This window comes from Vidua chalybeata, chromosome 20 (assembly GCF_026979565.1).
Source record: "Vidua chalybeata isolate OUT-0048 chromosome 20, bVidCha1 merged haplotype, whole genome shotgun sequence".
NCBI lineage: Eukaryota > Metazoa > Chordata > Aves > Passeriformes > Viduidae > Vidua > Vidua chalybeata.
In genome coordinates, this window is record NC_071549.1 from 4,446,704 (window position 1) to 4,717,903 (window position 271,200).

Consider the following 271,200-nt stretch of genomic DNA (forward strand, 5'->3'; position numbering starts at 1 on the left):
ATATTGTTTTGTGCCAGATGTTTTGCTGGTAGAAATCCATAGCTCCACAGGCATCAATTTCTTCAGGATCTGGAATGTTTGACACAATTTTTTTTTCTCCTTTCTGGATGGTCTGTAAAGGAAGCTGCTTGATTTTGCAATATTGAATATTCACGCTGAGAAGTTATAAGCAAAAACAAAATAATGAGAGACAGGGTCTCTAATAAGCTTCCTGTCACATGAGGCTGTGGTTCTGGTGAAGCAGATGTGGTTGCTGACTTGTTTCCAAAATGTTTGTTGAGTGGTGATTAGATTCTGTCATAGTGATGTTATATCCCTGTGATCTCATTCAATACAAGTAGTTCTGCAAACAGTGAATATTTTTTTCCTATGGATTTATATCTTGGACTGTGTTTAGGCATGGATTCTCTGATGTCTAATGGGGATTTAATTCATTTTAGCCTGTTTCTTCAATGAGAAATGAATAATCTCTCTTAACTTGGCTGTCTATTTTCACAGAACTTGCAGGAATTAAATACTGTAAGTTCTAAAAATCTGAGTGGGAATTTTGAACCAGTTCCAACACTACTTGGGGCCAATTCGTATAAACAAACATAAACATGAGTCTCATTTTCTTACAAAAACAAAAGATAAGACTCAATCTTTATTACTTTGTATTTCCACATTACCTGCTTGATTCTCTTCTGGTTTATTTGTGATCAACCATATGCTTTATTTATAAAGCTGTATGAAATATGGGATTTTTTTCCACATTGAATGCATATTAAGTCATCATTAATTTATGCTTGTTATAGGCCACACAAGAGGTCACATTCTCTTTTTACTGTCCTTGCTGGAGCATGGGAAAGAGGTAAAATGCCTTTTAACTTACATGTTTGCACAGGCAAGTGCAGAGAAAACTAATTCTAAAGGAAAAATTATCTATTCTATCACCAGTTCTGGTGAAGGAAATGTAGAATTAAAATTATCTTTTGGATTGCTGAGTCCGGTCTTCTGCTCCTGTAGTGAGGCAAGTTTCCAATCTTTTTCATAAACAGCTTGGTGCTATTCAAAAATATGCTCTTTCCTCCTTGTTGTCTCTCCTATTCTCCAAGTTTCCCACTTTATTTGGTGTTCCAGAATTTCCTTCTTTTGATGGGAAAGAAACCTTTTCATTTCCATGGTCAATTTAGGCATGTTTCTCTTGTTCTGTGAAATTCCTAAAAAATTAATTACTGCAGGTAGCCATGTCTGTATAGGGAATAAGGGAGGAAAACTCTTATAAGAGGACAGAAAATCTTCACTTGAGTAAATCCTTAAGACTTAAGTCTGTTGGAAACTAGGCTTTAACAGCACTTAGCATAAAGTGTTTGTGTATCTGATACTACCAGGTTTTTCTGGGACTGGCAAATGAATTATTTAGTAATGGAAACTGCATGTGCATGTGTTTGGCTTCTGTAGGTTCACGTGATAGAAAACTGTAAGAGTGTCTGTAGGGATCACAACTGCACAACTTTGTGTCTTATACCCCATGTCTTAACAGGGCTCAGAAATTCCCATTTAGCTGGGTAGAAGAGAGAGAACAGAGTGGCAAGTCTCAGCTTTTATTGCTAATGCTTTAATGTAAAATAACATTTATGGCCTGTAGATTTGGTTCTGTGCAGGTCTGTGTGACTTAAAATTTATTACACCACTTCATATTTGTGCATCTCTCTCCAATTCCTGGATATGAAAGACATTAAAGGTCCAAAAGGTTACCTTTATGTTAATAGCTCCAGATATACCCAATATTTAACTTCCCTGGATGAAGGAATTGCAACAAGGGCTGGCTTGTCCTGTTAGCATGTGACAGTGTCAGCCCTGTGTGCTGCAAAGCTTCACGGAGCCTTGGAGAATAAAAAAGAAAAAAGCCAAGTGTACGCTCAATGGAAAACAGATGGAGTTTTCATTAGATATTACTTTTAATGATCTGCTTTAAAAGTAAAGATACACCATTCTGAGCAGAAGGGCCTCATAATAGCTGTGTTTGGGTCCCAGGCTCATTAACTTAGCTACAGATAAGCAAGACTGCAAGATCTTTGTATCATTAGAGGTTCCAGTCAAACTTGCCTACCATTATTAGAATTCCAAACACAGCAGAACTATTTTGGAGCCTTAACAATAATTTATCCTGAAGATGTATCTTTATTTAATGATTCAGAGTTGTTATTATGGGCCTGGCAATCAGTTGCTCAGTTTCTGGAGTATTACCATTTAACCTAGGTCAGGATAAAAATCCTGGAATATTCATTGCAGGGCAGACCTGAGGGCCTATTCTTTACAGTTCCCTTGGGTGTGACTGTCCCAAATGGTGTCACTGGCTGTGAGAGGTGACCCCAGCAGTCTACAAAACCTGAAGATCCCTCCTAAAAAGAGGGACCCTGCAATCTGTGCCTGTGGGTACTAAATCAGCTTTTGACATGTAAAGAACAATGCAATCCCAGGGTTTTAGGAATAGATGCTTGCTGCCAAACCACAAGAAATGCTTTTGTCTGGAACTCATGGAGCAGTAACATAGCAGTGGAGGGTGTACCCTTGTCTGTTATTCCCTCTGAGCAATTTCTCAGAGACTTGTTACCAGGATTCAGATAGATTTCATGGAACTAGGAGAGAAATAGGCTTTAATTTCTTTACAAAAGGAGGGAGAGACAATAGAACTCAGCAAAACATGGCATTTTTTTTATTTCTGTCTGAAAGTTATGCAAGCAAAACCCAGTGCCCATCTTCAGGCAGTACTCTCTAAAGAGAGACTCATGTGAGAAAATTTGTGTTATCTTTCTTCTGGTGTGAGTTGATAAAACTGCTTCATTTCCTCTGCATATGTATAAATACAACCTATGTCTTCAGCTGATCTCCAGCTGGGGAGCACAAATCAGAATGCAAGTTTCTCAAAGTTCAAGGAAGTTTGAAGCTGGAGCTGATGTTCTGATTCAGTGCTACCTCTGCAGAAGAATACCTGCATGAATAATAAAAAAAAAAAGCAGCCTCTTGTTTTCACAAGAGATAGACTAGAAGGATCAAGTCCAGTGACAATCTATCACAAACTGCTGATTAAACACTGTTATGGAACCAGCTTATTTTCCCACTCTGTTAGAAACCTTCTTTAACTTCCAGACTAGAGTTATTGGTTTGTTCACATTTAGTATTGTGCCAAAGCTGCCTTTTAGTTTAGATTATTACACACAAACAGAATGCATTAGATTTCCTCTGCTTTTTGTCTCTTTCAGAAAAATAAAAAACAAAAAACAAAACTTGTGTTCAAGGTCAAATTATTTCCACATGCAATTTAAGGGCAGGGGGAGAATAAGCAAAAGGAAGACATGGTGAGAGTTTTATAGTTAGGTTTGTGTACCTTAGTTACAATGGCCCAACCCTTTTTCAACAACAGTTCTGCTCTTCTGATTGCTCCTGTTACCTTATGTCCAAGTAATTGCAGTGGATTTCTTTCTGTGTGATTTTTTTGCAGACATCAAGGATTTCCCCTTGCTATGTTGCTAGAGTGGAAAAAACAACACTTATACAATTGTTTCTTTCTTCTTTAGCCATTCAGTGGCCTTTTCCTGATTCAGTGTATCTTTATGAGCATGGATGGCCAAACCTGAACAAGCCAGTTCCATCACAGTGGTGATTCCAGCACCAGTGAGAGGCTCCCACTTTAGTTTAGGAAGAATTTTCCCAGGATGAATTCTCAGCAAATTCTAAGCAGGTGACTTGCCAAGGTGTCTAGTTATGCAAACCTCAGTCACCCAAGGGGAAACTTGTCCTAAGTAAATAACCTGTATGGATCAATGCAAAAATGCACACTGAAGTGACAAAAGGTTTGCTATGTACACGGGAGTTAACCCCTGCACTGCTTGGGATAGCAGCACGTGGTGTCTGGTACTCCTGGGTGCCATGGTGTCCATGTGTGCACACAGAGCACCGACTGAAGCTGGGGGAATTACTCCTTCAGTGTTTCCAGATTCTTGGGGAAGACAACTTCTCAACAAGGTAAATTGGTATTTGGCAGATCCTTGCTGCACCAAGTATTCCGCCAGTGGAGAATTCTGGAGAAGTGATTAAGAGGAAATGCAAGTGACCTCCAGAGCAAGGTACTCCTGTTGAAAAGCTGAGTTGTTTAAGATGTAATTTTAAGAGGTCCTGGACACCTTCTAGAAGTTGTTTCTTAAAGCATCTGTGTGTCAGCACCCTAGATATTTTAAACTGAGCATGCAAAACCCCAGCATGGATGGGCACTCTTCATGAGGGGGCCTACATGACTCCCTTTAGTCACTTGGCAACACAATAATAGAAATAGGAACATGGGATTTCTTATGTCTATTGTGTCCATTAGAACAATACTGCTGAGAGCAACTGAGACCAAAGGCCTGCCCTTCAAAATATATGACTTGAAAAGAAAGCTGCATTTTTTTGGTAAGGTCCAAATGTATTTCATTCAGCTTTGCTGCTACTCCCAAAGTTTAGTTGTAAACAAGTCACACATCTGGGTAGCACTGCCTGTAAATGTCTTCATCCTCGCCAGGAACTACTGGCTTCACAATGTTCTGTGTGTGCAGAAAGCAGCTTGTAAGAGGTAAGCTGAGCAAACTCTTACAACTGAAGAGCTTAAATGTTTTCAGTGACCGGTCTGCAAAGTAGCCACAGTCTTTAACTTTATGGATATAACCCTGAAGTCTTGAAATTCTGCATTTTAGCCCTGCAGAGTTCCTCTGATTCTGACTGCTCCCTATCAAATTCCCATGCTGACTCTTTGTCCAGACAGGTCAGCTGTCCAGAGCGATGATGTACTAACTGCTTTGGTGGGAGGTGAGTGTGAACTTGAGTAGAACTCAGGTACAGCTATAAAGGGTTTTGTAGCTATACAGCAATAAAACTTTGAAAACCATTTCTGTACATCATAAACAAAATTAAGTAAGCTGTCAGAATTATCATTAATCAGTGCCAAAATAATGTTGCACCTGAATAAGTTCTGCTGAAGTGACAGGTTGTTTTCTCACTGCACAGTTGGCATATCCTGGAAACTTTGGATTCTGCACTCTGGGGACTGAATTCATTTGGATTAATTAATATTTAAAATGTTCTATGCTCCTGATTCCACCCTCAGTTCCCAAAACCATGACAGAAAAACCACTGGAAAAAATACCCACTGAATTGCAGTATAGACAGGGATCCACAGAAGGGGTTAGGGAACTTGGAGACTCCCAATTTGTGCACAGCTGATACAAAACCAGAGTTTGGAGTTCATGGCTGCTGACAGGATGAGAAGGGGACATGACCTGTCCACTCTAAGAGACTGAGGACACCTGGAGAAGGCTACATTTTGGAGGAGTTGACAGACTTCACTGCCTTTCTCTTCTTGGAACGGCCATTCCAAAAAGCCTTTGCAAGCTTCCCAGCACGGTGGTGAGGTCCTCAGCATGGAAGAATAAAATAAGAGTGCTCTTCCTGCGAAGCTGCTGTTCTCCTCTGCTCCTAGACTGTTCCTACTCCCAAGCACACAGCTTGCCAGCTGATTTGTGGCTGATTGCCACATGCTCCCAGTTTCTTTTACACTTGCCTGGCACTTCCTTGGCCTCCCAAGCAGAAACAGGACAGAGTCCAGAACCACCACCCCTCATGAACCACCTGGCTTCAGGCACAGAGACTCAACTGCCCCTACAGTGTGAGTAACACCAGGATGTGGCATCTCCTGGGGCTCCGCAGGCACTGAGAGCTCAGAAAGGCAGAGACAGAGACCCCACGGGTGCTCCTTGGCATTCCCACACCTCTCTCCTAGCTGGGTGTCCCTGATGGCCTTTGTAAATCATTAATGAAAGATACTTCTGAATAAATACTTTCTCTGTTATCATCTCCAGTATTAAAGATTAATTTTGCAGGAGTCTATGCCTTTACTTCAGAAGTAAACACTTCTGAAGTTCTTCAGAAGTGACAGAAATTCATTGCTTGGCCAGATTTTATGAATGATGTTCCATATTTATTGTGTATTATGACCTTTTTGGATGATATGAAGTCGAGTCTAGGCATCTGTCTTTGGTTCTAACATTATTTTTCTTCTCTGATGAACAGTGAGTTGCAGTCTATACATACCTGTAATTTACAACATTTTTTTGAGTTTAAAGTAAGATCATGATTAACATTTTATATGAAGCAAGGTGGTGAACAGGAGAGTTCATTGACTTTTAAACCCTGGAATCACCCAAACAGTTTTACATTCCAAGTAAAATATTTGGTAGGTTTCACACCAGTCTTTTACCAGTGAATATCACAATGTTGCTGTTGGGAAAAACTGAATTTATTAAGGCAGTATATTTTAAAAATTGGCTCCAGCACCACACAGCTGGAAACAAGGAAAAAGTAATCTAAGGCAGCATGTAAAAAACTGTTCTCTAGTTAGACTGTGTATTTTTAATAACTGCCTCCAACAGACCACCCTATGACACTGAGTGCCAGCACGGAAAGCCTGATTGTTCAAGAGTCATGTAAATAAGACGTAGATGTTGAAATGCCAACCTCCCACTATTCACCTCCAACCCATTCTTTTCATCTTTTCCTGCTTATTTCACTTGTTTATTTCCTGGTATCCTTTCTCTCACGGATGTTTTCCTTCAGTACCCCCCTCTTTGCCTCCCAGAACCTACTGTAGCTTTTAGCTTTAATGGCAGAACAGGAACTGTTCAGAGATCTTCTAATTTTTCACCTCACATGCCACTTGCACAAAGGCAGGCTACTCACTGCTTAGAGAAGAACTGTGAAAATAGGAAAAAATAGTAGATTTATTAGGCTGGATCACAAAAAACCCAAGAATCTCTTACTTCTGTTGTCTTGCACTAAAATACATGAAGTACTTCCTGGCTTATAACATACTTTCTCTAAAGGATGTTTACTAAAAGATAGTGTCAATGTGGTGTCATTTCTTTGGCTACTTGGGTGCAAGTTTTTGTAAATGTCTTGTGTTGTCAGCTGAAATATATTACAATTTAATCACTATTTTCCTTACTAAAAATGAAACAAGTTGCTAAGAATTCCACAAACCCATAATTAACTTCCCCTTTGAGAACAAAGAGGATGCATTTTTAAAATGTTTTTATTGCCTTCGTAGTACATGATACAAAAAAATGTCTTCTGCAGCAAAACACACAAAGAACAGGAAAAGAGAGCAAACTAAACAAATCAGAAAGTAAATTATCTATGAAACCATTTATTTCAATTCAACAGGGAACATAACATTTTGAAACAGCTTTTCCTCCCCTGGAGAATGCAGAACTTATTTGAGCTCCTGATATAAGTCAGAATATTGCATTAAACCAAGATTTCAATTCCTTCCTCCCAGAGAGACCTAAACAGTGTCCTCACGACATGTTCATTTTGTTGGAATAGAAGAAAAACTTAGTCTTGAGAAAGACTGCAACCTGCTCTGTCCTGCCAAGGCAATGGCTGTGCAATGTGCTCTCCTCAAGGGAAAGACAAGGACAACTTGGAACATAAAAACATGGATTCTACACCATGACTTCTCAGATCTCTATTCCAATCAGTTTGTACTCCAAAGCAAGCCTTCTCCAGCTAGCATGAGCACCTTGCCCAGATGCTTCAGCACAACTCCAGTGTCTTATGTTCTGTCAGGCTTTCTTCTCCAAGCAGCCCTGCACAGAGGAATTCTGCAGACATGACCCATACCTTTGTATTTTGGGCCACACCAACATGGTAACACCTTCCTGTGCCTCTGATGCCAAAGTGCAGCTACAAAGCTGCACCCAGATTCCTGGATGTGCAGCCATCTCCTTGGCAGCACAGCTCACTGGATGTCAGCCCTTCTTCACAGACTGAAGTATTTGTAGCCTGGCAAATTCTCCTTGGGGTGGGTCTGTTCACAGGCTAGTATAGCTTGCAAAGGGAAAATCATATTTTTTCTTCCTTGTTCAGTATATTTTTTAATATTAAGAGATAATTGACATTTCTTCCCTCTCTCTGCTCTCATTTATTATGGAGATAATGCTTCTGAAGTACTTGATAAATTCCATCCGAACATCTTCAGGATCTTCCTCTAAGTTGGAATGTATCAATTTTAGCTTGTTCAGTGGATAAGCTTTGAAAATAAATAAGAATAATTAGGTATATTCCTCTTGTAAAGGAAATAGTCACAATCATGAGACAGCACAGCTGGAATTCAATGGTACACAACGTTTGACACCCCAGATAACACAGAGCCAGGCAAGGAGAAATGCAGCAGAGTTTGTCAGTGTTGCAAACAAATACAGCTTATTGCCAGGTTCAATTCTTCCAAGTTTATTATTATTGAAGTGTAAAGTCTGGATTTGGTCTCATATTCAGTTAAGCAGAATTAAGCAAATTGAGCACTGAACTGCAATTTTATTATTTAAGTGATATGATACTCTTTGATTACTTCAAAATTATGGAATGATATTGTTGTATTAAATATGTATTAATATATTAATGCTTATAACAAACATGTGCTTGTTTAAACACTGGAACAGGTTGCCCAGAAGGGAGTGTGTGTTTTCACAGCCATAAATAGCCACAAATAATTTTGCAGTATCTAAGGTACCTATTGCTAATTTTAAGGTGCAGCTCATTAGCCTTTTATTTCAAAGAGCTCCTGTTCTTTTGGCTGGCAAAATACAGACTTAAATGCCCTAAAAAGTGTCTGTTACAAAAAAAAAAAAAAAATTCCAATGTAAGAACCAAACTACAACTCATGAGGAAATATGGCAGGAGTTCTAATTTCTGCTTCAGCTGCATACACACTTGGCGAAGCCACTGAAACATTCCCTTCCCCTTCCCCATTCCCAGAAACAGGAATATTGCTCACCTTTGAAATCCATTATTTCTGTTTTTTCAAAGCACTTTAGTGTTCTTTAATCAACAGATTTAGATGAAAAATGCAAGCCATGAGGTATTAACAATTTTAAAGACACAAAGATCAATGAAAAACTCTGAGCTACTAATGGAGTTTTCCATCTCCTTACCCAAGGACAGGTTTTCTGTGTCCCCTGCACTGCCTGGCTTGTGATGTGCCACCAGGAGACACTGACTGTCAAGCAGTGGCTGCTGCTGCACAAAGCATGAGTACCACATCTCGATTTCTTTCAGGTGGCTGGGCAGCTCAGGGTTGAAGATTATTATTACACCATGAGAGTCCTTCATCAGAGCTGGCCAGCATGTTTCAAACCTTGAAAAACACAGAAAAATGAAACACTGAGAGCTGTAGAGCAGAAACATGCACTCAAATTTCCTCAAGTTTTTTCCCCTTCTCAAGAACACATTAAGTACTTTTTTAACTATAACATCAGTAACCATGCCATTTATAGATCATATTCCAAGTATTTTGACTTACCTATTGTGATAGTTGATCCCATGATTTTCTAATTTGATGATTTTCTGACAATGTAGAATTTGGTCAAATGCTCATACAAACTTAATTAAACATTGCCCTAAAAATGGATCATTCACAATTCCATCTTTTAGAAATTAAGGCCTCAATCATATGCATCCGTTGTTTGAAGTTCCCTCACATAATTTAATGGAGATGAAGGCAATTACAGAGTGGGCCTCTGTCTCCTGTACCTGTAACTTCATTCCAGGAGTTGTGGACTTTACTGTTTGAGTCAGTCCTTATCCAAAACAGAGTTCAGGGGTGATCATGGCAGACCTTACCTAGTGTTGGATGCTTTACAACAGAAACTATAAAAATATATTGGGATAACGAGTCAGGAAGAGTCCTCATGTCAAACACATTGCCTTAAGAGTATCTTGTAAACACATCTATCAGGAGTTCAGTAACCTGGAGGAAGTAACAATGCTGGCTTACTTTTGATCACCACTGCAATCCCACAGCTCGAATCTACAGCCAGCTCCCTTGTTCCCACTGAGGTTTGGCCTCTCATACTCCAGGATCCTGCGGAGATGACGGATACGCAATGGGACGTGATGGCACCCAGCGGCACAGCAGAGCGCGGGGCTCTCGGGCTCTCGCTCACCTGACCCCCTGCGTGGGGCTGTAGCTGCAGATCCCTTCCGTGCTCTCGGACACGAAGTTCGCCAGCACCGACTTTCCAGACTGGCACAACGCGGGGTGAAAGACACACGTAGGAATTGAATGCGCCAAAGCCACAACGTCGGTGCTCACCCAAGTCCCCCGCGCCATCCCTCCCCCTCAGCCCCGGTGCGTGCAGGCCTGGTCCCGCTTCCTCCTGCCTGCCCTCCCTCCCTGTCTCCACCGCAGCGGCCCCGCGGGGCTCGGCGGTGCCGTTCGGGCGCTCCCGGGGCTCCCGGCCCGCGCTCACCTCACGGGGCCCCACCAGCAGCACCTTGGCCCTCAGCATGGCGGGGGGCACGGCGCCCCCCCGCGGCCGCTGCCCGGCAACGCGCGGGGCGGCGGCAGCGCGCGGCCATTGGCTCTGCCGCCGTCACGTGACGGGAGGGGCGGGGCGCGGCGTGAGGCGGCGGCTGCGGCGCTCGGGCCCGCGGGCTGGCCGCGCTCTATCCGTGTCCCCGCTCTGTTACCGCTCTTTCCGCTCTCTCTTTACTGCTCTGTCCCCTTCATGTCGCCTCGCCGTCCTCGCAGCGTCCCCGCTCCGTCCTCCGTCCGTTGTGTCCTCATTCCTTCCCCGCAGCGTCCCGGCGGCGTCCCCTTCGTGTCCCCGGACTGCGCCCGCAGCACCCCTGCTGTTGCCTCCCTGCTCTGTCCCCGCAGTATCCTTGCTTGACAGAACGAGAGGACGCAGTCTCTTAAGCTGCGCCAAGGGAAATTTAGGTTGGATGTTAGGAAAAAGTGTTTTACCGAAAGAGTGACAAAGTGCTGGAATCATCTGCCCAGGCAGGTGGTGGAGTCACCATCCCTGGACTGGATGTGGCACTCGGTGCCAGGGTTTAGTTGAGGTTTTGGGGCTGGCTTGGACTCGATGATCTTAAAGGTCTCTTCCAACCCAGGGATTCTGTATGTGAATTCTGTGTGCTTTGTCCCCACTGTCCCCTTGCTGTTCCTCTGCTCTGCCCGGCCTGCTCTCGGTCCGCTGGAACAAATGTGGTGTCACAGCAAAAGAGCAAAGGGATCCTTCACAATGTGTGTGCTGCTGTGGCTCAGGGCACCTTTGGTAAGGGGAAATCCTCCTGTCACTTCCCAGCTGCTCCTTTCAGCAGGAGACAGAGTTTCCAGCCACTGAGCTGTGTCCCTGAGCACTGACCAGAGCAGGAACAGCTGATTACTTTTGAGGGTAGAAGTGGGAGAAAGTGGAAAGTCCCTCTCAGACTGTTTTTCTGCCCATACATACCCATCTTTGAACCATGAGAAGATAAAGCCCATGACTCCTGTGCGACCTTTCAGGGTCCAAAAGTCAATGAAAGATGGAATAGAGATCACCAAGCCCACTGCTGCACCCCATTGCTGGCCACATCCATGCAATGCTGCTCCTGCATTGGCCCCAGTGCCCTGGTAGGCAGCTTGGAGGGATGAAACAGACAGAGGTCAGTGCCCTCTTCCAGAACCTTCTGTCGATGTGGTCTTCAGACCATTCTCCACTGCTCTGGTGTCCCTCACTAGCTCCAGCAGTGCTCTCCTTCCTTGTTTCTTTGCAATTTTAACTGCAGATTCTCCTTGGAAGGATGACGAAGCCAAGCTCTTGAAGATTCTTATTAAGGCTTGTTAGGAGAGGCAAGAGACTTTTTGAAATAGCAGCTTCTAAGAAAATAAAACATCTGGCAGACAGATGTGCTGCTTCAGAGCTGTTTAGTGCCCAGGTACAATAGCACTTCTAGACAAGCTTTCAAACAGGGCCTCTAGGCGCTACCACAATGTAAATGTTTATTACCAGTACTGCTAATAAATGTGAACCAGAAATGCTCTGCTCTCACTGAGGGGGTACAGTCTTCTCTATCACAGTGGAGACTCCTTTGTTGTTTCACTCCTTGTGTAGGGATAGTTTACAGTGCTTCAATGTGGCAGTGGCATCCCGAAGTTCACACAGTATTTTAAATATCACAAAGCCCTTTCTTTTCAGGTTCGTGGGACTAAGACAATGAAAAAGCAGTAGTTGCAACTACCCATGAATTTGATTCTGCTGTAACAGACTGGATGTGTGCTCTGTGTTTGTGTTCTGCATGATTCAGGACCAAATTCACAATGAGCTGGGACAACTCACAGTTAATTCTTTCCATAGCTTTGTTGTTTTCCACATTTCAGACCCACGACTTCCAAAGGAAAGACAGAAAGGGTGGCCCAGAGAGAAGAACCAGCACAGCCTCAGCTGGCATATGGTATTAGCTGACACTAGCACATGAAGAAAAATGTGTTATAAAGGGTCCTATTGTGGACACCAGCACAGAAGAAGGGGGGGAAAAAGCATAAGAGGTAACTGAAACTGGGTAAAACTGGCTGTTTGTGCAGCTGCCCAGAAAGCAATTAGGATTAATTTTTAGATGGAGTGTCAGATAGGGTTTTTGTGTGTTTATATTAGCCACTGAAGAGTAAGGAGAGCACAGCTGACTAAGGGTGTAATTTTTGGATTTATCCATGTGATTTAGGGTTTGAAGTCACTTTAGAAAGTGGGAATTAAGCTTTCGAGCCACTTAGAATGACTGTTTTCAAAGGCATCTAAGTCAAGTACATTTGATGTTATCAGCATCTGCCTTAGGCATATGGGTAAAGCTATGTTAGTGCCTGGTGTATTGTTTGCTGAGAGCACATGTGTGTGAATCATTTTCCTTCACTGATTTAAAACTCTTTGTCGGACTGCAGCAGGGAGGAAACCCCAGCAGTAAGTGAACTCCTTCCAGACAATGCTGGTAATGGTCTTTATGTCTTGCATTAGATGGCAGGTTTTCTACCATAGTGTTTTGGTAGCAAGCAAAAATTATCATCTTCAGGTGATTTTCCTTGTAAAATCCCCCTTCTTCCCTCAAAAGCCAAAAGCCACTGCAAGGTATCAATAGTATTTTTTGATATTAAGAATAAAGTTGTTCTTTGCTCTAGAAATGCCAGTGAGAACTTGAGTGAGAGATACAGTGATTGCTGTATGAGGGCAAGTGATGCTTTTTGCCTGAATTTCAGATCAGAGGATATTGCCTCCAAGGTAGAGACCCACTGGTTTTACTGGAAGCAGCAGTAAAATATATTGCCAGTCAGCTTTCAGATAATACTTGAGCATTTGCAAACCATTCAGCCTTTCAGTATTTTAAGTTTGCATTGTATTTCGTTTAATGTGGCACATAAAAATTTTCCTATGAAAACAACTCAAAAAAAATTTTCATAAGCTTTTGTGGCTCAGTATTGGTGCTTTGTTTAATGTACTGTAGCAATGTTTCCAAACTTTGGGAAACACGCCCTGGAGCACTCAAGTTGTGTGTGAAAATGCTGCCTGGGTTAGAAGTACAACCACATGGCACAGCTCACCATGAAGGGCAGGCTCTGCCTGGTTGCTGTGTGTTGCATGACATTTATTGTGTATATGCAGAAACAGCTCTTCACTGGGTGCAGACAGGGACCTGCATTACATCGACCATTTATTTATACTGGTTCACCTGGAGGAAAGGCATGGGATATAGGAATTGAGAGGAAGGAACACCTACTTTTGAGCATTGTAGGCTGTTATTAAAAATTAAGGAGAAAATCAATATTGTAATCTCAAATCTTGTTGGTTAAGCAGCTCAGGGCAGGGATGTGTCTCTGGGGCTCAAAGCGTAGCTGATTAAGTAAATGATGGTTTGGATGAAGTGTGGCTGCTCTCTGGAAAAATCTTTGGGTGGAGCTATGGCAAGAGACCAAAGGGAAACAGGACATTAAGGTGCATTGACAGAGGTGCAGTGCAGCCCTGCTCTTTGTCATGAGTCTGTGGGGTAACATTCAGTTCAGTCTCTCTCAGGAAACCTATTCTGGAATCAACAGGAACAGCTCATGCAAAACCTTATTGCTTTGTTCATGCCAACAGATTGTCAAGGACTTCAACTCTTACTGATCTGTGGCCTCAAAGGCCTTCCCAGGGGAGATGAGGATCTTTATTTCCATTATATAGCTGGAGAAACACAGCAGAGATATAAAAACAAACCCAAGGAACATGTCTGCCTCTATGGCCACCCTAAGAAAAGACACCAAAGTGTTCTGATTTTTGAGTTGCAGTATGTGAATCCAGAAGTTGGAGTTAGTTTCTGTGGTTTAAATCTTCAGGTGCAGCTGCAGATGATACCTCTGATAGATGTTTTCCTTATTCTAAAGTCCGTGGAGCAACAGTAACACCTAGTGGCTGAATGTGCCAGTCTCTTCCTCTTTTCTTTCCCTCCTTTCAAGAAAGAGTTGGAGGGCACACGGTGTGATTGACAGCTTTGACTTGCAAGGCCAACACTTAGGATCTCCAGGGATTTGCTATTTTCCTTTCAATCTCCCACCACGTTCTGTTTTCTATTAAAAGTGGTAGATGAAATATGAAACTCTTCCTCCCACCTCCCAACCCCCTTCACTTTTCTGGCTTATGGAGGAGGTTGTTCCAGTCCATCTTGATCTGTAGGTGGGTGGGCTGTGAGTGACCAAGCCTACTGCTTCCAGCTTGGAGCACTCAGATTTCTGTAAGGAATCCAAGCTTTCTTTTTCTTTTTCTTTTTTTTTTTCTTTTTTTCTTTTTTTTTTTCTTTTTTTTTTTTTTTTTGGCCTGAAAAGGATCAAGCAGATCATCTGGTGGAGGTTGGTGACCTCAGTCCATTTGATAATGTGGTGTTAACTCGCTTGCATTAAGGCAGACCAAACCAATCAGTTCCAAGAAGTTACCATTTCCTAAAATGTGGTGTGTGGGATTGTTTGCCACAATCTACTGGGACTGCTAATTCATTAGAGAGGGACCCCTAGAAAAACAGCATTAGGGAGGAAAGAACCCACAGATGTTTATTGTGTTAGCAGGAGAGCCCTTCAGAGGGTCTTCACTGCCCCTCACAGGGGAAGGTTTCAATTTTTCCATGGAAAAAAAAAACATTAAGCAAAAGTATTTCTGCTTAAGCCCAGATCATTTGCATTTGCAAATAGAACCTCAACTCTTTGTGGGAAGTACAGTACTGAGACACTCTGGGTTTGTCATATTCATGCTGTTTAATTTTAGGCTTCTGGTTTAGGTATTCTGAATTGCCGTTGGAAGCATCTGTTTAGGAGAGTCTTCACTGCCTGCTGACAGAGCCTGAACTCTAATTTACACTGTGGATATATGCTCTTTTACATATGACATTAATCTGTATCACCACTCAAAGAATAGTATTTGCCTCCCTTCACATCCCCAGTTCTTCATCCAGCTTCCTCCCAATTACCTGTTTAGATGGAACAGATTAAATTGAAAACTAGCCTGATGCCTCTGGGATAAAAAAATAAAATAATCAGCTCTATGAACCCATTTACTGGAAAACTGCACAAAAGCCTGGTGCTAACAGAAGGAAGGCAATGAGGACCAGTGGGAACATGGGCAAGTGAGACTAGGATGGGACCTTTTGGCTGCAGTGGAGATGTACATGGAATTAAAGCATGCATATATACATACCATTAATCAGACCTCCTAAATCTGGTGTTCCCAATACCTGTTTGTGAGGGAAGGCAAAGAGAAACACACCCTGATGGTAAGAAATGAGGAATATTGTGCTGGGATGTGTTGAGCAACCTTCACTCTTAGAAGAAGGAGTGCGGCAGCCTTGTTAGGCTGGGTGAAAAATCTTCCTCAACGTTTGGTAAAAATGCTGTCAGAGGTGGCAGACCTGAAAGTACTGAAAGAAGACAATCACAGGCTAGTTGTTCTTTGTGATTCACAAGGACTCTTGGATCCTTTTCTATTAGACCCTTATGCTTTTTGTTTTGAATACAGGATTTCAAAGTCAGCTTTGTTTCTCAGTGGCAGCTGTGGTGTTTGCCACCCGTGTTGGTCTGGGAAGAGACAGCATACATTAACATTGTCTGTTCTGGTTATTCACTCAAGCCAGACCTCAATGACTTTATAGAAAGAAAGGACAGCAGTGTGTAGTGTCTTTAGAGGGACTGCCATGTACCCTATAGGAGGGGAGAGCCTACAGACAGGAAGATTTTGTTTTCTCTCAGTTTCATTCTCTGGTTTGACTCACGTGTTACTTTGCAGTTTATGGCCAGACGCGGGAGTTCCTTAACCCCATGATCCTTCCAGACATGATGTTTCTGCTGACATCCTGGGTCAAATCAGCTGTCTTTTCACATGTCTCACATTCATTTTCCTTTAAGGCTCAATTACCTGTTGGCAATATGCCACTAGTGACAACAGATTTATACCAATAATTAGTATGTTTTGAGAAGCTTGGAATAAAATCCTTGCTCCTTTGCTTAGGTACCTGGATGCAGTTACGAATTCTTAACTCTGCATCCTAAACTTTAAAAGATTTATTCTTGATAATTTTGTCTCAATTCCCTTTAAAACCTAGTAAAAGTAGTTTCCAATGCTTGGCTCACTTGCAAACTCCTCATTTGAAATTCCCTCCTTAATATCTCTGGGCTACAAAAACCCCTGTGTGAGACTGGCCCTCTGAAAAGGGGCTGCCACTGCAGGAATTTGTCAGGGGAATTTCTTTTTTTGGGCAACAATCAGTTTAAACCTGACTGAACCTCCTTCCACTGCAGCAGGTGGGGCTTGAAGCACTGTGTTGTTTTCTGCATTTTAAACACCATGAGGAATGTCTTGGAAACATAAAAAGTAAAGTAGACTGGATGCTATGAAAGAGCTCATATTTAATACAGATTGTTGACCATTTAGTATTAAGTGGTTCATTATTTTATTGTTCTTCAATAATTTGAGAGCTTAAATCTTTTACTTTTGGCTTGGCTAGTGATGCTGTCTTGAGCTGGGTTATAAAAATACTGTGCTTCACCTAAGCACAGGTTTTTATAGTTTTCATCTTAATTAGCAAGCTGCAGATTTAGATGGATTAATACAATCACTCTTTCTTTTGCCATAGAAGTTCAGAAGTATAATCTGTCACTTGTGAGAACATAAAGAATTGGACTGGAACCATTCCAAACTCTTTACTGTAAGTGTTCAAAGATTTAATGGAGTCCTCAGTCATAAAATCTTAAATTTGAACTAGACCTTTATATTCTCCATTCTTAAATTCACTATTTTTATGTCCAGGGGATTTCCTGTTATCCAAGTATGTACGGAGGCCCTTTATTTCCCTCTGTGTGTGTTTTTTAATTAAAATCAAATGTGTATGTCAGTGGTTGATTGCACTTAACCTCCTTAGGTTCATATTTCTTATTTAATTACATTACATTTTAAGGTTTAAGGCTATATATTTACTGCAGTTAATAGCACACCATATTTTAATGAAGCTGTTATCTTCTGCAAATATATACAGAACAATGGAGATTGATTGTATAGGAGCTTTTGAAGAAATTGTATCTCAAAGCCATTTAAAATGAATAAACACAGTGGAGAGTTTTTGTTAATGTAGTTTTTCACCTAACACAGCTTCAAAATTAAGGAAATGAATGGTTGGGTTATCAGGGACTGCACCTCTGTGGGTCACAGGCACAGCTGGAGTGTACTAATCCCAACAAACCAGAAATTCTCCAGAACTGCAGCACCAAAGTCCACTCAGCTCCCAGGTACACTGGCCAGGATCCCCCTCTACCCTGCCTACAGCTCAGCTCTGTAAATCTACTGTCAGTCCATTCAGGGAAGGCTCAGTACATGAACAATTATTATCTGATTTTACTGAAACATCTGAAAACAAGGACAAGTATTACCTAGAGATCATGTCCAGAAAATCTGGGACAAATCTCCTGTGCTCCACTAGAATGCAGCCAGCTGCACACCTGTTTTCAATGCAGAACAGGGCATCACCCTCCACTGGGGCACTGCACTGGGTTTCTCACAACAATCTGAGAGTTAAATACCCTGAATTGAGCCAAAAAAACGCTGGGAGACACTTCTTTCCAGGCACACAGCAAGGCTGATAGTCTTGTCCTACCATTCCATCACATACCAAAAATCTCCTTGGTCTGGTCAAAGGCTTTTATTTCTTTTTTTGGGCAACAATCAGTTTAAACATTTCATAGTATCTTGCAGACTTTATAATTTCCTTTCTGCCAAAAACCAATTTATATATCTTTTTCGATTACATCTCATCTTGCTTCTTTTATTTTTATTTCTCTTCTTTCATTGTTGTTACTATTTATACCATGTCATTTTTATTCCATTCCTGTTATCCTTAACAATAGCCATGATACATAACAGAGCACTGAACCCTGTGTTACAAAGGCAGGCACTGAGAGATTTCCTGATGGCTCTGGTAGGTCAGGGAGTTCAACCAGATTCTTTCTGGGTGTAGACTGACAGCCCATGTATTCTTCCTGCCTGAGACCCTCCTGGCATGAGGGGCTGTGAGCCAGTGTAATCCCAGAGGATTATTTGGGGATTGGTTTTGCATTTGTAGAGAGATTGCTCTCCCTTAGGCAGAAGAGAAAACAGAGAGATGGAGAGCATTTCTTGTGGTAAAAGAGATTTGTGTTCTGTGTGTGGAGCTGGATATAAGTAAAATATAATTTAGTAGCTCCAGCTTGAGTCATTTAAAAATGGAAGCGAGGCCCTGGAAGAGGGATGAATTTTGGAAACCAAGCCCATTAGGTGTGGAATCCATTGCTGACAATGGAGTAAGTATACTGTGAACACCTAAGCTAGCATTAGTGTACATGTGCTTAGCCAAGAAATACTTGGCACCTGTTGCTTTGCAGTGACTTTATCCTTTAATGCCTGCAATCTTTCGTATTTAGCACCTTAGCTGCTTTTTTATTGCTTCCATGGAGGAATCTGTCAGGTTCAAGAGAGGGGATTGGGTAGAGAGCCAGCTAAAGAGCAGGACAGTGCCACTGAACAGTGCTGGCTTGGATGATGCTCCCCTTGGAACAAGGAGACCAAAATGTTCATAAAGGTAAATTGATAAATCTGGAAAAAATAGTCTCTTTAAATAATCCCTAGAGCTCCCAGCCTAACACACAGCTGTAGGAAAAAAAAAAAAAAAAAAAAGGGACTCCAACAACTGAACAGGATGTTAGGCTGCATTACAGTAAGAACAGAATATATATCAAAAAGGTGTTATTGTTATTACCTAAACCACTGGTGAGTTCTTGTTGAGAGTGCTCTTTTCAGTACTGCTCACTCTACCTAAGGAGGATATGATTAAGGGATAAAGCAAGGAAAATGACAGTAATACTGTGCCTTTCAGCTTTGAGTTATAAAGCAAGACTGAAGAGCTTTGGTATTATCTTGTTTAGAAAGAGATCTTGCAGTGATTTAAAATGATTTTAAAATAATGAAGGAGATTAATCACATTGAAACAGACAAAGTCTATGAAAACAAGAAGAGTTAAATTGAAAAATAGGATCTTGGGAAAAAAATGAAGAGAGAGAACGGAGAGGTTCATGTGAATGCTCCAGTAAATATGTGATGTCAGTTATCAGAGGAGTCCTGTGAATCTGGATGTGTAGGGTAAGGTAAAGCTAGAACTGTAAGGAAAATAGGAGAGTGACAGTGGCATTGTGACTGTTGGCCAGTAACATAACACACAGGCAGTGGAAGCCACGCTGGAACAGGCTCTGGGAAACACCTGCAGCAAGGAGCAAAAGGAAGGTCCTGCAGCCACAGGGTGGTAGATCCAACATGGGCAAGGATGCTGCAGGGAGGCACTGACTGACAAACAGTTTGCAGTGTGAAGATAGAGGCTGACAGGTAAGCAGCTTGTGGAACAAGGCAGGAGAGATAAGAGGGAGAAAGCACATGGCTGCTGTTAATCCACCTGAACTGCAGACACCTAAGGTGAAAATGCTGGAGGCAATTTCAGCTCGTTAGATGGGCAGCATCTTGCTGTGGACGTGGTGGTGCAACAGGACCAAGTGCAGCAAGTTTCAGCTTGCAGCCCACACATTTTTGAAGCACCAAAGCCAACTTCTAGGGGCCCTGTGAAAGCCATCTAAGAAAAGCAGACTATTGTGGTTAGTCCTTGTTGTAATGGCCCACGGAGAAAGCTCCTAGGAGATTAAAAAAAAAAAATCAATAAAAGCTGTAAAAATATGGCTAGAACGTTCAGATTTGCTGGGTGGATGAAGGGGAACACCAGTCTCACCACTTGCATCCCCACTGGTTGGTTCCACAGGGCAGGTGGCAGTGCCTCATGTGCAGGAGCTGGGATGAGGGTGCTTACTTCCATAACTCCTTAGGTTTGTGTTTTGTGTGCATTTACTTGTGTGTTTTGTGAGGAAGGGAGTGAGCCCTCTCTCTCTTCTGTGACTTGCACAATACAGAAGGAGAACTCAGACTCCCACTCATACTGGGCTCCTCAAGTCAAGCAACCTTTGTCCATGGGGAAATTAGGAGAAGTAGGAGGATTTGAGACACAGAGTACAAAACTGAGACATTCTTTGGTCATGAAAGTCCTTCCTTCTCTGTGATTCAGAGAGTCCATGACTCAGGACAGGTTTTCAAATTAGCTAAGCCCACTGAATCTGGGTATCCTATAGTCAGTGACTCCAATAAAAATTGCAGCCTAGTTGCTGGTAGCTGCTCCCACTGCAATGCTACAAAGTACTTTGTTTTGTTGTAGAAGTTCAAGATTCTCCGTGTCTGGAGGATTTTTAATAATATCAGTGTTTATGTCCTGTACAGCATCAAGCAAGCAGGCAGCCCTCAGTGACTGAATGATGTTTAATGAATAGTTAATGAACAGGATCATCGTTTGGGGATACAGACATGGAGACAGACCTCCCAATGTTTTCTTTAGTGACCTCAGTGATGGAAGAGAGAACATACTTATTAAATCTGTAGATGAGGCAAAGCTGGAACTGAATGCAAGAGTACTGGAAGGCAGGATTAAAATTTCAAGTGGTCTTGACAAATTGGTGATATAATCTGAATAAAATTAGATGAAACTCATTAAGAACAACTGCAGGGCACTTTGCTTTGGCAGGAATAATTTTAACTAGCAAGTACAGGATGAGGGAATGGCAGGCTAGCAGTCCTGTGGAAAAGATAGAGAATCCCAAACTGAATGGGGATTAACAATGATGTCCAGATGTCAAAAAGGCAAACCTCAGCAGGGCAGTGATATTCCACAGAAATATAAGTCATGGATATCATAAAATAGATGCAGACCAGTTGGAAAATCCAGAGGAGAATACCAAAAAGAGGCAGAACTATCTAACATGACCTGAAGAAACTGCCTTTGTTTTGCTTCTAAAAGACAAGGAATGCTATTAAAACACTTATTAAAGCATGTTGAGGAATTAAATGTCTCTTCAATGAGAGGAGGAATAGTTTTCTACATCCATAATGAAGAGTGTACGCCATTAAGAGCTTAAATTACAGTAAATCAGAATGAGGTTGGATGCTAAGAAAAACTACCAGAACTGAGCACAAACATTGAAATTTATTTTCAGACAGCCATGGAGACTTTCTATCTTGAGGTCTTTCAGAACAAGGCAGAAAAATTTGTGCCAACAATAATCTGTGTATAACAGATCTTTCCTTCTTACTGGGAAAAGGAAAAAGGATTAGGTAACTCTTGCAGTCCTTCCTGGCTACTTCTGGATGTGTTTCTACTCTGGCAGGTCTGAGTGCAATAGCCTTGATGCTATTTCTGCCTTGTCTTTATCACACCTGTGTGCACCCCTGCTCTGCTGCATTCTTGATGATTCTGATGGATCAAGGGTGTGTCCATAAACTCCCTGTGCCTGTGCAGATCAATGCCTGACATCAAAGGTGACATAAATCTTTTTTCCCAGGACACAATAATGCTCAGAGTATGGATAATTCCACCGGACATAGGCTTTGTCTTGCTGATCAGTTGAGTCATCACATTTTCCATCTACTGAATTATGCTTCAATCTGAGTTATTTTATCCCTTGTATTACTTTATAATACCCACACAAGTGCTTCACTCAGGCAAAGTTCTCATCTAAGGTCAATGAATTTTGCCATTCATGACTTCTGACTCATTTGTCATGCTTCACACAATAACACTGTCTATCATGTTTGCTGTATGCTAAACTGCTTGTGTAAGTGGGACTTTTTTCAATTCTATTCCATTTTGAGTTGTGATTAATTTATTCCTGGTCAAATATAAGAAATGTCCACACAGTAGCTATCTACTGGCTTAGAAGAAAAACCTCCACAGTCCCATAAAATTTTCAGTCTGGCTTAGGTTTGGTTTGACTCCCCAGTAACAGGAATGTTACAATAACCTTAGTAATCTTATAATTTAATTTATAATAGAGGTCTTGAACTCTTACTGTTACTAACCTCTTATCCATCTCTTTCAATTTTCCAAGGTTTCTTGAATGCTTTGTATATCACAATGATCTAGGCGTTTTGGGAAGCTAGAAGGGGTTTATCTAAATTATTTTTGGGTTTAGATGATCTTATCAATGATTTCATTCTAGCTTCAAAAGGACACTTCATAATTCTAAAGCTCCTCAAGGTTTTATCAACCAGAACAAATCAGCTTTTCCTTTGGTCTCTTCTTAGTATCCACATGAAAAGTGCACTTGAAAAATCCTAGGGATTGGCATTTCAAAATTTGTTTGCCATGATTCTAACAATATTGTGACTTTTCTTTTTCAGCTAATTACTGATTTTTGGAATAAAAGTGGTGCTGGAGAGTTGAGATAGAATTTCTGTTGTGGAGCTGCAGTCTGCTTACAGATACAACAATGCTTTTCTACCTTTCTGTGCCACAGATCCCTCTTTTGCTGTATCATTCCAGTTTTTCCCTTTCAACTGAAAAAAAATCAGACTAAACATTGATTATTCCTTTTATTGTCTCTATTTTCTACCACTTCATTTATTGGTTGGCTTGGATGCAGGGTGTGTATGGTTAAAGAAATTACAGATATTTTCTCAGAAGATTTTCTGATGGCTTAAGGCTCAGGTTTGCCCGGTGGACTGGGAAGCTGAAACACAGTCCATGTGCCCACATGATTTATATCCAATGGATTATCCTTCTAACATGACAGTCTAAGGCTGGCATTTGCATAGAAGGTGAGCAGAGTGCAGAAGGAAAATCCTCCAAGGATTTCTTCTTTATAACACCAGAGTTCACAGGGTTGGTAAATAAAAACCTGCCCCTTGCCTCTTTACTTATTTCCCCCAGTGCTGCTCTGCATTGTGGCTTTCCAGTGTGCATCTGCCCCTTCTATCTTGAACTGAATTGGTGAAATGCATCCAAATTATTTATTTAGTCCTGCTTGCCTGGGCAAATCTTTAATTAACAGGCATAAAAAGTGTAGCTTTCTATTTTAAATATATTACGTTTGGTTTATAAGAACAGGACTGTTCAGATTTCAAGGGTTTTCTTCTCAAAGCCAGTCCCTCTGATAAATTGAAGGGATTATGTTTTTGTTGGCTGTCTTTGTTACCTCCATCACTGTGTTTCCAATTTATCAACATAGTTTTGAGAAATTGTTAGAATATGTTGCACTCGTAAGCACCGTGGGGAGAAAAAATATTCATTTATTACTGCTATTGTGTTTGATTATATTACGCATATCCAAAGGACTAAAATGAAATGTCATCTTTAATTCTCCCCTTACAGTAGACAATATCACCCTTTCTTCTCTCTTTCCAGAAACAGTTTGGAAGTCAATTCTTCATTTTCATTTTAAATCAGCCATACAGAATAGAAGCAAGTATGCGTTAGGGACACAGCAGAAGTAATGGGAGTCTGGAGATCTGAGCTCTGTTTCTGGCTCTGCCTTTAGCTCTTTGCAGTCTTGAGCAAAGTCATTTGACCTCTGGTCTCCACTCTCTCAGTTCATGAAATAGGAAGACCATTTGCTTCCTACAGATGTCTCCAATAATTTGCCAGAATCATGTCTTGTCTAATCACCTGTGTTTAATATCGCCTAGGGTCTTGCAAAATCAGTGAAGGCTGAAGCAGCAAATTTTCCATGCAGCCAAAAATAAAATGCTTTTGGAGAGTTAAGACTTGAAGACTATGAAGAGCTTCTGAAGGACCTAACCCAGGCCAGGAGAATGGGTCAGAAGCCACTGGTGTTGTTAAATATTGATAAATGATCTGTCTGAGCCTGTCAGGAGAGAGAGGTGTGATTGGGACAAAAGGCTGAACCCTGCCCTCAACTCTCAGTCTGGTGCTGCAAGGAACTGCTGGGGTGGAGGTCCAGCTGCCCCCACTTTGTGCACACAGAGTTGAGGATGAGCACCCAGGTTGAGGGGAAGGGGGGTCTTAGAGAACTGCTCAGTGTTTTGCTGTTCCTGACTCCTTTCCTAGGTGAAGGCTGAATTTGCAGCGGTCTGTAGTCCAGCTTAGAGGGAAGAGTACAGTAAGTCTGTTCTTTCTTTGCCCTGTCAGGCTGAGCAGAGGTTTCCTGAGGACTGACTCTGAGCAGCATGTCTGAAAGGCTGAGCATCCTAGGGTGAATTTCTGGGAGCTGTGTGCCTTCTTGGGGGTGAGAGAAGGGAAGGGAAAAGGTTCCCTTGCCGGAGGTAAGGGAAATATAATGGGAAGAGTGCTCAGGCTGCAGGCCTGGGGATAGAGGGCCCTGTTATAGCCCAGCTTCAGGCACTGAGGGCTTTTTGTAAATATAAAGTGTCTGTTTCTGAGTGGGCTTGGCATCCAGTGTTGCTGGAACAGAACTTTTAGGTCCCTTTGGGCTCAGAGAGTGCTGGTGCACTGCCTGCCCCAGCTCTGGGTCTGGGGCAGCCCGGGGAGGCTGTGCTGAGCTGCAGTGCAAACTGCATCTCTGCCTCCTTGTGTGATTTGCTTCAGTGATTAATGGCAGCGGCTGTTTAAAAACCTGGTGCCTCATTTGCAGTCTAAACTTGTCTGGTTACAGGCTCCAGCCAGGGGCTATTTATCTCCGTGTGCAGGCTCTGGAGGTGGGCACCATGGGGGAAGGGGTAGCTGCTCACCTGTGGCTGGGGGCAAACGCCAGATACAAGATACTGGATTTTCCCAGTGTCCTGTAGGGAACATTTTTTCAGCTGCAGCATCTTGCAGGGATTGTATTGCCCTTGAGGGAAGAGGCAAAAGCAGAGACCCACGGGGAGGCCCTGGGCCCCTAGAATATCCCAGCAAGAGACCCGCTTTCAGTGGTACATCAGGGCTGTCTTTGGCTGGCTGCACAAACAGGGAAGGTGCAGAGAGAGCTTACAGGATCTGAGGGTAAAAAATTTAGAAAGACAGTTGTGTCATCTTAAAAATTAAATCTCTTCTTGAGGTGTTTGATGCAGAGAAGTTGCTTGCCTAGTCAGTGAGCTGCAACAGCCCAGGTTCCTCTGGAGCTGGGAAGGGGACACTGAGCCAGCAAAAGGGGTTGTGACACTGTTGCCAAATGGGGGATGTAGAAGGGTTTTAAACATAGATTCAGCTGCTGTACTGAGAGAGAGCCTTGCTGCTGCCTTCCTTCTTGGGGTGTTACCGTTGTGAAACGCCCACATCCTTCTACAACTGCAAAAATGTTCCTCCTGCCTGGGGTTCACTGTGCAATTCTTCAAGCTCAGGGCCATCCTGGGTGATAAACTAAGGAGATCTGCAGGAAGTGGTGGCAAAGGGAGTGCTTTTGTGTGAATCATAGGCTCATGAAGGTTGGAAATGATCTCTAAGATCATTGAGTCCAACAGTCAACCTCACACTGTCATATTCAGCACAAACTCATGTCCCCATCTGAGTGATGCTAGAATGAGCAGGATTCACATGGTGAAAGCAGAAAGATCACTTTCTCACTGCTTACCATGTGAATGAAGTGTCTTAAAATTATCTATTTCCTATTTTGTCTGTGTAAGTTCTGCAGCAGAAGTTATCTGTGAACGTGGAAGCAGGCACCAGCTTTGGGGTATTTGGGCTGCACTGCTGAGCACTGAGTTCCCTTCGACCTGGCCCTCGGTTAACTGGGGAGACACATGGACTTCTGCTGTGTGTCGGTGATGCCCGGTTTGGGTGGGACTGGGTCTCCCCGGGCGCTCCCTGCCCGCGGGGTGCTGCCGGCTGTGCCCGGGGCAAGGCGCAGCGCCGCGGGTTCCGTGTCCTGCGGGAGCGCGGCTCGTCTGGCCCGGGGCCGCCGCCTGCCCCGACGGAACTCCTCCGCAGCGGGGTCTGCCGCGAGGCCTGGCAAGGGTTAACGCCGAAGCCCCACGCCCCCTTTGACGGAGTCGGGCCAACCTCGCCAAATTTGAAAAGGCATCCGGGGCTGAGTGTGCGCCCTGGGAGCATCGAGCCGCGCTGGCCCCGGACCCCCTGCGCGGGCAGCAGCGCAGCCACCGAGGCTCGGCTTGCCGAGGGTCGGGGCTTCCCTTTGGCAGCCGGGGCAGCCACCCCCTGTGCCCGGCACCCCTGCCCCGTGCTCCCCGCTCCCGGGGCTCCTCCGTGCCGCGGGATCCCGCCGTGACCCCGGCCGGGGGAGCACGGTGTGGCCCTGCGCCTGCCGTGCAGTGTAAGAGGGAAAAGGGGAGGCGGTAGGAAAACCCCGTTCTTGCAAAAATGCAGCTCGCTCTTTTCTTGTCCTGGTGCTGCTGCCTGCATGGATGCGCGCTGGGCACTGGCTTCCTCTATCAATTCCCAGCATCAACCCTGCAGCACAACTACCCAGAGCAGAGCTCCGGCTCGCCGGGCAGCGGCTTCGCCAGTCGCCGGTGAGTAAGACCGGGTCCGCCTCCGGGCGAGGAGGCTGCGCCTCGCCGGTGGCTCCGGGGGGCAAAAGGACACGGCAAAGCCGCGGGCAGCGGTCCCTCGGAGGGGCGTGCTGGGCTGCTGCCCCTCGGCGAGCCGGGCTGGGCTGCCCGCATCCTCTGTGGGGTGCGGGACGCTCCCTACCTGCCCGCAGCAGTGTCCGCCTCCTGGGGCAGGGAGCGGCTGGGGGATCGAGGAGCTGAGCTTGGGTAAATGACGCCCGCAAAGTCTCCCCCTGCCGCGCCCAGCCCGTCGGGGAGGGGAAGGGGCTTTGCCGGGCTGCGCGTCTCTGCGCAGTGCGCAGCCGGAGCAGGAAAGCCTCCTGAGCCGGGACACTGGGGATGCCGGCAGAGGGAACTGTTATAGCCCTCGGCTGCGAGGAGAAACTTGTTCAGCTCAACAAAGGAAAGCCCTTAATTACAGATCTTTCTTCAAGAGCTGCAACTTCCAAGTAGCTGTTTAAAACCAAACCTCCCACTCTTCTCTCCCCTCTCCCCAACCCAATTTCTTATAAACTTAATATAAATCAGGTTTGATTTACTGTATCTTACTGCTTCAGTAGAGCAAACAATTTAGGCTTCTCCCCCTCCCCTCTGTTTTCTCTGGGTATTTCTCTAGAGGTGAAACAGCTGTTGAGATGAATGAGCTGCACTGTATAAAGCAAGAGAGTGGCTTAACCTGATTCCAGTTGTTCTTGAATTTCACTTTTTTCTTTTTCTTTTTTTTTTTTTTTTTTTCTGTCATTCCCTTAAGTGGGGACTTGAGATTTAATATTCAGAGCTCGTCCATCCTGTCTCTACCTCTTTTCCTCCTCCCTTGCTAATACCTACTCTGCGTGAGTTGTGCTGCTGTGGAGGAGGGCTTCTGTTAGCACGGCTTACTTGGGCTGGGGACTGGGAAAGGCACGGACTCCGTGGATTTCCCTATCGGAGGTGCAGGGGCGGGCACCAGCCCTGTGCCTTGCACGGGGTTCGCATATGGTGCGGATTTCCCCCCGGGGGGAGGTGGCTTTGTCCGCTGCGCTGTCAGACGGGCCTGGGGCTGCAGGGGGTGTGATGTTAAACTACAGCAACTGTCAAAGGGTTTGAAACGGCAGAAAATTGTAGGAGAGTAATGGGATAAACCTATCCCAGCTGGATCTCTTCCAAGGTACCCCTTCCCAAAGCATGAGCTGCAATGAGAACCACATGTCATTTGTCTTACATATCTATTAGCCTGCAGATCTTTGTTCAGAGCTACCACGCTTACATGAGTGTGGACTCTGCTCACCAAAGACCTTCCCCAGTTCACACTCTTGCACAGCTTTCCCATGCCTCAATGGTTTGGATAGCTGATGCTTTGTCAGACTCTCCAAGTCTATAAAGTGTTGTGTAAAACCACATAAACCTGATTTAAACAATGATGTTGGGGAAAGCTGGTAGATTTTTTAGATTTATTTTTTATGTCCGGTGGAACTTTGCCCTGGGAGAATCTCCCATTCTAGTTTAACACAGAGGGGGAAGTAAAAAACTGAAGGGAGGAAAAAAATCACTAGTGGATGCTGTGAAAGAAAAATTCAAGTGCTCAGTCAAATATCACACGTTGAAGCAATTTTTGTATGTTTTAATTTCCCCTTGAGTGGTGAAGTTTTGTTGTTGGCAAATGTCTAACAGCTTCACTTTCTGGGAAAATCTGTGTGGGAAACCTTTCCCCAGCCACAGTGTTGGACTTTTGAGGGAAGTCTCCTGCTGGGTGCAGCTTCAGGTTGGGATGGCCGGACTTTTCTGGATTTAATATAGTCCATGATGGGAGTGAGGCTTTTTGCTCTGAGTTTGACATTGATCTATGTGGGTGCAAAGGCTTTTTTCAAGGACTGAATCAGACTGGTATAGATGGGTTTTTATGTTGTTCAGTGTCCCTTTTGCCATTGCAACAGGGGACCTTGGTAGCGCCTGAATTATGTGAAGCAACAGCAGCTCCATCACAATGAAACTTTCTGGCCTCTGCCCTGGAGAGGCTGTGGAGGAGACAAGATGGTGGGAAGGTGATTGCTATTAATGGCACTATATGGCCATTCTCACTTTCTCTTCTTCAACCTTCCCAGTGTGTGCTTTGTCCAGTGACTTCTGGCACTTTTCTGAGTCAAAAATAAGCAGGGACAGAGTCTTGAAAGTTCCTGCTGCAGCTCCAGGTGTTGGTACATTGCAGCACATACTGATGGGATGCTGTAGAGTTGACAGGTTTCCTTGATACAGGACACACCATGTTTCTGCAGTTGTCTTTTCCTGTCTTTGATCAACAAGTGTTTGGGAATCTGCTATCAATTTTCTAAAAATTAACTTGTCATAAGAATTGTATTTCTCCAGGGAGAGAAGCTTCTGGAGTCCTTTGTGTTGATACAGCCCTTGGTATTTAGGTTGCAGGCTGGCTCAGAGATGGGCTCCTGAGGCTCTGAGGACTGCTGACCATGTTTCCTGCCAGAAAAATAAGGCACTGAGCACTGTAAAAAAGCTAGGGGTGGTCATGAAGGGAAATTTGGAGGAAAAAATACAGTTATTCACATTCTTCAAAGTGAAACCATGGAATACTTGTTCTGGAGGAATGATGTGTTCTTTGATTCCTTTATTTATTTATTTAATAAATATTCTAGCTTCTGGTTGGCTTCAGTTGACAGGTCCTGGTTATTAGACCGAAGACACTTGCAGTCTATCTTTGCATGTGCTTGAATTGAACTTCTGATGTGCAAGTGCTACTGAAATCCAGGCAGCAGTGTCTGTTGGCATTGTGTAGACTGCAACAGCCTCACAATTTAGCTTGAAATTCCCATTCAGTGCATGCATTTTGAACTTGCTGCTGTGTTAAGGCGATGAATGGGAAGTAGGCCTTACTGGAAGCATAAGAATGGAGGGGCTGCCTGCCAAGGAGAAATCTTCCTCCAAGCTCTGAGAAGCTTTGCTAACTGAGTTAAGGGAAGCTTGTTCCCATGCTGGAAGTAGCTCAGTTGTCAAGGAATGCCTGCCTCTGTGTTAGTGTCTTTGGGGTTGGTGTTCTCCCAACTCCTCATTCTATTTTCCTGTACTTTATAATTAGTCATGCATTGAGTCCTTGTGAACTTAATTGTGGGAGTCAGAAACTTCTGGGAATAGTTGCAGGGCTTAGACTGGAAACCTCTTTGGATGAGAAGTGGAGCTGGCTGATAGAAAATCCCAAAACATGAACCCAAAAGCAATGTTGGATGGTAATATTTTCCACTGGGATCATTACAGTACCATCACAAAAGCCCTCTGGGGTGGATGCAAGTCTAGCTGTGGCAGTCAGGTCTTCAAAACATTCTTCAGCCGAAAAACTGGAAGAAGAATGTTAATGAACATTAGAACCATGATGTTACAAATAACAGGACTGTACAAATAGGTATTCTTATCCACATTCTACTGGTAATTGCACATTTGGTCACAGTAATTCCCAGTGATTCCTACAGCAGTGAAGTTTCTTGAGGATGGATATGGAGAGGAAAGTAATATCTGATAGCTGTAAGTGCAATATTTGGTTGCCAGAGGCTTTGACATGGAAGGCCAGGTGGCCTTTGGCCATTTCATGTTGTGACTCAGAGCACAGCCCAGGAGAGTGAGACCTGGGTTCCAGTTGCTCCTCTACCAATGATTTACTCCTTATCAGGGGGCAAATCACTTTGCCATGGATTCCATGGAATAGTTAAACAAGCTCTTTGAGCTGCTTTGATTTGGGAATGATACTTAAACAGACCTCAGCTTTCCAGTACTGCAGCTTGTCTTGCTTCCCTGAGAAACCCAAAGTGTTGGTGCTTGAAATATGTTGTCAATTATTCCTTGAGGCTACCAGTTTCCTAACAGGTCACTTGGATGTCAGGCTCTCAAGATCAAGATGTCTGTGTGGACCTCTTGTAGGTAGATGTGTTCTGTCCAAAATAACTGCCTGTGTTGTGCCTGGCCCTACAGCTACATCTGTGCTGGGCTGGAAATGACCCTCCCCAGCACAACTGCCCTGAAATGTAGCAACCTCCAGCCTCTTAGGTGAGGTTTTAGTTCTTTTAAGTAACTGTGAGTCTCTTTATGTGATAGAAGCCTGTTCTTAATATTAAAAGGTCATCTATGAATAAGTATCCCTATTTATGTAGTCTGTCAGAATGCTTTCAGAATGTGTATCTGGAGTTTTCCTGATGGATTTTTATTAATTCTCTCTTCACTAGAGACAGATGACTTGAACCTTATTTCAGCCTCAAATTCTGAACCTCTCGTGACTCTTAAGTGGGTGTGGAATATAAAACTATACATATTGGCCAAATGTGGTTCTCTCTCCTTTTAGTGACAGGATCTTGCTCTCTGAGTCATTCTCTCCATCACCTAATTGTCTGCTCATTGCCTGAGGTCCCTGGTTTGCTATGGACTGTGAGGATGTCAAGCAAACAAACTGGGATTTGTGTCACGCTGAGTCCTCTGCTCCAATTCCACTTTGAAGTGCCCGACCCAGGTAACCAAGAGGTCAGAAGGTCTTGAGCTCATCATCAGACCCTGGAACTGTCTGGTGTTTGTTCCCTGGACTCTGCAGCCATATGATCTTCATCTGACTTGTGAGGTTCAGGGCTGTACCTCTGCAATGCAATTAGCAGTGGAGCCAATGGTAGGCTAAGAGTCTGGTGACACTGGAATGGCTTTGAAATACCAGATGTGATTGTAGCTACTGCAGTAAATTGTATTCTGTAGGAAATCTACTGTCCTGCCTTTCCAGCTGCTTGTGTGAATAATTTCCCCTTAGGTAGGTTTCATTTACCAGCTCAAGGGGAAAAAACAAAGGGAGCAGAAAGGCAAAACAATGGGTGCCAGTGAACTTGTGGTCCCCTTGGATAAATTAACAAATGTTTATTTCAATAATCCTTAATTTTCAGTTTTCTCAAAGTTGAGCTTGTTAGGGTGCTAAAGTGCTGGTGGAAATAGGTCAGGTTAGAAATGTTACAGCTTTGCTTGGGGAGTGGTTCTGTGACACTGGGATCATAGAATATTTACTCACATCTTAGTTTTGTTGGGCTGTGTCTTGATAAAGGGGGGAAAATGAAGAATGGCTTTGAGATAACGATTAAGAATTAAAAGCATAGAGTGCTTTAGGTCATCTGGGTCAGAGTAATGGACCCTTTTCTGCATCAGACCTCCAGCATGTCTGGAAATTTTACTGATTTATAAAGCATAGATGCCTTTCCTGTAGGATAATACAAAAATTAATCCAATGGCATTTCTGAAATATACACAAAGCTCTCGACTCACTTTTAATTAGGCAGATCTAGACAGTGCTTAAATTTACTTCCACTGAGGCATAATGTTTATTTTTAATCTTTGAGCATACAGACAGCCTGTGCCAACTTAGATATCACAGGGATTCTGTTGAGGATAATAACTGGAAATTGGAAAAAAGGCAAATGCTACTGATTTGGTTACTGTCCTGTATTTTTCATCTTTTTATATAGTTGAATAATACTAAGTCTCTTGCTTAGTGTAAATATGCACAGTGTACCACTCATCTGAATTAGAGTGCTTAATACTGCAGAAACCAACAAGAGTAGGAAGTGTGATATTGTTCCTTGTTGGTTTTGTTCCTTGCCTCCTTTTTTTTTTTTTTGAGAAATGGTTGGTTGTTGGTGTGTAATTTATTACATGATTTAGGTGCTTTGGCTGCTTTTGACAAGTAATGTTTTCCTCCTCTTGGAATTGAACTAGAGTGAAGTGAAGAGTATGCTTGGGTGAAAGTATTGCCTGTAATGTTTAGGCCTCGCTGTTTGAAAATCGCTGAATCTTTTGGGGAGGACCAACAAATAGGAAGCTATTTCAGATTTCAGACTCCTTTTCCGCTTCTAAAGCTGGACAATCATATTTCTGGCAAAGAAAGAAGCCTCTTCTACCTGTCTAGAAATGGCTTTCACCCAGAGACCCACACAGTGGATGCCTCTGAGACAAAAGCTGAAGACAGCTTCACAATGTTTCATGTTTGGAACAGAGATACAGATCTCTTCATTCTCTTCTTCCATATCAATGTAGTTTATTTGGGAAAGAGAATCTGCCACTCAAAATCATAATAGCTGATTTTGAAACTGAGAAGAGACAGTATCTGTGAGATTCTCTTATTTAGGACTCTTCCCTTTACCTCTGTTTTTTTGTGTCTCCTGTCCATCCTCCCAGAGCTGAGTAAGGCTGTTCTTATCCAGCCACCTGCCTTTGTGCTGAGCAAACAGACCATCTGTCAAAACATTCAAGCTAAAGTGAGGTACCACTGCATAGAAGGGACCAATTCATGTCCAATATTGACATCAGGTTATGTAGTCAGATGTCTTTTTAATAAATTCCACTTTTTCTGCCCCTAGGAACTGGGTGGAAGTGATATTCTTTGCAGCATTTGTGCTGCATACAGCCATGTGTTTGCTCAGAGCATCTCAGAAATGCCAGTGCAGTGAAATCATGAGGCAGGGGAGTATTCCATGGATAAGGTTGTGTAACCAAGTCAGACTGAGTCTGTAGAGTTAAGAGCAGGTCCAGTTCTGTTTCTTCTGGATGTCCCCCTGCCTCTTCTGTGTGTGTATGTGCACTATGAAGAGGAGGTGTGTTTGTTGGACAAGACTCTTGATTCCTGATTTCCACTTTTTAATGGAATAAAACCACCAAGTATGTGGAAAGAGTGTGCCTTATGTAGTATAGGACAAGGTGTTTCATGAAAGATGCTTGTTTCATGCAGGGACAGTTTTGGGGGTGGACTGAGAGGAAGGAGGCACAGCAAATTCGGTTGCAGGACCTGAGTACTAAGGTTCTTGGTCTTCTGTGAGAAGAATGGGAACAGGATGCCCCTTACCCTGTGCATGTTGGATGTTAGAGCTGTTTAGGACTAACAAAAGGCAGCTGCATAGGTGCTAAATGAGCTAAATACTCCTTTTGCCCTGTTGGGATGACCTCGTGAGATGGAGCTGCTCAGTTGAGGCACTACACAAAAACTTCCCTTCTTGTTTTGTGCCTGGGGTCAATCAAATCTGCTTTTCCCCTACAGAACATTGCTTAGTTGTTCAGGAGCGTGGTGCTGGGAGCTCTCAGCTTGGTTGGAGCTGCTGCTCCTGGGGAAGGGCAGGGGCAGAGGGGCTGCTGGATGGATGACATAATGTCTCCACGCTGGGCTCCCGTTGGCCCGCGGTGGCGGTGCTTGCTGGGGTGTGGTAGCCCTGAACGGAAGGGCAGACGTTTCTTTTTTGCTGTGTGCTGCTTAGCCCTTATTAAACTCAGATGTTTCTAACCCCTTCCTCCGGGCTCTCATTATTGCTGTAAACACAGCAGAGCACAGGGAGCTTTTGCAAATCCTCGTTTGAGGCAGCAATGGGTGACAGCTCTCCCCACATGAATTTAACACTTCAACCCGAGGGAGATTCTGCCTGTGTTTTCCCTAAAGAAAAAGACTTTTTCATCTGATGCCACTTCTCCTGTGCCTGCCTCGGGTTGCTTGGCTTCCTGGCTTTCTTCTTGCCTGATTCTGTCTTGTGCTTCCCCAGAACCTGTCTGGTTTCTGCAACCCTGCCCAATGTTGGTTCTCTGGTTGCTTTTTTCATCACTGTGTCTTGTTAAATGTTGAGTTGTTTGCATTTTTAGTGGCAGTGAAAGCAATACCAGCTAAAATAAGGTTTCTGTTGCTGTGCTAGGATGAGTCAAAAAGGCTCTCCTAGAAGAAACACCTAGGTCTGCCTGTCAACAGGTCTGGATCTCAGCTGTACCTATTCCAGATTTACTGTGTGCCTCTGACAGAAAATTATGTTTCAGCTCTCTGTGGAGGGAGAAAGAGAGGAGAGACTGCCATGGTAACAGGATCTTAGATGCTTCCTACCTATGAACCACAGCTTCACCCAGCATGAGCTACTGCACCCCTGTGGGGGACCTTAGGAATCCTTGGTATCTCTGAATATAACCCACTGACTTTGAGGTAAATCCAGGCTATTTATAACCTCCTTGTATGCAGTTCTCCAAGGACTATATCCATTGCAAATCTACTTACGAGTCTCAAATATCTGTCCATTTAATATAATTCTACTTTGAGCTGAGAAATTCTTGGCCCATTTGCGGTATCAGAGCTGCTTTGTGCATAGCATTGGCTTAGTAAAAGCTGTGTTCCTGCAAGATCTCTGATGGTCTCTGTCAGATCATCTGTGTGACTTCTTGTGACATTTGTGTCTTGCTCTAGTCTTGTGTCGTCCCTTGTTGTAAACTGAGCTCTTGACAGAGAGCTAGACAGAACCAGGCTATGGCAGATGTTAGGAAGGTCATTGCCATTCTGATGCTGTGTTTAGTCACTGGCTGCTAAGTTTCCTTTTGGAAATTTAGGCTATCCTAAAACACTTGAAGATGAGCTACCTTGTTGCAAGATTCTCAGAATCTGGTCCCTCGAGTCTATGGCTTGAATTAAATTGCCCTTCAAAAGTTTTCTGGCATGTGGGGAGGTAGAGAGAGCTTTTCTCAATCGTCATTCTACATCTCCAAGAAAACACTGATTTAATTAGTGATCACTGCAGATTTGAGGTGAACTTTTAATGCGGCTTTTAATAAACTTAGAGCTAAAATGGCAGTGCCCCTGAGAACTGAGCTGTCAGCTTGTGTCTGTCACTGGCACCAGCAGTACAGGACAGAGAAAATCTGATATGCTTAAGCTTCAGTATTTCAACATGGCAAACCCTGCTAACCTAAACACTGAGGGGGGAACTGCATTCTTTGCTATGCCTAATCTCTGTATTTTGTTAAACATGCATTCCTGCCAGAACTTTATTGGACAGAACAATAGTGACCAGCTGGGCAAGTGACCCTGGCTTTTCTGGTCGGCAGAGGAATTCAGCATCTGAGAAGTTCAGATTCTCATGTGCAGCTTAAAGTGATCTGGATTTAGTTGCTTTTAATTATTAGCTAGCTGATTCATAAGGCTTTGTTTTCCACCCTCTTTCCCAAGACAAAGTCTGTTTCCTTAAATGCTCAATATATATTCTATAGAGCAGCATAGTCTGGGAACTGAGACTTGCAAGTTCTCTCTCTCTTTTCTTTCCCCTAAATAAAATGGGAATAGTAATACTTCCCTTCATGTAAAGGAAGGCTCTGGGGAGTATTTCACAAGGGTGTGGTTATATCTTAGAGGGAAAGCTACAAAATCCAAAGTACTGTATATGAATTTATGCCGAAGTTTATAATAAATCTATGAATGATAATACTTGGCTCTTGTATAAACTTCCACTCTTACAGAATAGAGGTCATTGTGCTCCCTGTTTACTGCACCTCTCTGAGTCTGAATGACTGAAATTGGTCTTTGGGAGTAAATCTTTGCCTGAGCTCTGCAGAGAAGGATTAGTTTGAGGGGAATGCTGAGGGGTGGGAGAGGGAGGTGCTGAGCAGGGCAGGCTGGACTGACCAGTAGCAGAGGGCTGGGTGATGGCACAGGCTGAGGGGCTTTCCTGTCCCCAGGGTGGATTTTGGGAGCCTGCCTGTGGGACATACCTTTACAAGCAGCACTGCTTTGTGCTCAGGGCACAAATGCCTGTGGCCACGGGTGTGACCCAAGAGCACCAGCCAGGAGCAAAGGCAGCTCTGGGCTGTGATGCTGCAAACTTCCCCTGTTCCCATCTGAAGTACAGCAGAGAGCAAAAAGGCAAATTGGCTTTGTAGGATGTTACAGTGCTTGGCTTAATGCTGCTGTAAATCAGAATAACCTGCAGCAAAAGCTACAGCCTCCCTGCAGTGTATTTCAGGATACAGCACCGAGCCAAAGGGTTTAAACTATCACACAGTAAAATGCTGTCTCTGGGGCAGCTGTTACTGGAAGTCACTAATGTATATCACAAATGATACAAAAATTTTGGATTACAGAGTGGTAGGAATTCTTAGGCTGTCGGCCTGTGGATAAGCTTTGAATGAGAGTGCATTGCAAGCAGAAATAATAGGATCTCATATTGCCAAGCACTAGAAAAATACTTGAGGCCCGATACTGTAATTAAAAGTCTGCTAAAACCTTTGCAAGACCTCTGCAACCGAACCCATTGGAAATTTATTTCAAGAACCGCAGCAACATACTCATTTTCTTGGGTAATATCCTTTGAAACAATCAGGCTCTCTAATTATGTCTGTCAGGCCTTGCCAAGTGGTTCTTGGCGTCTGAACTAGAAGGTTTTCAAAGTAGCTTCTGCAATTGACTGTGGAATTTTGCTGAAGGTAAACTTTCAGCTCCCAGGTACCTTTGGAGAAGTTGTTGCATAACTTTTAGGAAGGTTAGGGTGAAGCTGTGTATCTGTACAATGGCTGGGAAGAAAGAGGAAAAAAGTGGGAATGTGGAAATTATAGGAATCATCACAGTTTGTCTCTTGAATAGAATGCAGTTAGAAACTGGGTTGATTTGTGTTGGGCATTTCAGCTGGTGTCCTGGCTGAGCCTGGGAGTCATCTTGTGCTGCCTGTGTCTGGGTGATGGATTGGATCTCAGCATCCCTGTGGAAGCAAGGTTGGCTTTGCAGGGCACACTTCATATGTGGGGGTGGTTTGGGTTTTTTTTTTTTTTTGTTGTTGTTTTGTTGGATTTTTTTTAACCAAAAAAAACCCACCACCACAAAGACCAACACCAAAGCCCACACAAGCATTTGACTGGAATCACACACTTCACATGGGCTTGTGGCTCAAGTGTTGCCAGTAACAGCTGGATAGGTGAGCAGGCTGTTCCCATGGACATACCTCCAGCAAGGGGAACCAGTTCAAGAGCAGTTCTGTCACTCTGTGCTCTGAGGTTCTACCAACCTTTTTGATTTGTGAATGAGAGTGGTTTCTAGTGAAACTCAAAGCACTTTTTTTCTGCTGTGATGTGAGTCTGTCCCAGACATTTAATGTGATGTTCAGCACTGCAGTGTTCATATATCCTTCTATACCTCCTTAAAAATGGCTCAAGCAAATGCTGTGGCAATGGCAGCTGCTGGCTTTGCTTCCAGGGTGGCTCAATCTGGCACTATCCTTTGCTGAGACTATGCATGGAAAAATTTCTCCAAACTGCAGTGAAAGGTGTACAGGAAAACTCTCATGTATGTTTGTATGAGGGAGGAAAAACCACAAACAAGTTTGAGCTGCTGTGTGTGAAGGATGTTTGTGTACATACTTAGTGCAATAATAAACAGAGATTGTTGCTGTGTGTCACTCACAGGTTTGCTGGTTTGCCCTCAGCCAGTAAAACAACATTAAGATGTTCCCAAATGATGTAAAAGGTACCAGAAATGTAGAATAAATGTCACCCATTGATAAAATTCAGGTCATAACTTCTTGTTTTAATCAAACTTTTATCATGCATGCTATTTGTGTCACTCTTCATTCTCTGATGGAAGAAATGTATGTAAATAGGTGAAGAGGAAAAAAAGTTAATCTCTCTTTAATGGTTTTGCCTTGAATTTGCCCCAAGCTTTTGTCAGCACTGTGTGTTTAATGTATTTAGTGTCAGCCACTCCTCTGCACACATAGACTGAGGCCTCCTCACCAGTAACTCCAGGCATTCCCATTCCCAGCAGAAGGATGAGGGATGCCTGTGAAACATTTGCTTTAGGAGTTTGGTTCACTTGTGGGCATCAGTTTGCATTTTCACCGATTTGTGGTTAAAATGTTTTATGTTGTGGAGTTTTGCACTTTGCCATGGTGGAGCAATTAGGTTGCCCTGTCCTTTTGCATTGGCAGGCAACTTTTACCTTAAACCATCACCAAAGAAACCCTGCAAACCCCCATCTAGTGGAGTTTGCTGTACAATTCTGCACAGAAGTGGGCAGGAATTTTTCTGACCAAATGCCTGTATCTCTCCTTCAGACCTCCTGCTGTCCCCTCTCTTGCTCAGTGCTGCTTTCTCCCCATCCGGTTTCCCACGTGTCTCCTTGGGAATGTTTCAAGGCAGTGTTATCATTCCTAAGGAATCTACTGTGCATGCACAGGCTGTGGAGGGTTTTTTTGTCAGCTGTTATTACTTGGCCAAATCAAACCCATTTTCCACCTGGATACTGAAATGCAGATCTCCTCCCTTCCAAACAGAGTCTTCCAAAGCACTGAGGCTCTAAAGCAGTTTCGTAGATTGCTCAAGAATTTTTAATAATAGAGAAAGGTGTTAGTGTTTCTGTTCACAACAGAAAGGCTTTCTTTTTTTTAAGCTCTTTTTATTTCTAATGAACAAACTGGGTTGCAGCAAGGTTTAAAAGGAGAATAATTGTTCTTGGCTAGAAATGAGGTATGGTGACTGCTTCCAGATCCAGTGAAAGCTTAGGAAGCTGTGTTAAAAGCAGAACAAACCTTTTACACTGAAAATAGGTAAAGCACTTAGTTTCTTGCTGTCTCTTTACATTCTGTCTGTAGACAGATATCAAAGTGCAGAGGGTTCTGTATGATTAAAACACACCATCTGCTGAAGAATGAGTTTAGAACTTGGTGAGGCAGCACTGGGTGCTCACTAGCAGGGGTTTGGGACTTCTGTGTGCAAAGAGCTGAGCTACAGCAAACATGTGGGGTTATTTTTTATGGCATTGGACGGGTGCAGTCAGGAGAGGGTAAGAGTGGGAGTCTGGAGGGAAGTGAAAAGGAGGCTGCTGGTACAGCAGATTGTTGTGCCTGGAACTGCCTCATCCAAGCCATGCTATAGTTGCAGGGAGGTTTCAATGAGGCCTCTCTTTAGTGCAGAGGAGGCTCTTTGGAAGAGCTGTTCATTGGCAACCAGGAGGTGTTTTAGAGCAATTCACTTCAGTTACATGGGCACTGGGAAGGACTGGCTTGAGAGAGAGGCAAGGAAGAGAAAGATGTGATAAACTAACACCCGTGGATGTGAACATGTGTTTGTAAAGGCTATTGCTAGTTTGCTATGCTAATGGTGGTTTAAAGAGTTTTAGTCTATGCAAGTTGGAATTTATTAAGCTTAAAGCTATTGATACATCCTCCTGCCTTAGCTCAGCTTCTGATCTTGCTCTCAATATGCCCTTGGATCAAAACTAGCTGTTGGAAAGGGCAAACTCAGCTCTCTGATGACAGGACAGACCTCAGTTCTGATGTTCCTACTTCCCTACACATGAAACTCCCATGGGTGTGACTGGAACAATAGGATTATTTTCCAAATTATTTTTTATTGTAGTAACGCCCAGGACAGCCTTGTGCCAGACATGGCAGACATGGAATAAAAAGTTTTCAATTTAAATAGCAAATTAACACACAGGCTTTGGGGCTTGTTTTTCAGGCTGATTAACACTTTGAATACCCAGGCAGAAAGGTTTTCCAAGGCTTTGTTTTCACTGAACTGGGTCTTATATGGCTCATCTTAGGAATATTTGAGCTGGGCTGGGGGTAACAGCCTGATTTATCTATTACACACAGCACAGACTGGTGTTCAGATGACCTGGCACATTGGTAGAGCAGCTACTGGAGAAAAGTGCTTTGCTCTTGAGGTGCTGATGTGTTTGTGGGGTACAGCTGTCCCCAAAAGAATCTTCCTGGAGCACCAGCAGGAGTCTTGTCCCAGGCCTGGTGAAAATGCTGGCTCACAGGTACCTGAGCTTCAGCTGCCTCACTGAACACAAGTGGCTAATCTGAGACATCTAAAAGGAAGAAGAGGAATTGTTGCTCTCGAAGCAAAATAAGGAGATGGATTTGTCTAGACTTGCCTATTGTTTCTAATCACCTCCTCCAGCACAAAAAACATTAGAAAACTGTAGGGTTTTTTTTGCACCTGAGGAAAGACTGTTTCCTTGGTGGTTTCAGTGGGGTTGTTGTCACGTCTGGCTCTTTGGCAGCCACCTGAACCAGGAGTGCTGTGCAGTACAGCTGAGCCTGCACACCTGCTGCAGCTTCACTCTGGAAGAGATGCCTTTGGCTCTTGAAATCCTGTTCCCAACAGGGATGGGCAACCACATGGTAGGTCACTACTTAGAGATGTCTGCTGTATGGTCCCTTGTACGCCAGAGCCCACAAATTCCTTTACAAGCTGCTGACCAAATTGAAGACCTAGACTGAAAAAATTGTAATGTGCCACAGGAAAAGAGAAATGAGCAGATGGAAGAGGTGCTGCTAGAAGAGTTGTGGGTTCAGTTTACCTCACACAGCTGTTTGTGCAGGTATTTCCAGTTGTATCCTAAGACCTGTGAATCTGAAGCTAAAACTTTAGTCTGGTTTCTGATACCTTTTGGGGCTGACTGCTCTGAAACTGACTGAGTTGAAAACATAAGGAAAACACATCTGTATTACCTTAAAGAGAAATCAATGTGCTGTCTGTGGGATCTCTTTCAATACATATTTTTTTTCTTTCTAGCTATCAAAAGGATGGACCTGTCTCCAGTGGCAGCAGGTGTGAACAGTCCCAACTGTTCAGCTCCAGGAAAACCCCAAAACATGCATGTTACATGAGCAGATTAACATCATGCAATAGTAGGAAGCTTGATCGTCCCATCTTAATTTTTTTTTTATACACTCGACACTGTCCTTTTGACATTGCCTTTTGTTCTTGGTGTAGTTTGTGGTTTTTGGTGCCAGTATAATGTTAATGAAAAACACTGCTTCATTTAGGCCAAGTGCCTGTGTTCCTGTCATGCATGTGGCATTCATTGCTGCTGGTAAGTGCTGGGAGTTTGGCACCAGAGGGCTGAATGGGAGGCACAAAGATGCTCTGTTGTCTGTACAGAGCTCTATAAGCAAAAAACCAAAACAAATTTGGGAGCAGGCCCTGTCCATTCCCTGCAGATTGGCTGGTGATGCAGATACAGGCTCTGTAGGGCAAAGGGTGGGATTTAAGGAGATGCTGAAACCAGCAGGAGCCTGATTTGTCCCTTTTGGAGGACTGAATTATGCAAAGTGTTTTGTTACGAGGGGAATTAAAGACAACCATGAGCACTGCCTTTGTGGATGGTGGAGGAGCAGCTGTAGCCACAACAGGAGCAGTAGTAAAGCACAGGATGCTCTGAGAGGGTCAGTGACTCCTTACACTGCTTTTCTTAATGCTTTATTCTCTGCGAAGGTTTTGAGGACAAGCAGGTGTGTGTCAGTGCCCCATTCTTCTACTTAAAATTTGCACTCTACTTCCTGCTAAATCAAATTTAGAGTTTAAATCTGAATGATTTTTTCTAAACTCAGATGTACTGACTTTTATCAAAGTTAGTCTGGTGCTATTAATGAGGATGAGGGTCACTGTCCCACTGTCCTCAGCTTAACCAGTTCTAGATCAGACCCTCAGAGGACACAGACAAGTACCAAATGTAGACTTTGACCACAGGGATCTGTTTCAGACAAATAGTCAATGTGCCAAATCCCAGCTCTCTACTTTCAATCAAGGTCTTAAGGATTTTTTTTTTCCTGTAATCCCACCCCTCTTTTCAAGGTCAGGCTTTTTAGGAATGAACAAACCAGTTCTATGGATGTATTCACAGTATGGAGGTGTTAGACCTATCTACAACCACGTTATCCAGCTGTGCAAAAATGTTTAGACACTGGTTCTTCTTTTGAAAGGCTCTGAATCAAGCAGCTTTTAATGTTGCAAAAATGACATACTTGGTTGTAATTGTGCATGATTTCCACGCTGCATGGATATCAAATGCCAAATTCCATCAAGTCAGTCTAATTTAACAAAGACAGATTCCTTGGATATTTTTGTACATTTCCTCTTTCCTCCCTCTGTGAACACTGGAAACTACTGTCTTCTCATTGATTGTGATAAGCTCATGGGAGGGAGCAGCAAAACATTGCAGTGTGTAAAAGAATGTCTGTAAAAGCAAAGAACTTCAAAGGGGTGAAGTCCCCTTTTCTTTCTGAGCGCTCAGTCATGGACTAACTTCTTTCATTTCACTGCTGAAGGTAATTATGGTTCAGGTCAACCATATTTATGGTTTGATTCAGTTGGAAGGTGTCACTGGCAAACTAAGAGGAGATGGGTACTAGGTATTAATCAGACTTTATGCTGGAGGAATATTCCTTGTGCCCTCTGCCCTCACACACACACAAACAGGTACTTAGGCTCAGAGGGACATGTTTTGAATGCGATCACTTTGTTTCTGATGCCTGCCTGATCAACACTTAAATCTTCATCTCCCTCTGTTCTATCCTTCATTAATATCAGTGCTGATGCTCTGCAAGTGGATCAAGGGTGTGTAACAGGTGAGTGTCTTATCTTCAGAGCCACTCCTGCAGTAGCTGCAGCAGCTGGCAGGTGCCCAGCGAAGGAGTTTGAAAGTTAGAAGAGAAGAGGAATCTTCTCATGGCTAAAGGAGCTGAATGTGGCTCTGGGGAGCTGGATCCCCTCCCTGTCTCTGAAGAAGAGTTGCTTCTAGGTGTTTAATAATTCCAATAGGGAGAGGTTTTCCCTTTGCCCCTGTAACTTCAGTGGCTGCAGGAGGATAAGGTAAAATCTTGTGCAGTTTCCTATGGATTGAAGAAAGCTCAGCCCTCAAGGTAGTGCTTTTTGGAGGGTCATCCCTGCATAAAACAAAGCAAGGAAAGCACAGTTAAATGTGCTTGGCTGCAGAACTTGCTGAGCACTGAAGCTGTTGTGCAGACTGAACTGTGTTTTCCTCCTCAGGTAAAGATTCCTCTAGGACTAAACTCCCTCCAGCAGGCTCTGATAATACACTTTGTGTGGGAAAACCCAAGGCTGTGAATATTTGAAGTGCACTAAGCACAGAACATATTTCCCCCTGGGAAAGGGTTATGCTGTTGGGAGGTTCCTAGATAAATTGTCCCATCTTACTCTGCTAGCCAGAACTTATTTTTATGGCCACTTTGTTCAGACTCTTATTGTGGGGGTGGAGTGGTGGTGTGTGCAGAGAGATTGGAGTTCCTTCCAATCTTTGTCTGACCAACAGAGCGGAGTGGGAGACCTGGAACTTGTCTTATTCTTGTTCGTGCCTCTGGCTCTCTGCAGCTTCAAATGGCTGCTGCTGTCTGGCTTCAGAAACACCAGCACCCTTCCAGTTTTATTCCTTTCCCAAAATGAATGGGCTGTTACAGAGATTTTTCTCCCTTTTTTGCAGGAGTCAGGGTAACCTCTATTAGTGACTATGAAGTGCTCAGTGGGAGTAAGGCATGCGTAAAACATCAATATTGACAACAAGATTACTGTGGCTTGTTGTGGCTTCTGATTGCAGGCCTCTTAAAACTTTGTAATGGAGGAGCAGAATCTGCTTTGAACTGAACCCTGCCATGATAAGCTTGTGTACAGCCAGCCCCTCACCCCTGCCAGGTGGCCTTAGCAAAGGTCCATCTCTCTACAGGCAAACCTGAATCAATCCATCAGTGCTGAACATTCCAATATTGTGGAGACTGCTGGTTACAATTGAATTCTGTAGCTGGACAACGAGCTGGATGACAGCCTTGATCCTAAAACCTAGTTACCTGGGGAGAGCATGAATACTGCCAAGAGCAGGAGAAACTTAAGCCCAACTTGGCTTTTATTTGAGCTTTCCAGTAACATGTGATGGGATAGTTTCCTCTTTAGCCAGGTCACAGCAGTAAAGAGTAACCTGGTCACAGCCAACTGAATTAGCTGGTAAACTTGATCCTGATGAGAGTCAAAGCACATTCAGGGAGGTGTGTATTTGTGAATAAGAAAGAAATAATGTTGTTTCATAGAAGTGGATGGTTCAGGAAGAGATGCCCTAGAGAGCCTGGTAGCCTTTGAATCTGGATTTCTTGGTGTGTAGAGGGCATCTTCTGCTCCTGGCCTCAAGGGAATATATAAATAACTAACCCCTCCTAATGCTGGGCTCCAGCACACAGTGTATGGATTGCTGTTCTGGCAGAGCAAATGGGATGCTGTACTATTGACACAGAGAAAAGGGCACAGTTTGCTTTCATTGAGTCAGAACAGCAACTTTTTCCCAGTGAAAGTCAGTGACCTTCTGATTTTATTGAAATTCCTCAGTAGGATTGCAGGGAAATTGATAGCTCCAGTGAAAAATGTTATGAGGAAACTTGGGGAAATCTACCTAGCTATCAAAACACTCCTACTGTTTTCTGTGCCCTAAATGTTGATCTCTGCTAAGTATAACACACAGTGTGTTATCCTTATGGAAACAAAAAGATAATTCAGTGCAGTTGTTTACACAGGACAAAGCTTTAGGGCAAATCACAAGCATCAGAAATGCCAACCTTCCTGAGAGACTTCTGTGATATTTATTGAGAGTGGGGAGGGTCAGTTTGTGCCCAAACACATGGAACAGGTGCTGATGAAACTATCCTGCATATTAAGTGTTCTCCCACTCCCAGAAAGAATTCTCTTCCTTCTGGCTTGTCCAGTTAACTCTCTACCAAACCCATACCAGATCTCCATTTTACTCAGCTCTACAAATGTCTTTGTGCACAGCCCAGCTGGGAGGATTGCTTCTGCTGGAAGCAGTTCTGAGCTGGTGGGAGCGTGGTGTGCTCGGCGACCATGGATTTCAGGAGCTGGAGCTGTGTCCTTCAGTCCAGTGACAGCATCAGCCCACAGCTCCTGTGGGGGAGGTGGTGCCTGCTGTAGGTCTGTCCCTAGCAGGGCAGGCAGCCCTGGGTTTGTGTGGTGCTGAACTGTCACCCCTGTGAAAGAGGTGATTAGGCAGGAATGCAGGCACTCTCATTCCTGAGCTGCACAATCCCGATTCACCGGCCCTTGCTGGGTTTGATCAGTTCAGCCCAGTGGTTCTGACACTGCTCACTTTGTGACCCCTTCTCCAGTGAAATGGAGCCAGCTAACTGCCAGGTGGCTTTTCTCTTGTGAACCACCTGGAATGTCCTCCAGGGACTCCCAGGACACAGAGAAGCTTGGAAAAAGTGAGCAATTCGGACTAGGAAAGAAGCAAACACTGCTTTTGGGGATGGCTCTGTGTGTTGTGGTGTGACTGTTCCTAAGCATTCATGGGGGATGGATGGATGGATGGATGGATGGATGGATGGATGGATGGATGGATGAAGAGGTCCATTATGCACCCTATGGGCCTAGGGGACACTGTACAAATCCCAGTGGTGAGAAGGGAGGGAAGATGAAGTTTCCTGTCAGTGTCTTCCCATCCATGAAATGATTACTCTAACTATGCTATCCAGGAATTAAGCTTTGATATGTGAGTGTGTGGCTCTTCTGGAACCTACAGTATTTTAGCTGGGTTGTATTTTACCTTACACTTCTCCACCCTCTGCAGTCCCTTTTCTCTCTTACTGTTGGATGCCAGGCTGTAAAAACATCCACAATCTCCAAGGGTGAACTGTGAGTCCAAATAAGCTTCTGCTGAGGGGTGCAGGTCTGGTGTCTGCCTATGGAAGCAAACTGCACCTCCAGCTTTCTGAGTAAGCCTGGATGCCCTGTGAGATCCTCTCAGGCTGTTTCCCATGTGCTCTGGAAGGTGAGGATTTCTTGTGTCCTCCAGTGTCCAGGTGCCTGAAGCCATCACTGCTTTTGCTGAGTCAGCAAAGAGCAGGCACCTCTCACATCTGCTGAGGGAGGGGTCTGTTCAAGCTCCAATCAGGAGTTTGCAGACTATCTCCAAATGGAATCAAACTATTGATTTTGTTGTTCCATTTAGCCTGAAGGGTCCACAGTAACATCCTGAACCTACACAGTGAATGTGATTTGGTATCTGCTGGCATCAACACCCCTATTCCCTCTGGAAAAACACGTTGTCAGCTGTGATCAAGACGTGAGATTTGGGTCTGTAGCCCCAGAAGGAAACTGTCTAAATCAGCAGCTTGCAGGCCATGATCTGCAGATCCTCTGTTGTCTGTGAAAGTCTTCCAAGAATTAAATAGGGTGTGAGAGGAGGGGGTGTTTCTTTGGAAACAGCTGGAGGAAATGGACCAAGTGAAACTCCTCTCTCTGAGCAAGGACCAGTATGCTGCAGAACATCACCCTAAATATGCTGGTGATGAGCATGCATGAGATCCTAAAGGAGCTGCTGTTTGGATCATTTTGTTTGCTTGGTTGGAGTATTCTTTTTGAATAAGCAGCAATATATTCTCTGCCATCCTGGATGCATGCCAGTAAAAGTCCTAAACCTTCCTTCCTAGCATCTGTGTATAATATAAAGGGTCATTTATAATCTCTGTAAGCCATGATGGGGCCTTTCGTCACGTTGTCTGAAGCCTGCTTGCATTCTGGAGGCTGTTCTTGCTGACTTTTGGCTTGCAAAGAGAAGTCTTGAGATGGTTTTGTCTGTCTGTCTTTCTGTTGTAATCACTGTGCTATTTTATCTGCAGTGAGTTCCAAGCTGGATGTCCTAATGCATCCTGTGTTCCTGTTTTTGTCTCACCTGCCTGTGTGCCACAGTAAAAACCCCTAAAAGTTGTATTTGTAGGAAAATTATGCTATTTATGGGAAGCCAAGAGTGTGATGTACCTTTCACTCCTGGCTGTGAGTACCTTTGTAACCAAACCCTCTCTTCTGTTGGTAAGGAGAGAAGTTGGAGAAATCTGTGTCACATTTGATTAGGTGAGTATCTTTGCGGTCTACCCCCTTATTTTTATGCCCACACCGGTGCTTCTGCTTTAGAGATGAGGTGATAAGTGTGGTACTTTATCACTGTCACTGCTCTCTCTGTGCTCCTGCTCAGGAAGGTGAAAAGTTATCCCTGGATTTGAGTGAAGGATCTGTTACCCTGCCATGAGCTGCCAGTCGAGTTCAGCCTGGCAAACCCAGGTGATGGCTTCAGGCAAGGAAGGCAATGCATGGAGAGCCTCGGGGAGCCTCTCACTTCCTGTAGTGATTGATGAGGAACCACTGAGGCAGCTCAGAGTGAAAAGGAGACTCGGAGTCTATCACTCTACAGCTCCTGAAAGGTGGCTGTGCTCAGGTGGGGTTGGGCTCTTTCTCCAGGAACTGACAGAACCAGAGGACACAGTCTCAAGCTGCACCAAGGGAAATAGAGGTTGGATATTGGGAAAAAGTTTTTCACAGAAAGAGTGATAAAGTTCTGGAATGGCTGCCCGGGGAGGTGGTGGAGTCACCATCCCTGGGTGTGTTTAACAAAGCCTGGATGTGGCACTGGGTGCCAGGGTTTAGTTGAGGTGTTGGGGCTGGGTTGGACTCGATGATCTTGAAGGTCTCTTCCAACCCAGTCATTCTCTGAATTCTGTGAATGCAGGCCTGTGATTTTCCCAACCCATCTCATTCTCACTCTTTCTCCTGGCTGCTTTTCCTTCTGTGCTCAAGTGGCTGTTCCCATGGCATGAGGAGATATTACCCCTGTTTGGACAAACCCTATGACTAAGGCTTGGAGAGACCAAATGGCAGATTGCACCAAGTGTACAAGTGAAATGTAAAAGAAAACTTTGAATTATCACATTTTCAGCCTTTAGCTCCTGTTGTTTCTCCTGGTCCTGCTCCCTAAACTTTGTATGGAAATTCTGTTGAGCCTGTTAAAGGTCTTCATGTGATCTGAACCTTCATTAACTTTATCTTTCCCCCCTTGTTTTGATGCTGCAGATGTCAGTAGAGACATCTGAGTACCCCGGTGCCTGATCTTTATTTACACACCACAGATCCCTGACAAATCTGAGATAAATGGTTCTGAAAGACCTCCCTGCCCACCCGGGGTCACCTCAGGTGTGCCCACAGTCCACACTCCCTGCTGAGGAATCACAGGGGGGTTTATGGTGAGCAGAGCAGTGTCTCAGGGAAGGCTGCAGGGCTGAGCCTTGTCCCTGCTGCTGGGCTCGTGGCACTGGGCACAGAGCCACCCCTCCCTGGGTGTCCCAGCCTTCCCGGCCAGCTGTAGCCCAAGGGTCAGTGAGCAGCCCGCTGGCCCCATGTGGTCCTGGCATGTGTGCCTCCTATTCATGGAATTGGAGCTATGCAGAGAGCAGGGATTCCTGTGGAGATGGGAGGGGAATGCAAAATGGGAAAAAAGCAGCAAATGCTGTAAATGGTGTGTTCTGGGGAAATCAAACTGACATAGAGGAGGTGGTTTAGGGAAGGAGAAGGGGATGTGCAGGTGCATTTCCATTTTGATTTTTGGTGTGTAAGGCTGGGGAGTCACTGTGGTGCTTGAAGGGATCAGCTCTATTGAGGGCTCTTGCTTTAAGATAGATGAGGAGCCAGGACTCTGGCTCTGGTTCAGCAAGGAATGCTTACACAAGCACTGGGTGTGTTTTGGAACACAAGCTGGTGTCTCCATGTCCCACAGTGACCCCAGTTCTGATCCCCAGTCAGTAGGAAAGTGACTCTCAAACCTGTTAACTACACTGATGTACAAAAGCATTACAAAGCATTCCACACCAAAACATTCACAAAAACGTGAACCAGTATTTGGCAAAGATGAGCAATGCTTGCAAGGGGAAAATTTTTTGTACCCCCTCAAGCATATCACTGAAACCTAAAACTTTTTTTTTTTTCAGAGAAGGTCCCTGAAGGGTCTTTAGGTCTGAATTCCCTGTGCTGACTCTGCAGTTCCTTTTGTGTCATACACCTTCCAGTGAGTGTCTCTCTCTTGAGACAGTGTGAGACACTCGTCCCTCCCTCCCCTGCATTTTCTCTTGCCCATTTTTAGGCAGTAACCTCAGCAGAACAACAACAGGACTTGTTCAGACCCAGCTTGTTCAAGCCCTGCTGACAGAGAACTCCACCACACCAAAAAGCAGAATTTTCCTACTCTGCTGTTGTTCAGAATGGTAGGAGGCTGGGGAATGATACCATAACAAGCAGGGTGGAATTAAGACCAGTACAATGGGAGCTGAATATCAGGAGATTTGGAACATGTCTTTTTTTCCCCCAAGTCCTATTGTTTCTGATAAGTCACAGAACTAAATTATGCACTGTAAAATTCTGGCCTCTGACAACCAAGCAAGAGGCATTACTGGATCTGTGGTTCAGGTTGGCAGGGACTGGGAATCTTTCTGCAGCTATTGGAAGGAGAGGGTGGGGTGAGAAGTGAAGACTGCAAGTTAGCCTGGCTATGGCTGGCATAGAAACCACCCCACCCCAGATCCTTGGTCTGGTTTTCCTGCAGTCTGCTGTGTGTTGGCTCCCAGGTTGTCTCTCTGGGGCTCACTAACGTGTGTCCTCTCTCTGCAGGCACTGGTGTCACTACACAGTCACAAGGACAGTCTCCTGCCAGGTGCAGAACGGGTCAGAAACGGTGATCCAGAGAGTTTATCAGAGCTGCCGCTGGCCAGGACCTTGTGCCAACTTAGTGAGGTAAAAATCTTCGTGTCTCATGCTGCCCAATCCTCCTGCCCTTCCCCTTTGCTTGGTTGGCTGGTGAGTGCTGCAGAGAGGGCTGAGGTCAGAGGGTCAGGTGGGATGTCCTGCCTTGGGGTGCTGTGACTGAAGAACACCACTGGTGATAACTGCAGGGAAATCACAGGTGAAGGTAAGTGCAGCACTGTTTCCAGTTTTAGGAGCTCTCCAAACACAGACAGGGTCTAATTTAGAAAGGAGACATGGTTTATTCTATGCAAGGTGGAGGTTCCCACAATTCAAGCACACTGAGGTGTAAAATATTACATCTTTTATACAGGAATGTTTACAGGAACCCCCTGGCTAATATACATTCTCCACCTACCTAATGCCTATTTATTTGGGTGATATAATATTACACAAGATGCTTGAAACATAAAGTTCTTTTCTTTCATTAAGCAACTTCTATTGTAGGAGTTACATTTAAAATGTATTACAATTAATGATGTTTACAACATCAGTTACATTTACAAAAGGGGAGAAAATTCAGCCTGGGGACAGATATTTCAATTCAAAGACATCAGTGTTAGGACAAGTTATGTGAAACAGTTTAGCTCCAGCTGTCGTGCCAGTTTGTGCTTCTCCACAGAGGAGGCTGCTGCTGGTCAGGCATGAAAGCAGATAAATGTTCAGTGTGAGTGGACAGGTGAGCAGGGATGCTGGGTCGGTGGTTCTGTGGGACTTGTTGGTATCAAGTCTCCATACTCAGGACTGTAGTGGTAATATTGATCACATACACTGGAAAGCTGTGATCAAATCCCTTACAGGCAATAGGGGACAAAGGTAATGTGCCCTGTATCTTTCAGGGTGGAATTTCTTTAGACTTCCTGGATTTCAGTACCCTTTAAAAACACCTCAAAACAGAATGTCCTCTCCTCAGACAAGAAACAAAGCTTAAAAACAGCTAAGTGTCAAAAACTTGCCCTGAGCCTGCTTTGCCTTTTGATCATTTATAGTCTTGGAACCTACATGTAAGAAGGAAAAAAAAAAGTGTGAAATAGCTGTCCCCAGCTACCACCTTTCAGTAAAATGTCTGCATTGTTGTGCTTTGCCTTCTCTGAAAGGCATTCTCAGAGCAGAATAGTGTTACCCACCCATCTGGGAATTGGGGCAAAAAAGCCATTGTGCTCTAAATTTGCACCTAGCTTCTAAAACAATTTCCCAAGTAGACAACCCATAACTTAGCTCACAGAGCTCAGTCATTTTATTTTTATTGTTACCAATTCACCCACAGGGCACTGGTTGAGGTCCTCCTGTAGTTGACAACCTGGCCAGAAGGTGATGGCAGGCTGAGCCCCACATCCCTGTTCTTGTGACACTTCATCTAGAACTCACATCTTGCATGGGGCTGTTCCCATTGTTGGTTCTCCAGTTTCCACTTGGCCAGTGGTCAGTCTCAGTTTTTTCACTTGCAATATATCTGCTTTGGTGTCTCTTTTGTCTTTATGCAAGGCTGTGGTTGAAACACTTCATATTTTGCACTGTCATGGCCAAACTTCTGTTGAAGCTTTTTAATTTCCCAGGCTTTTTAGGCACATAATTGTCATTAGAAACTTGTGAGCTTTCACCTTGTCTCCTAAACTTGCCAAAAATCTTATTCTTCATTTTTAACACAGCTGGAATTTCATAACCAAACATTTGATCATGTTATTAGTAAAAATTCTTTTTGTGGGCCCCTGCAGTTGATTGATGCCATTGATTCTTACATTAACCCAGAGACTTTAGGAGTGGTGTGTGCTGTTGTGACATTGTTCATGGAACATTTTCAGTTTCAAATGTAGTTTGGTTTGTTTGCCTGATGAGTCCAATTGTTTGGAGACAATGCAGAACAGCAGAAGACATCTCAATTTTTCTTTCTATGTGAAAATATCATGGAAAGAAGCTGGGGTTATTAAATATTCAAGATCTCAGCTGGTGAAAGCTCAGCTAACAGGAGCTGCATTTTTGGAAGATGATCACCATGGAGAAACCTTCCTGAAGAGATGGGAGGACACCAATGCTCTGTTCCCTTTGGGCTGGGAGGAAATGCAGGACAAGAGGATGGAATCCTTCCAGGGAAATGCCTGTATGCCTCTAGGCACATATTGTATGACATTCTTGCATAAAGTAGAGAAAGACCCTGCACCTCTTTCCCAAGGACCTCTCCGAAAGCTGCTGACAAAATTTTGGAACTCATCCACTTATCATCAGAGGTAAAACAGGTCCTTGATAATTTCCCCTACTGCCATCGTCTGAAAGGCAGAGCCCCAAGAAACAGCAACAACAAAGGTGGGATCTGAGATCCTGAGAGTTGAATGGGCTGTTGGATAAGTTATCCCCAGCCAAGACATCTTTTATAAGTGGTTGTTTGTTTTCAGCAATGCACCTGACTTTGACAAGAGAATAAAAAACTGCTGCTGAAAATGATGACTCTTGTGACATGTGACTGCTGTGGACAATGTTTGTGTTTGGTACCCCGAGCCAGGCTGTGTGGTTGAGGTGTTGTTTTCTGAGCACACAGCAGCCTAGTACTGTTTTGTTCCCAGCCCATAGGGATGCTTGAAATGGCTTTCTTTGTTCTTGAAGTCAAGCTGAAGTACTAAAACTACTTTTTTTTTTTTTTTTTTTTTTTTAATACTTTTCCCTCCTCTCTCGCCAAAATGAGTATTGTCTTTTTAGGAAACCAATCTCTCTCCTAATTCAGGTAAACCTCCTGTTTTGAGATAAAAACTCCTCGTGTATAAAGGATAAAAATAAGAAAAACAGTTCCCAAAGTCACAAGGCAGTGTAGTGCCTTTCCTGTTAAGAAACTGGCTTCAAAGGGGCTTGTGAGAGTTTATTAGCCACCAAGCTGTACAACTTCCTTTGACAGGTCTCTGAAAATCCTGCAGAAGATGAACAGAGCACAAAACTCAGCCTGGCTGCCCTACTTGTTTCTGTTTCCTCCTTACCTTGTCTGTACCAGTCTCTCTTTTTGGGATTTCTGGAAGTCTAGCTTCGGGCAAGGTCAGGCTCATTCTATGTCTGGTAGTAGCTAAAAATGTTTTTGCTCTCTATATCCCTGCAGTTGTTCAGGTAATATAAAGATATCTGCTTTTCTTTTGCTACAAAAGTAAATTTAAAGTGTCTTTTGGTCTTCCCCTATTCTTCTCCAGGGAGATTTGTGGTGCCTGAGCTTGAATTGAAGGGCACAGAGTGTTCTGTGTAAGCAATGCAACGTGTCACCAAGCCATTGGCACCATTTTGGCTTTATAGTGTTTCTCCCAGCTGTGATTTGAAACAAACTGTTTTCATCTCCTTGTTTACAGGAGTCAGCCATATCTGGGAGAGCTTTCATTCTGCCAGCACGCCTTATCAGGCTGCTCACTAGCAAAAGGGATGTCAGCCAAGGAAAAAGGCATCTCTCAGACTCGTGGTGACAGCTGAGAGGGGCTCTCTGCTACAGAGACTCCGCTTACGAGCAGACATCGCTGGGGCCAGACAGGATTTAATCCCTTTCCTGTCTCCCATTCATTCGTGTTGGGTTTCTTTCCCTTACTGCACAAACTGCAGCTCAGGGTCAAGCCTTTGCCAGAGGAGGATCTGTGAGATCCCAGCCTTGCAGCCCTGGCTGTGGGATGTCCTTGCTGTCCATTCACTTGCTCCTGGGAAGCTGCAGCAGAGCTGCTTTAGCAGGAGTGTCATCATCTTGGCTGGGCTGGGATCAGCTGCTCTGTTCTTGCCCTCTGCCCCAGGCTCTTTATTTAGCTTGGGTGCTGAGTTGCTCTGGAGCAGTCGTGGCTGGAGGATTTCCCTCAAATCTGTTCTTGTGCTCTCTCCATTTGTGCAGTGAAGGCTTCAGCTCCTGTGTGCCACAGGCTGTGCTCTTGCCGTGTCACGCTCGGGGTGCACGGGCAGCTCTGCAGCAGCCTGGCTGAAGCTCCTGGGCTGTTCCAATCTCATGTGCCATTGGTCTGTCTGAAGAAAGGGACAAAGTCCCTACCTTGGGGTTTCAATGGGAACCTAATCTCTGGTTCTCTGCTGCCTGGATGGTTGTCCCCAGCCTGGTAAAGCCAGGCATCCAAATTGTAACCCTTCTCCTCAGCAATCCTTTTGCTGCAGCAGCTGCAGGGTGATGCCCAGTCCTGCCCTGCTTGGGACACTGCACTCCTCAAGGCTCACTCAGAAGGGTGATTTTGAAGGCCAGGCAAGGATTTGAGACCTACATTCAGTTGTTGGAGCTTCTGTGACCTCCTGTGCCTTCAGACCAGCAATGCTACCTCACCTGTAAGATGAAAACAGTGCTGCTTTGGTCTTACTGTGTTTTATGACACAATAGGGCAGCTTCTTGCTATACTCTAACTGGCCAAAATCAGCCTACTTTTGATTAGAATATTTGTTTATGATTGTTGTGACGAGTAGTGTCTTGGGAGGCAAATGGATGGGATGAATGGCCCTGGCTGATCATGAGCTGTTATAGCCTTCACAAGACAAACACTTTCTGCTTCAAACTGCTGTTGCCTTGAAAATCCCCATCTCATCTCTGGAAAATCCCCATCTCATCTCTGGAAATGTTCTTCATTTGTGGTGGGATATTCCAGCTCCTCTCCTACTTGTCCCAGCCTTGAAAATGAATATTCCCAGCAAGGCTGTGTGAGTTTTTATTATGCTTTGCTGTACTCTATGGTCACAGAGCTGTCTCACTTTAGCTTTTGAGTCTCCTGTCTCTGCAGCATTTTCTACCTTCAGAGACTTTGAAGATTTTCAAGGAAACTCACAGCTGGCTTGTACAGGGATGGGTTTACCTGATCTCTTACTTTGTTTAGGGTCACTGAAACTCCAAACATTACATTATTCATCTGTTGGCTTTATACTTCACTCAGAGATGGGAGAGATGGCAGGAAGAGTGTTCTTACAACACAGCAAATCTGGGCTGTGATGCCCTTTGCAGCTGCCTGTCACTGCTTGTTTTTTTATTTCAGTATTGTAGCTGGTTTGGCTTATCACAAATACTCTGTGCATTTCATGTAAGCAGGCTACACATCTTGCATGGATCATTCTTGTTTGGTGTTTTTGAATGCTCGGTTTTCTTTTATTTTTTTTTTTCTTCTTTTCATTTAAATTGAACATATTACTGCTCCCGGAGGGATTTTACAAGCTAGTTTGTAGAATAACAAAGAAGGAATTCTGCAGGCTCATCCAATTTGGTCTTCTGTGCTTTTGAAAACTCTGTTGCTACAGGGTCAGTAGGAGAAGTTGGGGATCTGTCACCCAGGAGATTGGCCTGTAGATGATGTTTCCCCTCAGTTTCAGAACTAGTAATGCCACAGGGAAATCCTTCTCTCTTTCTTGCTTTCCAGTCAATTGAATAATAAATCCCAGAGCTTATTCCAGTGCATTAGGATTGCTATTTGAAGTCCTGCTACACATAAACTCTTTTATGTGTTTAATTCCCTTACGACTCCACATCTTGTAGAGAAATGTACTTGGAAAAAGGCATCTGCTCTCTGAAGCACACATGGGATATAAATGCAGGATGAACAGTGCTCCTACAACAGGACAGACAGAGGCTCTGGATGTGTAGGATCAGAGCTGTAGCACAAAGGGGCATTCTCAGCTTTGAACAATGGCTGTGTGGTGCTGGCTGGGCACAGGTGGAGGGTCACCTGCTCCAGGGGTTGTGCTCAGGCTGCTGATTGAGGCCTTTTGATCTTGCTCAGACATTCTCTGAGCACTCCTCCTCCCTGCTGCAGCGCTGCTCTGCAACAGCACTGACATCTGATTGTTAATAAAGGCAGGAGCTGATGATTAGTCTGTGGTGGCATAGAAACATCTGTCTCTGTGTCCTTGGCCTTTTTTCTTGGGCCTGAGAGACTGTCAAGAATTGCTGTGGACAGCAGGGCATGGCAGGTAGATAAGTTTATTTCCTGGGTTTAGTCTTTTGCTAAGTTGTTTGACACAGATGTGTTCAGAGCTAAACAAAGTATTCTTCCTCCCCATTGGCAAAGGCAGAAGACACAATGAGCTCCAACAGTCCTGCAGCTGCAGGTTGGTGGTTTTTTTTTTTAATCTGGTGTCTGCAGGAGCATATTTGGAGCTCCTCTGGTTACATTGTTCCCTGGGGAACTACTGTGTTTGTGGCAGGGAAGCTGGAAGAGCTGGGGCTGCAGGGAAAAAGAGCACAGCTCTGATTCACAGTGATGGTCTCTGCCATGCCTGTGAGTGCAAATGTGATGGCAAAGGTGTTTCTTGTCCCTGCATCAACTGTGGCACTGGTTTGAGGTGAAATTGTCTTGTCTGTGTCACACAGAGGAGTTGTCTGGTGTAATCAGTGTCTGGTAGGCTTTGAGAAGATGGTTATGTGGTCTGTGTGGGCGTGGTGGTGTTGGTAACCAAATCTATATTTGATAGCTTCTCTGAGCTCTTAAACTCCCTTCTTTCCAAGTGCTTTGAGATATGGTTACTTAACTTGATGGATTTGAAATCTGATTTCAGAACACTCTGATATTCTGTGGGAGTCCAGGGTTTTGGCATGACTGTAAATCAGGGCATTGGTACCAAGAGTCAGAGGAACTACCACAAGCTTTGTCCTGAATGCCTTTTGATGCACTTGTTGGAATGAAGATGAGGGTCCCTGGAAGACAACATGGCAGTTATATGGATGGGGTTGGACCCACTGGGTTGTTACCTGACTTCAGTGCCGTGAGAGAATGAGGCAAACCAGAGCTTGGATTCCTTGGTTTCTGGGTTCTTTGCCAGTCAAAAAGGCAAGTTCATTCATCTTGTGATCCTGAAACCCATCAGTAAGTGAAGGTGAAACTTTCAAACTGGGGCTTGAATAAAAATCAATAGAAGCCTCTGAGGGTCACTGAGGTCTCCTTGGGCAAAAACTGCAATGGCTGAATGAATCAGAGTAACAAAACCTTCTCATGTGATGTGGAAACGAGTTTCACGCCTTCCTTCTCTGTGGTCTTTGTGCACAAACAGCTTTGTTTGTGAGTGTCAAAGGGCAGGGGAAATCCAGAAAGGGTGAAGGTATTTCCTGTGTGTGACAGGCTCTCCTGCTTGGGTCATGGCAGAGATCATCCTGTCTCTTTTGACCTGATTTTTGAGGCTTTGATCCAGGAATGTGACACTCTTCCCCTTTCTTGTGTCAAGTCTGCCTGTTGTGTTCAGTGACACTTCCTTGAAAACAAGGGGGACACATCCTTGTGTGCTGAGGAGTGAGACTTGTTGGCTGCCATCCCTTGGTGTGTCCTGACCTCTCCAGTACTCCCAAATCAGTTCATCAGTCAGCTCATGCTCCTTCCCCAAATTACCACTTCCTTGGCAGTCACTTAGAGCCACAACCAGGAGATGCTATTTCCCAAATTATAATTGCATGTGGACAAGCTCGTGTAGCTCATCCTACAGGGATCAGGCAGCTCCAAGGACAGCCATGTGTTGGCTCTGGTCTAGGAGCAGCAGTGGCTGCTGCTTGAGCTTTCTGGGCTCTTCCCTGGGAGCTGCCCCACTCCCTGGGATATTGTTGTGAAGCCTCAGCAAAGTCCCTGGAAATGACTCCTGACTCTTGCAGTGGAGTGGCAGACCCTGGTGGTTTGCTCCTCCATGAAGTGTTTGGAATTTTCCTGCTGAAGGGAGCTGTGTGCTGAGCACATCTTTGGCTCCCTGAGGAACAGAGCAGTGCAAGGTTGTGGCTCCTCCAAACTTCTTCCCCTCTGCTTTGGCAGATTCCTGTGCCAGTGTTTGTGGCTTGAGTGACATCCAATGGAAAAGCTTCCCTATTCTGCTACCAATCCTTTTTTCTGCCTCTTGTGTTTTCCATATATTTTTATTCAGGGGCTTCTGATCTTTAACAGGTATCCTCCTTCCCTCTCCTTTTCCATATATTTTTTAAATTTTCTTCAGTTGCAACACTACAAGTGTCAGGTGGTGGTGATGCTTTGCTAAAGGTGCTTTCTGTCGCTCCCCTCCTGGAATAGCAGTCATAGATCTGCATGATGTGATGCCATAGGTCACAGCAGACCTTGGTGCCATGTCATAAAATTGAGGAAAAATTATGCTATGAAGGACAGAGCAACTTCAGAACAAATTGGACTTGCAAGCTGGGCCCACTTCAGATGCCTGAGTGCACGATGCTGAACAGAGCTGCACACGTCAGGACACTTCCAGGGAATTCAGGGTGGGTGGTAGACTGTGACAGCTGAGCCCCAAGCTTGTCATGCCCTGAGAAGTCCTCCTTCATTTGAGGATTAAACTAGAGCTACTTCCCTGACACAGAACTGCTGCCAAAATTCCAGTCTGGCTCAAGCCACTCTCCACACTTCATAATGAAGTTTGAAAGAGTTTTAACATCTTGGTGTTGGCAGAAACATGGTTTTAAAATCACGGTGTGGTTGGAGACACGCTGGCTCTGGACACTGGTAACAAGGCTGGAGACTTTCATCTGAAGGTCAAATCCAGCTGTGGTGTTAGTGACAAAGTCATGAACTTCTGACTGATGCTTTGGGGCTTACGTGTGGAAATGTGTCTGGAATCCAGCGCCAGGACTGGGAGTTGGGAGACATGGGTTCAATTCCTGGGCTTTGCCAGAGCTATTCTGAGAGACCCTCAGCAAGACACTTACAGTCTTTGTGCCTTCGGTCCTTTGTGAAAAAGCACAGAAGGTCTACCTACATCATTGTGCTCCAAGTCCTCAAACTCACACGACTGTGGACACCTGAACACCACGGGATGCAGAAGAGCAAAGAAATAGGTGGGATGAGCTGGCTCTGTGCAGCCCATACCAGACAAATGCCTGGATCACAGCTGTGGGTATTAGCAGTGGCTGGTGTGCTTTTTGGCAGCTCCAAGGGTGAGGACATCCTGTTCTCAGGAGACAGTGCTGCTCTCCTGTCTCTGGGTGAGGCTGCTCTCAGGGCAGGCAGCCCCGTGCTCAGGAGGAAGCTTGTGCAGCCCACCCTCTCCAATGTCTATAGGAAAACTTAGTTTCTGTGTTTGGCAGCTGTCACAAATCATCAGCAAACAGCTTCCTGAGAAATTAGCTTCCCAAAGACTCTGCTAACCACGACTGAGCTGCTCCCTTCTTTTCAAGACACACGTGGGCAGCCTCTCCTGGCAAGCCTTTGTTACTGCTCTTTTGAGTAGCTACCAGCCACTGCAGCACTGTCCTGGGTGTACACCTACCTCCCCGTGAGCAGTTTTGGATGAGATTCATGCACCCTCCAGCTCCGTTTCCCCCTGTGCCCAGCTGTGCCCGGAGCTGTCTCTGTCTCCTCTGGCTCTCAGCAGGAGGAGCGTCTTCCCCAGGGACAGGGTGCTCAGGGCTTGTGTCTGCCTGGTTTGGAAAGACAAGCATAAACTGCAGCCTGCAACACTGTAATCCCAAAGCTTCAGACACTCCTTGTGTGTGCCAAATTCTTTTGGCTGTTAAATAAGGGTAGGAATTTCGAGGGGAGCTTGTAGAGTACAACTTCTGTGTTTGCTTTTAGCTTCATGAATAGCAGCAGTGACTTGTTTGGCTGTATACTGGGAAAACCCTGAGTTGCCAGCTTTGACGAGCTGCTGTTTTAAAGGAGAAGTTGTCACTTATTCAGCTGTCTGTTTTGTGTTGACTTCAGAATCACTGGTGCCTTGCACAGCCCTGCTGGGTCTGCAGGTTACCCTCCAGTTCCCAGAGGGGCATGGCAGTGCTCATGCTGTAACTGGGACCCTGGGGATGCTGTGCTGCTCACAGAGCTCCCAAACCTGTCCTGTAGAACCTTGGCTGTGGTCCAGAAGAGTGTGACCCTATTTCAGATGGGGGGAGAATTGAGGCACGGGTCAGGTAGCTGGGAAAAGGCTCCATGAAGGTCCCTGATGTAGTTGTCATGTTGGTGTGTTGGTACATCCCAGGTCTGAGTGGTGGGGAAAGGGAAGACACCTGGGAGATGGGAAACTATTACTGCTGAGTGAGGGAAGGCTATTGCCAGCCTCTGTTCAATGTCACAGAAGCTCACATGAAGGAAGAGTGTGGGAAACAAGTCATCATCTCTGCTACTTGCAGGGCTTTGCAGTGGTGAGATCTCCACAAAGCTACTGGTGGTACCTGCAGGAGGAGAGGTGTGGGAAAGAGCCAGTAGAGCATGAGGACTTAAGGAGGAAAATAAAAGCTGTTAAATCACATCCACACTCTAATAAATCCTTGCTGATATTTCGTGTCATTCCTTTTTCTGTAGCTGGGGTTGGCTGGGTGCTCTGGGATATATCCAGGTGGGAAGATGTGCTATGAATTAGCAGCAGCAGTAGTTGGAGTAGGTCACTGTATTCTGCTGACTTCTTGTTTGTGTTAGTTACAGGACTCTCATCAGGCCCACGTACAAAATGTCCTACAGAACTGTGACCACGCTGGAGTGGAGGTGCTGTCCTGGCTTCACAGGGAGCAACTGTGAGGAGGGTGAGTTATCCAGCAATGCCTCTGTCCTTATGGAACAGCAAGGATGGACTGGCTGCCTTGAGCTGGAGTTTGTTCCTTAATATGCCCTACAACTCTTAAACACAGGAACAAGTCACCTGTTCCCTTCCCCACTGTTATCTGAACGTCACACACGAGCTCTGAAAGGTGGTCTTGGAAAACAGATCATTCTGAATGCCTGCAAACAGGCCTGAACAGGGAGGAGGAAAGAAATAAAGAAAAGGGAATCAGGGATGACCTGTTTAGAGATGTGCTCATGCTTGGCATCCCTGTTGTATTCAGAAAATGTGCTTTCTCCTTTTCATGTGTTATCTTCTCCCTGTCCCTGTTGTCACCATCAGTTGCTGTATCCAATAAAAGCTGGTCCCTGGAAGCTGCTTCTGAACATTTTATGCCTGTAAGGTCTGGACATAAATAATGTGTGTTCCCAGAGAGCTTTGAATCAATACCTTTGGTTCCCCTTTCTACCTGCTCCTTGACTTACTGGTGTAACATTCATGTTGCACAGTGTGTGTTACACAGTTCTCTCATTCACAGGAAAACACTGGGTTCTTCCAGAGCAGAAGGAAAAAGTATTTTCCTTTTTTATCACAATAGGGCATGTTTTACATTTTCCTTCCTAACATTTTCTACTTTAACTGTCACTTCTGGGGGTTTGAAAAAGTTCTGCTTCTCCAATGAGTATCAGGTTTAGGCATTAAGGCATCTGCTGAACCTGACTTGAGAATTCACAGCTTATGAATGGGAGAAACTGAGCCTGGAGTTTTCTGTTCATTTGCATCAGGTCAACACAGCCTGTCTCTGGCTGCTGAGGGGTCATTGGGGGTGTCCAACATCTCTGAGTCTGCTGTTTGTGCTGGTTTTCTTTGTGCTGTGATATCTTAATACCAATCACACAATTCAGGCAAATCTCTGACTAGGAAGTTGTCTCATTACAGTCCCAAAGAGTGATGGCTGCAGACAGCAGCTGGCTCCAGGCTGCTGAGGAAACAATAGCTTCCCAGAAGCTCCAGAAGGCTCTTACAAAGTGGCAAAACTACCCAAAGTTGCAGTCTGCAGGAGAGAGCTTTACATTTGAACATAATGCTAAAAGAAGTGAGCCTGAGAGAGAAGCTGCTTTGTGCAGCTTGAATTTTCAGCTGTCCCTGCAAGGAAAGGGGAGCTGAGGATGGTGGCAGAGCTGAGGATGTGCCTGGTGACCTGAGGAGCCCCTGTGTGCAGCCTGTTCGTGCCTGTGGGTTTGGACAGGTGTGAGTTATTGCAGCTTAGTGGTGCTGCTGGTGCAAAGGAGAGATTCCAGCTCCCCCCTGCAGTGCCAGATCTGTCTCAGCAGAGTTCCGTGGAAATAAAGAGCCAACGTGAGCTTGTTTGAGAAAGCCGCAGCGATCTTGCAGGAGCAGGTCTGTGCAACGAGGTGACAATTTTATACAGTTACTTTTCAAGGTGGAACTGTTCTTTTGGGCCTGGATATGGTCTGTGGAGTGTGAGAAGAAAGCCAGTAGTAAGCCCTTACTTTCATGTGTGAGATTCTTTTTACCTTTTTTTTTTTCCCTCTCCTTAAAACATCTGGTGCTACTGACAGTCCCATATCCTGAATGAAAGAGGAAAATAAAAAAGACCCCTTTCTAGTGCAGCAGGGTTGGGCCACTTCGTTTTTAGTGTAAATACTGGTGCTAGTGGTCTGCATGGCCCTTCAAGCTGTCAATTTTAAAATGGAAATATTTACTTACTCCTTATGTTAATTCTTAATGTTAGTGTCACTTGGAAATCAAAGGAAAAAAGTCTAAAAATAGGCTGGTTTAGGGTTTTTGGCAACCAATATGAGGCCTTTTGTGCTCTTTCCTTTCTGTACTCTCCCCTACTGCAAGTTTGGTTCCTTTGAGAGGGTGGGATGCTTGTCTGTGTGAGTTCTTCCTGGAAACAGCAGACAAAAGGAAACAAAACTAAACTGAAGCAAAACAAAACCAGTGAAGTGATGAAGCCACAGTGAATTAGCAGGGCAGTACCTCAAAATGTTTTCATCTTTCTTTGGTAGTTAGATTCCTCCTCAATATTTCATTTCACTTGTATGTGCAGCTGGTGCTTTAGAAGTTGATGTGAGGTAGGTATGACTGGGGGCAGCCTGGACCTGCATTATTTTGAACTTGCTTTCTTGCTGTGTTGCAAATCCTCCCATTCTCTGGCAGCCACTGGCAGCTGCAGTGGCTCCGAGCTTCCGTGCAACATCTCCCGATTCCAGACACTGAAGGGAAACTCTTCCTTTCCCAATGGGTCTTGGAACAGTCAGGGTTTGTTTCCCTCAGTGGGATGGATTAAGCCAGCAGAGCATGGATTGATGAAGCACACAGAAGAGTTCTGGGACTTGTGTGTGCATGGGCATGGCTGATGGTGCTCTTTGCATCCTGATATAAATCTGCCTATAAGATCTATTGATTCCTTCTTTAACCCCCAGTGGGCAGAGTTAATATTTGCTCCTTTTTTGTGCTGTTCTGGAGCAGTGTCTTTGGGGGAACCACTGTAGCATATCTGGAGGATAGATTATTTTTACTAGCTGTCCTTACATCAAGCCTTCCTTGCCCTTTTACAATTTATTTCTTTTAGCATTTTATGAGGGAAGACAGGACAGGGAGAGGGTGAACCAAGAAAAGAAGTCAAGAAATTTGAAGCCATTCAGAGGCTGCAGCTATTTCTGATCCCATAACTTGTTGTGATCTCCCAAATGGCAGGTCAGCTTTTCTTTTGCAAAAGCAGCAGCTCAATGTGGGTATCTAGCCCCAAAGTATGACAAATTCCTGATGAGACTGGTTTGCTGTCACACACCTTCAGTGGGAAAACTCCCCTCTGCTAGAGCAAGCTGTTACATGCAATTAAATCCATCCTCAGCTGGTAAGTTTAGCTTGAGACAGTCACCACTTCAGTGTCACCAGCTGACAGGCACCCACATTAACACTGAAAGCTGCACAATTTTGGATTTAAATTATCCTGGGAATCTAACTCCTGCATTGAAGCTGATAAAGAGCAGCACTGTCTGGAGGAAGCCCAGCTCTAGAGGTGGATGGAGATTTTGCTCTCAGTGGGCCATTAATTTACTGAGATAAATTTCCTTTTTCAAGCTGACACTGCCTGGGGCTTTCTCCCCTTCCTTTCCTTGCTTTCTACTCAGTCCAAGGTACGTCAGTATTTGAAAGATCTCCAGTTCCTTCACTGGTTTTGTAGAACTGTGACCTGCTCATTGAGTTGATAATCAAAAATCACCAGTTGTACCAGGCCTTCCCAAAAGGTTTATTGCAACTTCCTTGGATGGAGAAAAAGACTTGATGCAAAGCGATCTGGTGAATATAACTGTCACTAGATACTAACTTTTATTTTCCAGTTTCAGGGGGTTTTTGTTTTGTTTAAAGTGGAGCCCAAGCCCAGGACAGGAAATGAATGCACTGAGCCACCCAGTCTGCTGACTGCTGATATAAAGAACATATGGATGAGGGCAGTGCAGGGGTGAAGTGGTTTAGCCGTTGCAATCATGCATCAAGCTGATTGATTTGAATCCAAGATGATGCTGACATTTCAACTCAGCCTTTTTTTCCTATATGGCTGAAAGTTCAAAGGCAAGTGCAACCTCTTGGGAGAGGAGAAGTGTCCCCAGCAAGTTCAGGGGCTCAGCACTGCCCTGGAGCTCTCCAGCCAGGCGAGGTCTTATTTTACTTTACAAATATAGCATAGCTTTCTTCCTTGTTTGTTTGTACTGCTTGAGTTTGGGACATTAGCCAGTATCCTATTTACCCCAGAAGCAGATTGATGGTAGACAGCTTAGTTGTTTGGGCAAGAAACAGCTCCCAGAGTAACCTCAGCACCTCTAAAGTGATGCTGTTGTGATTCCAAGCTTACTTTTTCTTTTTCTTTCCCAAAAATGCAAGTAAGATAGGAAATTTGAACAGCCTTGTTCAAGTAATGGCTTAATTGGAGAACTTCCTTTTTAATTTTTTTTTTATGTCTCCCCGTCCTCATTTCAGTTCTTGGAATATTCTGATCTACTTCTAATAACTATTGTTTGCATTTTTCTTGTCATCCTGATATTTTTTAAACCTCTTAAGATTCCCATGTGTTTGCAGTTTTCAAAGCAGCATAAGAAAATGAAGACTTTCATCTTGGCATGATAGAGTGCAAAAACCCTTTGCATTTTTACTGCTCGTTTACAAAATTTCTTGGTCCCAGGAGGAAAGATGCAGAACAACACTGCCAGGAAAATCTTAAATGAGCAAATGCAATTATGAGACAAAATTTGATGAGACTGTGAGAAAGGACATCAAAAGAAGAGACCTGAAAGTTTGAAAGCCCATTGAAATGCTCTGAAGGGAAGGGAATTCAAAGTGGTGTTAATGAGACCTCACTTCTCCAAGCTTCTTCCCCATGAACCATTAAAAGACAGAACTGTCCATGATGTGAAAATGCAACTCTGAGATTATGAAGTAACATTTCCTGTAGTATCACAGCAATTACCTCAGGAGTTGAGCTTGGGTGTTCTCCTTTTCTCAAGTCCCTCAGTTCCTTCCTCAGCGGAGCCTTCTGCTGCCATTGACCTTTTAAATCTTCCCTTAGAAACTGAGAAAGTGTAAGAGAAAGCAGTGGGAGTCAGAGGCATTGCAGTGCCTGTTCCTGTTCCTGCTGAATCCTGGTTCAGTGATGTTTGCCCACTGCAGCTGAGTCCAGCTCCTGTCATAAAACAAAAGCTTCCATGTGAACAGTGAAATTCCCCCCAAGGTGGTTTTTTCAGTGCCCTCTGACTGGCTGGGCAGTTCTGTGCTGCAGACATGGCACACTGAGGTTCCTTCCCTTCGAGTTTGGATCTAACAGGGGTGTAGTTCTCTACCAGAGACTGGTTCAGTAATTCCTTTAGGGAAATGTGGCTTAGCTCTCACTTGAGACCTTTGAAACCAAGGACAACATTTGATTCCACAGCAAATTTTTCTGAAAATATCTTTTCATGCCAAAGTTTGTTTCTTAGATACAGTAAGTGAATGTTATAGACTATTAAGCGGAATGTGAATTAATTATAGTTTTTTAAGTAGGAGGTAAAATGTGGTAACTATCTCTGTAAATCTACCTTCAAAAGTATTTTATGAAAAAATATCGAAACATGTGAATCACTGTGATGGAATTGCTGACACGTGGAAGTGGCTTCCTGAGCACAGATGTTTGTGATGTTGGTCCCAGTTGTTGGACAGTACCTACCCCAGTATTTTCTTCCATAGGATACACCTCCTGCTGCTCCAGTGTCCCAGCTCCTGCTTGTCCTTCTGGTGGCCTCTGCAATACAAGAGCCACCAGAAGTTGCCCAAACCACCCTACAATGTGTCACCCACTTGCTACCTGCTCCCATCACCATGCTGACCACTCAGCAACCTCTGGCTTCAGGTATAACATGTGTCACCCCTGATCAAATTGATGAATTTTCTGAGGAGTTCCTGGAGCGTGTGGTCACTCTTGGAATATCCACAGCCTGCTGAGAGCACTTTCTGGCATCAGCACTCTGTGACTACTTGAACAATTTCTAAATGTTCATCTTCCTTTTCAATACGTAGATTAAAAAAAAAAAAAACACCCTGTTAGATTTCCAAATATTTTGACACTGCATTCCAGCATCTGAGTAGTTTCATTTTTTTGGACATTTCTAATCTGAACAGGGAGAATTTTATTGAGCACCTAATGTCAAAATATCTGAAGTGCTAAATATCTGCAGATGTTATCTTAACATAAGTGGGAAAGCTGTATTCTGTACCATTACACAGTCCCAAATTTTTTATCTCTCATCAAATTACTGTGGTATGTAGAGAATCTTTTGCATTTTCATAAGCTATTGGCTTTCCCAAACACATGGGATGCTTTTTGCTGTGTATGTCTTAATTCACAAGTGAAGGACCCACCTGTTCATAGTGAATGACTTTCCTATGAATTTGCTTTATTTCTAATCAGGAGTGAGCATAATCGTCCCCTGGGAAGGGCTGGACAGGGCTTGGAGCAACCTGGGCTGGTGGAGGGTGTCCCTGCCCATGGCAGGGGTGGAACGAGATGAACTTTAAGGTCCCTTCCTACCCAAACCATTCTGTGCTTGTTTTAGATTTGTATAGGCTCAGAGACATCTCTGGTGGTAGATTAGTTAGATATTGGAAGTTTTGAGCCCAAGGGAGCTCCTGAATTACTTTAGAATAGGAATTGAGAGGTGTGGGTTCTGAAGAGCCCGTCCAACCTCTTGACATTTTCTTTCATAATCCTTACTGCCTCCTTCAACCCTGAGCTTTTAACAAGCTACTTTCTCATGTAGCTGTTCCTTCAGAGCTCTTGTTTTCCTCCAAATAATCACTTGTTTCCCATTCATCCTCACAATGATGAAATTTTATTTGCTTGAGGCTGTTAGAAGGGAGTTGGCTTTTTTTCCCCTCTGTGAGTCTCACATTGTTAGAGCCTTTGGGAGTTGCTGACATTGTAGTGTCCTCTGGAAAAAGGGACATGTGACATGTTATGCTGTGAATCCTGCAAATGTAGTCAGGAAAAACATTCTCCCAAAAAACTCCACCCTGTCTCTTTTCCACAGCCATTCCCTCAGAGGTGGTGGGGAAAGGGTGGAGCTGTGTTTATAGCAGAAGTTAGTACTTTTTGGAGTGTACACTCCCATTTGCATAGGGAAGAGCTAAATGAGAGGAATAGTTTCTAATTGGTGACCACTGATCAGTTTGATGCTTTTCAAGTGAATTAGAGATAATAATGGAAGAAGAATTAAACCCACCTGCTGATGCTATTTCCAAGTTTCCTTGCTGCTGCACTGACTTGTTTTTTTTTTAATCAGGAATAGGAAATGAGGTTTAGGCCTTTGATAGGAAATTCCACAGTTGGAAGGGATAGCAATGAGGAGTCTCTTTCTTTCACTCACTTTGCAAGGCTATTACCCACTTAACCAGCTGGTTTGTGTTTAATTTTTGAGCACTTACGAAATTACAGCTCCCTCCCCATCACTTTTCAAGGGCTTAGTTATGAAATGTGTGGATTTAATGTTGCTGTCAAACAATGCTGAATGGGATGGCTCCTTGAGGAAGAACTTGGTGAATTTCTTGTAGGAGAATACTTGAGTGGCCTGATTTGCAGAGTGCCATTTCTTTTTGGTGCAGTAATTTATTTACTTTTAGTTATCTTTGATATCTGACTCTAGAAGCAGGGGAGACTTGAGCAGATGTGAATGTTGGGGAGGATAAGGGAAAAACGAAGGACAAAATTCCAGGTTTTCAGGACTTTCACCTAGGTGTGACTCTGTGTTCAGAATTCTGCTGCCATCTCTTATTTCTGTCTTGTCAAATACTGGGGGAGAGACAAGAACATACTTTACACTACACAAGTTCTAAGAGACCTGTGCAGAACTGATCAAATAATGAGTTGTCACTTTGTGTGAGTGATGGAGAAATATCTTGTACTCCTGAGATTTAAAGACATGAGAATAAAGGAAGGTCCTGAAGACGGGAGACTTCATCACCAGCTTTCCACAGAGAGCAGATGGACAGGGCAAGGTACTCTTGCAAAAAAGTACCTTTTTAAAATAAGTTTAAGCCAAGCTGCTGACAGTGCAAGCTTTTTGCATGTGTGAGTGGCAAGATGTGTCTGAGGGGGTGTGAGACGAAGGGGAGAGTTTGAAGGAGGCCACAGAGTACATGGGGTGGTGCAACTGGTAGTAAGCTGAACAGGAGCCAAGATTTGGGGGTGAAGCAGATGGACACCTTCCTATTTAGATCTTAGGGACTTGTGTAGTGTAAAGTATGTTCTTGTCTCTCCCCCTTTTCTCATGTAGGTTTTTCATTAAACTAGTTAATGCGATTGGTACAGTAACACTTGTGCTTTCTGTATTAACTAATTCCAGTTGTGGACTGCTCAAAAACATCAACACAAGGAGGGTTTATGCAAGGGCAGGATGTGAGCAAGGTAAGCCTCATCCACACAAACTTTCTTCAGGAAGAAGAGATTTACTAGGTACCTAAATCCCCATTACAACAACCCTGGGACACTTTGCCGTGTGGAAATGGGATTGCAAGGAATTGGGATCCAGGTAGAATTGGGATTGCAAGCCCAGGAGTAGGAACAAAGGTGGATTTTTCAGAGAAGTTTGAGGTTAGTTTCATGTTTTGTAGACTTCAAGGTGAAATCAAGAGGTAAGCATTGAATTCTCATGTTGCTGAATCCTACACTTTATTCTTACTCCACTCCTTGTTATCAAATGGGGAACCAAAAGTGTTCCTCCAAATAATAATTTCTGGTGGTGTTTAATTTCAATTTAACATGGAGTGCTAGGCAAAAGCATGTTCCATGCACTTCAATGTTGTCTTCTCTACGTAAGCCCCTTTGAAGGACAAAGGCAGCAAAGTTAGTACAGCTCCATTTGGGAAGCTACAGAAATATGGAACTGCAAAACACACAGCTCACTAAAAAAAAAAACCTCTGTGCTGTCATTAGTGAGGGTTCAGACTGTGCCTCTTTGGGCAGAGGTGGCAAATGGAATTGTCCCAGGGACTGTGCACAGCTCAGCATGGCTTGTTATTCCATTTCCAAGTTAGTGTAAGGAATTGAGAGCCCTCCCTAATTAGATCTGTGTGTGTTGGAGGCTGGGCAGTACTGGGAATATGTGGTAGCCTAGGATTAAAATGCTGTTAAATCTTGATTGAATTGTAGAGTTGGGCAAGAAGCGAGATTCGATCAAGGACAGCCACAGAGGCAGGGGTAATGAAATGCACAGATTTTAATAAGAGATTCTGAAGGTAGTGGGATCCTAGGGGTGGGAATGGAGTTTGTGGAAGATGTCAGAATCAAGTGTTGCTCTAAAGTCAGGAAAAGAAATGCCATGTTGGAGTTTGATGCTACAGATACTCTGACCAGGTGTAACATTTACTCCTAAATAATCCATGGCACTGCCTGACACACAAGTAAAACTTTCATGGACTGTGGTACCTGCATGTGTTTGTGTTAGGTTCTCAGAGAGGTCAAGTTTCAGCATTGATTGGAACTTCAGCCTTTTAACTGCTAAACTCCTGTGAAAGCCAGTCCTAATTGTGCTGCACATCTGAGGCCCAGGACCTTAAATTCTGTAAAGGGATGTGTTGCATCTGTGAAGGAAAATGTTTGGCTCAGAAAGGAATGTGCCTTTCATGGTAGATGCTGTGTGAATATGTTGTACAGTTAAATAATTATACTGATTAACTTTGGAGAAGTCAGTAGGTGTGTGTTATACACAGCTGAAAACAGCATCAGCACAAACAAGGTGTTCTAAATATACCATGACTGCTGGTCATTTAGGCTAACTCATGGTTTTCAGAAACTGGACAAGAATTAGGTATAGACTCATTCTAATGATGACATGCACATGATTACAGAAAGTCTAGGAACTGATTAAATATTTTCTATGAGTGTATCACTGCAAAATAGCCTGATCTGTCACTGCAATCTTGTCAAGAAATCTTGTTGGATGGTTCTTTAACAACTTTACCATTCCTAAGTAAATGAAGGCTGGGAAAAACTTACTGGAGAAATGAGCTTTGCTTTTATGTGCCATCAGATTCCAAACAACATTTAATAAAAGTCTTCACCAAAATGCATAAGTGAGTGAAACATCACCATGTAACCAAGTTGTACTAGGTCCATCAACCACCAAAGCAAGAAAGACACCAGAGGAATGGCTCTGTGCAAATCCCCTATCATGAAGTTCATTAAGGACTGATGAACTTTATTCTGGACTCCTAACATATGCTTCTTGTTCGGGCTCCTGATTTGTGTCTCCTTGGATAGTGCATCCAAATCCACAAGTAACATGCAAGTTTGCATTTCATTTTGAGCCCAGCAGGCATACAGCAGTGAGGTTACAAGACCTTTCCAAGTGAGCCTGGAGGGACTTGTTGGCTAGAGTTTGGATCTCTGGCAAGCAGCTCCCTCCAGCTCTGTTCTGTAATAAACTCAGGGTTCAGTCCCCGGCCTCGCACAGATACCGAGCTCTGTTGCGTGTCTCTGGGTAATCAGTCACTGGGAAGGCACAGATGTTTCAAGATGCACAGCAATGGGTGCAGCATAAAAGAGAGGCAACAGCAGGGTCATGCTACAGATGCAACCACATCTCACATGTGTTCATTCTTGACGGGAAAATTCTTGCAGCATTTGTGGTTTTCTGGTTGCTAATCCCATCAAACGAGGACTCAAAGGCTAATAATACTTGGGCCTTTTATTGCTGCTCCTTTAGCCATGCAGTGCCAGGTATGGCTGATGCCTCCCCTGCACGCAGATCCAAGAGAAGGGCATTAAGGTAACAGAGAGGTAACTGAAATTATTTTGGGCAGCAATTCTAATAAAGTTAGAAGCATTAAAGAAATCTGGGGTTAGAAGATGTCGTAGCCTTTACCTGGTTGTGGAGATAAGAAATGAAAAAAATGCATTTTCTTCTTTTCCTGTAAATTAAATACACTCAAGCCTAAAAGAGAAGAAGGCAGAACAAGTCAGGATTCAGTTTGATGTTTCATTTGTGTGCACATAATGACTTTTGTAGCGGTAATGCTAAAACAGTTTTGGCATGTATCCACTGTGGGAAGTGCAGGGCCTGTGTTCATTGCTAGGTGGTCCTTCATTCTAAAAACCTTGAGGGACACCCATGGCAGATGGGCTTTAATTAGACTATGTCCTGCTTGCCAGTGACTGTCAAATGTGTCTCCCCAGATCAAGCACTAGAGCTTTCTGTTGAAGGTGTCAGGTCTTGCTCTGGAAAGAGAGTTTCCTGCAGCATGAGCTGTAGAAAGTGCTGTGGTACCCCTGAGACACCGACAGAAACTGTGGAGTATCTTGGTTAATTAGTTCTTCAGCGGCCAGTTTGGATGGAGATACAAACCTGTTGCTGTTGTCAGCCAGTGTTTTAGCCTCAGTGGCAGAGGCCTGTGCTAAGTAACAAAGGTTCTGGTTTTCTCTTTACTGGTGTGGAGACTTGTTAAACCCATGTGGCTCAGAGTACTTGTGGGATGGCTCTGCTGTGTTGCTGCAGGGCTCTGCACTGTAAAAAGTTACAGCCCATTCAAGGAGGGGAGCAAGCTACTCCCAAACTTGGCTTGTTTGATCTTTTCTAGCTTAGCCTCAAGTGATTAAGCAAATAGTGTCTTTTCAAACATTCTCCAGTTGTGTGATCTGCTAAACACATCTCACAGTGTGATCTGCCAGAGATGCCTTGAACACTGTCCTTGTGCTGTGCACTCTCTGCTCCTTGTGGGAACATAAATAAGCAGTTATTTCTGTTGCATCTGGTCTGTCTGGGTGGGATGCAGAGAATGGGTATTGGTTTATTTTAACCCAAACTTGAAGATTCTTGCTTTTGTCTTAATATTAGCGCTCACAGCAAGGCACAGCTCTTTATTAGCTACCCAGGAAAACAGTCCATGCTCCTTGCAATGAACTCCTTCACCCACAGTGTGATGTGTCTGTACAAAGGGGTCATTCTTGCTTTGCGTTCTGCCCTCATTTTAGGGAACTAGAACCAGCAGTGGTAGTTGGGATACCAACCATAAAACTGTAACCTCCTTACAGAGCAGTGTAACCAGATCCCTCACACCCTTCATGGGGAAAGTGAATGAGCATTTACATGGTTCCATTAATGCCTAGTGGGCACTTTTTTTTTCTGAGTCCTTTGACACTCAGCACTGGTCTCCTATACCTGAACAAATGTGAACGTTGTACACACTAGAATATAAATCTTCACCCTGGAATCTGTGTTCTACTACAGGTTCAGCTGTTAAGCTTTGGTCTTTGCTGAAAGATGCAGAAGAGACAGCAAAAATAAATTCCATGCCTCAAACACATTTGAAGTGGTCAGGAGTAAGAGAGGATGGTTTTCCTGAAGTAGAGCAAAAGCTGGTTGTTGATCAGCCCTTTCTCCTTAAAATTGGGATGATCCCAGAGTAAATGGGTATCCTTTTTCCTATCCACATAATTTTGTACCTTATTTATATCTCAAATCAGCAGAAACTCTGATCTTCACCTGGCTTTTTATGGCAGCTTGTAGAACAGTAAATGTAAATATGCTGTGACAGCAAACCCTAAATCAACCCTTGGTCACTGCAAGCTGGAACAATTTGAAAACCTTTGTAACCTTTTGACCAAACCTGGGCTGATGTTCAACATCTTTAACAAGGACTGAAGCCAGAACAGCTCTGATGACTTCAGACTTTCATTATGAGCCAGCTGTAGGCCCTAATGTACACCCAGGCTGGGACAGAGGATGTAGTGGGTCAGCTGCACCATTTGGGCAGGAATGTGCTTCCTCCCAGGGGATCCATTGAGAAATGGTGTCCTCAGGGCTGCTTTTGCTTTGGCACTGAACAGCAGTGGGCACTTTTCCTTTTCACCACTGCTCCTGGGCACCAGCCATGTCAGGGCAGTCCTTGCCAGCATCTGTCATGGTTTTCCTTTGCTCCCCAGCTCTCCCCATGGCCCTGAACAGTGTCACACAGAGCAGCTCCCTGGGAATCATCCTGTAGCTCTGCACAAACCCTGCACTACAACAGTGAGCCAGATTTGCTGGTCCAGGTGTGCAGCTGATTTGAAACGTGTGTTAAATCCCTTGTTTTGGCACAAATCCCTGTGCAGCTTGATGTCCCATCCATGTGGATTGGAGCAGGCAGGGTTGAGCTAGGTCTGGGTATGCATTAACCAGCTGAATAGAAGCTAACTTCAGTTTGGGTGCAATAATCAGCCTCTGCTGGTGCAGTAGTATGGGCTCTCTCCCATTTGCTGTTAGCTGAAATGGTTCCCCGTTTCTGAGAGGGTGTTGGAAGAGCTAAGAAGCAATCATCAAGATTTTTCTGATTACTACAGATGACAGAGGACAGTTGGACCACTGATGTTTATATAAGAAAACTCTGTGGCACCTGTATAGAAAGGGAAGGTGATTTTATTTCAAAACACATCAATATGTTGATTCTACCACCCACATTCTTATAATTGTGAGCACTTGTGTGGTCTGGATTGGATAACCTGTGGGACATGGACAAAAACGGACAGTGGTTGTCATATCCTCTGTCTTCTGAGTCTTTCCAGGCTGTTGCAGAAAGCTGGATTTTGGAGAGCCTTTCTTGCCTTCTAGATGTCAGCAATAGTTATGATGTTACCTTTTGACTTAGCAGTTTGCTTACTTCACTGTCAGTAACTAGAACTTAGGGCTTCTTCCTGTTGTCTTTGACCTTATTTTGGCTGCTGTTTGTCTGCCCACTGAGATAACAGGAAGGAGCAGTGTGTGTAACCTTCATGTGTATTTGCTTCTCAGCAATGTTAATGCTCCTGTCAAAAAAGCCAGTTAGCACTTGGACTAGGTGATTGTTGTAGGTCCCTTCCAACAGGGACTGTTTTTGAAAACAATTTCCCTGTGTGTGACATACCTGTGCCTTTTGAGATGCATGCTGTGGGCCGAGATCCATCCAATGCACCTGCAGATCCAGGTTTCTCATTGGGATCTTGGAGTTGCTTTGGATTCACAGAATCACAGAATCACCAGGTTGGAAGAGACCTTAAAGATCATTGAGTCCAACCCATGCCCCTACACCACAGCTAACCCATGGCACATCCAGTGTTTTTTTTACCACACTCAGGGATGGTGACTCCACCACCTCCCCGGGCAGGCCATTCCAGAACTTTATCACTCTTTCCATGAAAAACTTTTTTTTATATCCAACCTATATTTCCCCTGGCATAGCTTGAGACTGTGTCCTCTGGTTCTGTCAGTGCTGTCTGATGAAAGAGACCAACCCCACCTGACTACAACCACCTTTCAGGGAGTTGTAGAGAGAACAGCATGGGTGCATCTCTGGGTTTGCTGCCATAGACAGTTTTGATGTGCCCTGAAGCATCTTCCTGAGTGCTCTGCTCCCAGCTCCTCCTCCCAGCTTGCCCGTGCAAACAGACCAACCCCAAACCCCCCAAACATCACTTAGTGTTCAAATTGCACAGCCTTCTCCCTCATTCCAATGTCTAAATTCCACTTCATTGATGCAATAGATGCTTCAGGCCATGTTCTCCAGGGCAGTGATTCCAGCTCCTCATGTGATTAAAGTCACTTGGCCAGCAGCCCTTATCACAGCAGGGTTCATTCCTCCAGTAAGAGAGGCTGGTGCACGTTAACCACACTGGGGTTCCAGATTTCATAGCCTTGGGATTTCTGCCTCAGTAGTGAGAATACGCTGGGATTTGTCGTGATCCCACCTGAGCCCGCAGAACATTTGGATAATGGGCAAATAGCAGGATCTGGGTGCCTGTAGCCATCAATCTCCACAGGCACAGTAGATGTTTTTATTGCCCTCGCTTATCTGGCTATCCCTCACTCTTTTAATATGAACCATACCAAATAAAGCTGACTGAGGATGGAAGATTATCTGTGGTATTCGTCACTTGTAGGAAGGGGAGTTGGTTCAGTGTTGGCTTTTAGCATTTGCTAGGCCTTGTCTCCTTGACAGAAAACAACAGACTAAAGCCATTACCAAGAACAGCTGCTTAGAAGGGGCTTGGAATATTTTTTCCGCCTTTGCTGACCTGGACCACAGCAATTATAAGTTCTGGTTATTGTAAACTTACCACAGAACACAAGGCATACCTTAAAATGATGTCATGTCTAGACACACAATTCAGGTATAAATTATGGAGAGAAAGTAGCTTGTTCAGTGGTTAAACTGTAAAAATTTAACAAGATATTTCTGTGTCTCTAGCCTTCACTCTTGCATACGTATTTCTTTACCTCTTACCAGGAGAATTCTGCGACTGCCTCTTAATTTTTTTGTGTTGGGAGATGGAATTTCCTCCCTGTTCTCCATTTCATTTCCTATTTCTGCCTCGCTGGGTCTCAAGGGAAGCTGTGTAGCCATCTACTCAGAGTCCAGAGCTGGAGAAGAAGACTCTTGGGTCCAGTCATGACTCAGGCAAGGTCACACAAGGGGTGATGTACGGCAACCTTTCCAAAATTTGGCTTGCTATTTTGGGTAGCTTTGTTTTATGGGTTAGTAGGGGAAAGAGAACTCAGCTGTAGTGCCCAGGTGCCTGATTTTCCAAAAACTCAGAATCTGGAGTCTCAGCAATGTCCCAGTGAGGCTGCATGGGCCTTACATTTCAGGGGAAGTTGGACCCCACTTACAGCAGCCTCATCCCTGCGGTTGTGTGAGCTGGATTTCTGTCTGGAGTCACTGCTGCAGCCCTCAGGGGAATGGTGGGCACAGCTGATGGGCAGTCTCACACCTGGGGACTCGAGTCCTGCAGGCTCAGAGGAGGGGTGGCTGTCGCAGGTGCTGGGGAGCAGCACGTGCACATCAGTGAGCAGCACGTGCAAATCAGTGTCCTGCCCACCACCAGGGACTTGGGCAGAACTCCACTGCTGCATGGGAATGGTTCCCCTACTGACAGGGCCTAGCTACTCTGACTTGTGTCAAAATCAGCTCCCCACGCTTGGCCTTGGCTGAATTTCCCCATGAGATGGGAATGGTTGGCTTAGCACCTGGTGTAATCTAAACCTCCAGGTAGCTGCAATGAAAGGCAGGCTTTGGAGGTGGAGGAGGCCTGTTGGGTTAGCAAGCCAGTGCAGGGCTATTCTCCATAGTGTATTCTGTTGTGCTTTTCCTGGCCTAATTACACAATCCTCAAGTGAATGAATTTGGCAAGAACATTCTTCCGTTTTTACTGGTGTTTGGTCTCATGTTCTCTTAGTAAGCTTTTTCTCAGTCATCTCCATTAGAACAAACTGCCATCTAGAATTTCTCTGTGTAGAAGCCTATTGTGGATTTTGCTGCCAGGTCCAAATATGATAACTCTTACCTGAGAAGCACCTTGCTGTCCCCAGACACCTGGTTTGCCATTTGCGTGTCCTCTTGAGAGCAAGGATCTAACTTTTGTCATACCTGGGCATCTCATGGTCTTTTTTGACCCATAATCACATCAGTTTGTTTCCTGGAAGCTCTCTATGCTGCAGGTCTCTGGAGACAACTATTAATGCTCAGCAAGCAGAGATGGCAACTGATTCTAGAGAAGTTGTTCTGCTCTTGTTGCCATGGGGACAGTTTTGGAATACACTGAAGAACAGTTTCACTCTATTTTCAGCTTATGCAGCAATGTTCTCAATTCCAAAGGGGCACATGTTTCTGCAGTTTCATGAACTTGAAGCATCCACACTGGCAACTCGTGTGGAAGACTTTTCTTTGGTATCCATGAACTTAGGGAGAGAAGCCCTAGGCCTTGGTTCACTCTCAACAACTGTTTTTTTTGGTAGAACAGCAATCAGGTCAACTGTCCCTGTGCCATATAGATGTCAGATCTGCTCTGGAACTGTGGCTTTCTTGTCCTGACCAAATGTTTGTACAAAGGTCCTTTTGTACAAAGCTCCACAGGTCCTTTTTGCTGCCCTGCTTTTCAGGATCACAACAAGATCTGTTTTCATTTGGATGTATTTGTATCCATTGTTTCTCCTGGCCTCTTTGTCCCCTGTCAGCCAGGAATGACCTTTTTTCTGTGTTGTTTCGCTGTGTTTGCCCCCTGCTTTGCTGCTGTCTGTAGGGCAGTGTGTGGAAGGTGAACATTGTGCATCCTGCCAGGTGCCCAGTGCCCTCTGAGGGGTTAATGCTCTGTGCAGGAGGCACAAACCTTGAGGTATTTATGAAGGCACAAATTGCTATAACATCTTCAGAGATCCACAAATAAAGTGATTGTTGAAGCAAGGCCACGGAGTAGATGCTGCCACTGGAATACTTTGTTGTTTTAAGAGCACTGAAGAAATTAAAACTCCCACTGCACCCTTCCAATGTCTTGCACAAGCTGAGGTGGCCTTAGGGCCCCTTTTCAGCTTTTGATTGAGTGATTGTTTTTGTACATGGATGTCTTTTTTTTTTTCTTTAATGGCTATTAAACATAGGAGGAGAGTGTTATTACAGCTCTAAGTGCTGTCAGCCAAAGTTTGTCCTCACTTCTGCTTCTAGCATATCCACTTGCAGTTGTCCCAGTTTTCCCTATTCATGGCTTTTAAGAGGTTCTTTTTCTTTCATGAGACTCTTGATCAGCTCAAGTACAAACAGATGGAAAGCAGCAGAGATCCAGCTCCATAGCAGCACCCAGGCCAGGGTCTTAACTCAGCTGAAGTGTTTGGTGCTCAGGGACAGGGCTACAGCCAGGAATTGCATAACCTGGGGCAGGATGCTGTAGGTTCCTCCATGTGTTGTCCTTCACTATTCTTCCATCTTTACCTCTCCCTCACCTCCCCTTTTGTCCTGTCTTTCCAAGGCTCTTGTTTGCCCAGGTGGAGCTGTCTTCCTTTCCCAGAATACTGGGGTGTTCCTCTCCTGGCCGAGTCCAAGGACAGGAAGCTACAGGCTCAGCTGGCACCTGTCCCCTCCCTGGGCACAGGGGGACAGGGAGTGATGGCTGATGATCCGTGGGAGCTGAAAGTTATGGAGAAACAATTGGTGTTTCATGGAAGAGTTGACTTGGCACCCTCTTCTGTTTTATGGTGTTTAGGAAGTGCTCTCCAATGGAAGAACAGCTTCTCTGGATAAAGGATTCTGGTCCTACTGCTGAGTGTGCATTGTGAATGCCAACTTCTGCTGTCCCTTTACTTCAAATAGCCACAAAACAGAAGCAGTAGTTAGCACAGAAATTGTCACTAATGGACCATCTTGCCTCGGGGTGTGTGTGTCTGGTTTTGAGCCCCTGGTCACTGCATGACCTCGGTTGTAAGGAGTCTTGGCCATGTCCTGACTTTGTGCCAACAAAAAGAATTCTCCAGTGGACCACTGTGTGTGTTTCTCCTGTGGAATGATCACCATGTAACTTTGCCAGGGTCAATGTGAGCCATCTTTCAAACAAATGTCATATGCAAGTTTGCAAATCCTATTGTCCCAGGAAAAATTAACTTTCTCCAAAGTGTTGAAGTGTTGCAGGAAGCGAAACTTCAGACTGCACTGGAATATTGAACTATGTGGAAGTTGGAGAATTTTCCCACTTCTGCTCCATGTGGAGTAACTTAGCTTTTTCAGCACCTTAAGGGCATTGACATACATCCAGAGAAGGGAAAGGAGCAGAAATGCAAGAAATGAAAATGTAAACCAGAGCTGCTTAGGCAGAGACCACGGCCTGTGTATGAGACTCCCTTTTGCTTCAGATTTTATAGGATTTTTATGGGAAAGGGAAGAGATATGATCTCTGGGAAGAACACACCTATTCTGTAGCTTTCTACTCAGAGATGGCCTTTAGCAAGTGTGTGTGGATAGATAAGCTCTTAATATGAAGCAGAGCTTCTTAAAGTTCTTAACAACATCTCTCTAAGTATCACCACTAGGAACTCTGCAGGGAGAGATTTTGTTTAATTTTATTAGAAATTTTTAACTTTAATAGGAATTTTAACTTGTAGGAAGTTAAAGTTTGGTTAACAGTGGAACTAGCTTTTCATACACTGTAGTTGGGTCAATGCTGTTGGGAACTGAACGTGCCTGTTAGAAATGAAGCAGTGGATGGAGTGTAGTGTGAAACCTGCTGTGATGCTGATTCGGAATAGATGTGGTGTTGTTTAACACAAAATAACAATTTCCCTTTATATAAGTTCTAAATAAACATAAAAAATGTGTGTGCATCTGTGGCTGTACTGAAAAGAAGCATCTTTGCTCACAGATTTCCATGTTTTCCTCTGGCTGACAACCCACATGGCCATTTTGTGCCATGTAATTGCAGGACTCTCAGTCTATCCATTTTCCAAGTAGTGCTCTTGGCCACACCAGCAAGCCAGGCTGTGAACATTGTGAGGACAGACTCCATCACATTTTTCTATAATCTCAGCTAGTTCCTGAAGTGGAGCTTTGAGTGACTGGTGACAGATCTGCTCTACGTTTGGAAGCAAATGCAAATTATTTCAGAGAAAATCTTTTTCACAGAGCAAGCCTCTGCTGGCTGGGGAGGAAGGATCAGATATATTCACCTAGGCTTTCTCATCTAGCCAGCTTCACATTCCTTTCCCTCTTCCTCCCAGGCTTCTGTTTCTTTTGTTTCCCCCCAAGACCCATTGTTCTTCTTCTCTTCCAGTGGTTAAGGCACAGCTGGAGTCAGGAACAGCCAGAGAGCAGTTTTGGGGTGCTGGGCTGAGGTGGGCTCCCAATTCCCAGCCCCAGCTTCTCTCCTGTGCCCAGTCCTTGGTGGCTCACACCAGCTCCCACCAGTGCCATCATCCACAACTTCTGCTGGCTCCACAGGGTCAGGTATTCCAAACTCCTCTGCCAGTGCTCTACAAGGACAAGGTCCCTTCTTCTGCGCTGTTAACGGGGAATACTCACATCAGTGAAGCTTCAGATGTGGAAAAAGGAACAGGAGGCAATTGTTTCTTCATCTCCCTGGTATAAGACACCCCAAACCTGGGATGTTGTGGGCAGAAATTTGTTCTGAGAGCAGCAATGCCTGGGGAAGCCTCTCTCCAATTGGTTCAAAGCTGAATTTCACTCCTGTGCCAAGAGGGTTGGTAAAGCATGTCCCCACCTTGCCGTGGGTTTTCAGAATGGCAAAGGCTGCTCTCCTGTGCTTGGCTCCTCAGGCTGAGGAAGGTGAGTGAACTGTCACAGCTCTCAAGCTAGGACTGCACAGGGTGTGCAGGCCCTGCCTCTAACTCCTCTGCAGCTGCTCCTCCTGGAAAGGAACCAGAGGGTGAATCCAGCAGGAGCTTCTCTCCTGCTCCTCAGCTACCTGAGGAAGGTATCTCCTGTGCCTGCTTTCTGCAGCTGCCTTCCCTGGAGGGCTTCCCTGATGGAAATGCAGGAGGGCTTTTGGCTTGTGAGAAGGAAAATGATACTTTGGAAATTACCAGGCTCCAGGATTTAACTCTTTAGCCTCTGGAGTTCCCAAGCATGGACTGCTTCAACATGCTGAGCTAGCCTCTGCTTCCCGAGTGTCCTGCAACTGAACTGAGCATTCTGGGATGTGCAGGACAGCCCATTTTCTTCCCTGCATCCATAGGATCCCCACTGTGCAGGCAAGAAATCATCAGGGAACAACCCAGCAAGAAAAGGAGGTGAGAGCAAGTGCCTGAACTCTGCAAAGCAAAACTCTGGGAGTGGCTCACCTTCCTCCCACCTTTCCTAAAGCTCAGCAGCACTCATGGAGCTGGAATAGGGGCTGCATTTATCAAATTCCTGTCTGCAACAGCAATGCAGTTGTTTTAGATTAGTGTACAAATAGACATTAGTGTAATACATCTGTTGTTAATCCACATCTTGGTAGAAAAGAGATGCCAACACATCATTTATTAGCCACATCGATCCTATAATGTCCTTTCTTTTGTCTTTTGAGTATGTAATGGGTTCCAGGATGTCTTTTATTTCATTGTATACCACATTTCCTCTTGTCTAACATAGCAGGACATAATGTGTTCCAGGATATAATTTATGCCATTTTGGAACTGGACACCACACAATGTATCCTGAACTTTTCTGAAAACCTTCAGTGTGTTGTGCTCTGCTCGCAGGTCTTTGCACAATTGATGGGTAGAAAGAACTGGAAAACTAGTAGGAAGGAAAGCAATTTTTTCTTAGTCTAAGGAGAGCTGAAGGACCATGAGGAACTCTGGATGCTGGCATGGCAGGGTATAACTCTTACACCCTTGATTTATTTAGAAAGTTGGAAAGGCAAATGGTAGTCCAGCTTAAGAGCCTATCCATGACTGCTTGTGTAAGACCCTGATAGTTTCAGTGGGATTCCACCTTGAAAAGGAACCAGTGAAGGGGCAGCTGTTTATCTCCTTTCTTTTGTGAAAATTGAGAGCTGCTGCTTATCTGACTATATCAAAACTCTGTGCCAACCATAGGTGAAGAAATGAAAACCACCTCATTGTCTTTTTCCCTGTTTGGTGGTGTTAATGGGGTTTGAGAAGCAGATGACATTTACAAGTGATGAGGGAAGCAGGGACACAAGAACTGCTGAAAACTGGGGAGTTTGGTGGTAATTTTCTTGTGGAATGATCATCTGGGGAGGAATTGGCAGTGGCCACTTGCCTGATAGCTTCTGCAGGAGTCTGTTCCTTTTGCTTGTCTTTGTCATGAATTAAAATCCCACCCAGAACGATGGAATCCCAGTCCTGCATCCCCTCCCCACTGCAATATCCCAGTGTCAGCTTTGGCCTGTGCCAGATGTTCACTTTGTGGTGGAGTTGGACACTTGAGCAAGAGACAGGTCCAAAGGGACAGCACAGGATTTCAAATCAGCTTCTGCACAGAGGCAGGATCACCATGAGCAGAACCTTTGAGTTTTAGGTCAGACCAACAGTTGTTGTCAACTTGTGGAAAGGTTTTTAAAGATAAAATATTTTGGCATGATAAAATACATTCCTTTTTTTGTTGGGTTTTTTATTTGTTTTTGTTTTGTTTGTTAGTTTGTTTTGTTATTTTCTTTCTTTCATCAAAAGATCTCACAGGAGACAATTTCTCTTGCACTGTCCCAGTTTCCCTGCTGTGGACCCCATTCTGTCTGTGTGTGTCTGGCTTCTGATGCCTCAGTCCTGAGGCTGGAGGACTGGAAGGGAATAATAGCCCTGAGTTCTTGCTCCATCAGACCTTTTTCTTTATTTTGTGCTGCTTTTAAGAACAGGGATAGTACAGGGAGTCTGGGAAGGGTTGCTGGGGTAACAGAGATGTAAGACCGGAGGGAATAATGTTAATTAAATAAATTGCTGACTCTGAGCAGTCTGATAACTCAGACGGGTGAGTTCTCAGGCTTGACATCATGTTTTTCTCCTTTCCTCCCTCCTGCCCTGCCTCTCTGCCTCTCACTTGCAGGCACTGTCATTCACAGGCCTGCAGTTCAGCTAAATCCAATATGGTGTCATGCCATTAGCACACAGGTCTCCTGTGCCAGGATCTTATTTCCAGGTCTCCAGAGAACCAAATGTTCAAACTTTCTAAAAGGCAAACTGTTGTAGAAATAGGAAACTCTTCTTCTTCTCCACACATCTCAGCACCATTCCTGTGCAAGGGGAGATAGAATATGAAATAACAAACAGAACAGACACCAGTCAAGTGATTAATTCTCCTGCCAAGGCATAAGAATACTGGAGGATGGGAAGGACTGAAGAAGGTGGAGTTATTTGTGTTGTGAATAACAGCTGTAGGTCTGTATCGTGCCATAAACACAGAATAGAGTTTCAAACTGAAAGCTCTTCCTGTCTGCACTATCTGCTTTAGTGAAAAGATCACAAAATTAAGGCAGTTGTGAAATTGTGTGCTTGCATATGAATGGTCTCCAGATCTCAGTGTCACAGTACATGAACACAACTGAAATTTCTGTGTGGTTCAGAACTTTTTACTGCTATTGAGATCTCTTCTGGTTGCATCAGAGCAGATAAACCTCCCAGAGCACAGCCCAGCTAGAAAATTGTGGTGCTTGAGAAGAACCTTAAGGAAGAATAAGTTTTTTTGCTAACTGTTGGATGTATGGTCCTTTATGCTTTCCTTGATGTCAGCCCTTTTCAAGGGCTTGTTCTTCCTGGCACTTCCTACTGGCATTTACCTTGTTGGTACCTATGGCAGGTAGTTGCTGTTGAGGCCTAGATGGCATTTTGTCCTACCACCATGAATTAAAGAGCTCCTTAGGAGGAATGGTGTGTGCCTGTACACAGAGAGGAATTAACAGCACACTTAGGTGCTGTGCAGGTTGGGACACTGAAGTGACTTTCCCGTGGTTAACAAACAGTGCTCTGTAGAAGATGTTGTTGCTTCTCAGCTCTGTGCCTCAATCTAGTTTGCATTTTCTCTCCCTGGAACAGAAATGACAAATATTAGAGTGATAGAAGCTGCCTGGATCATGTAAAATTCTGCCCCTGTCCTTTTTCTCCTAGACCAAGCCTGCTTTGTGTAGCACTGCTCAGAGTCTGGTGAAACCCCCCTGGCCTGCACCTGCCTGGCCCCCAGCATGGCTTGACCTCTGAGAAAATTGGCTTTCCTGGGGTCCAGGTAAAACTGGTTTGTGGTTCTCAGCCAGTCCTTGGTCCATCAGCTGCTCTAAAATCCGCTTTAGAGCCAAACTCTGGTTTAGTGGCTTATAATGCCAAGGGAGCCACTCCTAGGCTGTGTGTGCTCCTGTCTGGGCCCTGCAGCCAGAAGGTTGCAATTATTTCCTTGCTCTTTCAGCCTTCATTATGCTGCTCCACATGCCTTCATATGGTAAAGGACACTGCAGTTCTAACAAGCTTGGCTGGAATAATCATTCCTTCTTGGCAAATACTTCCCCTGACTTGAAGCTGTGCAGCGAGACCAAGAGAATCATCTTTATCTTCTGCAGTGAGGTGGTGATGCTGCTCTCTCAGCCCTGTCCCTGCTGAGGCAGGTGTCCATTCCTGTGGGAAAGGGAAGGGAATACTTCAGTTTGGGCTGTTGAGCCAGTGCCTGCAGCTCACCAAGTGCTAGGAATGTGCTGTTGCCATGGTGATGCAGGCTGGTCAGTGCCATGTGCTGGTGCCACGACTTCCCAGACCACTGGGGGAGTGGGTAAAGAATCCTGTGCCCAATTAAGCACAGCAAGCACCAGCCTACAGAGCTGTACAGGCAAATGCAGTGAGGGAGTGGGATGGCTCTGTGGGAACTGTAGACAAAGCAACACTGAAGACACTTAAAATACCTTGGAGGTGGTTTGTTTTCCACATGCACTGTCTCAGGTGAAGCTGGTGCACTTTCAGGTACTCAGGTACTTGCACAACACATGGTCCAGCAGGTTAAATTTGATTCCTTCCTGCCCTGAAGGCGCTGGAACTGCTCTGAGTTTCCCCCAGCAGAGCTGAGGTTGGGGTTAAAGCAGATGGGAAACTTGGCAAGCCGTGCAGGCAGGATGGCTTTGCAGGGGCCAGTCACAAGTGCACATCTGTGTGCTTCTGCCATTCTGTGAATTAGTGAGAGAGGGGCTTAAGGGGGTTAGAAAAAAAAGGAGAAATCATGGTGTGATGCAGTGTTTTGGCACGACCGAGTTATTTTCCTTAATAGTTTGGAGATGATTTAATATTGGAGATAATTAAATTGAAGGTGTCATTTCAAAAGATAACAATGTCTGTATGAGCTCTGTTAGGTTTGGCATAAGCTGTAGCTTGGTTTGTGGAGATTGAGGGATTTTCTTGAGTGGAACATGGGGGAGGAAAGTGGAACATGGTAGAGGAAAGGCAAGGCTAGTTTGATGGCATTTATTTCCACCCTTTCTTGCTGAGAATAAATAATCTGACATAATGCAGAGCAAGAAAGCAGCCCCTGTGACTTCAAGGGGGTGAGAGCAAAATACTCCCCTGGACTTCAGAGTAGCTTCTGACAAAGAAACATTTTAGATCAAGTCACATCTTCATGTGCCTGCTCCCATGATCTGCTCAGGGAGAGAAACTGGCCTGGGAAGCAGCGCTGGGGTCAGGAAGCACTGTGAGCTCTGCAGGGACCATTCGGAGGGGTGTGGGGTCCCAGGGTCCTTCTGGACTCCCAAAATGTCACACTCTTCTCCACTGTCACTTGTTTCAACTGGAAGGTCCCTGTATGTGTAGCTGACATGATTTGTGGCTTGCTCTGTGCCTTTCCTGCAGGACAGGCAGGTAATAATGACAACCACCTCTCCTTCCACCCCAACAGGGGAAGTCCTGCCCTGTGCTGGGCACAACTCAGTTTGTAATCCCTGTGGGGACATGCTAATCCTTATACTTGGGGTACAGGTCTCCTCCAGAGCTGTGTGTAATGTGGGGGACTTACCCAGCCAAAATTTAACATTTAGCCTTCTGGTATGTGACCTACAGGTGACTGGAACACGTGTTCCAGAACTGAGGTGCCGGCCTGCTCCTATAGACCCTCTTGCATGGTTGGATGGAGGCAGCCTGCAGTCTTCCCAGCCAGAATCCCTGTGAGTTGGCAGGGAGCCCTCAGTCCCACGTGTCAGTGCTCTGCTCCCTCCCTGCCGTGCCCCAGGCCCTGCCTGTGACATGGGGAGCTGGGCTGGTGGGGAACAGGTCCCTGCTCAGGACACCTGCCTTGGTGACCTCTTCCCTGACTGTCCTTGAAGATGCTCCCTCAGCCCAGCCCTACTGAGCAGTGGGTTTGTGCAGCAAGAGATTGGTAGCAGTTTTCCTTCTCTTTGAACACTGCATTTTTAGTGATATTTCGCCTGCCTAAATGCTGCATTTATTTCTCTGGGTCTCAGAGCTCTGCTGCCACCAGTTTAACACCAGCTGTGTGACCCTCAGAGAAGAAAGGCTCTATGTAATAAAGTGTGTGTGTCTGTATTTTTTTCACTTTAGCTCTGATGTGAAAAGCCTTGTCTGGGCATTTAAGTGGAGTAGCTTGTGATATACACCAATTTATGTAGAAGTTGGCAGGGTTTTTTTTCCTTGCCAGCAGGAGAAGGAAGGGGACCTGGGACCTCCTTCTGGTGAATTACTTAGAAAAACAGCCAACATTTAAAATTACAGGTTTGGAATTGAACTATAAATTCCAGTGAAGTAAAAGATCCATGAATAATATGTCATTAGTCTGAAATATAATTTGTTTGTATGTTTTAAGCAGTAGAAAGGAAACAGGATATAATTCCTATTAGCAACGTATATATTTTCCCCAAGCAAGAACCAGCTGCCTGATGGAAAGTTTATGTTTGCTCTATAAATGTTTTTAACTGTTTGGTTGTACTGGGTTCTTTTTCCAGTGGTACACAGAGCTTTAATCTCTCCTGGTTCAGCTGGTCTGATGTGCTGCTCTCAGTCTGGGATTGTGTGCCCTCTGTTCAGTGTGACTGTGTCATGGGCTGCCCCAGATTTAACACAAGATCCAGAAATCAAGAGTGAGTTTATCTGTCTGCTCTGATGGGCATCTTGAGAATTACAAGCCAGACTCACAGAAGATCTTCTCACATCTTTGCTTAGATCTGACCAACTCTTCTGTGATCTGGAAAAGTCTGGTGAAACAGGAGGAGGTGTTTTTACAAGGGACTTTTTGCATTTCTCACATAGTGTTGGACCAGTGTAATCATAGAGCACTTTTGGTGGTTTTATTGGGGACCACGTGATTTTGTTTATGCCCTTAGATGTCTGAGTGAACAGACATCAAAGCTGTTAGATTTGCTTTTGTTTGAGACAGAAATTGAGACAGATTCTTCCACAAAAATGTTTAAGGCACTTGTGGTGCCCTTCAGTGTTTGCCCTTTCAGTGAGCAGGGGTGGATGCCAGCTGAAGAATCTGGAGTTTATCTCATTTTCCTTTATCAATCTGTGTCTGCTCACTGGGATGATGGTGACATTGTGGCTGTACCTGCTTATCTCACAGCAGACAGCTGTGGAAGGCAAAAGCTTACAGAAAACTATTTTTTTAAAGAATGATTCCAGTTTAACATTCTTGGGTCCTATCTTGTGTTTTAAATAACTCTGGGTTTAGGTCGGGAGGCTGGAGTATGGGACTTGGTTTGGGAAGTTATGCTGGCTCCAAAGTGGTGCATCCCAGGGGTGAATTTGGGCTCACAAAAAGTTTTTGTGGGTTCTGAAAAGGTTCTGAGCTTCCTGCAAATCTTAATGACCTTGATAAGGGCTTGCTGTGAATTCACCTTTAGAGAGATTGAGAAATAAAAAGAGGACAAATTATTCAAACATGCTCTGTGATGACACCTGGCACTGCAGGAGGCTGAGGAGCAGTGTCTGCCCAGCAACACTTGGGGACAGTAAATGTGTAACTCTGGAGGTCCTGGGCCTTTCTCACTGCTTGGAATTGGAAACAACTCAGCCAAAGGCAGTGGAAGAGCATTTTTGATAAAGATGGCATAAACAGAAACATGGTGGAGACCTGTAGCACCCCTGTGAATCCCGGGCCGAGCCAGAAAGAGTTAAAGAGCTCCTGTCCAGGGAGTAATGGCAGGAGCTGCCATTTGGTGCTGACAGACAGGGAGTCACTCGCTGCCTGCAGCTTCTATCAATTTCCACTCTGTTGTCAGCAGGTTGTAAATAAAACCTCTGCTGGGCTGCTCTTTGTGCTGGCTCTGGGGCTGCAGCCGCCTCCGGGCCAGCTCTGATGGATTCGAGGCCTGATGGACGCCCGGGGCCTGGCGGGGCCTGCGGCCATGGCTCGGGGCAGGGGACACGTCCCAGCGCCCCATGTCCTGCTGGCATGGCCCCAGAGCCTGCCAGGGCCAGCAGGAGCCCCAGGGCACTGTGTGTTCTCTGGGGATCACCCCAAGGAAATAAACTGCTCTCTGATGTGAGCTGGCCTTGATTTTTTGGCAGCTTCGAGAGAGAGAAATAGGATTAAAACTAAATGGAGGAATTCCTCTTTTCAAAAAGAAAAATGGAAGAGGAGGGAAAGGGTCCAGCTTGAAATCGAGCTTAATGTTGCTGCTCACTCTTGGAGTTGCTCAGAAGGCATCCAAAAGTGAAGTTTTGTGTTTCTGGGAGCACCCTGGCCCAGCACGGCGAGCTATGGAACAGGGGCCCTGAGTTGTGCTTTGTGGCTCCACCACCAACTCCTGCGTGTGATGGGGACCAAAGTACTCAGGCCAACTTTTCAGAGGCAGTCAATAATTTTTGGGCTGTCTGGTTTGGGAGTTTCCAAATCCAAGCAGCTTCCACTGGCTTCTGTTGGTGGTTCAGAGTAGGCAGAGCCTTAAACAAACAAACAACCCCTGCTGCTGCTGCTCAGACATCCCAGCTTAAGACATCTGAAGTCTCCAGTTCCCAAGTCCTCTTTCCACACCAGAAAATGTTGACTTTCGTCTTTGTCTGTTTCTTCATCCATAAAATAACAATTTTACAACCAATTGCTTATACCTGATAGCTGATGTAAGGATAAAAAATAAGTTAGCTTCCTCAAAGGAAACAGTTGTGAAGCAAACTTTACAAATGTGGTGCCAAGGCTTTCATGATGGCCCTGTCTCTATGGGAGGCTCAGATGCTGTGTAAGTCTCTGTTTTGAACTAATTCAGAGCATTTCTTTTCAGGCTCCTGCGAGTCTTGTCCTCTCTGAACATGAGTGTTCCCATTCTCCAGTTTATTTTCCACATCCGTGTGGTCATCTGGAACAGTCCAGTTCCCAGGGTAGGCTGTATGGGGAGCATTGGATTTGAGCAGGATGGTGTTCATCCCCAGAAAATGCTGATTCGAGATCACTCCAAAGCAGCAGCCCCAGGAGGATACTGGCAAAGCTGCAGCTTTGAGCATTTGAATGGTGGCTGTGGGCCCCAGGTCTCTGAAATGAGGCTGAAATCTTTTAGATTCTATTAAATGGGCATTTTTATTTGCATTTGCTGCTGTGCTAAAGGCAGGGGCTGTTCATGTCTCCTCCTGCCTGAGGGCAGAGTGTTTGGTGCTGTAATTTTAGCTGTTCAGCAACTGCTCTGTTACACCCCTGCTCGAGAAGGGGACTCAGCACTAAACCTTCCAGGTCTGTCTGCAGTTGATCTGCTTCAGTCCTACTGACATTTTTGATGGGAATTTTACGACTTCTTCCTTGCAAGTTTGGTACACATTTTGTTTGCTTTGGAGCCAGTGTATTGGCTCCTTGTGCCTTTCCTTTGGAAGCTCCAGTGATCAATGCCTTTGGTTGTGGGAACTCTTGCATAGAAGAGTCCTGTCATCATTTATGGGGGTACAGGAAAAACAGATGAAGAAGTGTAATATATGCCAAATATTATCCTCAGAACTGTTTTTATCTGATATCTACAGCTGTACTTGTTTAATGTTAATAATTATTTTGCTTAGCTGGACCTTTCTGTAGAGAAGCTTTTGTTAAAAAAAGTGAAGTTCTCTGAAATCAGGCATCTTTGTTCAGCAACTAGAATTATCTTTGTTGGTATCTTTGTGTATGATTCACTTTTACTGCATTGGGATTGGTTTTTAATACTCTGTGTTTTCTAAAGTCCCATTCTGGTGGAAGCCATCAGCAGGAAAGGAGCTGTTGTGGTTTCAGATGTTGGATGCTCTCCACTGGTTGGCTGGATAAGATACAACACCTTATTTTTAATCTGGCACTGCTCTGCCAACCAGATTGGCTCCTTGGGTAGGTTCTTGAAAAAAATAGGAATTCTTGGGCAGCATGAGCCAGCAGGACAGATTCTCCATTTGTATTGTTGTCACATGTGATGTTTGTGTGTTATGCTCAGTCACCATCTGCTCCTGAGCCTGTTAAGTCATCTGAGCAATTAGTCCAAGGCTCATTCATCAGCCATGGACTATTTATACTTATTTTTGGATCTCCTTCATCACAGTGCCTGGACCTAATGAAGGGAGTGTGGTACAGATGCCAAGGCAGGTAAATGAAATAAGTAAACCTAAAAGTTCTCAGATCCCCCAAGTAACTTTTGTAACCAAACAAGCTGATTTTGGAGACGGAGCACTTGGCCTTTTAAGGGAAATTTGTTGTTCAGTCTGGAAATCCAGACTAACAATTAATCTTTAACTCCTGCATCACTGTTACCACCCAAGGCAAGGCATCCATTCCTTTTGCAAAAGAATTGTAATCCAAGCCCTGACCATTCAGGATAGTGATGATAAAACAGGAGCTATTAAAGCACTCACTGTATGAAGCCAACAGTTACAAAAACATTTTTAATAGGTGTAAAAGTGCCTAAAAATATTACCTGCCTACACAAATAAGTTTAAATCAGAGTAAGGAGTAGAGTCTCTTAAACACATCAGCCTAAGATTCAAAAAACATTTTTTTTTTAAGTGAAAAGCTTAAATAATTTCCCCAGAAAGCCAGTTTGTAACTTAATCCTTCCCAGGGAATGATCCAATGTCCAGTCTAATCGTTTTATGTGACTATTTAATCTACTGTTTAACAAACAAAAATACTTGCAGTACCATAGCAACTACTGCACAGATTGGTGCCCTTGGGACAGAGATCAGCTTCCTGATCCAAAGCAAACCTGCCTGCTCTATATTCTAAGAGACACTTTGGGGCAACCTTGTGGAATCATAAGGAAGACTTTCAAATGCAGGCTAAAATGGACCCACTTTTGGATATGGATATTTCATTCACTGGCCCAGAGATGCATAAATATGCTTCTTGCTTTGGGATAAATATGCAGCCATATTCTGCAAGGCTTCAATGCCATGAAGGTTTCCAGCCTTTTTCCTGGATGTAGGTGTATTATAGCTAGAAATCTCTTTATTATTTGCGCATAAATCCTGTGTGAGTTTCAGAGGAATGCCCAGCTAATGGTTTTATATTTAAGGTAATAAAGAACCTCTCCTACTCGGTGGCTGGAAAGCTTTAGGAAACTTTGCAGAAGCACTGGTTTTGGTAAAAGGCTCTCTTGTGGGTCTACACCCCAGTACTCCTGATTCCCTTCCTCTCTTCTGGATGTTTATTCCACAGCTTCACTGCTGCAACTGAGGGTTTTCTGTCCCAGCCTTTCATATGCTTTGCTCTGGTGCCGTTGGATTTGCAGCATATTGAGGAAATTACTCTGGACCACAGCACAGCTCAACAATTAAAATTAATTGTGATCAATCAGCTACATTTGTGTCCCCTGATGAACATGCCCTGGACCTATGGCTGTCCTCCTGTTATTCTGTGAATTTTCATTTCTGCTCTCCCCTCTCCTGTATTAACAGCACCACCAAAAGCTGTTAGTATGTTTGCCAAAGAGAAATAATTTATCATATATATGTGTGTAAAGTTTGAGAACTTTTCTGGTTCAAAAGCATAAATAAAATGTTGAGCTACCACGATCCTAAAGCAAATTACTGTACTTCATCTAAAAAGAATCTTCCCACATTGCAGGATCTCTGGGCACTCTGTGTAAAATGATACCCTACTAAGAAATAGAACTTATTAATGAAAGTTTTGACAGAGAAGATTTCACTTTGAAAATAATGTTCCCCAAAGCTTTTATAATAATTGAGTTTGAAACAAAGCTGTGCAGACAAAATAATTTCCAGGCTGAGTGATCAGATATAACTTTCTTCTAGAGTTTTTTTTTTATCTCCTTTTCCCTTAAAATCCCTCCTCATAATTGGACTTGCCATAGATTGAATACTGGAAACCCCCAATACCCCAAATACAGTATAACAAAGACAAAAAAAGGAAGGAAAAAGCAGAAGGACACTTCCTCTGAGCTTTCTTGGACTTCTCCTTTTCAAATTATCCTTGGTCTTGAAACAATTTAGAATCAAAATTGTACTTTCCATTGCAACCCAAATAAACTTGCCTTTCTCAGTGAGCTCTGTCTTCCCCTTCTGTCCAGTCTGTGTCTTTGTTCTGCACATAACTCATAATACCTAAATATATTTCATAATACCTGAATCACATCAATGCCCTGCCTTGCCACTTTAATTACAGTAATTTATTCTTAAAATCTTTAATTGCATATTTGAGGACTGTGCTTGTTTGTTGAACTGAGAGCTCTATCTGGGTTATTTACTCTGAGCTGTGATGTTTTCCTGTTTATCTCTTGGGACATGATGGGAAAGGTTGCTTTGAGTGATATCCTGTGGGATTTTATGGGACATCAGGGCCCATCCATCTCCTGCTTGCAGGGAAGCTTGCAAGGCACCATGGAAGCTCATGGGGTCAAGCAAAGGAAATCTTAAAGCAGTGGAGATCTGGGTTAGATCCCCTGGCCTTGGATTAGGGATTGTGTCTGTGACAGGAGAGGGTTGTACCAGGTGTGTAGCAGTTCAGCTAACTCAGGTTAAAATCACTGGGAGAGTTCACAAATTGATTTTCTCTCATGCATTAATTGGAAATAACCATTCTTGCTCGCACTGATTGAGGGGATGAGACTGTGCATGTCACTTAGAGATTCTAGAGGAAACACACTTGGAGATCTAATGCTTGATACAGGTAACTTGGCCAGGTAAGTTTGTTGTTTGGGCAAATAGCTTATGGTCATTCTAGCAGGGAGAAGGAGCTGCTTGTCCCCTCCCAAATTTAGATGATGTCCACATGCAGATATTTAACTCAAAATTGCTTTGATAGTCTGGTACTTTTACTGCAAATCCCATGAAGAAATGCTTATTTTGGGTTGCATTAGGAGCAGGGATGGGTATGTGCTGTGCTCACTGCAGGTTGATGAGTGTCAGGACATCAGTTTAGCATGCTGCTGCCATTCTGTGCCCTCTGCATATTGTGACACAAAGGACAATCTGTTGGCTAAAAAAAATTGAGGGTGCTAGGAAATGGTTCACCTGACTTAGGTTAATCATTGAATCCCAGACTGGTTTGGGTTGGAGGGGACCTTAAAGCTCATCTTGTTCCACCCCTTGCCATGGCCAGGGACATCTTCCACTAGCCCAGGTTGCCTCAGGTACCTCTAAATACCCTCTTTTCTCATTTCCCATCCAGACCCTCAGTCAATTCTTGGCCAGAATTGTGATGGGGGCATGCACAGAGTCTGCATCCCCACAATCTGCACACCTGCTTTAAATTTTGGTGAGTACCAGGGTTTTTAGAGGTAATCCCAGCACTGACATAGCTGGATGCTGCCCTGCTGGAAAGGTGCCCATGGGATTTGGCAGTGACATCTGGAAAAAAGCTGTGATGTGCCCTTGCAGCACCATGAAGAAAAAGCTCTGCAGGGTGGTGTTGCAGTGATGCAGTTTTGTGCTTTCCAGGTCAATCAATTGTGGATACACTGAAGGCCATCTTGTTTTTAAAATGGTTTGCTGGCATAGACCCTTGATATTGGGATTTATCCTATACCTTGATATGGAGTAGCATTATATTAATTGCTCTTGGTGTGGTGCAGGACAGATCCAGCCCTTCAGGCTTTGGGTGGAAAGAGTGAGAGCCTCTGGGAAGTGCAGGGGTGTTTTTCGGTTGTCTGGCTGCTTGATTAAATTGCTGGGAGTTCAGCTGCCTGAGCAGCTGAGTTTTAGTGCATGATTTGTGTTTTGAGGGTCCTCAGGAGGCCTAGATCCTTGAACAAGCATGCTTTTTGCTTTTTTCTTTTTTTATCTTAATTTTGAATAAATAAAACTAAATTACAGTGACAATTTCTGGAATTTTATCACTCTCAAAGCTTCTCCAAATACTGGGCCTGCTCAGATCCCAGGCAGCCAGGTGAGGAACATCTGTCTATCACATAACATCTGTCTATAAGTAAGATAAATTAAGAGGTTTTCTTATTGGTCTGCCAAAGTTATTGGTCTTAGAGTTGGGAATGGAAACTGAGACCTTTGCTGTGCTCCTCAGACCACCCTTCCAACCACATGCTTATGTTTCAGTGCTCAGGCTCCTCTCAAACACGTGCAGTTAGTGATCTGTGCTGCTCATGCTATCAGGCATCTCCATTAAATTTATTATCCTGCAAAAGATCTAAGCTTTTGCATAGTTATACCCTGGCTGTGTTCCTTTGTGAATTATTTACGGTAGTATTTTTGGTCTTCAGTCATCCAGTTTTGGCTAAAACTCTTCTTCCTCCAGTTTCCTGCCATTTATCCTTCACGCTTGAAGCCAAACTTTTAGATTGTATGATTACTGCATTTCAGGTGCTTTTGTTCACCTCTCCCTTAGAAGGAATAGCTTTATCCAGCAGACATTACTGCAGCTCTAGGTAGCAGATGAACATCTTTTCCTTCTTAAAAAGGATGGTGTCAGAAGCTTTGTATTGAAAACAAGGAATTAGAAGTCTCTGCTTTTAATAAGCCAAGGTTCTTTTGTAACATAGGGAGGGGTCTCGGTTTTTAACAATTGTGGTTTTGCCATCGATTTTGTTTGCTGCCATTTGTGTTTCTCAGCTGGACAATGAAAAATATTCTTATTTTAGTCAGTTCTTACAGTAAGCACTGCTTTTCACTTCCATCAGGAGAAGTTATGTGTGGGAAGGCTGCAAGGGATCAGATATTTTCTTTATTTCTGTTGTTTTCTTTTCACTTTTCACGCTCCAGGACAGTCATGAGATATTTGCTTTGTCAAGCAAATATTGCTGATTTTTTAAAATCCAGCAGAACATGTCACCAGGAGTTACAGCTTTGGAATTTCAGAACAACAGTAAAAGCTCACCTGTGGAAAACTTATGATTGAAGACAGACTTCTCTATCTTCTCTTTAATTATAACAGTGACTGCAAAGGTGCTGGAGACATAAAAGATTAGTGCATTGCCTGTAGTGGCTTTACAGCCAATGTAACTGCAGAAAATATCCTGGTTTCTTACAGAAGGTGAAGAGGGATAAAATTAACTCTTCTGATAGCTGAGAGATGCTCTGTGAGTGTGAAAGCTGGTCCTTGCTATTGGACATTTTCTCATTATTTTTGACTCTAAATGCAGATGTTATGTAGGCAGGATAAGAGTAAGTGGGTGATAATGTTTCAATAAGAAAAAAGGAATTACTCTGAAGGGTCTGTGGCAGAAAGGCAGCAGCAGAAGATACCTGTGTGTATGTGTGTGTCTGTGTCTCCTTTCACTCTTGCCCAATCCCATACAAATTAAACCTATTTAATCTTCCTTGCTCCATTTTACAAGCTGTGCACAGGTTCACATATTAACTCTACTTTGTCTTAGCTATAACAGCAATACAGATGATGGGTGGACTGTTGTGCATGTCCTTGTTCATTTAACAGAGATGGAAACATTCTTCCTGCAGGCAGGTTCTCATTTCTCTTTCTGCTTTCTCCATTGCTGTCTGGTTGACAAGAAGATCTTTGTTCTGTAGGAGTTTATCTGCTCCTGCTGTTTGTTCTGCACCTGGAGTCAAGATATTGATTTGTAGCATTGTGGAATCCCACTGATTTGTAGCATTGTGGAATCCCACCCATAGCAACCCCCTGGGACAGCTTGTGCAGTGTGGGGATGCTCCAGGTGGAAAGGAAACACAAGGGGAGGATCTTTGAAAACTGGAGAATCCTCTCCTGCAAATACCCTGCAAAACAGAAATGTCAGGACAGCCCCATGGCATCAGTCCTGTGGGTTTGAGTCCTGAGATTTTCTTCAGCAGTGCCTATAATAATAGCAAAGGGTCTGTTTTGGGGAAACTGTTGACAACCTCTAAATGCCCAGTGTGCTTTAGAGTTTCTCTTTGAAGCATGGCTTTGCCTTGAATTATCTTTTTGGGCATAGATCTTCTCCCCCTCCCCACCTGCTTATCTCCTTATCTTTTTCATGCTAAACTGTAGGGCTTGGTTAAAATAACAGTGGAGTTTTTAGGGCAGCCAGAACAGCAACAACAAAAAAAAATCTCTTCACTGAAGTGGCTACAGGTCCTTGATTGCTTCCATCCCATTTTGTCTTGGGGCTGTTATTTTTGTTTTCTTGCGTTAGATGCTTTTATGGATATTAGCATCCCCTTTCATCTTGGAAACTTGAATATTTTGGTACCAAATAGTGCTAAATTTGCCTTCATTTGAGAAGAAATTTTGCTCGGCCAACAACCAAGGAAATCTGGCTCAGTTGCCTTTTGTAATATTTGCTGATTAACTTCCAGTTTGCTTTATCTTCCTCAGTTTCATTGCTGTAGGTGTCAGCAGCAAACTTGTTCATGGTTGAGTTTATACCAATGATACACTCAAAAAAGGAAGAGGCTTTTTCAGCCTTGACCTGCAATAATCCAGCTAACCAAATGTGTGGAGGGAAGTTCAACCCTTAAAACGAGACACTCGAAACTTTCAAGGTCAGAAGAATAAAAGCTATTGTGTGTTTTTTGTTGCTTTAGCAGAAACAGCTCTGTGGACCTCTAGTGGTCTGAGGATCAGACTTTTAGCCACAGCTTTTATCTGGAATTAACACATTTCAGAAGCTCTTCTCAGTTTGTAAACCTGATCTCTCTATGTCTTTACTGAAGAAATGCTGGATTCTTTGGCACTTTAATGTCAAAAGCTGAGCAACATTTGAAAATCTATCTATAAAACCCTTGCCCAGCAAAAGGGTGAAAATTGTCCACCCAGTCAAAAGAAAATGCAGACATAAAGGAAGAATCTAGGGTCAGATTTCACCCCAAATTTAGGGTCTGTGTTCTCAAGAAAACATCATGCAACATTTCTCTCAGACTTGGACTTCATAGAACATTTTTTTCTCTGAAAAATGTTCTACCAAGAGAAATGTTTTTCCTCCACCAAGATGTGTGTGTGTAATATAGAACGTGGTATCCTTTACATCCCCAGCACTCCCACGTCTTCCCAGCACACCAAGAACCAGTTCAGTGAGACAGGATGGGAGCTGTCACCCAGAACACACGAGGGAAGAGAGTTCTGAAACCATACAGTGTGAAAAACGTGGAAAGAGGAAAGTTTTTCAAATTCCTCATTTTAATAATGTGAGTGGATCCAAATCATTGCTTGAAGTGTTGATTTCAGTTGTCAAACTGATGTTCTTTCTGCTAGGAGGCAGTTTCTGAGCCCAGCTGTGGTGTGCAGGATGCAGAGGCTGCACATCCCACCTGGCCCCCTGCTCCCTGCTCTAATACAGACCTGATGCTGTGGAGACACCAGGGAAAAGGGGAACCAATCCCAGTTTATGGTGCACTGTCCCAAACAGTTCATAAAACAGTGCTATTTTCTTTAAATTGCAAGTTAGTCCACACAAAAGAGCATTGTATGACCACTTAGTTGTATGTATTCCTCCCTGCATTTTGTTGTCTGCTTCTCTAAAACCAGATTTTATTGGAGCAGTGACTACAGAATACTCAGAGCATCAGAAGCTGGGTACCTGAAAGGACAATTCTGGGTTTTTATATATGATTAGGCTGTGACAATCCCCACAACAAACTGGAAGGGAGAAAATTCAGGTCATCCAGTGCTTATCCAGCTGCAGCAGATACAGAAAATGTAGTAGAAAGAGACTGGCTGCCCCATCCCTAATGTGCAGTGATGGCAGAGGAGAGGACTCTGAAACTCGCCTGAGACCATCATTTCATTTGGGAATGTGTTCATAACAGTTACTGTAATTTTTCAAGGACCTGATCACAAATTTTCTAGCAGTTCTCTAAAATGAAGCTGCTGTTGGAAATAAAGGTGCAAGTTGTTCAGTGTCAAGTCCTGCTTCAGAGGATTTGGAAACAGCATTTGTATCCAGGTTGCCAGTGTAGCTTTTCACAGGTACCAGTGACTTCACAGGAAATCTTATTTAAATGGAAATGGGCTAGCAAGGCTAAAGGCACAGCATCAGGATTTCTTGCACCTTTATTAACATTTTAAAAGTGTTTGTGGGTGTTTTTTTTCCCTTCTAATTTCAGATTTTCTGGTGGAATGGATAGGTTACTTTTTTTAATCACTTGGAGTTGATGGGAGGTGTTTGAAACAAAGACAATGGACCAGGCTCCCTGGTGTCCATAGCATGGCTGTGTGTGCAGCTCTTACCTTGCAGAGCTTTTTGGGCTCAGCTCTTGGGATGAGGGCAGTGAAGCAAAGTGATGCTGCCTGAGGAGCAATTCAAGCAATCTGTGTGCACAGACCCCAAATTTCAGATTTCTCTGATGTTTATTGTCATTTGTCTTGCTGTTGAATTTTGCATTGCCATTAGAAGAGTTCACCCTCACCTTCAGAGGCACTGGCTTGGTTCTTTTCATCCTGAGGTGGCTGAGTTCCCTGTGTAGCCGTGGCCACTGCTTTTGGAGATGGAGTTTGGATCTCAGCCCATTTCTGCTGACTAATACAGTGTTTGTGATGTGAGGAGGCCACAATTAGTAGGTGAGAGATGGATGTTGGCACGCAGAAGATGAGAGAAGACAGTGGAAGGACAGGATGCCACTCAGCAATGTCTGAAATGGAAGACAATGATCTGGTGTGCAAGTTGGGGTCCCTTCCAGCAGGAAAGTGGGCCTTTGTCTTGTGGGACATTGTTAGGGCACAAAGCCATCCTACATGCTCGGAGTGGGGAGCTTAAAAAATGAGCTCATTCCTACTGAAACACTAGCACTCTGAGCATGTTACTACTATGGATTAATGCAATTTATTTCTGTCACTGACTGATTCATAGGGTGTTCTCCTGCAATTTGCAAAAGCACCTCGTGAATCATTTAAGTAGGAATTATAAAATTAAGTGCTTCTTTCCCCTTCTGACGCTAGTCCTTGGAGCCAGGCTATCTGGGGGAGGTGTGAGGGAAGGGTGTGTGACTGTGCACAAAGAGTCATGTCAGCAGTTTCTCCTCTGCTTCTCTCACATCAGAGCTTGCAGGACATTAAGATGTCGAGGAACCCTCTTGCTCTGCTTCACATGCTCATGTTGGAGAGAGGGTTGGCTCTCACTCCACAGCTTTGCCCGGGTTTGGTGGATCAAGTGCTACATCCATTTCGTGTGACCACCTCTGTTTTGTGTTTAAGACCCACTTACACTGCTCTCCTGGCAGATTTTGGGCTGCCTGCAGCCAAATTTCCCAGACAGGCACCAGCTTTGTACTGTGGGTTTGGGTGTCTGGCTTTAGCAGATAACCCTGAACACAGCCACCTCCTTTGGCAGACCATGGACACAGGCTGTGGCCAGCTCAGCCTGCCCAGAGCACCCACCCTACGGATGGACAGGTGTCATCTGCTCCTCCTGTGAGCCTCCCAACCTCCCTGTGATTGCCACCACACTGTGGTGCTAAGATCAGCTAACTGCTCCTCCAGGGGCTGTTCTCCTTCCTTCACCTCTGGAGTCAGTATTTCAGGAATTATTGGCTTACCCCTTCTTCTGGAGTAAGGAGGAGTAAGAATTACTGGCTTATTCCTCCATCCTGCCTCCTCTTGTGGGCCAGTGGTTGATTCTGTCTGTGCCCCAAAGTACTTCAGTCACTTGATATTTTTCCCTTTGTTACCACCCTGACACTTTGGAGTGGGTTGTGGGGCTGGGTTTGGTGATGTGCTGAGTATCTCCCACTGCTGCTGGGATCATCTCAACCCTAAAGGGCACTTCTACAGTCTGGGCATTTAAAGAGCAATGACTTGGATATTTAATTGAATAAACTGAGACCTAAAAAGGATGGCACCTTCTAGCAGGTGGACCAGTGAACACTGCAAACTGTGGGAGAGGCAGAGCACTTCTGCAATATGATGTCAAAAATAGTGTCTGAGATAATTTGATTCATTAGCCAGAAACACAGAATCTGTTTTACCTGTACTGTACCTTTTCCAAAGTGGCTTAGCAAGGGAAAACATCAGGTGTTGTTTCGTTAGAGTATTCCTCAATTTGCAAGGTTTTCTCCTTTTTTTTTTTCTTTAAATGACTATGCTGTAGCTTTAAACCCCCAAAATATTGTAAACATATTGCAAGCATATGCTTTCCATGCAGAAAACCACAAAACAATAAACCTAATGTTGAAAACCACATTAAAACAAGGGAAAATCACTTCACTAATGTTTTGTTTCATACTATTTTTTAACAGTTGGAATGGAGTTGAGTCCATTCTCTTGGCTGCTAATCAAAGAGTCAGCATGCTTCACACAGGAAAAATGTAAACTTTAGAGGGCCAAGGATTTTACTTTCAATGCCCCTTTCAGACAGTGGTTTTTATGGGTTAACAAATGTTAGCCAATACTTCTCTGACAGAGACAATCAGTACTTGGGTATCTGAGAGTAGCTGACTTCCCTCTGGGGGACCTGGAATCACTTAGTTCTTGTTAGCCCAGTGATTAGAGTTGTTGAGTTTTCAGTGTGTCACCATTTTTGTAACCTGTTAAGGAAATAAACAATATTTACAAAGGGAAATAAATTATTGTGGATTCCTCAGTTAATTGCATTCATGTCTTCCTAAATCAAGATGCTTTATTTGGATTTGCTGGAGGGCTGCAATTCTTGTCAAAAGCTGATTGATTTGGACTTTTCTGATCCTTCATCTGGATCTGATTCCCTCTTGCAAAGTCGACTAACAACAGAAACATCTGATAAAAGGGCTTTTCACTTGGAGCCCTTTACAACTGTAATTGCAAATTATCAGCCTGAATTAAGATAGGGGAAAATTATTAGTAAAAAGGTACTTGGCTTGATAAGTTCCATACATCGTAATTTTAGCTAAGAGTCTTCTGGCTGCTTTCACATCACATCCCCTGATTATTCAGAAGCATGCCTGTTGGTCTCAAACTCAATTAGATGATCTCCTTTGTCCATGAGATCACCTCTGGTTTTAGCATTTATAAAACTTTTTGGAGGTTTAGAAGACTTGGCGAGGCCAGGGTGCAATGCAATCCCCAGGGGCCAAGCACTGCTCTGCCTTCCCTGGCTGGATCATCTGCACTGGGGAGAACTCAGGGACTGGGAAAGGTCACAGGGGAGATTTGCACTCCTTGGTGCACAAGGAAATCACAAATGGAGCAAACCAGTGCTCCTTTGGCATTTCTCAGTGCCTGAGGGAGAATCGCTTGGGAACCCAGAAATGAGGGAACGTGAAGTGAGGGTCACAGCGTTGAGTGCAGTCACTAATCACCACTTCCCTCTTGCCTGGGAGTAGAGTAACAAAACCAAAGCAAGTCAGGGACACTCCTGCCACTGAAACTGCTACTGAAGGGTGCTCTGGTGCCATGGATGAGTGCAGTGTGGGAGTAGAGGCTGGTTTAGCTCTTCAGTGTCTTCCTTAAAGAGTTTTCATGGGGTTGAGGCACCTGTTTCTCCCTGCACTGCTGGATTTCTGTATCAAACATCCTTCCTTGAAGGTGTCAAGTGATTTGCTCTGTGTGGGGTGTGATCCAGAGACTGTGAAAACCTTGAACTGAGCAGTCAGTAGATGTCAGTAGAAACTGAGCCATTTCTCACCCTGTGGGGCTGGGTTCTCCCCTCAGTTCAGCAGAGCTGGAAGTGTCTTGGTTGTCTTTCAGTTCTTGGTGATTCTTCTCCTGGTCAATGCTCTCTGTGCACACTCCCAAGCAAACCATGTAAGCACAGATTCTTCATTTCCTTGGGTTTATTTCCCAGGCACCAAACTTCTGCCTGGCCCTGCACCTGATCTCTGCCTCAGTTGTTGACTGGCTTCCCTTGTAGAAATGTTAAGGTTGGAAAAGACCTCTGAGATCATGGACTCCAAGCAAACACCCTCCAGAGGCTCTGCTGCTGCAGCACAAGTGTTCAATGCCCAGAGCTGTAGCTTTTGTTCTTGGCCATAGCCTCCCTTCCCTCAGAACTCTCATTTGCTCCTGTGATAAGCCTGGCTGTAGATATCTCCAGTAAGGTGGACATGTGTAATCAGTATAAACATGCACTATTCCTCTGCATCCATTTAGTTCTGCCTTCATATTGACTCCTAAACCTGCCTGGCTTTCAGTTTTAATTTCTCTAGCTGTTCCTTAAGTAGTTCCCACTTTTTTTTTGGTGATTAATTGCCAAGACATGTTATAAGAGTCCTCATTGATGTACTCCAGGGCATTTTCAATCTAGTGCTCAAAGGGAGAAAAATCTGTACATTCCTTTCTCGAGTCCTTACAGTCTCCTCAAGAGTTCCTCAGATCTGCTGATAAGATCAGAATGCTCCTAAACATCTGATGGATGCAATTATGGCCAGCATGATTCTGAATTGTGAAGATTAGGAACACCACGGTGCTTGATAGTGTTGGCTGCTCAGCAAATCACACCGGGGAGTTCCTCCTCTCCTGACACATGTTCACCCCTGCCTTGCTGTGCCTTAGTGTCATCTCAACCAGTGTCTGAGTCATTGGAATTTTGGAGTGATTGGACTCATGGCTTCTGCCTCAGGGTTTGGGTTTTTTCCTTTTTTTAAAGATGTGTAGCAACATCCCTAATCCATAGCCCAAATTTAGTATCCTGAATCTCTGCCCAAAAAATCGTCAGATGAAAAGTTTTTAAGCTGTTTCCTTTCCTCTCTGGGATCTGTTTTCCCATCTGTCTCTCCAGCGAGAGCCATTTGCTCTCCCTCCTCCTCCAGAAAGTCTCTGCAATGCTGAGGTGGGATTGAGGAGGGAATGCTGTGTTGTTGGCACCTCTTTAGAGGATGGAACCAGGCACCTGGCATGCTGGTGCTTCCCATCTGCCGTCTCAGGCTGCAAACATTGATTTTCCATTAAAAATTCCACAAGACATTTAGTTGCTTTGACTGAAAGTGCTGTCAAGGAGTGAATGAAGTGTAACCAGGGCAGAAGAATGCTCTTGTCTCTGCAGGGAACTGGGAGCAGGTGCTTGGGTGGGAGGACAGGCTGCTCTGTGCTGCTGAGCACAGTCCAGGGAAGCTGCTGAACCACAAACCACTGCAGTCTGGGAGGGTTTCCAGGTCAAGCACTGCTTTGTGCTTGTCCTGTACACTTCCACACACAGCAGCTATTGGCTGCTGTGGAAGCTGGGATCCCAGGGAACCTGGGACATGGGTCTGACTGAATTCCTACAGTGGTATTTTATGTGTTAAGTTCTTTGTGTGGAAGAGACAAGAGATTGTCTTATTTACTGTGACTGGCATCTTGTGTAGCAGATGACAACCTGAGCTGTTGCCTCTTCCCTGCCATCCCCTCAGTCCATCTAAGCAGCCTCAGCACAGCTCCTGAGCTTTATCTGAACCCCTCCTTCTTCCTTCACGAGGTAAACCAGACCAAACTAAGGGGGTTGCTGGCCCCCAGTGCCTTTCTGAGTACAGATTTCAAAAACTTTAAAGGAATGACTTCTTTGTGTGTGATACTTTGACAGTGTTTACCTCCTCTATCTCATTTTAACTCTTTCTCTTCCCTAGGAGCTGTTATAGGTTCTCTCCTCTTCTTTAGCCCATTATAACAAGACTGTCATATTCTCATGCAGAAGGAAATTTGTGTGACCTTAGGTAACCCAAAGTCTAAATTTTGGGCCTTACCAAGTATTACTTATATATTTTTGAGCAAAACAGTGCTGGCTTAGGTGTTGTATGACAAAAGAGAGCGACCATGTGCTGGAGTAGCCAGTGAGTAGCAGCTGCTTGATGGAAATGTCACATCTCTTGAGTGTCCTCATTGTGATTTGAGGCAGACCCGGATCAAGTACTCTCAATCTCAAGGATATTCAAAGCTTAATCCAGGAGATGCAGTTCAGGTGGGAGTAGGGTGGATTTTTTCCAGAGTAGGGTGGATTTTTTCTATGCCATAATTTTCCCCTCCTATCACACTGGATTGGATCATTGGTCTTTTTTTTTTTTTAGTACCTTTCTTTTCAAACTGTCCTTGCCCTGTGTCTAAACGTACATCCCATAAGCCCACATGCCTGAAACAAATACAGCCCATGTGGAAGCTGGTCAGGAGGGCTGTGCTGCCAGTTCCCTCTGCTTGTCCAAGGACAAGGAAATCCCCTGTGCAAGTCTGGCCCTTCTATGGCTCCTTTCTCTTATTCCACTTTGACTCAGCAGGTTTCACAGGAAGCTTAGATTTTCATCTGGCATGGAAGGAAAAGCAGTTACCTTCCCATCACAGCTCTTTGTAGAAAGGCTCTAAATTACCATCACAGCTGTGTGTAATGTCTGCAGAAGAACAGGATCCATCCTGCCCCGTGCCAGCTCCCTCATTCCCGCGCAGATGGATCGGAAGCCAGCTGGGAAGTGACAGCCTGGTGCACCCCGCCACAGCCTCTGGGAGCAGCTGGAAGTGCAACACACCATGGAACTGCCTTGCATGGAAGAACAGCCATCATTTATTCCCTCCTGGATCATCTGCCTGGGTCGCTCTTGGATGTGCAGTTCCTCTTTCATCTGAGACTTGGCAGGCGGTGCTTTCCTGCTTCATTGAGCTCTTTTTCAGAGAGAGACAAAGATTTTACTTTTTTTTCTTTAAGGGGGTGTGGAAGAGAAGTCATTTGCAATCCATAATTTGGTCCCAAATTGAGAGCAGCAGAACTTTCCAGGAAAGGATGAGTCCCCCTTTGGCATGAAATTCAGTGGTTTTCATTGTTTCTGGTTCATTGCCTGACTTTTCAGAGATTGCTGAGCATACGCAGCTCTGCCCAAATTCACTGGGATACAGAGACTGAGGACTCCTGGAAGTCACACCTTCCTCGTTCAACTTAAGCTCATCTTACTGGATCACTGGAGGAATTAAACTTTAATAAGTGGCAGATTTATGTCATCCTTTAAATGACTTGCACCTCACACTGCATTTTCTTTTGATTAATATCAGGCAATGATTTAATCAACACTTTTAGTTACAAGCACATTTCATTCCTGGCTGGAAGTTATAAATCAGCAAACTCTTTGAAAGGACGTAAATAGAAACCTACAGAATTAATTTGTCAGCCAAAAGGTTCTAGTTTGTCACAACTGTTACTTTAACCATGAGAATGTGTTTTTACAATTAGAAAGAAGTGTTCACTTCAAATGGTATCTTACATTAAATAGAAAAAATATGCTGTCAGATTGGAACTCAAGCTGAGGTTATGGTGGCAGCAACTGAATAAACCAATGCGGAGAAACTGAAATACCTGTAAATCCATCCATTGAGTTACCCAAAATATATTGTGTGTGTAATTGAATATAATCCAAATACAAGGTAAACCAAATAAAAGCAAAACAAAACCATAATCAAGGTGGTAAGGAATAACATTAAAATAAATTGCCAAATTGTTTTAATTATATGCTTTGCATGTTTTGACCAAATACATGAAACAACAAAAATTAAATGCTTCAAAGGAAATTGATTAAATTTAATTAGACTTTGACAGAAAGAAAGAGTTTGAGTTAGATAGAAACAGCAGATAATAATAAAAGGTTGGGAGAAAAATGGCTAAATCCACATACTAGTGTAGCTCTCTTTAAAGAAATATAAAGAGAGAAAAAATCTCTTTAGCAGATCCAGCCTGAGGTGGGAGGGACCAGAATCCAGGGAAGTCTCCCCAAGGCTCTGGGATGGGAATGGAGAGGTGCTGATCCACAGGGACTGAACCACAGGGATCAAAAGAAAACTGCAAGAAGTAAAGGAAGCCATTGCCTTGTCAATGACCTGACTGATAACTGGAAATCCTGAAAAAACAGCTGATGAACCGTGCAGATAAAGGAATTACACGTTTAAGGACCTGGTTCAATGGATGTATGAATCCCAGTGCAAAGCAAGCTGACGGAATATTTACAAGATCCCAGATCAAACTGCAGACTATAATTCATGTTCCCAGTGTGGTAAAAATGTGACCATTTCTGTGGAATGAGATAAAACCTTCGGGGAAGGTTGGTACCCCCCCGCAGTGGTGGTCCTCCTCAGCAGAAGGGAAAATTGCTGTATAATTGTGGCGTTGGATGCTTCAACCTCTGAATGGTTTCCAATCACTAACCTAGAGGTGCTTTCAATAACTCTGTGTATCTGCCTGCTCTGCAGACATCTCAGGGTGCTTGGGCTGGGTTGGTTGGTTTGCAGCAGTGGGTGCAAGTGCTTGTGCATTCCTGGGATGTGCTGGGAATGCTGCTGGGACAGCAGCGTAGGCGGCGGGTACTTGTGGCCGCGTGCTCTCCAATCTTTCAGCATTAGCATGCATGTTTCAAACGTTTTTTTTGGACCTAAGTGAGCAAAATTAAATGTAGCATTCAATTTGAGATGAGCTGCTGATTTATATAAAACACACACAAGATTGCCTGAAGTGGTTGTGGAGCCTCCAGTGTTGGAAATCTTTAAGAACCACTTAGGCAAACATGTCAGGAATGATAAGAGCTGAGCTGATCCTGCTTTGGGATGAGAGGCTGGGCAGATGGCCTCCCGAGGTCCTGGCCCCACGGCTGGAGGTCAGAGAGGCATTTCAGAACAAAATAAAACACAAAAATCAGACCTCTGCAGATCAGCTCTGGCCAAGAAACACGCCCATTGTTAGCAAGTACAAAAGGAGAATTTGAGCCACTTGCACTTCATGAGCCTTTAAAAAAAAAACCCTCCTGAAATAGCATCCAGTTGTTTAAGTGACTCAGATTTTTTTGCTTTGACAGCGTGCTTGGTAAGCTACATTGTTTTGAATGATTTGCTGCTCAGTTCTGTGACATTTATTGCTTTTTGGATGAAAAGGAGAAAACTCCCCTAGGTCTGTTTAGAATTTGTTCATCTGTAATTTCCACGTATGTTTCCTTATTTAGCGGTTGGAGTTGGAAGTGTGTGTTGGCATTCCCTCCCTTCAAATTTATTGAGTTACACTCAGAAGAGCCTCTATTCCTCTCTGTTGGGCAATGTGTACAGAACAGCTTATTCAGCAGTTGCTAAATAGGTGATAGGTATGTGTGGTTTCTTTCCCTTTACTCCCCTGCCTTGTTCCCAGCCTTGCCTACAGTCGCATTTTGGGTTGGGAGTGGGGAGCTTGCTCTGAGAGCTGCCCCAGCAGGACCTGCCTGGTGCCCAGGTGCAGCCCACTCGTGGTGTCCCAGCCACACGTGTCCCAAACTGTCCCAAACGTGTCCCAAACGCTGTGGCAGTGGCTGGTGGGGCCATGGGACTGGCAGTGGGGTGTGCTGGGAGGGAGCTGCTGGCCAGCCCCAGCTCCAGCTGCAGGGAACAGGGCCAGCAGGGGCTGGAGAAGAAGTTGATGTCATTGGGTTGACCTAGGACCCACCCACACACGTGCCCAGCCCCACGGTGGACATGAGGGAGATGACTGTCATCTCCCACCTCCTCCCTTCTGCTCTCACAGGGGCTGTGGCTGCTGACCTGCTGCTTCCAGCCGTGGGAAGGGGCTGGGATGGAGCCTGTAGCTTCAGGAAGGTCACTGTCTTGTGGTGGGGTGATCCCAAACCTGTTACTCTTTTTCCTCAGTGTTTTTTTTTTTGTCTAGACAATCCCTCTTCTCTCTAACATGTGTCTCATATGTGTCCCATGGCACCTGGATTGCAGGTAGGACAAGCAGCACATCTGCTCTGGATGCTGGGGGTGTTGGGAGTGACCTCCTTCACTGCAGGGCTTTGCTGCAGTATTTTCAGTCCATCCTGAGTTATAGCTCTGGCTATGGATGCCCTGCATCGCTGTCGTGCTGCAAAAGGAAGGCTATGTATGTCTTCTCAGACATGGAGGTTGAATATTCTTTTTAATAAAAAATATTTTTTTCTTTATCCTTAAAGACCCTTGAAGAGTTCAGAAGTCAGATCAACACTAACACAGAAGGGAAGCAGGTTAGATCTTAGTTCAGCTGCCAGTGTTCATGAAGAGCCTGTCCTATTGATAAGGAGCGAGAGCAGCGGGAGCTGTACAAATCCCTCTAACAAGACTTGCTCTTGCAGAGAGAGAAAAGTAGGCAAATATTTCACCACTAAGGTAAAGTCACTTCAGATTAAGAGTGTGGGTGGATGTGCCCACCTTCCAGCTGGCTCCTGACTGAGGAAACGTCAGGCGACAGAAGCAATAAGCTCCAGATAGAGCCCGTGGGCTCCAGAAACCTCTACCAGAATCGTGAGCAGAGGTAGACAAGTGCCAACATTCAAGTAATTCTTTCCAAAATGCTGCCAGAAATGATTTAATAATGTTCCACTCCTAGCACTTCTTCCCCCTTGCCTTTCATTTCTGGAGGAAGTCCTAGTGGCATTTTCTGGACTAGACGTATCCTGACTGAGATCAGGCTTGAATTTCATCTCTTCCCCTGTGTTGTTCCAGTTGTGAATCCTCATTCCCCACCCTCTGCAGGCTCATGAAAATTTCCGTTCTGGCCACAGTGGTGTGAGCAACCTGGGGGTTGGTTACTCATTTAAGCTCTTTTAATTTCCTCTGACCACTGTCTGGCAGAGCTGAAGGCTGCAGCACAGACTGTGGCCCTTTTTCCATGCAATTTGCAGTGTTTTTTCTCCTAGGTGAGGCCACTGAATGGGTCAGCCAGGAGAATCTGGTATTGCTGGAGATTTTAAGCTGCCTTTTGTGCCTGTGGGCTTGTAGTGTTTGTAGGTCATCACTTCTGACTCTGCAGAGGTTACCTGAACAAATCCACTGTATGGTTCAACCTTTTGGGTTAAGCTGGTAGATGGTGACTCAGAAGAGCCAGTGGTTGGTCTCAGGCTGTGCCTTGTGCCTCCTAAAAGATTCTCTGCAACATTTGCTGGTCTGTGATGATGAAGTTGGGAGAGATCACTCGTCTCACATGGTTGTGGAAAATCTCTGCTCTGTTTAGACACAGAGTTCCCAATTGTGTGTCTGACTTTATTCAGCCATTTTCACGTGGCAAGGTTGGAGCCAACTGTTGAGTGAGTGGCAGACACTCACTAATAATTTAACAGAAAAATAAGCAAGTGAAAATACACAGTTAGTTGATGTATGGGAGTTCATCTTCTCTGTCGTGGTTTAAGGACACTAATTCAGTTATCCTTGAGATCCTGCACAGATCATGGTAGGCTACCTGCAAACTTTGAAAGAGAAGTTGGTTCCAGTGTGTGTGTTTGGGGACAATCCCATTGTTTACACATAGGTTTAGGTTCCTCCCTTTCCTTTTAGTGTAGCTAATAAAATGAGAGAAACAGTGGTTTTAGTTTACAGGAATTCACACCCTAAAAACCTACTGCAAACAAGAAAGAAAGGTTTTGAATTCCCAATGTGAAGTGCAGAGGATGTTGTAGGAAATCCAGGAATGATCCTTGTTTGTGGGTTAACAGCGGGAATCTGTGTTTTCAGGGGAGTGTTGCCATTGTGGAAGGATCAAGGAGCTCAGATATGAGCAGTCTCTTGTGCTGAACCCTAGAAAAGATGGATGTTTGTGCTGAGTGAGCACTGCCATTGCCACTGCTGGTGGCAGTGATTGCCACCTTTGGGTCCCCTTGCTGCCCCTCTGGGCTCCTCAGCCTGGAGAGTGAGCTCAAACCCCAGCAGCTCAAACCCTGTGTGCCCTGCTGCCCTGCTGGAAGCTGTGGGGTTCCTGCCCCAGCCTTTCATCCTCCGCAGGGGCACTCCTGGCCCCTCTCCCCAGGATTCCTGAGAGCCCAGCCTTGTCTAGCAAGGCTCCCCTTCTAATCAGAGCTGGAGGAAAGGAGTCCTCAGGGGTCTGCTCAGAACAGGAGCTGATAAAGATCCAGAAGGTGATTTCACTCCTCTGTCCATTGATCATAGGCAACCCAGGGAGACCAGACCAAACACAGACATGTCGGCTGTGTCCCAGGGTTATGTGATACAAATGCTCTTGCTTAAGAGGTGGGGTGTTTTAAACTCCTCTTGATTATGTGGTCAGTGTGTTTAATTCCTTTCTCTGCTACATTATGAAGTGGGATAAAATCTCAGTCTTTCTTGCTTTCAAGAGTATTTCCTGCGTCTCCCTTCCTCCCAAATGCCCATTTCTTCTTGCCTAATGGCTGGAATCTGCTGGAATAGGACTGGGGCAGTGTGTGAAACCACTAATACACAGCAGCCTTTAGGAGGATCAGGGATCCGTGGTCCAGAATGCAAATACATGCTTTAAAAGTGTTCCACAGAGCAGGAAGGGAGAGAGGATTAAAGTTTCACTTCCTTTTCATTTTTATGGGCTGCAGTTATTTGTCAGTTGGAAACATGATAAATTAGACAAACATTATCCTTTCCCTCCTCCAGGTTGCATGTTCTGCTTTGCATTTCACAGTGCAATGAATAACTGAGCTTCATTATCACCAGGCTGTCAGCACTGAAAAGCTATTGCAGAGCTCTTTGCCTTTAATTGAATCGAATTTGCTGTGCACCTCATTCATGGCTTGGTGCATTTGTCATTCAGAGTGTGAATGGCAACAAAAGATGACTTTGGATGGAGCATTGCTGCTGTCTGGTGTTCACAGGTCACTTTTCAAAGCTCCACCAGCGTCAGGTATTTGCATTGTGCAGTCACGATAATGGTATCATGAAATAAGTACAGCAGGGACCATTTCATCATTTCAATTATGTGATTGAAAGATGTGGGGAGCTGCAAAGCCACTGAGGTTAAGAATGCCATGATATATAAATAGCCTTGGATAAGTGTAAGCATCAAATTGGATGCAGATGGGTTTGTGGACTTTGCAAGTGGCTTAAGAATGTCTGCACCGCACACCCAACCATGCATCCATCATGGTAGAAGTGCAGTCTTTGTCAGCAGGTCTGAATTATGCTAAAAATACTAATTTGTACCTAATCTTTTGTGTGAAGTGCTTTACTGCAAAGGATGGCATTGTTCTTCCTGTTCTGCATTTACAAAAATGGTGGCACAGAAAGCCTTGGTGGTAGAGCAGGTCAGATGGGAGCTGAGGAGAAAACCTGCTTTTGGGGCAGCCCTGTTCCTGTGCCTGAGCAGGAAGGAAGGTGTTCAGGAGAAATGTGGTGTGGAATTTTCCTTATGGAGCTTCTTCCTACAGCAGCCAGCACTAGAAAGTGAGCTTTGAATGGAGGCAGTGAAATCTGCTCAAGGACTTTCCTCCTCTTGGGAATTGGTGAAGGGTCCTTTCCCACTGCCTCCCTCTCTGAAGTGGCACTGGGTTCTCTGGGATTTGGGTCTGCCAGTGAGAGATTTGGGTCTGAAGGCACGGCAGAGCTTGGGCCTCTGCCTGGCACACACAGCATTGCCAGCCCAAAACCAGGGAAATGTTCTGTCAGCCACACCAGGGGGAAACGGGCTGGAGTGAGACAACTTCTCCTCACGAGTCTGGGTCACTGACTGGTGCCATGCAGAGGTTTCATTTCTCACCTCAAGATTAAATCTGAGATTTCATCTTTATTTTTGCAGTAACTTAGTCTTCCCAATGCTTTTGGCAAAATGGTCAGCTTTGATGTTGGTCTCAGCCAGACGCTCTCATGACATGAAATGCTGCCCATCCCAAACTTCCCCCACAGCTCCATTTAGCAAAGGAATTTTTGAGAAGGATCTTAGAGTTGGCACTTTCAAGTGCTGAGTGTAACCCTGAATTTATAAACTTTTAAGTCACCACCAGTCACAAGTTCTTTTTGTGTGTGACCTCCTGTTCCCAGCCTGGAGAAACAAAATGGGGCAGGATGGAGTCAGAATTTGAAAGCTCTATAGAAGAGCCATGGCCACCTCCAGCTTAGATTTGGGAGAGGGTCAGAGCTGTGGAGGGGTGGGTTTGGGTTAGACTTTACTAAGAGATGACACTTTGAGGCTAAAGCCTGCAAACATGTTTTCTTTCTTCAGTCTTGTTTTCAAAGATGTTGTGGCAACACAGCAAGAGCAAGGTCTTTTCACAAGGCTTCAACCATCTGACCAGCATTAAAATTGCTCTTGTTGGGGTTTTAATTTGGCTTGTGAAGAAAGGGGTGTGCTCCAGCAGCTGGTGTTGTGAATATAGAAGCAGCTGAATTTTAGAGTTGCAACTCTGAAGTAATAGTTTTGATGGTTCTCTAAAATGTGCTATTTTTAAATGTCAGTGCAGAGAAATGATCTGTGCAAAAGGAACTTGGTGATCTATAGGCAGTACAGGCTGCGTAGCCAGGACATGCTATGTGAAAGGAGAGGGGTAAAACATAAAATTGAAAAAGGGAATGATAGGAAACCAATACAGGAGCACTTGGTGAGCAGTTCTTTAATAATTTAGGGAAGGTTATACCTGGTCTAACTCAGCATTAAAATAGAAATCATGGGGTAAGACTTGAGCTGTAACATTCCCCTGTGGTTAGTAGCAAAGTTTATTCCAACAAGCTAATGGGGTTTTTTAGAGATATCTTTGGTCTCCTAAAGTCAAACTTGTGGCTAGTTCAAAGTTTTATGGCTGTCTAAGGTACCAATTTTCATTTTCTGTATGTTTCCATACTGTGCAGTTTTTATGGCTGCACTAGAATTACTGATGTTTGTGCATACTTACCAAGTTATTTAAATATCCTGGTGACTCTTAGCCCAAAACACACACTCAGCCTCTCCAGGGAAGTGCCTGCTACTCCACACAGTTGACTCATGTGGTATACATTGCTGAACAGATTTGAAGCAAAAGCTGAGAACAGAGGCCCTATGCTGAGTGACTAAGATAAATTACAAAAATCGTGTTATTTTCAGCCTACATGCAGGAAACTCTGAAGTCAATGAACCTTAGGAAAGATCAACAAATGCAAGATGCTCTTTGTATTTTTTTAATTGTTCTCAGTGTTTTGTTTATTTATTTCTTATAGTTTTGGATTTTTTGCTTGTGTCCTCACCCTGTCCTCGCCTCAGGCCACTGCTGACCTACTTTGGTGAGAGGCAGTGGGAGAAGATAAAATCTTGGGACACTTCTTTTCCTTCATCTTTGTCTCATTGTTGGGATGCAGGAGAGTTCCCTCTAAACCCAGGGAAGAGCCACCTGTGATGGAGGAGGAAGAGTGAAACTGCCTGCCCAGCCATGGACACCACAGGAGGAGGCCCAGGAAGAAGCTTTTCCACTTGGAAACGGGCTGCAGGTGTGGGATGTGGGTGCCCCACAGAGCCAGCTCTCAACTGGAGAACTGGGATGGGGCTGTGGATGTAGGGATGGGCTGTGGATGCAGGGATGGGCTGTGGATGCAGGGATGGAGCTGTGGATGCAGGGATGGAGCTGTGGATGCAGGGATGGGCTGTGGATGCAGGGATGGAGCTGTGGATGCAGGGATGGAGCTGTGGATGCAGGGATGGAGCTGTGGATCCAAGGATGGAGCTGTGGATGCAGGGACGGGCTGTGGATGCAGGGATGGAGCTGTGGATGCAGGGATGGAGCTGTGGATCCAGGGATGGAGCTGTGGATGCAGGGATGGAGCTGTGGATGCAGGGATGGGCTGTGGATGCAGGGATGGAGCTGTGGATGCAGGGATGGGCTGTGGATCCAGGGATGGAGCTATGGATGCAGGGATGGGCTGTGGATGCAGGGATGGAGCTGTGGATGCAGGGATGGAGCTGTGGATCCAAGGATGGAGCTGTGGATGCAGGGATGGAGCTGTGGATGCAGGGATGGGCTGTGGATCCAAGGATGGAGCTGTGGATGCAGGGATGGAGCTGTGGATGCAGGGATGGAGCTGTGAATCCAAGGATGGGCTGTGGATGCAGGGATGGAGCTGTGGATGCAGGGATGGAGCTGTGAATCCAAGGATGGGCTGTGGATGCAGGGATGGAGCTGTGGATCCAAGGATGGAGTTGTGGATGCAGGGATGGAGCTGTGGATGCAGGGATGGAGCTGTGGATGCAGGGATGGAGCTGTGGATGCAGGGATGGGCTGTGGATGCAGGGATGGAGCTGTGAATGCAGGGATGGAGCTGTGGATCCTCCTGCAAAGAGAGGCCTCCTGAGATGGTTGCTGGGCTCCAGGTCTGGAGTATTAATGGGTATTTGAGTGTTCCTGTCAAATAGATGATAACAGTGAATGTGGCATGGGAATCCTTGTTCAGCTAACTGTCATGTTAAAACCCCCCTAAACTCCAAATTAGTCTGTCTTGCAATGCTAATTCAAAACCAGGATAAATTTGCATGCTGGCATTCCTGAAAAAAAAAAAAAAAGTGTCTCCTGTACAGATTTCTGAATCTGGAATTTTCAAAAAAAAAAAAAATACAGCTATTAATATCTGAAAGAAATGAGCTGATGTCTAACTAATGATCTTTCAATGCTGCTGGGAACATGGTTTATATTTTTAATTTTATATGATGTCAGCAACCACTTCTGGGGGCTGGCACGTACTGTGGGCGAGTCCAGAACATTTCAGAGACAAGCCAGCATTTTCAAAGCAGCTGTAAGAGTTTTGACTCCTGGGCACTAAGGAAAAAAATGTTCTTTATGAGCTAAGCCCATCCACTGTGCTTGTTTCCCAGGCTGCCTCGTTTATTCAATAATTTGAGACAGTGTAGGATTAAATTTCATCTTCCAAGCCCTGTCTGCTGAGGCTGCTCACCAGCTCTGTCATTTATCAAGGACACTACATGTGATCCTTGATTTGATTGCTGCTCCTCTGGAAACCACTAACAGAGGCTGAGAGCATAAAGAAGCAGAGAGGGGAAAAAGAAAGGAAGGAAAAAAAAAAAATCTGTGTTTCTTGGAGGCAAGGAGTCTCTGGATAATCTGCTGAGCCCTGCAGTCTCCAGAAGCCAACTCCTAAACCAGAGTCCTGTCAAAAATGAGTCCTTCCCTAATGTAATACTGAAGGAAGAATAAATTTACAGCTTGCTCAGGGAGGACAAGAAGCCTTTCTGAGATGTCTGTGCTGGACCCACCCTATCTGGTTCTGATTTTTTTGTTTTGAATGCATCTCCAAACAATCACTGAAGATAAACAACACGAGCAGGGAAGCCTAGCCAAGTGGCTGAAATTACTGAACCTTTGAAGACTAAACACATACAGGATCAATCTTCCCTGTAGCCTTTCCTACTGAAACTGGATCATTTCTTGCTGCTACAGGAAAAATTGTCCAGAAATCCCATGAGACCTCCCAGAAAGACTGCTAATCCCTTACCTGCAGCAAACTCTAATGTGTTTTCCCTCAAACAAACCTTCAAGCCTTCTTTGCTGGGCTGCTTTTCTTTTTCTTACCAGTTTAGGAAAGAGTATGGATTAGCCTAATAACTCATGGGGTCATCCAGAAGTTGTTAAAGCTACTGATGTCTTTGAAAGCCTTGTTCTCTGTAGCAGCCAGAGCTTGTGCTTGGCTTGAAGGTGGCTCCACTGTTGCTACCCGTAACTTTAGTAATTGAACAAGGAACCTTCCTGTAGCAACCTTCATCTGCATTTGCCCAGATCATTTTCAAATTCATAACCAGACTGCTTTCAGGCAGGTCCCAGAGCAGTTTGCCAGTGTGTGTGTGCTGATTTGGGCAGTGCTGCTGTACAATGTAGTTTCAGTGAGCTGAGCGTTTGTCCCCAGCGCTGGCTTTGTGCACAGGAATTGCTGCCAGGCTCTGCAGTGTCTCCTGAGGTACCGTGCACTGAAGCTCATCAATCAATCAATGTGTCACTAATGACTGGAACCCAGCTGAGCTGGATGCTGCTGCTGCCTGCTGAGAGCAGAGCTGGAGCAGGGAAAGCAGACCTGGGAGGTGGGAGCAGCGAACGTGAGCAACCTGTGGCAGATCCTTCTGCATCATTTCCCCTCGTGGCCTGTGCTAAGTGGAGGGTGCCACCAGTGTCCAAAATAATTGTGATTGCAGCTGCAGTCAGCAAAGTCCTTGGCTGTGTCTCATTGGGAAGGCTGAGATGCCACTGTTTCCTTTCCTCTGGCAATCTGGGAAGCAAGGCTCCACAACAGTATTGTGGTGCAGCCCAGAAACTACCAGAGGTTTGTAAGTGGTGTCTTCCTTTAAGTGCCACAAGTGTTCAAACTCATATTAAAAGCCATATTTATATATTAGGTGAACCACACGTCTTGGTTCATCCCAAGTCTGGAGTTGGTGATGTACCCCTGCTGTATAAAGAGTTCTTGCAGCAAATGTGTATTTATTTGTGGGCACTATTGGCCATCCACAAACTGTTTTATTCAGCTAAGCTGCAGTTTCCTTACACAGCATTATTTAGCATTACAGTGCCTCAGCCTGACTGTGCAGCAGCTAAAAGATTCCAGCAGCTGTGTCTGACCTACAGTGCTCAGCCAGGGCTTGGTGTGACCCTTCTCCCTGCAGCTGTTCTCCCTTTGCTCAGGAGAAGCTGTCCTTGTTCACTGAGTGCAGCCTCTGCCTCTGCAGGCACTGTTCTTCCTTCAGGAACTCATGTCTGCAGTATTTCCACATTTCCTTCCTTCCTGAGCAGGTTCATCCCTCAGTCTTAAAGCAAGGTTTTTTTTGGTTTTTTTTTTTTTTTTTTTTTTTTTTTTTTTTTTTTTTGTTTTTGTTTTTGTTTTTTTTTTTTTTTTTTTTTGGGGGTTTTTTTGTTTTTTTTGGTTTTTTTGTTTTTTTTTTTTTCGTTTCTGGATGCTAAACCCTGGGTGTCTCCCCCTTAACTGAATCCCTGCAGGATGTGCATATAAATTCTGGGATTGGGTCATTTTGTGCATAGGCAGAGAGAGGTCTGTTCCAGCATCATCTGCTGTCTAGAAAGCACTGTCTAAACACATCAAAGGGAGCACTGTGATGTTAAGGTTTGGCCACAGTCCCAATCCCTTATGGTCTTCAAGCCCATCCTCCTGGAGCAGCTGCTTGTGGAGCTTCCACCAGGTGCCTACAATGAGGATTTGACATGGTGCCACTTGGCATTCAGCCCCAGCATTATGGGCTAGAAAAAGCATGAGAGGCTTAGTCCTGCTAGAGCAGACACTTTCCAGGTACTCTTGCCTTAATCCCTCTGTCTGTCTTCTTTATCCCAAAGAGCAGGAAAATCATGATAGAATTAAAATGGGATTTGCTTGCTGCAAAATCCTGAGCAGCTGTCTTCTCAAAAGCTGCATATTTTAGCAACTCTTCTGTGATGGTCCAAGAGGTTGGTGGCGAGATGCAACTGCTGCTTTTTGATGGGATAAGGACCCATCATATCCCTCTCTCTTTGTGCTGTCAACTTCCAGGCTCTGATTTCCATGAGAGAGAATCCTAGGTGGGTTAAACAAGAACCACGTTAAAGATTTCTGTTCTTTAAAAAAGAAAAGTTTTTTTCTTTAAAGTTTGAGATAAAGAACAGAAATTCCTTATCAAGTACCCTGATCTTTGAAGCTAGGGAAAGCAGATGGAGAATGAAGAAACAGAGATCATATTGGTCACATTGGATCAGATCAAATATCCATCTATCCCCTGGTCTTGTCTCTGACAGTGGCCAGGAGCTGATGGCTGTGGAAAAGTGTGAGTAAAAAGGCAAGTGTGTAATAATACTTCTGACTACTCTGCAGGCCTGAATCCAGCAAGCTATGGCTTAGGCATGTCCTTAGCTGTCAGCTGATTTTATTCCTCTTTTTACCCTTCAGTGGGTTTTTCTGTAGCTTCCTCCAATCCTTTTGTGAACTTGTGAAAAATTTGCTCAAGGGCAGTGTCCTTGGGATGATGTTACAGTGCAAGGTTCCTGGCAAGCAGGTACCCAGCTTCACTGCCTGCAGTGTGGAAGAGCAGTTTTCTGCCACAAACTCGGTGATCTTGGCCAAGGCATTTTGTTTCCCTGTATGTAAAATGGGGATTATGTATTTCTCTTTCACAGGGAATTGGGAGGATAATATTTAGAGGTTGTTCAGATACAAGGGCTGAGAAATTTATAGAAACATACATACAAAATTATGCAATTTGGTATTCATCTGATTCCTTTCTGACATCCAACAGCCCAAGCCATAAAACCAGGCTTTCTTTTAATTCTTTTTAATTTGGTTTCTCTCTCTCTTAAAGAAAAAAGCACAGGCATATCTCTGCTTTCCTTATTATGCCTAATATTTGTGCTGGACATGCTCATAATGTGGGTTTTCCAGTGTTAAACTCCAAGATACAGGATGCAATTGTACCTTGAATGGGATATCATTAAAAAGCACTGCAGAGTTAAAGCGTGCACAGGTTCAGCAGGAATTTGCAGTCCTTGTCACACTGAAACAGAAGACACCCCCATAGCAGAGTTTAAGGAGAGTCTGGTGTTTTCCTGATTAAAGATTCTGAATGTCTCATCACCATGGCTGGCTCAGGCTGAAATGCTTATCTCCAGAAAGGAGGGAAGAAAGAGGAGAGGAATAAATTCTCCTTGGTGTCAGGTCTGTCCTGGTAGGTGGAATGTTCTTCAGGGTGGGTGACACCTGTGAAATGGTTGAATTGAGTGTATTTTGTGCTATGAAACATGAAACTGTTGCCTTGTCTGCTCTGTTCATGGAGAACAGAAACCCTGAAAAGGCTGATTTATCCATGTCTTCTGTTCTCTAAAAATGAGAAATCATTCCTGCACCTTTTCATTTGTAACTTCATGGAACTCCACATGTGTGGCAGAAATTAGATCATCTAATTGATTTATAGTCAATCAGTGACTGTAAAGCCCTTGCGTTCCTCATGAGCAATTTATAGATGTCTGAAAGTTCACCCCCTGAGCTGCAGTGGAGGCTTTAGCCTGGCTGCAATGTGGGTTTAAAGCTGTTAAAAATCCCTGGACTTGCGATCCTCTGGTGTTTGAGATTGTTTTAGAAGGTGTTGGCTGTGTGGTGGGAAAGGGGGTGATGAGAGAACAGAAGTGAGTGCCTGCAGCCTGAGAGCTCTGACACTGCAGAGACGGAGCAGCTCTGCCAGGGCTGGGAGCTGCAGCCATGGAGGCATCACTGCAAGGGACAGGAAGGCTTCATTGCAGCTCTGTGTTCATCTAGCCAAAACTACTGCACCAGCAGGAGGGGGAGGTTCACCCTGGCTCTTGCTCCTGTTTGAGATGAGGATTTGGGAATATGGAAATAAAGGTGATACGGATTTTTCTTTATTGCTGTTAGTGCATATCATTATGTTATTGGAAGCTATTGCTTCAGTTTTGATCATTTAAACAATTAACAATTCATGTACAACCAGGAGTAGTCTCTGCCTCTTCCCAGATCTGCCATTGGAAAATATTAGAAGAAGCAATTACACCCCTAACCCCCAAACGACCTCAAAATCATCTCTTTCTGGAAAAAGAAACAGGGAAAAGGAATATATATGCACTGGTGTAGCAGCAAGCATCAGTTTTGGCTCCAGCCACACAGATGGGTTTGGTTGCTTGGTGTTCATCCCCCGTTGCCAGTTATATCTTGTGAATTTCCAGTTATCATCATCCACACACAAAACCCCACAACCCTTAGTTATTAATTCCCCCTTCCCACTGACCTGGCTCTCCATAAATCTTAGGCCTGGAATCTTTCTTCCTTTCTTCTCCTCCTGCTCCCACCTCTTTCTCTCTTTTTTCTCTTTTAAATTAAACACATTCCAGAGAGAGGCTGGGAGCTGTTAGGAAGCTCTGCATTGATGGGGTTTCCTTTGGGATGTGCAGGCTGGTGAGATTCCTGCAGCAAGGAGTAAGGGTGACATCAGCTTGTGGCATCCAGCACTCCCTGTTCTGCTCCAGAACCACTTTTGCATTCTGAGTTCACCCAGAGAAAGGCACTAAAAAAAAAGAATAAACCCATACCAAAATCAAGATATGTACAAACTACTGTTGTGACTCTTTCCTCAAGGGGCCTGGTATTTCATCACAGAAGGGAATTAGATAAGTCTGACATGATTTGTTCTGGACAGATGTATGTTGACTGTAAAGTGATTTGATTGTTATCTTCCAAGTGCTTATAAATAGTCTGTTTATTTACTGCTTCATTTTTTTCTGAGCATTTATGTAAAAATGGCTGGTTCTGTTCTCCTTTTTAAACAATCAGCATCATCCTGCCCTCCTGCCCACAGGATCACAGGATGGCCTCCAGAAATTCTTGAACATGTTCACCAGTCACTCACCAGAACACTCTCTAAGTGCTCTCAAGATACTGTGGCTTACATAATCAGAAACTTCAGAATTGCCTTGATAAGTCAATAATTCAATAATTAGCAAGATTTTTTCCTTTGGATGCTCTGTTTGTGAGAGGCACATTGTAAAACTTTTCATTTTTAAACTTTGTGCACTACTTTGCTCATGCCCAGAAACTCAACTTCCCAACTGGATGAGCCTGAATGTGGATTCCCCTCACACCCAGAGAAGAAAGTATAAAAGAAGTTGGGAAACTGGAAAAAGGAACTTAAGGACTGATTGAAGTCAACCCAAGTATGGCAAGAGAAAGCCCTGGGGTTTTATGTAGTGCAGGCCCAACAAAGAAATAAGGCAGGGAAGCAGCGGATATCCCACCTATTAATTTTGCACTTTGTGTTTGGGTTTACCAGATTCTTTTAGCTGTAGTGCTTTAATACAATAAGTGGTGTAAAATGTTTTAACTTTCTCAAAGAAGCCCAAATACTTTTAGCAGATGACTTGATCTCTCGTGCCAGTGAGCGTGTGCTTCAGTCTCTGAGCAATTTCCCTTTGACAGAGTGCCCAGTCCTGCAGCAGAACAGCTGAAGGCACAAAGTAATTTGACCGAAATTTTAAGACATCTTGAGGGATCTAAGGTTTGCCCATCAAGAAGAACTACTTTTCACCTTTCCCTCACTTCTGCCTCTTAAAAATCCATAAGGAAGAAGAAAAAAAAATCCCCAACCCTTAATTTATATTTAGAAGCTGACTGTTTTCCTTGAATCCCTTTCTGGCTCAGCCAAACTCAGAGCCTAGGCTGACAGCTGTGAGTTTGTACCATCAATTTCCATGTACATGTTCCTCAGATAATTACCTGAGGGAGCAGGTTTCAAACCACAGCGTGTGGCCCACGGCCAAGGTGATAGAGATCTGGCATTGCGTGGGAAGAAGGGTCAGTGCAAATCAAACATGAGCCCCATTCCCACATGAAAAGGAAATAAAACCTCCACGTGCAGGCATGTGGAGAAGCTTCTCCTTAGTCCCTCAGCTTAAATATAACCAAGCAGGAACAATAATGCTGGCAAGGAAATACAGCTGTGTTTATTGGCCATTCGGTGCCCAGCAGGTCTCAAACTCTTCAATGCTGGTTTTTCATTAATGCTGCACTGGAAACCCTGGCTGCCTGCTTGTTTTAGGAGCTGAAAATCTTCTGTATGCTGGAGGCAGGAATAAAAAGTTTGCAGCAAAGAACATAAAAGGGAAAAGTTGACATGGTTGTGAGCAACTTGGGTGGAAAGCTGAAAGGTCCCCACACAGACAGTGCAGAAACAGGTTCCTCCAGAGTGGAGGAACTGTCTTGGAGGTCGGTCACTGGGGGATGTGAGCCACCCACCCTTTGCCTCTGAGCATGAAGAGAGGCCAGGGTGACTGCAATTCACATGTCCTCTGAACAGAGAGAGACACAGCTTTCTCAGGATTTCTCCCGAGAGAAGCTGTAAGAGAAGCAAAGAAAAGAGAAAAAAAACCAATTCTTATCTCACTTGCTTGCTCCTGTGTTTGTGCACATGGGGAATGTGTTATGGAGATTGTTTACCCAAGGTGGCTCCTTAATTGGATTCTGGTGATGGTGTTTTGGATTGATTGACCAATTAGGTCACAGCTGTGTCAGGACTCTTGGCAGAGTCACGGTTTTCTAGTTAGTTACTTAGTGATAGTTCTTGTTAGTTAGTAATATAGTGTAATATAGTTTTAGTATAATATAGTATAATAAAGTAATTAATTAGCCTTCTAAGATCATGGAGTTCTACACATCATTTTTCCCTGTCGGGCACAGCATTTTGCTACAGATGACCACCTTGGGCTTCAATGTCTCACTTTCAGGGGCCTAACTTAGGGCAGGTAAATCCCACACTTGCAATGTAGGCAGGGACTCTTGCAGATAGTGGTGCTTCAGGGGAAACAGTCTGAGGGAATACAGTGGCAGGAAATGCCATCCTGTCCTGCCATGCTGGTGAAGCTCAGACTGTCAGGGGTGGCTCCGAAGGCCCCACGTTCTGTTTGTCCAGGACATCGACCCCAGTGTCTGGTTCCTTCTCTACAAACAAGAGCAACCCAGTTTCCACAACCAAATTGTTGCAGCAGCTTGTTCAACAAGCAGCCCCCATGGGCTCAGCTGTAATCATCCCCAGTGCCACTCTGTCAGAAATTGCTGGATTTTGATGTGTGTGGAATGGCTCTGTGCTAACAGGGGACCTGCAGGTGTGGTCATCAAGGTGTCCTTGTGTCCCATGGGCTGCAGGACAAACGAGTCAGCAGCACAGTCACCCGAGCCAGCTGCTGGGTTTACTCCCCACGCAGTGTCACTTGTCCCACCTATTGTAAATGCAGGTGAACTGGGTGGGAAGAAATGCTGATGTCTGACTTCAGTTCAGAAGGCTGAATGATTTCTTTATTATAACTATACTATAATACATTAATATACTATTTAAAGGAGATACTAACACTACATACCTACTTTTTAACTACCATATCTAACTCACAACTCGTGACCCTCTTGCTCTAGTCCAGCCACAGGTGGATTGGATTGGCCACCAGGCTGAAACAATCCTCACCAGAATTTAATCAAGCAATCACCCCAGGTAAACATTTCTCTAAACACATTTCACATGGGAAAAACAAGGAGCAGAAATAGAAATTGTTTCTCTTTCTTCTCTCTGTGTTCCTCTATGAAAAAAATCCTGAGAGAGCGAATAATGTGCCTGCCACACCACCCTGGAAAGCCACAGACACCAGCCTTGGTGAGGAGTCCTGTGAGTCAGCTGTGGATGCTCTTGGGAAGTCAGGAATTCTTCCCATACAGAAATTCCAGGCAGTGTAATCCAAATTGCTATATTTAGGCATTTGAGCCACAACTCACTGAGTGCCCCCAGTGTAAGAGAGTAAAAGGAGTGTGAGGAAGTAGCAAAGAATTTGTCCCACATAAAGACTAAATATCCATTATCAGCAATCTCTTTGGCCTGCTTCCTCTGTTGTTTCTTTCCCTCTGGAGATTTGGCAATTGGATTGATTTGCTGCCTGACTCACTGTCTTAGATTGAGATACTGAGAATTGCTGACAGTATTAATAAAATTAGCATTAGGGAGGATGTTTGAACATTTGCCTTTGACGTTTTTAGGGAAGAAAGCTGACATTTAGTCTAAGTTAAAAAGTTATTTAATTGCCATTATTTTTTTCCCTGACCAAAGTCTTTGTAGTTTTCATGTGAAAACTTAGTCCAGAACTAAGAATTTCAGATTGCAAGTTATGGTCTTTCTTTTTGCTGAGAACCCCTTGATTAGTTAAGAAAACACTAGATATTTAACAGCATTCTTGGGAGAAATATTTTCATAAAACCATAAAATACACGTACAAGTATCTCCAGCAGTATTGTTTTATGATAGTGAGGATTATTTTCTTCTGTCTTAGGTGACATAAAGGTCAAACTGAAATAATAGTCTTAATGTCAAAATCTAAGGACAGGCAAATAATTTTCAAGAATGGTTTGCATCATTACTTTTAAATGCAGTTGCCTGGTCTTTAGGATTTGTGGTTAACTTTTGCTCCCTGTGGGAAATGACTGAATTGAGGAGACATTTGTTTCATGTCATGACTGCTCTTTATCTACACACCCTGCACTGTTTTCACATGGTACAATTAATCCCCAGGGAACAGCAGCAGGCTGAGCTTGGGTTTGCTCTGGTCAGCAAGAGGATCACTTCCCAACAGTCATTAAAGGCAATTTTCAGTAGTCCTTAAAGGTTTTAATTCGGGTGTTCATTATTTTGTGCTCTTTGCCTGACAAGTGGAGCTGCCTGATGTCACTGAGAATGTTGAATGTTCCCTTTCCATAACCATTGGGGCAAAATATTGGAGCTGCTGCCACTGATCAGTGTCCATGCAAGGTGTGGAATACTGTGAAAGATCTTCCATGTATTAACACTCATTTATAGGTTGTATCCTTTTAAATAGGATCCTTTTTATCCTTTTAAATAGGGCACTGCTGGTCACCTCCCTGCCCTGTTTTGTGCTGGCCTCATCCCTTGGCTGGTGGGAATGCCATTTTTTGGGGCTGGACTGGCATTACTTTGTGCCTGTGTCATTTTGAGGCCCTACATGCTGGCTGTGGGCTGCAATCAGCAGACCCAGTTTCTCTTCAGGGGGGTTTTCTGTGGGGGAATCCAGCAGAAAGCTGTGCCAGTCTCAGCTGTACATGTGTGTGGTCGAATTCCTGCTGCCTTTAATGAAGAGCGAGTGCCAGAATCTAAAACAACTTTTCCTGCTCTCCCATAGACAATATTGCTTGTTCCATCCCACAAAAAGTTGCTATTCTCTTATCCATTTTCCCCTTTCTCTGACTGCAAAAAGTATAAATTATTTTAGTGCAAAAATTTTGGAAGGTTTTCTCCCTCTTCTCCATTTCCTGAAAAGCTTGCATACAGAGTGAGACACTCATAAGCTTTTCTGAGATAAGAATTTAATTTATTTATGCTTCATTGTTCCAGGCATGGCTACAGACTGGTTTGGAAATTTGCTGTTCCAACTTTAACAGGTCACTGCATGGAAAGGAGCAGCTGGATTTTCCTCCAGAGCAGCCGTCAGCTGTTGGAAATCTCTTGATACTCCCCTGGCTTCTCCAGATTCAGCATTAACTTCTCCTTCCTGTAACAGGAATTATGCTACGTGCTGTAGACTCTTTAGCTAGAAAAAGGAGGAAAGCACAGGAGGGGAATACAGCAGATGCTGGTGGGGCTGGCAGAGGCCACACCATTTCTCTAACTCCTTCTCACTTCCATAAGGTCAAAGTGTAGGAGGAAAAACCCTCTCTAAATCCAGCATGTCACAATCTGTCTGAAGTGACTCCTGTAGCTCAAGCAACTTCTGTAGCTCAGGCAAGTGAGCAGTGAGTCCAAAGTCCAGAAATGTGAACTGCTCCATGCTTTTACACTGCTTTTCCCTCTCACCTCTTCCCCTCTTAGGAAGTGCCTCCTCCACTGCATATTCCAGTGTTCCAGGACAGCTGAGGGATGGAGGCAGCAGCCCCATTTCTCATCTCACATGGCTGCATGGCAGCAGAATCGTGCTGACTCCGCTGAGTTTGTCCCGATTTGCGCAGACTGAATGACCCACATGTGAAATCTGTGTGATGACATCTGTAGGAGGTGTCATGCAGCCAAGTAACTTTGCCATGAGAACAGTTTCAGTGTTGCTTGACTTTCTTTTAGAATACAATGACGAAAACATCATACTGCATTAAGTAGTACTTAATTAATGTAAGCCATGAGAGAGAGAAATTCAAGCAACTTGCTCCTTTGAGCTGGATGTTTTACTGAGAACTGAGCCAGAGTGACATAACTGGTGACTTTTTTCAGAAGCTGAGCTGTTGGTTGCCTCTTGTCTCAACTTTACTGAGATTTGTCCTTCAACACCAGCTAAAAAAAATTTGAAAGCAGGTTTTCTGCTTGATCTTTCACATTCTTTGTATCAGAGCCCTCCATCAGAGTGCTCCTTGCTCTGAACTTTGTTCTGTGATTTGTCAGTCCTGAATGTCTCAAAAGGTTGTTGGACAGAAGCAGCACATGCAAGAGTGTCCCAAGGCAAACAGAGCTGCAGGCACTGCAGCTTACAGTACCTAACCTCTGCAGGGAGTTGATTGATAGACATTTTGCATACAGTCACAATCAATAGAACTTTTTCATGTAACAAAATTGATTATGGGAAGAGAAAAAAGTGAGACGGGGAAAGAACAGGGAAAAACACCACATAGTTACCACTGCTGGTTATCAGAACTTGCAATTTATGTCCTGTGAAAAACACGGGGAAATAACTGAAAGTCAGAAGGGAAGAGTTACTGGCCATGACATCATTAACTCAGTTAATATAAAACATTAAATGCTCACAATGGGAGACTTGTTTGTTGAGCTGCTGGTAAAAGGGGTGGATTCTGCCTGTATAAAATGACATGGTTCCACTTTGACAAGTCGAAGTATTTGCTGGCCTTTAGTGTAGTTTGTCCAGACCAGCAGATCCTCAGTTCTCTGAGATTAGTGTGACCTTTTCCCCTTAGCCTTTCTGCTTAAGATACAAGAGAGAGGATATAAATTTGGTTGTAGGATGCAAGGAGCCTGAAGACACTCAAGATGAAGTTTCCGATCCTATTGATGCACTGTTGACCATATTCAGGCACTTTTTCTCTTCCCTATGTCCTGAACTCTGAGCTATTCATTAAAAGGGAAGAAAGAAAAAGCAGTTCCCTCTAGCTGAGGCACTTAATCATGTTTGGAAGATCCAGATGCAGCCCCTGAATGAGCCGGGTCTGAGGCTGGGCTCTCCCCGGGGGATATTAGCGGCTCATCGTTCGCACATCAAGCTTCTGTAATGACGAGTGGGATTATCAGAGAAAATCCCCCCTGTGCACCAGCGGATCCGAACTTGTGGCTCTCCTGCCTATGCATTAAACTCCAATTCACAAAATAAAACAGCTGGATTAGCCCAGGCAAGGCCAAGTTATCTGGGGGAGGGGTACATCACGTCCTGTGAGCAGAGCAGGCATGGCCTGAGCAGCATTCCATGGTTTGTCTGACCATGAAATGATCTGAGGTTGTCTTGCTTTGTGTGGGGGAAGGTCTTCACAAAATCCTCCTGAACAGTGGCTGTTTTTAGAGTTCCTGTCAATGGTCCTGTATGACGTGTGACTTTATGGTAGAACTCTGCTTCTGACATTCAGAGAGCTCACAACCTCCCATGTCTTGGGCAGTGCTCGTTACTTCTCATAATTGCTCGTTAATTGGAAAACGGTGAGGGAAATTGGTAGCCTGCTATAGAATGAAACATTCCATGGACATCTGGAGTTAGATGCATATACCCAAGGGGTGTGAAATAAGAAAGCAATTGTCTGTCCCCAGGGAGCTGTAACCCTGTCAGTAGTATTTTTTTTTGTCCAGAGATCATAGGAGGAAGGATGCTTCTCCTTGGAAAAGTATGGACAGTGTTATATTGAGGTAAGGGGTCCTCCTAGCTGCCCTGTGAGGGGGTGAGACACGGTGTTTTACTCAAGGCTGATGTGAGTGGAGCCCACCAAACATGGGCAGGAGGTGGCTGGGCAGGTATTTCACTACCTGAAATAGCAACCAAGCTTCAGAGTTTGAAAACATGTCATCTACCCTCCACAATGAGAATTCCAGATGCATTTCCATCCCATGATTTTCAGTTAATCTTCCACTGGTTTGTGATTTCTGAGGAGCTATAGATTGAATCCAGGCATGCTAGCTAAGCTGAATTTCTGAGTGGTAGGAGTTTTTATGTTCGTTTATTTGTTTAAAGTAATTTTTTCCTTTGAAATGTCTTCAATACCAAAGGGTAAATGGATTCTTGGGCACTAATTTAAGATATTGCTACTAATAATAACCTAATGTTTGCTGTTTGTCAAAAGCTGAGAATCAGCAGTGATGAAAGATGAAACTGCCCCAAGTTTCTTGGCAAAAGAGATGGAGGCAAATATTTCAGAGGTCATTTCAATTTTAAAATTTGCTTCCACAGAGATTGTGCTGTGGTAACGTTTGTCTTCTAGATGTTATCAGAGAAGCAGTGGAATTTCATAGTAACTGAAATGAAAGAATTTTAGGATGTAGAGTCTGGCTGTTGGAGAGATCCCTGTCCTGCTGTTCTCATTAACCTTGCTGGTGTTACAAGCAGTTGCTGTGCACTCCAGGTCCAGCCTTTCTCAGTCAACATCCTACCTCTGGAGCTCAGAATGGTTTGGTTGTCCCCATTCACTGACAACACGCTTGACTCTTGTCCTATTTGTAATCTATTGGCTCTTCAATAAGCTTATGTATATTTTTCTCTTAAAAAAAAAACCCCAAAAAAAACAAAACCAAAAAAAAACCCCCAAAAAATCCAAAATAACAAAACAAAACAAAAAAAAAAAACAAACCAAAAAACCATAACCCCCGACTTGCTTGTGCATTAATTGACTTTGCAAGTTCAATAGTGCTCTCTCATTTAACAGCAATACTGCAGGAGCACCAAGAGACCACTCAGAGCCCTCTGTGGGCATGGAACAACCTCAGAGCTACAGCAGGACCTGCCAGGTGGCAGCTTCTGCAGCCTCAAACATTCCCTTTTTTGCATGGGAATAATGGAGACTCTGAAGAAATGCTGCATAGGTAGATGCTACAGCTCAAGGGCAGCAATGTTGGAAAACAAATACCTTTTAGCTTTTCTGTGCACCTTTTGATACTATCCTAATTTTGGTATTGTGTAATTCTTGCACAACATAAAACTCCTGCTGCTTTAGATGAGTTCGGCTGTTCCAAATTTGTCCCCTGTTCCTAGTCTGGAACTGTGACCTGTATCTTACTGGGTGGAGCAGGAAGGCTGTACCCAGACACTGGTAGGAAATTTATTTGTGCTTTTTTTTCAGCTAAGCTGAATCTGGCAGCATCTTGAGAACAGCTGTTGATGTGCTCCTGCAGTTGGTGCCTCTCCTTGGGGTATCTTGGACCTCAGAGAGAAGGAATTGAAAAATCTTTTCATTGGGAAAAGAGGACTCGTGTGGGAGCTTGAGCTGGGAGAATGTCCTTTTGCAGAGGCTGTGAAAGCAGGTGGCCTGTTCTCCTAGAAGTCATCAAGTGGCTGCTCTGATCCCAGATCAGAAATGAAGTGCCTGTTTCTGTGAGCAGGTGAAAATACCCCAGGATATGGTCAGATTTCTAAGAAGTTTCAACACCTACTTACTCTGTTGCTTTCCTTATCTCCCTCCAGCAATCATAAGTCATGTGGAACACCTTTTTTCATGGAATTGAGCTGCAGGTTGAAAACCCCTCTGCAGTAGATTGTGAGCAGGTTGCTGCTTTGACTTTTCAATTTATATCACTGAAGACAAATTTTATTAGCAAAATCTTGGGCAACTCAGCAGTGGATTTTTAGGCTCTGACTGGGTGCCTGGAGCTGCATTTCTTTGAACTGTCTTCTAGAGGAACTGCAGCTGTATAAATGGATGAAGACTGTGGAAAGAAACTATAAATATGGCTTTATTAAGGTGGATTTTTAAATCAAAGTGACTTTTTGAAATATTTTAATGAACCCTAGAAACTATTTTGCAGTTCTTTCCAACAGTTACTTTTCAGCAGTGGAAGAGGAGGGGGACGTTAGCGAGGGAACTGTGGCCATTGCATCTGTGGCAGTGCCTTTTCCATGGATTTGGCTGGACAGAAAACTTAAAATGTCTAGGGGCTAGAATGCCTCTTCTGCTACTAATTTTCATGGTGTAAAGTGTAGCCAGGTTTCACAGGCATACCACTGGGATGGTGTTGTGGAGTGAGGAATTTGGGGGCATTTGAGACATTTCCTGTCACCCTGCAGCTTTTTCAATGGGCAGTGGTGGATTGTGCTTTACCAGGAATGTGACAAACCTGCTCCATATATGTTTTCCTTGCTGGAAGTAAATTGAAAACAATGATTTAGCACATTAAAAAAAAAAAAAAGAAGTGCAAGCATTGCTTGCTGAATGGTTTAGTGCCTTCTATTCCCCTTGTTTTCTTGTCCCAGAGAGTTTAGGATCTGTGCTTAAGCACACATGGCAGGTTTCAGAATTCCACAAGCCAGCTGGTCTTTGGTGCTGGCTGTCCTGGGAGTTCATGGTGGGCTCAGTAAGCACCACTGAACTGTGCTTCCTTAGCAGCTGGAGCTGTGAAACTCCATGGTGGGGCTTTACATCAGAAAAGACACGTCCATTCCAGCTTAAACACACATCTCCACGTCCCAGTGACTCCAAACCTGGCCTCAGTGAGCTCCAAAGGGACTTAGACTAAAACAGGCAGAGAGTGGAGCAAGGCATAGGTGGAGGGATATGGGTGGTCAGTGGAAAGTCAGGGCTAAACCTCTGGCAGTCTGTCTTGCTTATTCTGCACCGTGTCTTCAAGGAGAACTCTGGGCAAGGCTCCTCACTGCAGGCCATAGCATGAAGGAAATCATTCAGAAAGCAGCTCAGTAGTATTGCAGAGTGTAGAAATGGATGTGGTGGAAGCAGTTTTCCTCTGGGTGTGTGCACATGGACGTGTCTGTGTAAATGAATGTGTAAAAGGAAAGGCACTGGAGTGCATCATCCAGAGGTGGTCTGAGCTGGGATTTCCACTCAGCAGAGCCTGACGTGGGGAGGCTTTGTAGCAACTACAGTGTTCTGTTTGGGGAGGCAGAGGTGTTGCAGATACATGGTACCATCATGGTAAAAATGATTTTGGCACAGAGGTAAGCACCTCTCTTTTAATTCAAGTGTCACATTTTACCCGCTTGCAGTTTCCTGCTTGTATGTTTTGGCTTTTGCCCAGCACCTCAGGCTATGTGTGCTCATCTGGTTTTGATAAAACATTGAACTTAGACAATACATCTTCTTGGACATTTCTTCCTGTTAGATTCAAGTGTGATACAAAGCAACCAGCACTTGATCAGTAGCAGACACTGTTTTTATCAAGCATTGTTGGATGTTCATTAGCCATGAAAGGACTGTAGAGAAAACTTGCCACAGGACAGGTTGGTGCTTCTCCTTCCTTAGCCCCCTCAGTGGCTGCCTGTTGGGTGCTCTTTTGAAGCCCATGTTCACATACCAGGCTACAATATCCAAGTCATTTGGCTGGTGTTTATCTTGCCTCTTTCATAGTCTTGTTAGTCTGCTAAGAGAGATAAAAATGCCCTTGAGATTTTGCACAGTGGCCGATGAATGGGAGTAGCAACCTCATTAAAAATCATCTCCTCATCCTGACATTTAGGTAGCATTTGAGAATGCAGTGCAGTAAAATGTTGGGTGAAAAGATGAATAAAAATAGCATTTCTCATGGTGTGCCCAAGGAGCACGTGTGACCTCTGATATGACTGTGAGTCACTCAGCCTCTGTAACACCCTTCCTATCCCTGATACATGCAAGGAAAAGATGGACCAGATCCATGTTTATTAGACCTAAAACGTGAAGAAAGGCATTTATCTCACTGAAGTTCATCTGTCTCCTTTTTACCAGTCACCTGGGCTCCCCTTGGAGGAGAGAGAAGGAGGGATACCTCCAGAGGCTGAGCATCCCTGCCTGATCTGCATGCCTGGCAAGTACACCAGAGGTTGCAGTGTCACCACATGGTGTTAGTGGTGCTCAGGCAGCTTCGGATGGCTGCCCTGTCCCTGTGTCAGCACCATCCCTCGTGGAGAAATTTCCTAAATTCCAGTCCCAGGGGAGTTCTGCCTTCCAGCTGGGCACTGTCCCTGGCCTGTCCTGCTGGCTGGGTACAGGAGCTGCTGCTGGGGATCCCTGGTGTTGTGCCAGGACAGCAGCTCCCACAGCCCTTGCTGTGCTGCTGATTGTCAGGGCTGGCACCCAGTGTCCAGCTCACAGCTCTTCCAGCAGGAGGGAAATGGGTGACACTCCATGAAAACCTTCTGGATAAGCTGGTCCTCGTGCTGTTGGGAAGCCTGAGTTGCACAGGGAGATAAAAGAGACTCAGACTTGCAGAGCAGCGTTGTCAGAGGCTTTGGCCTGACCTCAGGCTCTGACAGACGTGTTTATCCAGCATGAGGGAGGCTGGAGGCACTGCACAGACCTCTTTGTTCTCAGCTTTTTTATCTCTTCATGTCTCATCTCCCTTCCCCCAGTGGACTGAGATGAAAGTCGTGTGCACCCCTCTGCAAGCTTCCTCAGAGATCCAATTGAAATACCTCATCCTTGGAGCATATGGGAGGGTTCAGCCATTGAACCTATTCCACTGGAGGGTTACAGTCCCAGAGCTTTTTTTTGTCTTGTTTCTGGGATTATAGATACTCAAAACTGAGATTGAACACTTAAACTTTTATGGGAAAGGCTGGTAGAACTTAATGTGCTCTTTGGTTTTCAGCAGATTCTTTGCTCAATGTGGAACTGAGTTTTGCCATCTTGCTGCAATACTATACTCCAATAAATAAATGCAGTAGAATCCCATTTAATTTGTATGAGTTGTACCCCCTAAAATCCTCTAGGCTATTTGAACAGATTACAAACCAAACCCCAGAGTTTTCCCCTAATTTTCCAGCTGTGCAAATCCATCCTTGGATATTAAAAAGACTAAGTCTCATTATACATTTTCTGTCTCCTCTATCATGACCAATTTGCTAGAAAAATCAAAGATCTGGTTCTTGGAATGTAACTAACAAGTGTTTTTTTAATCATATCTTAATCCTTAAAGGCAGGAGATAGCTCTCAGAGTAAGAGCTGCCTGCAGGTTTCCCAGTGACACTGAAATACTTGATAGGCCCTCACTAAATCTGTCTCCAGCTCCAGGGATCAGAAGGCAGCTGACAATTTTCATCAATGATATGTAGGATGAGGGGGAAATCCAACTTACACTCCCTGTTTTGGTTGTTGTGATGATTGAAATGTGGTTTTATTTTTGCCTTTATCACATGTACATGGGAAAGAAGAAATACATAGCAGAGGTTCCATTTTTTTGAAGTGTCACTCATCTGAGCCATCTCCGGTGTAAAAAATGAAGTTGCTTTTACAGAAACCATACAAAATCATTGTCAGGGCTTATATGAAATACTGTTGTGTCCTAATAATAACTTCTAGCTGAAAAATCTTGGCATCCTGCAGCTTAGGAAAGGGTTTTAAAATTCACCTTCAGTTTTTGGGCAACAGGCAAAACATGTGGCTCTGTTTAGGAGCTATTTTCGTTAAAGCTTGACAATACAGGATGATAAAATACAGCTGCATTGTTTAAACTTTCAATTTAATTTCTGGTTTGGGTCCAAGCTGTTTCATCAATATGGCGCCATTCATTTCAAAACAAAGCCCTTGGAAGGGTCTCCATTGCCCCACCATTGATCAAGAGGGTGTTAAAATGTAGAGCCTAATTGTGTTCCTGGCCTGTTTGGAATTCCAAAATTGGATTTTTATAACTGTCAAATTTGCAATCAGGGTAACTTTCCATGACAATTAGTCAGAATTATTAGTGCTTTCCTTGCCAGGGAGTTATAACTAATGATGGTGGCTCACTTTTCAAGGCTCACTAAGAGTCAAAGGCAACATATATCTTACAGAAGAGCCATTTGACTGCAAAATTGTCTGCACTGAACTGCACCCGAGCCTCTACTACTGTTACAGTCATTTTTATCAGTCCTCTAGGGCTGAGTTGTGGCTACAACCTTCACTGCAAGCTCTGCACATAGAATTAACCACTGGGTTCTGCCTTGTTGCAAGATGGGACTCAAGAAATTGTGACGTGAGGAAGTTCATCCTTGAGTATTCCACTCAAGCTTACCTTGGTGAAGGCTGGTACTCAAAAGGCTGCTGATTTTGGTCAATTATTGCTTTGAATCTTTAAAATGAGCCAAGAAGAAACATCTGTACAACCTGTCTGAGGAAGGCTAAATCCTCTCAGCCTGACTCGCAGCTCAAGCTCCTGTCTGTGTGTAAGGTTGAGTTTGTGCTAAACCAGAGATGTTTGCCTAGGTGGGAATCCCTTCTTGGTACAGCCCTGCAAACGTTATACAAAATATTCAAGGGAAAAAAATAAAGAAGAAAACAGTTACAACAAGAAGCAAAGCCAAACCCAAAGACATTAAAGCTGAGGTATCCACCCCATGCTGTCTAATGCAGTATTTTGCAGAAATGTGTTTCTTCAGCTCAAATGCTGGTGCATGAGGGTATTTGCTCACAGGAGAGCAAATACTGGCAGCCAAAAGCAAACACTGAGCCTTGCCTCCTGTGCTACATCATTTTGGAGGCATCTGTTGGAGATGCAGATGACCTTCTGCTGATATGGGCAGATTTTTGTCATCAGCTTCAAGCTTTAGATGGAGCAGTAACTGGGGGAGCAGCCTGACAATGACCATGTCCTCATCCCTGCATGAGTCCAGTGAGCCCCTTCCCAGGGCCAGCTCCAATCCCCCCTCCATGTTCCTGCTCCTCCCCCCACCCTGCTCTGCCCTTTCTGTCCCACTGCCACAAGTGCAACAGCCACGTGGTTTAAGGAATTGATCCCCTTGAAAAATAATCAATTACTATTTCCAGATTGGCTTATTTTTCATCTTTCTCCTTCTTATCTGGCAATGTCTTTCCATGAGCTGCAGACACTCATTCTAAAAGCAAAGTTGGCAACTCAAACCAGTTAAACTTAAGCACAAGTGCTGGTGTCAAACTATCACCTCTGGTCTTCCCCAGGCAGCCAGAGCCTGCCTTTTTCTCTTAGGACATCTCTTCTCCTCTTAGAACATTTTTATTTTTTTCCTTAGAACACCTCTTTTTTCTCTTAGAACACCTGGAACATCTCTGTGTCCACTGACATATACTTACCTGGACAGTCAAGTGATTATTTTTGACAAAAAGATCTGGAATTTAGCTTTATTGATACAGGTTCCAAGTTGCTCATACCCCTAATCCTGCAGAACATTTGCCCTGGAAGAAAGAGGGATTGTACTCAATTTTGCTTAATTAAATCAACCTAAACTAATTGTCAGCTAATAAAATAGTGTTGGTCAGCTCATAAAACAGAAATGAAGATTAAAAGAGCAGTTGCCATGAACAGGTGGTAACTCTGTTTCCAAGTTAGACCACATTATTCTCTGGCACAGAATCTCTGAGAATACCTCATATTCCATGTTTTTTTTTCAAAAAAATGTTTATGAAACTTATAAAATATAGAGCTCATTTTATAACCAATTTTCTATCTCACCTGCCAAGAGCAGTGGGGGTTGAGCCAGCACAAGGCGGATGCAGAGTTTTAGGCAGATGTCCAGAAATGGATTCTCTGCACAGGGCTGTGGAATACATTTCTACCTTTGACTGGCCTTTCTGTTACAATTCTTGAGATTTAGTTTTTTCTTTCTTGTTGCTGTTACAGAAAAGACCTAGTAAACATTTTTTTAATGTCATTGATCTTGACCTGACACTGTTGTGCAAAGGGAAAAACTTTCTGTTCTCACTGTGGATGCTGTTTAACTCTAAATGGATCTTGAATTAGTTAACAGGATCCCTCTGGATTTGGCCTTTAGTATTTTTGTTGACTCTGCAGATCTTGCAGAAGGCATTAAACATTTATCTAATTTCATCTGGAAAAGACTAAACTGGAATCTTTCTCTGCTTCTCAAAGTAGAAGCAGAACTCGGCGGTTTGAAGTTGCTGTTAATGGTTGAATGATGAAAGAAAATGTATTGCATAGTGATTATTCTATTATTGGGATAAGAGTGCAAAACCATATGGTTTTGAGAATTTTGTTATGGCTTGCAGGTAATGTGGATGCTCTGTAGTGGTGCAGGGCTTCCAGCACCAAAGAGACTTGCCATTTTCTGTGACCACCCATCCCCAAAAATCTCATGCAGGATGTGCTTGGTTGATCTTATGTTAAGTCCTCAAACATGAAAGACAACATTAATTTTCTTCCCCTTCACTCAGATCCAAGTGCTGCCTTGATGCAGCTCCTCAGGCTGCACTGACAGTGTCAGAACAGAGGGGAGGCTTCTGCCAGACTTGGGGTTAAAATGTGAAGCTCAATTCTTGTTTCTCTGCACGCCTCTTGCAGCTGATGTGTCCTTCCCTGGCATGCAGGGCAGCTGTTGTGGCCAAGGGTAACCAGATTTTAGGTTACTTGGGACTTGGCTGTGCTGGATAAGGGAGGAGAGGGGAAGGATATGAGGAGAAGGATACGAGTCTGCCTGCTGACTGTCCTGGGAGGTGGAGAAGGTGCTGGAGCTGCATCCCAGTCCTCAGCTGCAATCCTGCTGCAGCCGAGGCAGGGAGCAGGGTGGGTGGGGCTGGTTTTCTGTGATGCAGGGTGGTATTGTGGCTTGCTGCAGTCTTAAGGCAGACCTATAAAAACAGGAGAGAGATTTAGGCACAAAGATGAGACACAAAGAGATCCCATCATGTCTGACAGCACTGGGAGCTGGGGTATCTGGAGGGAGGTTTCTGTGGGACTCCCCTGCTGGGTTCCTGTTGCAGAAGTGGTCCTGGCCATGCAACAGGAAGGGCTCACTCAATAAATGCCATGTTTTCTATGTTTGCACTTAAGTGGCCCTGTGATCCAGCCAGGCTGCCCTGCCTCAGGCTGTGTCCCAGACCCCTCCTGCCCCTGCCCTCTCTCTCCTGTGCATCCAGAGATGGGCTTGCAGCAGGAGCTGGCACAGCTTGGAGCACCCTGGCACTGGGGATGCAGGAAAGGCTGCAGCATGGCCATCACCTTGGCCCTGCAGGATTTCCTAGAGGCAAATGCTGCTGCCTGGCTCCCACTGCTCGGGTTGGTGGGAGGAGAAGTGCTGTGAGCAGTGCAGCACAGCCTGCTGCTCATCTGAGAGAAACCATGGTAGGAATTTATGGCAACATCCCCTCAGGGATCTGATTTACCATGTCCTTGCTGAATGAGCATCACTGAATCCCAAATCTTGGAATAAAGTAGCTGAAAATATTCCCCACGCTGGCAGTCCTGTGAGGGTCTTGGGGTCAGGTCCTGCTGAGACAGGATTTCTTTAAGGGAAAGGGAATGAGGTAGTGCTGGAGTTCATTCTGGGCAATTTTCTGTTCATCCACATGTCCCAGATTTGCCCAACATTATGAAAACATCTGCTGGGAGTCACACCAGCATCCAAGTCTCTATTTATTTTCCTCAAAGAATGGGTTTAAGGGAAATGTAACTCTGACTCTGGGACTGGCCTGGACCCATTATCACTGCTTGTGTGCTTTAAAGGTTGAGTGACATAGCAGAGCTGGAGGGAAGTTAAAGCATCATCCTCCACAGAAATGTGTGTGGGCTTTAGTGACTCTGGGAGGGTCCTAAGGGGCTCCAGATATTGTCCAGATTTGCACTGGTGTAAATGCACCAGCATCTCCTGTTCCTGCCAGTGAGGATGAAGTAGGAGGACTGTGAGCAAGCTGGCTGCTCAGCTTCCCAGGTCTTTGCACAAAACCATCCAGGACCCCAATCTAACAAAAAACACATTCAAAGCAATTATCTGATCTTGTTTGGTTGGTTTTAATGTGATGTTTCTAGACACTGGTACAACAAACACACTCTTGTAAACTCTTGTAACAGTTGTTTGCAGTTAGTATCTTCAAGATGGTTTTATGTGTGTGATCATGACTAATATCCATCACTTCAGTGGGACCATCACCCTCGACTGCTGGGGGAAATTTTTCCTACTAAGACAATTATTTTCTCAGCTTGTTTAGCATTTTTCTTTTTCCTTTTATTCACAAAACACAGATACAGATTTGCTCATATATTTCCAGATGAAAGTGCTTTATGACTCACAGACTTAAATAATTAGGTCTTCACAGACCTCAGACTGGTTATAAAGGCAGTTGGAGTCGTCATCTCTGGCTTTACACTTGGAAACAGAAAAAGTCTTTAGAGGGAAGGTGACCAAACCAGCTGAGAAGCAGAGCTGGGGGGGCAGACACCCCCTCTGAAGTGTACTCTGTTTTTCTAAGCATTAGGAGATGTTGCTGTGCCCATACTGCTAAAGGTCTTCCCCCCACCTTGATTCCACTCTTCTTGTCACAAACATCATTTTTACCCCATGCACCAGCAGCTGGAAAGGTGCTGGATTCTTGTCCCCATGGCTCACCCAAAACAACAGCAGCTGCTCTCCCTCCTTGCACCGGGACCATTTTTTCCCTATTGCATGTGATGGAAGCAGCGATTGCTGTCACCCCAAAAAACCACCCCAGACCCAACCTGTGCCCCTTTTCCACTGAGCCAGGGTGGATGCTGCAGCCTGTTCCCTTCAGGAGGTTTGGCTGAGGCTGTATTTCCTGGAAGTGTCACCACTGAGCCAGAGATGACACAGAGTCACATCAGAAGGCAAAGGGCAAAAGTCATTTAGTTGAGCCTCTCTTCTTTTTATACCTTAGTTCGCTACAGGTGGACCTGATTGGTCATTTCATACATTTAATTGGTCACTTAATACATTTCACATGATTGGCTAATTAACAAGGCACCTTTATGAGAAAATCAGCAAAACAGATTGGTAAAAAACACCACCTGCAGATTGTTTTCATATTTGACTATCATCGTTTATCTCCAGCTCCCTAAAGCTTCCCAGGCTGATTAATGGGAAAGCTTACCCAGCTTTCTCTCTCTCACCAGGCTGTCACATCCACACTGGAAGCATCATCTCCAGAGGAGTTTTGGGGCAGTTTTGGGGCTGTTGCAGCAGTCGGGAGGGTGGTGTGTGCCCTGTGTGCCAGGGCTGCTGCTGGCACAGGGGCAATGGAGGTGCTCCTGTTCCTTGCCCAGGCTGGCTCCCCCAGCTGAGGGAGCTTCCCTCTGCTGAGGCAGGGCGAGGCTCTGACACGAGCAGTGATCATTCCTTGTCTCCCCCCGCAGGTTCCTCTGGCCGCCAGCATGGCTCCTTTCCCAGCCAGGACCGTAAGTGGGCACCACGGGCAGAGCCGCAGCAGCTCCTGGGGGAGGGGGGCTGTGCCAGCCAGGGGTGCCCTTTGCTTCTGGGAGGGGGAGGTCTGTGAATCTCTGCCTGCTCTTTCCCTCAGTTTCCCTCAAGGATCTGGAAAAGGGAGCTGGGGATGGCCTGCTTCTCTCTGGGAACTGCCCAGGTGGTGCCTGAGGAGCACCTGGGAAGCGCCATCCTGCTTTCACTTTCCTCCTCCTTGCTTGGCTCACTGTCTGAGAGAGGACACCAGGCTCCTGGGGCTGTCTCAGGGTACCTCTTGTGCTGTCCTTGTCATTAAAACTCATGCCTCTGTTTTCCCCAACCTGCATCTCATCAATCTTTTGGGGTGGGATGCTGAGAAGAGCCAGGAATGGGGTTGCTGGAGCTGAGTACTCAGAGGGAGGGTGGCTGTGGCCTCATTTGCAGTTGCAGGCTCTCCCTTGAGGTTCTTCAGCCACTGGCATCCAGCAGCCTGGTGTCTCCTCCTGTCTGAGTGTGTTGGAACAGCCTCCCTGAGAAAACCAAACTGGTTTTAAAGGTTGGGAGTGAATGAAAGCTGATTTATTGCTTGCTGGTGCATGAGCTGTGTGTCTCCAAAACAACGTTAAAAAAATAGCTTCAAAGTTCTCTGGTGCAGATGCAAAAACCCAGCCAAAGTTTTAAATTCTAAAATGTGTCTCCAGTGATGGCTAATCAATGAGAAGCAGGAATTTACATGGGAGTCTTTGTGCCTGATGGCCACAGGCAGGTTTTGTGGAAGGTGAAAATTGTGGCAGCTCTGAAGCAGCCCATGCCGAGTTATCCCAAGTGCTGGGTTGTGAGGGCAGTGGTGTGACAGGGCATGAGGAGCTCTCACTGCTCTGCCTCTCTGCTCTCCTTGCTGGATGCACATTCAGCAGAAAATCTGTGTCCCACAGCCCAGAAGCTCCTATGAAGCCTCAGATTAGGACAAGCTTCAGTCTTGTGCCCCACCCTTTGTGGGGTTGTGCTTCTTGCTGTAGCTGCAGTTCATCTCTGTGTGCTCTGCTCAGGGGTGTCACAGATTCCTCAAGGGATGGTTGTTCAGGCTGGAATTGGCCCTGGGTCCCAGGCACAGCTGGAGGAGTGGGAAACAGCCAAGCAGGGCAGAGAGGGCAGCCTGAGAAGGATCTGTGTCCAATCCCTTGGGACCCTGAAGATGCCCAACACTATTCCCAGTGGGCACTATGGAGACCAGAGGACATTTGGAGTGTGTAACAGCTTCCTTGAAAGTCTTAGTTCTTACTGTATCAGGAGGAAGAAAAAAAAAAAAAATATCAATGTCTGAGTAGAGAAACCAGCCCAAATCCTTCTGAGAGAGAAGGATCCTTCAGGTCTTGTTTCTATCCTCATTCCCTTTCCTACTCTCTGCCGTGGTTTGGGATGCTGTTGCTGACTCCCCTCTTTAACTTGGGCATATCCTGGCACACAAATGCACTTCTTGCCACAGTGATCCTGGTGTTGGAGCTGCCATGTGCAGGAGCTGATGGCATGTCCAAGGACACATGGGAAAGTTCTGTGTCAGCAGAGGTGATACCTACATTTTCTGCAGTCCTTATTATTGGTCCTGCCACAGACCACTCTGAGTTCTGGATTGTCTTTTTAAAGTGGTGATTTGTTTCCTTGGCCTGAAACTTTGTGCTTCAGTTTCTCCCTTGGTGGCTGTGCCCTTTCCCACATCTGTCCTGTTGTGTATTCAGGGAGAGCACCAAGAGTCCTGCCCTTGCACACCACAGCCCTCGGAGGGGGCAAGATATGAAATCATTTTAAAATGAGGTTTACAGTGTGCACTTTCACACCCTTTTAAGGTTTCATCCAGGCAAAATCTAGTGATGCTGTTATTCTGCTAATGTGACAGCGGGTTAGAGAATATGGGCTGGGTGTTGCTGATGGTTGTGATGGGTGTTTAGGATGCTCTGAACACCTCTCCCACCAATACAGGCTGAGAGAGCTGGGGTTGTTCAGCCTGGAGAATAGAAGACTCCAAGGAGACCTTGAGTCCCTTCCAGTGCTTAAACAGGGCTTGTGGAAAGGAAGGAGAGAGACTTTTTACACAGCCAGATAGTGACAGAGCAAGGGGCAATGGTTTTATACTCAAAGGGAGGTTTAGCTAAAATGGTAGGAAGAAATTGTTCCCAGTGAGGGTGGGCAGGCCCTGGCACAGGGTGCCCAGAGGAGCTGGGGCTGCCCCTGCATCCCTGGAAGTGTCCAAGGCCAGGCTGCACAGGGCTTGGAGCCACCTGGAATAGTGGAAGGTGTCCCTGCCCATGGCAAGGGAGTGGAACTGGATAATCTTTAAGTTCCCTTCCAACACAAACAATTCCATCTTTCTATGATTTATAGGTTGGTTGGATTTTTAGGGTTTTTCTGACTGTGGAAGGAATCCATCTTGGCAATCTGGCCTGGGATTCCTCTTGTTGCCTGATGTTTGAAGGTTTCCTTCCATGATTTAATTTTAGTCATTCAGCTTCCAAATGATACTCTGATTTTAGGATGAGGGCTAAACCCTTTGGGAGTGTGGGGCCAGGCAGCAAGGCAGAGACAGTATTGCTTGGACCTGGTTATGGCCTTCTTCTACACCCTGGTCATCTGCATCCCAACATTTTGGGATTGTCACTTCAGGCAAGGTGGGCAGGTAATAAGAGTGTTATGTTTACCACTGGGAGGCTTTCAGAAGTGTGAGCTGCTGCTTTGTTTCTCAAAGGTGCAGGAAGGTCTGTGTGTTTTCTTTCACACTGCAGCGTTCCTCCTGGGCTCCTAAGCACTGCAGAACAGAGAGATCTGCAGATGCTTCTCGCTGCACTCAGGCACTTCCAGCCCTTCCCAAGGTGGGTATCTCTGCCTGGCCTTTGCTATTGGTTGTTTCTGAGGCTTCAGCCAATTAGAAACTTTAGTTTCAGGGAGTGAAGTGGAATTTAAACTATCTGAATATAGTCCTTTGTGTCAAATCAAATGATTTGTTAAAGTGAGGCCAGATTTGTGGGGAGAATCAATCTTTTTTATTAGATCAACTGATGTGGAAAAAGCAGACAAACTTTCAGGCATATTAACCCCTCTGCTTGCCTGTGTTTGTATTGCAAGAATGAAGAGACCTGTGTGCCAGGGGAGGCTGTGCTTTAGGCTGTGCATTCACTCTGACTGTTCCTCAACAGTCTTGGTCTGAACACAGGCATGGGTGGTATTTTTGGGTGTGCTTGTACACTTTTTGGGGAAAAAAAAAACTTTTCTCCCTCTGTATTTGGACACTAGATGTTACTAAAGAACAAATAATGGGCTCTGCTCTGCAGCTGACTCATTGTGCAAGTCTGGGGCTAATTACTGAATCCCTCTGTGCCTCGATTTCCATCTGTAAGATGTCACAGATGCCCACCATTCATAAATCGCTTTCAGATTTCCAGATGAGGTGCTGTGTAAGTGTAGAACAGCATTAGTTTATGCATATTGTGCTAGAGGATAATACAAACCACATGCAGCAGAGGAGCCTCACAGATGTGTCTCCTTCCACTGTGAAAGGCAAGGCCCAGGCTGATGATTTAGCACAACACTAATTGGACTAAAACAGGAGATTGCTTTTGTACTGATGCAATTGTCACCATTAAAGTCCTCATTTACCAATGGTTCTTGGAGGTAGCCCAGTGCTTCCCTTTGAGCTGAGGGGAGCTGCAGTGCCTTGCCTTTGGAAGCACAGCAATTTACAGCAAACACCACCGTGCTTCCAGCACCCCCCGTGCCCTCATTCCACACCTCTGGAAAGGGACTGGGCCCTCCTTTGGTGGGAATGTGCATCTTGCTTGGCCTCCAGCTGCACTTAGCACATTTTTGCTGGCATTTCCTAATCTCCAAGCAGAGGCATTTGCAGTGCCATTCCTGGGTGTTGCACACACAGGAATCCCCATTTATCGATAAGAAAAGCTGTTCCCATGGCTGCAGGCGAGTGAGAGCCTGGCAGCTGTTCAGCATTAAGTCAATTCGCAAAGTTTAAAGGATTTGTGGGCTGTGATGGTTTGGGTTCAGGCAATTAACTCTGGTGAAGTGCCTGAGAGTGTCTTGCAGACACATTGCATGGAGAAAGATGAACTTAAACAGTTAAGAGCTTTGATTTGATTAAGTGCCCTCGAGTTTCTGTATTGTACTGTTGGGGCTAAACTCTCAGTGGGTACAAAACCTAGGAGCTCTCTGACTGCTGGAAAATTATGGTTGTTGCTTCCCATTGCAATGTGGCCCCGTGCTTGTTTAAAAGTGCCAAAATCACCCCTGTTGCCAGCAGCATCACGTGGCAGCAGGGACCAGTGACTCTGCATTGGCCTCTAAAGCTCAGGCTGTGTCATTTTAAAGCCCTGCTTGGAGCTTATTATTGTTGCCTGGTGCTCAGAAGTGACTATTAATGGTGTGGGGTTGGAGGGATGGAGGTGTCTCTGGAGGTATCCAGTTCCTTCTTGGTGTATTGCAGGCAAATTGCACCATCCTGGGTTTGTCCATTCTGGACTCGCTGGCTCTTCTCCCTGTTCCTCATCAGTGCTCAGAGGGAGGGTCAAAATTCATTGTCAGAACCTCCACAGCTGTAAGAGTAACCTAATATTGAGGCAGAGTGTGGGAGAGGAGACTGGCTGACACCCAGCCTTACCCAATGCTTGCCATGTTCCAGGAGAAATCTCCCCAGATGCTAGGCCTTCATTCATGGGTCTAAACTTGCCATTTAAGGCATTTTTTAAGGAGAGTTTCAGGGTGGAATCATCTAGAACCTCAAAATGAGTCTTCTCAAACTGCCACCAGCAAGAGAGCTCTTAGGGGACGTGCTGTGCTGCTGTTGTTGGGTCCATGTCACAGGTCAGAGAAAGTGCAAATAGGCAAATGGTGATTAAAGGCTTGGTCCCATCAGAAAGTGAATAGATCCCCGCGTTTGGGAAGTGTTTAGTGAGTTTTTGATTAAAACAACAGAATGCAGAAATCCCAGAAAACACTTTGATTATGAATATCCTTTGATTTTTCAATCTAAAATGAGTTGGAGGTGTAATTTCTTTAGAAGAGTTAAAAATCTGAAGCTGAAACTGAAATGTGCCTGGCTAAAGCCAAGCAGATATTTCCTCTACTAATTTTTCTGTACCCAAAAGTTAACAAGGAAACAACAGAAAACAAACCCAAACAAAAAGTCCTTTGCACAGCTCTGTGCTCACCAGTAATGGGATGCAAATGTTACCTTGTTCCTCACATTATGGAGACCAGAGGATGTGAGGGATTTGCTGGGTCTCCTGAAACCCCAGTGTCCCTGGGTGTCCTGGAGAACAAAATCACAGCTGCAGGCAAGTGTGGAAAGGATTCCTCTTCCTGCTGCTCAGATCTGTAAGGAGCACTGCAGAGCTCAGGGGGATTTAGATAAAGGCCAGCAAGGGGTAATGAGCAGCATTAGGCAGAGTGAGGCTCCTTGAGGGATGTCCTGGACCCATGAGCCGTTTCAGCCCAGCTCCAAGTGCTCACTGGTGCTCACTGGCCTTGTGCAGGGCAGGGGTGTTGAGTGAGGGCTGTGGGGGCCCTTCAGAGCCCCAGGGAGGGAGGGGGGTAGTGGGGGAGAATGGACAAACCATGGTGTAGTGAACCTGAGGCTGAAATGCTGACATGGGAAATCAAACCTTTGCAAAAGTGCCCTTGGCAATAGTAATAATTAACAAACATCATCATCATCATTGGGCATTTGCTGGAGAAAGAATGTGCAAACATAGTATTTTGATGTTCAGGGAGCCAAATTCTTCTGAATTCTGACCATACTTTTCAGTGGCTTAAATAGTTGGGTTTTTTTTTTCCTTATTGGTCTTCCAGCTTCTTTTTTGTCTTGGCTAAAGGAAGCCAATATTCTGGATGAGGAACAACTAGAGCTTGACTGAGCATCCTGAATGTCACATGTTTGTGGGTTACAGGGACTTTGAGCAGAGAGGAGGTGTCCAACCCTAGAGCTGCCCTACAGCTTTGCAGGCCCAAGTAATAAAACTCAAAGCAGAGGTAGAATTTGAGGTCAGAAATCCGAACTGGAAACAAGATGCATATTTGCTATCCAGTGGTTAACTTTGGATGCAGTTCACTAAGGAAACCTTGGTTGTCTGGCTCTGGAGTGTCTTTATGAAACACAAACCCCAGCTCAGCACACGTTGTTTGGCTCCAGACTGTGAGAGATTCCCTGACCTGTGTTACACAGGTGCAGAACCAATATTGTGAGAGTCCCTGCAGACTTCACGGTGAGCCTGATTCAAATGTTTCCTTTTGTCCTGTCTGCTTCCTTATTTCATGTTACACTGCACCAGATTTGGACTGCATTTTCCTCCTGATTGCTTCTCCCAGCAGGGAGAAGCAGTCTGGTTTGTAAGGGATGTGAAGCCATCTCAATGAGTGTGTTCTTCACTGGGGTCAGGTCCCATGAAGTTTCTCTCCATGTCATAGAGCAGGAATTGAGGGAGAAATGAGTTTAGCTCAACGATGGTGGGATCAGACATGGCATTTTGGCATAGTGAGGACTGGACTCACTGTAGTGTTTTCCCTGGGAAGGAGCCTCAGTCCCTGTGGACATTGTGCCCTCAGCTTCCTTGGCTGGAAAGCGTGTGGAATCCCTCTTTAAATTTGGAGACTTTTAATCTAGTTTAAATTTGTCTTGCTGTGAGAGGTTTCTAGATACATATCATTCCTCCTACCTGTGTTTCTTTAGTTTCTTTCATTTTATTTGCTTTGTCTGCTTTGCTGCCATGCGCTGCTACAGCTGTGAACCAGGGGAGGGTTGGTTTGGTGCAATATCAAAATTATTGAGTAGCCCCAGTGCCACCAGCATCACTTGGAGCTCCAGGACCAGCAGTTCCAGTCAGCAAGGCTTCAGGAAACTCATGCTGGACAGGTAAAATCTTTGTTTTCAGGGTAACTTCAGTCAGGCTGTGGTAGTGAAATGTCCTTGGTGTTTGTAAAAATACAGATGATGCATTTCTATCCAAAAATGTTGCATCAAAACCCAGCCATTCCCTGCTAAACCCTCCTCTGGCAGATAGAGATGGATTGAACATGGATCTCACAGCTGATGGCTGCCTGTGAATGAATGATCCTGATCAAATTCCAAATGCTGATGGAGCACCAGCCTCACCAGCAGGATGGGGAGGAGCACAAATCCCCAGGCTGAGAGGAATTGTGGATAAAATTAGTGACTGGGGTGGGAGTGTGCATGTGTGAAATCTTAAATAAAACAACGTGAGTGATGTGAGCTGTTTAAGAATAGTCCTGGGTATAATGGGGGGGGGTTTGGCTTGATTTGCAAATCCAAAAAATTGGAAAGCAAAATGATTTGGGAGAATTTGAAATGGAAAAATTTAAGGTTTTGACACAGTGTAATAACCAAAATATGGTTTTGGGTCAACCAGAATTGTTTCTTTTGACCCAAACAAAACCATTTACTTTCACTTAAGACTATTTAATTTGTTAATTTATTTTTAATTTAAGTGAGATTTGAAAAAAACTATTCAAAACTTAAGGCTGAAACAATTAATTCAGAGGGTATGAAAAATCTCTAGAGATAATATTGCAAAACTGTTAAAAATTGCACCTATTTTTTTTCACTTGAAACAATGTACCAAATTTTGTGTAGCTTCTTGAGTAGTAGTTTTTACTCAACAACTTGGAGTAACTTGCATTTTGTGGTAAACTTTCTTTTCACTCAGTTTTGCTGAGTTTTTTCTTGCAGACATTTCAAAATCACCGAATGTCACGATAATGAAAGAACATTTATTGTTTGTTTATGCAAAAAAAAAAAAAAAGCCTTTTCCTCTTTAAGAAGGAAAAGAAGAAAGTAGACACAAAAATGAAGTATGAACACTTTACAAGCGGAAAAGGATCAGATAGCAGTTCTCATAAGAAAAGAAATCTGAGCTGCTTTTTAAAGATAGCCAGTAAAGTTAAGGGTAAGGGTTGTTATAATAGAGATATGAGAGACATTACAAATGGGAGGATTTTGGCAGTGATTGGGGTCTTGTAGCAGAGATGGTGAATTATCTGGAATGAAGGTAAAAAGGCAAAAATATTCTGGAGGTGTTCTGTTTCATATTGATAGGCAACCTAATAACTCACAATTTCCAGGTGAAGATAAAACATTCCAGCCTGCAAAATCCTGATGTGAAAACTGTGGGAAAGAACAAACCCTCTATGATCAAGGAGACCATCTTTAAGTTTCTCTGAGCTCCAGGTTCCTGATGTGTGAGATGTTTTAATTGTGCTGATGACCAGGATGTCATGGGGCTCTGCCAGTCCCAGAGTGGAACCTGGATCACAGAATGGTCTGAGCAGGAAGGGACCCCAAAGGATCACCAAATCCCACTCCTGAGTGAACAGAAGGGCACATGGTGTGTAAATGCAGGGTGAAAGGTGAGGCTGTGGCCAGGCTGGAGCCTGCAATGTTTGCAGGTCGGCCAGAACACAGATTTGGTGCAGCTGGACATGGGAAGTGTTGGGAAGAAGAGGCACTGAGTGCACAGCTCTTCCCTGGGTTGGGTGACTTGGCCTTTCTGTCCCAGCATCAGGGCTGGGACAGCCCCTGCCCAGTGGGGCCCTTCCCTTGCCACTGTCTTTGTCAAAAGGGGAAGAGGAGGGGCAGACACTGAGCTCTTCTCTCTGGTGACCACTGACAGGATCTGAGGGAATGGCCTGGAGCTGTGTCAGGGATATCAGGGAGAGGTTCTTCCCCCAGAGGGTGCTGGCACTGCCCAGGCTCCCCAGGGAATGGGCACAGCCCCGAGGCTGCCAGAGCTCCAGGAGAGTTTGGACAGCGCTGCCAGGGGTGCACAGGGTGGGATTGTTGGGGTGTCTGTGCAGGGCCAGGGGTTGAGCTGGATGATCTTTGAGTCACTTCCAGCCCAGGATATTCTGTGATTCTGTGTTTTACAATGCACACAGCAGGTAAATATCAGGGCAGTGGAGCCTTAATGATCCTACACTAAACAAAACTCAGAGAGCTTCCCCTTGCAGAAACAGCTCCTGCTCTGGCTTTACTGGGACTGGAGCTGTGGCCAGGGTCGGAGCCCTTCCCTCTCTTTGATTCCTGAGCCTTTGCTCCTCAGGCCAGAGGCTACTGGGTGACAGAGGTGTCCATCCCCTCCCTGCCTGCTGTCAGCCCTCTGCCTTTCACGTGCTCAAACCCTGGTCACACACAGCCCGTTCTAAACAAGCACAATTAATAAAGCCTATCTAGCCAACATCTGACTCTCATTAGAGGAAATGTGTTGAAAAAACAGATCCCAGGTTGGCTGTGATTTATGGCTTGGGCCTGCTATCCTTCACAAGCACTGGCGAAAGCTTTTGCAAAGGGCCAGAACATAAACTACTTAAGGAAACTCAGTAACCATGTAAAAAGGCTGGAAGGGTCAAATCAGACAAATTAAAGAGAGGTGGAGATGCAAGCCCAGGCTGGCTGTCCCCCAGCTGAGGGCCACCTAGGTAGGCACAGAAGATCCGTGTTCCTATTTCTGCTGTGGAATTTGACTTGAAATTCCTCCTGTGCCACTGTTCCTTTTCTGGCTAAAGTGTGCATATGTCTGTGGCAGTAAGGGGATGGAGGGGTCAGTGGTCTGGTGGTTTCTCTCAAGAGTGTCAAATAAAGCATCAGTGCATGAGATCCTGGGTGCTCACCGAGTCAATGGTGCTTCCGATTTCCCTTGGGAGTTTTGAGTTCATCCTTCTCTCTTTGCAAAGAAACATGGTTGACTGGGTGAATTTAGCTGAGTTCTTCCAGATTTGCTCAGAAACTGCTCTGAACTTGTCCTGGGGAAAGTGTCTGCTGAGAAAAGCTGGTCTCCTGCTTGCTTTGACAGACAAAATGTTCTTCCAGCTGGACCTTCTCGAGCTGTGTGTCGCTGATCTGTCAGGGCGGTGCCGTGGCTGTGGTGGTGCAGGAGCTGATGCTGCAGTTGCTGCACACTCAGAGCTGTTGTGTTGAGTTCTGTGGAGCTGCTGTTGCCTTCCCAGTGCTCCAACGTGGGCTGTTTGCAGCTCTGGTTTGCTCCCCTGCCCTGGGGATCACCCAGCCTGTCTTCTCTGTGCATGGCCATGCAATGGAAGTGCTGGACTAGGTCAGATGGAGAGGGAAGAGCTGCCAGGCAAGTTGTGTCACAAAAGTCAAGTATTTAATTCGTTTCTCTGCATATATGTTACATTTGGTCCTTTTTAATCCTTTGACCCTGGATCCTTTACAGGTCCTTTACATTAAGCTAACAGTGGATGAAAGGAAAGTGATCCTGGGAGGAGGGAAGTGTGTTGTTTGGAGTCTGAGCAGGTTGAAGCATGAGCTGCAGATGTGATTCTCATGTCCCTGAGCCTGCCTGTGTGCTACGCCCCATTGCATTGCAAGGTTGAAGTTTCTTGTAATAGCAAAATATGGTCTTGAAAAAAACTGGCTGCAAATACTTTATTTGTTTAAACAAAGGCTTTGTGATTCCAGAATTCTCTCCCCTTTCCTATGCTATAAACCACCTCCTCTGACTCCCCTCTGAAACACAAATTTTGGAGCAATCCATCAAGAAAAAGAGAGACAGAGCCTTGATCCCTTGACTTCAGTTGAGCTGTGCAATTTATATCTACTGAGCATCTGGCTGTAGGGAAACCAAAAGCTCTTTTAGTATTCTGCAGAGACTCTGGGTGTACAAATGAGTGTGGGCTGTCAGAGCTGAGAAATGGGGCAGAGGTGCCAAGAGGTTTCTTTGCCTTTTCACACAAAACTGACCTGTGGCCCCATGGTGAAAGCTGGGCTGGTTCTTCTTTTACTGCCCTCAGTGCCCCTGTGATAACTGTGCTGAAATCATTAGAGCCCTGCTGGTATCAGGCTGTTATTCTTAGGATTTGAGTGAGGAGTTTGAAGACTTGTGGGGCTTTCAGGCTTGAGAAGCTGAAGTGTGCAACTATTTAATAATGAAATTATGCAAAGCAGGAGTGCCAGGTTAACAAGGGACTTGAAGTCATCATTCACTGCTTTAGGACACTCACAGTGTCCAGACTGGAAGCTTGGGCACAGATCTGATGCCTGTTGGCAAAGCTGCAGCACTGGAGGCTTGTTTTTAATCAAAGATGGGTTGAACCTATCAACCTTTGTGTCAGGGTTAAGGAGGTCACAGCTGGTACAGAGTACCTGGGTTGTAATTTTCCAGCATGTGAAGTCTTGCACGTCTCCTCTGCATTAGAATTTTCCATCCTTCCAGTCACATTCCAGCTGAAAGGAGCAATGGGAAGGGAGAGATGGGACAGTAACTGTGAGACATCGTGGAGACAGACTGGGTGTCATGGGATATGCTGGTACTGTATCATGTTCATTATCCCAATTATTTTTCCTCTCTGCTGGAATATTTCTAAAACAAATCCTACCATGTGTTTTGAGGTTGGGATTCACAACTCCTTTCTCAGAGTTTAGCTGGAAAAATACAAATCTGCCAACTAGGAATAGAAGAGAAATAAACTGTGGTTCTGTGTAGCAACAAGTGATGGATTTCTGCAGATATGGAAAGCGTCTGCTCTGCAGTCCCAGGTCAGAGAGTGTGTGCATTTGCCCCAGTGTTATATTTGTTACATGAGAAATAATGATGTGAGATTCTCAAGCTCTTTTAAATAGCACAGATTGCTTCCACCCTGATCAGAAAATTCAGCTTTGCAGTCCCAGGCCTTGGAACCACCAGCCATCAAGATTAGACACTAAATACTTCAGTGCATCATGTTTAGGGAAGATATTTATTAGCTTGATTTGTCACCACCATTCTCAGCCTTTCTGCAAGGACAGCTGTGGAGCCCAGCCCCTGGACAGTCCCTGGTGTGGTGTGAGGGAGCTTGGAATGGAGTGTCTGACACTGCAGCCCTGAGCATTCATCTCTGCCTTTGGAAGCCTTGTCTGCCTGTTGGTCAGATAAATAAATGTCACATGGATTTGTTGGCAGGACTCTTGCCTTAGTAAGGTCTTTTGCATGAGGATATCCACTTTCTGGATTATTTAAATGTCTTTTGGGCCCAGTCTAAGTACCTTGGGTGTGGATCTGGGTTTCCAGGCATTTCACAACAGAAGGGATCAGAGATCAAATCCAGATTGAACTTAAGTAGTTCTCGTTCTAACCCAGGCTGCCTTTTCTGCCTGTTTCAACATCACTGACGTGAAGATCATATTAGTACAAATATCACATGCAGTGACACTGCTGGTTCACTTTGTCCATTTAAATCAAACCTTTTCTGTTGCAAATGCACCTGAGAGGGCTCTTTGAGACAGTCTTCAAGAGCAGAGAGAGCTGCTGGACTGGTGCTGTCCCTGAAACCTGTCCTTCCCCTGGGGAGCTGGCTGATTCACCCCTGTGCACAGGGGTGGTACAAACCTTTCATTAGTGAGCTGAGCTCTCCAGAGGGACCTGAAGTGGTCGGTCCATCTCAGAGATGCAGAGATGGTTTTCAGGCAGTTCAAGTCAGTCTCTCTAAACCTGTGGGAGTTACTAATATGTGCAAGCCAGCAGAAGTGAGAATAGGACTCTGTGTTTTATTTGCTCTGTAACATATCTGCTGTGTCTTTTGGCTCCTGGGAGCATTGGATTTATTCAGTCTTATCTTTCTGTGGGGATGAGCAAGATCAAAAGCCTGAAGCCAGTTACATACAGAAACCAACTCCCTGTTTCACACACCACAAGCAGATCCAGACCAAACAAGGCTCACCCATTTCCTTCCCCATAGGGCAGTGCACTTATGGCACTTGCATGTTCATGGGTCAATTCAAGCCAAAAGAGACTGCCCAAGATCTATTGCAGAAAATAAAAAGAAACAAATGTTATTTGCTGTTTGGTAAAAGAAAGCCCATATCAGTATTGACCTGTGAGGAAATCCCTCCATCTGAGTGTTCCTGAAGCATCACATGCTGCAAAATGTTGTGTATTATGAAGTGGAAAATCTATGTCTGGCTCCTTTAGGAAGCTACACAGCTCCTCATAGAGGGCCAGTGTGAGAATTCCTTTGGAAAGTGGATGCAGTGGGTTGCTGTTAGCATTCAAACAATCTTTTTAGCCTGTAAATCACCAGGGTGGAACAGCCCAGCTTCCTGTTCTTCCAAGCCATGCACTCAAATCTTTGTGTGGCTGAGAGCCACCAGGGCATGCCATGTGCTCCACAAAGCCAGCAAGTGTCTGGGGCTGGAGACTGCAGAGGTCCCTTGGGGGCCTTGTGCAACAGGGGACAAAGCTTGTTAGGGGGGACAGCAGAGCCCAGGTGTTGGGGTGTTCACTCAGGCCAAAATCCACCCATTCCTTGCCATAGGGAAGCTTTGGGTTTCCCCACCATCCTCTGCATCATTGCAGCCTCAGCTGCACCTGAGCAGTCTGTTAGGGGCTCAGGAACTACAGGACAACATTCCCAGCCCTATGGAAGCACCAGAGTTCAATACTTCCACGGCCAGTCAATGCAAACAGGCCCTTAAGGAGCATAAAACACACACAGAGATGTGCTTCTGCTCTATGGGACGTGAGCTGTGATTCATCACCTGAATATATGGATGGTTTATCCTCTGAAATGCTCTATGCTGTAAATAATTCTCCCTTTTTGAGTCATGAGAGGTGAGGGGTCCAGCATTGAAAGCTTCTCTGAGAGCTGGGAGTGGGCAGTTCCACTCTGCTGCAAAGCACTGGGAAAGCACCTTGTTGATTAAATCTCTGTTCAGGGCTCTATCCTCCTTCACTCACTTCAAAATTGCTGAGATGAAACCAGAGGTAAAGCAGCAGGCCTTGTGTTTAGATAAGGAATGTCCTTTGGAGGGAGCAATCACTTTAACCTGCACTCAGAGCTCGTTCTGGCACTGTTTGCTCTCGCTGAGGCCTCCTGTCAGGACTCCTTTGTGGCTGCTCACTGTCTGCTGCTCCCCTGCAGCAAAGTGGGATGGAAACCACTTCGTGCTGCAGCTCTGGGCTGCATCAGCCCTCGGATCTGCCTTGGATTTTGAGGCTGTCACTGAGATGGATGCTGTGTCTCATTTGTCTGGGAGTGGTAACATCCCTGGGAGCCCAGGGATGGAGCAGGACTCCACAGAGATGGGCATTTTGTGCATTCATTGCTTTCCTTGGTATCTTAAGAGGAAAATAGTAGAGGGGAGAGTATTAAAGGGAGTGGAGGTTGTGCAGCCTGGTGTCCTGTGAGGTGGGAGCAGGTGCCACGCCAGCCTGCACCAGTTGCAGGACACGTGTCTCTGCCTATGACAGCAGGTCATGCTGGTTGGCAGCATGAAAAGTCTTAAAACTGATCTTTATTTCATCTGCCTTCTGCATTTTGGGCACTTATTTTCACACTCTGCCCCACTAAACATCCCCAAACAAGGTTCATGTAATGTGGCTGTGGCTGGTGACCTGTGCAGTGGATTTGAATATTCATTTTGCCCCATAACTGATCTTGACTCACTTTTCCATGTGCCTTGGATCAGAGGGATCAGCCTGAAGCCGTGGGTGAGCCACAGAGCAGCTGGCAGTGTGACATCACTGTGTTTTGTTCTCTCTAGAATGCATGAACTGCACCAGGCTCGCTGACATGACCGAGAGGCTGAACACGCTGGAGGCCAAGGTAAGGAGCTGCCTTTATTCTCCTGTTCCACCAAAATCTCCAAGAGTTTCTGGTGAAAAACACATCGAGTTGGCAGGCTTGGAGAGATCAGGTGCCTCTTCCTCTCTCCATGGCAGTGGCTCTGCCCCAGAAAATGAGGCACTGTTTGCCTCTAGCCCTGCTCCTTCCCTTCCCCTTCCCATGTGGCTGCATCCTAAATAATGCTCAGACCTCAGAAATACCTTGCCAAGTATTGCCATCATGTTTATTTGTCCCTGTTTGCCTGTCACACCTGCCCTCCCTCTGCTCTGCTGTATTTCTTCAAGTGCAATCCAGTCCTGCTTTTTTATCCTTTTTCTGAAGGATGGGAGGCTCTCATGCATGGTTTAGTGGAGACAAATATTAGGGGGAGACCTTCACATTGTGGAGGTTTGGTTTTTTCCTACAAATAGTTTTAATTTCTACCTACTGGGATTCAGATAAATTGTTCCAGTCTAGCAACAAAGCAGCTGAGTCAGCATTCCCCTTTGATCTGTGGTCCCTCCTGTGACAGCCCACTCCTGGCTGCTACTTATCATGCTTTGGTCCCTTTAAGGCATTTACTGCTGTTATTATTCATCAACTGATGCTTATCAATGACATAAAAGAATTTAGGGAGAAACCTTTGTGGAGGGAGGTGGTGGTTGTGTGGTGTTTTTGAGGCCAGTACATGATATTATGGTAATTTGGGAATTGTTTGTGCTGAAATGAAGTCTGGAGCCTCCTCAAAGCCTTCACAGTTATATTTCACTACAGGAAAGTGAAGGGGTGGGGGGAATGAAGTTCTGGGGAACAGGATTGTTCCAGTGGAAACAACTGGTGTAGTGCAAAGGACAAAAGGGAGCTGGGCTGTTTGTCTGAGCAGCAGGGGCTGGCAGTGGGGGTCCTCGGGCAGGGCAGGGCAGAGGGGCTGCTGAGTGACCCCTGTGTGTGCAGTCCTGAATGCAAGTGAGCCCCAGGCCTGGCCTCAGGGAGATGTGGATCAGCCCTTCCCTCCCAGGCTGTGGCCAGCTGTACCTTTCTTGTCTGGCTCCCTGGAAAAGGACAAGCAGAGACTGCCCTGACATCACTCCCCACTCTGCTGGCTTGTGCTGCTCAGCTCTTGTGTGGGTAACAACGTGTAAAGACTGATGGCAGCCTCAGCTGGAGCCTGGCAGGACTTTGGGGAGGGGGAAGGAGGTTCTACCTGCCCAAGCCCCTTTGGGAAGTCAGGCAGAGCGTGCTGTGTCTGATTTAGTGCTGCAGTCGGGCAGTTGGTGCTGTTGCTGTGATGGTTTTCCTCCTGACTTCCCTCTGTTCCCACACAGACCCAAGCTGGGAGCAAGGCTCATCAAAAGGGTTCATTTTTACGTAGAAAAATGAGTTATTGCCTTCCTTTTTGAAGTACTAAAGACCATGTGTCTGCAAGGAGACCTTCTGCAGCACAGCCCAGCAAGGTCCTTATCAATCTTTTGGCTTCCACTTTGTTTAAAAAGCTGTGGATGCTTTGCAATAATTGACTGTAGTAATGAAACAGAGAATGAAGCAACAGTACACGACTGCTGGTGCTGTACACAGGAGAAATATGCTGATTCCCCCTTTTCTCAAGGTTAATTTAAGTTCAGTTTGATCTCTGTAGCAATCTAATGAACTCAGTTCTTATTCAAAATCATTTAAAAGGTGCTTATGTTTGTTTGGTGGTGTCTGCATTCCTGCTCTGGATTTTAGAGGCAGATTGCTGTTTTGCTGGATGATCTGGATGTGAAGTTGTCTCTCAGCTGTCCTTCTTGTAATGTCTCATTTCACCACAACAACCTGAAGCTGTTTTGAGGAGCACAGGAAGGATGGGATGGGCACACACATCTCTGCCAGTGCCAGAGGCTGTTTCCCACTGGATTTTTGCAGGTTTGTTCTGCAAAGGCAGATGTGGAATTTCATTTTCCCCATGAGCAGAGCTGGATTTTCCTGCCACAGGGCTGCTCCCTCTGGAGGGAGCTGAAGTTGAGACACGTTGCTACTTTTGCTCTTTTGAATTTCAGCCCAGAATGACCAAGGTGAGTTCAGAGGATGGCAGTGGGAAAGACCAGCCTGAGGCTTCTCCTTTCCCCCCTCCTCTTCAGCTTTTATAGCAGCGCCCTAAAAATAGGGATATAACCAGCAATGGTCTCATCTTTCCTATTACAAGGGTGAGCTGGTTCATCCAAACTGTAAGATCAGTGTCCAAATGAGGTAATAAAAGTAACCCTCTGATTTTAGTAATATGAGAGTTGGATCAGAAGGTGAGAAGCAAAAATAAACACAGAGCAAATGGAATGAAAAATGACTCATTAGGGACCAGAGCTTTTATTGCCCTTGGGGAGGAGAGAGGCTGAGCCATGGCTCAGCTGCAGCAGAACCAACTCTTCACGTGCCTCACTCCTTCCTGTGCTGCTCTAGGATGGCCTTGTGCCTGTAGGAGGTGTTTCTGCAGGGAGGGAGGTGAAGGCAGATGGAATCAGGTTCCATCCTCATCTCCTGTTTCCAGCTACCACACTGTCTCCCCAGGATGGAGCTGATGTGCTCGCCAGACCCACAGAGTGCCAGAGGTCTGAGAGCTTGATTGATGGTGCTGAGCTGGAAATCCACAGAGCACAGGACCTATGCCAGGGAGGATGGTGACCATCCTGGGCTCCAGGACAAAAAATGGTGTAGACTGAAAGAAAAGTACCCCCTCCCCAAGCCCCAGTATGCCAACCCTTTTTTCTCTCCTGTGACATCTTAGTTCACACCCCCACAACACCCCTGACCCCACGGGAGCCTCGTTGGTGGGACAGCAGAGCAAACCCTGCTTCTGTTTCACAGCAAAGGTTTCACAAAGAGCAAACCCTGCTTCTATTTCATAGCAAAGGTTTCACAAAGAGCAAATCCTGCTTCTATTTCATAGCAAAGGTTTCACAAAGAGCAAACCCTGCTTTTATTTCATAGCAAAGGTTTCACTTAAGCCAGCACAACCCCTTAGTGGGAGATGTGTTCAGCCCTTTCTGAATTTCCTGAGCCTGGTGTTGCCCTCCTGTGTCACAGGACTGAGCCCAGACCAACCTCAGGAGGGAGAGCACTGCCCAGGGCAGGCAGGGCTGCAGGCAGGGATGCAAGTGGGGATGGCAGATTTGCAGGCAGGGCTGGCAGGGCTGCAGGCAGCTGCACACAAGTTCCTGCTCATTTTTCTGGCCCAGTTTCTCTAAGTAAGCACCACCACAGAGCTCTGGGCAGCACAGTATTAATCCCAGGTTTGGGCTGGAGTTGGAGTGCAGTGCTTGATCTGAGCTGATCTAAGCCAGCCTTATCTCCTGACACAGCTCTTGTGAAGCTCGTGGCATTTCACTTACAGCTTTAATGCCTGGAGATAGCATTACATATCCAGTGTCTGATTGATTCATTGTGTGATTGATAAATGACATGCATAGCTTTTGCATGAAAACAGCCCCTGTAATGTGATTCCCCACACAGAAGATTCGGAAAGGTTTTAAAGAAAATCTTTGTACAGTGCACAGAATTTGATTGATTCGTTGCTATTTTTCTGAAATCAGCCCATTTATTTAGGAGAGATTACCAACAGCACCTTCAATACTCATGTCTTTGGATGGTAAAACATCATTACTTGGAGTTTTAATGTGATCATTGTATGAAATGTCTTTGTATTTCCCTCTTCTCCCAGGCAGTTACATGAAATATTGGCAGCTGTCTGGGATGTTTTATGGGTTTTGTCTTTCTCTGATAGACAATAAAACAATTCCCTGCTGTAGGGGGGAAATATTTGGAAGATAGCAAATGTTTCACGGTGCTGTGACATGGCAGAGAGACTGGGAGAGGAACCAGAACTGCTTGGCTGTGAGGCTGCTGCTGGCTCTGCAGGGTGGACATGAACAGTTGCTTGATACTTCAAGGACTTCCATGGATTTTCCATGTTCTGTATGTGATAGCTATGAGCAGGTATTTCCTTTCCTTTCTGAACAGGAAGGTGTCTTACTTATTATTACTATTTTAAATATTATCATTATTATTATTATTATTATTATTATTATTATTATTATTATTATTATTCTCTAAGGTTTCCTAATGGCTCTGTGCAGAATCTGTTCCTCCAGCTCCAGCAGTACATTGAATTTAAGGAGAATTTGGGTTGTTTCACAGGTAGCTATATAAAAACTGGCTGGTTTCTGGTAGCAGTAACAACGTGGAATCAATCCCTGTAAAATTTCTAATTTAACGCTGAGTTTTTGTGAGTCAGTTAATGACTCAAATATCCCTAAGAATAAAATGCAACCTCCTAACTGATTCTTACAAGGAGGAACCATGGGTGGGCAAACTGAATTTTGTGTAACTTTGCATCCATCTCTTGCTTTTTAGCTGCTCTGCAATAATCCTGATGATGAGGCTGTTTGGGTACTGACCCTTCTCTCATTTGGGCATCCTGCTGTCTTTCAGAATGATGGTTCAAATCCTTTCCTCCTAAAGTCTAGCAATTTTTGGACCTTATTTCTTATCACTGTTGGATTGGAGGAGCACTCTGTCCCCCAAGACTGTTCCTTGTGTTTGGCCAATGCTGTAAATCGTTTGCCAGAACAACAAAAAGACTGCAAAGGCCTCCTCATCCACCATTCCCTCCCACAAAGTCTTTTAGTTACAAGTTTGGCATTTTTAGTCAAATGGATTTAATATTTTCATAAAATAACTTTGCAAAATTCTCTTTTCCTGACACACAACTCGAGTTTGCCAAGCAAATCCTGTGTCTGCATGAGGAGATACTTTTGGTGTGTTTAAGACCTGGGAACACTGTTTGCAAGCTTTGATTTTTTAAGAGAAACACATTTGTGGACAAACAGTAGGTTTTGTCAAGGGAGGTGTGTGAGGAGCCCAAGGGATGTGCTCAGATCCTTTTGTAATTTGGTGTCCAAACATTTGAATTTCCACTTGATTGTAATCAGAAATTCTATGGGAGCTTCATAAGTAAAGTACCACTGTGAGATAAAAACGACTTTGGGTCCTTTTTCTTTCAACTTGCACCGAGGTGAGCCAGGAAAGGCCCAATCTCCTCATCTTTTCCCTCATTCTGCTCTCTCCCAGCAGCTTTTAGAGCTCTGTGGAGGAGAAGAGCACACGAGGCATCTGAGCCTGGTTGAGGAGAATCCCTGAGCTGTGATCCCTCCTCACCTGGGGGAAGCAGAGCTGATCCCAAAGGCTTTGCTGGGCACAGGAGGTACTTGCTCAAGACATCCCTGGCACTCCTACATCCCCAGCAGGCCTCAGGAATACCTGGGGCAGAGGAATGATGTGATTTTGAGGGTGGAAGGTTATAGCTCCCATGTATTTTTATCTGATGTTTTACAGGAACAGCAAATCTGATTTCACTCTGAGCTCCCTTGTGTGCTTTGTGTACTGGGCATTGCTGGATCCTCTCCACATCTGGCTCTTTGGGGTGCCAGCTGTGGCAGCCTGGGGGCCTCAGCAGCAGAGTAAATCCCACTGTGAGCACATTCAGAGGATCTCCCCAGCGCCTCGCAGGAGCACAGCCAATCCTTCCCTCCAGCTCTTCTCTCGAGCAAAGCCTCGAGGGTCTGAGGAGCAGCTGAACAGTGCCTGTGTTTCATCTGAACTGGGAGGGCAGCTGGGCTTTTGTGTCCTTCTGCCCTGATTCCCCTCCAGAAGGTACCTGCTGAGGAACGAGTTGCATTTTCCATCCTGATTTTGGAAAACTGGTAGCTCTCTTTGTAGAAAGAACAAGAACTGTGATAGAAGTTCTGACAGAAGTACCTGACAGAAGTCTTTGGTCCATGTTTCTGTCTTCCATGCATTATCTGATGACACAAACCTCACATTATCTGATGACACAAACCTTTTGCTCTGCACTGAGTCACTACAATGACATCAGCTACTGCTCCCCCCATGATTTATCAGTGCAACAACAACTCTTCCATGCACTTATTATCTTGTCCCTTTGGCCAAAGCCTCTAAGATGTTGGAAGTTTGAAGTCACCCAGATTCTCTGGGCACCCAGTTCCTCAGATGTTGGTGGACATTTACTGGATGTCTTTTGGCTTTTGAAACCAAGCACTTGTGTCTGTGCTGGAGCCTTGTGTTCACAGGTCCCACATTGCTATGAGAGAGGGACCTTCCACATCACATTTTGTCACACTCCCTGTTTAGATCTGTCTTGATGACTGATTAAAAAACTCTTATATTGCCAAATAATTTGCTATGATGAAAGATCTGTCCAACAAGTTATGTAATTTACCATTATCAATCAGCTTGTGTCTCTACAAGATCAAGGGAATCTTACTTTACACTGGAATTTTTAGCTGATGAGCTGGATTCATGCAGTTTCTTTTCCTCCTCTTTAGAGAGGGATGGAAGGGAGTTAATTCCACCGATGCTTCAAGAGACCAAATATCCCCTGTTTATTAATTAATAATATCCATCTGGATTTTTATCCAAAGAAAAAAGCATTCTGAGCCCTGTCATATCAACTTTTAAATCTTTGGAAGCCTAGCTGCTCTTCCCTTGTTTCTAACACCTACCTAGTTACAGGACATCAGGAATGTGAGCAGAGGACAGATGATGGGAGGAGGCTGCCTTTGTGAAATCTTTTTTTGATGAGTGGGAACAACAAAAACAGGGTTCTGGAAAGCCAAAAAACATTCTCTGACACCGAACATCTCAAGAAGATGAAAACCGTCCTCCCATTTCCATTGTCCCTGGCCTGAGCTTTTGATCTGACGCAAGAAATGTGGTATTTGTCTGAAGTTGAGAAAGTTTATGCTGGCAAATGGAAAAGGAGGAGGTGGGTTGAGTAAGCTGGGACTGAGCTCCAGGCACACAACGGAGGGCCGGGAGCGGAGCGGGATCCACAGCCAGGCTTGGAGCCCTGGGAGTGGAGCAGGAGCCAGAGCCTGCCCTGGGAGCCCCGGGGTGACCCTACAGCCTCTGGTGCTGGCCCTGAGCCCTGCCCAGGGCAGGATGGTCCCCACGTTCTGAGCGGCTCCTGAGGCTGCTGCTGGCAGCAGAGCTGGCCCCGTTTCAGTCCCTTCCACCCTCCTGACCCAGCTCAGCTGTGTCTGACCATGGGGTCTGAGCCAGAGACAAACCCTCTCTTGCCAGAGGCTCCAGTTCAGCATGGCCGTTTAGGTTGATTTGAGTTTTTCCTTCCATACGTGCAGAAAGACAAAAGTTTGAGTGTTTTGCTGAGTTGAGGCTGTCCTTCAACTCAGACTGCACATTGCAAGGTGGGGAGGAGAGGGCTTTTTGTGTCCTGCAGGGATCTGCTGTCCTGGCACCACAGGCACCAAACACTGCCCTCCTCTCTGCCTTCCCTGGTTGGCTGGTGAGTGACATCGTCCAGGGCTGCAAGACATATTTCATTTATCTGGTGGCATGAGGATGTTTTCTGCCTCCATTCTTCATGGAGGCAGAACTATTGTGTTGGAAGTTGTAGCAGCAGCACAGGTGGGCACTGCTGGCAATGAGGATTCCCTGTGAAAACCACACATTCTCCCCTTGATGTTATCCCCCTCTCTACCTCAACCCTATTGACTAGAAAATCCTAAGATTTTAGTAGTGAGACTTTAATACACTGCACATTTTGCTAATTTTCTTTCTGGCTGTGAGCCTCTGTGGTATCATTTTCCAGCAGTTTACTCAGAGGGCTCAAAACTTTCTTTTTTTTTTTTTGTTTAATGAAAGTGGGAATTCTCCTTGAGTCCCCTGACTACAGCAATGGCAGCCTTAAGAAAAACAGAACGTGACAGAAAGTGGATGAATGGCTCCAGTGCTATTGCAATAATGTGTAAGGAGCCCGTTTGTGCTCTGTGCTGTGTGAGCTGTGAGAGGACACTCCTTGTTGAAAGAGCTGTGTGTAGTTTGAGATTTTTGAATGTGACTAAATCCCTTGTGCTTCTCCTTCTTTAGCTTGGCTCTGTGGATCTCACGGATGTGAGAGCTCTCCTCTTTCTGCTTTATTTCTTTTGGGCATTTCTTCAGTCCTAATCATAAAAACTAGAATTTCTCAGCAATTTCAAGTCTGGAGACTTCCTGACCTGTATCATTTCGTGCCCAGGGAAAATAAACTTGTTACTATGGTTTGAGCCTTAATGACTGCAAAGTATATATAGTCAATTTATAACAGTGCATGCTGGATTATCCTGTGCATGGCTTTGCAGCTTTTACAGCATTTATCAGCAGAGTGCTCATTTAAAACATGTTGTTTTAATGAAAAGGATACCGTTGCCACTGTTTTGTGTTGATTATGTGGTAACACATTTTTATTATCACCCATAAAAATGATTTGGAGCCGTTGCACTCCAGATGCGACCTTGGGCAGAGCCGTGCTCGCGCCGCCCGCGAGGGCCACGGGCCCCTGGGGTTTGCTGGGCCCTGACCATGGCTGCAGTGATTTCATATCCCTGTTCCCACAGCTCTGCACAACACTGGCCAACACAGCCTCTGTGTGCCCCTTCCTCACAGCAGGAGCATCCCAGCCCTGCCCTGGCTGCAGCCCTTCTAATTTGCCACCTCCAGGGTTACTCTGCCTCTCTACCCGAGCACATTTTGGCAGCATCCAGATGTTTGCTGGGGAAGTAAAAGGATGATATAATAAATAATATAAAGTGATGCAGAAAAGGTCTTCAGCTCACACTTGAGTCCCATGGCAGTGGGAGTTAAGCACAGTTATGGTAAGGCACATGCTAAAGTGTTTGTTGAACTGATAACACGTTTCCTGGAAAGTCTGATGAATAAATCATTGGATAGGAGCACAGAGTGCAAAAGGCAGATGGAACTGATTCCTTCCTCCCTGGCATCAGTCAAACCTGGTGAAGAAAAGCATCATGACCTTACTCTTTTTGCTGTACTCAGAAAGCAGGACTCTGGATCTGTAAATAAAGATCTTTGCAATAATGGAAGAATTTTGCTTGTTTGCAAGAGTGAGGTTCAGTTCCCTTGCACTTAACCCAGCTCCCAGTTTAATTAGTTTCTGATTCACCCCCATCAGGCCAGTACATTCTGCAGGAAGTTCATCATTCCTGGCACTGCTGCAGTGCTGGCTCTCACCAGGCCTTGCAATAAAGAAGTGATAAACCTTGTAATAATTGCAAGTTAAAAACAAACAAGTGGAGCCAAGTCACTCTCATTTATAATTGCAGTGTGACTTCATTATGTAAAGACAACACAGTGTGTAAAGGCTGAAACTTCTAGGGATTTAATGGAAAGTTTGAGCCATATTCCCTTTTATTTCCCTTATCCCTAAATTAGTATTGCTTAGGTGGTTTTCAAACAGGAAAAGATGATGCTGTAACAAACCTCAGTGTTACATGCCTAGAAAAATGTTCCCATGTTAGAGACCAACTCCCAGTTTCATAGAGGCTACCAGTGGGCAGGGAGCAGAGCCTGATGGACAGCCTGGATCACATGGGGAACGTGGGGTCACTTTGCCAAGGAGAGAAGGTTGTAAATGGCCCAAACACCTCAGGGATGCCTGTTGGGATGTGGGTTTGTCTGAAGGTTGTGTGTTTGCAAGCCCTAGAAACAGCTGTGAGTTTTAATAATATCCTATTGCTTCTAAGCAGAGCTGCTTGAGTAAATACTTTATTTTTTTTAATTTGCTTTAGAGTTAAAGTACTTCAACTCTTTAAAAGCTTCATCTCCTCCATCATCTTTAATTCGGTTGATATTTGTGCTTTTACAACCAGTACTTGTCCTTGGTTTGCTACCCTGGGCTTTCAGGTACAGCCCTTCACTTCATGCCAGCTGTCAGTAATTTCTGATTTTCTGGCTCTGGTTTGAACACCAGGGAAATGCTGTGTCCCTGACAGCAGCTTCAGCCCCTGGTCTCATGTTTTTCACCAGGGCCACAATCCCACGTGAGGCTGAGTCCCTCTGGAGGCAGTGGAGTCCTCCCCAAGGAGTGTGTGTGTGGGACACACAATTAACACAGCAGCTTCCTAGCTAATTGATGATTCCTAAAACCAATCAAGCTTTTATGCCAAAATCCCATAGTCTGTGAGCAGAGTTGTCCCCAGCCCTGTCTGGCAAGATGAGGAGTTTTAGGACCTCCTCAGGAACTGAGACCATTTCTGAAATCATCCAGGTCACAGATCACAGAATATTCTGAGTTGGAAGGGACCCACAAGGACCATCCAGTCCAACTCTTAAGTGAAGGGCCCATGTGGGGGCTGAACCCATGTCTTGGTTTGAAAACGCAGGTGTTTGCTAAAGAAGGCAGGAGCCTCCCTTGAAATGAAAATGTAACCTCCTTCCCTCTGAATTATTATAATTTTGACATTAAGGGGCTCTCAGGCAAAGATGTGGGAATAGCAATAACAGTTCTTTACTAGGAAAATTAAAAATACAAATGCAATAGTACAAAAGAAAACAAACCAGTGCCAGAGTGAGAGCAGGCCCTGGCAGGCTGTGGGTCAGGGTGTGGCAGCAGTGCCATTCCATGGGGGCTCAGCCCTCCTGCAGTGCCAGCTGTGCTTCTGCTGGAGCAGGATCCTGGACAAGGCTGGAGTTTTCCTCTGAAGCTCCAGGGCTGCTGTGGATGGGCCTGGGCTCCCTCTGGGAATGCAGTGGGGCAGAAAGCTGCTCCTGTGGGAATGCAGTGGGGCAGAAAGCTGCTCCTCTGGGAATGCAGTGGGCAAAGGCTGCTGTGGTGTTCCCAAAATCAGATTGTATCCAGGTAGGAATGCTTGGCTCTGTCGTAGTTGAGACAGAGACAATACAAAGGCACACTCCATTTCCAGAAGGCTTCAAACTGTGTTTTTTTATAGCATGCATGCTTTTTATACGTTCTTACAAAACTCCTAAGTTTACACTTCACTCATTGGTCACGAAAGACAAAGTGCTCATTGGAACAGGCAGCTGCAGGTTCCTCTTATTTATCCTTCTTTCTTTCTTGGTTTCTGTGTCAACGACCTTGGTAGAAAATTCTTTCAGGGGTAAACATGGATCCTCTGATCAAACGTGGATCCTCTTATCAAACCTCTCTGGCTCACAGAAGTCGCTGTAAAACCTCTTCAGCATGGCTCCTCCCCTGGGCAGAGCCTCTCCCCATGGGATGCTGGAATTTTCTCAGCCATGCAGGGACACTCAATGGCCATGAACAGGAGAGATCTCCTGGAGGGAGGATTGGCTGTGGGAGAGATAAAGAAAACTGCCCAGTGAACAGCAGAGAACTGGCCCAGCTCTGACAGATGGGGACAGAACACACACTCCCATTTCCAGCCTAAGACAACCCACAACTCTGTGCTTGTGAGCCCCTCGCTGTGAGAGCCAGCTGACCTGTGTGTGTTGCCCATGTCCCTGTGCAGATCCTGCTGCTGGAGGCTGCAGAGAGGAGCCCAGCCCTGGAGAACAACCTGCCCATCACGGGCACCACGGCCACGTGGTACGAGGAGCTGCTGCCCGACGCCTTTCCCCTGCTGAACCCCGGCACTGTCCTCAGGAAAACCGTGGGGTCTGCTGGTAAGCCTGGCCTGCTCTTCACCAAATCACCCATCCTACAGACACCACGCCTTTGGGGGGAGCTAAAAAGGAGTCTGGGTCTGCTCTATCCTTGGGAGCTGCAGAGGAGAGGGGTTGGGAGGTCTCTGCCCTTCCCTGAGTTCAGCCAGAGCAGAGCAGGGATGTCCTTGGCAGAAATCCACTGAAGCTGCATTTTTCCAGCCGTGGTGGCCTGTGGCAGCCACGATTTCTGTTGGCACAAACATCTGCTGGGAGCTGAATTTGGGTCTGTTCGAGTTCTGTTAACCCCAGCAGGGCCACTGTGTGTTTCAGTGGGCTTGTTTTAAATCCAAAGGTTGTGGATTTTGAGGCTTGGACACATGGAAACATTCCTGAGGAAACTCCAGAGAGCCATCGGGATCACAGTGGGACAGTTCCTGCTTACCTACTGAGCACCAAATGCAGCATTTCCCAGTCTGGGAGCAGTGCTGGGGGTAGAGGAATGGGCTGCATGGGTCATTCTTGGTTTTATTAGGACAAAAAACTTTCCCATGAATAGCAGCATCAGTTGCAGTCTGCTTTATATTTTCTAAATTTGCCATAAACACAATGGGCTGTTTTATGATCCCTCTTGTGGCATGAAAAAAAAATACACTTATAAGAAAGTCTCCCTCCGAGCCCACTTGGCCAGACAGATCCCCACACATTGAATTTTCTTGACCTTGGCATCTTTTTTCAAGATCCCTGCTCTCTGCTTCCAAAGCCCTGTCTGTCTGTTGCTTTGCTTGCTCCCAGAGCAGTTCTTTATTCTTTAGGGCCTACTTTGCTTTTTTCTTCTTCTTTTTCTTTTTTTTTTCCATTTTTTTGGCCTGAGCAGTTTATTATGGCAGCCCTTCCTGACTGCAGCAGACTTGGAGCGACCAAAACAGTCCAGATGTCGTCCCTGTTTATGATTTGTCATGATGCCACAACATGGAGGGAGCCTCACTAACAATATGTTCTGCAAAGTGTTCTCAGAACCACAGCCACAGCTGCCAGGAACTGAATTAGAGCAGTTTCCCCAGTGTCCATTATATGCTCATTCTGCCTTTTCCATGTCATTTATTTTTGCTGTGGCAGTGTCTCTGCACCAAAGTCAGCCCAGCAAAATGCTGGTGACTCTGGGCCTTCCTCACCAAGTCCTGTCCTCGTGGAGGCTCCTCACACGTGCTCATGTCCTGCTGGCCACAGAGCAGTGGCTGCCTCTCGCCCAGGCTTCTGGCAGTGCTGCCAAGCAGAGCAGCTTCCCTGCAGCACTTTGATCAGCCCATGGACCAGGGCAGCACCTTCCAGCCCTGCAGCAAGGCCAGGTGGTCACTGGTGGTCACCTCCTGAAGCAGGTGGTGATGTCTGAGCTGTGGGTGAGCCTGTCATGTCAGCCACATTCCAGGCTGTGTGTGCTACCAGGTGTAGTCCTTGCTCACTGTTACCCTTTGTTTTTCTGGCCTTGATTTATTTAACCTGGTGTGCAATAATAACTGTGGTGTAATAAAGGAATCAGGAATGCACTGGAGCGTTTGGAGCCAGGCCAGTGTCTTTCAGCAATGAGAAATAATCACTTCAGTTGCTCATTGACACTGCTGGAGCCCCTGCCCAGCCTCTGTGGGCTTCAAATGCTTGCTTTGCTAAAGAGCTGTGGGATATTTCATGGATCTGGGTCCATATTTGGCCTCCTTCCCTCCCCACACCAGTCTGTGTCCACAATTCAAAGCCAGCCAAAAAAACTCAGTGTGGATTTTGGTGGAGTGAAGGGAACTCCACACCATTTAGGATGGAGGGGAGCTGCCCATTTTGCATGATTTCACCACCGTGCCCTGACTTGTTGCTCCAAGCTGCCCCCAGGTTCTCTTCCAGAGATCTCAGGAGATCTTTCACCATGTGGGATGTTGGAGAAGGTGGAAGTCAAGCCTGAGCATCCTGGGTGATCTGGGGCTGTGGAAAGCTAACCCTCTGTCCCTCCCACCCCTTCCCCTGAGCCTTTTGAGAACATTCCCTACTTTGCCCTGCTGCTGGGTGTTCAGCCAAAATAAATCCCAGCCCCACCTTGCTTGCCACGCAGCTGGATGGACCAAGGGCAGGGTGCTGGGGCCTGACACAAAGGTGGGTGACATGGACAGGATGCTCTGAGTGCTGGAAGGGTTTTTGGATGACCCTGTAGCTCTGGGTCGGCTGATGCCTCTCCAGGCTGAGGTCCAGGAAAACTTGCTACTGTTTGTGAGGGTGGTTATTCCTTCAGTGAGTGACAGGGCTGAGAATAGACAATCATTTAAATGCAATCAGTGCTGTTGAGACAGCTGCAGCACTGGCCTTTCTGATCAGCTTGTTAATCAACAGAATACATTTTTTCTGAGTATTAAGAAAATATATATACTCTGGCTGAGCCAGTTGGCAGCAAGAGACCTCATTTTTCATATCTCTCTATTTTTCTCCTATTCTTTTTTAAAGTGGTTCTTTGGTTTTTTTGTTTTTTTTTACTCTGTCCTTCTTGAACAGAGCCTAAAGGACACAGAGGTGCAGAGGAGCAGCTGATACCACAGGGTAAGTTCATAGTTTCTGCTGTTTCTCTTTCAAAGCACAAACTGTTGATGTGCCCAGTCCTGTACTTATGTCCCAAAAATCAGAAGGGCCCTGGGGCCAGGAACTCTTTGGAGCCTCAAAGATGGAGAGGCTGAGTTTGTTCTTTGGGTTTTATCTGATCATAGGCTGCTTTGGTTGGAGAGTTCAAACACCAGTTTTATCACCTCTGAGACATCCATTCCCCAGCACACAAGGGATGGACAGCAGTGTCTGATGGAGAGGCAGATCATGGAAGCACATGTGGCCAGAGCCAGGAGGGCATGTCCTGAGTGATGGCACAAAACTCTTCTCTAGCTGGTGTTACCTGGCAGGGGCACCAGGAGCCTCTGGGGATGCTCAGGGCATCACTTTCCTGTGCTTCACATAAACACAGCAGCTCCTGTGTAGGGAAAACCCTGGGGAAGGAGGGCAACAGATGGTGTGTTGCAGGTTGATGACAGAGCCAGGAACAAAATCCAGGTCTCTGCACATCTGATTTGGTTTCCAGCAGTAGATTACTCACCCTCTGCCTTTAAAAAAGTATTTTTCCTGTGGCCTTTTGCCTCATATTGTTTGGAGGATAAACACTCACCAGGAGCTTCAGCTCTCTGGAAGCAATGCCACTGCAGCAGAGCTGATTCATGCCAGCTGAAGGTTTGGTCTGCCCCCTTTCCCCTGAATCCTTCCCTCTTTCTTCCCCCTGTTGCACGTGTCTCTTTTAGGCTGGTAACACCATTTGTCACCAGTATGAGCACTTGCCTGACTCATTACCCAGTGCTGCTTCTCCAGCCTTTCCTTCAGTGCCTCCCCCTCCAGGGAAGGAAGTGCCAGCTTCTCTAAAGCTCTGCTGCAGCAGTGGCACTGAGGATGCTGCAGGGAATGATTGCTCCTGCTCTGCAGGACTTCATGGGATTGAGTTACAAGGTGGGACTGCAGGATTGAGGGTGACTGACACAAGTGAGGGAATGTTCTGACCCACAGCAGCACAGCGTGTTGTGCCTGCAAAACAGTTTCTGCTGTTCTTCCCTCTGTGCTGCAGTTTGCTGCAGTGAAGTTTCAGGTCTACTGGGGTTTTTTTCGGGTTTCCATAAAATGGAAAGCTGTTTCCATAAAAGGGCTCTGGGCTTCCCAGGACAGCAACCCCTGCCAGGGGAGATCCATCCTTCTATCCATAGAAAAGGCTGCAGTTTGAGTGCTGTGGATAAGCAAATTGATCCAAATTAAAACCTGGCCTTAATTCCTTATTCAATACTCAGATTAAATTAGGTCTTTATTGATGACTGAATGCAACAAAAGTACAGGCTCACACTCCCACTCGATGCCATTGAGAAATGTCATTTCCTCAGTCTGCCCACTTTCATCTTGGACTGAAGGAGGAGAGATTTCATTTTTGTAAGAAAAACCAATTTGGACATCTCTGCAAAATGGAAAAAAGAAGAGAGGAAGGGGAACCTTTCCAGGGGGGTCTAATATCGGGGGATTATTGCTTTGTCTGAGAAATGAGGAGTTTGGATGAATGTCTGGGGTAACAAGGTTTTGTACTCCAGGTGAGCTATCCCACATCTAGAGTGGGAATTGCACCCAAATGTGGGAACTGCAAATCCTGTGAGCCTTGATGTGATGTGCAGCCCTGTTCCCTGGTACCAGCTGGGAAGGTGCTGTCCAGCTTCCTTCCTCTTCTCCTTCTCTCCCTCCATTCCCATCCATGCTCTCCACCCCCATATGCAGCATATTCTGCTGGCAATGGTCTGGGGGGTCCAGTACCTCTCCTGATACCTGGGAAGGAGAAAGACACTCCTTTAAGAGCTGATCAAACCTTAAATTGCTCTGCTGTGTTGTGGTCACAGGTAACACATGAACTAAAATCTGAAATCTGAGTGCACTGACTTTGGACTCATCCTGATCTCCCTCTGGCTTTGGAGCTTGCATCTGCCACTGCTTTCCAATCCTCTGAGCCCTTTGGTAGCCCAGAAACAGGAACCTCTGACTCTCTTGGCTCTGACAGTTAATGCCTTTATTGTAACCATTAACCACTTACTGTGAGCAGACAGACCCACTCACCCACCCCTCCAGGGCATTAAAGCTGCAGTGCTGTTTGCACAGTGTTTAAATGCCTCCCCATGGGAGCCCAAGATCAGCAGTGTTCTTCTGAACAACACCATCAAATTGCCAAGTGTTGTTGTTATTTTGATAGTCTGGGGAAAACAGCATTAAGATTTTATTTAGTGTCACCAGAAGTGGTGACTTTGAGATCACTAATGCTGCCTCTGCACCTCTCCTGGGCTTACTGGGGGTCTGAGTGGGCTTGCCAAGAAACATCCCACTGGGCTGCAATCACTGCTCCTGGTGTTGCCCTGGACCCCTGCTCAGCACCCTGCTCAGTGATATTCATTACTGACAGCCAGTTCCTGCACAAGTGGGGGCATTAATGTCACTTTGGGATGAAAAAACTCGTGCACAGAGCCCTAAGAGATGAATGAACACAGGAGAAACCAGGGAAACATCACTGATACAGAACCTCTGGGTGGTGTGAATAGAGCAAGTGGGAGACAGGGTTTGATGTTCTTTGGCAAATCTATTTTGTGTATTTTGGTACATTGGGATGGCCCAGGAGTTTATGTGTGTCTGGATGAACCCAGCAAAGGACATCCAGACCCTGCCAAAGCCATTCAGGCCTTGGGAAGGGGACAGTGTGGGCTCAGTGTAGCTCTGCCCAGCACATCCCAGCTGGAGGTGCACATCCTGCTGACTTTTGGGGATGGTCTTGTGCATGGGGATGTGCTTTTTCCTTACAGGATTGAAGGAAGAAGAGGAGAAGCAAAGTCCAGTCTGGCTTGTCTGGCTTACCTGCCAGACAGCTCCTGCCAGGAGTGCCACCCTGAGTCCCTCTCCTCTGGTTTTGAGGTTGCTGAAGCCTTTCTGACCTCAGCAGTGCCCTAACTTGCAGCTAATTTCCTTTCTGAACATTTCCAGGGATTCCAGGACAGGTTGGTCCCCCGGGCCCCGTTGGACCCACTGGGCTCCCAGGACCACCAGGGCCCAAAGGAGAGAAGGGACAGCCCGGGGAGAGGGGCCCAGCAGGGCCACCAGGTGAGTCCTGGAGAAGGGCAGTGCTGCTGTGACAGGAGAGGTTTCACGTCATACAAATGGTCTGTGACAGCAGCTCAGACAAGGCCAGACACACAAGATTTGAGCATCTTCAGTTGGCATCAAATCCACTCCAGTGAGTCCCCTGGGAGCTGGGATCAGCCAGGAGCTCCCAGGGCAGGCAAACACCTGCAGGAGCAATGACTGACCCTGGGATTTCCTCTGGAGCTGGAGAGAGCCTGTCCCAGAAAGCTGCAGAGCAGGATCATGTTTCCCCATCCTGCTCAGGAGCTGTAAGAAAGAGCCTGTCAGCCTTTGGAGCAGAGCATTCCCTGTTTAACCCTCTCACTGGGTGCCTGTTTTAACTCCCTTTTTTCTCCACCATTTGTGTCAAGCTGTCAGATGCCAGGATGTCAAACTAATGATGCTTTTGTATGTTAAGGGAAAAGGTTATGAGGCCATTCTTTCAGAGATCACTCCATTCCTGAGCTAGGAGTCTTTCTTCATTCCCCAAACGTTCCTGAATGTTTTGATGAAGGTGATACTGCACAATAGGTGCCAGACCTCAGGCTCTGTGTCTGAAAGGCTGTGCCTTGTAAGCCTGAGCTCGGGTAAGATTTAAAACTCTGAGAGTGCCTTAAATGTGAGAGCAGCCCAAAACTTTTTGGCACTTTCTGGCAAGCTGTCAGTGGCCAAGGTCTGGCCAAGGATGTGTCTGCTTTTTTTGGTTTCTCAGTTTGCAAGGAGAGCCTTCCAGCCCCACAGGACATTTGATCTGTCTGCTCCTGGACTGACTCTGCTTCCTGGCAGGGAGGTGACACAGGTGTACCTGGAGGGAAAGAGGATTTGATTTCACACTTTGCTGCCTGTAGTTTCTCACTCAGCCTCAGGGAGAGGGGAGATTTCACTCTTCCAGCAATTGGGCTGCTCGAAGGCAGCACCTCTGAGCCAAGTCAAGCTCTCTTCTTTGCAGAGGAAGATGCTAAACGAAAAAAAAAAAAGGAAAATTGGGAAGCTGTTTCTATATTCCCCACCCCTCTGATTCCTACAGCTGCAGTTCAGGACAGAAATCCTTTGTCTTCTTGCTGCCTTTTCACATGATAGCATCATTAGCACATCCCCAAAGACATTAACACATCCTCTCCTGCCTCTGCACAGGGATGTTGGGACCTCAAGGACCAAGAGGACTTCCAGGTGAAACCGGGATCCCAGGTCCCCCAGGTCCTCCAGGGCCACCAGCCACCCCAAGCCTCCCTCTCACCTTCCAGCAAGGGGTTCTCTACTCACTCCAGCCCACAGCTGAAAAAGAAAGTAAGTTCCCTCCTCAATTCCCTTGTTCTCCTGTGGCATCAGCAGAGTGGGCAGGCACGGGGCAGCTCAGCTCTGCTCCCCCTCCTTGCCAGGCTCTGCCAGACCCTGGGAGCAGCTGGATGCTCCCAGCCAGCATTGTCTGGGTCTCTGGGAAGCTCCTGTTCAAGATGGAACATCTTGGAAGCTACAGGGGGCTCACCTCTCCAAAATGAAGAACAAAGTCCCTGCTCTCCTAAACTGTCAGTGAGAGCAGGGTTTGGAGGATTTTGTTCTCTGTGCCTCTTTTTTTTAGGTTCATCCCAGCTTTGAGGAGGCAACTTGGTGTCCTGTAAGCTTCCATCAGGAGTGGGAAGAGGGTCTCTGGTGAAATGACAGAGCTCAGGTAGCATCACCTGAGAGAAAGGGCCAGAGGAATCCAGAGTGGCAGATTAGGTGCTGGTGCACCAAGGCTGTGGGGTTGGAGCCCTCTTGGTGCCACTGTTGTGGTGTTGGAGTGTCAGAGCTGCTCAGGAATCAGCAAGGACCAGAGATTTGCAGAGATTTAGAATTATAACAAGGACATCTGTTAAATGTGTCTCCTTCCCTGCCCCTGCAGATGCTTCTTCCACCTGTGTTTCTGGTGCATCCACATTATCCCACATCCACACAAAACACAGAATTATGGACTGGAAAGTCCAGACTGACACCATGATTTATCCCTTCCCTGTAACAGGAGGGCCAGGGTTTCTTTGTGCTTATGCTGATTTAGAAAATAGATTTATTTGATTTGTGCTGTGCAGGGCAAGAAAAGGCTTTCTAGGAAAGGCACATCCTGCACTTGGATTGGAATGCTCTCAGATTTGGGCTTGATTCTCCTGGTCCAGCCCTGTGGAGCTGGCAGGTAATGAGGGAGCAGAGCTCAGCTGTGTCTGCCCTTGGTCTGTAAACTCCTGGAGCCCCAGCTCTGTCGGGTCTCCCACCTCCACTCCCCCAGACCTCAGCTGTGCCTCCTCCCCAGCTCTGCTGCTCCTGTCCAGCTTCAAAGCTCAGTTGTCTTAGTTACAGCCAAGGATTACTAAGTCTCCCCATGTCTGACAGTTATCTCAAGCTCTCCCTTCCCTTCCCTTCCACCCACTCTGCTCTCCAGACTCCTTTTCCCAAAAGTGAACAGATGTATTTTTAATTTAGGGAGAATTTTAACAGCTTGATTTTGTGTTTAGTACTTGGGGTGTAAGGGCAGGATGAATAACTGAGGTTCAATACTAAGATTTTCACAAAATACACATCAGCATGCTGCATTCATCAGCCTGAGAACAAGGAAGTTTTGCATTACAGTTGTCTCACTCCTCTCAGGTCACACATTCTGCCTTTTATTCCAAGTGATCCCTAAGGATGGTTTGGGTGCTGCTGCTTCCCCCTCCTCCAACCACCCTTTGAATTAAACTCTTCCTTGTGATCAGTGGATAAATTAAAAAGTGAATAAAGGCTTTGATTGCACGGCTTCCCCAGCTGATGTGTGAGGAGGGTGAACTCAGTTGTGCCCAAATGGGAAGAGGATAAATGGTGGATAATTATTTCTGTTATCTCTGCCAGCACTGGGCAGCCACATGGACTTGAGAACAGTGAGGAGATGGTGACTGCTCCATTTACATCCCTGGGCATCCCTTGGCATTCCTCTCTCCATGCCTGTGCATTTCTTGGTTTGCAGAAGGAGTAGCCCAAAACTTTAGGACACCTTTTCTTAATACAAATCCAGTTGCAAGTATCTGTGTCACCACGACAATGTTCTGGCAGTATCAAGTTTATTCTCTTACCATTTTTCCTCTCTGTTGGCTGATTTTGCCTCCCACAGGCTGGTGGAAAGCTGATCTTCTGCCACAGTAAAACTTAGCCTTGTAAATTCTGTTTAGCTTTTTAAAAATGTATTTACTTGTTTTGAAAGGAGCACATCTGAAAACTATAAATACAAAATTCCAGCTGCTGACAGCAGAGGGAAGCATATTCCTGCTAATGGGAATGAGATGTGAGGGCTGTATCAGGTTATTGTTATTATACAGAGTTTGGATCTGCCTGAACATGGTTAATGCCTGTGCCTTTATTAATTGCAACAAGTTCCTGTTGGCAATATTTATCCACAGGCAGAAGCCAGAAATGGGGAGACAAATATTTTCTCAGTTTCCCTGTGCTGTGGTAAAAGAAATGGTCCCATTTTTTTCCCTCCAGATCAGGTAGCAGAAAAAAATTAAGACAGGATTACTTCATTTCCATCCTGTCTCAACAAATCAAGGCTATAATGGGGGAATTTATCCCTTAGTCAGAAACCTTAGCCCTTGGCCAGAAGCTGAGCTGCTGTTCCCCACTGCTGGGGCTGCTGCTACTGAGATCTCTCATTTTCCCTGCCACTTAAAAATGAGTGATCAGGTACATGGTCTAGAGCCAGCTCAGACCTATTCCTTGTGCTAACATTGGTGATTTCTAGGGAATAGAGAATGCAACTCTCACTCTTGAGGGCTGTTTCCTGCCAGCTCGAAGATCTGCCAAGGACACATGAAATAAAATTAACTTGATTTCATAGAATCATCACTGTTGGAAAAGACCTCCAAGATCAAGTCCAGCCATCAACCCAGCACCACTAAACCATGTCCTCAAGGGCCACAGCCACACATTTTTTAACACTTCCAGGGATGGTGACTTTACCACTCCTGTGGGCAGCCTGAGGGGAGAGCAAAGGGAAACTGAGGCAGAGCAGCTGATGGTGTGCCCAGCATGTCAGTGGTGATGAGGGAGAGGGAAATGTGGAGCAGCATCCCAGCTGCCAGCAAGGCCCTTCCTGAGGAAGGAGAGCAGAGCAGAGGAAGTGAAGGGGAAGGAGAGGGGGTAAGGAATTGAGAAAACTGAGTCCTTTCCAAGTGTGCCCTGAGCTGCCTTTGCTGCTCTGGCTGGGCAGCTTTCACTGGGTCCTTCAGGGCATTTCTGGGCTGTTTCAGGGTGTCTCTGGTGCCTTCCAGAGAACACAGGTGCTCCTACCTGACCAGGCCACACTGGTTTCACTCCTCCTCTTGGCTTGGATAGGGGTTGGAAAGCTCTGGAGCAAATTCAGTATCAAGGTCTTCTCAAATGAAGCATTGTCTGCTGCTTTGGGGTATCCAGGAGCACTGAAGCAGAATCCAGCTCTTGAGCCTGGGACAGTGCAGGAGGTGGCTGAGAAGGGAAGATTCCTGCTACCATCTGATGCTATTTTGTGGCTGCTCTAACAGTCTCCAGCTGCAGAGAGCCCCAGAATGTCCCCATTTAAAAGGAATTTTATAAGGATATACAAGTTCTTCCTGCTGCTTTATGAGAATATGGAGGCAATCCCTTAAAAACATATGAGGGTTGTGTTTTAACACACTTCAGTCCCGTTTCATTCCCAGTGGGTTCCATTCAGAGCTGATCCTGGAAGGAAACCTGGCTCTGAGTGAGTCCTGCCTGGCCAGGAAGGAACTGGCACAGTCCTGTGCTGCCCAGGCCAGGCAGGAGCTGCTGAGCCCAGGGGTTGTTGATCAGAGCTCTCTTCTGTGTCACAATCATGGAATCACCTTTCATTAAATAATGTTGAGTCAAATGTCAGGATGGGTGGATTTGTGGGAGTAACTGTCATTGTAATAATGTGCCATTTAGCTGGAATGTTTTGTAACCCAAATCCTTATCCCTGGCTTACCTCCAGCAGAAATTAAACCCTGGTTGTTTGCAGTCCATCCTCTGCCCCTCTCAGTGGATGTGCAGTTGATTTTGTTGATCACTTTAAAAACAAAAGGCTCTGCAACTGTTAATGCCTTCACTGCTGTTTGATGCTCATTTCCCAATTTCATCTTACTTCCAAGCTGTGATGGATTTTGACATAGTCAAATAAAACTCAAATTAATTGGATTACACACTTCACTGGGGTACCTTTCCTCCTGAACATGAGGAGAGTCTCAGTTGTTTTGTTTCAGGGCTGTGAGGAGTGGGGAGATGAATGGGTTTAGAAGCAGCGGTCAAATAAATACCTGTTTGCATTCATGTTTAGGCACAAAATTGGTTCTTAGAGGGATCTGGGTTGGCTCTTGTGCTGTCCTGCTGCCAGGAAGGCATTGCAGAGGTATCCTGTCATCCTTGGCAGTCAAAGCCATTGCACAGTTTCCCCTGGGAACTGCTTTCAAACACCTGCCTTGGAAGTTCTCTCTATCATTGCCAACACTCCAGAAGCTGGGAAGGCTTTGCAGTGTGGCTGCTAAAATTTCTGGAGAGTTCACCTTCTGACCTTTGGGCTGGACTCTGCAGAGTAAGCAAACACCCTTCTGACCTTCCTGGTGTCACTTGGCATTTGCAGTGAGACATTCCCAGCCTTTTCCTGCCCAGGGTTCCCCTGAATTTTACTGTGATGACTTACAGGGATGGGTGGAAGGAAACATGAGTAAGCTTGAGGTCATGGGCAGGAGGAGGTGGACATTATTCCTTTAGGGCAGCCTCCAGCTGTGGAAAATGTGGGATTTTCAGAGGGTTTGCCATCCTGGTGACCAGGAGCCAACATCTTCATCCAGGTCAAACAGGAGATTTATAGTTGGTCCTCCAGCAAAGGGTCAGGTCAGAAAGCCTTGGTAGCACCAGGATGTGGGGTTTCCTTGCTTGTTCATTGAATTTTTGCCCCAGGTTTCCACAACTGTCCCAAAGTGTTGTGGGGTGCTCAGATGAAAGGTGCTGCCATGCAGGTACCTCCCCAGATTACAGGCGTGCCACAGTACAGGTCCACAGGGAACAGGGTTGTTGAATATGGTTTTGGCATCACATTAAATACTGAGGGTTGCTTTTTTGTTTATAGTTGTGGGGTTTCTATTCAGCTGCCAGCTGAATAGAAACCTATTGGCTCCAGGCTGAGGGAAGATATGGACAGCTACAGGCTGCTGGGTTTTAGTCCTGACTGGAGAGAACTGAGAAGGATGTGCAAAAGCACAAAACTCCTCCAATTCCTGCTGCAAGCTTTCCCTTCCCTGCTCCACTCCCATTTCTCTCCATGTCCCAGAGCTCAGTGAACCTGCCCAGTTGAACACCTAAAATAATCCTAAATGGCAGGGAAGTTTCCTGAGCACTTGGAGGAGGCAGAGCACACCCATCCCTGGGCTTTCCTGCATCCTCAGGGCCCCTCTCAGCAGCACCTGCCCAGGTGAGCTGGCTGGGCTGGGGGCTGTGCTGCCAGGGAGGCTCAGCAGGTCCTGGTGCCAGGCAGGAGGGAGCCCCACACCCCTGCTCCACTTGCCTGGCAGCCACCAGCCAGGTGTGTGGTGGGGATGGCGAATTTGGGGTCAGTCATTTCCAGGCAGGATTATACAGCTGGATAAAACACCAAGGTTTTGAGAGAAAGCACAGCTTGTCTGGGGTTCTCAGGGCTGAGGGGAGCAGCTCTGCAGGATGAGGGGTCACAGCCTGTCGTAGTTGAGACAGAGACAATAGAAAGCCACACTCCATTTTCAGAAGGCTTCAAACCTGTGTTTATTATAGCATGCATGCTTTTTATACATTCTTACAAAACTCATAAGTTTGCATTTCACTCATTGGTCACGAGAGACAAACAAAGTGCTCATTGGAACAGGCAGCTGCAGGTTTCTCTTATTTATCCTTCTTTCCTTCTTGGTTTCTGTGTCAATGACCTTGGTAGAAAATTCTTTCAGGGGTAAACATGGATCCTCTTATCACCCTTCTCTCTGGCTCACAGAAGTCGCTGTAAAACCTCTTCCACAGCAGCTCTTTGAGAGCAAAGGCCAGGTGCTCCAGGAGCCCGGATTTGGCACCCTGCAGCACCGCCGGCCCTTGGCCAGCAACGGGCGCCAGAGGATTTTGGAGAGATCCGGCTGGGCTCGAGTCTAACTGAGATCCCGGCTGGGCTCGAGTCTAACTGAGATCCCGGCTGGGCTCGAGTCTAACTGAGATCCCGGCTGGGCTCGAGTCTAACTGAGATCCTGGCTGGGCTCGAGTCTAACTGAGATCCCGGCTGGGCTCGAGTCTAACTGAGATCCTGGCTGGGCTCGAGTCTAACTGAGATCCCGGCTGGGCTCGAGTCTAACTGAGATCCTGGCTGGGCTCGAGTCTAACTGAGATCCCGGCTGGGCTCGAGTCTAACTGAGATCCCGGCTGGGCTCGAGTCTAACTGAGATCCCGGCTGGGCTCGAGTCTAGTCTGAGATCCCGGCTGGGCTCGAGTTTAACTGAGATCCTGGCTGGGCTCGAGTCTAACTGAGATCCCGGCTGGGCTGGACACTGACTGTGATCCTGGCTGGGCTGGACACTGACTGTGATCCTGGCTGGGCTGGACATTAACTGAGATCCCAGCTAGGCTCGAGACTAGCTGTGATCCTGGCTGGGCTGGACACTGACTGTGATCCCAGCTAGGCTCGAGTCTAGCTGAGATCCCGGCTGGGCTGGACACTGACTGTGATCCCAGCTAGGCTCGAGTCTAGCTGAGATCCCGGCTGGGCTGGACACTGACTGTGCTCTGTCTGCAGATGGAGAAGCCCAGCTGGCCTCCACCGTCATCGACACCATCATGGCAGGACTGCCCGGACCGCGGGGAGCCCCGGGGCCCGTGGGGCCACCAGGTGACAGCCAGGGCTGGGCTGCAGGGCTGGCAGGGCTGGCAGGGCTGGGCTGCAGGGCTGCAGGGCTGGCAGGGCGGGAGGATGGGCACAGCCCGCGGGCTGTGGATGGTCCCTGGGTGCCTGCAGGGGAGGGGAGGGGTCCTCACTGGAAGGGTGCCAAGAAGTAACTGGGTTTTTATCTGTTGTTTTACCTTTACACGTTGAGAAAGGGGCTAATTAAAAGCTGTCTTTAAGAGTGGGCTGTCCAGCGATTCCTCCCTGAGAGCAGAGTTCTTCTCCCCTGCTGCAAACCTGTCCTGTCCCTGCACAGCTCCACCAAGCAGGGTCTGGCCCGGATGCTCTGTGATGTCTGTGAAGAGCCAGTTTGAGCAATTCCAGATTTTCACCAGTATAATTGAAATCAGAATCTGAGATGAATTCTGAGATTCACCAGAATCTGTCACTGAAATTCAGTGACAAGCCTTCTTTCTCTCTGTGCTGATGAGTGGCTTAAATGATAATATTCCTGCAAACGTCAGCACTTCCCTGTATGATGCATATTTAGGAGTCAACTCCCATTAGTTGCAGAAAAGGCTTCTCCTTTCATTATGAGGGCCTTTCATTTATCCTTCAATTCCTTTATTCTTTGACTTAAGCATTTGTATGGTGCATTAATGATTGAGGCTGATTCAGCTGTACTTTGTGTATAATGTCCACATTGTTTCATCTCAAGGGTTGTGACAACTAAAGCAGAGAGGAGTATTGCTAAGTTCAGGCTAAGCAAATATCCTGTCTCCCATCTGCAGGTATAATTTAACAGCTACTGTTGAGATATAATTATTTTTAAAAGGAATGAATCTGTAAGTGACTTTGTGAGACAAGTTGACCTGTTTAGATGGTGCTTAACTCACCCTGGAAGCAGCTCTCCTGTGGTACAGATTTCAAATTAATTTATTGCCACTGCAGTGAGTGAAGACCAAGAGAGAGCTTTGCTTTGCCCCACTCAGCCTCTCCTATCTCTGGCCAAACTCCATCTCCTTCATGTTCATCATCAGCTTTCTGACACCCCAGAGAGACCAAGTGCAGCAGCCCTGGGGCTTCCCTTGCCACCTGAGCCTGTTTCAGGACCAGCACCTGCAGTGCTTCGCTCTCATGGAGCTGTTCCATGGATCTAGTTTAAGTTTTCTCAAAAGTCGCATTTTAAGGAATGGAAATTACATCCTTCCTGCCTATTTTCACCATTTTTTTTCCTCCCAGAGCTCTAACATTCCCCTAGGGCATGGGGATGTGTTCTGTCAGGATGGGGGTGTCCAGTAACCCAGTGTTTGATGAAGGGTTCTCACTCACTGGGAGACTCAGCAGAACATGAAAGGAGGTGCATGCCTTTGGAATTTAGGGTTCTTCCTTCTAAGTCTCCTTAACATTGTCTCCAATTATGATTCCCACCAGGGCCACCAGGTGCTTCAGGACCCAAAGGGCCCCCAGGACCCATTGGAGCCCCTGGATCACAAGTAAGGTGCTTTGGTGCTTTGGGGTGAAGGGCAGAGTGGGGGTCAGGGGTGAAGCATCATCCCATGCACAAGGAAGGGGAGTAATCTTAGATCTGCTGTTTTGTTCCCTGTGAAATTCTGTGATTTAATTCCTTTTTCTGTGATTGAATTCCTTTTTCTCATTCTGGATTAGGAGGTTGAAATGGTCGGGGAACTTCCCAGAGTTTCCCTTAATCATAACAACACATCGTGCTGCTGCTGTGTCAAAACAATTCACTGTGGCCTGAGTTGATGCAAAGGATCTGACATGGGCTTTACTAACACAGTGATAGAAAAACTCTGCATTTCCTGTGGAACGCATAAAAAGAACAAAATGCATCAATGGGAATTCACCATTTCACCAGAGTGAACGTGTTAAGCCTGCTTTTCCAGACATAGCACTTTCTATTCAAGAAAAATATCACAAATTCCCATCAGTTTGATTATTTATTGATACAAACATTGTGGAGGGGGGAGATAATAATGGAGTGGGAAAAACTCACTCCAAAGAATTTATGGTAGAAGAAGGGCACAGTACTCACATGGATGGAAAAAGCTGATTAAATGGAAAGAAGTGAAGTCATGAATAGGGAACTGCCAAACTACTCCAAACTGTGGTTGGCTGATACAAAGGGACTCAGTTTTGGGAAGAACATTGCTTAATGTGGAGGTAAAGCAGCAGCATCAAATTTTTCAAAGGAATCCCACATGACTGGAAAGCACAGAGAAAGGTTAAGTAACTTTATAGAGGGATGTAACTCAGATCTGATAAGAGAAGGTTTGGAGCTGAAAATAGAGAGAGAAGATTTTCCTTATGTGTTTATTAACCACTTTGAAGAAGCAATGAACAACAGGTTAGGGAAAGTTTGCCAGTGTAGCAGAATCCTTTCAATTAGGAAATACTCTGGAGAACAATGAGAAACTCCAGATAGATACAAACACAGCGAGAGATTTGGCAGCCAAATGACAGATGCAGTTTAACATCATTAAATATAAGGTAATTCACAATTCATAAGTAGATTCTGCAGCAGAGTCTGGCTTTTTGACACGCAGCACACACTGTAAGTCTTTTATTTTTGCACTGTGGAATTCAGTGTTCTTGAGCATCCCTGTCTCAGCACACACTGCTGAGAGCTGTCAGGAGCAAAGGATGCTTATGGACACTTGGATTTTGTCCATGCTGCATGTTTGACATGGGGCCAAGCCTGGTCTGTGCCCTACCTCAGGGTTTGGCAGCCCCAGGGAACCTCCTAAGCCAGGCCTAAGTCTCTGAATCCTTGGTGGGGAGCTCAGCTGAGCTGGTGGGGCTGGCTGCAGGCAGGGAGCAATGTGCTGCTGGTGAGCACTGCTGGCTCCCAGCTGAAATGGGAGAGGGCTCCTCATTTGCACCCTTAAATCACATGTGTGCCACCTTCCTGGCCACTTCACAGACACTGAGCTCCTCACAGCAATGCTCCTTTCTCTGGGCCTAGAAAACCCATTTCTCTGGGTGCTGATGTGGGGATCTGGGGGGCTAACCCAACCTGGCTTAGCCCTAAACCAGGGCTAACCAGGCTGGCTTAAATCCCCTGTGGCCTGGAGGGGAGCTCCACACTCACTTCTGCAGCCTCCAAGACAACGTGCAAGACACTTGAGGTGGAAAAAAAAAGCAGCTTGTACATAGCTGTGGGGAGAAGGAGAGCTGACAGGCTGAATATAAACAAACAATATTGTTCTCTCTTGGTCTGGTTAATAACTGTGGCTTCCCTGGGTGGGTAAGTTAAGAATTTGGATCGATTTCTGCATAGCAGTTCAATTAGTAGAAATCTGGAGACTGTGCCCTTCTTAGCCATTGGTGACTGCTTTATAGATTTGTTCAACCCAGGGAGTAAAATTATTAGCAGAGATTGGGCTTAATTTCAAAATTGTTTATTAGGGTGAGTGAATAGCTTCAAAATAATTTCCACTACAAAATCCAATTAATTTCAGGTATGTGTGCTTGCTCCTGCCACCCACTGAGGCAATTAAGAAGTAGGGGGAAGCAGTGGGGATTTTTAAGCTAAGCATACTACCTGTATATTAATTTCTTCTTGGTAACTGAGAACAAGAACTGTCCTGTCATACTGACCCTGAAAAAATGTTACATCAGGGGCCTGCAGTGCATTAAAAGACCCAAATAGAGGGATCTGCAGAAAGTACAGGGCTTGGGATATCTGCAAACAGAGCTCCTGTTGTATTTGCTTGAGGGAAAAAGAGAATCCAGCCCAATTGCTTAATGGGTGTATGAGGTTTTCAGGAGTTGAGGATCACTGGGAAATGTATTCACTACACCTACACAAAAGTTGCACAGTAGAAATTAATTCCTTCTCATTCTGCATCTCTTCTAGGGCTTGCCAGGATCTCCAGGACAGCCTGGACCAAAAGGATCCAAAGGAGACCGAGGAGAGAGAGTAAGGTTTTGCAGGCACAGGGAGATTCCCACAGCATTTGGGGGCTGTGGAATTATACACAGCACAGGTCTCACAGACTCAGTGGAGCTACAGACACCACCAGCTTTAAATGCAGAGTTTCTGGGGTTTCTGCAGGAACCAAGATGAGAGTTTCCTGTAGAGAGAAAGAGTTGAATTCCTTGCAAAGTCAGGTATTTCCCAAAGAGATTAGCAGATTTGCCAACTTAGATTTGCTACCCCAAAGAGGTAACAAAGACATGGTGTATAAAGGCTGTGGAGACCAACTTTCCTCCACGAGCCAAAGCTGTTTAGTTTGGAGTATTTTGAGAGGTCTGACTGAACTCTTCCTTCTGTGGCACTAAGGCTTTAAAAACTCACCAGGTTTTCCTGAACCAAAGTCATTCCCTGGGTCTTATGATGTTCTTAACATATTTGGAATACTGAAGTCATGTTCTTAATGTTTATGTGCCTAAGTCCTTAGTGGGTTGCCCAGTGCTGATAACTAAATAGAGAACAAAAAGTCTGTTTGAATGTTATTTCCAAACTGGTGAAGTTTAGGAACTACCAGAGAAATGTCTAACAAGGGTATAAATGTGTCAGATTCCCAGCCCAGCATTCAAGCACTGGGAAGGGTTTGAAAGGGGCATTTGGGCCTTTGGCTGCTTCTGTCCAGCTGAATTGCCAAAAGGTCATGGTCTTTGAGATCTCTGGGTGAGTCTAGGAGCACAAAATCACTTGGGAGTGGAGAGGGTGGAAGAGGATCATCAGCCCTTAGGTCTGAAATGGGCACCATGGGCTGTGGAGAGCCACTGAGACCCCATTGTGGAGAGAGCCAAAGGAGGGGACAGAGACAAGGAGGAAAACATTGGTTGGGAGCTCTGCAGTGAGGGATGTCTGCATGGCTGCAGTGGTGGCTGCAGTGCCACAGCTGTGGGAGACAAACTCCCTTTCCTTCCAAGTGCCATTTTCCTGTGCCACAGATGGGGGTGAATGGGGGCTGCAGGTGTGTGATTCCCCCATGACAGAGCCTCCTCTGCATTCCTGCTCCCCTTCCAATCCAGCAGACCAGAGGGATGCCTGAAAGAGCCAGAACAGGGAAATGCACATCAGTGAACTCCAGTGTGCTGACTTCTCAAATTCCTGGGAATAACCAGCAGCAGACAAACTGCTCCTCTGTCCAGACTGTGCAAGGTGCTTGTTTCACCCCTCCTGAGGGGTCAGGAGCAGCAGATATCTGAGGGTGGGGCACATCTGCCTTTGGAAATCTCTGTTATAGTTTGGGTTTGGGTGCTTGGTCCTGTTCTTATGTAGGAAATCACTTGCACTTCCCTGAAAGACAGAGTGACTGTTGGTCATTTTTTGTGACACTTTCCTTGTGCGGCTCAGCCAGTTTGGGCATGACTTGGCTTTACAAAAAGATTGCAGACTGCTGGACTTCTGGGACTAGAATTCAAGATTCTGGTAGAGAGCAAAACCTGAACTGATGAGATGGATGAACAGATTACCCACTGCCTCTCATTGCCATTCAATCTTTATTTTCAGCTAAAAAAAATAGAAGGGCATGGTGTGTGACAAAGTGTCACATTTCCATCCAGGAAACTGATAAAACTCTTCCTCAGTGATTTATTTAACATTTTGCTGTAGTTTGTGGTCGACCATATTACTAATATTAATACTAATATACCATATTGCTACTACATATTACTACTACACTTATTTTGAAACAAAATCTTGTTCCATTGTGTCCATTCACTCCTGATAGATCCCTTAGAATTTGGTTTTTTTCCCTCCTTGCTAAGGATTTAGAATTGTAACTCTCCTCTTAGGTTTGGGACAAATGAGATTTTCAAATATCGAAATAATCTTGATAAATAGAAAAAACCCCTGTATTTCCTGATAGTGTGGAAAGTGAAGCTGACAGCTTTTTCTGTCAGAATTTCTGTAGGATGCTCTGTGTGCTTTTTGTCTTTTGTGAGTGTGGCTTTGAATGCTGGTTTTGACAACTACATGCTGCAATTTTGGGTTTGGTGGATAAAAATGAGGGCTCGAGCAGAGGAGCTGTGCAGCTGCAAAGAAAAGCAGAGGAGGGGGAGGTTTTACAACATCTACTGAGATTTGAGAAAATGTTATACATTCTTCCTGCTTAATCTTGGAGAGAGCAGATGTGGGAGAGACCTGCAGCAGTCAGAGCACAGCCCCTGGATGGCTCAGCTCTGTGTGCTGCTCACGCTCAGCCTCTGCTCATCCCAAGCACTGCCAGCCAGGGAGGCTCCCCAGCATCTCCAGGCACTCTTCAGAGCAACAGCCAGGGAGGCCTGGGATAAAAGATATTGCCAACATCCAGCCTAAATATCCTTTGATCCCCTTTAAGCTGATAACATCCTTTCTGTTCCTCCTGGACATGGAGCACAGGCTGTTTATGTATTTTCAGGCTGTTGTTGTGCTCCTCTCTGAGATTTTTCCTCCTGCCTGTGCTTTTTCATGAGCTTTGCTCCCTCCAGTGCAGAATCCAAGTATTTCCCTTTGAAGATAATGGGAGCACCTGACAGACTGGGCCTTTCTCCCAGAGCTCTCCTTGTCCATAGGGGCCTTTTGCTGCTGCTGGCAAGGCATTCCATAGGTATTCATTCCACGGGAATGTTCTGTAGGTGCCCCTTGGTTTTATACAAATTTGATGGACACAAACCCAGCAGCTCTCCCCTTCCACTGCAGAAATCTGTCACCATCTATGTAGGTTTTTTAGGGGGGAAAAAGGATTGGTTTGTTGCTGTGTATGTCTACAGGAGAAGAGCCAGGGGAAATAGGTGGCTGTTTCATTAATGGATTTCTATAAATGCTTTTACATTTTGCCTCTTCTTCCCAAGCTCCTGCTTTCTCACTAAATAACCTGTAACTGCTCTCCTGGTCAGGGATTTTGCCCTGCCCTAGCTGCTCCAGCATGGGAACACTGTGGAGGAAAACAGGGGGAAAAAAGTGTTCAGTTCAACAGTATTTCATCCTGCCCCAAACCAACACATACTAGTTCAAACTGTTTCTCTTAAAGAAAAAAAAAATTTAAAAAAAAGAACAAAAACCCCTCACTGAGAACAATGTGAAAATTAGCACAGCAGGAGAAAGAAACAAACCAACCAAAATATTGTACCTGTGTTTTGATCAGGAGCTGTGGGGTGTGTGGAGCAGGAGCAGATTAAATCAGTGCTTGGTGGGAGTCCTGGGCTCTGTTCTGGCTGGGGCAGCAGCAGCCCATCACTTCTACCAGAGAGAAGAATGCAGTGTCTTTGTAAGGAACAAATCTCCAGCCAAATTCCTTCCTGGTATAATGTAACTGACTGCTGGAAAGTTCAAAAAACCTGCTAATCGTCTTACAGAGGGGGCACTGAGCTCAGGAGCTCTGTATCCAACCCAGCTCCTCCAGAGCCTGATGGGATTTGGAGCTGATACTTGACAGAAAACCATAACTCCCTTTTGCTGTCTCTAAGTGATAATGTCAAGGGAGAGGAATTTTTTTTTTTACACATTATCCCAAGTGTAAGGTTTTTTCATTAAGCCATCTTAATTCCACTAGTAAAAATTACACTGTGCTCTTGTCAAGTGGCAAAGGATCTTCTAATGACACTGCCTTTATTTCCAACAGGGGCAAGCAGGTCTGCCTGGAGAGAGGGGCATTAAGGGACTGCCTGTAAGTGCTGCACTCCTGGGTGGGTGCCAGGCTCAGGTGGGGTTGGTGCCTGGCACTGTAGGTGCCACTGGCTGGCCTGGAGCTGCTTCAGAGCTGAGCTCTGCTGGCTCCAGCTCAGACATTTGTTCCATAGATACTCTCACCTTAAAGAATCCCTCTGCAAATGAAACATGCCCTGGTGTAAAGCACGGTGCTGACGTGACCAGGGGGCAGCAGGGGAGCTGTGCTGAGCCTGCAGATCCCCCTGGCCAGAGCTGGGCACACACAGGAGCTCCTGGCACCACCAGAGCCCAAAGGTGGGCACAGTTAAACAGCTCAACATCCATCAGCTGCTCACAACTCCCTCCTGCACCTCAGCTGGCCAAGCTGAGCTTGAAACCCTGTATTGAGGTTAAGAGATGTCTCCGAATGATTTTTGGCAATGCCTGAACAGATGCACAGAGGATATGTCTGCACATATGGCCATTGGAAACAAACCAGTGGTGATGAAGGTTGGCTGACAGAGATCTAGTGGAGAAAATTGGGTTTTTTTTCTTTTCCAGAGAAGCCCCAGAGCCTCTGGGAGGGGTCTCATCTCTCTTCCTTGGTTCCACCTCGTCATTTCATAAAATTCACACAGCCTTTTGTTTGGTCCTTCCTCCTGTGCTCACCTCTGCTTTGCAAATGTCTCAGGGATGTCCAACAAGTTTGAGGAGCCCAAGCCTTTCCACTCTATTTTAGATTGTTAATTTTGTTTTGTGTTTAGCTTAGAGTGGTTTAATCTCTGCCTGTCATCTGCTCTTCAGAAAGTGCATGAACTTCCTGGCTGGGGGGAAACATGAGAGCAGTGTTCACAGCACAGAGAGATCTTTGTTCAAGAAAAGCTTCATGAGCATCTTCAGAGGCAGAAAGTGATGTGACTAATTAATGAAAGCAGAATGGAGGGGTTTTCTGTTCTATATCAATATGAAAACGTGCATGTCTGGGGGAAAGGAGCAATTTATCTGTGCTTTAGCATACAGTGTTGTTCATTGAGAGCCCAGTGAGATGTTCATGGCCTTGCTGGGACCCAGGCCATGGCAGGTGGCTCCTCCTGCAGCTTGGCCACTCCTGGACAAGTTCATTTGTGTTGGAAGTGGTGGTGACCTCCTGGGAAGCTGACAGGAGCCAGGGCAAAGCTCAGGAGAGCACTTTGGCCCTTGGCATGAAGGTCCATGTGATTTCTGCTGGTGAAATGCTTCTTTAACTTGCTCCTTTGGTGGGGAGGGATCCAAGGAGTCCTGGAAGGCTCCTCAGCCACATGTAACCCAGTTTCCTTCCTTTGTTTTAGGGTGAACCAGGCAAGAAGGGTGAGGAAGGTGACAAAGGTGCTGATGTAAGGATGTATTTCTACTGTTTTGCTTTTGGTTTTGTCACTTTGCTGTCCTTCAGCCATATTCCCTTTGACAGGTGGGTTTGGGGGGGGCAGAGGGTGAGCCCACAGTTAAATGTGCAGAGCAAGTGTGCCTTGGGTTTGAATTGAATGTGTGCCAGAAATCCTGGTCTGTGAGGTTCCCTTGGCCATGTTGTCACCATGTTCTTGAACACCTCAGTCCCCAGAGGTTGTTCTGTCACATGGAGCTGGTTGGGAATTACTTCCCTATTGTCCCTCCCAGCTGCTGAGGGACAGACTCCCAGAAGAGATCACACTGCATGTGCAGAGCATTGGAGTTCTCACATCTCTGCTCTCAGTCCCTGAAATACTTCCCAACATCTCTTTGGCCCTTCAAGCCCACACCTAAGGTGACAAGGACAACAAACTACAGCCTGAGTGTACGTGAGGAGCTCTTTGAACAGGGATTTCTCCTGCACTCCTACTTAGGTTATCTCCTCTTTTGCATCTTTTCATTTTTAAACATCCACACTACAGGGTTTGCTGCTATGAAAGTGACATTATGGACAAGAAGCCTATTCTGCCTCACATTCTAATGTTAGTTTTGTTTTCTTTCTTGCAGGGGGAAGGTGTCCAACAGCTTCGAGAGGCTCTGAAGATTTTAGCTGAGAGAGTATTAATTCTTGAGCACATGATAGGAATTCATGGTAAGCACTGCTAAGGTTTTCTTCTCTAGGGAACCAGGGGCTCTGCTCAGGTTTGATGGTTAAACATCCTCCCAACTCTCCTGAGCTCTCTGGTGTCTGTTCAAGCCCCATTTTCAAAACTAGGTACCATGACTTAGGGGTGCTTAGAACTGTTGAGTTCCAGCAGCTGTACTACCTCCTCTGGCTTTCCAGTAGCAGGTGAAATGATCCTTACAGTGATTTTTGTTACAGTTCAGGCAGCCAAGTCATGAGCAGCAGCTCAAGCCATGTGGCACAGATCATCCACCAGCTTCCCACAGAGCTGCTTGTTCAAGTCTTTAGGCCAGATCATTTAATCCTGTTAACAGCATCTTCCAAGTGACTCGAACACCACTGAGGCCCTTGCTTTGTGCAGCACCAGGTTTGCAGAGAAAGCCCAGACAGTGCTGCCATGTCACCCTGAAAATCAGTGATCCCTGAACATTTTGTGATCATAACTTACATGAAACCTATTTTCACAGTCAGATTTAAACAGAGTTTAAATGTTTTACATTCAGATAGATTTTTGTGATCTCTTGAGGCTGTTGGCTCTCCCCTCACTGGCACGTGTGTACATCATCCCTTAAAGAATGTTCTCTTCCCTTAGCCACAGGATGGTGTTGGTTATTGTCACAGGAGTTGGTTATTGCCACACTGCTCCTTCTGGGCTAGCTGAGGATCAATTCTCTCACAGCTGCCAAAGCCTGATCTGATGCCAATTTCTCCCCTTTCAGAAACACAGTTAGAGGCAAAATGTTTGCCTCTGCTATCCCAGCCTGTGAGCAGCAAACCTGTTCCATGGCACTGAGCAAGTCCCAGAGCACTTTTCTGTCCTTGACACGTGGAACCTCATTCCTGGCCTTGCTGGTGAGCCCAGCTCACACCTCCCCTCAGATCAGCATCCACTTTTATTGGGATGTGGCCTTTGGATATTGATTTAAGCTGTGGAAATGCTGAGTAGCTAAAATGCCCAGCAGTCCTGACAGTGCCTCACTGCTCAGTAATAAAGCACTTCAGGCAGCACCTTGGGATCCCAGCCCTGTCTGGGGCCAGCAGTGCTGGGATGGAATTGCTGCTGGACCCTTCCAGTGCCAGGGCATGGCTGCTGGAGCCTGCTCTGCTCAGCTCTGCTCTGCTCTGCTCAGTGGCCTCGTGCCCTTGGAGGCCTCAATGCTATTTCCAAAAGCAATAGGCAGCAACAGCGTAAGATTTTTGGGAAACCCTGAATCACAACCCCATGATTCAACCACACTCACCCTGACCTTACCTCTGCACTAATCCTGCTTCACTTCTCATTTTCATTCCAAGGGTAGAAATATATTTTTTTTATGCTGCTGTGCTTTGAGCTGGTATCCTGGAGGTACCAGGGAGGTGCCCACTTGATTTCCTAGGCAGCAGCCCATGCCAGCTGGGATCATCTCCAGGGAAGAGGGAAAGGGGGGTTCCCTGGATGAGTCCAATAGAACAGGGTATTTACAAAAGCCAGGGTCTGGGCCTCCTTTGGCTTTTACTTTGTACCTTCACTTATAGTGGTATAAAGCAAAAAGCCACGTTCTTGGGAATGTTCTGTAGACCCTGGGACTGGGGCTCACGCAGCCTTGCCCCAGCAGAACTGCCTGATTTAGCTATTTTTCACATCCTCTTTGGAAATACAGCAGCAACAAGGCATGTGCTGGCGTTATTTTGAAACAGTCATTTCAGCAAACCATTTGTAGTGATCTGTTACTGCTTGGGATGAAGATGAGTTATTTACACCCATCTGCACTTCTATACCAGTGTAACTGCATCAGCAAACAAATGGAAGTTTTTTAATTGTGCACTGTGGATAGGTCATATTTAAACACCTGTATTGTATGACTTTAGGGCTTTTTTTTGTCCAATAAGTGTTGATAATTGTATTCCTACTCTGGGCTTTTGAAATAGTTCCATTCTTTCACTTCACACATATTTTAGGCCCTAAAAAAATACTGTTTAGAAAGGGAACTTGGAAAGTAAGGCCTATTTTCCTTGTGCAATTATGTTCATCTTTGTGTATATGGTCAAAAAGGCCTCAACAAAAAAGAGAAAAAGACATTAAATAACAGAAAATACTTTCCTTGAGCACAGACCTCCCCGGACTGAAAGGCACCACAGAGGTTTAAATCACCCAGCACCAACTGTCTGGTCATGTTCCCAGTGTAGGTGTTAAGGATTTGACCACAAGTCCTGGGGCAGCCCAGCTTTAAAACCCCACTCAGAAATGCCAATCCTATGCTCTCATTTTCCCAAGAAATTTCCCACTGAGCGTGGTTTCCAAAACCACAGCCACCCAAGCAACAAGGCAAAACACCCCAGCAAACAAACCTCTCCTATGCACTGGGAGGGCAGCTGGAGCTGACCTGGCCTGGAAGCTGCAGAGAGCAGCCCAGCAGGACACAGCAAAGCCCAAATTGTTTGGCAGGGTTTGGTGCCAGCAGACAGAGCCCAAATCCTCCAGCAGCCAAAATCTCACTGGAAACAGAAACACTGCCTGGTGGGATCAAACCAAGGGTGGCAGACTGGGCTCCTGGCAGGGAAACACAAACATCCAGCTCTGGAGGCAGAAGGAAGAAGAAACTGGGGCATTGGAAATGATGAGGCAGATCAAGCCACCAGGATCTGCTGCTGAAGAGTGGCCCAGAGCAGTGCATGTTTAATTTGTTTAGCTGAGGGAAGAGCAGGAGGTTGTTACCTGGAGCTGCTCTGGGAGCAGGGACAGCCACCAGCCATCCCCAGCATTACTGCTGATTTGGCTGCAGCCCAGGGTGGGTCAGTCCTTCCATTTAATCCTTTCAGTGCCTCCAAATGTCCTTTACTAGGAGTGAAATGGTACTTAAACCCTAAAAGCATCACTGCCCACTGCCCACCAGCTCATCCTCCAACACCAGGAGTCTGTGGGCAGTGCTGAATAGTTGCTGCAGCCCAAGTAAATTCATAATTAATAAAAGAACAGCACTTTAGAAATGGAACAACAAAGGAAAACAGGCCCTGCAGTAGGAGCACTTACCCCAAAGAGCTGAGGCAGAGCAGAGGGGAAACATCTAATGCAGGAGAAGTGTGATGGCAGCAAAGCTGTAGCTCCAAAGCTGCTTCCTGCCTGGAGAGCAAACAGGAGGGAGCACACTGCTCCCAGAAGAGGAACCACTCAGAAGGGCCCATGAGTGTCTTCCTCAGCCTCCCCTTTTAAATAGTGCTCTCCCATGACTTTCTCTCCTTACAGACTCTTTGTCTTCCATTGAGCCAGGCTCTGGACAGGATGTGATCCCGGGCTCCCCCCTGAGAACCAGCATCAAGATCAAGCGAGGAGGACCCCGGCAGCCCCAGGCCCACCAGCTCCTCTCTTCCCTGCTGGATGATGGTGAAGCCAGAAGGAGAAGCCACCGGATGAAGTAGGAGCATCTCTGTGTCCTCCCTGCCTGTTCTGCAGTTAAAGATACAGTACCCAGTGCTTAATTGCACCCTGCAGATGAAGTGGGTGGGAGGCTGCAGTGTTGGTGGCTGGGTTTCCTTCCCTGGCCAATACTGAGCCCTGGTTGCAGGGAATGACTTATCCATAGCTCAGAGAGGGTTTTGAGAATGTTTTCCTTGATTTTGTTGTTTTGCCTTTGGAATAGCAGTTGTCAGGTGTTTCAGCAGCTGCCTACAGGAGTGACACCTCCTGGCTGTGCCTCGAGGGTTTAACCCTGCCCTTGTTCTCTCACTGACCTTGACAGACACTCAGTAAAGCTCTGCTTAACTGGCCAAGCCCATCCATCCCACCCAGAGCCAAAGCCAAGCCAAGCCTTGTCCATTGCTGCAGTTGGAGGCATCTGCTTTTATTTCCTGTGTTGATGTCACACTGACTTCCAGGTGCAACTTCCACAGGCCACAAAAGCATGACCTGCAAGGATTTCTTTTAAGCAAAGAACAAATTAGAATACAAAGTACATTTAAAAGTATTACTCTTAAAATTCAGGTGGCTCTCTGGACTTTAGCAACAAAACCCTGGCTTTTCATGTTGCTAATTGCATATGAGGGACATTATTCTATTTGTGGTTGGCTAAACAAGGACTTTTGATGCAAATGTTCATGGAAACATTGGGTCAGAGAGTTTAGACTATTTCTGTGAAAACATAGAGCAGTTTGCTTGAGATATGATGGAATTGTGCAAGAATTTTCCCATACTGTGTTCAGCTTGTGCATACATCCAGAGATAATTAGTTTAAGTGGTGGCAGTAGCTATTCACAGAAAAGGATATTTTGCAATAGTTTATTAATCCTACAGCAATCAGGAAAAATGTTTTCACAGTGTTTTGTTTTAATCTTGTGAGTAACTCCTCACCATTTGGATCTGGAGACAGTGTAGGAGCAAACCACAGCCTAGGGAATTAGAGTCTTGTCAAGAGCTTATCTTGCACTGGGAGTTAAGTACAGAGTCATTTTACTTTTTGCAATAACTGGTTATTTTAGGGGCAGTACCAGCTTCCAGGTTTAAGAAGTTGAACCTGCCCTTCAGTGACAAATGAATCACTCCACCTGCTGTGCTAACCAGGTCAGACAAACTGATGTCATTCATGTAGTCAGTGATTTTTGTTAGAAGGGGGAATTTAATCAACAAAACTGACTGGACTATGTTTTACTTTTTAATTCCCACATTCTGACAGTTCTCAAATTCAGCCCAGGACAAAAGTGAGCAAATTGACTTGTGTTATGGCCCCTGTGTGTCTGGTTCCTGTGCAGAACACAGCTGTGTGAGCAGGCTGGGCTGCACTGCTGCAGAGTTTCTATCAGAGGCTTTCCAAAGAAAACACTCTGCAGTCCCTGTGTCAGCACCCCAAGTGATCTTCCCAAGGCAAAGACCTCTGGAAATGAGGCTAAAAATGGAGGAGCTCTGCCAGCCCAGCATTAGCCACACATTAAATTGACTGCCCACATACACTGTAAACATGGCAGTGCTACCAACAGAGACACCCAATCCCAGTTCTTCCTCTGAAGAGCCTGGCATTTCCACAAATGAGCAGGTTACAGGCTCCTTCAGGATGGCTGAACCCACCATGCCTTACTTGGCCCTGCTCTTCAGAAATCCAGCCATCCCCAGGCAGGTGAAATGGCATAAGCTGATGCTGGGCAAGCACCAGAACCTTGCTTTTACTGCTGGGCAGCTGAATAACAACCAGCTGTGCTGGAGGCAGCAGGGATGCAAGTCCCTGCCCTGCTTTTGCATCCTCCCCCTGCTTGGCCAGTGCCAGCTGCAGGGCTCATTCAGCCCACCTGGTTCAGGTTTTACTTCTGAATGATTGAATTTGCCAAGAAACAAGCCCAGAGCTTTGCAGGAGTCTGGGGAGGTGCCTGCCTGCACTCTTGAGTTACAGCTGGACTGTGGTGTAGAGAGGCAAGAAAATGAGTAGAACTCAAGTCCAGCAGGTTCCTGAGCTCAAGGAGCCATCCTGTATTTGCAATCCCTGTGGGAGAAGGAAATAAAGCCTCTCTGAATGCATCTTAGTTTCACCCCCAGCACTAACTCTAAACCCAGCATTAACTCTGAGGAGGTCTGTGGTGCTCGAAGAGCCCAAGTCCCTCCTTCCACTACTGGCAGGGCAAGAGCTCTGTTTGTGGCCAGCCAAGCAAGATTCAGCCATGGGAACATTCTTGGAATAATCATTCCATCTAAGAATTAAATGTCCAAAAAAAAGGACGTTTCCTCATTTGCAGGCTGACTCCTGTGCAGGAATTGAGAAGTACTTGGTTGCCTCTGTGGTGAATTGGGACCATCTTGGTCTGGATCACATGGGCACTCCAAGACCCCACTGGTGGCCTCCAGGAGATAAATCAGCCAGTTGGTGTTGGAAAATCAGGCCTGAGGAGGGAGGAGAAATCTCAGTTCAGTCTAAACTCGTGCACTGGGCAGGCTGGTGCCAGCTGTAGTCGAGGCCACAGGAACAATCTGTCCTCATGGCAGCTTCAGGAACCAAACCCAACCAAAGCAATCTTTAGAAAAGGAAATGGGGAAATTCAGTTTCACTGGTCCTGTAGCTACAGGGCTGAATTTGGGGAAGAGAGAATACAATGAGGCCACTTTTACTTCCCTGGCATTTCAGAGGCTTCACACTGAACTGGAAGAGAAATCTTTCTTTCTCCAAGTTTGTCTTCTGAATTCAAAGCTATTGCATGAACTTGGTGAGTGCTAATGCTTTAGTCACTCACATTGCTGAGGCATTCATACTGACACGGATTTGGAATTTTACATTATTTACAACAAATTACTGACAAGATGAAAGGAAAATTTAATGGAAGTTGTTTGCAATTAATCCTGCCAAGTCAATTGTCAGAAGGCTGTTCAGGTTTGGGTTGAAACCACTTTAATTATTGATACTATGAGCTATGTAACTTTTTCTCCTTGCTTTGTTTAGCCCCATCTCTCTGATGAGGTACTGTATCTTTAAATGGGGGACAGCAGGATTACACCAGGTGGATTTTCTCTCTCTGCTGGGGTTTCATTCCTCTCCACTCACACGAGGGCTGGACCACACTGTTGTGCCACCCCAGTTTAATTACATTTAAAGGTGAGCACAGCCTCACACACTGACATTGATGATGCTGATGACCAAGCAAACCACTCCCACCATATTCTCCATCATGGGCAGGATCCTGAGGTTCATTTCAGCCAGGGCATATAATGCTTCTTGCCATGTCTATGTAACTTAGGGGATTTATTTTGAATGCGTGCTCATTTAGAAATATATTTTAATTGAAATGTTTAGTGCTTTATCTTACATACATACTGTGCAATACCATAGTGTGTTCTTTCTGTTTCTTTTTTTTTTTTTTTTCTCCTAAGACTTTTTTGAAGTTCTTGATGTTTGTTTGAGCTCCAGTGTGTTTTTGACTTGGCTCAGCTCTGGTAGTAGTAGTGTTTTCCTTGCCCTGAGCTAACCAGAAGCAGCACATTGCACAACCAAAACCCTTTGCAAGCCATGCACCCTCATGTTCACCAGCAACCTGGAACTCCTGGGAGGCAGGGCATGCTCCTCTCCAGAGGGTCTAATTTGCACTTATTGTAAGGAATTGATAGCAACCCAGGGAACTAGGAATTAACTAGAGAGAAGAGCCCTCACCTGCTCCCACCAAACTCCACAGTCATTTTGGCATCAACTTTCAAAGGAACAGGCCTTACAAATCAGACCCAGCCCTGGAGCAGCATGTGCTGGTGCTGTGTGGGCTCTGCTCCAGTGTCTGCCATGAGCTGTTGTCATGTGGGACCCTGAGCACTGTGACAAAAGCTTCCAAAGAAAATCAGCTTCTGGAATTCCCTCCTGATGCAATGAGTGGAAACCCATCCTCCTCCACGTTTACACCTTCTATTTGACTCAAGATGACATTCCACTGGGAGTGTAGGGGTTAAACTACTCAGTCTCTGTGATTTCTTGGTTTCCTGTGAAACCAAGGGATTAAAAGGTGCTATAATTGTTCACGAGGCACATTCCCAGCCACAGAAGGAAATGGTAACTTCTTCAGCAGTCATTTTACACAGTACCTTTTTTATTTATATCAGTGTGTTTCATATGTGTGCCAATGGTCCTGGCTTCTCTCCTGGGAATCAGCTTTACAACCATTTGGTCTTTTATAGGGCAGCCATAGGCAGTATCTTCCAATCATGTGTAATTTCTTAACTTAGAACAAGAATAAATCTCGTCTGACAGGATGAACTCATTTATGGCAGGCTTTAATGTTTGTTGTAAACACAACCTGTTTGTTCCACCTCTTGCATGGTTACTTATCTGTTTTCATATTGCTATGTTATTGTTCAAAATATCTATTTCTCTTTATTTGCTATGGGATTTGTTACTGTATATGGAATGTTTTGTATTCAGCATTTTCTTACGGAGCGGAGTGGGAACAGTATTCAAGGACCCACAAATACCAAAGACCTTTCATGTAATGCACTGAGAAATAAACTTACTGTAAATGAATATCATGTCAGGTGTCCTCTATTTATGAAGTTCAGAGCAAGTTCAAGCAAACTGCAAGCCTGGAATTAGGGGTTTTCCTTCCTGACATCTCAGCCTTCTCTTTGGGAAAGCTCCTTTGCAGGGCTCTTAAACAAGATGTGCATGCTGTCAGGGACAGATCCCAAGCACAGGGACACATCCCAAACACAGGGACAGATCCCAAGCACAGGGACACATCCCAAACACAGGGACAGATCCCAAACACAGGGACAGATCCCAAGCACAGGGACAGATCCCAAACACAGGGACAGATCCCAAACACAGGGACACATCCCAAACACAGGGACACATCCCAAACACAGGGACAGATCCCAAGCACAGGGACACATCCCAAACACAGGGACAGATCCCAAGCACAGGGACAGATCCCAAACACAGGGACAGATCCCAAGCACAGGGACAGATCCCAAACACAGGGACACATCCCAAAGACAGGGACACATCCCAAACACAGGGACAGATCCCAAACACAGGGACAGATCCCAAACACAGAGACACATCCCAAACACAGGGACAGATCCCAAACACAGGGACACATCCCAAACACAGGGACAGATCCCAAGCACAGGGACAGATCCCAAACACAGGGACAGATCCCAAACACAGGGACACATCCCAAACACAGGGACAGATCCCAAACACAGGGACAGATCCCAAGCACAGGGACAGATCCCAAACACAGGGACAGATCCCAAACACAGAGACACATCCCAAACACAGGGACAGATCCCAAACACAGGGACACATCCCAAACACAGGGACACATCCCAAACACAGGGACACATCCTGCCCTCATGGGGAGGTGTTTTAGCTCCTCAGGCAGCCTCTCAGGTCACTTTTGAGCACCTTGCTGTGCATTGCAGAGTGAGGCTCTGCCCAGACCTGGCATATTCCTCCTCCAGTTCCTGCAGGAATTTTGTGCCAGGGCAGACCCAGGGATCCCAGCTCTGCCTGGGCTCAGCAAGGGCACTCAGAGGATGGGTGGCTGCAGCAGACTGGGAGGGGGGAACAAGCCAGACAGAGAACTGTGCTCTGCCCAGCAGTGTAAATTAAAATCTGCTGGTATTTGCAGTGTACCTCACTTCACCAAAAGTTTCCTCCCAGTACAAGGAGGTTGAGTTTGCTCAGCTAAGACAGCAAGGGCTGCCCAGACCCCCTCCCTGGTACCTCCTGGACATCTGCCCCATCCAGGAGCCTTTGGATGCTCTCTGAGTGTGTCTCTGGGCTTATGGAGACCCCCAGAGTCATCTCCTGTGGCAGTTCAAACTGCCAGAAGAGGATGTGGGTAAAGCCCTTCTTTTAACCTTCCTACTCTGGGAGCAGCCGCCCCCAGAGATGCAACATCTCTGTCTTAGCAAAGGGGGGCTGGAGGGGAGGGCCTGGGCTGTTTCTGTCACAGATGTCACAGCTCTGGGCTCTGAACTTGTTTTTAATATCCCAATGAAAACAAGAGATATGTAAATCCCAGCCAGTTTTTCCCCCTCCTGATCAGACTACACTGCAGAGATGCAGATACCAGAAGTGCAGCGAAGGCTGAGCCTTGTAAACACTGGGAAATGTCCACAGAGTCAAAGTCTCTGCTTCACAGGGCTTTCTGCATCACTGATGAGGACATGCTCAAGGTTACTTCATGCCAGACATTCCCATGCAGCACTTGTCTGGGTCTCTCAGGGTGTATTTATCTCAGTTTTTGAGTCCTAACACCTCCAACTCCGATGTATTTATCCTTGCAAAAAGTCCTCCGAGGGAAGGCAGTTGTGCTAATCACCACTGTACAGATTGGGAGTTGCTGAATAAAAGGCTAAATTAATTTCTTGGGACATTTGTGGCTGAGCTGGTCTGCCAGGCACCAAATTAGCATCAGGCCCATGTTGGTCTCTGGGCCATTATGGCCACTGATTGTAATCACAGCGAGGGGAGCTGACTTCTCCTGAGCTTAACACAGCCCAGGAAAATCAATGGCAGAGGGGAGCACACTGAACTTGTAGCAGGAGCTGATTAAATGAAAACTATTTATTCACAAACAAAACCCAGCTACTCTAGGAGCTCACTGCCTTAACTCTTCATTAACCTCATGCCCAGCACCAAGTGGCTCTTTAGCCAGCCAGGCACTGGCACTGTGGTAAGAATGGCTCTGGCCATGAGTGCAGTTGGAATTGTCTCCACATTCCAGCCTGGGGATAGGGAAAGCAGTGAACCTGAAACAGGAACTAACTCAAAACTTCCCAAGCAACACTACAGAAAAACAACTACTACACTGTGTTAAGGAAAAATAAGCAGGGAGACTACATTACCTTATTTACCCTCTCAGAACAGCTCACCAACAACAGTGACAAGCTGCTTCAAAGATGGATTGGAAAAAATGTGACTATTCCAGACTGAGGGATGTCGTTTGCTTGGCATCAAGGAGAGCCTGGGAGCTGATCAGGCCTGACTTTGTTATCTCTGATCCTTTTTGGGAGAGGCAGGGAGGAACAGGACAGGTCTTGCCCCTGCCACATGCCACTTTCAGGACAGGATCAAGCACCCTTGGACAAAGCTGATGCCATTTTTGGATTCCAGTGGGAAATTAAACAGCACACACTCTGTAGAGCATAGCAGGGAAAGGTGTGTCAGCCAAGATGAAACTTGTATCAGTGATGAGAATTAATTGTTGGAACACCTTGCCAAAGGATGTGGTAAAGTTTGCACTGCAATATGGTTTTCAAATTATGAGAGGTCTTTCTCCTCCTAAATATATATATATATATATATATAAATCAGAGAGGGGTGTATGATGTATTCAATTCAAGGCACATCCATCCAGGAGAGCCTTGCCAGATGCTCAGACTGGTGGAATTGGTGACCACCAAACCCCAGCTGCCCATTCCTGACACAGCTCAGCACTGGAAGGATTTGCTGCTGTAAAGGCTCTCTACAAACCACCAGGGCATGGGAGCAGGGACCTTGCAGCCTCCCACTGGCAGCAGCTGCCCTGAGCTCCAACAGCTGATAAACCTGCCTGTGGCAAGGGACTGTCCAGGGTGCAAAACTTCTGGCATCCAGACTTTGGCTTGAGACTGGACACACACCAAGGCAAGCCAGAGGTGCCCCACTGGCCATGGGCTACCATGGGAGCAGGGAAAGGCTGAGTCAGAGAGCCCAGAAGGGGCCTGTGGCAGCACTGTGGGACTGTGCCAAGGAAAACCTGATTTATGTGTAACCAGCTGCAGTTAATGTTCATCCAGCAGCATTCTGTGACAGCTAAACTTTAGACTGAGCTCAGAAAACACTGGCTGAGTGCACGATAAGATCCTGGCAGCCTCCTTCTCTCTGCTCCTCAACCACAAAAACATCTTCAGCAATGGATGGAGCCCGGGTCTACCTGGTGACAGGAGGATGTGGGTTTGTGGGGGAGAGGATCGTAGAGCTCCTCTCTCAACAAGACTACATCAAAGAAGTCAGAGGTTTTGATTCAGCTGCAAGAGAAGAAGTAGAAAAACTCAGCACAGGTAAGAAAAGGCCATCAACATCTATTTATTGCCCATAACCCTCCCTTTCCTGGCAGCTGGGTTAGCACTGGAGATGCCACAGCTACAGGCATGGGGCAGGAACCTGGATAAACAGACTGGGTGAGGAACAACTTCCAGCTCACAAGTTTTACAGCACAGCACTAAATGAAAGAAAAAAGGCCCCTAGGGATGGATCACCCAAGAGAAGTCCCCCAGTGAGGCTCTGAGGCCCCAGGCAGGGATCAGTTGTGAGGAGCCACATGCACACAGAGGCTGTGACATGGGAACTTGGCTGCCCAGCTGCTTCTGCTCAGCCAGTCTGACACAAGGGGCTAAACCAACATCCTCCAGCTGCTCCAACCAACCACTGCTTCTGAGGGAAATAACTAAAAATCCTGACAGCAACAGAATCAGTCTCAGCACCTACTGCAGGCATTGTGAAATAAATGATGGAAATAATTGAGAGAAACCTATAGCAGTGTTAAAAAAGGAGGAGGTAAGTCTCAGGAAACACCCAGATATACTGAATTAATTAATTTGATCATATCCTGAGTGCTGCCCTCATGTAGGGTTGAGTACAGTGAGATTTTCTGGGGAAAAACAACCTGTATTACTGGGTTCAGGAATACCCATGCAAAACAAGCCAAGGCAGCTCAGGGTGCTCTGCTCAGCTAATGCTGGGCTGGGTTCCCTCTCTCTGACTGCCCAAACCTTCAGCCTGCTTTGAGAGCAGCAAAAAATGCTGAGGGAGATCCTGTGGGGAGATATGGACAGAAAGGGGATGCACCCACAGCAAGTCAAGACTCCCAGGGAAAATATCACTGTCAGAAACCTCCCTGGCAGCTGAACTCAGCAGACTGGTTTCCCCAGCTTTCAGGGAGCCAATTACCTTAAAACCACCCATAATTGAAGAAAAAGCTGTTTAAACATTAGGGAGGTGCCAAAATCCAAGCTCCAGGAGGGGTCTGTGGCCTGACACCCCAGCAAACCACAGGCAATGAGGCAGGAGCAGCCTGAGGGGCCATCCCAACCCCATCCCTCTGCCCCAGGCAGACTCAGCTCCACCACAGATGTTTGCTCTGTCCCCAGGCCACCCCAAGCAGCCCATTTATCTCTGCCCCACCAGGCAATGGGTACAGTCTGGGTCCTTGATTTCCCATCTAAACTTACAGGTAGAAGAGGTATTACAGGATTACTGTATTTTTTTTTTTTTAACAACAATCTCTACCATCTGCAAACCACATCCTTCCACTCCATACTGGTTTCTGCTTTAGGCTAAAGCAGCTCTCACACACTCCTGCCTCCTCCTCTGCTCCATCCAGCACTGCCATTGCTCCTGTCTGCAAGGGGGACATTGAATCTTGGGCTGTGGCCTTCCCATTGCTGCAAAAAGCTGAAAGATTTGTCTCTTCCATCCTGCAATTTATCCTCCTGTTTTCCCTGTCACTACAATTGTGCCTTTTTCAGTTGACAACAAGCAACAGCTCCTGAGCTGCCCTGGCCCAATTTAATTCATTCATGAAGATCAGCTGCCTCTTCCCTGCTAAACCCAAAAACTTCTCTTTGTTCCTATTAAATTTCACTTTTTTTTTTTTTTCTCCAGACTCTGTTAATTCCATTCAGCTCATACTCAAATCCTCCAGCATGGTCCCTCCCAGTCTGATGTTATCTGCTGGTTTAATGAACAAATCTGCCAGATTCTTGATGAAAACAATCAAAAAGACTCAAATACAGCAATAAGCCCTGGAGAGCCCCAGGGCAGCCACCTACCACAGCTGGCAATTCCCTGGGAACTGTAATTCCTCCAGCTTTATGCTCTCCTTAATGGGGCTTATTTAGCCCGTGTTTTACTGACTCTTTGTGAGAATGACGCTGAGTTTCCAAAGCCCTTCAAAAATCAAGATAGATGACATCAACCTGCTCCACAATATCCCTGCAGCCTGCTACCTTGTCATAAGAACAAAGGAGGTTTATCTGGCTTGATTTGTTCTTGACAAATCCATGTCAGCTGCTTCCATTCTCCCCATTATCCCACAGGTGCTCACACACACGTGTTTGACTGTGTGCTCCTGAATTTCCTGGGGTTGAACCCAAAATGTTCTGTAATTTCCTGCCTCTCCTTTACCTCCCTTCCAAGCACAAGTGTTTCTTTTGCTCGGCTGAACTCTCCCAGTGCCTTCAGAAATTCTCCAAAGTAGCTGATAACACACTAAAGCTGCAGTTACACCCCTCACCTCTTCAGGAGCCTTGGGAAGAGCTCATCAGGCCTGGTCAATTTGAAAATTCCTCATGGTTGCTTTACACCAGCTGCCTTAGCACAGGTGGTGTGAAAAAGGCTATTTAACACTTCAGCCTGATGGGTTCTAGGCTTTCCCAAACAACAGAGTAGCAGAAAAATTCCCCCCACGAGCCTGCTGACACCCTGCTCTGCCTCTCGGCAGGAGCATCCTCCTCTGCACTCTGGTCCTCCAGGCAAGGTTTTACCTCTGCTTCATGGACAGCTCCTTTCTTTTCACCCTCTATTCTCACTGAATCGACTCTGTGCTTTACTACTAAATTAATATTCATGCTCAGTGTGAATTAATTTAACATTAAAGCTCCTCAGAGTGAGTCCACTGATTGTTGGCTGTGCTAATGAAGAAAGCAGCCGGACCCTTTGGTAAAATTTCTGTCTCCTCCTCTGTCCCTGGCTGCTCAGAGAACACTCAGCCACTTGATCTGCTGGCCTGGATTCCACCCCTCCTTTTGGGCCATGAGGAATAATCCTCTGCCCGCCTTGCCCTGGTGGATCCTCTCTGAGGGTTTCCACACCATAAGAGCCCCACAGCTGGAGCCACAGACCCTTCCCTGAGCTACTCATTTGTGGGATCCTCCAGGAGTTCCATCCCTGAGCCCAGCGTGTGTGGGGCTCTCTGTCCAGGACAGAGGAGACATCTCCTTCCCAAAGCAGCCCCGTGAGTGGCTGCTTGCAAATCCCTGAGGAGTGCAGGCTGCTCATCCCAGCTTCTCCCTGTCCCATTCCCAACTACAGGAAAGGAAAAAGGGAAAAATCCTACTGAAATGTTACAACACTGTCTCAAAGCAAGAAAATGAGTAGTAGATGCCAAGAGTAGCCATGTAAGGAACAGCTACGCTGAGGAAGGAGGAGAAGGAATAGGGGGAAAATTCTGAGTGGCTCTAAGGGAGGAATTTCCTATGAAGCTTTTTAAGGGAGGATTTACAGAGAGCACTGAACACGGGGCAAGTCCCCTCCTCAGCAAACCAAACCTCTTGCAGATGTTGGTGACATTCCCAGAAAACCACACACGCAAGGATTTTCCAGTGTCACCGAGTGACTCTCTGAGGAGCATGGTCTGGGATGGCTTAAGGAAAATTCTTTTCCTGCTTAATCTCCAGTATTTGCAGTTTAAACAAAGCTCTGTGCGCTGTCTCTTGAAATCACCAGGTGGTGTTCCCACAAAATTTTGTGTCTGAAGGGAAGAGTGCAGCAGAGCCTCCCTGCTCCAGGGGCCAAGGGCTGCGCTGGGGCTCTGCGGTGACAGACACGGTGCCTCTGCCGCGCGTCCGATGCACAGCACGTGGGAACCTAAAACCAGATGCAAACCTGGCTGCTGGGAGGTCAAAAAAAACCAAGGGTGCGCTGGATTTAAATGGCACATTTGGAGTGCTTGGCCTTGCCCTGCACAGAGGACATTCCACGCTTGGCAGGAAGGCATACATAAAGATAAATAAATAAATAATCAATAAATTTGTACTTTGCAGAAAGTACAAATGCTGATTTGGTGGATACATTTTTTTTACTTACAATTTTTTATTTATAATTTCTTAATTTGTAAATTAAAATTAATCAATTTATTTAATTAAGTTGATTATTAAATTAATTATTAATGAATAATTAATTCCTTGGTAGTTAAGAATTAATTATTAAAATTTAATTTTCTTGATTTTATTAAAATTTAATTTAAATTAACAGGTTTTTATTTATAAATTTTTCATACTTTGCAGAAAGTACAAATGTTGATTTGATTGATAATTTTTTATTTATAAATTTTTGTTTGATTTATAAATTTTTCATTAATAAATTTATTTAACTAAAACTGTTATTTATTGATTTGATTACTAATTAATGAATTCTTATTTATTAATTAATAATTAATTGTTGATTTACTTAATTGAAATTTAATGTAAATAAATAAATTATTTTTAAAACTTCATAATTTTTTGTACTTTGTAGAAAGTACAAATGCTGATTTATTTTTTATTTATAAATTTTTGTTTGATTTATAATTTTTAATTTATATATTAAAATAAATTTCCTTATGTAATTTTAAATTGATGTTAATTTAATAATTAATAAATCGTTATTTGTTAATATTTTATTTAATTCTATTATTAAAATAATTTCTTTTAATTTATACATTTTTGTACTTTGCAGGAAGTACAAATGCTGATTTGATTCATTTTTTTATTTATAAATTTTTGCTTGATTTATAATTTTTTATTTATATATTAAAATATATTTCTTTGTGTAATTTAAAATTGTTAATTAATTTAATAATTAATGAATAGTTAATTATTTATTATTTATTATATGTAGTCTATTATATTATATTATTTATTATATATAGTATATTATTTATTATTTATATTATTAACATAAATATTTTTTAATTTATACATTTTTGTACTTGCAGGAAGTACAAATGCTGATTTGATTCATTTTTTTATTTATAAATTTTTGCTTGATTTATAATTTTTTATTTATATATTAAAATATATTTCTTTGTGTAATTTAAAATTGTTAATTAATTTAATAATTAATGAATAGTTAATTATTTATTATTTATTATATGTAGTCTATTATATTATATTATTTATTATATATAGTATATTATTTATTATTTATATTATTAACATAAATATTTTTTAATTTATAATTTTTGTACTTTGCAGGAAGTACAAATGCTGATTTGATTCATTTTTTTATTTATAAATTTTTGCTTGATTTATAATTTTTTATTTATATATTAAAATACATTTCTTTGTGTAATTTAAAATTGTTAATTTGATAATTAATGAATAGTTAATTATTTATTATTATATAATATAATATTATATATTATAATATATAATATATATTATATGTATATTATTAATATATAATATATATTATATGTATATTATTAATATATAATATATAATATATATTATAATATTATAGTATATTATAGTATATTATAGTATATTATAGTATATTATATTATTTATGATATATAGTCTATTATTTATTATTTATATTATTAACATAAATAATTGTTTCATTTATAATTTTGGTACTTTGCAGGCAGTACAAACGCTGACTTGCACTCCTTTTGCATCTCTGTGATGTTTCGCAGCTCGCACTCGCGTGCCAGTGCCGCGGGGAGAGCTCCGCGCCTCGGGGCCGCCGTGCGCGGCCTCACGCGGCTGCGGGAGCCGAGAGCGGCCAGCGCGGGGCTGAGCCCAAGGCAGGCCCTGGACACAGCCCTGCCCTCCCACACAAGCGGCTCCAGCGGTCCACATCCACATTTAGCGCTCGCTCTGCCTGAATCCCACACGCCCAGATCGGTTTCTCGAGGTGGGGAATGAAGGCACTTGAGACAGTTTCGTGTTCAGACTCAGGTGTTTATTATTCCTTATCTGTGTCACAGTCTCAGTACCGTGAATTCAGCAGCTTTTCATTAGCAAGGCACAAACTGGCTAACTGACTCTTGGTACAAGGTCTTTTAAAACTAAACTATCCAATTAAGAAAGGACACCTAGATTATTTTCCCTTTTAACCAATAACTGATCCCTCAAAGCCCGCAATGTGGACTTTTCTGTCCAACCACAAAACATCACCCAAACCCAGGAAGAAGGTAAAGAACAACAACCTGCCCTAAAAACTCCATCTTGCTTCATATTTATTTCTATATTCTAAAACCCCAAACTCTAAGTTTTCCACCCTATGATATTACACACTTCTAACCAACTACACACCCCTAATCCCAGTGCTATTAATCAATTTCAAAAGCCTGTTCCACGACCTCAGGTCAAATGCAGTGTCCTCTTGTGGGTCTGTGCACTTAAGCACAGAAAGTTTAAAATTCTCAGCATCCAGGATTCCAGCACACCCAGGGATGGGAAAGGTGCCCAGAACCTTTCCAGCAGGGAGGTTTCTCCCTTTGCCCCTCTGTCTTTGCTCAGGGCTGCTCCTCTCCACTGCTCGTCACATCTGGGCTCAGTTTTGGCACAGCTCTTCTGGGCTTCCCCTGGTGGCACTGAGGTGCTTCAGGACACACCTACAGTGGTCTGAAACGGTTTTGTGTGTGACAAGGCCAACAATTACAATTAAACCCTGCTTTGGATAGCTCATAGCTTTCCCAGGGATTTTGCCCTGTCTATACCAGCACAAGGCTGTATGCGTTGAGCTGCACCCACCAGAAGGGAGTGATGCTGTTTTAATTAGCAGAGTGATGCTGTTTAATTAGTCAGAGTTCCCAGCTATCGTGTATCAACAGGCCACGTGTAACTGAGAGCTCCACAACCCTGTCCTCCTACCACCAACAGCCAATTTCATGTTTGGTGCAAGATCTGCTTAGAGAAAATTTGTTCATAAATCTAGGAAATAAGCACAGGCTATAAAAATAATGAAATCCCTATTACAGCAGCAATTCCAGTGGTACCTCAGGCTGTTAGCTGCTAAAATAGTCGTTAACCAAAAGGAAGGAATTTTATTTTTTTTATATATATACATCTCCAACTCGATTACTGCTTAGGGCTTCGACCATTTGCTGATACATTCAAGGGTAACATTTAAATTCCAGCCTTCTTTTCATTGCTGTAGTTGCTTTCAAAACTCAATGCTTTTAAGAGCCTGTGTTGTGCTCTCTGTGTTCTCAGAATATTCAGAGCCCGAGGGTTCCTGCTGCTTTTTAGTGGCTTTGTGAGCTCTTCCCCCTCAGTGTTGCTGTGAGCTCAGCGCTTCAGCTCAGGGAGGATTTACAGAGAGCACTGAACACGGGGCAAGTCCCCTCCTCAGCAAACCAAACCTCTTGCAGATGTTGGTGACATTCCCAGAAAGCTACACACGCAAGGATTTTCCAGTGTCACCGAGTGACTCTTTGAGGAGCATGGTCTGGGATGGCTTAACAGGAGCCTGTCCTGTGTTTCTGCCTCCCCTTGGATGGCTCCACATGAAACTCCCCAAAATGGGGCTGCTGCCTCTTCAAAATTCTGAATTCAGAGATTAGCCTGAAGTTCTCTATTAAAGTCATGGCAGATAAAAGAATAAAAATGGTATTTGATACCTGCTGTGGACTTCATGGAAAAAGGCAGGGTCAGGAGAGGTCAAGTATATAATCCTCCAGCTAACTCCTCTGTGCAACTCAGGCCACAGAAATTCATCCAATTACTGCTCTAAGCCCAACAATTTGTGGCTAAATTGGACCATTCCTTTTCAACAGACAGGGTGCAAGTTAATGGGCTATCTATCATGGCTTTCAGCAAGCCATAACAATGCTGAGGAGCGGTGGTGTGGCTATGGTTAATTATCAATTCTGGCCAAAATTTACAACTTCTGCGTTGATTCCCTCCTCTGTTTCAACCACTGGCTGCTGAATCCTGTTATAGCCTTGTTGACTGAATTGAAGAGTTCTCTTCTACAAGAATTATTTTTTCCATCTAGTCACTTAAAGACTTTTAAATCTGCTTTTTGTTAAGCTGAATGGATTTTAACTCAGCTGTTTCCAGTGATGTTTCTCACCAGGGGTTCTCAGTTAACTTTACATATTGTGATAGGCTCATAGAGAAACACATTGATTTCTTTTCTACTGGGATTTCAGATGGATTTTTGTGCTTGGAAATTATCCTAAACTCAGGATTTCCTTGGTAATTTCCGATTATGCCCTTAATAGCAAAGAGAAGAGAAATCACAAGCCCTCCCACACAAGATCTGCAGACAGGCTCAGGGAAAGCCTGCTTAGCCAGGCACAAAGAGTGTGGAGGTTTCTGGAAGCCAACCCTACGAGCTGCTTCCTTTCAGATCTGCCTTATCAGGTCTGAAGGCCCTCAGTCCTTGTCATTGAGGTTCTCACAGGATCAACTTGGATCAAAATCCCAATGAAGGCAAAAACCACTCCTGCAAAAGTCATAAATTGTTTGAACCCACCAAAAAATTCCAAAATAACCACACTAAACCACACACACTGACCAACAAGTTCAGCCAGAACAACCTTCCTTAAAGCAAACCATGTTTTGGATTTGTCTGGATTTCACGTGGACTTGTAAGCTGCCCTCATTATTTTAAAGTTCTGCAGCTATCAGGAGTCTGATGGAGTGATTTCACCCTGTAGCACCCTGCAGAGCTTCTATAGAGCAACACATGCAACTAAAGCACTGATCCTTTGCCAGAAGGCTGCAGTTCACCAACAATCTGCCCACAAATGAAAAAAAGATGGAGTTTTGCTCTGCCAAGCCCTCAGCTTCCCTTTGTTAGCAGCTCTAAAGTCCAAGTTAAGTCAGTTGCCAATGGCCATGGAGGTTCAGCCACATCAGAGCTATGGATGTGACTGCTACTCATGTTATAAACCATCCCCTGCTGAGGAAATGCAGCCCTGACCTGGGGTTTTATATCTTTTCAGCCATGAAAAAAAAAAAATGGGTTAGTTCCAAGTCAGAAAAAGCCTGGAAATATGTTTGGATTTGCACAAGAGGAATCAAGGCAAGGTGGTTGATGTTTGTCCTTCCCATCCTGCCCCACAGGTACTGAAAATGTGGTAAGGGCCTGCTGTGTCCTGAACATCCCACACCTGCTCTACACCAGCCCTATCACTGCCATGGGACCCAGCACCTCCTGTGAGCCCCTGCTCAGGTGAGGCTCAGCAAATCTTCTCCATTGCTCTGTTTGTCCAGTCAAACAGCAATGCAACTGCAGCCAGATGGAGATTTGAGCTGTGGCTACCAAGGAGAAGATTTGTGTTCTCCTTCCAGCCTGTTCCTCTTCTCTTTCTTGAAAACCCTTCCTTGCTGCTCTTCCCAACCTGAGCCTGGCCAGTGATACCCCAAGGTGAAAGCTGTGGCCCAGCTGCACTGCCAGGCTGTCCCTGCATCTGCAGCCCTGCTCCTCTGAGCCCTAAGATCATTCTCAGATAAGGTTTCACATGCTCACAGTTTGGGATATGGCCACATTACATCCTGCTGTTGGGTCAGAGTTTTTGCTCTTCCTCACAATGAGTCAACCCAAAGGGCAGGTGATGCCCCACTGCTACCACCACACTGCCCCTGCTCCTCCCAGCCCCACAGGGAACTGCTGGCAATCCTGTGCCCATCTTCTGTTATCAAATGTGGGCAAATCTCATGTAGCATTTTCCCAGAAAAAAGTAATTGCCCATGAAGTCTTAGGGGACAGATGCACTGCTGTGAACCTGCCCTGCAGGATTCAGGTTCATCCTTCTCTTACCTGCTTCTGACCTGTAAATTGTACCCTTCTGTCCCTCAAAATCCTTCTTCCTGGCTACATACTCATGGGGGCTTTCTCCTGGGCTTCAGGGCATTATGCTCAAGCCTTGTCCTCTGTTTGTTGCTCCCACAAGATTGACCCACAGACCCAGAAGCAGCAGCAGAGCTTTAGAAAACCCTCTGTGGCAAAGGTGGAATTTGGATCAATATAAAGACAGTGGTCAAAATAACAATTCTGAGGGTTTTTTTGCTTTGATTTCCAGAAATGACTTTGACAATCACCTCACACCCCTGCTAAGGGCTCACCATCAGGATTTGTGAATACTTTTGTATTCCTGAGCCAACAGCACCTGCACCTTAAGAGCAGGGCTGATACTTCTGAAGAAATATCTTCAAAAATTTCAGGGGCTGAAGTTTTAGGTTAAATTTCAGGTCAATGTGATGTGTACTATTGGAAGTCTCCTTGCTGATTTCAAGCCTGGTTGTAGCCACACAAACTGCTCAGCCCCTGGAAACTTGTGTGCCAGGGGAGCTGGCTCCAAGTCAAGTGGTGTCTCCACAGGCAGCCAGGCTGGACACAGCTGCCTTCAGCCACTTGGCTCTAGAAATTTGAGCCCAGTTAGAAAAGACATAACTTAAAATTACCTACAAGCCTAAATCTCATGCTCACAAGTAAGTCAAGGATAAGCCCCTTGTTTTGAAAAGCATCTAAGCACTCAAATCTGTAGAATAAATGTCTGGCTTATGAAGAACTCCATGAGAGCAACTCAATCCACTTGGGACCACAAGCACTGGAGACTGTGTCACTGCAAAGCTATGGAATTTGGTCACTAGCAAATACAAATAATCCCTAAGAATTCATGTAGATACAGGCACGTCCTTGCCAGTATTTTAGTCCTGTGACTTAAGAGAGAGATGTGAACAGATCTCTTGAAAAATTCGGCCCCAGATCTTGCCTGATCACAGTCCTTTGGCTTGTAATGGTGGCACCAACAGGGGCAAGAAAACCCACCCAGGCTGGTGCTCATGGAGCTATGAACAGCCTTCCCCACCACAAATACAAACAAAACCACACCTGGAGTCTTTCACTTATTTTTGCAGAATATACTCAGATTCTCCCATTATCCTGAGAGGAAGCCCTAGAGAGGGGTCTTTATTCTCCAATTATTTTGATTTTAAATGAAGGGAATTAGATAATGAGAAGTACCAGCCTCCCAGTGAAAACTTACCCCACCTGTCTCAACAGGGAGCCCAGAGATGACTGGGAGCAGCATGACATGGCTCTGCTTTGCAGACTGAAGGCACAGGTGATGCCTTTCTCCTTCCTCCTCTTCCCATCTCCCCATCCCCACCCCATCTGTTCTGCCCTCTCCCTCCCAGTCCAGGATCCTGCCTGCCTTTTCCTTTTCCTCTGTGCCCCTTCTCCATCACTGCTCATAGATTTTATTTACCTCCCTTTTACGTGCTGGGGAATTGGCAGAGACAAAGCAGGAGGAGTGTCTGGCCGGGGTGATGGGCGCTGGGATAATGCTCACACCTCAGCATCCGACAAGAATAGAAAATGCCTCTGTCAGTCTCAATCCCTGGGAGACAGGCACTGCTGAGATACCTTCTGACAATGCTGCTCCAGTCTGATTAGCGTTCACTTATCTGGGATCGTTTTGAAAAGCAAGAGCATTATGCTGAGCTCTTTGTTACTACCAAGCTTCAGAGGGGTGGGGGAAGGCACACACAGCAGAGCCCAGGAACAGCAGGCAGGTTTGTCCCTTTGTGAGGCTGCTGCTTTCTAAAAGCTTTGCAGGGAAAAAAAAAAAAAACCAGAAAAAAAAACCCCAACAAAACCAAAACCCAAAAAATTGATTAAAAAAAGGAGAGAAAGCAATTAAAACTAGAACTTCTAGATAACCCCTCGCTAATTGTCTTGGGTCTCTCCTGGGCTTGCAACAAACCTTGCACAATCAATCTTTTGTCTTGCTTGTTTTTTGGTCTGTCTCTTCTTCGTGCCCTGTAAACATGGGGAGGGGAGGAGGGTTTTGTGATAGAAGCTCAGGGTGTGTGAGGAGTCTACATTTCTGATGCTCCTAATTTATTTCTGTTGCTGTAGTGCAAGGAGAGCCTGATCTCAGCTGGGATATCTGACACACAACATGCCAGACTGCTGAACAGGCAAGGGCCGGGCAACAGCATCAGCCACGTTTTACACAGGGAGATCTGAGCACAGAAAAGAGAAAAAACTTGCCAAGGTCAAAGAGGGAGCCTGAGTCAGAGCTGACTCTCTCAAGGCCCAGTGTTTGACAAAAACACCTCTGCTGCAGATTTGCTGGGTGAAGTCCTCACAGGCCACTGAACCCTGGCAGGAGATGTATCTGAGCCCAGGAGGGTGAGGATTCCTCTTTGCCCTGTGTGGGGCACCCCATGCCTGGCAGGTCCTGGTTTGCCAGGGTGGATTTCTCTTGAACAGCAAAATATAGAGTAAATTAATTTAAAAGTCAGAATAAAGTCTCCAGCAGCACATGGAGGGGGGGAGAGCTCATCTATTCTACTCAGAAGAGCACAGGAGCAAGTGGATGCTCCTTCCCAATGCTGCAAGCCAGGTTTCTTCACTCCAGAGCCCACTGGAGATGTTTAATCAAATCCCACAATGGCCTCAGGCTGATCTCAAACCACTGGGACGAGACGCTGACACCCTATGGGGAATAGAGCTGCTTTCTGCTTTCTCCTTGGAATTATTCCAGGCCCTGTGAGGCCAGTCCCATGTGAGATGCCACAGGCTTTCCCCTTGGCAGCTGTAAGGTGGCAGCCTGAGGAGCAGGTTGTGTTCCACAGTCACAGCCCAGTGTTCCCTGCTTGTCCTTGGCCATGGGTCCTCTGCTTCTCCTTCCCCTCAAGGGTAATTTGTGAGGGGAGATGAAGGAGCAATCCCAGCACAACCCTGCTGACTGCAAGGCTTCCAGGAGATCTCCAACAGCTCCACCACATCCCCAGAAAATGTCTCCCAACTTTAATCAACTCTGTGAGAAAATTAAGTAGCAGTTTCTCCTTTTAGTTTATGGCTCATGAGAGGCTTTTCTCTGCCCCTGATGAAAAAAAATGAAGTAGAATTATTCTCATTTTCCTGCCCTCCATCTTCTGGTGCTCTTTTTACCTTGCTGTGAGTTGCTTAAAAATGTCACTCTGCTGCCTTCTAATTTGCCTGATGGAATGTTATTTCAATCATGCTATTAGACAAAACTAAATCCAGCTCTGAGAAACCACTGCCCCGTGCAAACCTGCCTGTGAACACCCTGAAGCACCTGGTGTTCCCTGGGGCTTTATTGCTTCCAAAGTGCAGCGAGGAGCTGAGATTCCCATAGCTGCCAGGCAGCAGAAAGCCCTGGGAGCAGGCAATGCAGAGCAAACCAGGCTGGCACAGATGTCCCCCAGCCCTGTGCTCTGCCCCACGGTCACTCCCTGTCTCCCACAGTCTGTTCCAGAGGAAATGAGGACACTCAGTACGGTGGGGAAGTGGAGCTGCCCTACGGGAAGACAAAAGCCATGGCAGAAAAAATTGTGCTTGAAGCCAACGGAACAAAGGTACAAAATCCAGTGGTAGCGCCCCTGGAATTACAGCACGGGGCAGGGGAAAGAGGGAGATGGTTGGAAAGACCCCACAGCTCCTGTCTAAGTGTGTATCCAACCTCTGCCTGGATTTGGTGCATAAAGCACATTGTCCTAAGCCTCCCAAAGCCTGGTATTCCCACATCAGCAGGAAGCTGCCAGACTCTCCCAGGATCACAGGGTGCTTCCCTTCGAGCCTGTGCTTCAGCTCCAGCAGGAGTGTGACTTTGGAAAGGGCTGTGCTAAATTAGGGCTGAAGGAACCAGCTTCACCTAGCTCATACTGGAAAAAAGTGTAATTTCCAGGCTTTCCAGAGCGACTTAGGAATTAAAAATACTGGTGTACCCAGAGCCAGCTCCCTACCCAAGGTAGCTGTTCAGTGTTTTAGGCTGGCAGTGCAGTCAGCAGACATATGAGTTCTTCTGGACAATGAAGGAGAATGTGAAAATGAGACTTGTGCTCTAAGCCACTGCCTGGAGCATCTCTCCCCCAAGTCCCAGTTCGAGGCCAGCCTCGAACCCTTGGGCTGGCTTGCTGTGGTACCCGGTTTTGGTTGCTGCAAATCCTCTTTTATACACCCAAGTGCAGAAGAGTTCATGCCACCAGCACTCTCCAGCCAGCACATCTCAAGGAGCACCACATGGGTGCAGGTGTGCTGTGAAAAAAAGAAATAAAATCAAACTGGGCAGCTCCTTGTGCTTTTAGGGACCCAAAACAGGTACCAAGCATGCACCTCTGCAAATGTTGACTCCTCTAGACCAGTATTCCCAGGGTTTGGGTTTATCTGGGAAACCCAGAGTCACTGTGGAGGATTCCATCTCTGGATCCATCTAAACTGGATTCATTCACTGACGTCCTGCCTGATTTTACAGCTGAGCAATGGTGGCACACTCAGAACCTGCATCCTCTGTGCCAACACCGTGTATGGGGAGAAGGCAGCGTTCCTGCAGGAGCTGTATGTGCTTGCCAGAGCCAGGAATGGTGTTCTCAGCTACCTGGAGCCTGAAGACACCGAGCGGAATCACACCTACGTGGGTGAGTGAAGGGCTGAGCTCCGTGCATGGGTGCTACCAGCTTTAATCACAGGGGATTTTACACATCAGCTTAGCCATAATCTCCCCAGACAGAGAGATGAGTATGGTGAATGAGCACAAATGGGTTTGGAACCACAAAACTTAGACTGACTAAAGGATTTTAAAAGCAGATTCTTATTACTACTATTTACCTAGGAAGGGTTTCTTTATTCCCTTTGAGAGTGTTTCAGGGATATATGGGGGGCAGAGAGAAATTCTGGCTGTGTTTTTAAAATGTTTTTGCTAGGAAAAGACACTTCTTCATTAGAAAAAATAATTAAACTACCACCACTTGTCAAGTTCTTTACAAAAAAGGCTGCACTACATAACCAGCTTTAGCAAGCACAAGAAATTACTCACAAAACCTATAGGAACAGTTTGTTTTGGTGCCTTTCAGGGGGTGTAATTCACCATTAGATCACACAGGCATTCCGTGATTTCTGTGCAGCACACTTAGATGTCTTTTTCCAAGTGCAGTGCAGATTTTGAAAATGCTGTAAGAGAAGAATCAGGCCCAGATAAATCAAGTGACTCCTTCAAAGGCTCACAGCAGAGGCAGGGATAAAACCCTGGAGCACTGCCTCCTATTCATCCTGCTCTCTCTACAAAACACTGCCCTTTTGCTTCACGTGAACCAGGATCACAAGGCACATTAATTGTCCAGCTCAAAGGGGAAACCAAAGGTTTAAAGGATCTTGGAGGCCTGGATTAACTACTCAGTCTCTCTGCAGCACAGCTGAGCACACACGAGTGCCTCCCTGCTTCCCAGCACTGAAGCTGGCAGATCCAATGCACTCGGTCTATGGTAAACAGGGAAACCGAGCTCCTCCTGAATGCCTGTTTCTCTCCCTCTCTTATTTCTCCAGGGAACGTGGCATGGATGCACGTCCTTGCAGCAAGGCACCTGCAGCTGAAGGCAGACCTGCTGGCAGAACAGGTTATCATTATTGCTTTGGTGACACCCCAAGCAGGAAGGGCTTCCTGGTCAGGCACCAGCTGCTGTCCAGTGCAGACCCCTCGGTGAGGTTGGGCTCTCACATCCCCTACTGGAAGATGTGGTTGATGATACAACTGCACAGGATCATCAGGGTCATCCTGTCCCCTTTCTGGAGGCCACAGCCTTTCCTCAACGTGCCCCTGCTGAACACCATTGTCACCACCTTCTCCTTCGAGACAGACAAGGCCTCCAGGCATTTTGGGTACAAACCCCTCTTCACGTGGCAGGAGAGCAGGCTCAGGACTGCACAGTGGCTGAAAGCAGCTGCAGGGAGCCTGGGACCCCCCCCAGCTGCATGAACAGAAGAACTGAACAGCACTTTTGGGGTAAGGAGGTTGCTTATCACAGCAGCAGGTTTCATCTGAGCTTCACAACCTGCACAGACCTTTGGTAGGAGCTTTGCAAATACAGAAATCCTAATACAGAAGCAGAGAAGGAGAAAAACTCACAGGCTGCAAGCTGTGATACCCTTACCATGCCAAAATCTCAGGTATTTTGTGTCCCATGGGCATTTAAAACCTTCCCTGCACACACACGGGGCTTGCTGGCCTCCCTAATTGCCATGGTGCCACCACTGCACAGGTGACTTGTGGCAACAAGAGAGAACAAGCTCAGCTGGGAGATGGTGCCCACAAAACGCCTCTGTGGTAAAATCAGCGAGCCAGTTTTGTTCCACAGCCTGGGAGCCGTGGTCTTGGACATTTGGTGGGGTGGCTGTACCTGGCTCAGACACTGAAGAGCTCTTCAGTGATGGTTTTGGGGAGGACAAGTAAAATCCAGCAGGTTCTTGCTCTGAGTTAGGGTTCAATAAAAAGAAAAAAAAAAAAAATCCCTTTTCCAAAACTTGCCTTTTACAAGATGCTTCGTGTTATTCTTTACACATGGAATACTGAGTATCTATTTTGAAATATTATCCCTCTAAAAGGAAAACCTCCGATCTTTTGTCCTAACAAGGCATAGGCTGATTTAGCTTTAATTGTATGGATGGAGAACTGATGTCTACAAGCTTAAAGGTGGGATTCATGTAGTTTGTAACTCCAAATCTCTTACCACAGAGCTCTCCAGTGGCAAAGCAAAGCAGATTAAAGCCCATGTTCAGCTGCTGTGCTGGCAGAAAGCAACTTCAAGTGAAGGCCTTAGGGGCTGCATTTATGCTAAATAACGTTTGAACTCCAGGAGGAAGAGGTCATTTCAACTCCTTCCATGGCACTGGAGCTGCACAGCCCATCTGGGAGCAGCATTTCACAGATGATCCTTTCCTCACACAGATGGGGCAGGCACTTTCAGGAGATTCACAGCAAAACTGTGGTTTCTATCAGTTTATCAGCTTCTCTATTTTTAAGACTTGCAGAGAGGCTGGTAAATGTACATTATGCACAACGGAGATGTCAGTTTTCACTTGAGCTTGGAGGAATGGGATATTTTTACAATACTGGCTCAAATCGAAAATTAACTCTGTTAATATCACACTTCTGTGTTCTGTGAATCTGTACCCATCTCTTGAGTGTTCTTGGATTAGAAGTGTGCACATGCACAAATAGAAGCTTATTTTAATTACAAGTGCCCTGATACTCCTAGGAACAGCAAGTTTCAGCATGGCATCCTTGATAGAAATGATGAAAATTTGCTTCCTGTTAGTCCTGGTAATTACCCAGGAAGGAAAGTGGAGCAATACAGTGAGAGCTGCCAAGTTAAATTCACACTCACAAGAGAATTCTTTTTCAGAATGAGCTTACAGATCAGAAATCAGTTGTTTTGGTAGTTCATTACTAAGCTCATATAACAATAAGTTGGCCCAAACTGTTGCAATCTGCTCACAGAGAATTTGAAAAGGTGAAGTGTGTAAATTACCAGTTCCCTACTATTTTCCCCCTTCTACTTGTGCTGGGAGGGGTTAAGAAAGGGGATAATAAGATTTCTGATTTTTCTATATTCATTACAAGTCTCTTTGCAGTTTTTTTGCCATTATCCAAATGGCAGCTGACAACTCTAAGAATGTGACAAACACACCCTCAATTCCTCATGCACATCCCAGAGCATCTCCACAGTGCATCAGTGTTGGCCTCAACAGGTTTTGGTGCCCCTGAAATTATGGATTTATCCTGCCAAAAAAGAGCCACTGGGTGGAGCTGCGAGGCTGGGAACAGGTCCCTCCTCGTGGAGCCTCACCAGGATTTAGCTGCATTCTGCAAGGACTGAAATCCCTGCCCAGGCAGCGAGGCTGGAGGCTCTGTCCTCAGTCTGTGGCACTGGGAATTCTGGCCTTCCCTCCCCTGGCTGGAAGTAGTCACAATTTTATCTGCATGTAGCCCTGGAATCAAAGACACCGAGGAAATTATTTTTTCCACTCAGTGCTCATTAGAAAAGAATAAAAGTTTGCTTTTTGTTTTTAAAAACAGAATGAATTTTGGCGCTCTGACCTCTGAGGAGCCTTGCACAAGCACAACAGGCTGATGCCTTCAGTCCCAGCCCCTCAGTAATTCCTTTGTGGGATTTGGAGCTGCTGCAGATATCAGATGGGAGAGTTGTCAAGCCCCAGTACTACCCCAGAGATTAATGCCTTACAAGCTTGCCTGCTTTCATAAACCTTGCTGGGAACCTCATCATGCTTTTGTTCCTGTCCTGCTCATCATCATCACCTATGATTCTGATGCTTATCAGGGTGCAGATGACATGCAGGATAAGCAGAAGGGATTTTCAAAGGTGGTTAATGCTGGATTTTTCCAAAGTATCTGAATTAGCTGGCTGCTCAGCTTTTTAAATACCTACTCACCTCCCAAGCTTTGACAAAAGCAACCAGAGGATTCCCTTTCCCTGGTCATGGTGGAAATAGGGGGAAAAGTTAGACAGCAAAGCCTCTGTACTATTTTCCAAAAAGATGAGTAAGCTTCCTTTGGCTGCCCTGCCTTTTGGCTCCTCCAAGCTAATGCTGCTGCAGACTTCCTGTTAGAGCCTTGATTTTATCAGATTATAACTTGTTTTCCCCTGGCAATGGTTTAATTCTTTCTACTGCATTGGGTTGTCATTGGCTTTTCTTTTCAGGGTCTCAGCCTTATTATGTAACAGCAGCAGCAAAAAAAAGAGAAAAGAAAAAATATTTCAGATCTGTTTCTACTTCTGGAGAGGAGCCTTTGTGCACAATTACTCATCCAAGAGATTCAGCAGGTATAACTGCTTCCCCCAGGGGCTCCATTATATAATTGGATTTCAGCCATACAAATTAAATCCTATCTTACCCCTTAGTTAAGCCAGGCAGTAAGTATTTAATGCTAATATCCCTGACAACTATTGCAGGGAGAAGCAGAGCTGAAGCACAGAGGAGACAGATGCAGGCAATCTTTGCTGCAGGAGCAGGGAGGATGAGCAAGGACTGACACCTGCTTGTATTTTCAACATGGCTAAACTTCCCCAGGAAGGGCCATGGCTCAGCTGGAGCTGTTGTGTGAGCTGGAGCAGGGTTGTCCCTTGGTTTTCCATGCTCAGGAGTGTTCACCCCCAACACGCACACTTCAAAGAGCCACATGCCTAACCCTGTTTGAGTTTCTCTGGAAGTCTCTGTTCTTGTGCAACGTCTGAAGGAAGCAAATTTAGCAATATTAAAACTCAAGCCAAACACAAAACCAAGCAAAGAATCCCCAAATTAAAAAGAAAATCTCGACTGAGTTACTCATTCATCTGCATTTTCTGCCACATTCAGTCTTCTCCCGGCGTGTTCCTGTGAGACAAAGCCCTCTGGGCAGAGCCCATCTCTTTTGGTGTCTGGTACATCAGTCACAGAGTCAGGGCATGGTAATAAAGCAAAATAGATTCATGGTAGGAGTTAAACCAGTCGGTCTGGTCCTGTAATTGGAACATAATCTCATATTGACAGTGTTTAACTCAGGATGCACAGGGAGCAGATGGCACCAGGCCAGGCCCCATCGGCCTGCGAGGATTGGAAAGATATTTTCCAAGTCCAGCTTGTGATAGATGAGCAATGTGATGGGTGACTCTCACAATTAAAAGGCAAATATCATGTATATATGTAAAGAGAAGTTTTATAGATTTATAGTTATGTTTTACCCCCCTTGTGTTGTTATCAGGGGGTGGCCTGGGTTTGGGACATTTGAGAGGGTCACTCATTACTATGACAGCACCTGACCTCCAATCAAGATTTAATGAAGTGATCTCCAGCACTGGACAGCAAAGGAGGAGTCCATGGACAGAACTTTGGGAAGGACTAAAGGGCTAAAAGGTAAAACCTTCATTATGTGGATGAACACATAGTGAGAAAAATCCTCTGCTCCTGGCACTGTAATATTTTCTCTATTCAGTTTTCTGTTGTATTTTTGATAGGTTTAATAAACCTTCTACATTTTTGAAAGTGAGTAGCATTTCTCACAAGCTCCCGGATCTCATCTGAGATGTCAGAAGCTTTGCTTCCCAGAAGGGCCTTGAGCCCCTCACTAATCCTGGTTCACTGAATTCACAGAATCCCAAAATCCCTGGGTTGGAAGAGATCTTAAAGATCATCGAGTCCAACCCAGCCCCAACACCTCAACTAAACCCTGGCACCCAGTGCCACATCCAGGCTTTGTTTAAACACACCCAGGGATGGTGACTCCACCACCTCCCCGGGCAGACCATTCCAGAACTTTATCACTTTATCACCCTTTCTGTAAAAAACTTTTTCCTAATATCCAACCCACATTTCCCTTGACGCAGCCTGGGACTGGTTAAAGCCCCACGGGCTGCTCTGCCCAGAGCCCACAGCCTGGCTGGCAGAACTGCCTTGGGAGCACTGGGACAGAGTGGGAACAGCGTCCAAAGGGCAAAAAGCTCCCACATCTGCTGGCCCAAAGAGCCCCAGAGCTCCCCATGCCCCTGGGGCCAGCAGGGACCTGCCTGTGACACGGGGCACAAGCCCAGGGGTGCTCTCAGTGCCAGGGACAGCCACCAGTGTCACCTTCCTGCTCCTTGTTTCACCCCTGGAAGCTCCAGTGGCACAATTAATTCAAAAGAACACACTGGCAACAGTGACTAATTCCTTTCTCCGAGCCCAAAATGCTGAGCTAAAGCAGGTGAGAGGAGAGGAAGCACATTTATTCCAGGACTCATCCTATGGTAGAGTCTAAGTGCAGACACAGACTCAGCTTGCCAAGGGTGTGGGACAAGAATACCAAGGTTCTTATAGCTGCTACAGGAAGTTTAAATTGATTTTTCTCCATTTCAGCAATTATTTCCCATTAATCAACTTACTGTACAATGCTGCACAATAATTCACAAGTTTTATGTATTATATGAATAAAATTGCACATATATTTTTATGTGATTTTCATTTAATTGAATTCCTAGGAGATTTATCTGCTGGGTTATTAATAAATCTTAATATGGCCTATAACACTCAATTGATATTTAATTAACCTGCAATAACTGCCTTGTAAAATGTAAATTAAATGCTTTATTTTTTTCCAGGCATATAACGTTAAATCAAATCCTTCATTCTACCAGCAAAGCAGAAAAAAAAAAAAAAAAAAAAAAAAAAGTGGGGAAAAAACAACATTTCAGGCAACCAAACCTTACACCTGAAAATATTTGATGTTTAAAGAGCTTCAAACTGGAAATTAGATCCATGCTTTGTAATCAGTTTTTCTCTCGAGGAGGTACTTTTCCACTCTTCCCACTTTTAAAGATCACAGAATTTGGATGGATTTAGATGAAACAAGAAAATCTCAGGAGGCTTGAAGAGAAGTGAGAGGCGCCCATTCCTAATAATAAGGTTGCAAATTCCCGTAGGTATTGTGGTATTTGGCATTTTTTCTGAAAGTCTTGGCACCTAGAGTCACATTATTAAATGAGAATGTCAATTTTCATTTAAAAATTTAAAAAAAAAAAGGAAAGGAAAAGGAAAGATGTTAAAGCCCTTTGATAGGGGAAGTTTGCAAACCTGAATGTCAAAGGCATGAGAACTAAGAGAAAAAAATACATAAATTTTGATCCTTATCTTTAAAAGTATCAGAACTTTTTGAGACTGAGATGTTTGAAAACTGGGAGGTGGCAACAAATGTTCCAAACAGCCTTTACAAGAAAAGATGAGAACAACCCAAATTATATTTCAAGATCAAACTCTTCTCCTCCCCCTCCCCTAGCAATTTACATAGATCTGCATTAAATACTGCAAACTGCAAAAACAACTGGTTCTGATTTCCAAACCAGGAGAGCTGGCTGCATTTGCAAGGTGATTTGAAAACTTCAGGAGAATATGACTGTCCAAAATTGATAAGTCTATAAAGTTTACTACCACAGCATCTAAATGTAGTGTATCTTTCTTTTTTAATGCATGGAGGGGCCAGTCTGTCTCTCAATATTTTATTAAACAGGGTATTCCCACCAAAGGACAGCAACCCTCACTGTCTGTAATCTGTCTGCATTAGATCACTTTAAGAGGTATTAAATGGAAATAAAAAGTTAAATGTACCACGGATTTTAAGGGTGTCACAGCATGGAAGAATGAAAATGAAGAGAATGGATTGTGACTTGCAGTGAATGAACAGAAATAAATCCAGAGCTGCTGGAATGGGAAGCCTGTCCCCACTCAGTGTTCATCCTCTCTAGTCACTCATCCTCCTCCTCCTCCTCCTGCACCACCCCAGCCCGGGGCAGGGATTCCGTGGGGAGCTCGGAGGTGCTCCCAGTCCCCGTGGCAGCAGGAGGGGATGTGACCCTGCAGTCCCCCAGGGCTGCCAGGACCTGCCCTGCTCCCAGGGCACTGCTGACAGCCCCAGCTTGGCCACCCCACCACGGGAGCCAGCACATGAGGCAAAGTGGCCTCATGGCACGGGAACTGACTGGTTTAATCCCCAGCTCCACCATGGACTCGCTGGATTTTCTGTGCTGGTTTTTACATTTACAGCTCGTTTCTTCCTCTCTCCATCTCTCTGCGTTTTATGATTTTGGCAATTGATCAGGAATAGCCTTTTCTCCTTCTTTTACCTTTCATCTTTCTAAAGGAGGAGAATGTATCCCACAAGTGTGGGATCTGCTGTCAGCTTGTGGAGCACAGCCCCTTCCCAGAACACTTGTGTTTTACTCCACTGGACAGACATGGCCATGGGAGGGGATTTTCCCCCCTAGAGTGGGTTTCTAACTGAGCTGAATCCAGCACTCATTAAGGCCTGACCATGACTGACAGTTCACATTATCTTGGGCAGCACTTTGGATCAGGCAGAGTCCCCTGGGAGCTGCACCAGGAGCAGCCACAGGAGTCCCATCCACTCACAGGCTGCTCCTAACAATGCTGGGAATTAAATCACAGCGTGAGGAGCAAATGGAATTGCTCACAACATGTTTAGGACTTGAGACCTGAGAACCCCCTCACAGAGGTTTTACCACAGGGTTTTCACGAGCCCAGTGCAGGACTGCTGGGCCCCTGTGAACACCCTGCTTTTTGGGGATGTAGGAGCAGACTCTCCGTCACCTGAATTGCTCTCTGCTCTGCCCTCTAGACAACAACCAACAGGCTGCCCCATAGTCACACCCATGCCCAGTCCTCGTCCTAAACCCCTTTTTGACTACACTACCCTTATCTTCAATCCCAGCTCCAACGTCTTTCCCTTTGAGAAGCACGGCAGGCTAAGTATTCCTGACATTTCCACGATGCTCAATGTCACCTTTTGTACAGGACTCTCACAGCAGAGGGAATGCTCCTGGTAGCAAACCTGTTACACAGCTGGTGACCAAAAAGCACAGCTTCCACAGTCCTGCTGCTGCTGCTGCCACTGGGAGCCATCCCAGTTACTTGCACAGAGATGGGGACTGACTATGGGGGGGATCCCTAAAAGGAGATAGCACTTGTGAGCTCTCTCACAAAATTCACATCTGGAAATGAGCAACTGGGCAAGAACCAGCCCCACGAGACACATCTAAACCAGCCCATCTTAGCACTGGGGACATGCCCTTAACTCACACATCCAAATGATTCGTGGTTCCACACAAACCTCTCACACTCTGGATGGTGCTGCTGCATCCTGTCCCCAAATCCACACCCACACCCTGCCCTGGGACAAGAACGGGGCTTTGATACCAAAGAGAACGAGGTGCCTGATTTGTGTTCCATTTCAAAGGGATTCAGAAGCTCTGCTCCCTCTCAGAAACCTGCCCAGCCTCCCTCAGAGGCTGTGCACAGGCTTGACATGACACCAGATAATGTTTGTGGGCTCTGGCATAACTGGGGATTACTGCTCTGAAAAGGAGGACTTGCTGAAGTGGCTGTGGTTTAAGGAAGGATTTGAAAGGGGAGAGAAGTACAGAAGGAAACTGTTCTAGACACTAAGTCACATAAGAGAAGGCTTAAAAACTGAGAGCAGGAGGAAATGAAGGGATCTGAAAAGGAAGGGATTTGGGATGAGTGGAGGAGGAGGAGAAATGTCAGCTAGCAGTGAGATTACATGGGGCAACATGTGAGCTCCTTCAGCCCTTCTTCTTGGGGTGACTAAAGTGATGGGACAGGGGAGATGCACCAGTGAGCTCTGGGCTGGCTGCAGGAGGAAAATGGGCAACCCCACTCTCCTGGAGGGAATTGAGGGAATTTGGTGGAATGACAGCACAGCTTGCTCAGATCCCAGAGCAACTGATGATGGGAACCCCTTACAGGCAGCTCCAGCTGAAACAGGGAGCAAAGTACAGCCAGTGGGTTTCCAAGCACCACGACAGAGGTCAGGAGAGGTGTGGGGAGGAGCAGGAAGCTGAGAGTTGCTGGTGGAGGGTAATGGTGTAATGTTCACTCACCAGGCTGAATTAAACAGGGCTGGCTCTGTTCACAGATTTTCCTGCACTAGTTTGCACTGGTTATCACAGATAAGCCCCATTAATGCAACTCTCTTATGATGTTGGGAAACCTCAATAATGGAAATTAACTGCTCTGCATGGACAGATGAATGGAAGTTACACAACCGCTGCCCCATTTCCGAGAAGCACAGCAATGTTGAGTGGGTGCAGCCAAATTTAATAGCTGTTATCAAAACCAAGGAAAGGACTTCCATTCAGGAGGTAATCAGGAGAAAAGCAAGGACTTGGGAGCGTTGCACAACCACAGCAGCTCTGGACTCACACCAACAGCAGCAACTCCAGTGCTGGAACAATGCACCAGCTTCAGTGCTTTGACAGGCAGCCAAGGGCCTTACAAAACACCTCAAAAAGTTAATGCAAATCCATATTACCAGGCCTATTAATGGCCTGTCATTGCCTGTTTGCAGATCACTATTTTGTGCCAGTAAGCTCTAGATTTCCTTAATATCTCTAGATATCCTTAGCCGACATTCCTAGCGCTGGTGGAATTCCATAACGTCCTAAAATCTGAAGGACCAACCTCTTCTCTACCCATTGAATCACCATTCCCCCATTTCTGGCCTCAATTTCCTCTTCCATTTAATGGGGACCACATCTTGTACCTTCACTGTAGCCATGGGACATTCGTGTCCAACTTTTCAGAGCTGAATAACTCAAACAGACGTTATTTTGAATTTCTTATTGTCTCAATTTAGGTTTTAAACTGATTCTTACAATCTTTCACACACATGACAAAGTGATCAAAAGCCATTTGCAGCTGGTTTTAAATCTGTACCAGACTTTACTGAAACCTGGTGTTTCTGCCCCATTTGCAGAGGACTTGGCAGGGAAGACAGGAGAAAAACTGCATTTCCCCTGTCTCTGCTCCCTTGTCTGTTAACATGAAACCTAAAATACTCCCCTCCATTTTGGATCAATGTCACATAACCTCATTTCCTCAGCTTAAGAAAAAGCCTTAGATTTTATATGTTGCACTAAAATATGTCAGCACTGCTCAGTTAATAAACAGTGCTAAATCAAAACCAGGCCCCAGTTCGTAGATCATGTGAGCAGTGTCAAACACGGGGAGTGATACCACAGCAGAGATGTAATGGACAGGCTCCTTAGCCTGGGTTTATGGCTGTGAAAGAGAAAAACCTGGTGTTCGGTCACTTCTCATTCACCAGAGGCTGTCACACAATCTCTCACAGCTTTTTGGGCTATGTTTATTTTTCCTGGGGTTCCCAAGGGCTCTACCTTCTGATCCCCCTGCAAAACCTCCTCTGTGACTACCCAAAGGACTAACCCCTGACTTACAGCCAGAACTTGAAGCTTTTACTGCACGTTAGAGCAGATCCTTACCTGATAAATCAGAATATTCCCCATCCATTTACACCCACAGAGGAAACAATTTTCACAATTCAGAGGAACAAGGGCTTTATTTTCTTCTCCATGTTGACTTTTCCTGTGTGGTGACTGTTGAAGCCAAGAAACTTCTCTCCCTCTCACTTGTCAGCAGGACACCCCAGCAGCTTTCAGAGCTGGGATTCAGCACCTATGGCCACCCTGGCCTGGCAGCAGCACTCCCTGCCACAGCCAGGCCACACTGCAGTTCCTATGGGTTCCTGGTGAAATTAAAGGAATGAATCCCATCAAACTGTCCTTGTTATTGCCACCTCTTAAGCAGCATCCTGAATTTGGGGGAAAACAATGAGGAACACGTCCTAGAGGCTGTCACACATGGCCATTCATTATTCCCATGTTTCTGAAGACCACCATGGGCAGACCCACAGAGATCCCATTTACTGCCCCTCACACCTGAAACACGACCAATTACTGTGTACCTTTGGAGATTAATAGTGAAAAAGCTCCTCTCACTCACTGCTGGAAAGAAAATGTTTTTGGAAAGCTGTTCCTGTCATTTGATATTGTCCAGTTTTTCCACTGAGAAAAGCCAAATGTGAAACCTACAGGCTGGTTCAGTTTTTCCCTTGGCAATACCCAGCTAAAGGCTGCTCAGTGTATCCATACACCTCCTCCTGCTGCTTCTGAAAACTGCCACGGATGAAGACAGGGGTGCCAGCCTGCAGCCACAGCCAGGCACTGTCCAAGGCCACCTGGGTGTTGTTCCCAGGGGGATAGCTGAGGGACAAATCTCACACAAGTGTCAATCCAGCTATAAATACTTGCAGCATGGAAGATCCCAACTCTGGGAGAGAGAAAGGACTACAAGAATGCAAGGACTCATCCCTGCCACTCCTAACTGAAAAACAGCCACCTAAAAGTTAGTTTGAGTTTGGACTTTCTGCTGTGGTGAATGGAGAGGGAAACTGGCACCTCTGGAGGGCCATTCATCCCTTCCCAAGGTATCTGACTGAGACAGGGAGGGTGGATTGATGCTGGAGGTGCCAGTGTCTTTCAACAGGGACTGTAAAAGGAGCCTTGATGATTATCTTGGACTTTTAGGCAGAGTCAGTTAAGGTGAATCTTTGTTGGACTGAAATCAGTGGTGGTTTTGCCTTTGCATTCAGTGGGGCCAGGTTTTCACCACGGCGATCTGAACAGATTAGAAAAGAAAAACAGAACAGGGAAACACATCTATAAGGGAATGAAATATTTATTTCCCCCGATTCACAGAGAGCAATTAAGATATAAAGAGATTAGGGGAACTCTTCACAGTTACTGAGTGGGCTTATATTGAACAAGAAAGGAGGCTTTGGAGTCTGCAAGCACAACCTGAGCTCTCAGGCACCCTGCCTTCCTCGCAGGAAAAGCATCATGCAAATATGAGGAGGAAGGAATCGCGGCAGACATGCCATCTGGGAGGATGATGGACAACAAGCTGACTAGGAATAAATAGCAAAATATAATAAATTCCAAACCATGCCAACAGCAACTGTTGTGCTATGAATTAACAGTGCTATTAAATGTTTACGCACACACTTCTGTCAGCACCTGTCAGCATTTATGCAATACATACGTTGGCAAATCTGTATTACGTTATTTCTTGCAACTGATCTGCATTAATACTGCCCGTGCACATGTTCAAGCAAATTGCTACACTTCTTTTTGACCTATCCATGTGCAAAAGGATTTTATGCCTATGCAGCAAATTCGAGGTTTATGTGCCAGGCAGCAGAGCAAGGCTGGGGGATAGAGGGCAGCAAAGGAAAGAAAAAGAGGAGCAAGAGGAACAAGGGACCTGGAAAGCCAGGCCTGGAGGATGCCTGAGGAGATGGTGGTGGGCTTAGGGCAAAGCTGGGTTCACCCCAAACCAGGCAGAGAAGGGGAGTCACACTATAAGCCTCCCTGAGCAGGAAGAAAAGGACAGAGGTGGGGGAAACCCCAAAATCCAGCCCTCAGCTGCAGCCCCAGTGGAAAACACACTTGGCCAGGGCTCCTGCTAAACTCGTGCTGCAGGGAACAGTTATGCTGTAGCCAGCAGGACAGACCACAGTGCTCTTCATTTAACTTTCCCCCTCTGATTCCTTCTTTTTGCTCTCCCCTGCCTTCCCCCAGCCCCGGGTGCAGTAGCTGGGGTGGAGAAGAGAAAAATGTGTAATTAAGGGAGTTGCCACTTGCTAAAGCTGGAGCAAAAGAGAGGGTTTGTGGTGACAGGGCTAAATCTGGGACCCACCAGTGGCTGCTAATGATGAGAGCTGTGGTTGCTGAGCCACCCAAGCAGGAGCAGAGGCAGGAAAACTGGTGGTTGCAAAAGGGGCTGTTGTGCCCCACCTCTGCTCCATGCGAGCAGATTTTGGAGGCTCGGGGACATGGGACACGCACAGGGACTTGGGACAGCCCAGCAGACACAGGCAGAGCAGTGGGAATGGAAACAAGGTCACAAGTGGTGCTTGATCTGGACATCTCAGCTCCTTGGCCAGGTCTATCCTGAGCACAGGGCTTAGGCCAGGGAACGCTGGCTCTGGTTCTGGAGCTGGTGCTGCAGAGGAGGACAAACATGCAGTGCCTTACAGGGCTGCTGCAGGACCTGGGAACTGCTCCTGTCTCCCTCTCCTCTTTGTACATAGACACCATGAACTTTTGTCCTTTTACCCTTGGTTTATTTGAAGTACCAAAAGCAGGTATTTAAACCAGCATACTTTTGGAGTTGCTCCTCCTGGTCTCATCAGGAGAGATTTTTGTTGAACCTGAAGCCACAGCAGAAACCCAGCTCTGCTGTGAGCTGTGGCAGGATGCAGAGCAGGCAGAGCTGGCTGATACCAGCAGAGTGCCACATAACACCCCATCAAGCTCAGCTCAAACTCTTGATTTGCAAAGGCCATTTGTGCTCAGCACAGCCCACTGAAATCCAAAATGTGTATGGCCATTTTGCTGTGTGAATGAAACAGGATTCAAAGAGAGCAGGGCGTGAGAAGATCGACCCTGGCCATATTTACCCTCAGTCAACCACATTAATTCATCAACTATATTCCTGCGTCTTTAAACACATGATTTTGACTCAAACTAAAGAAGGGCTTTTATACTTTACATTGGAATTAACATGACAAGCGATTAGCAGATCATCAAGAATAAGACTTCTCTTAATAGTGCTAATAAAAAGGGAGATATTTTTAATGCAGTTCCTAGGATTAATAATTGCTATTCTGATAGAGTCAGAATTTCCAGCATGAGCCATTCCCTCCATAGCCACAGGTGCAGGTGGATGAAGCAGCTCAGAGGAGCTGAAGTTGATCACATTTTCCATGTAAAAGGGCACAGTAATTAGAGCTGATGAGGGTGCTGGAGCCAAAACACTGGGTCCTGGCGGGGGGAAAACCCCAGATTTGTAATCAACAGGGACAACCACAGGAGAATTTTTAAAATCCTAATTTAAAAGCACTTAGCAGTAGCATGCTATGCTCCTCCAGGTACTGAGTACGAGGACATTAAAGGAGAGGTAGGAAGTGTCCCTGGAAAGTGTTGCTATACAGGGGACTCTTCAGTGGAATTCACTGGGATTTTCAGTGCTCACACACCTGAAACTCATGGGGTTTCTTCTTCTGTTTAAGGAAGGCACAGAATATTTTAGTGCATCTCCAAGATTAAGTGGAGAAGTGAAGAGGTTGTTGTTTAAGATTCATTTTTGAGGACTGAAGTCAGCCCGAAGGGATAACAGCTCTACATCCCCATCCTGGAGCTGGAATATCCTTGCAAAACAGAAACGTTAAGTTTAATAATGTAAGTGTGGATTTGTGTCTTTAAATGGCATTTTCTTTGCTGAAAAAGATGCAGAGATCTTGTCTTGATGATTAGTAAATCAATGGCACCTAAAAGCTGAATTTCCAAACGAGTTCAGCCCCCCAGTTTGCAGAGCAGCTTTGTAGCATGAAGTGATTTGTCTAAATGAGTGTTAAGATCCTTGGAAGTCTTTACTCCTGGTTGTGGGTTCTGCATACTTTAAAACACACCCCTGATCTCTTCTAACACACTGAACCCCGAGGAGAAATACCAGCGGGGTTAGAAACCACCACCAGATATATTTTCAGCTTGATTGCCTGTATTATCTTAACACCCTGTTGCTCCAAACTCTCTGAAAAGGACATATCTCATCTTTCTATTGTTATTACACCCAAAGGATATGTCTACACCACAGTGCTGAGCTGCCCAAGCCAGAGTTCTCGGAGCTGGAAGCGGCCTCGCTCCGGCAGCGCCGGCATTTCCTCAGCAGGAGAATTTGGGCTGCTCCTGCCCTGCTGAAGGTGGCTGTGAAAAAGCAACGGGAGCTTGGCTTGACTCTTCTGGCAACACACAAATGCAGCAGGGCAACCACTCCTGATTAGCTCGCTCCCACACCATCTGTTTTCCAAGACTACATGGACTTTCTGGCACAGAGATTCCTGTTTGAGGATAGGAGCTTGTGTACAACAGTTTACCATAACCAGCAAAGCCGAGCTGACACTCCCTCCCTCAGAGACAGCAACAGTTTTGCTTGGATTTTTTTTGGTTTTGGTAACCCTTTGCCTATTTTGCATCTCTGGTATCATGCTGCAGGGGGGCAGCTGCAGAGATTCTTGTGCTCAGGGCAGGTTGGCTGTCACAGAGTGGAGCATCTTGTGGGTAGGAGATGTCAAGGCCAAGCTGCCGTAGGAAGGAAAAGCTGATCCCCCAAACTGAGCAGGTTTCAGGCCTCTCTGCAGCAGCTCTGGGGTGTGTGGCAGGGTTGGAGCCTCCCCAGGCTGCAGGATGAGGGGGGTGAGGAGCTGCAGATCCCCCAGTGGCGCCCAGGAAGGCTCAGGCCAAGGCAGGAGCCTGCACAGCCCCTCTCCTCACACTCCTCCCTCGGTCTGGCAGTGCTGGAGCAGCCTTAACACAATGCAGAACCCAGGCCAAAACCCAAAGCCACTCTGTCTGTCTAACCCTGTCTGGCAGTGGTGCAGTACATTATTACCTTCTGTAATTCCCCCAAGTTATTTAGGGCTGTCTCCTTATTATCTCGATATCTTGGCTCCCATAATAATTACAGACCCAGTTTTACAAGGGCAATTTTTTTTTTCTTGATTAGTTTCCAGGATTCTGTTGTTGCATCAAAGCTGTGCTCGTTTTTGTGTATTCCTGACAGATGTCTACTGGGGGAATTACAGCATGGGCACGCAGAGAGGAAGCCATCCATGGTGAGATTAAGGAAACAAAGAGCAGTTCTGTGAATTAAAAGAAAAAAAAGAGGCATTCCTCACACACGTGATGCACACCCAGCTGGTCAGATGAGCACACACACACACTTTGGCACTTGATCTTCTGTGATTTCTCCCAGCTTTTGCCCACCCACAGCAAAACACGTTACAGAAGTGCTGTAAGAACATCCTCTGGTCCGTGCAAGGGCAAGGAACAATTAAACGGAATTTGCCATGTCTAATTTCTTACTCTTTCTGCTCTAGCCAAACCTCTAACAGACCTTCACAAAAGAGCTGGTCCTTAATTATACTTTTCATAGCAAGGAAACTTTGGTGAGAAGTAATGAAGTGGACAGTTAAAAGTAACTTGAGAAGCAGCTGAGCTGAGAAATAAAGCAGAGGTCTGCAGAGCCCTTCCATCTTCACCACGAGCTCACGTGTCTGCTCTTCTCTAAACTCAGCCTGTCCACAGTCCTCTGTGATCTTCTGCCTTCACCAGGCCTTGGCCAAGAATAAATAACAACAACAAAACACCCTGGTTATTTGTACTACAGTGGTGCCTAAAAAAATACTAATTATCCACAGCAGCGTGGTGCCTGCAGGCCTGAGGTGAGACTGGCACCCCATTGTGTGTTAGGTGTTACACAAAACAGGTTATAAAAAGATGGTCCCTGCCCTGGAGAGCTTATAGACTAATTATGCAAGAGAAGGAGTGGGTGGAAACAAGTTCAGAGAGAGAGAGTGAGTGATTCAATATCTCCCACAGCAGAACTCGCCAAGTTCCCTGGCCTCTGAACTGGAGCCTAACCCACACAGGTTCCTCACTCAGGAGGGTCCTGCTGCTGCCTCTTGGCTCCCAAGCAACTGACAAAGGCAACCACTCCTGGCTCTGAAGCAGCCTTGGAATGTGCCTCTGGTCTCTGTCACACAGAGGTCAGCCCCCAAGAGGGTGTCTGATCAGTGGGAAGGGCCACAGGGCCACCAGGAGCCGTCCCTGCCACCAGCCCTTCCTGCAGCAGCCGAGACCTGTGCCATGCAAGAGGGTTTTTAGCCACTGCTAAAGGCAGGGCATGGGACTTGTTGGACAAAGAGCTCAATCTGGAATGGCAAACCCTGTATGTTAAGGGCCGGTGATGAGTAGATCAAACCATGTGTCAAATAAATCACCCAGTCAGTCCAGAGCTATACATGAAAATACAATTAGAGATTAGCCCATGGAGTGCATAACTGGCAATACATCAGCTACAAATCATTTTAAAAGCATGTAGCTGATCTAGCCTCCTTAATTCCTTGAGTTGTTGATTCCAATTATCAGCAGCCAAGTAGCAAAAGGTTTTTTATCCCAGAAGATTTCTTACTTTTGGATACAATAAAAGTCAATTTATTCGATGATTACTAGGACATGGGCAGTTAATAGGTTGCGTCTGTTCTTTCTCCCCTCAGATACTTCAGAGTGGGTCCATTAACACATTTACAGAGTAGACTTAAACAATAATAGTGCAGATTCTTCTCTGGGGGTACCCAAACCAACCCACTTTTTGTACAGGGCTCTGGGATGTTTTTTACTATTACAGCTCCAGAGGAATTTACATAATTGGTTATGAATAATTTGTAACTTGTCTAAGAGTCTCCATGTAGCTATCTGATTTACTACATCTTCCCACTCCAGAACCAGCAGAAGATTTTAATACAGTTTTTAATTGCAAGATCATAATTTAAGCATATCAGTGCTGCCTAATGCAGATGGGACGTGAGACCAACTCCTCTCCACAACCTCCCCCTGTACCTGCATCCAGCTCCAGGAGGGCCCTGGGAGTGCTGCAGGGCAGGCAGCAAACACTGCCCTTGGTGCAGACATCTCTTCCCTCCTTTATGTGTTTGACTCCAAATTATTTGCTTTTTGCAGGGAGGAAGGAAGAAAAACCCTCGTGGTTTAGGTGTTAACCTCCTGCTGGGGGTGTTTCTGTTCAGGTGCACCTTTGGTCACTCCTTTAGTCTGACCACAAGAGCAATAATGCATCCTCCCCTTGGCTGAGGCTGCTGGAATGCAGGTAGGGAACACTCCAGGGGTGGATGGACACTGTGCAGGTAGGAAACACTCCAGGGATGGATGGATACTCTAGGACCAGGTTTATAGGGAAATACAAATTACCTTCATCAGGGCTGGGGCGCTGGAGGAATTGACAATGCAGTACCAAAGACTTGGGTTTTGGACAGAAATCTGCATTTAAACTGCTCTTGAGCACTCTCTTTCAGGAATCTACCCCTTGTCATGCAGGCAGGGATAGATAAAATAATCTGATTTTGCATAGGTACAGAAAAGTCTCTTGCCTGTACAGAAGTCAGAGATCAAGGCCAGCGGCTGAGGCAGCCTGAAACCAGTGAAATGAACTGGGAGAGCCCCTGCACAAAGGGTGTGTGCCATGGCCTGAGTGCTCCTCCCTACCAGGGCTTCACCTTGGACCAGGTGTCCTCTGCTCTGTGCCCCAGGTGTGCTCTGGTGTCTCAGGGCTGAGATTCCCATGGCAGACCTTGACCTGGATCTGGGAATTCTCCTTTCCCCAGGCACCTCATCCCACAGGAACCAGCTTTCTGCCAAAACCTTCAGTTTGGAAGAAATCAGCCATCAGATCCAGAGTCACTGAGCACCACAGGCTGACTGCACTGGCTCTGTTTCCTAAGAAAAAGGCACCAGAAAAAAGATTCCACATTTTCACTCAGTTGGAAGGGAGTCTAAAGCACAAGACTGCAACAACCTTTCTCTCATTTTTTCCCTATATGACTTTTTGCTTCAGCAAATGGAATTTAAGACTGGGTCACTGAATCAAATCGCTTGCTCCCAGAGGAAGACTCTGCATGTAGCCCATGTAATTATTAATATTTCTGCTCCCCAGTTCAACAAAATCATAGGAACATTCCTATATTAGTTTAACTTGAGGTGAGTGCTAATCTTCAGCTGCCTCCAAGTGGCATTTCCAAAGACAGAGGCCATGCTGGTGTGCCTTACAAAACACTGGTTTAATAAAAGATGTTATATCTCTTTCTCCAAATTTCACTATGCAAAGGGTAAATAATTGCTTAAACTCAGTGTTTAGTCAAGAGAGCATAAGCTTCATTGAGGCAAGTCCCCAGTGAGACTTAAGGACATGCCTAAATGCTTTCTCTGATTTGGGGACTGAACAACTAATTGGCCTTTGCTATGATAGGGCCTTTACTGGATTTTTCTCCTTCAGCTACACTTTCTTTTAAAAAAATTAATCCCATCAAACTACTGAAAGAACCACCTCACTTCCTTCAAGTTTCTTCCCAACAGGAATAAAGAGATGTTTTATTGTCCTGAAACCAAACCCATTCCAGCCTGTCAAAACCTTTCTGTAAGGCAGCAGCAAGCTGAATAATACATTTCACATTAAATTACACAACTGTGTCATCGGGCTAACATTAAAGGTAAGTCATTAATAAAAAGAGAAAATAAAGTGGTCCTTAATTATACAAGACATTAAAAGGCTGAGTGTTTTGCTTCTGCAGCACCCTCACTTTGTGAGAATAAACGTTTTAAGAGCAGTGTGAACTTTTCTGGGTGGAAATCCCTGCACTGCTAATGCAGCTCCTGCTGCAGCCGTGTCCTCGTGCCCCTCCTGGCTCCTTGGGGCCAATTTGCAAACCCCCAGCCCCTTCACACACGGGGTTCTGCTTTTGTTTTGTTATTGATGGGGGACATGTTCAAAAGACTCAGGTGAAAGCACTTAATAGCTAAACCCCATTGATTTTCTGTAAAAATAGCACATCTTGGTGCTTCTGACAAACATCCGAACACACTTTGGAAACTGGAGCCTGACAGGATAAAGGCAAAGGAGCACAGAGGGAATCCAGGCATGGGAAGTGTTATGAAGGGTAATAAAGATGGAGAACAAGGGAGAGAGGGGCACCTGCAGGCTCACAGCATGGGATGAGGGGCATGCTGTCCTTCCTGCTGCCCAGCTCCCAGGTAAATCCACCTGGGCATCCCCACAGCCTTTCTCCAGTCACCAAACCCACGTGGGGATGGGCTGCCTTCTGCACATCTCCATGCACGATACTTTCTGTACCCTGCAAGAGACAGCAGAAACTCCCCGGAGACAGAACTCCTCCAGGAAAACCACAGCTTTAAAGCTTTTGGGGACTGCCATAATTTTTTTTTTTTTTTTTTTTTTTTTTTGCCTGCAGAACACCTTTTCCCAGCAGAAGAACAATCCTTCCCACATTCCTTCCTGGCTCCTCCTTTCCCCTCCAGCTTCCAGAAATGCAAAGCTCCTGTGCTGAGACCCTGTCACGCCTCAGGGACTGAGCCAGCCTTGCCCTGGGGCACAGGACTGAGAGAAGCACCACCCTGAGAGGCTCCCCGGGAATTCCTGGGGGTCCCCTCCAAGCCTGAGCCGAGGAGAGAGCTCCCAGGCAGGAGCCCCAGCTCTCCTGCAAGCCCTGCACAGCTGCCACGGGATGCCACAGTCACCATCTGGCAGCTGTGCAGGGATAACAGGGAGGGTGGCACAGCAAAGCCCTGGGAAAAGAAGGGTTAAGGACACCCAGGAATATCCGTGACTTGTGCTAAGGATAACCCTGCTCTGCCCACAGAGCTCAGCTAAGCGCAGGAACTTTGCATTAACCTGCTTTTGAGGACTCCAGTCAGGTAGGCTGCGGATCCTTCCCCGGGGGCGGGTGGAGCCCGACTTCTCCAACAAAAACAAATTGGAAGGAAAATTTCCAAGGAAACATGAAAGGTTGTGAAAAGTGTTGGTTTGTGTGGAAAATTTTTGTCCTATTTTTCCTGAAAAACCAAATACCTAAAAACAAAAGTATTTTTGGCCAAACCCCTGAGTTTTTCAGTATTTGAATTTCTGAACCACGAAAGAAGCACTTTTCTTGGGAACAGCAGATCAAAAAAATCCCCCTAAAATTAATTTCCTTTTACTTTGCATTTAAATTGTCTGCTTTATTATGGCATTAATTCTAGGGTTTTTTTTTCTTTTTTCTTTTTTTTTTTTAAGGGAAAAAAAACTTCAGCATTGCACTTATACCGAGATTCAGAAGATCTCTGTGTTGTGGATACAGCCTTTCATCAAGGAGACTAAAATTTTCCACAAAGTTTCAATGCTGGGGAGCCATTTAAGGCTTTGACTCACGTAGCCAAATTGGCCAGGAATTAGTTTGTAAAGAAAACATCAGGGATTTAACCATATGCACATCCCAAATCACGCCTCTCCAATCTAATCTAGTGGTTTTCTTTCTGTAAATGCCAATAGAATATTTGGTACATATTAAAGGATGCCAATAAAATTTACAAGATGAAATGAGATTCCTGCCACGGACACAGTGTGTGCCCCTCCTTTGCACCTTCCAGGTTTCAGCAGCACAGTACAACAAGGTGCATGGGGTGTATTGAAATTAGTTTGAAAACTGGAGGGGTGTCTGAGTGATTTCCTTGTTTGGTGGCACCTTCCCTCTGGTGCCTGCTAAATCATCCTTGCCAAACATTATTTACCCCTGGAGCTAACGAAAATGCTTTGAAGAGCAAGTCTCAGCATACCAAGTGTTAAATATTTCACATGTGCAGGGGTAGCCTTCACATTAAAAGATGTCTCCTTTACCTTGGAGTAATTAACACATTTGAACTCTTCTGAGGTTAAAGGAGAAAAAAAAAAAGTATAAAACCAAAACAAAACAGAAAAAAAAACCCTCAACACCAGGTAAAGACCAGACACCTGAGGTTCACCATGCAGTGCTAACCCCAGGATATCATGGCATGGGTTTGCTGGGTGCCCCTCACAGGAAGTACCCAAAGTTTGTCTGGGCTTCCCTTTATTGCAGAGAAGCTTTGCTGAATTCAGAAATGGCCACTCTGAGGTAAACAAAAAAAATGAATGAATGAACAAATAAATGTATAAGCAAATAAATACATATTTAAATATAAAAATATATAAATAAATAAACAAAAGAACCTTAATAAGGGTGGTCTGCATCCCCCTACATAAAACGAGCAAGAGACACCCTGAGAGGGGAGGTGGGACTGGCTACCACGGGACACAACAGAGCAGCACCTCCATCAATTCTTTTCCAGTGGCACACCGGGAAAAACAGCTTGTGCCAAACCATCTCCCATGCTCACTCCTGCCTGGCTCTGCCAGCAGCACACTTTCTGCTCCTCAGGAGCCTTCAGCCCTGAGAAAGGAGCACATTTTTTAGAGAGTCCCCAGCTAAAACACCAACAGTGTGTTCTGGCTCCATTTCAGATCAACTTCCTTTCCACCAGCCTTGGATACAGTAAGTTGTGATTCATGTGCAGCCACTGCTGTATTTCCATTATTATTAAACACTTATTCCTGCCTGTCCGTGGGGTGGTACAGGAATTACTGCAATTACAGATCTCCAAAACATCCACACAATTCTGCAAGAGCCTTTCCTAGGGCTGGACGGGATAGCAGAGGGCTGGAGATGGTGGGAATTGCCCAGAAAAACAGACACAGCCTTGGGCTTTCGTATAGAATCATTTTGCACCAGTGCAGCATTTTCCATCATGGCCAAGATGGAAATCAGGCAACCAAATAAATCACAGAGGCCTTGTCCATACAGCCTCAGGGACAGAACTCCCACCAGGTGGATGAGGATCTCCTGGAGTTTCCTGAGTGGCTCTGGAGCCCACAGTGATGGGCAGAGCACTTCTGGAGCCTTGGGATGAGCAGCTGATCAGTGGAGCAGCACCACTGCCTGTGTTGGTGCCAGGCCCTTCCTGGAGCTGTGCCCAGCAGGATTCTTGGAAGCTGCTCCATGGAGTGGTGCTGGCACTGGTGTTCTGCCATTTCATCAGCCAAATGGCACTGACTCTGTGTCTCTGACAGCTCACCACTGAGGAGGAACATAATAACCACAATGTGGTGTTTTACAGGAGATGGGCCTTTAACCCAAGGACCTCAAATCCCTTTTCAGATGTTCATTATGCCACAAATTCCACACGTGTGGAGATGGTCACAAATATCCAGATCAGCACAGCACTGGAGACTCATCTCTGTTCTCACTGTATAGACAAGATCTAAGATGTCATGGACAGGTTAAATGTCCTGGTTTGATTCCCAGGGATAATAAGGGTAGGCTGAAAGTAGGTCCTCAATATGGAAAGGCTAAACCAGGATGGCTTCTCCAAAAAGCTTTCCAGAAAACCCAGCTGGAAATAGCACAATCAAAGCTACAATGTGCTGAAAATAAAAACACACCTGATGCCAGGCCTGAAGGTCACCCTTTTTAAATCCTGAAAAGCCAATGACAGACTCCAGTACAAAATCAGGAATGTGGAGTGCCTTGGTGAAAGCCAGCACCACCAAACCTCAGCAGGGCCACAGTCTCACCTTCTTTCTGTTCCCCTGCCAGAAAAGTATCCTGTAACTTCAAAAGTGGAATGAAATTCAGGTGCCTAAACTCCCCCTGCTCTCTCATCTACCCCTGCACTCAAATCCCACGCATGGATTCAGGGTCAGCCTCAGCACAGGGAGATGGAGCTTCACCCTCCAAATCTTTCATGGTGCTTCTTCCAGCAAATCTGTCAAAGAGCTCAGATAAGGAATAATTTCCCTGAGCTCCCAATTCAGTATCACCGTGCCTGAGCAAGCTGCTCAACTCAATTCTTGTTTCAGAGTTATAGAGGCCAAGCCTAGCTAATCTTTCTTTAGAATTCATTCCCCAAATCCCTGAATAACTCTGGTTGCCCCGTGCTGCCCCTACCTCACACTCCAACGTGCACCATGCTCCCCGTAATGAGGGAACTAAACCATCACACAATGGCCTACGTGTTTTATTTCATATTCCCCACTGATTAATGCTGAATGCTTCCATACAGAATATCCACACGCTTTACACTTAATGCTTCAATATCTGTGTATATATATATATATATATATATATATATACTGCAATAACCTTGCTGCTTTATTTTACAGCTGCCAATTTGTGCAGATGGCCGCAGAGTATTAGTCACCCCAACATTCCCCTCCTCCTCCTCCTCCTCCTCCTCCTCCTCCTCCCAACAGCCTTGTTCTCAGTCAGCATTTCACATGGCATTTCCTTTCAAGGTATCCATGGCTATTTTTGGCCCCAGAGTTCCTGGTATATTAAACGCAATGAGCCACATCCTCGGCTGGTGCAAATGTGCACAGCCCTAATTCGGTCAGTGGAGCTGGGCCAATTCACAGGAGTGGAAACAGTCCCATAAATCTGTTATCAGACCAATACATTAGGGCAGCTTATTCAAACTACTTCTGCTCTGGTTGTATTTATTTACAGATAACCCACAGCAGGTAAGGCTGATGGTCCTGCATCACAGCAGGGACTGACTGGGGATAAGGACAGACACCTTATTGATATTACTGAAAAACCTCCTCTCTCTGGTCTCCTTTTGCCTCAACAGCATTTTGTTTCAAGCCTCAAAATGGATCAAGACCTTTTTAATGTAAAAGGGAAACAAAAGTGTAGCTAAAAGTGAACCTTGCCACACCTCCCCATCCTGATCTGTTTCCTGGTTGCGACATCCTCTATTTTCTATCCAAAAGCCAATTTTTTTACCAGTTTCTAGGCTGGACTTTCAGAGCAGCCTGTTTCATACAGAGTCTTCCCAAACTCTTGGTAATCCAGCTCAGAGCAGCTCCATGTGCTATGCCTACAGCCTGAGACACTGGAGAGGAGCAGGGCACAAGGGAAAAACCCCAACCCATTAGGAACTTGCCTGAGTTCCTTAATGCTTTGAGGTGAATGATTTAGGCTGTAAGAAAAAGCCTCCTGACAACAAGATCTATTAGTGTATGGAATAATCTTCCAAGAGAAGTGATGGAAACATTGCTCCTTGGCACACAGCTAGTGTTTGTCCAGACTAGTTTTTAAATATACAATCCTGAATTGGCACAGAAAAAGTCTAGTCGAGGTAGTTGCTCTTATCTATCTCCATATTCCAGGATAAATCAGGTCATCTCCTTTGTTCTAGTCTAAAAATTGAGGAATGCACTTAAAACAATTCATGCAGTTTTAATCAGCTATGATCTCCCTTTTATGATCCACATGGGTTGTATCTTATTAAATTAGATATATCTAGCTGTTTCTTTTTAATCATCAAGTTTTTCTAATATAAGGCAGCAGCACTGTCTAGCACAGCTGGCACAACCAGGGCTGTGAACACCTTCGGGTCTCTCCCTGGCTATGCCCCAGGCTCCCAGGCAAGTAAATAAACCTCTACTTAAAAATAAAACCAAATCACTCCCTAATTTGTTTTTTGTCACTCAGAGAGCCTGGGACTGACTTTGAAAGGTCATGAGTGTTCATGGCTCTGGATAAAGTCACCAGCTGAGGGGAGCTGGGGTAAATTTCTGAAAGAGAAGGACTCAAAGGCATGGAGATAGCACAGCATTTTTGTGGTATAAAAACATGGAAAAAAGATCCATACTGCAGGCTGAATAAAGACTGAGAAGCAGTGCATCCTGAGAGTGGGGATTTCAGCTACAGTGTTATTTTGAAAGATTAAATAATAGTTATAATGTTCAAAACTGAGAAGGAAGGTGAGTCCTGCAGAGAGTTTTGCTTTGAGAAAGATTGGCAGCTGCCCCTCCTGGAAAAAAAAAAAAAAAGAAAAAAAGAAAAAATAAGATATAAAAAGGAACACGTGCTATTAGCACATTCCTGTCTACTGGAATGTGAGGACTCCCTCCCAGTGCTCCCAGTCCAGCACCCCTCCCTCCCCCAGCAAAGGGGTCACACACAGGACGTCAGCGATGAGCAGAGCCCCTTCAGTGCTGCTCGTGCATCATGCAGCCGGACAGGACACGGAGCAGCACTGGAAAATGGCAAATTCCTGCCCTTGGCCTTGCCGAGGGCTTTGCGTGCGATCCCAGGCGTGACACAAGAGCACACAACCCCCGTGAGTTCCCAGGGGCTCCTGGATATGATCCCCTCTGTTTTCTACAGGCCCCCATCCAACAAGGCCCCTCAAGGGATGGATTTGCAGCCACCACCCTCCAGTGCAATGAAACCTCATATCACAGATCACCAACTTAAAGCATCTGCCTCAACAGATAAAACCTCAGGTAGAGGCTTCTATGAGATTCTGCCCGTTTCTTAAAATATTTAAATCATTCTTTGAATTCACTGGAAAGAACATTTTTAGTGGCACAAAATTGTTTGAGAAACAATAAATATACATTGGGATAAATGTAAAAAATGATAAATAAGATACAGAGCAGCCACTCCAGCAACCATAAATTTAGCCGTATTTTCTTTCCAAGGTCTTTATATCAGATCTTATCTCCTGTAGGAGACTGGTTTTCTTTCTCTCAACTCCCAAACACTCATCTGTTGTTTTGAAAATGAAAAGCCTGACAGCAGAACAGGACGTCTTTAGAAGAACATGTCTGATATGAGAAAGTCACAGTAACTCTGGTATTGCTTAAGATTCCAACCACTGTTACTTGGTTCAGAGTCTGCACCATTACTCAGTGTCAAATTTGGTCGAATTGTGATTAAAGAGTGTGCAATGGGTCAGAATACAGGCAAGATGCAATGGATTTAATAGAGGGCACAGTCATATTTGGGGGCACTGAATAGTTTCTTGAGCAAGAATGAAGAATTGAAAATAATGCACGTTTCCTTGAGTAGTTATTTTGTAATTTTGGTAGGGGTTTGTGGGCTTATTCTAAATATGACAGCAAGTGGAATTCATGAAACATATCAAAGCAGATGAAAGTATTTTGGTTATTATCAACTGTACTCTGTAGCTGCTTTTTATGCAAAATAACTGAATTCCTAACTTGATATTCAAAGGGACAAATGTACTACTCCCCACAGGGAGGAGGTGCTCACTCCCTGGCGTCTGCAAGCACAGTCTGCTCTTATTTTTGTGTCAGGAGCACCACTGCATTTAGTGAAGGAGTTCTAGCCCTAAAGGTACACATATGGATCTTCGAGTTCTCTGGAAAGCCAAAGCTATTGGGGGCTTCCTGCACTCCTTGTTATCACTCTGCAGCATCTGGCTCGTGGTCAGCTGTTTCATGTTACTGACTTCTACATTTGTTTCTGAAGAAATTAGCACAGCTTCCTTAAAATGCTACAGTGTGCAGTGGTTTTGGTTTTGATTGGAACATCTCGTTGTTCATCTCGAAATCAAAGTCATTTATGGAAGCTGCAGAATTTTCATGTTCCTCAGACTCAAAAGCATTTGTTTAACCACCACCAGACAAGGAGATGAATAAGAGAGACTGTCTGCTCTTGATTTAGTGGGACCAGATTTTTAGAAGAGCTCAGCAACCAGTGTCTGTCTTCAACACACTTAAAACTCCTTTGGACAGCCTGGGTATTTATTAGTGCTTAAATGAGAACGACTCTCATGAAAACCATGACCTTAGTGAACTGGACAGTTAATACACACTATATATTTCTATATTTCTATCTGAAGGAGGGATTTATTCATAACTTCAACCTGCAATTCAAAACCAGCTTTTGAGTCTCATTATTTCTGCACTGGTTTTATTGTTCACCCAGAAGGCCCATCTGCACCACTGCTGAGCTGTGAGCTGTGTTCAGGAATTGCTGCCTCCTACAAAATGATATGCAGGATAAAAACAAAGAGACAGGATCTTCTTAGGTAACTTTTGTTTAAGCCCTACACAGAGAACAGAATAGATTAAAGCAGTGGGAAAATAAGAGATCAAGTCTTGTGATGTGGCATAGGGTGCTCCTTCCAACCAACCACACTTCATTTCTCTCCTCTGGTGCTTCCAAGTGGTTTTCTAGGATACCCCTGAGCAGAACTCATTGGAATAACTGGAGGAAATAAATTAATGGAGAATTACCGCAAGGTTCATCTAAGAGAAGTTTTGATAAACAACACTTCCAGGCTGAGATATTCAGCACAGCCTGAGGAATGTGGACTTTCCCACTCCCGTCAAACCGAGCGGCTCTCGGGGCCTCTGAGGCAAGCTGGGAAGTGGCTGCCACAACCACCAAAAGCAATGCTGCGTTTCAGGTGCACTCAGAGATCAAGAAGTGCCCTTAGACTGAAAATTCCTGACAAGGCGAGAGGTGAAAGAAAAAGCATCTGACCCACCCAGCTGGCAGCGGTGCCAGGCTCAGCCTCAGTGAACAAACTCTGAGGGGAGCTGCAACCTCTGCACTCCCAGTCTCTGTTGAGAAAATTGTGCAATCTTCAGATGGAGGAGACAGGAAAAGGCACAACAGGGGAATCACAGCCCAAATACCACCCTAGATAAAGAGAGATGGCCCACACATGTGCAAACCAGAACAAAAAGCTTATGAAAATCTGGGCAAATTAAATATTATCACATTGCTTCTGTCTGGATTCTCCCCATGCAGAGTCCCCTCTTGGCAAAGGGACAGCTCATCCCTGAGCTTTACATTATTTAAGTATTTTCCAGACCAAGATTTAGGCAGACCTCAATTGGTGCTGGTCTTTAGGCTGGCTGTCTGTATGGACAAAATGTTTCCCACTTGAAATTATTTCGAAACCACCACTGACACCTCTGCAGCCACAGGTACGCCTGGTACTTCTCTATTTTAAAAAAGCAACACACACTTCCCTGGCACTCTGAACCCAGATTCTACCTCATTTGTACCCATAGGATGCAGGTGAAGTCATCATGATTGCACAGGATAAACGAAGGTTGACGTTGGCCTGTTTAAATTGTGATTTTTTTTTTTAACCTGTATATTCTTCCCGTTGCTAAATCTTTTACAGAGGCTACTAAGGCAGAGAGCTGCTGAGCTAATCCTCTTTGACTCCCTGCCATCCTGGCAGGTACAGCAAAGCCTAAGGTAAAGTGGAGCATCAAAAGGAAAATTAATGTCTTCTAACAGCAATTAGAGGAAATTATTTAGATATAAATCTTGTTTTATATCTTCTCATACTTGTTTTTCAATCTTTCCCCTTTGATTTTTTTTTCCTTTCAGGCTTTTCAGAAAGAAACATTTAAAATCCATCCTGTAAACCAGTGGCATAATTAGCTGCATGTTACACCTGGTATTTTACTCTTCTACAGAGTAATTCCTTTGAGCTTTCTTTTTTACTAAGCCCCGAGGTCTCCTGAAACTGAATCTACTTGTTCTCTCATCTGCTGGCTGACAGGAACCAAAACCCGGGCAGGAACTGTAGGGTGCCCTCCTGCCACCCCTTCTGCAACTCCCAGCCATGGCAGAGGGTGACCAGAGGTGCCAGGTGTGCCCAGGCCTCCGAGGGCAGGTAAATTCACCTCCTGGTTGCCAGCACTTGGCCTGTGCCATGGAGCAAAGCATGTAACCTAATTGTGCTCTGATAACATCAAACAAAGTCTCTCTGATCCAGCTCTGGCACGCAGCCACCCTATCTGGGGTCTGATCTGACAAGGCTGCCGATTGATCAAATCATTATCTGCTGCTGTAGGTGGATCATCTAACACGAGCCAAATTCCTCCAGTTGCTGCTTCTCTTTTCCAGGGAGGAAACGGGGCTGGGGCCGGCACCTTCCCCATGGAGCTGGGCTCGTGCTCACCCAGGGCAGGCCCCGCTTTCTGCTTCCCCAAAAGGGTTGCTGTGCCCACGGTGTTATCACAGAAAACATGCAAAGAGAAGAGAGAAAAACAGTTATCTCTTCTCAGCACCGAAATCTCAATTTCTGGAGACAGCCCAGCACAGCTAAACCTGCCGACCCTTCCAGCTTTGCCATGTCCTCCAAGCCTGGCTCATGCTGGGCAGAAAGTGGCAATGGACCTTTGGGCCCTGATTCCACTTCCCTGTTACTCCTCACAGGATGACTTCTTGGTAAAAAAATTGCAGTTATTTGCACCTCTGCAAACCCGATCTACACGAGCCTCTGCCTGGAAATGACTTCCCCTGGAAATGCATCCCCGTTACTGCCCACAAAGGACAAGGCCTGGCTTTTACGATTCCCTCATAAAGCACCAGGCTTCTTAAATTCTGCAGACAATCTGAGAACAAGATTTCCCTCTGAGCAGGAACACACAATTACTCCCGCTTTTGAGAAGGTTGAATTGGACTTTTGTCTGGAGCTACACCTGAAGTGACCCAGCCTGGAGGGCTGAGGTACCCAAGGCAGACAAGAGCAAGGCCCACACAAACTGCAGATCCGACCAGGCAACTCTTCATTTTGGGCAGCTTTGCTTTTGTTCCCATCTGAAGAGGGTGAGTAGAGCAAGGTGGGGTTTAAAGTCTCAGGTGGCCCTTTCTCCGAGAGAAAAAGGAGGCAGTCACAGAACCATCGAATGTCCCAAGTTGGAAGGGACCCACTGAAGTCCAATTCCAGCCAACCACACTGCAAAACTCTGCAGACACCTCTCGGCACTAAGATCCTGGTGAAGCCATTCCATTTGTGACATATCCCATCTCATCAGTCCCCAAGGAATGAAGGCAACACAGGTGGATGTTTCTCCCAAGAACAAGCATTCTCCTCCTTTTGTAACCTTCAATCTCAGAGCTACAGAAAGGGCTTGGCAGGGCCAGGAGATGCTGAACCCATTTTAACACCACTGATTCAGGTCAGCATTTCATCTGGCCACCTTGTGGCACTTCCCGGAGTCCTATTTCAAAGTAAGCTATCCAAGGTAATTTATGTGGTTTATATGCTTTATTTTATCCACATAAATCATGAAACAAAGTCCATAGGGAACAGGCACTCTATACTTATCATAATATGTAACTTAGTTCCCCAGAGACTGAGTATGTACAGAACAGCTAATAAATGGTTCAAAAAAAACTTAGGTCATTAAATCTTGTTTTATATCTTCTTGTTTCCATCAAAGTATGCAGGAGTGGAAATTCTCTTTCTAAGACAGGCTCCTACTTTTCAGCCAACTGGGAATAGAGCCAGCTGAAAAGAGAGAACCCCACATACAGCACTGACAGCTGTGCACAGAATTCATGAGCTCAAGAGACAGACTGCTGCAGAGACAGGTGTCCGAGATCTAAGTTTAGCTTGGAAGATTAAAACAGTATCTACTAAGAATGCATTTATTCTAATCCTCTCTGTGCTAGAAACTACACATGCATCGCTGATGTACACATCCTGGAAACATCCGAGACATGTCTTTCTTGTGGAGGATTTTAGCCCATTGTGTTCAGGGATAAAATAAGTTAGTGCTACGACCACAGAAATGCAGGAGCCCAGCACAGGGATGTTCCTGCTGTCTGAGGAAGTGCTGGGAGCAGCTGGGATCCACGGGCACAGAGAGGTGGGGTCCAGGCTCTGCCCACCCTGGCAGAGAGCAGCCCCACCCCAGATGTTCCCAACACAGTGAGGATGTCTTATGTAAATAAGAGCTCGGAGGCAGATCAGGTGTGGCTCTTGCAAGACAAATGTGCTTGGGAATTATGTATGATTCCATGTTTAGCTACCCTGGTATAAATCCAGAGTAATTCTTTTGATCTTAAGGCAGCACTTCTCTAAATACACATTAAATGGAAGAATGTACCCACTGTCCTCACAAGAGCCAAAGGTACAGGAGGACTTGGCTGTGGCACCTCCCCAGTGGAGCTACAGGTTGGAGGGAGGCTCTTCCCCTCACTGGCCTGACTGGGTGAAGAATCCACTTCCTTGTGACAACCACAGATAGAGGAGAGCAGATTTTGATGCCTCAAGCTTGTAGTCCCTAAATTAGAGACAGCCTGGGAAGGCAGGTGATCCAGGTTTTCACAAGAAACAAAGGATGAATCACATATTTAGCATCATGTAATATAGTGCAGTTGCATTTATAATTGTCTATCAATACAGGTAGAAATTATCGTGTTAATACAAAGAACTTGATAATTTGGGTGACATCAAAGTCATAAAGTCAACAACAAGACAAGCTTAATAAACTTCACCTCCTTCACTCAGTAAAACACAGGGCAGGTGCTCACCATTGGAACACTACAGAACAAAATTCCTGGGTTCATAACAGAAGATTTACAGATTCTTTCCCCTCAGAACATATTGAACCATAATGCTGGAATTTTTATAACTATTATCACTCCCAGAGAAACAAAAGTAACAGAGGGCAGGGTATTTTAAAAGGGCAGACCTTTAGCCACGGGATTTTTCCACATCTGTCATTTCCACAGATTCAAGAAAGCTCCCCAGTTTTGTTCGGGACAGAATGGAATTTCACATCCATGAAAATTTGCAAATACTTGTTTAATTCAGCACTTTCACAGGGAGACAACATATCATTCCTAAGATCTCAAGGCAAAGCTGCTCCTAAGGCTATCACAGAGATTACTGTGTTGGCGCCAACCAGCACAAAATTATAATACATGGCTGGAGCTGCCATGCAATTCCTGCAAGCAGCAGTAATCCCTATCCTTGCATCATTAGCCCCAGCCAGCAGGAGGTCATGTGATGGGCGCTCCAGACGACGTGGGGGAGGACAGGAGCAGGGAGGATGTTTTTAATTTATGTATTTAACATATCTGTAATGGGCACCTGAGAACTGGAGCTGCAGAGTAACTTTTCTGCAGCCTCTGGGAAAAGCTCTGTGGGGAATTGGCTGGGCAGCGAGAGGATGTGGAGGTGAGGAACAGGGCACAACTTCAGCAGGAGCTAAACCAGCCTAGGGGTGGCCACAGCCACACAGCTGCAGTTTGTAATTCTGAACACCCCCACAGCAGGCAGAGAAACCTCTGCTCACTGGGTAAGAACTCCTTAAACCCACTGTACCCATCACCCAGGGCTGGGGCAGGTTTTCCCATACCTCTAGCATCCCAAACACCTAGGAAATAATAATTATGATAAAAAAATAATGAGAATAATCCCTGAAAACCCCCCATGTGGTAGGGAAGCAGTGGCTGTCCCCGCAGTGCAGAGGGACATGAGGGCACAGACTGAGCATTTTTCCTCAGAATTCCCCATAAAATGTGGCAGACTTCCAATATGTGGTGCTTTCACAGCAGGATCAGCTTTCCATGCCGAAGACTGGTTAGGAGGGGGAGCAGTGGGAACTCCATGGGCTGTCCTCAAAGCCTCCTCCTTGGGCTTTCCCACAAGCACATGGCAAAGTGACTCCCAGTTAACAACTCATCACAAAATGAAAAAGCATCTTCCCCTCCCCTGTGCTTTCAGGGCAGCTCATGTGTGAACTGGTTAACTCTGTCTGCTGGCTCCTCAGGGCTGGGCCTTTGGGGTTTTCTTTGTGGATTCCTGCCCTAATGCAGTAGCAGACACCAAGAAAAAAAGAATTAAAAAATCATAATTCCAGCACTGATATTCATTAAATCCCTCAGGTTTCTGACATCGCAAGGGTTTTGGCCTTATAGAGATTCTGTGGTAATTCACAGCTGTTCCTACCCTTTCTCTGGATCACCCCTGGGACCCCAGACCCTCCCAAACCACCATAGGAAGGGTCTCACACCTCACAGCAGTGAGATCCTTCAAGGAAGGGTTTCCTCAGGGCTGTGAGGTTAAAGTTTCAAGGGAAGAAGAACTAATATGTATTTGAAATGGAGAAAACAGCCTGGGTGGTGAACCCAACAACTCTGTCCCAGAGTTAAACCCCAAGGGTCTTCTTTCCAGGGCTTGGGGACACCTTCACCATGGTGCTCCACCCACCCCAGGTCAACAGAGGAAACAAAACCCCAGTGAGCCACCAGGATCATTCTTTTCTCCTCCTAACATATTACAAGGCCACTAAATAAAAAGAAATGCTCTTTAATCCTTCAGCTTTCAACCCTTCCCAAGCACCGCTTCTTTATGGATTTCAAACCAGTTTGACAATACACGGTTCTTTTGGTGTACGTGTGAGTTTTGGAGCAATATTTAACAACTAAATTAGATGTGTGCACAAAACACGCAAGGCTGCCTGGATATTAGGTGGTGTCTTGTTATATAAAGGCCAGAACAAAGACCTTTATATTGCAGCAGGCAGGAGCAGCCCAGGTTTGTGCCCAGGTTCACTGCTGGGAAGTGAACTAATCGCTCGGGTGTTTTAGGCACCATTATTCATGGCTTTGCATTAAGCCATTCACATTCTTTTAAATTCCTTTTTAGACTGCCCCTATTATTTTTAATCCCTGCCATTTCCGAGGCCCCTGTGGCAGAGCTCTGCAGTGCTGGTGTGGTGGAGGCTCCACGCCCGGGCTCACCATCCCTCAGCACAGCACAGAGGCATCAGCTCAGTGTCCTGTGCTCCCTGCAAGGGAGAAGGCGCTCCCTGGCCAGAGGCCAGTGCCCTTCAAACCCATCTGCACATGGCCTCATCAGAGCTGTGGTCGGCTCCGTATCCTCAATTTGTTGAGTCACATCAATTTGCTGAGTTTCCTCTCCCTTTAGAAAAACACACAAGTGCCGTTTTCTAAACATATTAACTCTCTTCAGGCTATTTTGTTGTGTAAACAGAAAGACAAGTGACTGGGCCTTGCAGGCGAGAAACTGATGCTCGCTGTAGCCTGAATTCTTTGCAACTTCACTAGATTTGTTACATCACTTTCATGTATCTTTTGTTTCATGATGCCATTTTGAGAATTATGCTGCACCCTTTTTCTTAGATAACTCCAGCTTAATTACAGCTGGGAAAAAAAACCCATTACACTGCTGGGGAAGGACGCCCTCCAGTTAAACAGAAAGTGTTGCACATCTTCATCCGTGCTGAGAGACCCTCCCCAGTGCCCAAAATGCCAGTGGGATTAACCCTGAGCTTGCCAAAGCCACAAATTGCCACCAAGATCTTAGAACCTTTGCTCAGTCACAGGTCAGAGACCTCCCCTCTGCTGCCAGTCCTACAGCCCGGTGTTCTCCTGAACCACGTCTGGAGCCAGCACAGGCATGAGGCACAGCAGCCAACCCACAACAATCCCACCATTCCCGCTCCTCACCACTCCTCCCCAGCTCTGCTGCTCCCTCCTGCCCACGGGAAAAGCAGGCTGGCCTCAAAACAAGTCCCGGGAGGGCCCAATTTGCAAATGAGGAGGGCAACATAACTGGCTTTGCTGCAGGCTGTGAGAAACAACAGACAGACTGCTTAAGGTGACTTCAAGGTCAACATCAATCTGCTGTTGATATTCCCTTTCTCTTGGATTTTTTGCTGGTATCTTCCATCAGCCTCTCCCCATCACTTCTTGGAAGTGCAATCATCTTGGGGTTGTTGGGGTGGCTGTTGTCCACCCCAGAACTGCTTTTGGACAGGGCTCTGTACACGGTTAGTGAAGCACACCATAAAGCAGGATTATTCCTAGGCTGCATCTTTGCAGGATGTTTTCCATGCCACCATGCACAGCTTGTACCAAGGTAAAAATTTTCAGCTTTCTTCTCTTTGTACAGTAAAAACTACAGTAAAAGCCCAATATTTGTTCCCTTTTGTGTTACAAGATCACAACTGAGCTGCCAATCATCTGGCCAAGGGGGTTATGCAAGAGTCAGGTTTACTGTAAAGTTGTACAAATTTTATAGGACCACAAACACTTTAACTACCATGATGCTTAAAACTCAAGAGCATTTGGAGAACAAGGGGAGTTATTCAGGCTCCACACCATTTTGGCTGCATGTTTTCCAGGTGTATGATTTCACCACATGGAAAAACACAGCCATTGCCAAAGTGAACTCATAAAAACCTTTGATGAGTAAAGTTTGGATAAGCACAAATCATTTGAACCGACAGTTGGTCCAATTCTCAAAGGGGTTTGGCAGACATAATATAATTCGTGGTTTCACACACAGGCCATTTTTCCCTTCCCTCCTCCCCCCCCAGTCTTCACAAATTCGGAAGATGTTGTTCTAGAAGGTGCACTGGGTTGGGTTTGCTGTGTTTTTCTTTTCCCCCGAAGGGTTAGGCACCACACTCTTGCAACTCAAAGCCATTTGGGGCTGTGAATAAGCCAGCAAACAGGTTTTCCAGAACTGTGTTTAGATAGTTGCATGATCTGCCTAATAGACATTAAAAAAAAAAAAAAAAAAAGAGAGAGAGAAAAGAAAAATTAAACTCTGGGTCTCTCACCACCCATTTGCTAGCAGGCACGTAATATAAGGCAAAGGCTTTAACAATCTCTTCCTCTGACACATTGGAACATGTTATTTCAAGATGTGTGGCGTCATTTAAGGCTGTGCCATGAGATAACAGAGTATTTACATCTCGGGGCTGGGAGCAAGGTTGCTACAGCTTTTAGACCTTATTGACATAATATTTGCTTTGATAAACAATCTATCAGGAAATTGTCATATTAATAACTGAGGTAATGCCAGGGACTGAGCAATCCTACACAGTGCAGGAGGCAGCTAGAAATAACATTAGAGAGCACAAACACAAAGAAGATGAAAATCCTGCTCCAAAAGGATTTTGCTCAGCCCTGCTAGGGAGAAAAGAGTTCATTTATGACTCCCACTGTCCTTCTCTATCTACCTGGCTAGGTCCAACAGGCAGCAGGTCTTCTGTCTCTGTAAACACAAGCAAAACCTGCTTGTTCCTCCAGAACTGGAGTGAAACACTCATCCTGTAAATAGAAAATTTTAAATTGACCGGTAATTAGGAAGTTTGTGATATCTGAGCTGTAAAATCCTGTGTTTTGCACTTTGTGATGCAAATGAAAAACGGGGAGAAGTCAGATGTTTAATTTCTATAGCATGAATTATAATTCTCAGTTGACATCATACACCTCCTCTTCGACAAGTCAGCATGTTATCTTCCCCTTGGGTCAAAACACTTCCAGCAAATCAGTAGAGTTTTTTTTTTCCCCAGCTTTCACTTGAGGAATTTTTCCACAGTTTAGGAAGAATTTGTAAACTGATATTTGCTATTTGTAACTTCCCCGTGTCCAAACAAAATTCTAAAATATTCAAACTGCCAAAGTAGAGACTTTGGGTGGTCACATGATGTGTCTCTGTCCCTTACTCAGGTGCATAAAAGAAAATCAGCAACACACAGAGCTTCTTGAAATTAATTCACTCCCTGTGCAAGCTTTGCCATATTTCCTTATAAGCCTTTCCAATAAATACTCCTGAAAATTCATGCCTGCAAATTCACTGGATGGAATAATCAGGGTAAGCACATGCAAAGTGAGAAGCAAACTGAATCACCTTTTTGTTTGCTTTTTTAGAATTTTTACTATTTGCAGGATTTGTCCCAATCCTCCCTCTTTTCACCCTCATGAATAAATCATGTTTCCTCCTACAGGAATTCCAGGATGGGACAGAAGTTGCCCTCGTGCAAGTCAGAGGCAAACCCAGACCAGAGGGGTGGACAACAATCTCAAATCACCATCTTCCACAGCAAGATCCAGTTTTTCCAAGAACCGCAGCTGCACTGCTGTGACAATTGTCGTTCAAAACATCCGTGTGCTTTTTGGGGTCTCAGGTGTAATGTGCACATGCAGCGGGGAAGTTGGAAATGAGCTGGGCCTTCCCTCTGTAGGATTTAATCCCAACAAACTCCCCTCGACTCCAGTCGAGGCCCTAAGTCGTGACTTGCTGCCTGTTCAGCTTCCTGGGCTGTTCTAAGAGCTCAAGCTCACACAAGCCTAACCATTCCCCTCACTTTTACAAGCATATTCATGTTTGCTGTCAAACGCATGAGTTACTTTTCTCCAGGCTATTGCAAGAGAGCAACCAGTAATTACTGCAACTGCACAAAACTCTTTTTTTATTTAGAAATGTATTTCAAAATGAGTTTGGTGATTGTACCATCGCTCTCCCAAACTAGGCAGTCACTGGCAAACTGTTCTCCTGCTCTGGATTCGTAGAAGGTCGGTGCATTTTGATTTCCTACAGAATAATATTTCCTCTGCCCTTCCCTTTCCATCCTGCATGAAGTGATTTTTACCTTCTTTTTTATTCTGTGCCTTTAGGGGCTGAGTGGAAGATTTCCAGACAGGAGGAAGTGTCTTAAAGCACAGCAGAAATGCACATTCAGTCATTTCTGAAGCTTTGCAACACAAGTTCTTTGTGGAGAGAGGCTCCAAACCGCAGCCTGCATGGAGAGCCCTTGGGAAAAGCGTTTCCCTGCACGGACTCAGGATGGCACCAGAGCTGGAGCTCTGGAGCTGGGTTTGCACTTGGACACCCCACAACAGCAGCTTCCAGAACAGTCTCAGCGTTGTTAAATACTAAACACGACACATGCTTTTGATAATCCAACTTTAATTTGGTTATCTACATTTGAGTTCTGAACATCTTCCAGAAAAAAATGTTCTGCCTCTCTCAGGAGAGACCCCAAAACCTCCAGATTTCTAGCAGAGAAAAAGTAGTTCAGGAAGCAGGAATTCAAGTATCAGCTCATTACTTTCATTTATGAAATCAAATTAATATATAGGTAATATATATTTATAGACTTGTTTATATAGCAACTTACAAATATGATCTATTAATACACCATACTTGTTATATAAAATTTTAATATGTATTAGAGAAAAATGCTACAGGCCCCTAGTGAGTTATCCTTTCCACAGAGTCTCATGTTTACACTGGCTCCAGCTGTTTCTTTGGACATCAGTGAGGACTGTCAATAGGACTTTTCCCACACATGGTATATAATTACAAGCTCAATCCTTGAGTGACACCAGACTTCACAGATTTAGAAACTACATAAAATCATACTTCTCTAATTAGCTTTTAATCAAGCACCAGCAAATAAACATTTAAACAGCTGAGCCCAGTCCCCCCTTTTTAGAAAATTGCTTCCACTGACAATTAGTGTTGTAAACTTTTCCTGTTGTCCTTTTGCAAGAAGAAAATATTGTTGTTATGGACAACAACTAAAGAATACTTCACCTTTTCATCCCAGGTTCTACAAAGGCAAAAAATGACTCTTTATTTCAGCTAAAAAAAAAAAAAATAGGCTGGGCACTATTTTTGGGGTTGAAGGCTGCTTAATAAGCAACTGGGACCTCATTCCCACCATTGGTTAGAAGGTGAAAGATGAAACTGGCCTGGAAATGGAGGTTTGGAGTGGTCAGGTCTCCTGCTCCTCTGCTGCCCCACACTTTGCTAAGTATTTTTTATTATTTATGCAAATCTCCAGCTCAGGTAACTTACAGAAACTCACCACTGTTACAGACACTTCAGGATGCAGGACCATCACAGAAATCATACCACCACCTTACACAGGCACACAAAACTTTGTTCACCATATCTTCACTGGTGATTTCTTTCCATTTTTTATTTCTTTGTGTGAAATCCTCAGTCCTCACAGCGCATCTACTGCTTCCCTGGGCTTTGATTCCCCTTATTTATCCCTTTATTCATGAATGAAAGCATCCTTAGGCAGAAGGTGTTGTCCAGATCAGAAGCAGGCAGAGTTTCTCAGCTCAAACTTTTATCCCAGCCCAAAGAAAACAGGTATATAAATTGCAAATTTATGTTGGATTTGTCACTTCAGCTGAAAAAATAAAAGTCATCAGCCTGAAAGTGCTTACACATTTTCAAACCAAAATTAATACATTAATTTCAATTAACAAGAAAATACTGCAGGCACTTTAATGAAAGGAAGCATTATGTATTGAGTCAAACAGCATTTGATCCAACCTGAACCAACTCCCCTTTTTGGTCCCTTCACTACTATCACCATGCCTCCAGAAACCAAGGAGCTTTTTAAGAAACATTTTCCTTGCAGCTTTTTGGAGCAGACTGCTCTGCCTGTTTATTCCCTGCAGCATTTCAACTCCTCACTGCCTCTTCCAGGAAAATTTGTGCCTACCAGTATCAAGACCATTGTAATTAAGAAACCAGAAGAATTCTTGCTGGAGACAAAACTGTCCCATTTGCTGGTAAGATCAGGGACAATCCAAAAAATTTTGTTTTATTCTGAGAAACACAAAGCTGCTGTGGAAGGCAGATTTTGCCCATGCCCAGTCTGCTGGGACAGGAGCTTGTGAACATGCACCCTCCTTAGCCAAAAACTTTTTGACTCATTCCATCCAAGAAAATGTTCCTTAAAAAAAAAAAAAAAAAATTAAAAAATCAGATCCTACTCAGTCACTGTCACCCAGGGGTCAGAAACTACTTAAAATATATAGATGGATCTGAAGGAGTTTAATGGTCTGTAATGACAGATACAGGGCCCCTCCAGCTGGATGTCACAAAAATTAGAGTAGTCACTTTACGAGGAGATGTGGCAAGAGGGATCCCCTCACTGGTGCTTCCACCAGAGCTCCAGTTAATTACCTGCCAGCTGGACATGGACGTGCTCAGAGGGGCTGGCTGCAGTGAGGGCGTGTCTGACATCCCCAGCCCTGCTTTGCTGCTGTCCCCTGCCAGTCCTTCACCTCTGATTTCACTTGAACGCTCAGGCTGAAGTGCCCAGCTCTGCTAGGACATGGATATGGATCCATTGGCCATTTTGGCCATGCTCAAGGACATTGCTGCTCACTGATTTGCTCTCTTAGCAGCTGGGGACTGCCCAGTCTGCTCAGCCAGGCCCTTGAACACTGAACCTTCCCTTCAGTGGTCCCATCCTCCTGCAGAGCCATAAAATGCAGTCTATCCCGGTGGGAATAGGCTCCAGAATTGGGCACACAACAGAGTGGGACAGGTTTAGGAGGTTTGGCCCACAGTGAGTGGAGAAGGGGGAGGATTCATTGCTAATGTCCATTCACAAGCCTTTTTGGCTTGGAATCACGGGGAAAACATGGGCTGTTACTTGCTCCCAAAGCTCCTCTACCCCTCTCCAGATGGCTGCTGCCTCTCCAGCAGAACAGGTTGGGATTGCTTCCTTGGAAAGAGCTGGGAGATGCCTGTCTCCTTTCTGCATTCTGCAGAGCCACCACTGAAAGAAAAGGAGCCCCATTTCTGAAACATCCCATACAGGGAGAGATGTTCCCAACCACAGAAATGGTTTTACTCAGGTTTGCAACCCTATGGCAGAATTCCCCAAAAATGGGCACTGCACAGGGACTGTGGGTGTGACCTGTCCAGTCATGGTGTAGTTGCTCTGGCAGGAGCCTCACACAGCACAGGGCACACCTGCATCTCCAGCACAGTTTGGGACAAGGTTACTTGCAAAGCCCAAATGTGTAGTCCTAATCAAGAAAACCTCTTCATCAGGGAGAACAAACGAGGCAGAAACATCTCTGGGGCTCATTCCCACCACTTCCTCCTGTCCTCCTGATAAACCAGCCCATTCCCTCCCAGCCTGTGCTGCCGTGCAAAGCTGCATCACACCCCGGCTTGTGGGATTACCAGAGACCGTGTGTGAATGGGAAAAGCCCTCCTGGCTGCAATAGGCACCTCACCCTCTCACCAAGGCACGGCTCAAACTGGCAAATGGGGTCCTGTTAAACTGAGCAGTGCCACAAATTACAGCGTGCAAACGTTCGTGGGGACCACACCCTGGAGGAGGGGAGGGAATTGATGTGCAGCAGCGTGACAGGGCTGGACAGAGGCAGCAAGACAAAATTGCCATCACGCGAAAGCTGCTAATTGGAGTTTAACTTGTCTAACCAGCCCCTCTGCAGCACATCAAGGATAAAGTTGCTACCACCCTGGAATTTGTACTCTCAGGTCTGCATTCCTGGTTTGCCAACATTTAATGTGTGTTTCAGGTGGAGCCAGGAAGGGCTTTCCTAAAATTGATCTTTAATTGTGAGCTTGGATCTAAGCTGGGAATTCAGCTAGAAAATTTACAAATGGGAGATTTGAGGGTTGGTGTGGTGGAATGAAATTTGCTTCATCAGAATCCACAGCTGATCAAATTCAGATCCCTGTACACAGACTTCACAGACCCAAAGAAGTCAGTGGAATCACTGAGTCTTCAGGACAGAATTTGATTAAGGATACTAAATATTATTTTTGGAATCGGTGAGCTTTCCCGGAATTCTACACAAAACCTAACCTTGCAAACAGGTGTTGTGAGATGCAGAAGACACAGGAAAAGCAGCGTGGAAAAACCAGCAGGTGTCATCTCTCTTAGGGATGCAATATCACAGATGGAAAGACAGGAATGGGTGATGACCATGACCAGGACAAAGGAAACTCTTCCAGCCACACCAGAGACCCTCCTTCAGCCAGGCACTGCTGACTGAGCAGAGAACTCCAAACAGGAGCAACCCAGGCACAGACCCAGTCTGGCTCCTGAGGTGCTGTTGACCCAGAGCTAAACTAATTAGCCATTTCCTCTTCAAGGGTCCTCAAATGCCACTTGGCTGCATCACTCCACACCAGAAAACTCTGAAGCAGACTAATTACACTGGCAAATGTTTGATTGAAAATTACACTCAAATGGCGTGGACTGCAAGAGGTCACCTCCCTCTCGTACAAGAGGCCTGATTCAAGGCTCTGGGGCAGCTCCCCTTTAGAGTCAGTGTAATTCTGCAAGTCCAGGAAGCATGGAATAGAGAAAAAATAAACTTATTTTTGGCACACAGGCCAGACTCATTTTACCAGCAGTGTCCCTCTGATGCAGCCCAAATGTGGCTGGTGAGCCCATGACAGCCTTGACTGGCTCAGATGTGGGCAGGAGGAGGGAAACACCACCTTATTCTCCATGGACAGCAGCCCAGAGGCACAACTCAGCCAGAATTTTAAGCAGCTAAAATGCTAAGCATCGAAGTGAGACTCTGTCCCAAAACTTCCTGTGGGTTACATTTGCACCTCAGTTTCTCTACCTGTAAAATAATAATTACCCAACACACCAGTTCTTGTAGGACTTAATTAGCACTTGTCAACCTCTTAGAGCTCCTCAAGGGAAGAGGAGCTGTGCACCACAAAGCACTAATTAATGGACGGAGCCTTTAGAACAAAGTATACGATTCTGTTGTTGTCAGATCTAATAGAGTCATAAAAAAACAGGGCTGGAAGGGATATCATGAAGTAACCTAGGCTGTCCCCCTGCCCTGAGGCAAGATCAAGTATATCTAAATCACTCTTGATAGATGAATACCCCTAAACCTTGGGATGCTCGAGCTGCGGATTAAAATAGATAAAGATGGGCTTGTGCTACACGTGCGCTGGGCTCCGAGGCTCTGCTGAGCACAGACAAATGCTCCCTCCCATGGGAACTCTCCTGGGCTCTCTGCCTCCCTGCAAGAGGCTTTGCTGCACCCACAGGAAGGTACTGAGCTTTCTGACTCCTCGTTACTCCAGCTCAGGAAAGGAAAAGCCCCAGTGCAGCATGCGAGCCCCAAATCTCAAAACTGGAATCGATGAGACTCTCAGAATGGGAAAAACTGGGAACAAAGCAGAGAGGTGTTAAAGGATCTGCTCATGGCTGTGAGGAGCTTCAGCCAGAACCAGAAAATGAGTGCAGGTCTCCCAAGCCTCACACATGGCTGGAGTGCAAGACTTCCATTCCATAATACCTTCTGACCATTTCTGTTGTGTTTTTCCCCACTTTTCTCCCCGCTCTGCAGTCCCAAGTGTCCATCTAAAATACCATTTGGCCTAAGGTATTGTGAGAAATTATACTCACTTCCAAAAATTTAAAAGGTTTATGATAGTTGCCTTTTAATTGTAAGAGTCAACCATCACATTACTCATCTATCACAGTATCATTCAGATGTGGCTTCTGAAGCTCTTAAGTGCTATATTCCCTTTTTTTAAGCTACACAGAGATTTTAGAGGGTTTTGTTAAATGCTTTAATTGTAAAAATGTGTCAATTCAAGCCATCTTTCCAAGACATACATGCAAAGTATAGTAGGAGATACCTTTTATATGATTAACTCATACAGGAAAGCTTTTGAAACTTATACTTTCTTCATCAGCCTGGTGGATAAAAGCTAAGCCAGGCAACTGATACAGCACTGCAGAAGTTTATTAAATTAACCAATTAAACTGAGGCAATACACAATTTACAGAGGCCAAGGCAAACAATAGAAGGTGGAACACACTCCCGGGGCTGAGGCGATCGAGTCGTGTCAGCATTTCCTTTATGAAGCTACTTCAGAGTTATTGTGGGAGGTGTGTAATAAAAAAAAGAAAATGGTTTAAACCACTGAATTCAGTCATTCTTAGGGATTCCCAGACATGCCCAGGCGGATGGAAGAGCAAGATGCAAACCAGTTTTCCCCTAATTTTGTCACTCAAATTAGAAAGGAGGTGTGGCCTGGGGAAACAGGTTGGCAGTTCCAGGGGAAACAAAGGGAGGCTGGTTCTGCACACTGCCCTGCTCCCGGCTGGGTGAGAATATGACCATAATGAAGGTGATTAATCAAGTGCTGCACGTTTGTGTGGGCTGAGACAGAGCCTGCCCAGTAACAGAGCCCTTTGTGGGGATGCAGCAGCATCCTGCCCTCATCCCAGCCACCCCACACCAAGACTAATCACAAACGCTGCAAAGCTGTTTGTGTCCCCAGAGCTGAAGCACACACCTGACCCAAGGATTTGTCACCTCTCCAGTGCTGAACGACAACCAAAGGGAATACTTTTCACAACAGGGAGAATCAAGTGGGAGCTGAGCTCCCCCAAACATCTGGGTGGCTGGCATCAAATCCCAGTTCAAACCCCAATTTTAAAGGCTGCTCCTTGCCTGTGTAAATAGCACACATTCTTTGGGTAACAAAGATCAGGTTCTGTGGGTAACAAAGATCCAGTGGTTTCACGTTGCATTTCACAGCACATGAAAACCTTTTCATGAGGTGCGAACCTTTTCACACAGGGAAAAAAGAAAAAGGGGGGAAAAAAAAGAAAAGGAAAAGAAAAAAAAAAAAAGAGAGACCAATATGGAAACACTGACACCATATTTACTGTAACAGCCTGATCAGCAGCAACTATAATTCTCTTTTCAAAAGGTTACACCCACAATGCTTTCTTTGGCCTGTGTACCTTGTATATTGCCTTGGTCTAACTGGTTAATTTATTAAATTAAGCTTCAGAAGTATTTAGTTGCCTGGCTCAAGCAGTTGGACACAATTTAAAGCCAGGTAGCCTGGCATGTGACCACAAGTTGTTTTTGGGATGCCATCTCCACAGTTTATTGCAGCATCCCAGCTCTGCTCTGTCTCCCCTCTGGAAACCAAACAAGCCCAGCTCAGTTCCCAGCAGCACAGAGCAGCCACAGGGCTCTGGGGAGGGCAGCAGATGGACAAACCAGGGGTAAATTGAATTATCTGAACCCCCTCAGTGTTGCAGCTCTGCAGCAGAGTTTAAAGGAGCACTGGGAAAGCACAGGGGTGGTTGGGAAGAGGCAGGATGCCATGGCAGATAAGGACCAGCCTGGAACCCAGGAGACCCACTGCTGTTCCTGCCTTTGCCAGTGGCCCACCACATGGCCCTGAAGAAGCATCTCCATGTGGTCTTTTTCTTTCCCCTGCTGCTCTTTTTCTGCTTTGATTATGAAGTTTTCCATGTGATTTCATCATCCTGTTTGTACAAAATATGTATTTGCATAACATCTCACACAACAAGGCCCTGATCACAGCTGGGGCTTCTAGACATAAAAGTTATGAAGAGACATATTAGCAAATTCAGTGTGTTTCAATGCCCATTGTGAGTATTTTGTAACCAGCACTGGAGAATCTACGGTGTTGTTTTGCCAAATGACACAGGACAGAGGAAGGTCCTGCATGGAGAATGTTGGATGATCCTACACCTTGCAGGCAGGACCTGGGGGGCATCTCGGAGATGGAAAAGGAATTAAGTGTTTTTTAGGCTGACAGCAAAATCCTAGAACAGCTGCATAGCTCTAACAACCTAATAAAGACAGTTTTCTACCCCAACGCCAATTTCACCAGATCTTCTGACAGGATGTTGGTGCCTTCAAACCCAAATTCATTGGTTTGGTCTCACATGGACACACTATTCAGTCCTAATCTAAGCAAAGGCTATGGCTGAAAGAATACCTCATGGATCATGCCCAAAATAAACATTATTTCTGCACAATGTGTCTCCTTTTATACTTATCTCCAAAATGGTAAACAGCCAATGAAGAGGAGAAAAGAAATTAAGACAAGTAGTGCCCAATCTCCCATGCCCCAGGTTTGCAGTGAACAACTGTGTGACCAGAAAGCTGCAAAGAAAGGCACCTGAGCCAGCAACAGCAGCAGCAGGGGCTGAGCTGGAGCCTCAGGTCCTGGCAGTAGCAGTGGCAGTGCCCCAAGAACAATACTTAGAAGGAGTAAAGCAATGGCAGCAGCCCCTGGGGCTGTCCAAGACCTAGAAATCCCATCCTTCTCCCTGGGGAAGGTACAGGATTCCTGGTAGCACTCAAGAGCCTGGTCTTATAACCTACAGGAGGGAGAAAAACCAACTTTTATGCCCTTCCAAAGCCCCACAGATGTCCCCGAAACAGAGGCAGAACAATGACACCAGCAGCAAATGCTGCTGAACAGCCAGAAAGAAGCAGTATTTTCAGAGCTTGAATTTTTGACATTTGTCCTGTGAACTTAAATGCAGATTGGATTTGGATAAGGCAATTCCACACAGGCCAGGAAAATAACGGATATGTGCAAGTTATCAACATCTACTTGGCAATTCCTGGGGGTCTTGAAGGCTCCTGCAAAGCACCCACTTGCACAGTGCCAGGAATCCTAACAAAGTGCCACAATTATGCCAAAGAAAATCAGATGGGCAAGTGCAAAAGCAACTTGTTCAAGAGTTTATTGAGCCAGTGGCAGAATTTGGGACACTTAATCTTCACCTGGCTCCCCAGTGCATCCCACAGTGCCAAAGGGCACGATCCAACCGAGCCTGTGCTCACCTGCTCCTGCTGAGCTCAATGGAAATTCACCACAATTCCTGCAAAATTTGCAGTTGAGGATCTTGCCAGGCAGAGCTGTGGCATTCCCTGCAGAACTGGAGCATGAACAACACTCACAGCTGGGGAGCTGGGATTGCAACACTCAGTGCTGTGCAGCACGGGGTACTGCAGCCTTTCAGAATAAACCCTCTCACACTGAACATTCCTTCCCTGCATGCTCCAGCTGAAGCTGGATGTTCTCTCCCTGATCTCAGTACCTGGGAGGGGTTTTTGTTGTTTTTCTCTTCATATTCTGAAGCTCCTTAAATTAAAATTGTGCTTTTAAAGGGGAAGAGAGGCTGGATGGAGTGAAATCCCTGTTCCCTTTGGTGATCTGCTGCACAGGCAGCTGGGACAAAGCTGGCTGGGATGTCAGATTCCTGGTGCTTTAACACAACAGGGCCATTCCCCCCCATGTACTTCTCTAAGAACTCAAAGCTTTCCTTTTCCAGCAAACACCTGAGCAGAAATGACTCACCCACCGTGTTGGCAACTGGCACAGCCCTCTCAGCCCTGGTGCCAAGCCTACATTTATATTGTTGAAATACTGAAAGGGGGATTTTTCCTTCTGTGGCTTCCAAAAAGACTGGTCCATCTCTACTTCATGGAAACATTGAATGGCCTGAGCTGGAAGGGACCCACAGGATCATCCAGTCAAGCCCCTGGCCCTGCACAGACACCCCAATAACCCCACCCTGGGCATCCCTGAGAGCATTTTCCAAACTCTCCTGGAGCTCTGGCAGCCTCAGGGCTGTGCCCATTCCCTGGGGAGCCTGGGCAGTGCCAGCACCCTCAAGGGGCAAATATTTCCCTAATATTTTGCATAAATAGCAGCCCTATGCCTGTTTTTGTTAAGAGGGGTAAGCAATAAGTTGGGGTAAAGCATATTTGTAAGACCAGCCATACAGAAAAGTAATTTTTTTCAAGCTCATGAAACGTTATAATGCATCTATCTCTAATCAAATCACTTTTTATTTTTTCTGCCTGACTTCCTTCAAAAATACTGCATATATATGATCATGGTGTGCATGAGCATGCATCTCTAATAACTTTTGAATGAGTTGGTTGCTTTCAGCCCAATTTGAGAGCGAGACAGGCGTTTCAGAGCTGTCACGTTGCCACGAGTTTCATGAAAACAGGCAACTGGATAGAAGAGAGAGATCCAGAGGCTGGAAATGTGCAGAGTGAGCTAAACCAGTGTCAGACGCCACAAAAATGACATTGTAAAGGCACTGACACTTGGAAGAGCCTCCGTGGAAAGTTACAAGCGGCCAAGAGATAGAAAGTCACAGTACACCAAGCTCTACCTGAATATTTATTCAGAAGGTTATCATAACAAAAGTCAAAAAAATGTCTGGCCTTCAAGATACAGCACTCAAAGGAGCAGACAGGACAGCTGAATACTTCAAAGGAAGCCTACAAGCAAAAGTCTTATTAATTTTAACTAAATCCTGGGCTGGACACTCCTCTTACACCCATGTAATCATTAATTTCAGAAAAGTGACTTCTGATATACCCCATGGTAAGCCCCAGATCATACAAATCCACTCTTTATTGCCTGAGCAGTGCTGTTGAAAATCAATAGGATTACTCATAATGGTAAAGTTAAGCACCTGTGAAAGTGTCTGCAAAACTGAGGCCTGAGGCCTGGTCTAGGCACAGCTTTTGTACGTGGAAACCTGGTTCAATTAAAGATTTGTTTCGTTTTTGGTTTTATTTTTAAAGAAAACAACAGAATAATTAAAGCCATACAACTACTTTAAAATGGACACATTTTTATTGCTATAATGGGAACTTCCAACAGCACAGCCATTCCCAGGTCACTTGTGCTGCTCCAACTGCACTCCTGGTGCAGGGAATTGTGCCAACCCTGTTAACAGCAGCCACAACTTCTACACCTTGAGCAGCTCAAGGAGCAGTGCCAGCCCTCTCTGTCTACTCAAAGCTCTCCAGGTAACTCATGGAAAGCACCTGAAGGAACAAGCAAGACCCATGTTTGAAGGACATTTTGTCTGGAGCCTGTCAAAAAGTAGGATTTTTATTTTCTCTCTCCATAACTTTCTTGCTCTCCTCTGGGTGTGCACACATATGGAAAAAAGACAACACCAAACGCACCCAAGAAACTTTTGAGTCAGACTTTCATGTGTGCAAAATTAAGGAAGGTGAAAAAGATCAAGATTGCCCCACAAGAAGACAAGAAAAAAGGAGTGTGCATTCTGTTGAAAGCACCACAAACTTTAGGAGATGCCAGGAGGAAGAGGGGGTGGAACAGTGAACTAACATGTCTGGATTGCTAAGAGGTTAAAAAAAATGTCACACTTTCAAAGAAGAAAAAGACAAAAGACATTAAGAGTAAACAGGAAATTTGGGAAATCTATTTCACTCAAAGTAGCAAACATCTGGAATAAATTGTCAAGAACTTAAGACCATCAAAGCAAAGTATTAATGAGGTTAAGAGGCAGCTAGGCTGGAGGAGGAGACTGAGGAATACAGGGACAAAGGCAAGAGGTGGAGCTGAGAGAAACCTGGAGGCAACAGCCTCTTTAGCCAAAGGGCTTTGTTTCTCCCTCTGCCCAATACTTCCTTATCTTCTCATTGCTCCAGGGAAGAAATATGGGCGGGTTCTACTGGTTTTTGCTTTATGAAAAGGAAACAATTGTTTTGTTTTGTTTTTTTTTTTTCTCCTAAGAATTCCATGCTGGGATCCATGACACGGTACATCATTGTTGAGCCTCCCAATGTTTAACTCAGAAAAGCACAAGAAAATCAAACACGTGCTACCCCTTCCACCAAGAACCTTCTGAAATCTGAAGTCTTTATCCCTCCCTTTCACACTTCAAATGAAGAATAATTCTTACTTTTGTTTCCAAATGTTGCTTAAAGATGCAAACCACCATCCCTTTAATAAAAGGATTTAGCAAACATCTCCATGGGTTCAAGAGCTATCTTTTAAAACTTTTTGGTTTAAAGTAATTCAAACCAGGCTAAACAACACCTTTAAAGATGACAAAAACCAGTATGCATAAATAAGGAGTCTAAGAAGGAAATACTTAGCATGACTTATCCTTTAATATCCAGATCCCACTCTAGTAGGGATAATCAGAAAGCTGTGTTGGCCCTTACTCAAAAGAAGGGAGTGGTCTTCCATCTCTGTCTGGACTGTTATTAACTATATTGGTTACATTCATGGTCATTAACATCCTTTAAAAGATGATCTTGGGATTTCATTTTCCACTTCCCGTTATTGAGCAATGGAATATTCGTAAAACAGTAGACGGAAACAACTCAGAAGAAAAAGAGAAGAAAACCTCCAAGTTGCCAACCCTGCCAGTTAAATTACACTAAATCAAGGATTCAAGAGCAAATTGATTTGGGAGCGGCAGGATATATGCACACACATGAAAAAGCACACTGGGGGGGGATGGAGAACAGTAAAACATGCACTTGCCTGTCCTCTGCTCTAACAACCACATGCAAACTTCAGCCAAGCCCGACAGAGTGGGAGAGGTTTCAAAGATATGAAGTTCCTGTGGGTTTCACAGTGCAGGCAGCTGGGTGAAGGACGAAGATGCACTCGAGGGCTCCACCAAACTCAAGTGTTTATGAGACACAAGAGAATCCACTCCAGCCTTCATTGTGGTCTAACAGCACAGGGCCCTCCTGCTGTTTGCTATCAGCCAGGCACCCACATCTGAGGAGTCAGTGTTTTATTGGGAACATCTGCTCTTGTCTTGGTGAGAGCAGCTGAAGCTGTGCCTCAGCCACTTCTCCATCAGCTGTTCCCAAATCCATTCCTGCCCCTTTCTGCCCACAGGGAGCCAGCAGGGCTGGTGGGAGGTCACAGGGGAGGCTGAGGGGCACTTCCTCAGAGCCCCCCATGCTCCCACACAGTGCTGGGGCTTTATTTTTAACCCAAAGTTCCAGAAATATGCCTTGGTACTTGCAAAGAGCACTGAGTGATGCCATAGGAGTTTTGAATGACTGGATATGTTCAGTGTTCCCGAGTTATTTGGTGAATTTAGCCACCAACATGGTGGTCATGAGAGGAGGGGTGACCTCTTCAAGGAAGTCGTTCAGACCCAGCACATCCCCTCAGAGGTCTGAAGTGGCCTCTGGTCTGTCCCTCGCTACACTGAATGCAACAAAAGTACCAAAAATCCTGTTCCTCATATCAGCCCTTCCACAAAATGCCACCAATACCCACAGCAGTTAAACTGGCCCATGCCTCTTCTTTTCCTCCCAGTCCTAACATGGAAAACCAATGACAGCAGGGCTTTGAGGAGCTCACCTCCATTTTTTTTTTTTTGCACTGGTTTTACCTGGAGATTTAAACATAACTAAAGGGATCCATCTGGAATAAAAATAAGGAATTTTTTTTCCCCTTCTTCAGCCGGGTACACGGCCAGGCAGCCTGGAGAGGCCCTGCCATAAGGACACACTGCCCAGGACCCCAGGGCTTCACCCATCGCAGCAGGCACAAAACACAGGAGATCTCTAGCAGCAAAAGCAGGTGGTTGTTTTTCCAGGGACTTTAATGAGTGTTGTAGTGGCTGGAAAAGGTGATAAGCTTTCTGTGTTATATGAAAAGCCAAGGGGTTACTTTATATAATCAGCCACAGCTGACTAAACAGGGCACTGAAAGTCACTCACAGCCAAGGGAAGACAAAACAACAAAACCCCCACAACCTTCCCGTCCCTCCTCCCCAAAGAACCCGTTCCCCAGGCACAACCCCAGGGCTGTTCCAAGGCCTCCAACCCCCTAATTAAAATCCTCCTTGGAAAAAACCACTGGCTTACCTTGGCACGCCGAGGCCTCGGCTCCACCTGGGCTGTGCAGGAGCGGGGACAGCAGGGCCAGGGCAGGACACGGAGCAGCCCTGGGATGAGCCCTCCTCATCCTCTCTGGCAGCTGCCTTGGGGCAGGGCAGCCCCTTGGCATTAACAACCCCCTGTTAATTAACCTGTGGGGCTGGAGGAGCTCCAGGAGTGGGACAGCTCCTGGTGCCTCCCCGTGTTTTTTCTCCCAAGGTACAGAAACACTGGAGCTAAGAAAGAGGCTTCAAACACGGTGCATTAAATGCTTGCCAGTTGTCTTCAGCAGCAGCTCGAAGGCATTACAGTATTCAACAAATCGGGATTTGAATTTGGCAAACCTGAAAATATTTCACGTGGACTCATGAGTTTAATGTAAAAATGCAGGTGAAAAAGCTCACATTCACCACAGGGAGAGGGGCCCTGGCCAGAGCCCTCAGCTGGTGGCTGCAGCTCAGTGTGGGAAGGTCAAACCTGGTGGCATTTGGTGCCACAGCAGAGAGGACACTGGGGCTCACTGCCAGCAGCCAGGCTGTGACAGCCTCAGGGGTCTGCCCACACTGCCACATACGTGGAACAAAACTGGATTTTTCCACCTTTTCCAGGGCAGTAACACACAGTATTTCAGCATTACTTGCTCGTACAAACCTGGGTGAACTGTAACACCAATTTAAAAAGAAATCACTGGTATTTCCATGAGGCTTTTTTTGCAATTCCAGACAAAATACGGATACTTGTACTGCTTCAGCACTTGGTTCACACCAGTATTATTTTTCCAAGCATTAAGTTCTGTCACAGCCTTTGCACTCTCAGCCTGGTTGAGATCCTTGCTGAAACTGGCTAATGCCTGTTCTAAAAAAAAAAAAAAAAAAAAAAAACAACAACAACAAAAAAAAAAAAAAAAAAAAACCAAAAACAAACAAACAAACAAACAAAAAAAAACCTTTCTGGCTGCTATTTAATCTGCATCCTTTTTACCTTTTTACATTGATACCTTAAAGGCACTTGCTAACCAGGAAATTAATGGAGATTTATCTCTTTCTGGTCTGTTAGAGGAACCTTCTCCCCATCCCACCCTACCCTCTGGTCATGAACTTGCTTCTCATCACAGCTGTGGTGGTACCTGCAGCTCCCAAACCTTAAAGGGACAAGGCTCTTTGGCTCTCCCCATCTCCCCTCACTTTTACATAAGTCCTCTTACCCCAGGAAAGGACAGCTGCTGTCTTTTAATCATTATAAAAAAAAAAAAAATTCTGCCTGGCCTGGCATCTGAGATCTGTATTCCTGCTGAAGCAGCTGACCAAACACAAGCTTGCTCGTATATTTTGCAAAAAAATTATGTTTCTCAGGTCAACAGGCACATTAAGCAATTATTTAAACTGAAAGGTACAGTAACAAATGGCAACAGTTCACCAGATAAGGAGTCAAGGAGGTATTGCCATGCTTGACCCTAAATACCTGAGCTGGCATTCCTGGGCTCCTGCTTTACAACCAGTGGGGCTGGACAGATGCCTGCAGGGGCTGAATCAGAGGAGAGAGGAGCTTAAGTGACACAAAATTCCTGTTCAAGGACCTCTCTCCCTTCAGCCTCAGAAGAGAAGTCCTGCAGAGAGGAGCCTCCTCGAATATACACCACGTCCAAGTGGCCAAAGTGAAGTCAGTACACGTGAGGATCCCCCACGCTCCATAACTCTGATAAAACTTCCCAGATTTGTATGTCAGGAAACTCTTGTTTCAAATTCTGTCCCACGTGTGCTCCAAGGATCCAGATTCTGGCTCCTTCCTATGGCTCCCAAACTCGTGAGTTTGGGAAGGGCTCCATAGCAGGGAAGGGCCCTCAGCTGCTGCAGCTGGACAGACAGCTCTGCACAGCACCAGCATCCCAGGAGTGTTCCTCCATCAGCTGGGAACTCGTGTCCTGGGTTCACAATCCATGGGATTTGGAGATTTTCTGATACAAGCCATGGGCTCCCCTCCAGGAACCCAAGTGGATTTACTCTTGCTATAGCCCAGCGGGAGTGAAGTTGTTTTTTCCCCATTCACAGTGGGAAATCCCCTCTCCTTGGGCACGAGCATTGTCACAGGTTGGCTCAGAGAGATGTGGCTCCTGGACATCCTGCTGGTGACCACCTGAATTCAAACAGACTGAGGAGGAAATGAGGTGAGGCCCAAAGGTGCAGAACTTTCTCTGTAACTGCAGGCAGGTTAAAGACCAGTGCCCCTGAGTACAGTTAAAACATGTCCAACATGAATTACCATTGATAAAATCATTTCAAGATGACAAGGGAGAAGGAAAAAGAGGAGGATGAGACTGTCCCAGGGTCAGATACTGTTCAATATTAACATTTTGGACGGTGAAACAGAGAAGATACAAATTTTTTGGATGATGGGCTATAAGCTAAGGCAGCTTATGTGGAGTTTGGAGGACTGGAATAGAATTCAGAACAGCTTTAAATTGAAGGGGAGCTAGAAAGCCAACGAGACGGAATTAAAGATCAGTGCAGGTTGTTATATGTGGGAAGAATGTACAAGTCAAGGAGTAATTGATCAGGAGAGGATGTGGGGTTCAAAGTCAGCACAGATGGATCAGGTGTCACCCCAGAGCAAGGGCAGTGTCCCCTGGGCTGTGCTAACAGTGCTGACATGTGTAACATCAGCATCTCAGGGGTTTGCAGTGGGAAAGCACCACAGGGGATTGTCCAGACCAAACCTCCTGCTCAGAGCAGCATCAGGATTCCCAGGGCCAAATCCAGCTGGGTTTGGGATACCTCCAGCAAAATTTGGGAGCTCCACAACCTATCTGGCCAAGCTGTTCTGATATCTGATCACGTTCACAGTCCAGAAGTTTAAAGGGGCTTTGCTATATTCCAACATGTCCATTGCCTCTCATCCTGTGCATGGACACTGCTGGGAAGAGCATGGATTTGCTGTACTCAGTCCCATCACCCAGGTCATTGATGAAAATATTAAATGCTTTTGGCATTGTTTTCAAATAGAAAAAGGAGGCTCCAGACAATCTACAGCTCGTTAACATTCGTGAAAATTCAAGGTATGTCCTCAGGTAACCCTTGCTGGCACATTACCAAGGTAACAGAGGCAGAGGGAATCAGATCTGAGGAACTTTCTGGGATCGACAGAAGAAGCTACAGGGGGATCAGAAACAAGCAGTTATTAAGGAAGAGAGGTCTGGAATAAACTTCTACCCACATTGCCTAGAAACATTCATAACCTTCAGTGCTGCTGAATCACAGAGGGGGGGATTGGTTTGTTTGGCTTTTTACAGACAACCAACCTCTAAAATAATTATTCCAATCTTGCTGGTACTGGAATTTTTGTGTCCAAGTTGGCATATGATGTTCAAAAACAAAATATGCACAAATTTAAGGTAATCCTAAAGAGAGCAAGAAAAATTAGGAGTGGAGAAAAGATTTCTGGGAGGAAAAGTTGAAAAAGAATATTGAAAAAAGAAAACTAAACAGGCTTCCACTGTGCTAATGTCATTACAGAGAGGATGCAAAGGATGAAATTGGCTTAATTTGCAGACAGAAAGATTTAGGTTAGGGGGAAAAAATGCATAAATCTAAGGCTAGTTTTGGACTTGAGGCTACCTACAAAGTTTAGACAGGTCAGACAAACGTTTGTAACAACAATCCTGCCTCTAAGCAGAACAACAACCTGGGGGAACTCATGAGAACCTTTCTCTGCAGTCTATTTCAAAGGCTGCTCTCCCCTTTCACAAGGTTTCAGAAAGGTTTATGGGATTAAACTTTCAAGAGTTAATAAAATACATTATCAATTCTGCCCTGCTTCTTTGTTTTTTCCCATCCAAATAGTAATAGTTTGTGAAAGGGCTGACACTGAAGAGCAACTGCCAGGGTTTATGCAAGTTCACTTCCCATCTGATTGTTTTAATGATGCCTGGTGAAAATCTGTTTTGTGGAATTCATCAGAGCTGTTTGTTCCCTTTGGTTACCTGAATCTGCCTCCAAACCCCATGAGCACAGCCCTATGTCCTCCTATGAAAGTGGAGATTGAAATGAAATTGGGGTTGATACAGGCTTGTTTTGAAATCTTGAATATTTTCATGATGCTTATGTGAACATTTGTCTTTCCCCTTTATAGAAGGGGAAGCGTGACAACCCCAAATTGTCTTGCATGATGGTCCAAGGCTCCAAGGTACAACCAGATTTGTGGCATAGTCCTATCCAAAGATCTCCTCAAGCAATCTGCAACAGGCTCCTCAGCTGCACTGCCCTTGAAGTGCCATAATTCTGGGGTAACAGACAGAAAATAAAAAAAGTAAGAAATGGGTTTTGAACCAAGATAAAAGTGCATCAACGAGGAAGGAGCAGAACTGCAAAAAGCCTGAAGGCACACAGGGTCAGATGGAACCTGGGGCTTTGCACAGCCACAAACCACTTCAGAGGGTCTCCAGAGCTCTGGTGGTTGGGAGCACCCTGGTGGTGCTTCACTGTTTGGTGCTGCAGGGCATCACAGCTGCACCCTGGTTTGGTCCCACCAGGAACCAAAGGGAATTTGGACTGAATTCCAAGCAGAGCCTCTGGTTTAGCTTCCTCCAAAAAGGTTACCCAGGTTGCTCAAGGTAAGTAAAAGCAATCAAGTGATTTGGTTCAAAATTGCAATCCAAAATAAACCTCTCCTCATGATAAAGCCTGGCTCAACTTAATCCATGCTCAGGTGGTCCTGCTTTCCATCCTCCCCACAGCTCTGTGCTCCTGCCCCATCTGCAGGTGTGAGGGAGCCTGCAGCAGGGCAAGGTAAAGTGACCTCAGCAAGATCCAAACAAAGCAGAACTAAAGAGGGATGTCAGCTCCCAGAGCCCAGGAAGGAAATTTAGGGAGCAAAGAGGTTTCTTCTCAGTCAGCACCTGCTGTGTTTGTTTGAGCCCTAGTGCTGAGTGGAGGAGGGGGTGCAGCCAGGGGAAGGGGAGAACGTGGAACTGCTCACACCAGACTCCCATCAGCCTAAGAAGTCACAGAAGCTGCATTGGAAGAAGTCATGCAACAGCTACAGATGAGAAAGGACTCATCAAAAACTGTGCTTTGAGGGAAAAGTGTGACCTCATCTTTCAAGAGCATTATCCTCCAAGTTTTTGCCTACTAGCTTGCATGAGGAAAAGTAAATCTCTCTAGATTGAAGGCCAAAGGTAAGCCTGTGTGCTGTTTCATCTCGTCTTCAGCTTCATTCTGAAATCTTTACACAGTGTGAAAACCATAAGCACTGTCTGACATCTGATGCCTGAGTGACTTCAGCTCAGTACTCATTTGGTGGGGAATGTGATTTTGTGAGGCTTATACAAGGTAGCATTACACTTTGTATGTGTGTTTGTGCCACGCAAGAGCATTTTACAGACCCACCTCTCAAAAAACTTCCAAATTAGGTCTGCAAATGAAACATCCATCCCCATGAGCAGCTCAGTTCTTTGCTGAGAGGAGCTGTCACTTCTTGGGTCCACAGAAGAGCCTAAAGCAGAAGCTCATACATAAATCACCTATTTGACTGTGCCAACAAAATCCTCAACCTCCATGACCTCCCACTGCCAATCTACACCCTGGGAGGGACAGCTTTGGATGTTGCTTCAATTCTTACAGGACCAGGTGGCAAGAAGTCCTAAATCCTTGTCCACATCTTCAGCAAGATTCCTGCAGGAAATGAGTGAATTTTTGCCCCAGCTGTGTCCACTGATATATTTAAAAGAGATAATACCTACTGGATACAATTGGGAATCAGCTTGTTATACTGGAAAAGCAGTGCTGGTGCTCACAGCTTCTGCATGCAGGGGCAAGGGGAAGTTTATTTTATGAATTTTCTGTGGGCTAAGAGCCTTTCACTCCAGTTGTTCTCTATTACTGAAGTGCACAGAGTGCAGGATTTTGCTGGAACAACAGAAAATGCAGGTAGGGCTGAATGTCACATCCCTGAGTCATGCAGATGTTAGAGCTTTCTCTTGGAATTTCTGCCCCTCTTGATGAGGGCAGAATTCAGCATGTTGCCCTCAAGTTCTCTTCCTACAAAGCCTAAGAAGATGGAAACAGAAAATAAGTGGCTTGTTGCTTCCTCTCAGTGTCTGTGGGACTGTGGCTCCAGCAGCACTGATGCACAAGGAAAGCATTTTCATGAGCTGTTAAAACAGCAGAAGCTTGTTTTCCCTTGGCTGCAGCATCCTTCTGCCTCCCACGCAGGAAGTGTTCATGCAATATTCCACATAGGCAGAATATGTCCTATTCCTAGAAGTCTAAATACAAGAAACTGTAGCCCATTTAAAAACCAGGCTGCTCTTGGATTAGAAAAGTGAGAGGTAATCTGCTTTCATGGGCTGCAGTTCCCAAATTGTCCTCTTTGTCCCTAGACTTGATGATCTTTGGCCAAACACGTCCTTGGTGTGTGTGTCTCACCTGCAACCCAAGGATGATGGCCAAAGGTGACAGACCAGGTGTTACTCTTGTGTGGTGGACAACCTCCTCCACATCATAAAGATGTCTCTGAAGGAGGAAATTCATTATTCCTGCATTCTCAGTGCACCTAGGTGAACTTTACTATGAGAAAAACATGCAATGTTCCACGATTTCGGCTCTTTTGCACCAAAGCAAATGAGTCAAGTG

At 45.3% G+C, this 271,200-nt stretch overlaps 3 protein-coding genes and 3 long non-coding RNA genes across 8 annotated transcripts; 4 read left to right on the plus strand and 2 right to left on the minus strand.

Moving 5' to 3' along the window:
* Nucleotides 1-7,196: 7,196 nt before the first annotated feature.
* Nucleotides 7,197-10,418, minus strand: IFT22 (intraflagellar transport 22). Its single transcript, XM_053961319.1, has 5 exons — nt 10,320-10,418; nt 10,014-10,093; nt 9,845-9,931; nt 9,003-9,205; nt 7,197-8,101 (listed from the first exon to the last, which is right to left on the minus strand). The coding sequence occupies exons 1-5, from the start codon at nt 10,356-10,358 to the stop codon at nt 7,953-7,955; spliced, it is 558 nt and encodes a 185-aa protein (XP_053817294.1). The 5' UTR covers nt 10,359-10,418; the 3' UTR covers nt 7,197-7,952.
* Nucleotides 10,419-10,470: 52 nt separating this feature from the next.
* Nucleotides 10,471-22,824, plus strand: LOC128798103 (uncharacterized). 2 transcript variants are annotated; one of them, XR_008434326.1, is made up of 4 exons: nt 10,471-10,728; nt 12,770-12,816; nt 16,975-17,046; nt 22,632-22,824. It is a non-coding gene; the product is annotated as an uncharacterized LOC128798103 (long non-coding RNA). The 2 variants fall into 2 exon arrangements; XR_008434327.1 differs by having other exon boundaries at nt 12,773-12,816.
* On the plus strand, nt 11,361-12,267 carry LOC128798105 (uncharacterized). Its single transcript, XR_008434329.1, has 3 exons — nt 11,361-11,499; nt 11,623-11,772; nt 12,215-12,267. It is a non-coding gene; the product is annotated as an uncharacterized LOC128798105 (long non-coding RNA).
* A 3,681-nt stretch (nt 22,825-26,505) lies between the features above and the next one.
* Nucleotides 26,506-195,033, plus strand: COL26A1 (collagen type XXVI alpha 1 chain). Of its 2 annotated transcripts, XM_053961317.1 has the most exons (15): nt 26,506-26,657; nt 49,719-49,841; nt 60,173-60,276; nt 152,262-152,323; nt 163,660-163,813; nt 166,325-166,369; nt 169,361-169,477; nt 170,633-170,785; nt 177,282-177,374; nt 178,803-178,864; nt 181,249-181,311; nt 184,946-184,990; nt 186,300-186,344; nt 186,964-187,048; nt 190,305-195,033. In XM_053961317.1, exons 1-15 carry the CDS (start codon nt 26,506-26,508, stop codon nt 190,475-190,477), a joined length of 1,476 nt encoding a protein of 491 aa, XP_053817292.1. In that variant the 3' UTR covers nt 190,478-195,033. The 2 variants fall into 2 exon arrangements, with proteins under 2 accessions (XP_053817292.1, XP_053817293.1); XM_053961318.1 differs by lacking the exon at nt 184,946-184,990.
* LOC128798104 (uncharacterized) lies at nt 73,353-76,291 on the minus strand. Its single transcript, XR_008434328.1, has 3 exons — nt 76,144-76,291; nt 73,728-73,812; nt 73,353-73,629 (listed from the first exon to the last, which is right to left on the minus strand). It is a non-coding gene; the product is annotated as an uncharacterized LOC128798104 (long non-coding RNA).
* A 3,336-nt stretch (nt 195,034-198,369) lies between the features above and the next one.
* LOC128798209 (3 beta-hydroxysteroid dehydrogenase type 7-like) lies at nt 198,370-214,033 on the plus strand. The gene is given in 6 exon segments (XM_053961507.1): nt 198,370-198,563; nt 207,345-207,453; nt 211,514-211,613; nt 212,510-212,672; nt 213,577-213,650; nt 213,653-214,033. Coding segments are annotated over 6 exon segments (948 nt in total). The 5' UTR covers nt 198,370-198,415; the 3' UTR covers nt 214,007-214,033.
* Nucleotides 214,034-271,200: the final 57,167 nt, after the last annotated feature.

Excerpts from the sequence above, each read along its gene's own strand:
- COL26A1 (XM_053961317.1), top strand. The coding sequence starts at position 26,506 with ATGCAGCTCGCTCTTTTCTTGTCCTGGTGCTGCTGCCTGCATGGATGC. Across the intron at positions 181,312-184,945 it reads AAGGAGACCGAGGAGAGAGA|GGGCAAGCAGGTCTGCCTGG; the intron begins GTAAGGTTTTGC and ends TATTTCCAACAG. Across the intron at positions 186,345-186,963 it reads AAGGTGACAAAGGTGCTGAT|GGGGAAGGTGTCCAACAGCT; the intron begins GTAAGGATGTAT and ends TCTTTCTTGCAG.
- IFT22 (XM_053961319.1), bottom strand. The coding sequence starts at position 10,358 with ATGCTGAGGGCCAAGGTGCTGCTGGTGGGGCCCCGTGAG. Across the intron at positions 9,206-9,844 it reads GATTGCAGTGGTGATCAAAA|GTTTGAAACATGCTGGCCAG; the intron begins GTAAGCCAGCAT and ends GTGTTTTTCAAG. Across the intron at positions 8,102-9,002 it reads CACAGAAAACCTGTCCTTGG|CTTATCCACTGAACAAGCTA; the intron begins GTAAGGAGATGG and ends TTATTTTCAAAG.